This window comes from Chrysoperla carnea, chromosome 2 (genome assembly GCF_905475395.1).
Source record: "Chrysoperla carnea chromosome 2, inChrCarn1.1, whole genome shotgun sequence".
Classification (NCBI taxonomy): Eukaryota; Metazoa; Arthropoda; class Insecta; order Neuroptera; family Chrysopidae; genus Chrysoperla; species Chrysoperla carnea.
Window position 1 is genome coordinate 56,106,712 of NC_058338.1, and position 223,379 is coordinate 56,330,090.

The 223,379-nt window shown below is 29.2% G+C and overlaps 12 protein-coding genes across 16 annotated transcripts; 4 read left to right on the top strand and 8 right to left on the bottom strand.

The window, feature by feature from the left end:
• Positions 1 to 41,733: 41,733 nt before the first annotated feature.
• Positions 41,734 to 42,515, bottom strand: LOC123292039 (28S ribosomal protein S24, mitochondrial). Its single transcript, XM_044872542.1, has 3 exons — positions 42,381 to 42,515; positions 42,123 to 42,315; positions 41,734 to 42,048 (listed from the first exon to the last, which is right to left on the bottom strand). The coding sequence occupies exons 1-3, from the start codon at positions 42,408 to 42,410 to the stop codon at positions 41,759 to 41,761; spliced, it is 513 nt and encodes a 170-aa protein (XP_044728477.1). The 5' UTR covers positions 42,411 to 42,515; the 3' UTR covers positions 41,734 to 41,758.
• LOC123292038 (18S rRNA aminocarboxypropyltransferase) lies at positions 42,370 to 43,534 on the top strand. Its single transcript, XM_044872541.1, has 3 exons — positions 42,370 to 42,510; positions 42,632 to 43,326; positions 43,391 to 43,534. The coding sequence occupies exons 2-3, from the start codon at positions 42,666 to 42,668 to the stop codon at positions 43,492 to 43,494; spliced, it is 765 nt and encodes a 254-aa protein (XP_044728476.1). The 5' UTR covers positions 42,370 to 42,510; positions 42,632 to 42,665; the 3' UTR covers positions 43,495 to 43,534.
• Positions 43,535 to 44,216: 682 nt separating this feature from the next.
• On the bottom strand, positions 44,217 to 49,178 carry LOC123291445 (DNA replication licensing factor Mcm3). 2 transcript variants are annotated; one of them, XM_044871737.1, is made up of 9 exons: positions 48,992 to 49,178; positions 48,611 to 48,932; positions 48,405 to 48,535; positions 48,106 to 48,344; positions 47,586 to 47,984; positions 46,899 to 47,097; positions 46,691 to 46,839; positions 44,657 to 45,255; positions 44,217 to 44,443 (listed from the first exon to the last, which is right to left on the bottom strand). In XM_044871737.1, exons 1-9 carry the CDS (start codon positions 49,061 to 49,063, stop codon positions 44,238 to 44,240), a joined length of 2,316 nt encoding a protein of 771 aa, XP_044727672.1. In that variant the 5' UTR covers positions 49,064 to 49,178; the 3' UTR covers positions 44,217 to 44,237. The 2 variants fall into 2 exon arrangements, with proteins under 2 accessions (XP_044727672.1, XP_044727671.1); XM_044871736.1 differs by having other exon boundaries at positions 44,217 to 44,439; positions 44,500 to 45,255.
• Positions 49,179 to 50,606: 1,428 nt separating this feature from the next.
• Positions 50,607 to 58,993, bottom strand: LOC123291819 (propionyl-CoA carboxylase alpha chain, mitochondrial-like). 2 transcript variants are annotated; one of them, XM_044872240.1, is made up of 11 exons: positions 58,882 to 58,993; positions 57,397 to 57,600; positions 54,720 to 54,887; positions 54,406 to 54,653; positions 54,128 to 54,325; positions 53,917 to 54,067; positions 53,219 to 53,437; positions 53,010 to 53,154; positions 51,844 to 52,279; positions 51,077 to 51,264; positions 50,607 to 50,902 (listed from the first exon to the last, which is right to left on the bottom strand). In XM_044872240.1, the coding sequence occupies exons 1-11, from the start codon at positions 58,948 to 58,950 to the stop codon at positions 50,787 to 50,789; spliced, it is 2,142 nt and encodes a 713-aa protein (XP_044728175.1). In that variant the 5' UTR covers positions 58,951 to 58,993; the 3' UTR covers positions 50,607 to 50,786. The 2 variants fall into 2 exon arrangements, with proteins under 2 accessions (XP_044728175.1, XP_044728177.1); XM_044872242.1 differs by having other exon boundaries at positions 57,397 to 57,597; positions 58,882 to 58,975.
• A 397-nt stretch (positions 58,994 to 59,390) lies between these two features.
• On the top strand, positions 59,391 to 73,513 carry LOC123293376 (C-1-tetrahydrofolate synthase, cytoplasmic). 3 transcript variants are annotated; one of them, XM_044874173.1, is made up of 14 exons: positions 59,391 to 59,468; positions 67,364 to 67,430; positions 67,489 to 67,687; positions 68,831 to 68,967; positions 69,037 to 69,271; positions 70,496 to 70,607; positions 70,670 to 70,895; positions 70,959 to 71,132; positions 71,305 to 71,441; positions 71,504 to 71,827; positions 71,888 to 72,569; positions 72,633 to 72,921; positions 72,981 to 73,133; positions 73,219 to 73,513. In XM_044874173.1, exons 2-14 carry the CDS (start codon positions 67,378 to 67,380, stop codon positions 73,306 to 73,308), a joined length of 2,811 nt encoding a protein of 936 aa, XP_044730108.1. In that variant the 5' UTR covers positions 59,391 to 59,468; positions 67,364 to 67,377; the 3' UTR covers positions 73,309 to 73,513. The 3 variants fall into 3 exon arrangements, with proteins under 3 accessions (XP_044730108.1, XP_044730109.1, XP_044730110.1); XM_044874174.1 differs by lacking the exon at positions 59,391 to 59,468 and adding an exon at positions 63,010 to 63,157; XM_044874175.1 differs by lacking the exon at positions 59,391 to 59,468 and adding an exon at positions 67,250 to 67,279.
• Positions 73,514 to 74,054: 541 nt separating this feature from the next.
• Positions 74,055 to 76,687, bottom strand: LOC123291493 (probable methyltransferase-like protein 15 homolog). The gene has a single exon (XM_044871798.1). The coding sequence runs from the start codon at positions 76,685 to 76,687 to the stop codon at positions 75,623 to 75,625; it is 1,065 nt and encodes a 354-aa protein (XP_044727733.1). The 3' UTR covers positions 74,055 to 75,622.
• Positions 76,688 to 76,690: 3 nt separating this feature from the next.
• On the bottom strand, positions 76,691 to 77,256 carry LOC123291494 (ubiquinol-cytochrome-c reductase complex assembly factor 2). The gene is made up of 2 exons (XM_044871799.1): positions 77,082 to 77,256; positions 76,691 to 76,982 (listed from the first exon to the last, which is right to left on the bottom strand). Exons 1-2 carry the CDS (start codon positions 77,150 to 77,152, stop codon positions 76,691 to 76,693), a joined length of 363 nt encoding a protein of 120 aa, XP_044727734.1. The 5' UTR covers positions 77,153 to 77,256.
• Positions 77,257 to 79,210: 1,954 nt separating this feature from the next.
• Positions 79,211 to 111,123, top strand: LOC123291363 (autophagy-related protein 2 homolog A). The gene is given in 27 exon segments (XM_044871622.1): positions 79,211 to 79,436; positions 98,899 to 99,271; positions 99,332 to 99,434; positions 99,931 to 100,126; positions 100,196 to 100,399; positions 100,898 to 101,055; positions 101,120 to 101,274; positions 101,555 to 101,794; positions 101,797 to 102,067; positions 102,225 to 102,536; positions 102,974 to 103,183; positions 103,262 to 103,445; positions 103,596 to 103,866; positions 103,936 to 104,232; positions 104,300 to 104,469; positions 104,751 to 104,901; positions 105,127 to 105,314; positions 105,394 to 105,581; positions 106,030 to 106,249; positions 106,512 to 107,060; positions 107,121 to 107,552; positions 107,864 to 108,031; positions 108,095 to 108,260; positions 108,479 to 109,030; positions 109,317 to 109,471; positions 109,538 to 109,681; positions 110,854 to 111,123. Coding segments are annotated over 27 exon segments (6,456 nt in total). The 5' UTR covers positions 79,211 to 79,268; the 3' UTR covers positions 111,085 to 111,123.
• A 2,019-nt stretch (positions 111,124 to 113,142) lies between these two features.
• On the top strand, positions 113,143 to 212,623 carry LOC123292011 (dynein regulatory complex subunit 7). Its single transcript, XM_044872511.1, has 13 exons — positions 113,143 to 113,503; positions 114,695 to 114,820; positions 205,697 to 205,891; positions 206,055 to 206,210; positions 206,465 to 206,650; positions 206,708 to 206,930; positions 207,654 to 207,911; positions 208,453 to 208,676; positions 208,896 to 209,108; positions 209,165 to 209,386; positions 209,792 to 209,995; positions 211,632 to 211,795; positions 212,466 to 212,623. The coding sequence occupies exons 1-13, from the start codon at positions 113,156 to 113,158 to the stop codon at positions 212,572 to 212,574; spliced, it is 2,628 nt and encodes an 875-aa protein (XP_044728446.1). The 5' UTR covers positions 113,143 to 113,155; the 3' UTR covers positions 212,575 to 212,623.
• Positions 116,470 to 120,235, bottom strand: LOC123292012 (protein distal antenna-like). Its single transcript, XM_044872512.1, has one exon. The coding sequence runs from the start codon at positions 119,998 to 120,000 to the stop codon at positions 118,345 to 118,347; it is 1,656 nt and encodes a 551-aa protein (XP_044728447.1). The 5' UTR covers positions 120,001 to 120,235; the 3' UTR covers positions 116,470 to 118,344.
• On the bottom strand, positions 190,097 to 202,845 carry LOC123292013 (retinol dehydrogenase 11-like). Its single transcript, XM_044872513.1, has 4 exons — positions 202,613 to 202,845; positions 193,799 to 194,128; positions 191,328 to 191,626; positions 190,097 to 190,344 (listed from the first exon to the last, which is right to left on the bottom strand). The coding sequence occupies exons 1-4, from the start codon at positions 202,740 to 202,742 to the stop codon at positions 190,147 to 190,149; spliced, it is 957 nt and encodes a 318-aa protein (XP_044728448.1). The 5' UTR covers positions 202,743 to 202,845; the 3' UTR covers positions 190,097 to 190,146.
• A 714-nt stretch (positions 212,624 to 213,337) lies between the features above and the next one.
• Positions 213,338 to 219,564, bottom strand: LOC123292795 (short-chain dehydrogenase/reductase family 16C member 6-like). Its single transcript, XM_044873510.1, has 6 exons — positions 219,553 to 219,564; positions 215,477 to 215,815; positions 214,496 to 214,625; positions 214,315 to 214,432; positions 213,428 to 213,559; positions 213,338 to 213,362 (listed from the first exon to the last, which is right to left on the bottom strand). Exons 1-6 carry the CDS (start codon positions 219,562 to 219,564, stop codon positions 213,338 to 213,340), a joined length of 756 nt encoding a protein of 251 aa, XP_044729445.1.
• Between the last annotated feature and the right edge of the window lie 3,815 nt (positions 219,565 to 223,379).

Here is a 223,379-nt window from a genome sequence, read left to right on the forward strand (position 1 = left end):
TTAATGCAAATAATTTTATGACAAAAAAAAATTTTTTTACGGTTGTGAAAATATATTATCGATAAGTCTAATAAATACGTTCACTCAACGTTATTTTAAAGAGTAAAAATATATAAAATGCTTTTTAAAAAGAAAAAAAACACAAACGTATACAATAAACTTATTCCTTTTATCAGTAGGAAAAAATTTGTTTACTTGAATTCGACCCTTACAAAGTGGTTGTTCACCCCGTCCACTAATATCGTTCCAATCACAAATAAAACTGAATGAATAGATTGAAAACAGTTCTCAAACAAAATGTATCGAAATGTGTTTAAATTGCCGTTCTCATTTAGTAAAAAATAAAAATGTGCATTTCAAGAAAAAAATATGTTTCCACTATTTGCATAAAATATTCATTCATTTTATGAAGAGAAGATTCTTATGAAATATTTTATTAACATTTTCACAATCGCATTCCATGAATTTGGGAAGGTCGAGACCCGTAGAAACACCTCGAGTACACTGGTACGATTACTCCAAAGAATGTCTCTCGATGTAGTACAGCGGAAGTTTAACAGTAAGGCTGTTTTCTGACAATTAAAATGCCTATTTAGGAGCGATGTAAATGTAATTTTTGGAACTATGCTCCTTATCGTACGTTATCGTTCTGATCTGTTTGCTGGTTGGGAGGTAAAACCAAAAAAAGTGCAAGAAACCACACCAAAAACCGACTATTTTCACCTAGGTCGCCTAGGAAACTAAATCTTTTTTAAGCGGTTCATCTTGCTATGAATTTTGAGAGTAAGCAAAAATATTTTTATAATAAGTCAATTTGTATTTTTTATCAAAATTTTTTATTTTTTCATTTAAAAAAATGTGGATTATCAGTCAGTTATCAGTAAAAGTGAGTTATAAGAAGTTAAAGATAATAGAGATAATTTAAAGTAAGTACAAGGAAATTTTATGTTATGTCATAATAAATATCCTGATCAAACCAAATGTAGGTATGCACATATTAGGTTGACTACTAAATCAAACGTATGTCTTTTTTAAACTAATATTACAATTAATTGATACAGTAAAAAGTAAAAGTAGTTAAAATTAAATTCTTGAAAGAATAAAAGAAGTATTTGAATTCTAAAATTGATACATTAAATTTTCAGAAAAGTAAGCGCTACATTTATAAGGTACGATACATTTATAATGATTCTACCAGTGTTCCACGATATCTCCCGTTCTTTTTATTTAAAAGCTGGTTTAGGTTAATTACCTATTTGGTTTAATTAGATAAGTCTGGATGTATGCTAATGTGATCGTTTGCTAATGTCTTTAATACATCACTTCCCTGCGCTTCCATAATTAAAATATAATAGCCTTAAACGCACGCTGAAAAATATAATATGGAACAATATAACCAATATTCCACCTCTTTCTTGAATCTAAAGAGAGATGTTAGGTGATCTTTATTGTGGAATGTAAAAAATTTCAACCGAAAACAATCGAAATAAAAAAACCCAGAGAATATTAAAAAACATGTTCTTTTGTTTGAGAACGTCTGAGCATGTTTGTTTTTTTTATATAGCATACAAGTTTCAGAGAGTAGATATAAGTGTAGGGATGAAGAAAATCTTGTTTGACAAATTTAAAAAAGCTTCCTAACTAGTGTTTTAAAAAGTTAAAAAGAACAAGCTTGTTTGTGGTGCGAGAATATGAAAGAAATAAACCTTCTTCTTTCTTCTTCATCCATCCAGCCAATATAATGTTTATAATAATGTTTGGTATGAGAAATTGGTTGGATTCAAGGCATGAATGAAATCATCAAAACCTGTGCAATGGCTAGTTTAAATACTTTTTGTAAACTATAACGCTCAATATTTTCCTCGATTGTTATTGACCTTGATTGCAAAGCTTTTGCACAAAATTTCATAAAAATTTATTTAATAATCAAACATTTCATAGTGGCTTATTCCGTGTTGTACCTTGTTGCCAGTAGTGTGATAATTTTTCGATGATGCGTTCAAACAAAGCCAATAAGAATAATATACTTAGAGATCAATTTTTATCTATATTATAATTTGATCAACAGTTCTTTTTAAAATACTTCAGCTTAGGGCCGTTCAGCTTAGGGGAAGGGGGAAGGTAACTTATTACGAAATTTCACATGAGGGGAGGGTCATCAACTGCGTTACGTAACGTTGGTTTTATACCGACATACAATTCAAATTTTAGTGTGGCTTTCCCTAAGTTTCTGTTCACAATGAGTTGTGTTGGAATTGGCCTTTATAATCAACCTTTCGCAGCATGTCAAAAACTAGAAAACATCGCAAGAGACATTTTGATATTCTATTAGCGATAAAAATAATACACGCCATATGAAATTATATTTTACTACCGGACTCAACGGATGGTGTCCTGTGAAAACGTAACTCCAATTCATTAATACCTTTACTAAGCTCAGCATGCCAAATAAAACCAAATTTTACTCTTATCCATTGAACGGGCCACGTCTTGTTCTTCGACCTTTGGTCTTGCTTTCGGCCTCGCTAGAGCTCTTCGACAATGAAGCTCGCTGCGCTCGCATATAGCTTTAATACAGACCTATTCACAATACCTAATAATAATAAATAATATCTCAATACTATCAAAAAAACATAGTACCTAGTAAGTTGTCATACTGATGTAATTTTAATATTAAATAGTACCTCAATATTATTAAAAATACATAGTACAAAGTAAGTTGTAATACTAATGTAATATACTTTTTATATGCGCTCCCACCATTTAATGAATTTTTTATTTTTTGGTGCGGAATCCTCAAAATCAGTTGTAGTGGACCGAATGGTGAATCAAAAACATCATCGAATTCACTTGAATACATAAAAAAAGTATCATAAAAATCGGCCCATCCCTTTACAAGGAAAACTTGAACTGACATCTACACATAAAAAATATATCTATATAATATTATTTTTGCTATGAGTATGATGAGAACTAAAAAATAAAGACTCATCTGAACTTCATGATCAGAGGAAATAACAAGACAATAACAATAATTATCCTATCACCGTGCATCTGTCGTGGGCACTATACAATTTTACGAATTTCAATTCTTACCGTAAATGTACAAACAGAAATAGAATATATATCTAATACACTTAGTGTTTGTTGGAAAACAGTGGGTGGCTAGAATTAGCAATGGTGGCAAGTAACACCACCACCATCATCATCATCGTCAGTAAGATCCTGGCGCACACCACCCATACCATTAAACAAAAAAACAAGGAGGAAAATCAAGTAAGTGGCATTTTAACAAATTACACTTTCGTTTCTATTCATTTTTTTTAAAAGACCACTCAACGATTGCCTGTTTTCAACTAATGACTTTTTTTTTGCTTTAAATAAAAAATAAAAAAGAAAACTTTAAGAAACGTTTCAAACAATAATAATAACATTCATCTTAACATATAACATATTTAGATTTTCATGTTTTTTAAAATGTTTATAACTTGGGAAGAATAGCTCTAGGGTCAGAAATCTAATATTAAGGGTCTAGCATAGTTCTTATTGTTTCTAATCTCTGTAGTGCTAATTTGTCAATTATAACGGGATTGTTAATTGATTAAACTGTCGTTGCATTGACAAGAACTAAGTAACCAACTAGGCTCGAAGAAGTTTTCTGTAGTTTTTCGATTACGATTTCCAAAATCTGAAAATGCAGAATACTAGGGGTTTATATAATAAGAGTAAAATAGAAAAAGAAACTCAAAATTTAGCAGAGTTACTCATTTCGTGATGTAGACGCTCAATAAGAACGGATTTTTAGAAATTTAGCTTCTAAAAAGAAAAATTTTAAAAATTATTTCACCTATAGAATGGTACATTATAAGCAAGTACCATGGGCTTTATTCTATTTTCAAAAAAATTGGGTTATGTGCCAAAAAATTAAAGCCCAAAAAATATGAACAAAAGGAGAAAAATAGTCTTTGTTTTTAAAATTGAAACTTCCCTCCTAGCGACACGGACAGATGTGGAAACTGACAAAATATTTTTAATATTCAGAAGTCATTTCAGAAGGAATGAAAATTCGAGACACTGTTGTGAAGAAAACACATGAATTCATTGAGATCCGTATTCAAATAAGAAGATAATTGTATCAAAAATCATTTTGTCCGAGACTCAAAATATCGTAAATATCCGTTAAAAATTCAAGTCGGGCTTTGTTGGGTGCCGACCAATATAATTTTTATATGTTGTACCTACTCAATTCTTTTCGAATATAGGCTCACTGGAAAACAAGATCCCGGCTATTAAAGTTTTCGTAAAGTAAAAAGTTGTTACGCAAGAATTCCGCGGTTATGAAAATTTTTGTTTAGGAAGAAGTTGTTGACAACATCCTCTTAACTTTTTAGCCGCTCTTAAATACCTATATAAAATCTTACGCCTAGTTCTTAACCTATAAATAAAATAAATCTTTTGAAATAAAACACTTACGTGTGTTGTTTTTTTATATTTTACAGTTGGTAATTTGAATTATTTTTATGTTAATGGAGATGTTTTTTTCTGAAAATATTCTTATGAAATGGTATTTATTAATTCGTGATTTGAAGCTAGCTGTATATTGGCGCTTATATAGAAGTGATTCACTTGTACCACCTGCCATAAAAGAAAATATACAGAAAAATATTTCATCAATCCTTAAGCAGACTAAGGCAGCTTGTGTCTACCATTATTCCTCAATGCTTCAGATGTTATTCGTAAACGTAATCCTGCCGATGCTCGTACAGATCCTGCTCTCTACATAATAGCTCAGTTCTTAACTAGATTAGTTTTATGAAAAACTTGAAGCTATGTGTAACTTCGTACAGAAATTTGAAAATTGTCTCATCCTACTAATAATCCTTCAATTTATTTTGAAATAAATAATTGTGATTTGAACTAGAAAAGAAACAATGGTTTTTAAACGGCTGATAAATTTTCTTGAAACATATAGCTAAGAACAGTATCAATCACATTACGATGCCACATACGAATTGATCAAATCTGATTTTGTGGCATCGTGGCTACTAAACGGATAAATCGATCTTTTTTTTTATAAAAAAGTTAGATTTATCCAGATTGTTCTTAAATCAGACCATCACCTTTTTTCTAGTCGTTGCGGAACCCTAAACTAATAACTTTTAAATAATCAGTTCATCTGTTTAGGAGTCGATTATCTTCTTCCACTAGGAGTGATTTTTTTGGATAATTTTTTTTTGAAATTTGAATAAAAAAAAACAATTCAATTTAGCAAAGTAAATGATAACTTTTTACAGGCCTAAATTTGAATGCCGTTATTTTTCAATCTGAGGTTGACTATCATTCTAATTTGTTTAGAATGTTGACTTTAGGGTACCTACTGTTATGGAGTTGTGGTTGACATTTTCAAGATAAACTAGGTATAAGTTTCAAAACAAAGCACAATTTACTTTGATACGGGTGTGTTAACTTTTTTTATTATTAAAATTTTAAAAATTATAATTCTTACTGAAAGTTTGAATTTTAGTAAACTTTTAATAGCTTCCAGCATTTTTATCATTGAATTAAACTAAGGCCATTTAGAAATGTACTGCACATTTGCTACAATACATTTGACTAAAACTTTAGAATAATTGCTAGAATTTAAATTCCAATTTGAATAGAAACAAATTTATTCGTGGGAATTTTTTGATATTTTAAAAAATTTATTTAATTGGTTGTTTGTATGTCAACATTATTATAATATGTATGACAAATACTTATAACATTTATGTCATTTTATGTCGTAGTAAAATCTTTACAATTTTGAATTTAAATTATACTCACGTCATAATAAAAAAATTATTAATTGTTAATTCAATAGAAACTAAATTATTTGTTTAAATGCAGTTTTTGTATAAACAGTTTTTTAAGTAAAATGATTTTATTTCACAATAAAAAATATACGTTTAAGTTTTGTCCTACTGCTTCTAAGATCCTTAATTATCTTAGATTCTCAAATTCTATTGAAAACACTTGCGACTAAAATATCACGGAACGAACTTCTAACCATGTTTAATACAAATGAAAAATTAATCAAGTTTTCTTATAATACCTAATCATTTTATACAGTTTTAGTTAATTGTAGAATGGACATACCCGAAATATTGACTGCGAGGCCATACAGAAATAAAAATTGATGTCTTGTTTCTGCTTTTAAGAGTAAGTATTGGAGTGTAAATTTATTAAGGCGTTCTTCTCGGTGCAATATTATAAAAATGGTTTTGTAAAATGCTATGACTATACATGCTTGTCGTTAAATAATGTGTTATTTTTAACTCTAAGGTACCATTCGACTGTTTCTCATACAATATATAGTGAACAAAGTTTTGTGTAAAGTTCTGTTAATATAGTCATCTCTCTTCAACCACTAATATTCTAACTACAGTCGTTTTTAACTCAGAACAAATACATCGATGTTCAGTAAGTTTTTGGGGAATATCTAAAGGTTATTTTTTTTCTATAATTAAAAAACTTAACCACTTCTATGCTCTCCATGTTAACTATTCCAACTTTAATTAAGCCTATCTCCAGTTACAGACGGACAATCGACTTCAAATTTTTATAGTGCATAATTGTATTATAATATCCTTCATAAGTATACAAAAATTTTGAATTTTCAGACACAATGCCCATTACCCATAACGAGTCAAAAACCTTAGAATAATAGAATTAATCGTCCAGTCAAGTGAACTCTTGATATACAGTAAGGATCACATCACATTATTTATCGACCATTCGTTTTTTCGTCAAGATATACAGATAGCCGATATTAAGCAAGCAATTACAATCACCACCAAAAATTCGTAATAAATTCTCCACGTTAGTTCGAGAATACTTTCAGCTTTCTTTAAAACTGTATACATTCGTTAAGCTTCAAATCAATACAATAATTAAGGCGATTTCAGATCATAGCCGAAAGGCCTCTTTTGACAGTTATTTAATAAGAACACAAATTACGTAACAAAATTTTCAACAAATGAGAAGCATTGTATTTCACTATATTGAGAGTCTCTTTAGTCACGTATTGTTGGACACTTACCAAAGATCTCTTTTAATAAAAACAATTTGACCTAATACATAGATATTATGGAATTCTTTTGAACTTTTCTGTAAACATTTACAGAAAAAAAATTATTAAAATTGCTTTAGAAGAGTTAACAATTTATTATGGCCAATGTAATAGACCTTATAAAATCTAAAAACATATATATATATATATAGTTAATTGTAGCATATTAATATGTAATTATAATATATATATGCATAAATAACGGATATTTACGTCTACTTCGTAAAGTAAAGTACTTTGATCTGATATTGCGGTTAATTAGTCACCACAAATAAGACCTTATATATGATAATCTACATGTCTAATATACTTACTAATATCCATATACATATTATCAACTATATTATATTGTATATAGTATTTATTTAAGGGTAGAATGATTATTCAGAGACTGAGAATAACTACATTATATTCTGTATTCATGAAGATGTTTTCATTTGAGAATTTAATACAATAATCTAATATATATAAACAACATCCAACGTTTCAAAATATGTTACATTCAATTATATAGACCAGGCATCTTTGTTTTTAACTATAAGAATATGCATCTACGCCATTTGAAATTAGTTGGAAGTTGGATTAGTTTTTTATGGAACTATGTTCCCTAACGCACGATATTTGTTTGCTGGCTGGGAGTAAAAACCAAAAAAACTGCAACAGACACCAAAAATTGGGTTACCTAGGAAATTATAACTTTTTCAAGCCGTAAATTTTCAGAAAATATAAAAATCTTTTTATAACTGTCAAATTTGTATTTTTTGTCAAAATTGAATGTTTTATCATTTAAAAAAATTGAGTTTTGAATTTTTTGATAAGAAACAGAGAAATTTAAAGTAAGAGTCCAATGCAATTTTTATATTATGTCATAATAAATATATCGAATCAAATCAAACGTAATGTACTCACATATATTGGGTTGACTACTAAATCAGAAGTATGGTTTTTTTAAACTTATACTATAATTTCGTACAATAAAAACTAAAAGTAGCTATCAAATTAAATTCATTAAAGAATCAAACAAGTATTTGACTTCTAAAATTAATACCATAAATTTTCAAAAAAATATCTTGTAAATAAAAAAGTAAGCGCTACATTTATAATGTACCAAGTTATGAAAGTTCCTACCGGGTGTCCCACGACACATCTCGATCTTTTTGTTAATCTTAAAATGCGTATTATACTAGCCGTCTCGTCTTTTGCTTCTGCGTAGATTTGAGATACCTGTATGATAAAGTAGTACAGGAAAAATTGCAATTAAACTTTTCCTAAAAAATGCTATCAATTTTTTAATCAATGGCTATTATGTTGAAATCATAGACCGGCACAATATATTCAATAAAAATTAATTAAATAAAATAATGTTATGTTACAAAATATTGTAATAATTCCCAAATATTTTTCTGACTAACCTTCTAATTGTTCATTTTAAATCCGTTTCACAATCAATTTTGTAGGTTTTGTTGATGTCTATTAATTTTGGCAGAAAAATGTTTTGAAAAACATTTGATATACTAAAAAATATGGAAAAAATGCTCAGTTGATTAAAGCGTAACAAATTCTGTTCGCAGTATGCCTAGGGTAGCGGGTTCGATTACCTCCGTCACAAAAAAAAATAATTATTTAATTAATAGTTGCGATGGGCTGCTGTAGTGCTTGGTATTTGCATGAAGAAGGGACACCAAGCCTATGAAAGTAATTGAGGATAAATTAAATTATCAGCGGAAAAGGTGATAAAACACATATATGGTATCACAATGGGCTCTATAGCCTAAGTGTGCCCTTCGTGGACAGCCAATATAACCTAATCTAACCTAATACAACAACAAAATTAATACAAAAATCAGGGATTTTTTCCTTTTACTCAATCATTTTTCATGTTTAATTTACTGCACTATAAAATAATATTCCATAAATTTTAAACTGATAAATTACAAAGACGATATACGGATATATAAAGCAATTGTTAGTGCAAACAAAGATTGTTTATGGAGTAAGTAATAACGATATGAATAACATATTATTAAGTTACACATATTCATATATTACTTATATTTATGTACCTTCTGTGCATGCACGGTCTGTTTATGTATGTATGTATGTTTGTATGTATATGTATATAGTTTATGTACTTAATAATAATTAGGGATGTGCCGACTAGTCGGTAAAGCCGACTATCCGTCCACTTTCGTAGTCAGCGATTAGTCGGCAAAAAGCGGATCCTTACTTTTTATGTATTTGTCAATAAATAGGATTACATTTTAAAAAAAACCTTGATTGTTAATTAATATTTTGATAATGAATAAATAATAAATAATGGGGGTTTAACCTCCGTTTTTATGACATACGCCTTATCACAGAGGCCACCCACATCATTATTTGTTAATCTTTATTTATTCAATTACAAACATATATTTATTGTAGAACAGTCTTACATATTGGGTTAATTTGATATGGTTGTTCATATTTGTAATATTTGCTGTTCCCTGCCCACAATGAGACATTACCATTTGGCATTGATTATACTATACGGGAATTATTGTCCAATTGGTCATATTAAGCTGCTTTAACTATTTATACAAAAAAATAATGTTTACTGAAAATTACAATTAATATTTAGGCAAATTATTTTCTGAAGAACTTGCATAATTTACAGACAAACTTTAAAAAAAAAAAACCATAATGAATAATAACAGTATTGTACTAATGTCTTAATATTTTTATACAAAACCTTACTCTGACCCATACAAAATTAACAAACTAGAGACAATGTGAAGTTAACAAAACACAATTGTGACTAATTTACAACCGACTAATCCGCTAGTCCCCGAAAGTCACAGTCGGGGCATCACTAACAATAATATAATATAATGTAAGGTACAGTTAACTACAGGCAAAAATATTTATTCAAACTATAAAAATTTTTTTACAATAAATAGGATTCTACGGAAATGCACAAAAAAAATTTTTTAACTATATCGACTGCAATCCATCATTTCCGTATGAGCAATTACGCTTTGAATTCGAAGTCAATGAATCGATTTTAAGCTAAGATTAATGGATTAATGGTTAGCATCGATTTCAAAGCGTAAATACTCACAAAAAAATTATTGATTGGAGTCGGTACTTAATAATTTTTACTTGTTTGTACATTTTTCGCCCGTTCTGTTTGCAAAAAATTTTATTTATATTTTTATGTACTTCATAAATAAAGTCATTTACACGTATTTGTACATATCTCAAATTTCTAATTTTAATGAAGTAGCTATGGGACCACCTCAGCAACATACCCTTTCAAGCAAAAATTATTCAAAATCCTCCCTCAACAGCGGAATAATCCTATTGTTGAATTGCCTCATAAAAATGTAAAACTAGACTTGATACCATTATAATAATTGAAAGTCCAATTAAAATTGATAAAAAACGAAGAAATTATTAGCAATCAAAGATTGCTTTCAAAGGCTGCCCATCTCCTTTTAGCAAAACAAAGTTTTATATGTAATCTCTATGGCGATACCCTCGTATGACGTCATTAGCGATATCTTTCTCTTTGTTTAAATAGGAATTTTAAACGTTCATATCTTGCATACTAGTAAAGATTTTTAAAAACCAACTTCACTTTACTATTCGTGAAGTGATATTGGCTTAATAGAAATTGGTGAACATAAATAAGAATCAGTTCACAGACGAAAATTCACTGGGTGATAAATCAATCATTCCCTATTTTTCTAGCCTTAAGGGCGATGGGTTAACTTAGGGAGTTGCTCCATTTTTATCAGTTAAAAAAGAGATTTTACACAAATACGCAGCGTTACTCACGTAAATCAATTCGTAGATTCTTGATGAAAAGTGGTAAAACTAACGAAAACTGCCCCTAAAATTCTTTGATTGAAAACATTTACTATATTTATAGTAGAATATGTTTATTTATACGGTAAATAAGAATATGTTACATAGACGGAAATATTTGCTAGTATAAGGAAATACATAGTAAAGTTATATCTTATAATGTTAGACTAGGCGATGTTAAAAGATTTCACTTCATGATTTTTTCGCTTATGCCTCCAAGAATACTGAAAAATATATAAAATCTTTAGTACTACCGCCACTTTATAAAGATTCATATTCAAAAATTTAATTTCTAATTTTACAACAGAATATCGAAGGCTAAACTTTTTCTCGATTCTCCCTAATGTACTATAACTTTACAACACACGCAAAAAGGAAAAAAATTGAAAATAATACCCATAATTGAATAGATGAAAACACTTTTTTTTACATATTATAAGCAAAACAAGTGAAAACAAACAATTGACTCAGTTAACTGTTGAAATACCATGTATAGACAGTGTTGACTACTCTATTTCATTACACATACATACATGTCACACGCATATAACTTTTATATCCATATAAAACTACAATTTGTGCATAATATGCGCTCTCACGGATAAACAGTAATGTTTACTAAAAAAATGTTTCAAACAAAAGTTGTTAATTTTATAAGGAACATTTTTTACATTTAAACTTTTGTTTTATCTCTAACTGTTTACAAGATGGGTCCTACGAACCCAAGACCAAATTGACCTATGTTGCTCATTTACGAACTCTACCTCACTTTTTACGTCTTAAGCACTCTATAAATTTCAGTTTGATATCTCTTTTCGTTTTTGAGTTATCGTAATGACAGACGGACAGACGACAGACAGACAGACAACCGGAAATGGATTAATTAGGTGATTTTATGAACAGCTATATCAAAATTTTGTTCATAGCATCAATATTTTTAAGGGTTACAAACTTGGGACTAAACTTAGTATACCTTGATATATTTCATATACATGGTATAAAAATCTTTGAGTAAAATCTGTCATCATCTCCTAATCTTTTTTGAAGGGTATATAAACTCGTGTAATAATATAACGATAATAATGATACTTATTTTCAAACTTGTTAACTAATTATCTACTAAAATAAGTTAGAAAGTTTTGCATAAATATTATACAAAGTTATTCATCCATCTTCATATCTCTCATATTATATGTATAAGAAGTAAGTATACTATAATACTTAACTATATAATATTTACATTATAATTAGTATGCATAGGTGATACTATTTGATATATTATATGTATTTATTGTATATATTTTAAATGCAAAGTTTAATACTAACGATAACTTTGTAAAATCATTAAATTTTCTTTATTTAAAGATGATTTATTAGTCTTGATTTTTGAAATGCTGTTTTAAACAAGTGAAAACAAACAATTAACAAAGTCAATTGTTTCAATACCACATAGGCTGTGTAATGTTAGTAACGAAAGATGGTCACTCTTAGATAGCATACATACATAACTGATATTCCCATATAATACGTGCCATATCATATAAATATTATCGAAGATAGTAAATGAGAACTCTAGGATATATCGAAATAAATTTCGATTTTTGCCCCAATTTCCTAGATCAGTTTTTTGTATTTTTAAAATATGTATTTTCGACTACCAAGTAGTCATCATCAGTAAGAATTAGCTAGTGATTATTCTTATCATGAATGTTACTCTTTGCTAATTTGGTTGCGGACTGCACAATGATACTTTCGTGTGTCTACAATTTATACTGTTCACAATTTGACAGATACTGTAAACAGTGATGTTTACAAAAAAATGTTTCAAACAAAAGTTTATTTTTTTATCAGGAACATTTTTTAAATTTAAGACCAATTGACCTATTCTGCTCATTTACGAGCTTAACTATTTTACGTCCTGAGTAGGCTATAAAAATTTCAGCTTGATATCCGTTTGCGTATTTGAGTTATCGTGTTCACATACGGACAGGCAACCGAAAATGGACTAATTAGGTGATGTTATAACTCTTATACCGATATTTTGTTTGTAACATCAATATTTTTAAGCGTCTCAAACTTGGGACTAAACTTAATATACCTTGATATATTTTACATACGTTGTATAAAAAAGTAATATGATAAGATTCTGGATTATATCAACTAGTAGAGATTGTAATAGAATTTAAGGGTGATCAAAGATATACTTTTCAAAACCATAACGTTCAAAATATTATAGGTCTATAATCATAAAATAATCATTATTATATCGCAATCAAAAAGACTTTTCACTCAGTCAGCGTATCTGATTTGAAATGTTCCAATATTCTTAAGATGTTTATAATTCCAAAAGATGTGCAAAGAATTTCTAAAAAATACTATATATTTTTAATTTTTAAGATGATTTAATCGGCCTTTGCTTAAAAATTTGACAAGCTATTTAACTTTAAAGATCATTAAACTCTATTAGTAGTACTTTATAGGAAAAAAAAACCCAGTTAAAATTTGCAGTTTTATTCTTAATAAACCATGAGGCACTACGGTGCACGGTGCAGTATTTTTGTCGGAAAAAATATTTTATTGTTTAATAATTATTAATGCTATCAAGTGGGCATAGTGTCTGAAAAAATTCCTGCTGAGTATTGTCAGACCTATAGCTTAAATATGACGTTATCGCGCTCATTTGAGAACGCAGCACTTTCAAAGAAAGTCATAGATAGAAGTTTGGTAGACTCGTTAAAAGGAAGCCGCTACTCACGAAGTTTCAAGTATGTATTTATCATTTAAAAAAATTCGTAGTGTGTCCCCCAGGGTCTATAAAATTCACCTATATGCTAAAACATAGAAATTAGTAGCGATCGTTTGCGCACACACTCGGAAAAGTTGATAATTAGGCTAGAAATTTTGCAATGATTTTACTCTTTTAAATTATTTGTCGTGTTTTCCAAGGAATCTTTTGAGGGATTATACGTCCGAACATTTCACCGGCTTGTCTTAGAATAAAACAAGAAATTGCAAGTCGATATGTAATCTTTTCTGGTTCGATGCATGTACCAATTATGTTCTAGATCTACGCGAGTGTGTAGTTACTGCATGTGATGTTGGCAGTAAATACGTGAATTTGTAAGGTAAACAAGTTGAAAAATCAGAAACCAACTGGTTTTAGATTTCAAGACTAGCTAGCTGCGAACTAGCATCTATGCAAACTTAATACACATGTGCATTTTTTTAAATAAGAAAGACGTTAACCTGATAAGATGGTCTTTATCGGGTAAGTACTTTACTTCTGAGAGTAGGAGAAGAAAAATATAGTAGATTTCGAGCCCTTATTTAAATTTTGTTTTTTCAAGTTAAAGCAAAACTATCCAACAGCCATTTGACGTTAATAGTTAAAACTTAATTTCTTTTCTCTTTGAACAAAACATATTCGATAAAAGAACAAGTCATATGCATTTAAACTGTACAAGAAGAATGTACCTACATTAAAATTTATAATGATATTCATGATAATAAAACTTAAAAGTATACCTAGAGTAGAAAGTAAACGACCACATCATCTACACCTAGTTCTCTTCATCAGAGTTACGTGGAGTAAGTAATATACACATCGTTTTATATATAAATTGATTGGAAGAGACGCTCCTCCTTCGTTGAACGTTCATTGGACGTTCAAAGATTCTTTTTGCAGCCTCTTTACTATGTATACATCATCGTCAGCATCATCAGCATCTTATTCTCTTATTAAATGAACTAACTGTTCTGCTGTGTTCGGTTCTGGTCGTTGATGATGAGGATGAACAAACATACAATTATTATTTTTTATCTCGTATCTATCTGTAATGGTTTATGCATTAGCGTTTATTAATATCATTGGCTAATAAGTAATTATTTATTACGTCTATAAAGTATAGGCCTTGAGTCAGACGTAGAATTTGACAATCATTTCACAACAACTAGAAAATTGTGAGACTGTTGTAGAAGTCATGCTTAAAAACTATTTCCCTTGTAAAAACTTATTTTATAAGAGGCCCAAAAAAATTTTTAATTACGTGGCAGTACAAGAACACCTAAAATAATATAAGACAAAGCTGATAACACAGGTCTGCAAAAAAAAGGATCATGCATTTTTCAATGGCATGGGCTTTTTGATAAATATTATATGTTTACTAAGGTACTAAATCCAAAAATAGTATCCATTCCCTTCCTTATAGATTTTCTTGCAAAAATCATTAAAAAAGCCAAAAATCTCCAAATTTGATTAATTGAGGAGTTTAGTAGAGGTGATACTAGCCCCTAAAATTGAATTGTATGATACTAACCTCTAATTTTATCTTTTTGTCTTTGAAACAAGTTTAGCTTTTAGAAAAATTTTTGAAGTTAAAACTTCTATACGCGTGTTAGACAATATGTAGGTAGTGTATATATACTAAATAATATTTGGTAGGGTAAAATCTTCTGGTTTCGCATCATTAACATGCTATGAATATAGCTACAGATATTACACCGTTACCTCGGAAACTTAAACTTTTTTCAATCATAAAACGCTACACCTAAGTAATCATAATTAAAAAGCTGTATAATTTAACTATTAATTGGGTGGTTCTGATCTTTGGCAATTTCTGCTTACTGCTTATAGATGGCTTTTTTTAAAATTATTTATAATAGTTTTTTATAACTAATTGAAAAATAAAAAAAACACAGTTATTCCAACGTTGTCTGTTTTCATTTCCACAACACTCCATCCTTCGAGCACTTTTTTGCTTTCATATTCTATTTCCCACATGGATGATCACAAACTGATCAGGAAATCCAAAACGGCGATGTTCTCTTTGGAGTCCACAGAATTTTTTTTACCCACAGTTTATTATATGGGTAAAAATCTAAAAAAATCATTAAAAAAATTCTGTGCAGTTTTTTATTTTCAGTTCTTTTTCTCTGTTATATATTTAAATTGCTAAATAAATTTTCAACAAAAGATACGTGAACTTCTTCCATTTTAAATAAAAATGCAATTCAGAAATCATTTAAGGTGCAAAAAATAAATTCACACTTAAAGTCAAGTATTATTACAAATAGGAAGGATCAAAAACCAATTTAGGTGCATGTTAAAATTGGGAGAAATTTTTTCGCTTTCTAAAGTGAAATTGGGAAGTAGTATCATCACTATCATACTTTTAAGTATTATTTCGCTCTTACACCTCGTTTTAGATGCTACTGATATTGAAAATCTGTGAATGTTGAAATATACAATTTAATACCAGGTATCAAAAATTTCCTGAATTCTTTTTTTAATTGCTTTACATTTTTTACACCATCTACCCTAACACCCTGTCTAATTAAACACTCCTATCTAGTTTTATGAGTAATATAAGTATGTATTTTAATTTAAAAATAATAAACATAATAACAAAAATTTAAATATATTATAAATAAATAAAAATAAGTACTTATAAAAGCTTATAAAAGCGAATCCGAATATATGTAAAATGTATAAACATGTATCTTCCACATTAAACATTATAAGGTTGATTCAAAATATTGTAGGCACTTGGAAATATAGTTCGATTTCCACCGGAACACTTCAGAACGACTATGCGGTACCTGCTTTTTGGAAAAGAAAAATTTATGTTAGGACAAATCTTTTAGATGAACAGATAATTTTAACAATCCTGAATATCAGCTTTTTCTATTGAATTACAGCCAAATTTTTTCTTTTTACAAACCAATAAATTGTGCCGTTCTAGTAGGTACCTCCCTCTATTTCAAAAAACCGCTGTGCAAGTTTTATGATATTATACAGGGTGGCTACTTAAGTTGACTACATATGGAAAACTTCTTTCCATATGTAGCCAACTTTAATAGACACTCTGTGTATATCTTAAAAACTTGTTTCTGATAAAATATAAGTAAAAAAAATCGCATTTTTAGCGAAGTCAAGCAAGGCGAGACACCACATTCAAGTATCATCTCCACTTCGCGAGAGTGTACAAGAGTCTGTAATCACTATAAAAATATATATTGAAATCAAAATCACCTATAAATATCTATTTACTGTTACCATGGAAGTATAGCTACAGAAGAGTAAATTCACAAAGAAAATATAAATAGCACATTAAAAATGCTTAATAAAAGTTAAAGCAGAATAAATAAAGATGCTTAGTGTGTGTTTATATATATCAGATCAAAATTATAACACCATTTTCACATTATTAATTCAAAGTGTTTTTAAATTATATGCATATTATATGTTACATTTACAGTAAAACCTTGTAAAAAAAAATAATAATAATTTTTTTCAGCTTTTGGAAAACTCTATACAACTATCAAATTTTGAAACATTTTCAAAAGGAAAAGAGATAAACACATTCAGTTCTTCAAATTCAAAAAATTATATACCTATACCAATTAACAAACAACAAAAATAAAAACAGCAAGGCAAATCTATTTTAAAGTCATTTCACTATATATGGCATTGATCGTTATGCTCTAATAATCTTTGATTCGTTACATCTAACGATTAAAATTAAATACAAAGTTTTCGGCAAACGCAAACAACAATTATGTGACAAGCCTTGAAAAATAAGGTAGTGTCATGAATCGTTAAAAAACACAAGGCAAAATTGAGAACAGACTAAACAATCTTTGATAAATCATCAAAAAAAAAATTGGCTTATCTCGCATGAGTAAATAAACCTAAAAAATTCCTCGCTTTTTTACTTTGTTTAGCAATCAGAGGCTTGATTCTTTCTCGCTTCTTGGCCCTTGCTTATGAAATTATGAATCAAATACTTTGGAAATGAATAAAACTAAACAATCGGGAATAATACCAATCGAAATAACATCTCAAAATAGATTCAAGATCTTTAAAAAGGGCATTTTTATTGAAAACTTAACACCGAATTTTTGTAAATTATTTCAATTTTCAACGTGACTTAAATACGGATATCATGTCCAGATGGGTACTTTTGGTCAGGGCACATAGTTTTAAAGACAATATTCATTACGAACAACTATAATACAGAGCTGTATATAAAAACCAGCCTTATAATAACAAATGCTACAATTTTTATGATAGCCCATCATTGACCTCGAAGTCTTAGAGAGCGAGATAATTAGGAAAAACAGTTCTTCGTAACATTTGCTGTTTCCACAGAAATTAGCTAACTTGGAATTTTTCCTTTGCTTAGTTGTTTATCTATTTAAAATGATTAAGCAATGAAACAAAAATTTTTTGACACTGACTAAAAATCGTACTGTAAAATCCTACATAGAATATTTACTTCGTCTTTTATTCTGTCTGAATAGCGTGTGCTATTTATTAACACTCTCTGATATTCATATTTTACTACCCAACAAAAAACAACCCTCCTCTCCCCTTTTTATAAAATAATTTTATTCACTGTAGTAGTTGAGTTGTTAAAACAATTTAAAATTTAAATAAACACACTTTAGGTTCTAAATAATAAATTAACGAGTGCTCTTTTACAACACCAAATTTTCTAAATTAAGTGCTACTCATCATTCCAAAACCATCTTCCCTTCATAACTACCACACTAAGTGTGCATGCAACCTTTCGGTTTGATGAACATCCCTCTCATATATTTTGTCTAACGCATCATACTTTTAATATTAAAAACTTGATTATACCGTGAAGGTGATGATTATTATGTTTGCTTATACCAAAAGGTAGCCGACTTTAATTTTTTGCAAACAACTTAAATAATTTATTTGGTTATTCAATTAAACTTGAACGAGCTAGTAGCGATAGCGAACGGGCGATATCTGTATTGAAATAGTCTTTCATCTGTTGTTCCTCAAAAACATCCTTCAAAAATTAATCTAAGATAAATGTAATCCCATTACTAGCAAATATGCCTAAATGTGGCCACCTATTACAACTTATTCGCTTTCAATTTAAAATAAATCGTGATTTTTCAATCTTAAATCAAAGTCACGCCAAGATAATTATATTCGTAATATAAAGCAAGTTCGAAGATGGAGAAAGTGTGGTGACTGAAAGCAATGTATCCATTAACGTGTTCGCTAGAAAGTTTAAACAACGACAGTTAAAATTAGCGCTCCTTTGAGAAATTATTCGAAAACTTTTAATTCTTCGGGCTGGGAGTTTTCTAAAGTGTCTAACTATAATCTAGCTATAATTTTGTCTGCAACTAAAGACCAAGCTGTATGATAAACATAATCATTTTAATATTAAATTTTCAAAGATAATTAATGAAAACTCTAGGTATTTGAAACATGGGATAGTGTGAACAACCACTGTAGTCAAAATACGTATTTATAAAACAAAAAAATGTGTGTGTGAATTGAGGCGAAATAGAAATTTGGGTACTTTCAGTTTTATAAAGAAATTATTTAATTATTTGAAATGGATTCTCCGATCCAGTCTCCATCCATATACTACATTCCTATACAAATACATTACACGGTTTCTATAGCTCTCTCTTGTGTTGGTTTTCATAGTTCCAAGCAGGACATCCTTATTTGCTCTTTGTTCGTTGCACTTGTAAGTTCGTCACTTTATCCAAAAGACAAGTCTCCCCAACTTCATTAGAAGAAAGACGTTGCGGCAGTACGGAGCGGCATATGAATGGAAAAAAGTAGGATATTTGAATTTTTGAAGTTAAATGAGCTGTACGAAACCCAAAAGTTAAATAATCTAATAACTTTTAATAGGGAATATCAATTTTTTGCTTTAATACAAGCTCATGCATGCAAATAACAAAGAAAAATTATTTCTCGAACAACTACAAAAATAACCAAGATAGAAGCCATTAAAAAGTAGTTTATACCTCTTTCATGCAAAATCGAACATATATTAGCATGCAATTTTTACTCCACTTTTTGGCATCTCTTTTACGGTATTTTCAGAATTTGTTAAAATTTGTAAAAAAATTTATCGATATTCCCTTTTGCAAATACTACTTTCTTCATTTCATGCCATTTATACCGCTTATCAAACAAAATAATTTTTTTTATTATGTTCAATTTTCATGAGGTTCTTTATAGAAAGCATGTGAGCACCAATATTATAACGAAAAAATGGAAAATGCAAATTAGTTATTACTGTGGAAGATAGTAAATTTCTCCATCTGTATAGTAAATTTCTTCTCAATAGTTCTACCACATCAAGTCCAATATCAAAAAAATGACGCACCTGTATCTAAAAATTCTAAAGACTATTGGTAGATAGACAGTTTATTTACAAATAGGTATAGTGTTAGTGGTGGCTATACAGAATTTATATAAAAATTGTACATACGTATTATATATATGTATAAATAATCTTATGTAAATTGGTGTCATAATTATATAACTGTTGTATAAATATAACTATCTCTTTTTAATACATACAAACATAAAGTACAGTATTTGAAAAGCTGGAAAGCTAACCCCAATAACAAGCTCATCTGAAAAACACTGTTAAGCACATAGGAAAAACTGAAACACATACACATATACTAACTACGTATAATATAGGTATGAAACGATATAATAAAATATATATGTTTTATATGAAAAGCAATAAGTGGAAATAAGATACAAAATATAGTAGAATATATTTATTAAAAAGAGATAAAATTTTATTTATATAATTCACAAAAAGGAGGGTGTTAAAATTAGTTTTGGTCTGTCGCGTAAATATAAACGGGCTGAATCTATATCTATAATAATAATAATACTAATATAGACATATAATATACTGGAGAATATGATATTATTGTCAATATTTATTCACTTTCTTTGTGTAATATACTATTTGTACATAATATACCTACAAATATAATTGTCTTGTATATTCTACCTTTTCTGTTCTCCTATATTTTAAGAAACTAAATTCTAGGTATAAATCAGGATTATAAATGAGCTAAATAGGTAAATTATCCAAAAAATATCTACTCGCTAGAAAATTTCAAGATCAAGCAACATACAGTAATTTTTAATCTACAAATCCACAACAGCGAGCTAAATAAGCAAAATTGTTGATCCCAACGTAGATCAACTATTGTAACTTTTTTGTCTATAAGTTGGAAAATCGAGCTCGTGAATCACTCAGTAGAGTTTGGCATAATAATCTAAATTGTGCAAGCTAAAAATATAAATGCCTCATAGCTATATCATTTTCTTCTCAAATTGTATTTGATCCAAGCCAAGAAACATAATATCACATTATTATTATAATTAAATATGAAGGTAAAGACAGCAAATGTTTGTATTTTATATGATATAAATTGACAAATACAATTTTTTTGTAGTAATTTTGCGTTTAGGTCACTCCTTCACACTATGATAATATACATCCTTCGTTTAGGTGGTCTGTTATTGGATTTTTTTTTTAATGAATTTATGTATTCTTTATTTAATTATCTTGAAAATTAGTCCTCAGATCCAAATTTGGTGAAAAGCGAGAAAAGCGAAAAGTGAAGATGTCTGCAGTCAATTATTATAGAAATACAGAACATCGTTATAGATATATTTGATATATTTCTTATATAGAGTATAAAAACTAAACTCGCTGATGGTATGATATTCGACCAATTCTGTGGATGACAAATAATTAAACTACATAATCATTTTAAGACTATTATACCTCAGATAAATATCCTTCATAGAATGCAAAATATAATCTTACGAACCAGATATTTCTAGCTTCGTTTCGCATTGGCATTTCTTATTTAAAATCAGTAAATTTAAATTAGTTTTTTATTAACAATGTTATAGTTAATCTTTCACAAGGAAAGAAATGGAAAATAATAATTTAAAAAGAATACCGTTGGTTTTTCAACAAGTTTTTCCATCTCGTATATAAAATGGTAGTCCTTCATATAGCTACCCAAAGTGACGAATTCAAGTCAATTAATGTGATATATAAACTTATTATAGAGCCTTGTTATTTTATATTATAGATGGTGACGATAAAATTAGAATAGATATATTCATTTGCATTTTATGTTTTATTTGATGTCGTTTATTTATTATTGAAAGTATATAATATACATACCAACATTAATCTCTTATAGGAGTTGGTACTCGCAGCCTCACTAACATACCTACGGCCTCATTTAATTTTTTTGAATTGGTTCATAATCGTGGACTTATAGAAAATGTGTTTTGTTGAACCTCCAGTGGCAATTTCACCACGGAGTATCTCACTTCGGATACGATCTTGGATCACATCTCAGAAACTACTTTGAGAGAGAGAGGGAACATTGCTTTAGAAAATGATTTTATCTAAGTTAGAGACAAAATAGTTTCCCCAATTTTTTGCAAATTTTCTTAAAGGCTAAAAAGACATAATTATATTTTTATTTGCTATTTGATGAAACTTGGTAAAGAATTTTATTTCTCTAAGAATAATTTTTATCCCAGTTGGGCACACAAAAAAAATTCCCACTTTTTTACAATTTTCTTTCCCTTTGAAAAAATCGATAAAATCACAAAAATGTTTTTGTTTTTGAATTTTAAAACTTGGTATATTGGTTAATTTTGACCCAGGACCCATACACAAATGGTGTTTATTTAACGATAAATGAATAGTTTTTGAGACATCACCAATAATCCATATCTGGGATATTTCAAAAATACTCAAACAATCACTAATAAGCTAAATATTTATGTTTTTAGATCCTTATTACATAGACACGAAAATCTGGTTCATTTTACGGTTGAACGGTAAAAAATATATAATAAAATAAATTCAAACTAAAAATGAAGTTGCAATTTTACATATTTTAGGGCAAGACAGATTATCAAGCAAAAGTCCATGTGTATACAAATCTCGATCCTTTTTTGAATTGGTTTTAAATATAGGTTCAGTTAAAATATTAGCTCATAAATACATTCAGTTTTGAATAATAGATAAATGGCGTTTAGATTCAAGGAAAAAATTCTAACTCCTTCTATTTCGAAGTAATTGTGAATGAAAACTTATTGGGCTAAGACTAGGAGAGACTATTATAACTTTTTCGACCGATTTAACAATTGATTCGAGTGTCTTCCACATCAAAATTCCGATCCATTCGGACAAAATACAAGTGTAATCCACCCTCAAAATAAATTTTAACTTAAAAATGGAATTTATTAATATTAAATTGAATTTAAAAAAAAAAAGTTGTAATTGTCTTACAAAACTCGATGTTCATTAATAATTTTGCTACTAGGAACATGGCGGTCTGTAAGTTTCTCTAACAGTTATATAAATGAACGCTGTCACTGATATTAACTAAGCAGTGCAGAGCTGGGATACTGTATATGTCTGAACAGAGATTTGAACTCACTACCTGTAGTATGAAAGCACCTACGCGTTAACCGACTGAGCCACAGAGCGAGTGCTGATAAAACCTTGTTAATCATATTATAAAGTTAAGCAAAATAGATGTCTGTTAAACATATTCAAAATTATTAGCAAATCAAACAATGTGATGTATAGTCAAATTAAAAATATGAAAAAGAGAGAAATACTAATAAAAACTTTTTTGTTAAAATGCACAGACTTTAAAAAAATTAAAATAATTTTACAATAGAAATTCTTCTAGCAATAATTTCCTTTTGAGCAATTGCGTTTTTAACTAAACGTCAATGAATCGATTTTTGGTTAATAATATCTATGATTGAAAACTATTTTACGTAATTAGTAGTATAATACTATAAACGTAATTTTTACAAGAACATTATTCATAGAAGTTTTTTTAAGTGAAAACTTCATTTGGCACGTTGAGCACTTTTTAGGTGAACAAAAATCATGGTACTCGCTTCATCGCGTGTGTTTGTAATTGAACTCCTCCTAAACGGAACGACCGATTTTGTTGAATTTTTTTTTAGTTAAACTGGATGCGAGGGTGTTTAACATTTACAAATCGGTCCACTACAAATTGTTTTTGAGGGTTCCGCTCCAGAAAATGAACACCCATAAAATAAATGGTGGAAACGCATATAAATTACATATTACATTACATTTTACTATTCAAATGTATTTATTTACGCTCCCACCACATTTATCTAGAATTGTGATTGAGTATTTGAATAGTATTGGCGTATTATTTATTATTATTCAGGTATTATGAATCGGTATTTATTAGAGCTATATGCGAGCGCTGCGAGCTCCACTGCCGAAGGCTCCAGCCAGTCCAAAGGTCAGTTCCGGTCGGCAATTGATAAACTGTATAAAAATTTTGTACTTTTTCTTATAGATTTTTACTAACTGAAATCGGGTAAAGTATTTAAGTTGAGTTCTATCACGTCAGGACCAAAGGAAGCGTAAAATTTGTGTCATTAAAAGCGTCAAATAGTGTTAATAAATGGGGTTTGACCATGTCAGGAGCTCAGTTGATTATGTTTATGATGAAATAGCTGATTAGTTTGTGATAGTCCTTTCCAGAAAGACAAGGTGAAAAAAAAGTGAGTCATCAAGAGATCTGTGAGACAACAAAGTAACTTTGTGTTGAAAAAAATCATTCTTGGTTGCTCTTTTCAATTATAAGAAAAATTATTCATTGTCAGTTCAGTTAGTTGTAATAAAAGTGTAATTTTTGCCGATTTTTTTGTTCAGATCCCCAAAATTCTTAAAAATTACCAAAAATATCTCATGCAATTGAAATTTTGAAGGCCTTTTTTGTGAAATATTTGCCTGTTTAAAAATCAAAGTGGAAAATTTTAAATCTAATGTATACCCAACAACTTTAGGTAAAGTATAGTACGAAACATTCGTTTCGCAAATGCAACTTTATGCGTTTATCAGATTAATGTTGTTTGCTCAGCACATGTTTATCAAACGTTATAATTGTACAAATTAACACACTGTATAAAACGTATTCAGATAAAGACCTAAATTTTTTACTATATTTATAATATAACATATATTTTACATAGCTGCTGTGTATAAAGCTAATGTAAACTTTTATTTATTAACAAATATAACTTTATTTGATGAAGCTTTTAGAAAATAAATATGTTAAATATTCATAATGTTACATTTATTATTTTGAATATATAAAATATATCATTATATAAGTGTAAAGTACCTTTAATAATAATATATGTATATTATATATACAGAGTGTCTCAGTTAAGTATAGACAGAAGAAAACCAATAATTTCACGTCCAACCAATAGTTCCTTTTGATTCAGATGTACCATTAACGACATAAAATTTTGCTCATTACATTTCATTAACCAGAAGTCGTAGAATATAAATTTTATCTACATTTTGTCCATTGAGAATTTTGTCTTTTTAAGAAGAAGTTTTTATATGCACGAAGATATTTACGTTGAAAGTTCTAAAATACATAATGACTACAGTTCAATTGTACATTAATTTTCATCCAATTACTTTATAAAAAGCATGGGCCATTCCCTTCTCTTATCGATTAAATGCTATTCTGATTTTAATTCGAGAATTTGTAGTTTTGTTTTTAAAATGATTTATACCATTCGAAAGTTACATAAAATAATACACTAAATTTTCACTAAGACTGATTACCTAGTTTGTCAGACACCTTCTATTAAATGCTTAATAATATTGAGCGTTATATGATTACCAAAATGAAATTGTAATAACTTTATATTTTTGAATTTAGAACGTAAATATTCCTATAAATTTTTTAAATTCGAGATAAATTCTTGAAAGATTACACTAGTAAATACTATTTCCTACAACTTCGGTTGTCATAAAAATTTCCAAGGAATTTTTTGGATTAAAATTCTATATAGAATTGCTGGTTTTCTTCTAACTGTGCTTGTCTGAAACGTCGTGTACATAAATGTATATGTAAAAGACACATATTCAAATATAAATAAATTGTCTGTATTTACAAACTTATTTAAATGTATTTAAATATATCAACTTTTAAGTTTACACTTAAATATATCTCTTAATACTTTTACCAACTCACTATACAGTATTTTAATATATAAAATGTACACAGTTGGAAAAATCTCTTTCACATTACGTTATATTTCTGTGAAATTTAATGAAAAACGTTCTATTAAACGAAATAAATTCAAAAAAAAAAAACTTATTTTTTTGAAATCCGACAAAGGACAAAGTATGGTTGACTGCATTATTATACTGTCTAGCCCAATTTTAAAAAAGGCTGTTGCTTTTAAATGTCACTCTAAGGCAACACGTTTACAATATTTAAGATTTTGGAGCATAAAAGGTCAAAACTTGATTTCTACCCAGGCTTTGCCAGAAATTACGATTAGAAAAAAAGCATATTTAAATAAAATGATTTTTATCACCTCCATACAGAAAATGTCCACTTTCTGAACACTGTGCAAAACGAACTTGCCGCTTTCCGCCACCGTCGTGGAGAAAAATAGTATACATACCACGGGAGCAATGAACATGAGATCTGAAATATTCTTTACTTTGGCTCCCAAGATGTTTAATATACCATGTATATGAAATATATCAAGGCAAACTAAGATTAGTCCCAAGTTTGTAACACTTAAAAATATTGATGCTACGAACAAAATTTTGGTATAGATGTTCATAAAATGACCTAATTAGTCCATTTCCGGTTGTCTGTCTGTCTGTTGTCTGTCGTCTGTCCGTCTATCATCACAATAACTCAAAAACGAAAAAAAAAATCAAATTGTTTTTACAGAGTGCTCAGGACGTAAAAAGTGTGGTCGAGTTCGTAAATGAGTAACATAGGTCAATTGGGTCTTGGGTCCGTAGGACTGATCTTGTTAACCATTTGAGGTAGAAAAAAAGTTTAAATATAAAAAATGTTCCCAGTGAAAAACAAAAAACTTTTGTTTCAAACTTTTTTTGTTAACATCATTGTTTACCCGCGAGGGAACAAATTAGATGCAAATTTTATAGTAGGTATGTATTATATGGGAATATCAGTTATGAATATGTGGTTATGTAAAAGTGGATATCTTTCTTTATTTACGTGTCGTCAAAAAACAAACTATTGCGTCATCAACACTCTCTATACATGGTGTTTCAATAATTAACTCAGTCAATTGTTTGTTTTCACTTGTTAACAGTATAATTTCTTGTTCTAAAAATATATATAGTATAAATATATTTTAATATTGAAAGATTTGAAAAGCACATCGAAATATTTAATGTATTACCAAACTTACCTGCATCAATCCTCCAAACAGCAAACAAATACAATCTTAGAAAGTTCATTTTATTAAAGGCTCAAGGTCTATACAGCAGCCAAACCAAATTCAATCTACCTATGTATGTAATGTACACAGTGTATAAAAACATAACTTTATGAATATAAATAACAAATTGAAAGCTTTTATATACTACTTAAAACTGTCGTTACAAATTATACAACTTTATAATGTGTTATAAAAAGCTCTCTTCAAAAGCTTCAATTGTTGTTTATTATTCTTTTTTGGTGTTTTTTGAAATTCTCATACCAAACTATACAGAATAATATTAATATTCATTATCTGTAATAAATACAAAATGTAACCATGTTCAAAGAAAATCATGTAGGAAATGCCAAGCTTAGGGATGAATTAACACTTTCAATTTTAGTCCTGATCTAAGCTTTGGCCAAAAATTTGAAAATAAATGACTGCTTATTCCCATTCAACAAAAAATGATATTGCATCAGATTTTGATTCCACTTTGTCCAAAGATCGGAAGCTAATTTATCTAACTCTGTTTTTGTTTTTCACGTTCAACGAATAATTTTTCACTTAAAATCCGTAACCTGAAAATCGAGTATATTTTTAAGATCTCAGCGCCGCAATCGTAAAAAATGAAATTTTCATTAGATAGCAGGGCTGATCGTTTTCATTGAATAAAAAGATTAGAAGGATTATAGAATGAGTTGACATATTTATTTATTTTGTAGAAATCATTGTGTTTAAAGCGTGCTTTTGAGTTTTGACAGCTGATGCCTTTCGTTATTTAAAAATATTGCTCTCCTTGACTTTTACGTTTTTTGTATTTTTAAAAATACTTTTGATATTACTGTTTTGTGTATTCGGATACTGTTTATACATACTTTATACTTTATCGTGTTGTGTGTTTTTCTTATAAATATTCTACTTGATCATGTTGTGTGTTTCTTATAAATTTTCTACTTTTAGTTTCAATGTGTTATTATAATTAACAACCATAATTATGGCAAAGCCGTACATTTGTATAATATTCTGTGTGTATAAATTGACTTATAAAAAGGTTCGAATTAAAATTGGTAGACAGAGTCTTCCTTAGTAGGATTGTCCCATATGTGACAAAAAAAAGTGTTTGCAACATTGTCAACTTTTTAGCAATTTAGAATATTTTACATATGGTTTTACCCAAAGAAATGAATAAATAAAATAACAATCAAAAACATTTCACGAATACAAATGAAAATTTTACAAAATTTATTCTTATAAAATAAATAAGTATGTACCTTCATGACGCCCTCTGTTCTCTTCCACTTCTGTATATTATCATCATACATTGATATGCAGTATGGTATTATTACCCCTAAAGGTGATAATATATTGAAAGTATAAGTACATATATACGACTCGAATCAAAAATTTCAATCCATTAAAATTTCAATGCAGCACTTAGTAAATGAGACTACTTAGTAAATGAGACTACTACTACATGAACTATATGAAGATCTGGAGTTCTTCATATAGCTCGAAAGGATCTATACAGAATGTTCGACTTACATCTAGGCATATAAATATCACGAGCATAACAGAATACATGTATTAAGCAATGCATTTAAGTGAGAGGTATTATATACATGTGTTGAAGCTTTGATATGCGTTGAGATAGTTGTAAAACGCTTAGAGAGTGGGAGTTTCTTAGTTGAATAGATGAACTACAACAGATAAGCCACGATACAAGTCACTTTTGCAATTTCATATAACACTTATTATATATATGCCTAGATGTAAATCGAACAATCTGTATATCAAATATCTATTCGCCTTTCCGATGAAATCGTTACCCAAGCAATCTTAATTATGCCTAAATTTATAATGAACATATTGAAAGGATCATACTAGGCTTTCATTTTTTAAATCTATGAGAGACGATTTGTAAGGCTTCTGGGTATTTTAACATGAAATGAGAATATTTAAAATTTTAAATAACTTAAGTACTGAGTCTAACCTAGTTACTTATATTAATAAATTAATCCATTTGAAATAGTCATTGAATAAGTTAAAATGACTATGAAGTCGTTGTTCGGTATGTCAATGTCCATGTATACTCACACGACGAAAGCGGTCACAAGTATCTGCTCATTGCGCTTCGCCAGAAAGTTGTTACTATACGGAACGTTCTCTTCATGTGTATCCATCGAGTTACGGAACACCCTGTATACCCATCCGAATCATGCTCGCAGTACCAGTCAGAACAAAATTAAGTCAAGCTAAAAGCGGAAAATTTTTCATATTTTACTCTATTTTTGTGAAATTATTATACTTTTTCAACTCATATTTAACGTTTTCTATCTAACTGGAATATGGAAGAGATGCTGCACAGCTGATTTCGCCGACTTCAACATTCAATCTAGCACCATCATTGGTTCAATTTTATTTCAGACATTCGTACATACATACATGCACATATATACATAGGTACATACCTAAATATACGAAACATATTTATATTCTAATATTTGCATTTTCAGAAAATGGTATATGAATTGATATAGTGGTATATGAAATCATATGATAGTGACGCTGACGCGCCATGATACGCCGCGCCGCCCATTATCAATGTGTTTGTTGTTTGTTCACTAGGTATAAACTTCTTTACATATATCAGTCAGTCATTCTATCAGTGACAAACATACATAGGTACATGCCTACACAATATGAAGACCATTATCAAAAAGCATTCAATTTTAGTATAGAGAACTAAGCATAAGGTAAATATCAAGTCGAAAAAGCACAACAGACCGTAGTAAGATAGTGACATATTTGATGGCTCCATTTTCATTTTTTCTGCTTCGGAAGGAGCTGAAAAGCAACGAGTGAACCACATGCATAATATTTGATTTCAATTCACTTATTTCACATGCGGAAATCTCACTTGTAGATTATTCAGATCATTCTAATAAAAACTGACATATCTTCCAAAGTAAAAGCGAGAGAAAGAGGCACTCTGGTGGCATGACAAGCCGTGTCATTGCAATTAATATTTTTGTCAGAGAAAATTATTTTTTCGGGTGTCATTCAATTATTTTCTAATCAGAATCAATGAAAGAATGTCTACCTAAAAATTTTAAACCTATTGAATAGAACGTCGCTCTTACGTATTTGTTACAATTTTCAGAGGGAACCAATTTTTAGTGGCTATTGAATCATTAGAAAAACCTGGTCTGCGGGAAACTATACTTTCGAGGTCAACCCTAAAAAAAAGAAAGACCAGGAAGGACTAGAAGTACTACTGAAAATACGATGAAAAGAAAAATAGCAGAACATCTGCTGTGTCGATTACCGGTTATGCAGAGCAGGTATTGTAAATTTAGACATAAGGTTTTCTTAAAGATCTGGAAGACACTGTGAAAATGGATATCGAAAATACAATGAACTTTACTAAAAGATGGAAATACTTCAAAAACATGGTTTTTTGATAGGTTAACGAGTTTTTTTAAATTAACCACGACTTAAGCTAAATTAAGATTAATTGTTTGCAACATATTTGGGTAGAGGTATTTGGATTTGATTTCGTTTATTTCACGATGTCTATTATTCTCTTTTCATATCTCTGATAAATATAAATACACCTATATAATGTTAAAAGTATTTATATATAAGAGCTTTATAAAGAGATGCTTTCAACGAAGCTTTACGATGCACGTGTTGGTTTTATGTAATGGAAGATAATATATATAAATATGCATAACTGTATAGCTTTTAAAGTCAAATATTCATCATAATTTATATTCAAAACTTGTTTTCTTTATATATAAATATATATTGTAAATACAAACTGCGAACCGCATCTCTACTCACGTTAAACTACCATTATTTTGATTTTCCCTTTGATATACCTACTCAGATTTAAAATTTTGCTGAAATTAATCATATTCGTAAACTTCCCCCACGTAAAACAGTTAGCTCTTCAGATTGTGATGACAATAGTTCTTAAAGGAAATTGTTTGGTACAAAGAACGTTGGTACAAACTTTAAAACCATTTATACCATCATGAATACCACACTTTTTAGGAAAAGACCTGATGATCTTAAACTAATAAACACATTTTAATTAAACTTGACCAAGAACTACTCCGTTAAACATACTGATAAATAAAATCGTTGAGCTACAACCATTCCATTCCGATTAAACAAACCTTCAAATAATAGCCACAATTAGGCACAGAGGCTTCATGCAAATGTTTCATACTTATCTCGCCAATATTTTTTTTTCGAGATATAGAAATCAAATAGAAAAAGGCCTTAATCAGAACTTTTGAACGGTAATGTGAAACAGAGAATACAATTTTTTGAAGATTAGTAATACAATTACATGTTGCATTATTAGGTGTGACTTATTATGTAACCGCATCTCCATCACCACAGAAGATTTTTAGCAGCCAAAATTGACAATGAACAATAATAAGCAGGCTGGTTAATTAATGTAATTATTGATGTAATAAATTAAAATTAGCAAAGAATTGTCTCATCTTCGAAAGTTGCTATTTTGCTTAGAATTTTTCATCATTATTTCATTACTGGCTACTCGAAAAATCGATTCAATAACGAAAATAAGCTTCTTTGTCAAATGTAAATTTTTATAAAGTTTAAAATTTTCTTTTGTATAGAAGATACAGGGTAGAGCAAAATTCGCGCGCATATTTAAAATAATAATAACTTTATTGACTTGATAAATTTTTATACTTAATTTTTAAACGTGATTCTTAATTTTTTTCCAAAATTGGATTTTTTGATTTCTATTTTTACCCGACTAAAAACGAAGGGTTTCGTTTATTTTGGAGTCATATTCCTATTATGTTTATTTGTTTTTAACGTCTCATACACAAAAAAGGACTAAGTGCCAGAATATTCTTAAGTTTTGAAATAATCGACTCAAGGAATATTTATATGTTACTAGATGAACCGGTGAACTTCATTTCACTTACAATTTATTTAATTGTAACTATTGATCAGCGGTTATTTATCTTAACTAACCTGCAGCTCCAATTCTTTAATAAGCCCACCCGCAAAACGCTTAGCCCGCCCGCTAAACACAAATCGTACTATTATCTCTTGGACAGGCCTTCGGCCTAACTGAAGCCTTCGGCAGTGGCTCGCTGCGATCGCATATAGCTCTAATAATCTATTCACAATACTTGAATAATAATAATTAATACCTCAATATTATTCAAATACCTATCCATAATTCTAGATAAATAGTAGTACATAGGAAGGTAAATTGTATACATAGGAAGACGTAATATAATGCATTATTTATATGCGTTTCCACCATTTATTGCTTTAATATTTTTTCTTAAATTTTCTGATGTAACGCTTAACTTTCTTAATGTTTTCTTTCACACAAACCTTCTCCTGGCCATAATTAAAAACAAATGAAGAATTAACAAAATTGTTCCATCTGTTCTCTAGTTATTATGTTACTTGAAAAAATAGGGGTTCATTTATATATATAATAGATAAGAACATCAACAGCCAAGTAAACGCGTTTACTTCAATCCAATAATTTTTTACTGTGTAAGTATTCTAGTGTACTTGGTCTACCTACAGAAAACTTGCTCCTCAATACATAAAGCCTTTCCACACATTTGGATAGTACGAAATAACAGAAGATAAATAACTCTTTGTATGGTTTAGAGCTTTAAAGTTTAAAAAAATAACAATTCACTTGTTTTTTTTTTATTTGTGTCTCTTTCTTTCAAGTAAATCTGAATTAAAATCTAATTTTAAATGTGTACGTGACTCTTTCACCATCCTGTATAAGTTTATGAATAAAATATATATATATATACTATACCTAGATGAATATTTTAGCCCATTTTTTCGTCCCATTAATTTCAAATCATAAACAGGTGTACATTAAAAAATCATAAATACAATAATTACAAAAAAAATATATCCTATATATTTTATAAAAAATCAAATGAATTATCTAAAATCCAGAATTAATACAACATTATCCATTATATTATCCTTAATATAAAATAGCTACTTTGATATAATACACATGATCCATGATATGAGTGCTTAATAGCATACACTAAGCGGCTTATAAATCTCACACAATAGACGAATATCGTGTGTGTAGCTAAGCTGAGCTTGTGGGTCGATGTTCCAAACATTGTATTTCAACCAATACCATACATGAAGTGATAACTAAACTATAATAGAGAAATAAATAAAGATAGAAAATCATAAATTTTATATACCGAATGCTGTAAAAAATATACCATATATAAATGATAAGTCAAGAGTAGCGAGTTCGATTCCCGCAAAACCAACAAAAATTTATTTAATAGTTGTGATGGATTGGTATATGCATGAAGGAAGTGTACTAAGTATCTCAAAATAATTGAGGAGCTGAAACAATCAGCGAAAAAGGTGTTAAAATACGTGAAATCGAAAAAAAAAGACCGAAAATTTTATAGACCCGGATTATTGTCGTATTTACGAGTTGGTTGGCTCTGAAGTATTTAACCCTTGAGTTCAAAAATGCCACTATTAAAATTTTTTCGGATTATTTTTTCCGGGTCTATGTTTTCCGGTCTATTTTTTTCTAAACACATGCGGGGTACACAATGGGCCTCAGAATTCCGCATGAGAGTTAACACTTCCAAACCTGCTCCTCAACTTACCTAACTACCTACGGCTAAATATGTAATCGCCTATTAAAAATATAACTTCAGTCCCAACTCCAAATTGTTTTTCGAAAAACGTTCCCATAATCAAGTTAATAAAAATAAACTTGGTCGGTAGTTGATTAAAATGCATAAATTTTGTTTTAATTCCTCCTAAGCGAGTATTTTTTTACCTAATAAATAATTATGTCATGAAGATCACTCCAGCGAGTTGTTGAAAATTTAACAAAACATATTATGTATGTCTAAAAATATTATTTCATTCTTCCACGATAAATTTTTCCACGGCCAAAAAATTAAGTCGATCTTTAAGACAAAAAGTAGATATTGTATGCACAATACCTATACACTTACAAGGTTAGAAGTGGCTCAAATTCAAACCAATCGATTAAAAAAAAGTGGATTTTATGAAAATTTTAGTAGCTCAATAAGCCACTCTTCACTCCGTGAGTGAAAGAGGTAGGCATATCTTATCACACACTTATACACACCCTAATCTAGTGTATTTTTTGTTTTCTATGTTCACCTTCCTTAAAGTATTAAAAGCACGAAAATAAAAATGGATTTCCGTTTTCCGAAATAACATAATTTCTGGCTATAAAAAATAGTATTAATTTTTGTCTTCAAAATGACATTTCTTACGAATTTCTTTAGGAAAAATATCTATAAATACATTTATGTATAATGGTGGACACGCAATTAAATAAGGGCGCATATTAGTTCGTACTATAAACAATATACTTATAAGCGCTCCCACCATATTCATTGAAATAATTGAAATTTCTAAGCAAGGATTATTTAACACTCTAACTCTCTCTTATAATAGAATAAATCTTAAGTAAATGAAGGAACAAAATCCTTACACGAGTTTTCACAAAAATCGATTCTTATCGCAGCTAAAAACAAAGTGGCTGGCATCTGTTGTTCGATTCCAAAAGTAACCCAATTTTGGATCTATAAAACCGCTTTTATTTATGGCTACACTTTTTTGATTCTTTCTGTACATAAAATAATACAATATCTTTGTTGATATGTATATAATGTAGATATACTTTTATTTCATATATGGTACGGAAGTGTTAGTTTCGGTAACAGAATTATATTTATTGTATAGCCACTAAGTGCCCTTTTGACACTATTATTATATTGTGATTTTATGAGTTGATATAAAGATTATCACCCTATTTTACTCAGTACTTAGAAAATGATTATGTATTCTGAATTATTTATTTAAACTTTACTTTGTAATAATATACATGTATATACAGGATGAAATTAAAAATGACGAGCAAATTTCGCTATTTTTCTATGTCTAAACAACAAATTTTCGTTCAGTGGGACTAGTATTTTTCGAGTAACACTATTAAAACGGAAATATGTACTATTAGCAAAATCTAAGGTTTGCTGTCTCCAAATCCTTCTAAGCCGGAGTTTCTATTTTCAAACAATTTTTTATCTGGACATTTCAAAATTTTCGTTTTTTTATGTAAAACTTTAAACTATTCGTTTTTGTGGCAAATTTACTAATTTTACACAGCTATATCAGTTAAAAAACGTAAAATAATATTTAAACACAAAATTTTTAATTAATTCATCCTTAAACATAATAGCTTAAAGATGATTTTATCTGAATTAAATGTTTTAAGATAATTAATTAAAGTTATATACCTGTTATTTTCAATAATAAAAATTTCATTTTTCATCTAAATCTGGAAAACTTATACCATTGCCTAGAGACCAATCAATATCAAACCAGTTTCAATAGAATTTCTGGTGTAAAAATCATTACTATTCTATTAGCTCATTCTTCTGGGAATAATAAATATAAAAATGTGTTGAAAGTGTTTAGATATTCGAAGTGTTTAAAGTAAACCAGCACTCATTTAAATCCTTTTTATCAACCATGGTATACTCAATGTCACAAAAAATGCTCGTTTTAAAACACTCTAAGTGTTACTATTATAACATAACATATGATGAGTACGCTTAGAATGTTTCAACTGTGGCACTTTTTTTGACAGTGAGTATACATATTCCGAAAGATCGACTAGAAAAATAAGCAATCAAAACTCGATTGACCTCAATATCGATTCCATGTTCTTCAAAGACACCGTGCTAAGAAACAAATAAAAAAATGTTTATGAATTTGAATACGTAGAATTTCATAAACAAAATGTCATCCTGTATATAATATCTTTGGATCTTTTTTAGTAGCATCATTTATTTCGTACTTTTTATAAAACCATCAACAATTTAACAATGATTCAATAAAGGTTCGTGTAATGCTAAAATTCATCTTCGAATATTATTGTAGAGCATATATTAACGAAAAAAAGTCTTTTAATAAGTAACTAGATAATAAATAAATATTGTAATACTTTGCCTTAATCATAGTTTTGTACATAATTTATCAATCAAAATAATTCATAGAAGGTCCTACCTGTACCAGATAAAAAAATTCTGTCCGAAATATAAACGTTAAAAATTAAAACTTATTAAAAGTATTTTAAACTTTTGGTATTGATTTTTAAACAACTCTTATAGTAGAAACTCCTCTTCCAACAATCATTTCAATTGCGACTTTCCCAACACAGATAATTGTATTCTCACACATTCCCTATTTGCTTCTTCTTTAACTTTTGATCTTCTCAACAGAGAAAACTCAGATTTTCTGGATAGCTTTTTTACACTACCGAAAACTTTTGCGCCTATTTATTTTTATCTCAAAACGTTTTATAGTGAATATTTTACATCAGAAATTCATTTCAAATCAAATTATATAAAATATTTCCGATATGATTTTTATTATTCTCTTCGTTAAACACATTTCTTACTATCTCTTCCACCATATGTTATTGAAATATGGTTTTAAACCATTTTTAACCACATCCGTCTAACAGATTTCACACACATCATAATATTTATCAGTTAAATCTTAAAATACATCCATTTCATTAATGATCTTAAATATATGAAGAAAAGAAAAGCGTGAAGGAAAGAAAAGTACTGATTGGTAGTGCTCCTGAGACCCAAATCTCGTATAATTAAAAAGTTTTAACCCTCTTTGCTGTAAATTTTTTTTAGGTCAATTTGCTGTAAAATTATAGATTGGTACTTAGTCCCAAAACTAGAACTCGGCTTGAATAAAAAGAATTAAGTAAGTAAACTCAATGACGATTCCGTGGTCGACAGGAAACCTACCGCTTAATATGTCTCGATTTGTTTTGTCGAAAGATATATCATGAAAAGGGTAGCTACGTATACCAATTTAACATATTTAAAAATAAAATCTCTTATCATGAAATTTAAATTCTTCATCTTATGCTATAAAAAAATATGCATATATGTAATTTAATTCTAACTGAAACAGTTGTTCAGTGTATCAAGCTTCCAAAATAACTCATTGATTTGACAAAAATACAATTTTAAAACTATACATTTTAAATTATTCATATATTATTGATACAATAATATATTAGGTACCGACATATTCTTTATTTTTACAATTATTTACAATATAAATGTACATATGTTTCATGTATTCAGGGCAGGTCTTATTGTAATGTAGATTTGGTTAAGATTAGAATTATGTATATTGTACTGATTTTTATCAAATTTTTAACAATACACTTGGCAAACAAATTATGAGGGGACATTTATATTACATATAACACATCATACATATACTATAATTCTAATAAGCCGTGAATAACACCTTTAGAGATTGGATCAATATAAACATAGATTATTCTAGATATTGCTATTCATATCGAACGAGTAATTCCAAATTTTGTGTTCTAGATTTTAAAACTTTGAAAAATATTTGTCAAAATTTTTTTTTTTTTTTTTTTTTTTTATACTGTGTTAACATCATGGTCATTACACAGTGTAAAATATAAACTTAGAATCTATTTATTTACATGATTTGGTATGTATTTGAAATTGTCTATTATTGGCTATAATTATAGGTAAGTCCAGATATTACTTTTTACTTTTATATTTTGTTAATAAGATTTGATTTTTTTAAGAATTTGTGTAGCAGTTTGATGTTGTGTTGGCTGTCTCCAAGAAGCTGTTGAAGATGATTTGGAAGATTTACTTCATTTCTTATTTGTTGATATTTAGTGCAATCTAGAAGAATATGTTTCACCGTTAGCTGTGTATGACATTTTTCGCAGTTAGGTGGAGCTGTCCGAGTCAGTCGAATTGTCGTTAATTTTTAGTAGTCTGTTTTTTAATTTTGTCATCGCCATTTTTACAGATCGATTTTTCGGTGTAAATGTGTACAGTGTGTCGATTAAGTTTATTATATGCTCTGGGTTTGTATTGTACTTTTTTACAATTGAGGCTATTTTTTGTTTGGTGTGGGTGTCTGTGATAAAATTTTTAAAAGTTTCATAGTCCAAAATGTATTTGCTGGGTTCGTTCAGCATTGGTTGCTTAAACATTTCTATGTTTTCCAATAGTGTATGTTTTTTGTTTGTTTTTGTATAATTTGTAGCGATGTTGGATTCTGTTGATTGTGTTTCTGGGCATGTATCGGATTTTGAGGGTTGAACTGATTTCAGAGGTGATGGTGTTGTTAGTTGTAATTCTGTCTCTTGTGTTGGAGATTGTTGAGATTTTGTTAATAATTTATTGTGTTGTTCGATTGATTGTTTTTTTTGGGGAATAGATATTATTTCAGGGAAAGATTTAGTATCGGTTTCTGAATCATGACTACTAGAATGTAGTCTTTTTTTGTTCATTTCATTTGAAATACTTTTTGGTGAAGTAGTGTTAGTTTGTATTTGTAAATCAGTGTTGTTGGGTGTTGTAGGTTGTTGTGTATTAATTTCTATTTGTTGTATATTAGTTGTGTCATTTGTTTGTGGTGTATTAACGTTTGAATTTTGATTATTTAAGTTTACAGTGCTGTCTTCTACGTGGGGTTTAGGTTTTTTGCATGATTCGGTTGTATGTCCGAATTTGTTGCAGTTCGCGCATCTAATCTCATCAATTGATGTGTAAATATTGTATGTTTCATTTTCATAAGATATTTCTAATGTTTGAGGGATTTCAGGATGGTCTGCACTTATGAATAGAAAACGCCTGAATGTTTGAATATGGTTTAGGTTCGGATTGTTAAATCCAGCAGAGATATTGTATATGCTTGATAGCGGTTTTATGCCTAGTGATTCCAGTTTATTTAAGATAATGTTATTCGGCATCGTAGGTAGTACCCATAGAACTAAACGATGAGATGGTGTGACGTAGCTTTTTATTGTTATAATTGTATTGTTTATTTTAATTGATTTTATATTTTCCGTTAGATGGTTCGCGTCTTGTTTGGATTTCAGATATATACATATTCGGTTTCCTGATATTCTGGAAATGTATAATATTTTGTTGGGGTTTATATGTTGGCTTAGTACGTTTATATACTCTTCTAAAGGTGTATTCTCAATTGCATTAATTACAATAGCTTGATCTTTTTTTGGATAAGTGGGGATAAAATTTTTTGATACGGTCCTGGCGTATGATATTTTATTTTGTGATGTTGTTTGTTGATTATTCATGGTGGATGTTGTTGATGTAGATTGGGTGTTTGTTTGGATATGATTAGACATTATGGAGATGAATGCAATATATATATTTTTTACACGATATTAATATTAGATCTTTCACATATGTCTTTCTACTCACCATTGGTGAGCAGAATGTGTTAGTTGAACTCAAACTAGTATTTTAAGTATTTATTTTAGTTGTATAAAAATATGTTTTTAATAATTAATAATTTTGATTGTTATGTCACTTTGATTTATTTATTTCACAAATAGATGTTAACTCTAATAAGGTTGAAACTAGTCTCCCTTGTCAAAATTTGATTTACAGAAAACGTAATTAGGAGAGAAAGTTTAGTACCTAAAATTTATTTTTACAACTTATTATAAATATTTTACTTATATTAAGTTTTCGAGAAAGAATATATAGCTTAATTTTTGATAATTATTTTCTTATTTAACGATAAAGCTTTAAGCTTGAATTTAATAAAAATAAAAATTGTTCAAAAAACATAAAAATATGAGCATTTAAAAATGGCCTATTATTTTATGTTTTTATAAAGTATGTCAGTAGTAGTGTAGAAACGAGACACAGTATATCACAAAATATTATATTTCGATTTTCAGAGTGAAAACAAAAACTTTCTATCAGAAAGTGAATGAAATGTAATGTGTATGATTTGATGTACATTTTACAGGCTTTTCTATTTTATTTTGCCTATCTAAAATACTTAATTTAATAATCCTTATTAAATGTATATAGCGCTTTTATGATAAGGTATTAGTTTAAAATTATATTGAATAGTATTCATTACAACAATTTTACATATTTTAAACACAGTTGTTACATTTTAGGTTTTACGTTTTAATCACTAACATAAATCTATAATATTATATTATTTCAAGTGCATGTATTTTTTGCATATTGTTGCTACTACAATTGGGGCCTAGAAAGAATTAAATTTTTTTATGAAAATATAAACATCCGTTGTTTTTTGAAACCACGAATTGAGAACTTGCATGTTTTTTATTTTATTTTTTTTGGAATTTTAATAAAAATTACTAAAAAAAGATTGTTTTTTCATGTAATTTTACAATTGAAAATGGTTTTTCCAAACCACACGGAGAAATGATAAAATAATACGCAGAATGATAAATGGTTTGTTTCTATATATGCTTTCAATATATTATAACGTAATTTTCCATAGAAACAAGTTGAAAATTGTGAATTTAGTGTGATTCCGATTGACTCACTGTCTTAACGGATGTAAATACGTCACTACCTTTTTTTTTTTTTTTTTATTCAAAAATATTACTATTTTTTATTAATAAATAATAATTAATAAAAAAATGGAATTATTAATTTAACAAAAAAAAAATTACTTTTACATATTTTAAATAAATTATTCTTGCATTTATGTACGAATTTGTGACCAATAAAATTAATGCAAGTTCTCTATTATGCGATTTATATCCCTAAAAACTATTTTACTGAATTCGATTTAGCGATTCGTCAAATAAAAATTCTTTTTATATACACAATAAAAATAAAGTAAAATAGATTGAAAACAGTTGACCCAGTTCAAAAATATATGTATTTATAAAGAGACAATGGCTTTTTTTATTGTAGTTATTAAGGAGCTTAATTGTTATCAATAATTTCGGGAACAATTTTCAATATGGTCGAATTTCGACCAGTGGAGTAGCACTATAGTACCCAATTTTAAATGAAACACTTTTATTATTAACATCCTTAATGAATTATACCTACCTTTTGATGTCGACGAAAATATTAACTCGATTTCTACCTATTGCACATTAAATTTTGCGATTTATTCGTATCGAATCGGCTAAACATAATTTTAGTTTCTGATTCATTCTTTTTGGAAAATACTAAAAAGTTTGGATCCATCGAAATTAAAGTTTTTTTCCTAACTTTCTTTTTTTACCATTTTTTAATTTACTCTAAACCTACGATTAGAGTTAATTTCTAAAATGTACTGATAACGTTATATTTTGAAACCGACAGACGATACGTTCCAATAAATCTGACTTTCGTAATTGTTGGGTCAATATTAAAGTTTAGAAAACTTATTTTCATCAGAATTAAAAACAATTATTTTTCAAATGGTTCATCTAAATTCTTAAGGAAAATTTCCCCAATATAAAAAAAATTCAAAGTGCTTCCTTCCTAAAACAAAATTCCTATTACAAATGACACGCAATGCCCTCTGTAATAAGACTAACGTACCATTATTCACAGCGCCAGTTGCTAGTGATATTATGACATTTACTATTTCAACTAGAATCACAAAACAGCATCTAAGTGTTTTAGGTACAGATGGCGAGTTAATCAATCCAAAAATAAGATTTTTAATATAAATTAACTTTATTAATTATTACAAATAAAATCAAACATTCTAATTACAATAAAAATTACATAAGCTAACACTTAAATATATTTAAAAATTACATCTTTTTTATCTGCAACTGTTTGTAGTTCTAATTTAACTGGACATTGAAGCCAATTTGATAACAATTCTTCACAATAGCCGATCAAAAAATACATTTTTCTTGAACTAATTGCTTGTCGTACAATACCCGCTACTCTTATCATATTATGCTGCCGTTTTATTATAACTTCCGATGCAAATAAATTATGCCATGTACCAGTCATAAATTTTCGGATAAACAAATCTTCCACTACTGTTTCAGCAGGGCGTAACCCTCCAACTAAATTAGCTAAAAACCAATTAAATTTTTTAGTAATAATGTAAACATTTAACCATCCACCATAAACATGATTCGATATTTACATGTATTCCAAGAATTCCAAGATTTACGATGAGCTATATAATGTGGAGGATTTGCCATTTCATATGTTAAAGGCTTATCTCTTCTTGTAGTTATTTTGTATCTTCCAGCTTGGACCTTACAAAGAACAGTTGTGGTTTGAAGGGATCGGGAAAATTTCGATAATTCATTTATTGCAAGTATATTTTTGAAAATCTAAAAAATATGAAGTTTTTTACTTATTACGTTCAATAAAAATAATTTTGAATGAATTAACTTACATTTTGCGAAAACATAGTCAAAGTTCCCATTTTAAACAAATTACTTGCTTTTTAATAATAATTTTTCGTCGCAAATTTAAAGGTTATATAAAATGATATATATTATTGCAATAACAAACGCTACTCCCGAGTAAGTATATACTCTAACCTCGAAATGCACATCTATATGCAAAATTTAATTTATTGGATGTGTAATTAATAAAATTTTAATTATAGAATTTTCTAATAACGCCATTTTTGTGATTTAATAGGGTTTAAGTTTAAGAGCGCTAAAAAATTTAAAAAATGAAATCAATGAACAAGCAGAAACGGAATAAATATCACAACAAACCACGTAAACCTCCAAAAAATAATTTAAAAGAATCAAAATCAGACAGTGATGATGATGAACAACGAAATGAAATTACCACAGATTTTCCAGTGGCAATGTGGGATTTAAACCAATGTGATCCAAAAAAATGTTCAGGTCGTAAATTAGCGCGTTGGAATATGATAAAAACTCTGAAATTAGGCCAAAGATTTCAAGGATTAGTTCTAACACCCGTAGGTGAATGTAGTGTATCCCCAATGGATAGAAAAATTATCGAAGAACAAGGTATTGCAGTTGTAGATTGTTCATGGGCCCGTATTGATGAAATACCCGTTTCGCGAATGCGTACACCTTATCCAAGACTTTTACCATTTTTAATAGCAGCGAATCCTATAAATTATGGTAAACCTTGCCAATTAAGTTGTGTAGAAGCTATTTCCGCTGCATTTTATATTGTTGGGATGAAAACCTTAGCTGAAGAATATATGTCGAAATTTTCATGGGGTCATGCTTTTATTGAATTAAATGAAGAACTTTTAGAGCGGTATTCATTATGTAAAGACAGCCAAGAAATTTTAGATGCACAAAACAATTATATTCATCAGGCTCAGATTGAAAGATCTTTAGCTCGAGAAGGTACTGAATTCAAACAAAAACACATGTATGTCACTATAAACAATGCAATAATTATTTTTTCTAGAATTACCAGATTATCCGTCATCCGATGAATCAGATTCCGAAGATGAAAAAACCGAAGAAAATGGTAAAGAAGTGAACGAAATCTCTGATGAAAAATGTGAATAATTAAAATAGTTTCTATTTATAGTTAATTTTATAATATATATATATGATCATAAAAGTATTTTAACTGTTATTTTTTTCTCGAAATGTACTTGTAATATAGACATTGAATTCAATTTTCAAAGTTGTAAAAGATTCAAAATGAAAATTGATTGCGTCTAGCCGATCACTCGAAGTTAGAACAGAACCCGATACATCCATCCTACTAATATAAATGTAAAAGTTTGTATGTTTGTAACTCAAAAGCAACTGAAGGGACTTTGATAAAATTTGACGCACAAATAATGTACTACCTGGATTAGCACATACGGTACATTTTATTCTCAGAAATGTTAGGTTTCTATAGGGTAATCAAGAAATATCATCTTGAAATTTGATATAGATGCTGTAATTTCGTCTTGGATCCCAATTAGGATCCACCTTCACCCATCTGTTTACCGAATGAAAGCGAGTAAGACTAATAACAAAAACTCTGTTGGCCCATATACGCGATTAAACTTACGAACACACCGTTCATTTCGGTATTTTGTAAACAAGTAAACAAAACTTGGAGAATTTTGAATATAACAATGTATAACTGAAAAAAAATCTTTTCATGTTTTAAAAAATTGTATATTGTAAAATAACAATAGATTAATTATACGAATAATACCAATATTAAATATACTTAAAAATTACGAAAATAACAATTCTTAAATCTAATGTAAAAAAAAAAAATAGAACGTGAAATATTATTAATAACAAAATTAGATTAAAAATACAAAATCATCTGCAATCATTATTTGGTTAGCCTCTGTCATTTTGTGTAAAGCTAGTTGTATTTCATTTTCATTAAAAGGTTCCATAGCATGCTCTGTGTTGATAAATTCGGTTACACTTTTAACACTGATAGCATCTTTTCTTTCTTCACGGAACATCCGTTGCAAACTAATTTTAAATTTACTTAACCTGAAAAATATTAATAAATTAATTACGATTCAATTGAAAAAATGTATGATTTAAAATTACCTTTCATCAGTTATGGAACCAGCAAGCTCTTGTGATATTTCTTGTAATGACGTGTCACCTCCTCCAACTTTAGACATTTCACTTCGAGTAGATCTACGAGTCAAATCACCTGGGTCTTGAGGTGTAACTTGTGTCATATCAACATCCTCCTGAGTACCCTCATCTACTGATTTCCTCATTCGTCGACTACGTTTAGGTCTCGATTCAACTTCTTCTTCTTCCTGTGTATGTTCTGTATGTACTTCTTCATCAGATTCTTCGTCTTCTGATTGATCACGACGTCGTTTCTTTTTCTTTTCTTTTTCCAAAACTTTTTTGAAGTATGCATATTGCACTAATTCAATTGCAGCTTCCGCATCAGAAACACTAATTATTGGAGATAATCTTGCTTTTGCATGTGCAGTCGCTAAACGAATTAATGTTTCCAAAGTACGAGCCGTTACTGGTTGAGTTCTAGCGACATCCATATCCATTGCATCTTCAGATCTAAGTTTGGAATATTCATCAGCAATGAGTTCAGTAGCCTCTTCAGTTAATTTTGGTTTCATCATTTTGGCAACATAAATATATTTACGCATAAAGCCAGCTGATAATATTCTTTCATTTCTAGCACGCGATTTCCCATGCAACAAAGGTTCATATTTTTCATATACAGGTACTTTATTATTTTCATCATCGGCATCTGGATCATGTGTACTAAGCATTTCTACATTTAAACCCATGGGCAAGACTTCACCGTCTTGTTCACCTGGTTTTCTGAAATCCAATTAAATAATAAATCAAGAGATATAATAATTAACAAAGTTAATTGTTTCAACTTCTATAATTTAACAACAAAAATTTTGTCTAAAAAGATCAAATTGATCCAAATTTAGTCTGAAACTTAATTTAATTCATTTCCTTGTTTATATTGGAAAAAAATTATTCAAAATTCAATTCAATTCAATTCCATATTTATTAAATTACGAATTCAAATCGCAGCCAAGAAAGTAAGTACTTCAAAGATTTTTTATACCATGTATATATGAAATATACATAGTATTATAAGTTTAGTCCCAAGTTTGTAACGCCTAAAAATATTGATGCTACAAAAAAAAAATTGGTATAGGTGTTCATAAAATCACCTAATTAATCCATTTCCGGTTGTCCGTCCGTCCGTCCGTCCGGCTGTCCGGCTGTCCGGCCGTCCGTCCGGCTGTCCGGCCGTCCGTCCGTCCGTCCGTCTGTGGTCACGATTACTCAAAAACGAAAAGAGATATCAAGCTGAAATTTTTACAGCGTGCTTAGGACGTAAAAAGTGAGGTCAAGTTCGTAAATGAGCAACATGGGTCAATTGGGTCATGGGTCCGTAGTACCCATCTTGTAAACCGTTAGAGATAGAATAAAAGTTTAAATGTAAAAAATGTTCCTTACAAAAAAATAAACAACTTTTGTTTGAAACATTTTTTTGTAAAGATTATTGTTTACCCGTGACAGCGCAAATTAGTTCAGAACATAATTGTTATGTTATATATATATATATAACACATAGTATCAATTATTTGCATAGCAACAACATTGTTTATTTCAAACATATACGTCACTTATAAGATTGTATTATTTGTGTATCCGTCTGTGGACACGATAACTCAAAAACGAAAAAAGATATCGAGCTGAAATTTTTACAGCGTACTCAGGACGTAAAAAGTGAGGTCAAGTTCGTAAATGAGCATCATAGGTCAATTGGGACTTAGGTCCGTAGGACCCATCTTGTAAACCGTTAGAGATAGAACAAAAGTTTAATTGTAAAAAATGTTCCTTATCAAAAATTAAACAACTTTAGTTTAAATAATTCTTTTGTAAACATCACTGTTTACCCGTGAGGGCGACAATTAGGGCGGAAATTTTATAATATGTACTATACTTGATTATCAGTTATGTATGTGTCACATGTTGGTATATGTAATGTGATAAAGAAATCAACACTGACTATACATGGTATTTCAACAATTAACTCAGTCAATTGTTTGTTTTCACTTGTTTATCCTAGAGTTCTAAACTTTTTATACGTTATTTCAAACATGCGTCGATTCGGAACAGAACAGATATTTGTTTTAATATTCAATCTTATTTCCATATGCCAGTATCGCAAGATCTATGGATTAAGACACAAACTTAGACTAGTAAAAAATTAATACTAAATTTTTTGTACCTATATCTATGCATACGAACGACATGATCTGAGATCATAGAATCAATTTCTGCATCTACCACATCCAACATAACAAATAGCAAATCGAAACGAGAAAGAAGTGAATCTTGCAATCCAATATTTTCCATGGGAGTTTTATACTGATCATACTAAAAATGAAATTACAATTATTAGTTTAAAAAAATTTAATAAGAAATTAATTGCTTACCCGTCCATAAACTGGATTTGCAGCAGCCAACACAGAACATCGAGCATTTAAGCTAGCATGTATACCAGCTTTTGAAATTGTAACTCTTCCCTGTTCCATGACTTCATGTATAGCTGTTCTATCGATATCTGACATTTTGTCAAATTCATCAATGCATACTACTCCTCGATCTGCCAGAACCATAGCTCCTGCTTCCAATCTGAAAATTTGTATAAATTAATTCAAGAAAAATTGTTGTGTGGGAAGACCGTAATTTTCGTAAGTTGACAGTTGACATAAATCCAAAATTCAGATTTATTACCATTCTTTAGGATTCAAAATTTTGAATGGGTTTGAATCGCAGTGAATAGAAATATCAATTTTTACTCAGATTTTTTGCAAAATATGAATTCTTATCATTATTTGAACAAGGCTCTTGCATTTCGTGGTTTCTGGATCGATTCTTAGTTAAAATTATATTTTTCATTAAATGAATTAATTCTGAATGTTTAAGCTTAAAAGTACACAAGTTTTAAAAATGACCGGTGTTGATTTAAATGAATACCATTATAATTTTATTTTTGGCATATAGTTACCAAAATAACAAATTTTCAGATTTATCTTTGCTTTACTTTGATGCGCTTGAAAAAATGCATTCTATGCTCCATGAAAATTTAAAAACGATTCTTATGAGTAAATTTCAAATACCTTCGTTCACCAGTTTCCTGATCAGTAGTAACAGCAGCTGTTAAACCTACACCTGAAGAACCACGACCGGTAGTAGGTATAGCACGAGGCGCTGTATAAAGCACGTATCGTAGTAATTGAGATTTCGCAACACTAGGATCACCAATCAACAATATATTAATATCACCACGAAGTCGTGTACCATTCTTTAAAACTTTTTCAATTCCACCAACTAATAAGCATAAAATTGCTCGTTTAATAAAATCGTGACCATGAATTGACGGAGCTAATGATCGGCTTAAAATTTCAATGATGTCTTTGCTTTTTGCTAATTTTTTGCAAACAACAACATCTTCTCTTGAAATTGATCGAGTAGATTCCTTACTCAATTGCGAAATGTTGTTGGCAATCACAATAGTTCTGAAAATAAAATATTGAATTGTTAAATCAATTCTAAAAGGAGACAAGTAAAATAAAATTATTCCGTCTAAAAAAAGTTCAATTTTATTCATGCACTTTGGTAAGCAAAGATAATTCTTACCTAAAAGTACCGTTTGTAAATCCTCCTTGTTTGCTAGGTAAACATCTGAAATTTCCAACGACTTGAATTCGATCGCCAGGTTTGCAAAGATCAACTAAATCATCATCACAAATCACATCTACAGATCGTGGCAACTGACCCGCAGGTGCTTTTTCTGGCATTTCTTGTAATGATATTGTTTGATGATCTTTATAAGTCGATAAACCGAATTCAGTTTCCAATAAATTGCCATCTTCATCCTATAAAATCCGTTGAATTTAAAAAAAAAAAATTTAGCAAATAATCTAAATATTCCATACCTTAGTGGGGTACACTGAACTAGTTGGAAAAGCTTCTAAAGATGTTAAATCGGCATATTTTCTTTCCATAACTTTCTTTGTGGCTGGGCAATAATGAACACTTCTCACAACTTTTGGTCGAATTAATGAACCTAATTTCAAAACAAATTGAATTAGTAAATTATTTGGCAAGTGATATACGGGTCAAGAATAATAATATTACTAACATCGTGTAACAATTCCTTCCACACATATAAGATTTCCCAAATATTTGGATGTTAATGATCGTGGAGTAACATGTTTGTTTCCAAAACTCCCTTCGAACGCAACGAAAAATTCGGTGTTGTCTTTGCTATATGTTGAATCTATACTTGCAACATATTCTTTAAGTGCTTTTTGAAAGGCTACTTGTTCCTCGAACGATTTGCTCAATAAAGCGGCGGCTCGTTCGGGATTTTTGCGTCGCAAATCATTAACATTAACAACTAATCTACGTTTATCATCTGCTAGCATATTTTTTACTGCATTCATATATATTCCTTGATCCTCCTAGAAATAGAAAAAATTTATTATTTTACTATATTAAATGTTTGTCTGCAACTAGTTACCCCATCGTCTAAAAAGTTAAGATAATCTCTTTGAATATCTCGTAAATGTTGATCCAATTCTTGGTCATCCATATTTGTATGTTTATTTTAAAATTTTACTTCACTAAATTAACTCTGAGTTTATTGTTTTAATAAAATTTGAACAAAAATTTTAACACAAAACAATACTTATAACTTTACAAATGTATGCAAGTATTTTGCGCGGGAAACTGAAATAAGTGTAGCCAACTTTTAAAAAAAAGAACATCTGCTAAATTTGAAAAATGTTCCCAACAAAAAGAAGTAAAAATTTAAATATAATGCGGTATTATATCAATTCATAACTATAATATGATGTAGCCATCCTTAGCGAAATAAAAAATTGTAGCTATACTATTATTATTATTACTATTTCCTATTATGGTGAATAGTAGTAGTACCGTAAGATTTTTATAATATAGTCCCCTTGAGTAGTACTTTCAATTTTGTCTTTTTATTTGAAACTAACGAGAACAATAAAAGCGATGATATGATGATATGATGATGAGGACTGTAATGAGAATAAAATGATAATTACATGGAAACAGTAATGAAGAAATTTCGCTTTGTGTAAGTAGTAATGTATCCTAATAATAACTAATGTTAAAGACAATGCATGAAACCTTTTCAAATTTTGATTGAGTAAATTTCTTTCAAATATTAAAATGATAAGATCGCAACCTCGATTTTCAAAATTTCTATGCCTCCACTATAAATTTTCTACTCTATTAAAATTAAATTAGGATTGATTTTTTTACCGGACTGCGCGACGCAAAGAAATGGTAATGTGTTTATCAGTCTATGTATGTGTGTTCCTTTGTAACACACCAGAGACGAAATGCGCGGGACGGGCCGATCTTGGTGATTCTTATATCAATCGATTTCTCTTAATCTTTCGAGTCTCACTGAAGATATGCCAATAATGAAAATTCAATATGGCGACCACCAGTGGGGTATCATTGAATGGCTATTCAATAGACAAATCGATTGACGTAAAAATCATTAAAATCTAGAGCGCCACAAAGGACCAAACATACAAACATTAGCTGAAAATGAATGTCGAACTATATATATACATATATATATATATATGGTAAGTGAGGTATCATAGACCTTTTCATTTCAATTACGATTCATTATTGTTTCGGACAGACAAGTTGGACAAAGATACAAGGTATTTGTTATTCATTTTATAACATTAGTTTTTTTGACATACTATCCGAAAAAAAAGGTAATCACTTTTTAAAATGAAAAGGTCTATCGGATAGGTTTTAACAATTAGGGCCAATTAAAATCTAGACCGGCTCAAATCTTCCCAATAATGGGTCCCGATTATTGTAGTCGCTAGTTATTACTGGACTTGTTTTTTTCTTTTCAGTTTTTATTTAACTCAGTCGAATTTTTTGTTTTTTTTAAACTAATTTTTTTATTAGTTGCGATTTATTCACTTACTTTTGAGAGCTGTAAATAAAATTAGCAATTAGTTCTCGAAATCGAACTGTATTTTGTCAGACACAAAGGCAAATTTAAATTTATAAAATATAATATTTAATAAAATATAGCTTTTTATTTTTTGATAAGTAAAAATATGGTGTAATCTTTATTTACAATATAAACTTAATATAACAGTTATTAACATAATTACAGAGGGTTTGTTTACATTATAATAATAATAAAGGATACATGACATGGTACATAATCAGATACTAAAAATTATGAATAATTAAATTTTCCGTCAACATCAATTTGACCCCCTACTGTATCCCATACCTCACGTTTACGCAAATTCAATTAAAACATCACCTTCACTAACGGCTTCAGCTTTTTTGACATTCACTCGTTTGATAATACCAGAAATTGCAGCAATCATTGAATTTTGCATTTTCATTGCCTCTAAAAAATTAAGTAAAGTAATAAGTATTGACTTAAATAATTCAAAATAAATTAAAAAAAGAAATATTTCTTGTATTCTTTAATACAAAATAGTATCTTAGCCTGCAATACAAGAGTTATAGACATCAAAGAGAACTGACCAATGGTTTCTAACTATAGGAACGCAAACCTTACCTATTACACAAAGTTGTTGACCTTCTGTAACTTTGTCACCTTCAACAACATCTACAGCTGTGATTAATCCAGGCATAGGGGCGACTATAGATTTATCTATTGTTTTATTCACTTTTTCAGGCATTAATTTGCGTAATTTTGATGCCAATACATTTTCTACTTTTATTGGAACAACAGTACCTTTAAATCTAAAATTTTTTTAAAATTAAATTATTTTAGATCCCATTAAAGTATCGTCTAAATTTTATAATATATAAATAGAGTTTCACTTAAATATTGTTTAAACTTTGATTCTGAATTCTGATAGTTCTTAATGAGTGAGGAGATCAAAAATCTTTACTAGCAAAAAGGGTTATGAATATGGATTTATAAGCACAAAAAACCTATGCAAAAATATACACAAACATAAAAAAAAAATTTTTTTTATATAAGTTGTTATTTTGTATGTATTATCTATTTCCATAAATCTTAAAAAATTGAACTAACGTCCAGTGTTTTTTCTCTTAAGGCGAATATTACACCAGATATACAAGCCAGTAGGCATGTACTAATGGCATTTGGGCTTTAATCTCACGCCCATATGTCAAGAACCCCTGTTCGTATGGCTTTATGTCCGTGGAATCATGCGTATACTCATCGAGGTCTATCAGCATCCACAGTTTCAGAAATGAGTAAAACTCAATTTATATTTAAACATTATGGAGTCAATCAATTTCATAATGCAGATTTTGTAAAATAATTTTCGGGGAAGAAAATTTGTTACGTACATAATATTAAAATTTCCTATATTATCCTTGGACATTAATTGCATTGTAACGGGATGATCATTGATCTTTGTTGATAAAATATTTGAAGATAAAGTAAATTCTTTTAACACAGTAAATTTTTCATTTTCTAATTGTATTTCAAATACATTCTCTTTATTTTTAATAAGTGCATTATATTCGCCTCCATTCAAATTTACCATAACATTAAAGTCTTTGTTGCTTAAATTTTTATTAACTTCCTGACGATTTCTGTTTTCTAATAATGAATATAAACATGAAGCTACACAAATTAATTGTTTTTGTTCATTTTCATTTATTATGGTTCCTTTAAAACCATCGGGATATACTTCAGTTAAATAATTTGTACTAATGTCACCTTTTCTGAATTTTGATTCTGTTAAAATATCTCTTAATAATGGAATATTATGTGTTACACCTAAAACAAAATTAATTTAATTTTAAAATAAGCAAATTTTAAAATACTATATGTAGTGCCACAGGTGGATTTAGGCCTAGCACCGTAATTTCAAATTATTGTAAGAAAGATTCTATTTTGATTTACCAAGACTTAAAACGTGGGGGGGGGAGAATTGTTTTATGAGTAGTTTTTTTAAAATGCGATAGTTTTCGAGATATTAAACTCTCCAAAATAGAGTTCATGTAGGACTTTGGGTGATTGTGCAAAAAATGCAGTTCATTTTATTATTGTTGGACACATAGTTTCTAAAAAATGTCTCTGAGAAATTTCTAACTCGACAATAGACCCCCTTTATGTTTTTTGGTCCAAAACAAGTCTAGGTATATTCTGGGTTTTGTGTTTTTTCTCAAAGAATACGTATTTTTTTTAGTCTCCAATTTCGATACAACGCCGTAAAAAAGTAATTTTAACCTAAACAAATCTTCCATGCAAGAAAAGATTTCTCAGATCGTTTCCAAGAAAATTTATTAAAAATGTCTATCGAATAATTAAATTAACATGTTTTTCATTGTAACGACTATACAAAATCCAGAAACGAAAATTTTATTTGTGTTAAATTGACCTTTCAATTACGATTCATTACTCTTTTAACTGACCGAAAAAAAAGATAATTACTTTTGAAAATGAAAACGTAAAGTCTATTGAATAAAATATTAAAATCTCATTTTAGAAATGAAGGTATACGTACCTCGAATTATATAATTATCTAAAGCATTCACACTATTTTCTATAGCTTCATCACGAGTTTTTCCATATGCTATTAATTTACAGATCATTGGATCATAATAAATACTGATTTCGGTCCCTTCTTCTATGCCACTATCACAACGAATCTAGAAATTAAAAATGTACATGTTAAACTGAAAAATTACATTTTTTGGGAAAATAAGTACTTACACCCGGTATATTTAGTGGTTCTATATATTTATTTAATTTTCCTATTGATGGAAGTCCAAAATTTTTATATGGATCTTCGGCATAAACTCGACTTTCTATTGCCCAACCATTAATTGCTATATCACTTTGTTTTAATTTTAATTTATGCCCTTTTGCAATCCGTATCATTTGATGAACTAAATCTACACCAGTAATACATTCGGTAATTGGATGCTCTACCTCAAAAATTTACACAAATTTGTTTGTTAATTTTGATACAGTAAAATTATTAATTGAATTTATATTAGGTTTTTGGTAATACATACTATATTATAATAAATAATAAAATAATAAAAAATAATTTTATTATTAGTGTATAGTGTACAAGTTTTTTTATTTGATCTCAAAATTTTTGTATAATTCGGTGCGGTACTGCATTACCCGCTGCGATATTTTTGTAGCACATTTTATGGTTAATTAAGTACAATATCTTGGCTAATTTTTATGCTAGACAGTCGCACAAAAACCAAAATGAGCAGAATAATTTTGTTTAAAACTATTTTTAATTCGATGCATAGTTTTCAAGTAAATGATTTTCTTATTTCTAAACCTGACGAGGGCCGTTTTCACGACATTGAGTGGTGGACTTTTTTTACAAAATCATTACAATCTAATATGTAGTATTTAAGATTTATAGAAAATAAAACGAAAGACGATACCTGGAGTCTAGTATTCATTTCTAAGAAATAAAAATTTCTATTTGAATCGACTAAAAATTCAACAGTTCCTGCTGAATGATAGCCAATTTTTTTACATAGATTTACAGCTTGCATTCCCATTGCGTGTCGTGTATCTTCATCCAAAAATGTACTAAAATTGTTTTTATATTATTAATCAATTTTTAAGTTTCTAGTTAATATTTTTCGTTACCTTGGTGCTTCTTCAATCACCTTTTGATTTCGTCTTTGAATACTACATTCTCGTTCATTTAAATAAATGGCGTTACCATGTTTATCACCTAATACTTGTATTTCAATATGTCGTGGATTATCAATAAATTTTTCTACTAACATTCGGTCATCACCAAAACTCGATAAGGCTTCTTGTGTACATAGTTTGAAAGCTGATCTTTAATTAAAATGAAATAAAAGAACAATATTTTAATAGAATACTGCGTAATAAAAGGGTAATTAGTTAAAATAACGTACCTGGCTTCTTCGTTATTTCTAGCAATTCGCATACCTTTCCCACCGCCTCCGGCAGACGCTTTAATCATGACTGGGTATCCAATACTTTCTGCAATTTTAACACAATGTTCTTCATTTTCAATTATGCCATCATAACCGGGTATTGTATTTACACCAGCTTCTTTGGCTAATCTTTTTGATTCTAATTTATCGCCCATCCCTTTGATTGAGGAAACTGAAGGGCCGATAAATGCTACATTATTTTCTTCCTAAAACATTTTAAAAATTTCGTATTTCTTTGTCTTCATCCGTGTTTCTTATTTTTGAATACTAACCAACGTGTTTACAAATTCTGAATTTTCTGAGAGAAAACCATAACCAGGATGTACAGCTTGTGCTCCAGTTGTTTTGACTGCATTTAAAATTTTTTCCATGTTTAAATATGATTCTCGTACTGGTGGTGGGCCTACACAAACTTTTTCATCAGCCATTTTTACATGCAGCTGAAATATAATTCAGCTCTCATAATTTCATAATCAATAAATGGTCCGAAACATCGGGCAAGACTTTATTATATTATAAAATTGATTATTCTTGTAATATTTTTATTGAAAGCAGCCAATTGTAAGAATTATTTAAAAACAAGTAATGAGGAACAGGCTTAGGTATTTATTGGATTTAATATAATATTTAGAAGGATGTAGTTTGGTAAGGGTGAGGTTAAGCAAAGATTACGAAGTTACAAAAGTTACTTAAAAAAACATTATAATATTTGATCAATTTTGGATAGGGTTGATTTGACCACTTTTGACGATTTCATCCCCTCCGGCTCCACGGGTACAGGGGGAGGGGTCCCAGGAGGGAGTTATATCAAACCTAGGACCTTGTTGATATAAACACTGATACCTCCCTAGAAAATCCCATTTTCCTGTATTTTCCCTAGGGTGTGGGCCTTCTCAAATTTTCCCGGATATGTGGCTTATACCAATCCTAGGAACACCTTAAGGTCTATTTTAACAAAATGCATAATACAGCCCACAGAAATGCTCATCTTAATTTGAACCTTAAGGTCTAGCCTTGTGCCTAGTTTAATCGAAATCGTTAGAGCCGTTTTTGAGAAAACCCCAAAAATCCTGTTTTGGCCTAGAGGGAAGTACCCTTAAAAAAGGCCTAGGGAAAAAATGAAAAAATCGTCTGGAATTATGACCAAACTGAAGCTATGTACCGAATTTGAGAAAAATCGGTTGAAAATTGAAGGCTCCAACTTGGTAACAGACATACCGACCGCGACATACCGACGGACGCAACATTTTTTAAAAACCAATTTTTGGGATCAGGGATCCTCAAAACGTGTATTTCCGTTGAAACTCCGGTATCGATTTTTTTTCGATCACAATACTTTATTATATTTATAATATAATAAAGTAAAAATGTATATTCACGAGTTTTGTTCCCACCGTGTTCGGTTTGATCTAAATACTTAGCATCATGGGATGTAAATTGAATAGTAAATGTCAAACAATTTATGGCCACCTTTTCTGATAATATATACTGTGCATATATTTTAGCGGTAAAAAACAATCCCTACGAGTGTTATGGAAGAAGGATAAGGAGAGATCAAGAGAGTTGGAGGCTATTAAGCGGTGGTTTTTACTTTTAAGTAAAGCCGTTTTTGAAATTAGCAATGTAAAAAATGATTCATTTTAGATTCTTTATGGAATATCCATTCAAATGAATTGCCTTGGGCAAAAGCTATAGTTTCATTTATTTAAATTTATAAATGTACTAAATATAGTTATTATTATAGATAAATAAATATTTATCACTTTTAATATATTTAAAAAATTTATCAATGTTAAAGAATATTTTTATTATTATTTCTATAAATAAATGTTATAACTTCCTTAAAACCTTAATTTACCTCTATATTATTTTAAATTGAAGATAGTTAGTTTGATAATTTCGTTTTTTTTTTTTTTTTTTTTTTATAATTTCATAAAACAGAACAAAAAAGCTAGTTGATATTGACTTACAAAAAAAATTTGTTAATGAAAAGGTCTATCATATTTGATGCGATGTTATTGGAATTTTTTTTGAAACCCATTAAATTTGGGTCATTCTTTTCAGCTTTGATTTCAGTTTTTCGCTAGCTATTATTTATTTGCTTAATTCCGAGACCAGGACACCACATTCTTAAAATCTATTAGAGCTAGGTTAATTTTGATCACAAATTTGAAAAGTATGGACCAAATTTAGTAGGATTACATACTTGTTTTATCAAAATTGGATCAAATTTGGATGTGATAGAGCAAAATTATTTTCTTTGTATTCTGATGACGTCATAAAGTTAAAAAATTTGATTTTTGTGATAACACAGGCAAATTTGTTCCGATCTTATTAGAATTTTTTTTGATACCCACTAATTTAGGATTTTTCTTTTCAACTGTGATTTCAGTTTTTCGCTTGCTATCACTTATTAGCTTAATTCCGGGACCAGGACACCACATTCTTGAAACCTATTAGAGCTAGGCTTCCTTAAAAATATTTTTTGCTCGAAAACGTAGAGAGAAATCAATGATTTAATTTGATACTCTATCATTTGAAGAAATTAAAAAGTTTATCAATTAAATGTACAATTTTGCCTTTACTCTTATGTTAAATACTATCAGTATACGAATTTACATCAAAATTGTTAGAGCCGATCCCGATATATATAAAGCGTAACCAAAATACTTGCCACCGGCGCTATGTACCCTCGTTACGGCCCTGGTACTGTGTACTGAGTAATTTAAAAATACTAGCAATTAGGTACTTCAATATCATTACCTATTTGGTGTATGTTATCTAGAAAATTTCAAGAGTTATTATCCAAAGTTTTGGAAACAAATGAAACAGTTTTCTACTTAAAATTAGCAAATTGCATATATTTCTGGAAAAATCATAATCATTATCCATTCCCATTTCATTGACGCCCGACTTAATAAAAAGACATTTGGCAAAAAAAATTCTTACCGCATTATAATCAGCAACTGAGTACACTGAAACAGTTTTAATGCCCATTTTCCGAGCTGTCTTTATTACACGGCACGCAATTTCTCCACGATTTGCAATCAAAATTTTATCAAATCTGGCTTCATTTGGATCTATTGGATCTTTAAAGTAAGTTGGGTTTGTTGAATATTTTCTTAAAGATTTTTGTCCATTTGATTGAATTATCTAAAATTAAAAATATTTATTACCTAATGGTTATTACCTCAAAATTGTTCTATCTATATTCATTTACTCAAAAGCTCTAAATTAGTGATAACAAATTTCCCAATATTTGTAATTTTTTTTAATTTCCCCATTTTCCTAGATCAATTTGTATTACATAAACACGTATTTCGACTACCATATAGACATCATCATCACTTTGATGATGGCCTGCACCAAACGGTCGAATTCAATCGAAATTGAATTTATTTCTTGCAACAATACTAACAACTTTGTTCGAACATTTTTTCATAAAACGAATAAATTCAGCATAAAAATAGTCAATGTACTGTTTACTACAGGTGTAATACCCACGTATGTAGTAGCTCTAGTACATATCCATGGTAATATCATACAAAATGTAAGTAATTAATACCAAACAGTATGTAAACACCATAATTTTTTTCAAATTCTTAATTAATATTTAATACCTTACAAAAATTACTTAGTGTGACGTCTTTCCGAGTCCAACGAGCTATCACGTGTATTTTTACGATCCTTATCTCTATATTTCACCAATTTGAACTTGTTGGCTAGACTAAAGAAGTTACAATGTGATGCGCAAATTATGGAGGGTAGAGGGTAGAATATCCTCCATAGAGCAAATAAAGGCATTTGCAGCTCAAAAATGGAGAGGGATTGCTGTCATATTATATAAATAAAATATTTTATTGTCTTACTTTTTTCCATACCATAGAAAATAGTTTTTTGACAAAACGACAATTAGATGAGTAATAGGCAGGCCTCTAGGTAATATTACTCCAGGGCACCACAAATTCACTATTCAAACCTGACTGTAACATTTTCAGGTGACACGTAGTTTTTCAATTAAACTCGTGCATACCGTAAATATATTTGAAAGATTATTTGAAAGGTTGCACCTGTGCTGAATCTACATAGTGTTGGTTTTGTAAAATACGTCACGAATTACGATAAAGTATTTTTAAGGCTGAAACACTTATAAAAGTACAAAAATAAAAACATATAAAAAGGCTTTGGCCTCTGGTAAAATTTAACAAATTTACGTTACGTTATATGAAATTAATTAAACATTAACGCAAGCAAAAAGCTCTTCAGCCTGCGTATAAAACTTTGTACTAAACATTAACCATTTTAATAATTAAGCTTTTATTAAAATACTTCCCTGGTTAAAGCAAAAAAATTCATGAACTCCGGAGAAATTGTCACCACTTTTGTCTTTTTTTTTGTTTCTTTAATATTTTAATAAAATTTTGTTTTACAAACCTTTACATAATTCAAATGCCGTTTATAAGATACCAAGAAAATATTTTTTAAATTTGATAAATAATGCATTTTGTTCTTAATTTTAAAAATTTTCTCGAATGTTTGTAGTTCTAAAATTAAAATAATAAGAATATCACTTTATGATTGTTTAAAACATGAAAATATTAGAAAAAAAAAAGATAATAAAAAAAAAAATTCAGGCATAATAAAAACATGAGACAAAAAACAAGCTTCAAAAACAATCACACACACATATTTTGAAATATTGTTATTCGCATTTTATAATTATTATTTAATAATTTGAATCATGATAAACTATTGACTTTTAACAATTATATGAAATCGATAAACAATAAACAAAATGATGAAATTTTCGTCCTCCTCAAATAAACTATAAAAACTAGATTTATTCAATTTTTTTCTTCAATATTTTTTATTTCGTTTGAATTTGTTAGAATAATTATTTATAAGTTAATAAATAGTATTATTGTAAAAAAAATTTTAAATGATTATTAGTAAATTATTATGTGTTAATCGAAATAATTGTAAAAGTTTATTTACAGTTTCGTTTCAAATCTTTCGTAAAGGTAAATAAAAATTTATTTCTTGTAACGAACAATCCAATATATGTTTAATCGCCTATAGGTAAATTGAAAATATTCTTATACCTGTAATTTAAAAATATTAATCTGTCCGTCCGTCATCAAATGATTTATATGTGCGTTTTTTCTTATTTGTTTGGGAAGGTTTTGAAAGTTTATTTCAAACAAGATGAACTAACTATCTGGCTACTAATTATTGTGAATAAATATAAAAGTTTTCTGTTATTTTGCTAAAAATTATTTATTATCTTTTATAATTATTAAATAACTGTTTTATTGAATTTATCTTATAATACCGAAAGCCGTGGAAATTTTAATATTAGATAGGGATGTATCCAAAAAAAACTTTTCCGATTAAATTCTCAATAAATATTAAAAATTAGTGATTTTCCACTGGTAAATTAGTAATAAATTTCGATTTTTGCCCCAATTTCCTATATCAGTTTTTTGTAATTTATAAATACGTATTTCGACCACCAAGTAGTCATCATCAGTAAGAATTAGCTAATCGTAATTACTCTTATTATGTATGTTACTCGTTGCTAACAAGTTGCTAATTTGTTGGCGGACTGCACAACGTGTAAACAACGTAAACAACATTTTTACTATTAAGAAAAGTAATGATGACCTTTATACAGTTTCATAATTTTTTTTTAAACTTAGCTAAGACTCGATTAAACCAATCTTCAAATAAAAGACTCGTTAAAATACCAAATACCAGACAGATAAAAAGATGGACATTTCATACTTCAACTTCCTTTTATCTTAACGAAGGTTAAAAATGGGCCTTATGAATAATATTTGTACGCTGTTTTTTCAATTTGAATCATTTAAGGATACAACTTTTTAAGCACCTTGTACCTATGTTTATTAATTATTTTACTATGTCGATTGTAAATTTAATGATGTTCACCCGTGGCACATATTTGTTTATCTAAATTAGCATAATCTCTTTATATTAATAATTTCATAAGTCTATTTGCTAAGCGTTTAATTACAACCAAACAAATTAATCTTGTCCTGGATTATTTATGTAGATACTTAAAATATCAAGGTGTAAAAAAACCCAGTACAAACTAATTTTATAATAAAAATGTAAAATTGAAATTAAAATAAACTTTTGCTTGCAATAGGTATCTAAATCGGCTAAATCTATTTTGTTATCTAAATTATTGAAAAATTAACGTTTTTAATGATTTTTAAGTTTGCCTTTTTCTTCAGGCTCAAATCACATGAGCGTTGAATTTTCCAACGTGAATTCATTACAGCTAGCGTCATTTTAGCGTCAGCTAGCGCAGGTTTTATCTTTGTATTGCATATATTTATTATTTTAATGGATTTCACATGAGCTTCAAAAATGATGGACGTATAATTAAACGCGCGTTTATTAGCATAATTTGAAAAATTTATACGTTATATTCGTTCAAGTATTACAGTATAGTACCAAGATTATGAGCAACGCAGTCATCAGATTGCGTTGGCATGAAATTAAGCAATACTGGAACTTAGGGCATAGTGAAACAATCGTAATGTTCGTGTCATTATCGGAACGAATTACATAGATTTATTGAGGTGAGACCGCCATATTAATGTAAGTAGTTGTTTTTTTCTTTTGATGAATGAGTGTATTCATTGTTCAGTTATGATGAAAATATTGATTTTTGAAAATAGTTCGGGCAATTTTTCACTTTGTTTTATTCTTTTTTTTATTAAAAATAGTTGCTACTTGGGGTGAATGCTTGTATTTTTCTCATAATTGGTACATATTTCTCATAATATGTGACATAGGAAAATTGGGACATCCTAAGTTGAAACATTTTCGAACCTTATTTCATATCCAAAGTGTGGATCAAATTCCGCGAAAGAGGCATAGCTTTAATTGAAGCAGGAAAATTGTTGAGAAGACAGATAATTTTTAATACCAGCTGCGTACATAGACTTTTTAATCGAGCACAGTCAGCACAGTACAGTTTAATCAAGGCTAGATAGAAAATTTTTGTTCCATTTTCTAAATTTGCGTGTTTAAAATACGAAATCATAAATTTTAACCTGGCTCGATTTTAAAAATATCTGTTGAAGTAAATATTTTCATCATTTACGTCATTTGAATGTTGTTTTTCTTAAACAGATTTACTGAACCAATTTAATGACGAAAATATTTAAAAAGAATGTGATATTTTGTATTCCAAAACAGATTAAAAAGTCTTGACCCGACCAGCCTCTTCGCTCCACAGGAGGTACTGATAAGAATTGATAAATAAAAATACTAAAATTGTTTTTTATTTCTTATATATTGAAATGTCTACGAGTACAATTTAATAAAATTTTCCATTTAAAATATTAGCAATTACGATTATTAAGTATCATATTAAATTGTAAAAATTTGATATCATTTTATACAGGGCTGAACAAATATTGCATCTTGGATCATAATTAAAGATGGCCAATAAATTTAGACAGTACAATTTTAAGTAGTCTCAGAGAATTTGTATTTCGTTCAGACCTTTTAAAACCATAGGAAAAAATAATTTGAATCATTCCGATCAACAGTACCATTTAGGTACTCAAATTTTTAAAATGGACTTAATTTCCGAATTAAGAGCGCTTTGAAGTTTGAGAATCATGAACAAATACACGGTTGTATCAATGCTTTACTGAGTCTTTATACGTGAATCGAGACCGCGCACCTTGAATTTAGAAAATACAGAAAAAAGAAAATTGATCAAGACAAAAATTTCATGTTGGATTTGCATTTCATCATTAAGGTCACTTCCAGGCCAAGCCCATTTTTTTAAATGAGATTCTTTTGATATGGCGATATTCACTTTCAGTGAGGATGTTGAGGCTGAATGCCTTTCTGAACTGTTCTTGACGATTGAGTAAAGAGGCCAAAGTATAATTTTTCATGATTCTTGAAATTTCTTTGGCCCATTTTCAATATTTGAGTCTTTCAATCTCTGGACACGATCAGCATGATCGAAACTATTTTTTTTCTCAAAGTTACAAAAAATTAGAACACATTATTTTGTTCAACCCTGAATAATTCTGGTTTTTGTCCGACGCCCAAAAATTTTTTTCAAAAAGTGCATGAGCGCAAGAGAATAATTTTGAATTTAAGTCCAAAAATAATTTTTTAAAGTTTAACAGAGAAATTTTTGCTATTATCGAATTTTTTTAACTCAAGCACAGTTTGTTTTGAGAAAAATGTGTCCATTAGAGATTTATATGATAAGGTATAAGAAGAACTCGACAAAATCCACCTTAAAAATTGACTGATTTAAGAAAACAAAAAATTGTGCGTATTATCCATCCTTTATGGATTTCATTAACAATGTGCCTTAACGATTTGGAATAAACTTTAATTATAATATATGCAAAGCAAATATATCTGTGTATAATAAAACATATTAAATGGACATCTATCACAATGCGACTGAATCCCCACTTCCAAAAACAACTTGTTGCTGTTGTTTATCACGTGGTGTACAATTCACGGCAAGTAATAAAAAATTGTAACTTAAAATATTTTCTAATGTCAATAACAAGACCAATATTGCAATAAAAAATAAGCTATTCAATAAAAAAATACCTAATTAAGGTTATAGTTATTGATTCCGGATAAGTTTCTTTCGTTTTTTTATTGACTTATAGTGAATTATTTGACCGCAAATAGGGTATGTAAAGAAAATTATTTAATATTTATCAATTTAAATATCATGCGCTTAATTGAACGATTTAAAATATTCAACTTTTACTTATTAATTAAATTCCCTTTAAAAATTCTATTTACATTCATACTTGTTATATAGTTTATAACTATAATAAATATTTCGCCGGTCTAAATATATTTAAAATTAAATTCGAATTTCAACTTAGACCAAACTAAATTTAGTTTTTAGAAGAGAATTGTTTATCTTCTTCAATTCAAAACAATTTTTTTAGTACCGATAATTTATGTAATTATTAAAGAGTATTTAATTGAATTCCAAGGCAGCAACGTTAATCCATTTGAAAAATGTACAAAGGTCACGCTTACATGTTATGTCTATTAAACATACTGCTAGATTTGCACTAGAGGTAGCTGCGGATCTGTCAGACATTGTATCCTCTGACACAAAGTTATCGTATCAACATAAATTAATTCATGACCTATTCTGGCGAATAAGCTATAATACTATGCTTTACAATACTTTTTAGGTGAAAGCGTAACAAACATCCATACACCCTCACAAACTTGCACGATTATAATAGTAGTTACTTAAAACTATATGTAATAAATTATAGGCGCCTGAAATTTGTTCTTTAATGTAGTTAACGCCATCTCCTTTTTGCAATGACTCTTAATCCCTCAGCACTCCCGTTATGAGCATTTTACTTATATATGTATTACGCTCAATTTAAAACATAAATCAATTTTATTTTTCAAATGGTATATGTGGTTGAAAGTGTTTCTATCTTCATATAATTTTATCTATTTTCGAGTCCTGTATTTTTCAGATTTTTTCAACATGTCTATAGTTTTTTTTAAATATATTTTTTTCAAGCCCTCATCACGAGACTAAAATTGTAAGCAAAAAAATATTACCTTCGAAATTTTTCGGAATCTTCAACTTGAAGGAATTATCAACACCAAAATTTTATCCAGTTTTGAAAATCTCCCCAAAATTCCTTACACATTGATGCCCGTTGCACAAGTGTGTTTCTAAATTTGGCAATGAAAATTTTCATCTGGCACCTTGTCTCGTAGGAAATATTTAAAAAATTAAATTAAAATCTTCCAGTGAGTTTTGTGCTCAGAAATATTTTACCAGTTATTAGCTTAAAGCAAGATAGATTGACTGGATCTTCAAAAGATAAGGCTAAACTAGTCTGTGTAGTGACTAGTTATCTCGAATTCTCGAAAAAAAAAAACAATTCAAATTTGCCGAAATTGACGTTGAGTACTTATGTCTTATATTCTATAGAATGTCAAGGTTGAAGAAAAGACTGAAAATTTTTGAATAAATAATAACAGGAAAAGGATTTAAGATTGCAAAAATAATACCCCAGATTATTAATCTAATAAAATATTTTAATTGAGAATAGCCTATGAATTTTTTTAAATTTTCATATAAATTTTAAATTTCCAAGAAACATTTATCGAAATATTCATTAAAAATATTTTTTACAAACAGATAAGATACCATTTAAAAAAATTATAATTATAGCACGGGCTATAAAGACGAATGACTGCTCAAAGTATAAAGACAAAAGTGTGGAACAGCACTTTTCATGAGCATTTTTAGGCTAATAATTGTATACCATGTATAAAATCGGTGTACCGAGGGGGGGGGATAACGGTCGGATACAAATTTAGTTAGCTAAGTATGTGTTTATGTCAAAACACTACCAAATTTATACAATTTTTGGGTCAAAAATTTCCCATCGACTATTATTAATAACTAGCATCTACTCGCCCGTGTCGCTGGGTAATTTTAACTTTAAAAACATAGCGTTATAGCCTTCTTTTTCTTTACCTTCACTCCTTTTGTTCGTCATTTAATGGGTTTATAATTTTTTGGTGCGGAGCCTTAAATAAAATGCAGCTCATGTTACTTGCTGACAATGTAGCATTCCATAGGTGAAATAATTTTTAAAATCGGTTAAGTAGTGGACTCAAAAATTACGGATTTTCATTCATTTCCTATTTCACCCCCTTAATGGTAGAATTTCAGAAAATTCTTTCTTATCAGATACTTACGTCATACAAAGAACACACCCTCCAAGTTTCAGGTCTGCACTATCAACGGTTTAGGCTGTGCGTTGATCCGTCAGACAATCAATAGTTCAGGACAAAGCATTTTATATGTATATAATAGAAAAAAAATTATTTGTAAAGTCTAGGTAGCAGTAATCAAACAGAGCTACATTTGCTTTCCAATTCGCTTCTGATTGCTGAGCGCGTATGTTTTCCACGTCAATAGAATAAAGTCTTAATTTAAAATAAACTGTTGAATTTATTAGATGGGGAAACTAATCAGAAATCATTTAGGTAAAATGCCACCTTCGTCTACGTTTTCAATCATATACCGCGTCAATGGAGCCTAGTCCTAATTCCATCCAACGACACTATCAAAGATTCATCTTTATTAATAGTAAAATAAATAGTCTATTATGTCCTATGCTTACATCAAACGGAAATAGTATCAACATATTCTTATGTAATTAACTTATCAGAGGAAATTGAATTAATTTTACAAAATATTTTTATGTTTTTGAGTATAAAAAATCAAATTTTGATCAAAATTTCCAGTTAAAAGTAGTTTTAAAGCACTTGAAAAAATAATCTACATTCTAAATCTAAACCAAATAAAAGAATGTTTTTTTTACAAATTTGGATATTATTGTAAATAACCAAAAATAATACGGGCCTACATTTACTATAACGCTTGCTGGAAAATTAAGAGCTTTACGTTTTAGGATAAAACTATGATTTGAAGATTAACTTAAGCCTACCACCTCTATCGAAATGAGCCATTATTACAGATGGTGTGGAAACGCATATATTAACGTGGGTATACATAGCCATACAATCATTTGGTGACTCAAGTGTTGCCTGATTTCATCTTAAACCGATAGATCCACCGAGCTTTGATCGTTATACCATTTTTTATTATATAGGCCGGACAATTATAATAGGCCTTTTCAGCATGCCATAAGCGCAAGTGCAGAGTTCATTTTTTCAAGCTGACAGCAATAAGTTGGGCTAAGATAGAAGATATTTGTTATTCATTTTATCATATTAGTTATAAAAAATCATTTAGTGCGAAACAAAAGTGAATCGTGATTTTAAAATGAAAAGGTCTATGTCCATAGTGAAAAATCATACTAAGACACTACCTTTCGCACTTCGACGGATATTTTGAATTTAATTTTAAACAATTTTTGTATTTTTGTAGCATTAAATTTACGAATTATGAATTTTATTTTAACAAATTATGAAAAATACGTATATCGCATTTTTACCGATTCAACCGTTTTTTTGTTCGAAATGGTCTGGCAACAATGAGTGTACGTTTTTGATGATATAAGGAATGTTAAAATCATTTGTTCAGGTATATTGAGTGTCGCAGTAACAAGCTAGCCATCTTTATTCGTAAAAAAAAATTAGTCGTACCCATACTAATTTTGCGAATTACAAATTTTCAAAGCCATGCGAATGAATTGTAGAATCTTCCTAAATAAAAATATTTCAAGTTCACAATATGAAGTGTGAAAAATATCACTAATACAATACTATTGGCTTACTCAGCGTTTGGCTCAAAAGCGAGGCAAAACAGAAACTTTTGATATTGAAAGGCGTAAATCAGAAATTTTGGTCTACAATTTTTATAAATTCAACAGTATTTTGATAAATCCAGGTTGGTGGAGGGGGCCAACAGTTCTTTCCTGGGTCCACCCATGCCGATAGGAACTGCGGTGTTTAAAAGTGTCTATGTCATTATAATTACTTTAAAAATTTGATTCAATAGGCACTCTAATAAACTTTATATCAACGATAGAATACATTTAAAAAAATCTTTGGCAATATTTTTTATCTAATAAATCCTAATTTCTAATCATGTTTCAAGTAGCTTACACTCGATAGGTAATTATTGTAAATCAATTGAACAACTTGCGTTAAATATTTTTAATTAAATTTGTAGAAATATTCCCCCAAATGTTATTTTATTAAAAATGATAAACAAGATTTAAAAATTTTTATATTATTATTGTATGTTATCATTTTCGATTCGCGCGTATTCACCTCTGATCTGGTATTTATCTTGAGATAAATTTATGAAATCAACAGTATATTAGTTTTGAATTTGTTAATATCAAATTCACTTTTAAATTTGCAGACCGTGTTGCAACAATGGCAAGCGATTCCGCTCGTGGACAAATTTTATCTGGGACCGAAATAGCAGCGTAAGTTTTAAGTAAAGTAATTTTTTAAGAATTAAATTGTATAAGAATTTTTTTCCAGTGATATTCGTTCAAAATTAACAGCTGAAGTAAGTGAATTGAAACAAAAAGTACCAGGATGGGCACCTGGATTAGCAATCGTTCAAGTAGGCGGGCGAGAAGATTCGAACGTTTATATACGGATGAAAATGAAAGCTGCTCAAGATATTGGTATTAAGGCTGAACATATTAAATTACCAAAAAGTATTACGGAATTAGAGGTGTGTAACAAGATATATTTTGTATGTTAAAATTAAAGGCGTATCATTTTTATTGCAAAAAAATTGGCCTTGGGTATCAAAAAGAAGAAATAATTTAAAAATCAATTTATTTGCGTTTAAATTTTAAAATATGGATTTGAATTTCACTTTTCTACTGCAATTAATAAGTAACTTAATTCGAAATTAAGAATATGAGAGTGAGAACATGCGGGTCTTTAGATAAAAACACGGTCCATTAACTTTAATATAACTATTTCTAGCTGTTCATTTTGAGAAAGTTTTTAGTTAATATTTTTCTACGAAAAGTATCGTCTTATAATATATTTCCAAATCAAAGAAAAGATATCGAACTGAATTTTATTTTAAAGTCGGTCTGATATAAATATCGTCTGCAATAAATATTTAATGTTGCTATTGGCTTCTGCCACTATAAATGAAAAAAGATTTCTACATACGAAAAAAATTACATTGCGACAAATCATATTTCAAAAAACCATTGTTCTTTCTATAAACGTACTTTAATTGCAACAGACGTTAAATTAAACTCTTGTGTATCTCAGGCTTTAAGTTTGAAATTCGCTTTGAGAGTAAAATTGTTAGAAATTCTCAATAAGTCTTGATAATTTATGGATGTTTAATGGCGATGAATAATTAAAGTTATTATTCTTCTTTATTCGACGTTACAGCTCAGTGTGAGATTTAGTTTCTCGTATAAACCGCTTCAACTAAGAATGGTACCTTGTTTAGCTGATCTTTATTAGGTCTATTTATCATTCCAATGACTTTAGACCATTCAAATTTTATTTTATTTTTATTATTTGAAGTAAAATGTACTTAACTTACCCACATGTATCTACGCCATGACATTCAATCAGTTCCACATCCAAATTAAACAGATCTAACAGAAACACTGCCCACAAATCAATATAATTATCCTAACCAAAGATTCCTTTGCGATTTGCCAAAACGTACGGTATTTTCGTTGTTAAAAATATCTTCCACTTTTCTCTTCGTCCTTTATCTCTATACAACTCCATGGTTCCATGGCTTCATAAATTATAGTTATGTTCCAAATTTAATAGTCATTAATCCTCTCATCAGAATTTTATACTTCTATCAAAAATTAGTTGTTATATTTTTTAGCTTTTGCAAAAACTACAAAAATTAAATGATGATCCAAATGTTCATGGTATTATTGTTCAAATGCCCCTAGATTGTGAGAAAAAAATTGATTCACATTTAATAACAGACGCTGTATCACCAGATAAAGATGTGGATGGGTAAATATGAACTAGAAATTATTTTATTAAAAATTTTTGATAAACGAAAATTTATGTTTAATATTTTAGATTGTGTACAATTAACGAAGGTCGTTGTGCAACTGGTGATATGTCTGGTTTTGTACCATGTACACCATTTGGTTGTTTAGAAATGATTCGTCGAAGTGGTGTACCAATTGCTGGAGCCCGAGCAGTAGTTTTAGGACGTAGTAAAATTGTTGGTACACCAGCAGCTGAATTATTGAAATGGAATCATGCAACTGTTACTGTATGCCATTCAAAAACAAAGAATATTGATAAAATTGTAAGTTCTTTATTTTTAAATTTGATTAACAAAATTCATTTATTTATTTATTCATTAATATGATACGAATCGATTCGGGTAAAAAAACTGAATGAAAAATAATGCAAGAGAAAGCACGGACCTAAAAAATTTTTTGTATTAGGCGATGTTGACTTTCCATAAGCATTTTTTGAGTATTTATTAATTATTACTTTTCATGGTCTTATTTCGAAAAATCGCCCTTCGACATACCTCGAAACTAAATTTCGTGTAATCATAAATGGATTCGATTTTTGCATCTTTTAGGTAAAAATTGCTCTAAAAAATGATTATTATCCAAATCGTTAATTGTTATTTACTTAAAATAGTTGACTCCCTTGCTTATGACAATTGCCTCGATTGTCCATTCATGTATTTGTACTCTAAAGATGTATCAAAAATGGAAGAAAAATAAATATAAAATGAACTTTAAAATAATTCGTTGGAAATGATGTTTTTTTCGAAGCCGTAATATTTACAACTTATAAAGATACAGAGAAATTTGCAACTATTGAGATATTTGCAAGATTGGAATTGCATTTTATTTGTTTAAAAGGGATATTATTTAAAAATAAATTGAAGCGTAATCTATTATAATTTATTAACTTTCAAATAGAAAGTTATTGTTTTCATCTCGAAAATCGAAATCAAAAGTTGTGAACCTTAACGTTTTTATTCATCTGACAATTTTTCCTGTAAGTCTAATTTTTACAGAAATATATGCAATTTGTAAGGAATCACAAAGTTTGGAAAGTCATAAGCAAAGTTGTAAAAAATAAGATTTACAACAATTTAATTTATAATTTAATCGGATTTCTCCTATGAAACTGATATCTCGATAACCACAATTCCTAAATGTTTTTAGCCAGTTTAAAATTAGCCTAAAGGGAAATTTTCATGAAAATAAGTGAAACAATTTTTTTAATCAGAATTTATGTTGGCGTTCAAATATTATAACGAATACTTCACGTTGTTTGATATAATTGTAAAAATTAATTGAGTTTATAGAATATAATTTGGTTTTTGCTTTCGTTTCGAAACTAATATAATTGGTGTAGTTTACTTAACCAGAAAGTTAATAGTCTCGTCTTTAAGGGTCTTGCTCACCGCAATTTATCTGTAAAATTTAAGCAATTCGATTTAAAATTTATATCTTTGAAATTGAATAAATGTTGTTGAGTTTAACTATATATTATTTCATTAAAGTGTGCAGAAGCTGATATATTGGTAGTTGGTATTGGTCAACCTGAATTGGTGCGTGGTAGTTGGGTAAAACCAGGAGCAGTTGTAATCGATTGTGGTATTAATGCAATTCCAGGTAATTATTCAATATTTATAAATTTTTCATTTAAGTCTTATAACGAAAGCCTTTAAAATTAGATTCAACAAAGAAGAGTGGCCAACGTTTAGTTGGGGATGTTGCATACGAAGAAGCTCGTTTAGTTGCGTCATACATTACCCCAGTACCCGGTGGTGTTGGACCTATGACTGTTGCAATGCTAATGAAAAATACTGTACTGAGTGCTAGTCGCGCAGTTGATAGATTATTAAATTGTTCATGGGCTTTAAGACCGCTATCTTTACAAAAACAAAAACCAGTCCCCAGGTATGAATATTATATATATCTAAAATAGTTTCACGGAATGATGTAAATAATTTTTTGTTTCAGTGATGTAGTAATTGCTCGATCACAAACTCCAAAAGATATCAGTATTTTAGCAAAGGAAATTGGATTATACAATAATGAAATCTCACAATATGGAAATACTAAAGCAAAAATATCGTTAGCAGTAATTGATCGCTTAAAAAATCAGCCTAAAGGAAAATATGTAGTCGTTGTTGGGTTAGTATATAAATATTTTAGCTTACAAAAATTAGGATTGCACTAACCCATAGTCAGAAAATTATTCAGAGTATTAACTTGTATATTCATAAGAATCCCACAAACCAAATAATATGTTCTGATAGAATCGGTTTTTAGATTGTAATAAAATAAAAATTAAAAACCATTTTAGAATCACACCAACGCCTTTGGGAGAAGGAAAAAGTACCACAACAGTTGGTTTAGTACAGGCTCTTACAGCACATAAAAATAAAAACGCAATAGCCTGTCTCAGACAACCATCACAAGGGCCTACATTTGGAATAAAAGGTACATACAATTTTTTACTTCTATTAAAAAAATCAATTTTTTACGTAAAAATAATTGTCTAGGAGGAGCAGCTGGAGGTGGCTATGCTCAAGTAATACCAATGGAAGATTTTAATTTACATTTAACGGGTGACATTCATGCAGTAACAGCTGCAAATAATCTTCTAGCAGCACAATTAGATGCACGCATATTCCACGAAGCAACTCAACCAGATGGACCATTATTCAATCGATTAGTCTCAGCTAAAAAAGGATTTTCTAAGAATCAATTAAGACGATTAACTCGACTAGGAATAAATAAAACTGATCCAAAAACTTTTACTGATGAAGAAAAAGTTAAATTTGCACGGTTAAATATTGATCCACAAAATGTTGTTTGGACTCGAGGTATTTATTTTAAGCACATATTATTATGTCTCTTGATAGTTAATTCATGATTCCTTGCAGTTATGGACATTAATGATCGATACTTGCGGAAAATAACAGTTGGACAGGCACCAACAGAAAAAGGTCTTACACGTGAGACTAGTTTTTCAATTTCCGTTGCTAGTGAAATTATGGCTATTCTTGCATTAGCAACTGATTTAGAAGATATGAAAGAACGATTAAGAAAAATGATCGTTGCTTTTGATAAAACCGGAAATCCAGTAACTGCTGATGATTTGGGTGTAGCAGAAGCTTTATTAATTTTGTTAAAAGATGCAATTGAACCAACATTGATGCAAACATTAGAAGGTGGACCTGTATTAGTACACGCTGGTCCATTTGCCAATATTGCACATGGCTGTTCTTCAATTATTGCTGATTCCATTGGTCTTAAATTAGTCGGTGGTGATGGCTTTGTCATAACAGAGGCTGGTTTTGGCTCAGATATAGGAATGGAAAAATTCTTCGATATAAAATGTCGTATTTCAAAAGAAACTCCCAACTGTATTGTACTTGTTGCAACAATTAGAGCGTTAAAAATGCACGGTGGTGGTCCAGCGGTAACATCCGGTGCCCCATTAGCGGCTGAATATACAAACGAGAATTTAGATTTATTAGAAAAAGGAATTCCAAATCTTGTACGGCATATAGAAAATGGAAAGAAATTTGGAATTCCAGTGGTAGTTGCTGTCAACTCTTTTGTGTAAGCTAAATTTTAAAGTAGTGGTGTAAAATTTAATTATTAATGGTCTTATGATATTTTTAGTACCGATTCACAATCAGAAATTGAGCTTGTTAAAAAGGCAGCTAAAAACGCTGGTGCTTTCGATGCCGTATGTTGTAGTCATTGGGCAGAAGGTGGAGAAGGTGCTTTAGAACTTGCTGAAGCAGTCGAAAAAGCATCAAACTCCGCAAGCAATTTCAAATTATTGTATCCATTAAATTCATTAAGTATTACTCAAAAAATTGAACACATTGCTAGAGAAATGTACGGAGCCGGTGGTATTGAATTAAATGAAAAAGTTAAAACGCAAATAGAAGTGTACGAAAAACAGGTAAATATGAAAAAATTATAATTTTGAAAAATTTCTTATATATATTTATATTTTATTAGGGTCTTGGCAACTTACCTATATGTATGTCAAAAACATCAATGTCGTTAACTGGTGATCCAAACATTAAAGGAGCTCCAACCGGTTTCACATTGAAAATTTCAGACATTTTTGTATCAGCTGGTGCTGGATTTATTGTTCCTATGGTTGGAGAGGTAAATTTAGAGTAACTTAATTAATTCTTTTAAACTTAAGATTAAAAACTTAAATAAATTAAATTTTTGTAAATTTTATTTTTAGATATCTAAAATGCCAGGACTTCCTACACGTCCTAGCTTTTACGATATGGATTTGGATACTACAACGGGAGAAATTGAAGGATTATTTTAATTATTAATTATGTTTTGTGAATTCCTAGTTTGTAGTACATTTGCGTAAATCTTTCGATTCAGTACTATATTAGTATTAAGAATACTAAAAACTAATTTGTATCTTAAAGTTATTTTTATATTGAATTTTTTAAGATTTTATGTATTTAATACAGAACTGATAGTTTAAATGTGGAAATTATAAAAAAAAAACATATTTTATACAATATAAAGATCTTTTTATCATTAATAATTTGTACGTTAACTCCTTAGAGTACACAAAACTAAGTCTATTGTGTAATGTTTCTAATAAAACTTGCTTTTCCTTTTCTGTGATGCTCTCTTCTTCAAAGGACATTACAAAGATATTAACTAAAGTTTACATCAGTCCACTAATCATCTTGAAGAAAAAACACCACGGGTACATGGTATTAAATTTCCTACATATTGAAAAAAAAATAGTCTTAGTTTTGTGCTTCTTCGGGGTACTAATTTATTCAAACAAAAAATTTACCTTTTCTTAATTTAACAGTAGATATCTTTATTCGCATCGTGATTTAATCCAGTTTAATCCAGAAAGATTGAATATAAGCATCACTTAAATTTGAACAAATTTAAGATAATTTGTATTAATAGAATACCTACCATTATTGTGGAAACATGATTGTGAATTATTTTGATTATACCAGGATAGAAAATAGTTTAAATGTGGAAATTATTATTAAAAAAATATTGTATGCAATAAAAAGATTTTTTATGATTAACAATTTATACATTTATTTAAAACAAGTAATTTATCTTGTTCACATCGTAATTTGATCCAGAAAAATTAAACATAAGTGACTGTTTGAAAAAATTTACATATAGTAGTTGATTATTAGTGTTGAAAATATTCTGTGAAAGTTCCCACATCAATCGGAGCAGCAGTCGTTGAATTGTTTTATTTTCGTAAACATGTACATATTTCGAAAATGGTACTTTTCTACAATAAACTTTCACTATAAAAACATAGCTAGGGTACTATTTACCTGTGTATCGATGTAAACAAGCTAATAATGCTAACATATCTTAAACTATATCAATAATAACAAATTCATCAAAATTAAAGATTATTCCTAAGACTCTAATTTCTGATTGAGACAACTTTATTTCAGCTATTTTATAGTGAATGAACTAATAGTACGCCAATTTACAAAATAGCTTTTCTCTACTTTTATTAGACTGATTTGGATTCAGGGTAAGTAACTTTTCAAATCAACCAATAAAAAAATCATTTCAATTATCCAAGGAAAATTAATTGGTAAACCAAAAAAATTAATCAATTATGGTGAAACTGAGAAAATAACTATTAAGTAAACTATAAGCGTTAGAGAATGGAATCGGAGAATGGTGGTAGATTTCTCGATTTGTAAAAAATATCAGTAATACGATATTAAAGCAAAAAAAGTGATCAATTTGTTTTGTAAACTTTAAGATCAATCACCCTTTGTTAATAAAATTGCCTATAAGGTTATGTTTTATTAACAGAAGGTATGTTCGTAAATCTAATACTGGTTACAATTTAACTGTTTTGGGTTTATGCTCGTGTGATTCAGTCTTACTTTATCTATAATATTTTTTTTCGAGGAAAATTATTGGGCTAATTTTTTTTTCGTATAATAATTTTTTATTAATTTTTTTTTAATGAAGAATCTTGATCGAATTTATTATAACTTTAAACTGGATATATCTATTATACCATCTACCTTAAATAATCACCTCTGATTTAATATTTCAATTATTTAAATTACGATTCCAGTAAATATAATGAACGAAATAAAGGGTTTTAATTTGGCGTACAGCTAAAATTGGATGGAATAGCTGAAATATAGTGCACGCTCTTATTAGAAGGTCTCTAGACAAAACTACAAACATAACAAATAAACACTTTAACTATTCGACTGTGCCATTTACATTACGGCTACAGTTTCAGATTATTGAAGTATGAAATTAAGGGTGCGTTCTTAAATTAATCCAGCACTCACCAGTTGATTAATTAATAAACAGATTCTAAAATTCCGTGACTTTTCCAGAATCTTAAAATTCCCTGACATTTCCAGATCGAGCACTACCTTTGCATACTGAATTGATTTTACGAACAAACCTCATGTTTCAACAAGAATGAGATGAGCATGATCGCGGACAATCTAAATCTTAATCATAATATGAAATATATAGATTTTTCTTACTGTTAGATTGTTCCTTCCTGTAGATCGAACAATTTTTTTATTGTAGTTAAGCAGCCCATTCATTAAAGTCTGATGGCGAAGGTTGTGATAATTACATATGTTTTAAAACTATGAAACGCGAACTGCTGCTCTAAGCTTAGCAGATCTACTTCGAGGATTGGATTCAATTTCCTTGTATGATGGTGTAATTATCTGTTTATTTAAAGATCGCCAAGGTGATTCCATTATAGAATCAATAATTTCTTTATCGTGACACAAAGTATGATCGCTATATTTTAAAGGCAAAGGATTAATCGCATTATCAATAACATTTCCTAAAATATGACGTTTTACGATAACATCTTCCAGTGAATGGAACGAAATGGCTACTAGCCGTCCACCTATTTTTAAATATTTCTGAGCCACTACAATGCCGTAGTTGATTTCATTAATTTCATTATTAACAAAAATTCGTAATGCTTGAAAAGTTTTAGTAGCCGAATGCGAAAACCTTTGTAATTTATCAACACGATGTTCCTCAGTACATACGGAATCTACAAGCATTGCTAATTCTTCTGTGGTTTGAAGTTTTTTAAATGAATAGCGTGCTTCGACTATTGCACGTGCAATTTTTTTAGCATGTTTTTCCTCACCATATACTTTCAATATTTTTGCTATATCTTCTTCATCCATATAAGCAAGAACATCTGCTGCACTTGGACTATCTGATAACCCATCCATTCTCATGTCTAAAGGTCCATTTTTTGATACTGAAAATCCTCGATCGGCGCTATCAAATTGCATTGAAGAGCATCCAAAATCAAATAAAATTCCATCAATGGAATTTTGTCTGATTTTATGTTGTTTTAATAATTCTGGTAAATCAGAAAACCGACCTAACAGTGGTACTACTTGATTTGGATATTCTTTAGATAAATCTTGTGCTATATTATAAGCAAACGGGTCCCGATCTAAGGCAATTATTTTAACATTTTCAGCTGATTCAAGTAATTTTTTAGAATGGCCCCCAGCACCAAACGTCATATCGATGAATGTTTGATTTTTGGACGGTTTTAAACTGTCAATTACTTCGTTCAACATTACAGGCACATGTAATTGTGAATATTTACAAGCAAATAACAATTTAGTGTGATTAAATATATGAATATTTGTTTTAAAAAATAGATTTGCCATGGTTTATTTTGAGTCTTTAGATTTGAAAATTTTATTTAGAGTTCTTTTAAATATACCTTGCTCCTCTTCTTCAACAGTTTTTAAAAAATCGTTTGAAACAAGACTTGAACACTCTTCTAAAGAAAGACCTAATGCAGATGATTTTAATGTTCTGGGATATTGTTTAGCATGTTGACTTTCACTAATACGTTTTAAAGCTAAATATTCTAAATCACACTTCTGTTGATTTCCTGGGAAAACTTCGCCATTCACAAACGCAATTTTGACTTGATCTCGAATGTGCTGACCAAGATCTCTGTCAAAACAAACAAAATTTATAAGTTTTAAAATGCACAAAAATTTTAAAAAATACAAAAACATATTTAAAAAAAATTAAATGGTTTTTTTAACAAACCTTCCCTGTTTTGATGGATCAACAGGCCAATTTTTCAATAGTTGAAGAAATCTTCGATGACTACTAGACATTGCAGAAATGGATCTTTTAATATTCGTAACGTTTAGAACGGTTATATAACCATCTTAAAGGTATTAATCGTTTTTTCTTTCAATAAATTTATAAAATAATTCTAGTTCAAAATAAAGTTTTATTATGAATTTATTAAATTTTCTTAATTTATTTATTGATAAAGTAAGGTTATGTTGCACAATTGAAAGAATAACGTCGTAGTACGATTAAAGCTAAGTTTTCATGAACGAAATAAGATAAAGCATGATTTAGAATTTAGGTTTAAACAGCCTGATTATAATACTTCAACTCACGAAAAAATTGTTTTATCCAAACTTTATTTCGTTATTCTATTTACTAATTACTAATTTACAGGTGAAATATACGTGTAACAAAAGTAGCTTATATTTGACTTGGTTCATAATTATTGCGACTATTGTGACAATAATGATATAAATTTTCTTTATTCGGAACCAGAGTATGCATCTGATAGAAAAGTTTAAACTAATTTTTGAAAAGATAGATAGATTTTATAAGATCTTAATTTTTATATACCCCAAATTTACAGTCTCTGTTGAAATCAACTTTTTAAGAAAATTCTGATTCGAAGATCGCATGAGATATACGTGCTATAAGCAAGAATTTATTACTGTGGTAAACGTTGAAATATAATCTCATATTCCTGTAATCATCTGGGATTACGGATAAGGTATCCATATTCACAGTTTACAGTTTGTATCTCCCGCTTAAACTAATGCTAAACAATGGTTATAGTTGACGTCGTGCCCTGGCTTTGGTTACAATCAAAGTTACAATATATCGACTTCATAAAACTGGAATCATCACTGCTATCATAAAGTATATTTTTTGCTTATACATATTTAAAAAAAAAATTGTTATCAAGAATGTTTCCATGTTAAAGCATGTATGTTTCGGCATTTTATCATCAGTATATACCTTTTATTGTTACTTCTTACGATCTTTGACCAATTTAATTCTCAGTAGTTTTCACCTAAATTTTCAGAGAGGTGAATTTTTAACCTACTTTCAGTTATGATTTTTCTCTAAAAGTTATCAGTTGTCCCTGTGTGTATAGATGTTAGAACCTGCGATAGACGGTTGGAACTAAATGTTTTAATTTCAACTGTGCGCTTAAAATATAAAGATTCGACTCCACAAAAAAATAATAATCTGAGTTTACGGTAAATATCTATCCCTATTCTATTTAGACAGTTATTGAAACGGAAATTTGCCGTGATCAATATCCATCGCACATTTGGGACAAAACGAGAGCGTAGGACAAAAACGAAAATGAAATCAAATATTTTATAATTAATTAAGCATTCTTACAATGTGATTTAGGTGAGCTTTCTTTTGATACTTATGACTAAAAATAGTATACACGATATCTTTGCTTTTTTGTCCTGGTGTGCTACACTAGGTATAAGTAGCAAAAGGCAATCTTATTACAGTGTAATAAGACTATTTTTTTCTACTCATCTCACTGGTGTAGTACAACTAGACAAAAAAAGAACAAAAGTTTATATTTTCTAAAATTAGGCGAGGTGTATAATATGTTATACAATTGATGTCTGTTGAAAATAACTTTTAATTTTCACGTTATGATTATTACAACTTAAACATTTCGTATCGGATAATATGGAAAAAATTGATTTCAACGGGGGCTGCTTCAACCTGCTGAAAGTTTCCGATTGGTCGATGCAATAGAGTTTTTTTTTTATTAAAAATGAATTCCTAACCAATTGTATTGTTTCGCCTACGCCTATGGTGTCCATGTTTTTGCTTATAATATACAACTTTTTAAATATGAATAAATACACTCTTAAATCACAGGAAATATTTCTTAAATCAATAAAAAATGCATATTTAATAATTATAAAACATAAAAAGAATATATCTGAGATACAAACCATAACATTGATTGAAAAACATATTTAAAAATGTAAAATAAAATAGTTTCAATTTTAAACATACAGCAGCGTTTGTATACAATTGCTGATTTTAATCTATGCGTTGTATGTATGTGCAGAAAACCCATAATCAAAACAGAACAACAAAGAGAATTGATAGTTGTTGATAGTAATGTAAATACGTCGTGCAAAGTGTTTTAAAAAAATGACTTGGGACATACCATGGTTTGAAAATATTAAAAAAAAGGCATGTAAATATTTATTACAAAGATATTTGGGACAATTTTTAAAAGAAAAATTAACATTAGATCGACTGTCAGTCGATTTATACAATGGTACAGGAAATGTTGCAGATGTCAGACTCGATGTACAGGTAAAATAATATTTTGTTTTTTAATTAAATTATAAAAATGAATGAAATCATGTTACACATTGATTCATTTACTAGAAAATCTTTTATTTTTGAATTGAATAATACTGTTTTATCGTACGTTTAATACAAGTCATATGTTAATATGGTTTTTTTGTCGTAACAATGTTTATATAAACGCATGTACAAGTAAATTTTTAAGACACTTTTTTATGTGTATTTTCTGAAATTACCAATGAAGTTTAAACGTATTGATCATGTTAAATGTCATCGACATGTGTGTTTATAAATATTTTCTTATTACCATTTATAATAAAACAGGAAAAGACCTTGAATTGTAATTAATACGCAATATTATCATAATCATTTCATGCGAAAATTGTGAGTTAAGTAATCTGTTATTCTAGTCAAGAAAAATTGTTTATTTTAGAAAAATTATATCTACAAAAAATAAATTGCATTTCAATTGTTTTTATTTTTATTAAAAATTGTTTATAATTTGGAATTCTATAATAAATTAATATTAATAAAAAATTTTCCATGACAAAATGTAAATTGGATTTAGAATGAATTGTAAAAAAAATTGCATTGAATTTGTGTTCCAGTATTATTGAAGTTTGGTTAGGTTGTTTTTGTTAATGAATTATGTACGATTGTGTTTACAAAACACAGTGGTGTAGAACGTGCTACGTTATTGCAGGATGTTTACTTTTTGACTTGTAAAGGTATACAGATTTAATCATAAGAAATATATTTTATCATCAAATACGAAAGAAAAGTAGTCATAATCGGTATGAATTAGCTATTGCAATTATTATCCCGGGAACTATGGAGGGTAGAGGAACCTACTTATTGTATTGATTTTAGATCACTGTCACATTGGTGTTGTGAACACAGCTTAATTATTTAGAAACAATTTCGCTTAAAACACTTCGAAAAAAGAATTATTTTGCTACAGCTATAAGTTAGCTTACATTCACGAAAATAATCCTTTTTCTTCTGTATTTCTTGTACTGTTTAGAGACGCTATCGTAAATTGATCTTGTTTCTAAGACTTTCTTAACAGTTATTTCCATATAAAGTAGATCCAAATAAGTTAAAAATATGGAATTTTAAAGAGCACGATTTTAAGTTTCGATAAACTATTTTTAAAATTAAAATTTACTTAGCAAAGAAGAGAAAGAAGTTTTTAACATGTATATTTCAAAAATCATGTTTATGATCTTACTCTCTCTTTTAGTTTGTTTCAGTACCTACTGACAATGGACCTTTGGTTAACTTGAAAAATAAATGTGAAAATCGGTTTCATTTTGCAATTAAATGACAAATTTTTGAGATCGAGTATTGCTTGTATATACGATTTTGAGTAACATTTCAGAAACTATGTCGAATCGCTATTTTATAGAAAATCTTTTATTTTGGAGCGTTTTTCACATATGTGAAAACCTAATCGTCAAATAATCTTTGTATGTTTTTCAGGCCCTAAATCTCGGCCCTCCCGCACCAATTTTCTTTGCAAAAATTGAAAAATCTCGAACTATCTAAAATTCATACAGACGACGGCTAGGGATGAATAAATGAATTATATCTCAGAAATTTTGGTGAAGTGTTGTAAACAAAAATACAAAAATCGGTCCCTTTGATTAGATCGGGTACTTTAAAAACGACTAAATTGGGTTCTTTGAGCTAGTAGTTTCTGAGTTATCAACTCACATTATGGGGGGAGGGGCCAGTAGTGATATCTAGAAACTTTACAGTCACTCTAAAATCAACCAAGTTTTTGTATTTCTCTTCGTTCTCGAAAAAGCATTGGAATCCCGCCATGGATTAACCGGTAGGCAGAGTTCTTATTTTGATATATTGATATTGAAGTTATATTTTGTCATTCCTAACGGTGACTAAATTGTAATCGCAATTTTTTGTTTATTACTCAGTATTGAAAATTCTCGTTTATTATTGGTGGCTTTGCCTGTTATAGTTCCATGATTTGAGACAATAGGTCAAAATAAAACATACAAATATTAAGAGAATAATTTGTAGTTTACAGACTGAGATGACTATGATTGAGATGGTCAGAATGTAACTCTTTTTGTTACAAAACCATTGTAAATAATATACTGACTAAATCTGTTGTATACATTTAATATTATCATGAGTCACGATTATATTATGACGAATAACTTTTTTTACCTCTATATATAAATGGTTGTATGTATGAATCGCACTCAATAATCCATAAAACGTCCAAGCTTAAGATATTTTAATCATATGTTTTTACCGCATTAAACACGCACACGAAATGTATGCCATAAATAGATGTAGCCAGCTAAAATAGGTGATGTACCAAATGTTCAGAACCATTTCTTGGAGTATCGAAACGTACAATACAACCTAAAATAAAGGAATAGGTCTCACACAAGCCCATTGGACAAATATTCATTCCATTTGCGTATCGAAGAGAGGTAGGGTGGATCAGGACAGCTACCCTGTCCTGGATCAGAATTTATGAGAGATTTAGTTGGTTAAGTATGTTATGCTAAAATACCGTTGAATTTATGAATTTAAGCTAAAAGTTTAACAGTTTTTGCATAGATAGTGGTAGTTTAGAGGTCAGAAAATCACATAGGCTAATTTTTATCCCGGAAAAATGCACGGTTCCTATGGGGTATATGGGTTCCTATGGGGCATACCGGTACCGTGTTTTTTAAAAGGTTTTATAAAAGTTAGTGAAATAGATTTTTAGCGCATTTTTCTCAAAAAGGCTTGATTAATTTACACAGTTACGATAAAAACTCTCAAAATCAGTTTTAATTGCGGATAACATCGCGGGGCGCAGCTAATATATTGTAAATGTGAAAGTAAAGATGTTTGTTTGTTACGCTTTCACGCAAAAACAACTGATGGATTTTAATGAAACTTGACAATAATATAGCTCATACATCAGAATGATACATGAGCTATAATTTATCGATATATTTAAAAAAAAAATTTTGTTTTGACATTTCATAAAACAGGGTGAAGGAGATACAATTTAAGGACATCTATTCACCAAGGTTATCAGATATACTTTTTACATTTAAAAAAAAAAGTTAACTTTTGATTGTTAAAAATATTCATTAAAAAGTAGTTTAAAAGAAATAATCTTCTTATAAATATTACAAAAGAAATTGCTTGTTTAGTTTTAAGCCTATTTTCTCTTTATTTATTTCCATTTTTCTAAGCAATAGTTAATATGTTTCTGAACAAATTAATTATTTTGTAAGATTTATGTGTGATAATCTTGGTTGAATAGATGTCCATAAATTGTATCTTTCACCCCGTTTCATTTTATTTATTTTTTAATGATCTTTGAGTTATTTAAGGACAAGACCGCGGACAAAGCCGTGAGTAAAAGCTAGTATATAATAAAAGAGCGCCGCGCGGCGTGCAAATAATTCATTCAATTATCAAATTCTTTTGTGTTATTAAAACCAAATAAAATAATGTTTTTGTTTGATATATCTATACAATATTTAATCACCACGTATTCATTACACACATAAAGATTTATGAATCAACTCTTTGAATTGATTCATAAATGAACCCCGCACATTTAACATTGGATTTTTCTTTTGGTTAAAATTTATTGAAATTAGATACATAATGGCAGTGCCAAAAACCTCAAAAACCATTCGTTTCGGAATTATAGACTTAAATATTATCAAAAACTGAGTTTCGTGTTTCTAAATGAATTTATCATATAGATAGATTACTGTAGCTGATTTAAAGACTTTCTTTAAAAGGCCAAAAATAAGTTTTACATATTTTCACCAACATAATTTTTATTAGTTATTAATCTTCCCGAAGATTATCCACGAAGAGATGATATACGGAAGAAAAAAAAAAAAGATAAAATTGAAAGCCAGTTTGGCTTTATATGTTGCAGTAGTCGCTGGGAGGTCAATTTCAGAGCACTTGCCAACTTTGGTTTACATCTTCGTAATTTCTAAATAAGAAATATTATTTTTGGCTTTTTTAGGGTTACTTTTAAATGAATGGTTGGAATGAGACGATTCTGGCCCTTGTATGTATGTTACTTTTTAATATGAACCAAATTATTTTGCTTTTAAAATCGAAGTCATACAGCGATGCGGGGTGTAACTGCTGCCTTTATTATATGAACTGCCAATATCTACATAAATTTTAGCGTACGTTTTATGCTGACTTATACGAGGTATGTTATTGTAAAATTTCATTAAAATCCATTCAGTAGTTTTCGAAATCGTTCAGCGAAGCGGGCGCATGATGTTATATCCAACGCTTAAATAATTTTTCATTTCGAACCTGTAGTTCTTGCAATTAGCACGTTCAACTAAACAAACAAACAAACTATTAAAATAAAATAAACAAGCTTTATAATATTAGTTAAGATTACAATAATCTATTCATATGATTAATTCATATAAAAATACGAAACTCAGTTTTTGGCTGTTTTAAGAGCTACAATTTTGAAACGAATGGTTTTAGAGATTTCTGCTCTATTGGACTTTTGATCAGCATGACAATATGGTCTTGTGCAGGGTTCTTTATTAATTTTTGAATATCTTTCCAAACAATGCCAAGTATTTTTAATTCATTTAACTAATTAAATTTCTTACGGGCAACGGGCAATATTTAGTGCAGATTACGGTTTATTTAAAACCCAAAATGCTAATGAATTGTTTTTATTAAAAAAACCTTGTAAAAATAACAGAGAACCTGACAATTTGTGTGTCATAAATTTCAAGGATAACATTTATTATCACTTAAATTGCGTCTTACTAGGATGAATGTAATAAATATGTTAAAATTTCGTGATTAATAAATGCGTATAACTCAAAAAAGTTGGTATTAGAGACTCACATGACCTCTGTCAAAAGGTAATCACAGATTACGCGGACCTTCAATTTAAATAAAAAATTTATTGTACTTTTTGCATAATTCTAATCTTCATCCCTTAGTTTTGATCAAGTGATGAACTTTTTTTTCAAAATTTTGGCCACATTATTTTAAACAGTTCGACTATAAAGGTATCCAAGAAGTTTTCATTGGTGGGTTGGAATACTGAGAGGAGTAGGGGAGTTGTAATACTAAGGGTTTGTCTGTTATTGGCGATATTATTAATGCCTATTCTTAAGTTCGAATTTTCGGTAATGAGTCTATTTATTCTAGAAAAAAACTTAACGCTCCTTTTTCTTGGGCCTTATTTTATGCAAAATCAAAGTAAATTCAAATTTTAAGTAAAAATAAAAAAAAAAAAAATTATGTCGATATAAAAAGGAGAGAAGCGCTGGCTTATTGACAGCCCCAAGAGAAACTTCTAAGATACTATTTGAACTTACATACAGAAAAATTTCCAATGCTTTTTCTCAATTTGAGAGAACTTTAGAGATGAGATGATGTTTTTAATATGATATGATATGATACATTCAGCGTAACTAAATATTAACAAATATCTTGTCTAGTAATCTTAATTAAAGAGAATTGAAAAAAATACACTCGAACCACGACTCGAACCCGGAATTCTTTGATTCCTGTCAAGCGCCCTACCAATTAGGCTATTAGAGTTCTAGACACAGAGTGCAATTTTCTCAACTCATTGAATTTTTATTTTTACTTTGTTTATTCACTTATTTATTGTTATTGTTTATTTTAATCATGTATACGATATTTTTTTACATCATGGTCTCTCGATTATAATTGATGTTTTTAATATGATCATACAGTGTAAACTAAATATTGACAAATATCTTGTCTAGTAATCTTAATTAAAGAGAGTTGAAAAAAGCGTTTTTTTTTTCTGAAAATCGTGGCGGTTAAAAATACTTGTTTGTATATGTATATAGAAGTAAAAAATTAAATAGTATTGATTTATAAAATTTTTGAATTTTTGTTCAGGTGATCTTTATTTCAATTTTAAAGACTGATAATTCTAAAGCTTATATATTATTATAAAATTTTCATATGGTTTTCAAATAAAATTATTAAGGTTTTGAGGCCATTTTAATAATAAAGTTCCTTTTATCAATTTAGTAATAGTTACACAGAACAAATAGTATAATTAACTCGTTTTATACTTCTCTTTATAAAGGATTATTTAAGTAAATATATTAATTTAATAAATATCTATTTTGTTTATTTTGTATAATGCATTGCATTCCAATACAATGATCTCACAATAGTACATTTGCACCCATTATTCTAAATTCTTAAATAAAAAAATAGGTAAATGATTTTAAGTCTTAAGGTAGTACGAACACGAAGGCGATTTTAGATTTAGGGTTGAAATTATTTGTACCTTATTTTCAACTTTGATGATTAATTTTGTTATAACTTTATGAATGTATTCGAAAAATAAGAATAAAATTTTTTGATATCTGCCTTGGTTTTCGAAATATCGAAAGCTAAATAATTAATCAAAATTTTCAATTTTATATAGTTTTTTTTTTTACACTTACACTTATTTTCCCCTTACTAGTTTTAGAGAAATTTTTGAAAATATTTCATCCATCTACCGTTTTACCATAAAACCAATGTGAAATATGCCTTCTCTTGAAGTCATTTATTTATTTTAATAATCAGGCAACCGCGTTAAAATTTTCAGAATTGATTTAGACTTAGTTCAACTTCATATTTTAAAAATCAAGCTTTTTATTTAAAATTGCCTTGGTCCTCGTACATCCTTAAAATGGAGCAATTTTCAATTTAGGTGAACAATGTAAATTCTCGAGAGAGTGTGTAGATTTGTGTGCATTCTCCTACTCGAACACATTTCATTTTGAACGACCTATAGCAAACATCTAATGGGCCTTTTTATTTTAAAAAATGATCCTTTTTTCGGACAGCATTAAAAAAGCAGTAAAAAAGTAATGTAATAAAATGAATAACAAATATGTTATATCTTTGTCATACTTATTACTGTGTGCGCGGAAGGGAAAATTGTAAGTGAAATTAAAAGGTATATATTTAGCCGTAATTTTTTCACAGCCAAGCTTCGCTATATGCTTCAACGAATTGAGTAGCAAAACATATTAATATTCACTGCGTATATAACACTAAAAGTTCACCTCATTTGAATCTTAAATAAAACTTATTGCACAAGGTTTTTGGTGAGATTCTAAAAATTACTCACCTAATCATTAAATGACTAATTTTTGTTTGTTTTTTGGATCAAAATTACCGTATAAACCAAGCTTAATAAAATCCGAAACCCCTTCAAAAATTTCGAACAAATCAGGAAAATCCGCGCTTGCCATTATTTAAATAAAAATTTCCCTTCATCGTTGGTGCTATATTTAGCTGATAAAGTATCACCTGAACACTGCTTAGCAAAAGGCGAGTGCTCATTATCATTTCATGCTGTAGAAGCTATAATCAAATAACGATTTAAAATAAATAGGTATAACTTCCTAAAAATATGACGATTGACCTAGAGCCAACAAATCACCCTGTAACACAAACCTATAATATAGATAATTTTTAGAAAAATATTTAATTATTAAATTTATCATAGATGAATTATTTGCACTAAATTTTATCATAAACATTAAAATATTTTTTAATGAATCACATCAAATAAGAGACACACATTTTGCAAAATTCTTATCAATTATTTAGACGTTAGCCGCTCGCTTCGCTGTACAATTAGTTTCGTAAATAAATATTTCCTCTACCACAGAAATCCATTTGACCCAATTCCAAATTTTTAATACACCAAAGACACCTTTGGAATGACTTCAATCTTCGGAAACAATCCTCGCAAAACAGTATTTGCATTTGTAGAGAAGGGAGGAGGAAAGGAAGATCAAAGAGCATTTCAGTCTGTATTTGGCCTGAGCTCGCCACGCTCGCAATATGGTATTTAGACTTTTTAAAGTTATTGTAGTATTGTAACGAGTCTGGTATCGTAGGTGGCTGTGAAGGTCATTTCTAGAAAAATACTGTTAAGTCTGACATCTAAGGTGACTGTGCGAGTAACAAAAATAGTGCATGATTTCCACGGAAACAGTTTATATCTAAAAGGGTAGTTATGAGATATAGGTACTGTAATAAATCAGCCGGTATGAAAAGTTCATTATGAACAGTCCATATAAATAGTTCTCTACGGACAGTTATTGTGAACGAATGATATAGCTAAAAGTAGTTGTTGTATTATTGTACCTTTGTGTTAAATATTCAAGTATCGCAAAGTTTTCAAAAAATTGACTTAGAAGTGTTTAATTGTGTCGAACCTATACGTAAGATAAAACGTTACAGTATTGATACAATCCTGATATTTATACCCTTAATAAGGAAAAGAGGGGGTAGAATCAAGGAAATCTTTGGTCTGGCCGTCTGGCTTTGATCTTCCGCTTAGTTTCGACAATAGAGCCGCAAGAGGAGAGGTAAAGAGGACCCTAACCAGCAAAGAACAATTAAAATATGCATGAATTTGTCCTGCGCGAATACACGGTTACAAACAGGAGCACCAACGATTATTTGTATAAAGATTTAAGCGTGAGTTTGAAAATCAGTTGATATTATCTCTTGAGCACGTGTTTTTATTTAAATTATCAATTATTATATGCAAGTATGTATGTACTGACATTATCAGTGGAAAAGTTAGTAGAGCGCGCAGCCTCTCGTATAAGTGGTATAATTTATTTTTTTTTATTTATAAATATCCTTAATATAATTACTTAAACATACATTTTGATATTATTTCGCCATTATTTCTAATTTAACAAGTCATTATATATTTGTGAGACTTTGATGTTGAAAGAATTGACGTTCGTAGAAATACAAATACAATATCAATTTTCATTAAAATAACAGTCATTATCCTCGACTTTGTTTGAATTCAACTCTTATCTCAAAAATAGCAAAGTTTTGGGAATATGTTCCGATTAAGTGCAGAAATACATATGATTATGCAATTCTTTCAATTAAAACACTAACTTCCACTCGACGTATCTTTTCCATTTTATCATAAGCAAATGATACGTTGAGGCTTTACACTGTTATGCTCGCCTAGTTAAAATGGAACTCTTAATGATGGGAGAACAGAAATTCTTTAAGGGGTCGTTCATAAATCGCGTAACAGGACAGGGAGAATGACTATTAAATGGCTAATTTTGCCCACCTGGCATTTTCTTGTAAGATTCTAAAGTATAGAGTATAATGGTGATATTAATAATTAATATGAAAAGTTACGTAACAGAACATGATAAAACAACAGTTGCTTTTAAAATCAGCTTATTAGTTCATTTCTGCCGTAACAAATTCGTAAGCGAAAAGATATACTGAGCTGAAATTTTAGCAACATATTCTACACATAAGAGTAAATTAAAGTTTAAATTAAGAATTAGAAGAAAGATGTGGTATTTTTGCAATTTTTAGTTATTAAAATTAAATTCCTAAATTTTACTCACAGAAACGAATGAGGGAACTGCTTGCTTGCATAATCGCTTTTTTTGGAACGTGGGCACATGCCATCATTAGGAAACACCCTATATATATATATATATATATATATATATATATATATATATATATATATATATTTATATTTTTTTTTTTCACCAAAACAAAATTAAGTAAATTATTTTTTAATTTGTTATTATTATTGTTTAAAAGTAACTAAACGATTAAAATGATTCATAATATAAATAAATCAAGTTCATTGTTTTTTTTATTTGGTCGACTTCTGAACCCATGGAAATTGTATTGTAAAACCTGTTTTGTTATTAAAAAATTATTATTAATGAAATTATGACGGCAATACTCCATTTAGTACCGTTATATTATTTATGATACCGGCTGTTTCAATACTATTGGAAAGCAAATAAGACTAAACAACATAAATTTTGCCAAAGAAATATGAGTCTACTTTTCAGAAGGTTTTGAGCGGAAAGAATCCGAATCTAATCGCAAAATTACTCCAGCAATTCAAGTTTTTGAGAAATTCAATCCTAAATATAGAAAAGTCCGCTTTTACCCTATATTCAAAGTCAGGTACACCAGAATTAGTTTTTCCCACAAACCAATTAACGCCATCAAGAACCTTTCATCCTACTTCAAAAGCCTTTTTAATTTTTTCCAATCTCTTGGATTTACTTTAAAAAATGGAATATTTATTTTCTTTAAAGAATAAAATATGCAAGAATTATTTTAATAGTCGAAGAAATAAAGCAATGAATTGTCGATCATGTGAACAGTAAGACTAATCGGGGTGCGGTTTTTTGAATTATAGCTGAGGGCGTCTACAAACCTTGTGATTAGAAATGACGAGGGAAACTGCAAACCAAATATTGATGTAAATAATTCATTTTTAACATTCGGGGGTTTTTAGGGCCGCTAAACTTGAATATCACAATAAAAATGGTCCCTGGGGTATCTTATGCCCAGGGCGTGCAATATACACTTTTCTTTTAGTTTTACGAGATCTTGTAACATATTTCGTCCCTGGACTTAACACATTCTTTCTTATAGTACCTTTCTGAGCACCAGGTACCTTAGGGGCCATTTTCGTAGTACTATTCGTGTTCAGCTTCTCCGAATACACCCGAGCAACGAGTTTCGACGAAATATGTTATTTTTTCTCGCAAAACTCCAAGAGGCGAGGTGTATACTGCTCGCCCAGTTCACCAGGTACGTGGGGGGTCATTTTTGTTGTGATATTCGAGTTCAGCGATCCCCAAAACCCGAGTACCAAATTAGACTAATTTAGTTTCCAGTTTTTTTATTTCTTCCTCATCATTTTTGTTCACAAGGTTTGTAGACGACCTCAGGAATCTAATAAAAAAACCGCATCCCGATCCGTCTTACAGTTCGCAAAATCCACAGTTAACCGTTTTTAGTCTTTTATTTCTTTGTCTACAATTAAAACAATTATAATTTATTGCCACAAATTAAAGCACTTATAAATTAAAATAAATATAATGTATACTTTAATTATAATAAATATCACACGATGTATTGAAAAAGGAAAATAATATTGGAAAAATTTAAAGTGCATTAATTAGACAGAGAGGCTTTCAATTTCCTCATGGGATAAAGTTACTTTAGAGCTATGTTACAAATTAAGCTAAAAAATGGATTTTTCCCTTTTTTGGTAAAAATCTTTCAAAAACCTTATGTGTTAGAGAAAGTCTGAAACCAAAATTGAATTCAGCAGCCCAAGAACTATAAAAAAATGTAATTTCGCATCAATGCGACAAAAAAAATCAAATTTTGTCAACCAGTGCAATTAGAAAATAATTAAATTAACTCGTTCATCACAAAATTTCAAATTCCATGAAAATTATCATTATTTCAAGCCATTCTTCTTCGATTATTCCAAAAATTTCGCTTTGGTGATATGGCGCCGTTTTGGAACCGTCTGTAACAAATAAAATTAAGCCTGTTACAAGTTCTTTAGATAATTTTCCTTTCAGTAATGGGTAATTTGACATACATAAAAAGTGTGGTTGAGTTCGTAAATGAGCAACATAGGTTAAGTTCTTGGGCCCGTAGGACCCATCTTCCTTATAAAGAAATAAACAATTTATGTTTGAAAAAATTTTTTGTAAACTTCACTGTTTACCCGTGAGATAGCAAATTAGGTTAGAGCACTATATAGTATGTATTATAAGGAATATCAGTTATATGTGTGTGACATTATACACGGCTGTAGCTATCTAAGAGTGACTATCTTTACTTACATGAAGTAAAGAAACATACGATTGCGTAACCATCACTGTCTATACGTCTATACATGGTATTTCAACGACTAACTCAGTCAATTGTTTGTTTTCATTTTTCTTAAATTTAAGCTTACTTATGACTGCCACATTGATATTTCCAATACCAATTTGATATTTGCTTATTTTCTTTATTGTTTGGTATTAATCACCTTCGTGGCTAGCCGCAGTATTACAAACTTAAATTCAATAACAACCAATTTTTATTTTAAATTCATGAACTCGAGGTTTGCGAATTTTTTCCCCTTGAGATGTTTTAAATTTTTTTCTAAATTTAATCGTAGTATCTTTATCAAATTCTTGAACATGTGATTTTTATAGTATTTTTTACATACATACACACCTCTTTCTCTACCCACTAAATTTGCATACGTTAATCACCTTGAACAATACATTAAATATAATTTTCTATTAAATTAAAGAGATGCAAATTATATCCACATTGTAAATCAAATATTTACATCACGCAAAACCATCTTCACAATTAATTAATAATCATATTAACAATAAATAATAATAATGCTTATTAAAATTAATCAATAACTTTTTTGTTTGTTTGAATGTGAATGTTATGGGTAATTGTAATAATATTCAAAATTGATTAGTCGTACTTTCCCTGATAAATAAGGCTTATGTGCAGTAACAAGGATTAAAGATGAGGGGTGGATATGCGTTATAAATTCATTTTGTAATAGACTAGAAAGAATTTCAGAAAATATTACTTTTAGAAGGTCTTTTCCCCCTATTTCGACCCTGCTGAATCAAAATATCCCGGTTGTCCAACGAAATCTCGACCGGATGTGAGATATTCAAGATGGTGGTCAGATTATTGCCCTTTTTTTAGTTTTCTAAAGTCCAAAACTATGCGCATTTTCAGAAAATATTTTCCATAAGTTTTAATAAATGAAAATTGATACAATTTCAGATCAAAACCAGCTCTATAGATTTAATACTTACTGAGATACAGCTCTCCAAAAATTGGCAATTTTTTCGAAAAAAGTCAAATTTTCGTACTTGGTCTATTTTTGACTCAGATATCGAGGAAAATCTTTGTATGCGAAATCAGGTGGATAGATGTAAAAGCAAATGTTATTAGCTTTATTATATTATTAAAAATCCAAAAAAGAGAAAACTGAGGTGTAATTTTTATGGTTTTGAATAAGTGGTTTCTCAAAATTAGTATGTAGATTCAGTTATTGTCATGGAAGTTGTTTTTGGTAGTGTCAACTATCCAATTCTCATTTCAAGCTTTTTTATGTCGAAAGATCATTTTTTTGCGATTTTTCGGGCTTTGTACATCTCTACAGCTCTTCCAAATCGACTTAGTGGAGGAGGAGGTCATCTATAAGTAAGAAGAGTTAGTGGCAAGATAGTGGTTTTTTAAAGAGAATCTGCATTAGAGTTGTGTCACAATCAGTCCCGATTTTACGCGTTAAATATCTGTTTTTAAACATTCTTGTTTTTAGATATTTTTAGTTATGTAAAATTTGGCAAACTTGAAATTTTTGAATTAAATAATAAATAATGCATTTTATTAAATTATTGTGCACATGTTTTTAAGTTAGGATTCCGTATAGTGCAGACCTAAGTAAAAATAGCCCAAAGTCTCTCCCCACCCAGTTTTACTTACATGTTTACAACAAATACCATTTTTGTAACATTTCGTTATAAATGTAAAACTATAAAGGGTACCTGTTTGTAACGATGGTTAAAGGATATAGCTCTGCTTTTCGTCCAGAGAGGGAGGAATAATCAGAAATTTATGGTAAATTCAACAGTATGCTCTTTCCCGCTGTCCGAAGCTTTCTATGGTGAGTTGAAGAATAAGTTCCACTTTCTTTACAACGTACGGTGCGTAGAACTAACGGGTCTATTAGTCTCCTCATAATATTAGATCCAAAAATGCTTTTAGTTGATATTAGCCATTTTTCTGTTAACACCGTGCAACCTTGGTTAATTCCAAAGAAAACTAGAATGACAAAAATAAAAATCTAACTCTTTCGATTGTTCTTGGTACAGGCAATTAGACCTTTTAGCCTTATCAGAATTTTCATGGTCAATTTCAGCATTTTTCCAAACGTGATGTTTTAACTACCCTCATTCAAAATTTGAACATTCTACGGGAAATGTTATTTGGGTTATGTATCTCTATGTCAAAAAAAATGCTCGTTCTAAAACATTCTAAGTGTTACTATTAAACATAACATATGATGAGTACGCTTAGAATGTTTTAACTGTGGCAGTTTTTTTGGAATTAAGTATACGTGCTGACGTCACGCCGAAACTAGTCAAAATGGTTACAGGAATACTCAAAATGGATATTTCTTTTGAAAATTCATTATCCACAGTTTTCGTGATTACTATACTTCCTTTAATTTTATGCAAGGAAATGAAAAGTACTGTTTTTTGAAATCAAAGAATTTTCAGATTAATGTTCGCATAAACTTTTTATTCCCAAATGCGATGAAGTTTGAAACCTTGTAAATTTATGAAACATTGATTAATTAGGTAATATTCTCTATTTTAATACATTTGGTGTAAATGTAACATTAACTAGCTCATATTATTTCATTTGATATTTTCTTTTCGAAAATACTAAGCTTACGTAAAAGTTATAATTTATTATTCAATGAAATTTTATAAGCAGGAATATTTGCATGTTGTTTAATACTCGCACGGATATACAATTCGATAATAATTAATTTTAACCTTGCGATGAATAAATGCATGACTAAGATATGCATTTTTCATGAGCAATATCGAATAATTTATTTCATAAAGTTTTAGGTCTCATTTAAATACATTAAGGGCGTTACACGCTAAGTGATGAAATTATTTGACATTACCGCTAAGTGATGAAATTATTTGACACGAATATTTTTTGGGTTAATTCTGTTAGAACTTGTAAAAATTAAAAAAAACTTAATAAAATTTTTCGATATATATAGAAGAGGCCCGGGTCCAACTCCTGGTACGTGTGTATTTTTTAAACCTTGCATACATAAAATATGTCAAGGTATACTAAGTTTAGTCTCAAGTTTGTAACGCTTAAAATTTTCGGTCCATTTCCGGTTATCTGTCTGCCCGTCTGTAAATACGATAACTCCAAAAAGAAATAGTAATTCAAGTTGCAATTTTTATAGCGTGCTTAAGACGTAAAAAGTGAGTTCGTAAATGAGCAAGACAGGTTGTGGACATCATTGTTTACCCGTGAGGGCATGTGTGTGTGACATGTATGTGAGTGTGGCTATTTAAGAGTGGCTTTCTTTTTTTTACATATATGATGTATAAAATAAATGATTGTGTAATCGACACTATCTATAGTCAATTTTTTTTTTCCGCTTGTTTTCAATTCTCTTTAATTAAGATTAACTAAAAGTTTGGTGTCCTTTTTCTCTAAAACTATAACAGATAGACAGTTGACACAATTTGTAAGTAGGTTCAACTAGTAAGTCTATGATATATTTAAAAAAAAAAAAACAAAATAATAAGTTTTCTAGAAAATACTTAATAATAATAATAAAATTTTTGAAATGTATTAAACTAGAATTAATATGTTGGTTTTTTAAACTGTTCTAATTTATTAAAAATAATAACTGATTTTTAACACTGTCTATACTGGGTATTTCAACAATTAACTTCTCAATCAGGGGATCTGGTTTCATGGGAATTTTAATTGTGTGGCAAGCTTTGAATTGATGAAAATTCATTGAGAATGAATATTCATATAAGATGATGTTTATTAAACAAAAAAAAAAAAAAAAAAAAAAAAAAAAAAAAAAAAAAAATACAAAAATCATTTTGTCTTACACTCGAAAGAATGAAATATCCTTTGACAAAACTAACCAGATTTTTGTGTCTTTGGATTATTTAAGGAAATTAGGTCGCAAAAATAATAAACATTCAGCTCATTTGACTATAAGATGAGTATTTTTTTTATAAATATCTCCAGAACCGTTCCGAAATAAAAGCTTTTTTACCCAAGCGTAAAATGAATCTAATTTTATATTTTTTACATAGTTACTCAAGTTCATCAAATTTCGAAACGAAACTTTTAGGGATTTCGATCAAATTCGGCAATTCAGCAAAACATTCAATTTCTTCATAAGAAAATACTCGAATAATCGTCAAGTGAAGACAATTATTATATTTTTTAACCTCTCCAAAAAAATTATGAATCCGCGCCTGCAAAAATTATCCGGCTATGGAATCATCAACTGCAAATAAAGTATTCAGAATAAAATTATTTCCTAAACATTTATGTACATAACTAGAAAATTTTGTTCAGTTTCCAGTAGAATCGCGCATGTATTAAAATGGAATCACTGGAAATAGATTTTAATCCTTGAAATTATGGAACAACATAATATTTAGTTAAAGTTATTTATAGTAAATATACGCATCATGTTCTAGTAATTCTAGATTTGTTCTGATTTAATACATAGCAAAAAATTCTCTACTAATAATAAACTAAATGCATTTCAAAGCAGAAAAGAAACCATATTAATGGAGGATGAAATCATTCGCACAATCTAATTATTTATATAAAACAATAAAAAAAAATTGGTGGGTAATATTCACATGACCTCTATGTATTTCGTTTTGGAAAATCATTTACAACCTTCTGAAATTATAAGATATTTTTGTATTTTCCTAATTATTTGACAATCTCTGATAAGACACTGAATTGATTCCATAAGAGTTTCTTTTTGCTCTCTCGCCTTTATTTCGAGGGTTTTTGGGGTCGCTGAACACGAATATTGAGATTGAATTGGTTTTCAAGGTACCTGGTGCCTATGGTCAACGGTATCCCCGCCGTCTCCTGAAGTTTTCCGAAAATTTCTTATATAAAAGGTTGAAACTCGTTACTCGAGGGTTTTGGGGTCACTATTCGTGCTCAGCGACTCAAAAAACACACACATGACCTCTATGTATTTCGTTTTGGAAAATCATTTACCACAACCTTCTGAAATTATAAGATATTTTTGTATTTTCCTAATTATTTGACAATCTCTGATAAGACACTGAATAGATTCCATAAGAGTTTCTTTTTGCTCTCTCGCCTTTATTTCGAGGGTTTTTGGGGTCGCTGAACACGAATATTGCGATTGATTTGGTTTTCGAAGTACCTGGTGCCTAGAGTAAATGGTATCCCCGTCGTCTCCTGGAGTTTTTCGAAAATTTCTTATATAGAATGTCGAAACTCGTTACTTGAGGGTTTTGGAGTCGCTATTCGTGCTCCGCGACTCCAAAAACCCTTGAGTAACGAATTTGGACTTATTGTAAAACCAATTATTTCGCAATATTCGTATTCAGCGACCGCCAAAAAACCCCTATAACGAGTTTGGACTGATTAAATAACGAATTTCCCGAAAAGAGGTGGCGGAGATATCGTTCACCCTGGGCACCCGGTATCACGAAAACCAATTCTGTTTCGATATTCGTCCCCGAGTAAAACCCCGAGTAATAAGTTTGCAATCATTTTCATCACTATTAACCGAATTGTGAATTCAGTATTTACGGTCAATTTAAAATGCAATTATAAATTGAATTTACTTATGCAAATTGCACATTTTTAATTTCTCATAAATCAATTTAGGTAACAAAATTTTCAAGCGCTCAAACGAATCAAATGTAGAAAACCGCATTTAAGCCCGTCTTACCGTTCAAATTTTCTAACTTCAGTGCTTTGATTCCGCGACTATAAAGTAGAAAAAATGAAGTGCTACAAATAATTATCAAGAAAAATCTAAGAGAACATTTGTAAAAATGTAACATTGTTCAAGTCTATCGGGGTTACGTTAATATTGGACGAAAAATATAAGAAAAGAAACTTCTTTCAATTATCCAGTTCTCGTTAATCCAGATTCGACTGCAGATGCATTTTACAGAATAGTTAATATATAGAGGTGCAAGAAATAAACACATATATACGTTCATAATATATGAATCCATTTTATTCCCAACGGTTAGACCGAAGGTTGTTGTCTTTCTTAAAAGAAATATAAACAACAATATTTATATACACAAGGAAGTAGTTCAATGACCTTGTCGAATATCACAAAGTAATTTTTTTTAAATAAATTATGATTTTTCTGCTCTTATTATTTTACAAAACATTTTTTAAAAAAATAGTATCGTATTGATTTTAATTTGTAGTCTTGTAATTTTCTTCTAAATTACACTATTTATTTTTCTATTTATAATCTTGAGTTATTTTGAAGTATCCTTGGGATAGAGAATATTATTATAAATGTATGTACTGTATCTATATAGTGTAGGAAACAGTGGCGCGTGCGTAAGGAAAATTATTCAAGCAAAATGTTTCATTATAAGTTTTCTCTAAAATTTTCGGGCGAGAACAAATTACATGTTCAAACAAGATAATTTTGCCCCATTGGGTCCAGTTAATTTCCACTTTTATTTTAGATTTTATTGAAACTTCCACGCATCAAAAAACGGTATTTAATTTTGCCTGTCGAAATCGTTTCTTGTAGGAAAATGAAAACATGAACTTATTGCTTATCCAAACGGATAGGGCTCACTTTTTTCGATTTACCTTCCACACTCTGACTAATAAAATCCCACTCGGCGGTGTGTAGGTACATGATTGGAAAAAATGTTTCAAATTCACTAAACTGCAGACGGTAAAAATTCATACATCGAATGACGCGATATCCCCGAGAATATAGCTTGCTTCGTTACATGTTTTCGTGATCAATGAGTCATTTTGTTGACTTCGAGTAGAGAACACCATCTTCTTTTATTAATTCTCAAAATGAAATTTTATTTCGAGAGAAGATTTCTACAGAGTCTAAAATAATCAAAAGAAAACTTTCTTCTTTCATTCGATTAATTTTTCTTGAATATGTGGGCCATTATATCTTGTACTAATAGTGTATAATAGTCAAATGTTTTAGAAACACGCAATTCTAGTGATTCACGAATAGATATTAAAAATTGATTAGAGACACATTCAATGAGATAAGATTTTCAAATTAAATTTCATTGATTTTGTTTTATAAAAAATTTGTATTTGGATATAATTTTTTGTGTCACACTATGGGCGGTCTGTATCTATATATAAACGTGAAAGCCTCATTATGACTGACTTATTTGTCATTCACTTACATTTTATTTCGTCTACAACTTCCTGAATAAAAAGAGAGCCATGTTTTGGCACGATAAGTTTTCTTGAAGAACTCAAAGCAAACCAATAATTAAATATTCTAAAATAATATTAAATAGGTCTTCCCTTGAAAAAATATCGACGACAGTAGTATATGAGATCTTAAATTTAATAATTTTTTTAAAAGCTACTGACTTCAAATTGCGTTATTGTGTCCAAATCCCAATTCAAATACTACAGTACTCGAAATAAAATTGTCCATATTTAAAAATTGTACTGAGTGCAAATAAGGTACCGTTATTAATATTGCAATAAAATCATCGTCAGTAGCTTTTTAGAAGCGTTTGAATTTTTTTCATATTTTGATGAATTTTATCCATTTTAATTCTTGAGACATTGCATTTACTTACAAAAATGATTTTTTCCTACACTGCCCTCTTTTAAAATATTTACCAATCTCGTTGAGACAACTTCTTCGCTGCTGCCGCTCTTTTGTTTTATATTTAAAAGTTTGTTGCTTATTTCAAAGTGTAAAATTTAGGCAAACTCAAAATACATGAATTTATTTGTCTTAAATTCTTCTTATTTTTATTTTTAGGCACTTAATGAATTGGGAGAGCAACAGAATTGGCCGTTGGAATTTCTGGATGGCTACGTTGAAAATATTTCAGTATATGTACCCGTGAGATCCTTACTTACTGAATCAAGTTTCGTGAAAGTGAATGGGCTCAACATAACCGTCCAACCAAAACAACGAGATGAAGATGGTAAATTCTTAGGCTTACACGCTTAGTTAATATTTCTAAAAAAAACCATTTTTTCTTTAGCAACGTCGATGTTCGAATCGATGTGGAGTTGTATGACAAGCTCTATGCAATTAGCGCAAGAATGTCTTCAACAAGAAGAAGGATTAGATAATACACGAGCGCCACCGGAAGGATTAGAATTATTTGCAAATACAATTGATTCAAGTAATAAAATAGTATTATGATTTGTAAATTGTTTACTAATTCAAATAATTTTGTTTTTAGTATTGAGCCGAGTAAAAGTACATTTTACAGATTTAGTTATAAGATGTGAACATGTGCCAAAAGATAGTAGTTCAGGAGTTGCTCTTGAAATTAGAATAAAAAAGTAAGTTCAAGTTTTATAGTTCATTTAATAAAAACAGCCTGACTACAATATACATATGTTATTTCTTCGTCTGCGTAGTTAAAAAAGTATTTTAACACAGATGTGTATTTAGTTCAATTTCCAATTCTTTAAAAATTCAAATTTGGTTTTAAAAAATATAATGCTGATTCTGATTTATACTTAAATAGTTCTGAGATACTCTTAAACTTTAATCGATCTTTGTTTATTTTTTGAATTAAATTTTACATAAAAAATTAGACAAATACTTTTAGAGATACCACTTGTAATCCTACACGCAGAGCGATTTACATGAAAAGGTGATAACAACAAAACAAGTGTCAAATGAACTGACTTTTATATATTTTTTGCTCCACTTAGTTTAGATATTCCATAAATAGAGAGTATAATTTTTTGCATAGTCAATGGGCAAATTTTAGGGCATAGACAATGCCCTATGTTTAAACAAATTAGTGTTACTAATTTTATATAAAATCAGTTTAGAATATTTAGATGAAGCTGGTGGTGATCCAACAAATTTAGAAACAACAGATTTGACATCAAAAGATCATACTAAAGCGTATGTCGTGTCAAGTTTTACAACAAAAAAATTGTTTTTTGATGGAGTTACATTTCATACTGATGAATTTTCGTCAAAATCACGCACAATGTCGAGATCGATGTCACAATCCCCGGTATGTCAATATCATTTATTCAATTATAAATTTGAGATAGAGTCTGAATATCAACAAATTTTTGTCTAGGTTAACACTGATACAAAAAATTCCAGTCCAAATCTTAATACTTCGAGAGATTCAGACAACGAACAATATTACATGACTGCTAGTGAGTTGCCAAGTGAAAATTTACAAGAATCGCCAAATACAGAAACTACTAGTAATAAAAAATATGATGAAAGTCAAGACTGTATTCCAATTATTTTTGCTAAATTAAATGGTCAACAAGAGGTAGATTTTTTGCATACATTGTAATACGTATATTAAAAAGTATCGGGAATTATTTTAACTCGTAATTAACGTAGCTTAACATAATTATTATTATATAATTAATGTATATTTATTTGGTGGTCTTCAAAGTACCCTCGTTTGACATAACACACTGTTAAAGACGCTTTCTGGGAATAAATTTTAGTTGTTAACGAATTTTGTATTATGGCTTTTATCGTCTTAGAAAAGGGTAACACGGATTGCAATTTTAAATTCGTGAACAAAAGAAAAAGAAGGTGGATTTTGTAGTATTTGTAAAATAAATTAGTTGTTGTTTAGATATCTTCCACAAATATTATTTTCATTGTCAAATGTTTGACGAAATCGCGCGCATTTTAAATGTAAAAAAAATCATATCCACAACTTTTAAAATTTACAAATTGTCGGTACTTTTATTATTTAAAAAAAATGTACGTTTATTATAAAAAGTAAAACATTATTTATTTATTTTTATTTAAGATACGCATTCGATTAAAACAATCAGAAGCAATAAGTGGACCAAAAGTTGAAATTGATATGATATTAGGATCATTGATAACATTCCTTACGCCAAGGCAGCTACATGCATTAGTGGAATTAGGTAGTGGCTTAACTAGTCCTGATTCAGAAAATACAAGGTACAGTTTCAAAAAATTTGTATAAAATACTGCATCATTATGATAATTTTTAATAAATTTTTAGTAATGTTGGTAATAATCCACGATGTGTACAAAAAGAAATGACTAAGTCAGACTATAAAAGAGTTGAAGCTGATTTGCAAGCCCAATTACAACCATTAGCTCATTTACAAGGTACTGGGCTACAAAATTTACCTGGATGGTCTACAGCATCTATAGGTTAGTGTATATGCAATATAAGAGTCACCAAAAAAAATAATATCTAGCAAAAATTGGAATTTTGAGAAGTCAATACACGACTAACCATAATCGTATAGTCGAGATAAATGGGCGGGGAAGATGTTACGTCTTGCTATTTAGACGCGCTTGAAAATGGGTGTAATCGTACGCTCTCCACTGGCTGCTAAATAAGCAATTTCCAATGATCTATCAAGTATTCATTTATTTGTGTCATTACTGTTCTATCTAGTAGTGATTAAAAATACTTTTTTTATTACAGGTGAAGATAGTGATGATGATGATTTTGATACGAATACACCCTTTGGTGGTACGGGTGATATGTCGGAAAGTGTTTTATCCACCGCAAGTAGTATAGAATCTATAGTTTCTAATGCCAGTAGTCAAACAGCTAGTAGTAGATCTTCTAGGCATGCTTCTGCACAAGCTCGACGGAAAGGAGGTTTGTATTGATAATTATTTATTATAAATGAATTGTATAATGTATATTATAACCGAAATAAATAATTTCAGATTCGGATCCAATTGAGGATATTTGGCATTTGGAGTTACGAATAAGTTCTGTGGCGGTTGTATTGTTGCACGAAGATTTATTAACTCCATCCGCTGATGCCGATGATCATCCATTGGCCCCGTCAAGTGTACGTCACACCGCACACAAAGCACAGACATTTTTCGAAGATTTAAAAACTTTCGTGCTTACTAGTCATAGTAATAGAGATTTTGAGGCAGCAACACCTGTTTTTGATTCTGCTTGTTCCTCGAATCATTTAAGGTAAACAAATACATAGCAATCAAATCTGATTGTATTGTGATTATTTTTTGAATTTTAAAATATATTTTTATCTTATTCGCACTTGCAAACAAAGTATATTTACTCTATTATTAGAAATAATATATTCAAAATTATAATGAAAATTTTGATTTTTCAGGCTGTTTGCTGCCCCAATACAATTAGAATGTACACAACAAACGTCAAGTCATACTGTTGCAATGATCGGACATTGTACAACAGCTAGATTTGAATTAACGGAATGTTTAATGGCAGATTCAGAAAATATCACAAATCGTAGTAATACAAGTATAAATAACGATATCCAAAGAATCGAATTATTATGTTTTAATTCAAAAACACCACAATACGGTTTAAGCAATAAAGCAAATATTAGTTTAACATTTAAACAGTCACAAAAAACAGTACGATATTTCCAAGGAAAAAAACGAGCGACAAAAACCAAACTTAGGTAATTGTCTTAAAACTTTCAAATTGTTTTACTTTCAATTATAGACCTGAACAGAACGTTTAAAGCATACTTGTATATTTTATTATACTATTGAGAAATCTCTTACTTAGAGACGATAATTATCGATTGTAACTAATCTATAGATGATGAAATATTTTAGGCAAAAAAAAAAAATAGGCAACTATGTGTTTACATCTTTTAAGTCTTATATTGAAATTAGGTTTGATATTCAAATTCATTTAAAAACTGTGTTTTAAACCTAATGTGATTTCATTCACAATTATTAACATCTGATTTAAAAGTTATAGTAGTTATAGTACTATTTTGTTGTTTTGTAATTAGCACAGATTCCGTCAGTTTAAAATTGTTTATAAAACAAGTTTGTTATTTTTATCTATTGTATTGAAAATATGTTAAAATTTGTATTGTGTTTTTAGATTCCATTTTGATTGTTGTCGTTCAGAATTTGATATTACACTAATAGATAGAATAAATGCCCTATTAAATCCAAATCCCTTGTTTTGTCGAGCTGGTAATGAGCCTTTGTCTCAAAAAACTCCACCGTACGGTACTTCGACTGATAATAACTACTTAGAGTATAAATTTGATACTGAAGTCGTTAGTCCTGAATGTATATTTAAAGTAAGGTAAATATTCGAAAATATTTTGCTAGACAATTTTTAATTTTAAAATGGTGGAAATTTTTAAAATTTTTATGTTTTTAGATTTCCAATTCCCGATTTAAGACCTATACATGATATGCAAAGATGTCCCTGGTGGAAACGCAATGTTAGGTCAGATTACATGACGTTAAAAATGGAAAATACATATTTATGTTTTTCAAGTCATTCACGGCAGCCTGCTAACAGAGTTGAATTATTGATGAGTGCTTTAGGAATTTCGTATACGGTAAGTTCTCAAAAACACTCATAGAGTTGGTTTAAAATAAATCATGTTTCGTTGCGCTAAAATCGAAGTGTCATTATTAAAACAATCAAATACATAGAACCTTGAAATCGAACCAATAAATTACATCACTAAATTAAATTTTTATTTTAGTTTAAAGATTCAACGTCTCCAATAAATATTGGTCGAGCATCAACTAATCAAAATACATTATTTGGTGAACAAAATAAAAAAATAAGTCTAGTCATACATATATATCCACGAAAATTATTAAATGGTGAATTTGATGAATCATCTGGTGCTGATTCAGAACCACTTAGTATGTTTGAAGGATTTCAACCATCAAAAACACCCACACCGTTTAGCTCACGGCGTGTTGTTCATGAATCTGACACATCACATGCAAAACATCAAGATGCAGATAGTAAATAATTTTATTAATTCCATCAATTGTGTAAATATTCAAATAAATAGATAATTTATCTGTGCACAGGTGATCGCGAGGAATTAGTGATACCTGGGAATAAACAAGAGCTACAAGAGTTTACGGATTATGCAACACGTTCGTCACGGATACAAGTCGATTTATATTTCCCTGAAGTTAGTGTTCAATTATGTTCGAAACACATTTTTGAAACAATTTATAATCGAATTAGTACCGACTTATTGTTATGGGAGCCATCGGCTCCACGTGCATATTCAGGTGGCTATGATGGCTTGTATTCGTGTAATGTACTTAGTGAATCCATACATCCAGCATTTTCAATGTGTAAATCTGGAATACAGTATGGTAAGGATAAATTTCTAAGCGTTGCATTTATATATACATATTTTTCTGATTGAACTGTTGGTTTTAGATTCAGAAGAAAGTGGTGAGAGTGATGATGAATATTATCCATATTCAGTATATGAAAGTCGACGTTCAAAACTTCGACCACAAAATTATGGCAATTTACCTGGACAAAGTACAGTCTCAATTATGGTTACAATAGGACAAGGTTTATTGCAAATGTTTACTCCAGTGAGGGTATGTTTAAAATATGTTTTTACTTATTTGTTATCTTAAGTCTCTCTGGGTTTAATTCTTGGGTAGTTTATAAAACAAAGTTAATAGAAATTCCTATTTAAAAACAATTTGTAAATCTTTAACCAGTCTCATTTCATTAAATGAGAAGGAGGGGTGATAAGGTATTAAACTTCATGCGTAAGTGTCACATTTCGCCAATCAAAAATATTTTCGTTTTAAACAGTTGTTGAGGAAAGTTCAGTTATTTTAGTCAAATTTTCAAATTTTATGCTTCTTTATAGGATTCAGTTGGAAATGTGATACCTGGTCGACAAGGGGAATTTTTGATAAGTTTATGTGATACTTCTATATTTTCTGTCAGTGGATTTCGTGGTAATTTAGATTTAGGATATGTATGTGTTCAAGCAAAGTCTGGAATCCTTTATCATTGTGGTAAATAATTTTGCTTAAATCTAAGACACACGAGCATCAAAATTGACGAATGTTGGTTTCACAAAGCCAGTTTTAGCAATAAATTGTATTAATTAAAACTGTTCACATTACTAAATGCGTTAGATGTGCATCTAAACTATTGGCGTCAGTTTAATCGCACGTGTGTCCGCGGCCACAATGCTTTATGTTAACTATAAAATAATAATTTATGTAATCAATATTCAGGCTTAATAGAAACTCCAAGTGGATGTCCACCGTTGAAAGAAGTTGGATCTATACCGGGTAAAAATTTGCTACAAACTATATATCCGACTGATCCAGAATCAAAATTTCCTAATTCAAATACTAGTTCACATAGTATGTTAACAGTTGCAATACGTATTCAAGCAAATCACGAAACACATCATATGAAGGTATTCTTCATATTTTAAATGAAGTTTGATTTCAAAATTTACATATATTCAACATATTTTTAACGTATTCTTGACTTAGGTTATAAGAGTAGCGTGTGCAGTAAATGATGCTACATTAAGAGTTAATATTTCACGTTCTGAACATACCTGGTTGACTCAACTTCAAGATATGTTTGATGTGTTAGATTATCCAATTGCCGGTTATAATCCATCTCCAGTTTTAACTGAATTACATATGCATGTATGGTCGTCTTGTATTGATTACAGGTAAATTCATAAATTATACATTTTTACCCACAATTTTTTATATCCAGTTCAGCGCGGAATTTTTGAGAAGTTAGTTGCTTTATACTTTTCAGGCTGAAGAAAGTGTTCTAGAATATAAGAGTTCTAATCGATATCTCAGAAACTACTCGCCCAATAGACCCGATTTTTGTAATTTTTGTGTCAAAAATATCCCTAGGTGATTGGGGTAATTTTGACCAACAAACTACAAAACTCTAGTCCATTTAACGATTGAACGAGTAAATTTTGAGATATTTCGAAAAATACTCATCCAATATTCAAAAGTGAGCTGGATTTTAGACATGAAAATATGATCGATTTTGCGTTTGAACGACGTGTTTTTATGATCTCGATTGAAGAAATCTCTTTAGAATATGACTCCACGTGTTCACACATGTTTTTTGTTTAATTTTTGTGTCTATTATTATAGGCCCTTACATCTTCCTATTCGTGCCTTGATAACAATTGGAAGTTTTAGTATATCAAGCAATTTAGTCGCACAGACAAGGACAAATACTTTACGTATCATAACAGAAGATTGCGCTGTACTACTTTCAAATCAGTGTAAATCGATAAATGTGAAACTAAGTGATTATGTTTGTGTGATGGATTCAGGATTATTTGAACTTTCTTTAAGATATAGTGATAAGGTAAAATTTATTTATATTTTTCTTTGTTTTTGATACCATGTATTTTAAAAAAATATTCAAAAGATTCAAAAATGGAAATCAATTATTGAGAATATTATCTGTAATTCCGTATTGAATATTATCTTAATTTAGTACCTTTTCTGACACCGACAATTTTCCCAATATTGTCCTACATAATATATGCGTGGCGTAATTTATGCTTATTTTACTTGTAATTAGTGTTTTCTAAGAACATTTTTAATGTTTTATTTATATTTTATAGCCGCGTGGAAACAATCCTCAAATGGATCTACGAGCATATAATAATATGATACATATACGAACATGCGCGGATTCAGGGCGAGCATTAACGCAATTGATAGAATACTTAGCTTTAGATGGTGATTTACCGGTTTCTGGCGGAATTAGTGCCACGGATTTACGACCTCAAACCAATGTTGTATCATCAAATGAAAGTTCCACAAATACATTGTTGAATGTAGAACCAGTTCAACAGATTTGTGATCTATCAAAAAGCCAACATGAGCGTGTTATCGAGGGTATCAGTGAAGCGATGGAAGAACACATGTCACTTTCATCTAAAGAAGATGCTGATGAACAGATACCAACGGGTGTAAAATTATTCTTTTTCCCTGATGAAGACGCACCACAATCAAAGATTGAAAGTACTCCTTTGCCTCAAGTGGCATCTGATCTTGGTGATACAACAACAATATGTGTTCCGTTACCAGCACCAACATTTCCACCAAAAAGATCGGATACCGATGATGAATATGATATTATAGAGAAAGAAGTCGAAATTGAAGGCCTGGTAAATAATTTATGAATAAAACTTAATTCTTTTAAATATTTATATGACTTTTACTTTCAGCTAAAATCGGAAAAATCTGTTATATGGCATGTAATAGACCAAGCACCAAGATGGGTTAAAAATTTTGATGCTGTGCCTGTTGGTCGATCCGATTTATTAAATGCACCAAAAACTTTCCCAACGCCAATTACCCGTTATACGTTATGTGAAATGAATATTATTTGGCATATGTATGGTGGACACGATTTTAAAAAAACTAGTACTACTGATAAAAAAAGAGAGAATCACAAGACTGTTAATTTTGTATCAGATAAAAAATCAGATATATCTTCAAGTTTTGATTTACCAGGTAACACTGCTATGTACATAAAAAATGACCCAGAAAAGATTAAGTTTTCAACACAGAAAAAACAAATTTCGACTATTGATTGGAAAAAACAAGGTGGAACTGACAGAAATCATGATATTTTAATAGAATTTCAACTGAATAAGGTAATTATTTTTAACATTGGAAGATGTAGCAAAACAATCTCTGAAAAATAATAGCCAACTTTTTGTTTAAACATTTTTCGATAAAATTTTTTTTGATTCGCCAGAAGATAAGCTTTATTGTCTTGAATGGCCAAATATACTAATAAGTATAATCAAACATAGTTGACAAAATTGGGTATCTCATTTTGTTAACAATCCATTTTCGGAAACCTTTATTTTATCAGATTTTTTATGCTTCATATTTTATTTTTTTGAGATATGTATTCACATCGAAGGAATTTCAGTCTAACATTCGGAAAATAATTTTTTAGGTTCGATTTAGGCATGAAGTATATCCAGAAAAAACGAAAGAAGCATCAAGACAAATGTTATTAATATCAGAATTAGAAATACGTGATAGACTTGCAACAAGTCAAATAAATAAATTTTTATATCAATATACAACTGAAGCTCGTCCTAAACGTGCTCAAACTAATATGGTAATATTTTTGAAATAAAAACAAAATTGAAATATGTAAATTATCTTTTTTATTTGTAAATAGGTTATTGTAAAACAGTTATTTGTAAGACCTGATCCACAGTTACAAAGAGAAGAAAGTATTTTAAGGGTATCCGTGCTACCACTACGATTAAATATTGATCAAGATGCCCTGCTTTTCCTTATTTCTTTCTTCAGTGAAATGTCTGGTGGTAATGTTTCAGATACAGGTAATTATCCTAGACAACATTCTTAAAGCTATATTACACCCTACAAGAAATTGAAGAAATTCAAAAAATAAATGTATAATTATTTTTTCAATAAAATCAACTACTTCCTAGATTATATGATGTGAGTTGTGGCAGAGTTGAAATTTTTTGCGTAGTGTAATTTGCGATTTTATAAAAACAATTCTAATACCAAGATATTATTATTACTTGTTTTTCAGAAAAAGATGTATTTACCACGAACACATTGGCACAAAATACATCTAAACACAATACACCAACTCATCAACCACCAATAATGACAGTTGCTACACAACAAAATGAAGAAACATCATCACTTGAAGATAGTTTAACAGTTGCAGAAGATGCCCAAAAATTAATATCGGATAATTTATTAATACTGTTAGAAGATGACTTACTTGCCAAAACTGAGGATACAACACTAAAACCATCCTCAGAAGTAACGGAAGTACGACCACCTGTTTATTTTAGGGATATTAGATTTGATTCAGAAGTGCCTATCAGAATTGATTATCATGGTAAACGTGTTGATATGTCAGGTCCAGGTGGCGCATTAGCTGGCTTATTAATGGGAATTGGACAATTAAATTGTTCCGAAATAAAATTACGACGATTTAGATATAGGCATGGTATTTTAGGTTTTGAAAAATTAGTTAGTTATGCGCTTCATGAATGGCTTACAGATATTAAGAAAAATCAATTACCTAGTTTACTGGGCGGTGTTGGACCTATGTATGCTTTAGTGCAATTATGTAAGTCTCTATTTTAAATTTAATACTAATCCACGTGACAGAAAAAGCTACGAATGAGTTGATTTCTGCCCCAAATTCTGCCATTCTGTAATCCAAAATATATAACAAAGAATAATATGTTTTAACATTAACAAAAAAATTTATTGTAAAGAGTACTTAAATTCTAACGATCATTTTTGGGGATGATTGTTCTAGCGTAGATCATATCTTTTATCTCTCGTAGTTTTTTCGTCTCCGGGAGCATTGATAATAAAACTTAAACAAAAATTAATTGTTAATTGTTTAGTCCAAGGAATACGTGATTTATTCTGGTTACCAATAGAACAATATCAAAAAGATGGGCGAATAGTCCATGGTTTACAACGAGGTGCAAATAGTTTTACTACATCTACGGCAATGGCAGCTATTGAATTAACTACAAGAATAATTCATCTTATACAAGTAATTAAATTTTTAATTTAAAAAAAAAATGACTTTATAATTTAATACTTTTATTTTTATTCTTAGACAACAGCTGAAACTGCCTATGATATGGTATCACCTGGACCTAGTGTAAAGCGACGAGGACATGGTAAAAAAGGTAAAAAACGATATAACCAGCCTCAAGATTTTCGTGAAGGAGTTTCGAATGCATATACTATAGTGAGAGACGTAAGTTATATATTTTTTTATATTATTCTTACAAAAAGAAAAAATTATACGGATTGTGTTGGATAGTATTGCTAATAGAGAATCAATGTTAAATATTATTTACTATAATAACTTTATATAATGCTTGTGTGTGTGTATTGTGTATACTGACTGGCCTGTGTGATTACTGTTTAGTAGACAGAACTGCATTAATATATGAATGAAAGTGGGTTAAATATGTTAATTATTGTCTTCTTAAGTTTAGGATTACTTCTAACAGTTGTAAAGTATTTGCTACACAATATCCGAGTTTATTGTAGAAATCTACCCGGGTATTTTCTTGCATTTGAAGAGAAATGTTCGTACAGTTGTCAACAATTCTTTGCTTCATTTTTATCTTTGTGGCGACATTTTTTGCAACTAGATATACAACCACATTTTCAAAACAACTATTCATAAGAGTAACTGTTCGAATGCTTGGCGATTGACTATCTTCAAATACCACAATAAATAAATTGGCTCATTCCTGTGCCGAATATCCCCCGAAATACCATTTAATAATTAGTACTTTTTCTATTATTGTGTACTAACCAAATATTTACAATGCATTCATATACGTAATTATTAATATTATCAATTATATTGTGTATCACAATATCCCCACTCTTAAATGACATCAAACAACATCATACATCACAAGCTTACAGCCCGATCTATACTTGATTCCAAAAAAACTGCCACAGTTAAAACATTCTAAGCGTACTCATCATATGTTATGTTATAATAGTAATACTTAGAATGTTTTAAAACGAGCATTTTTTTGACATAGAGTATATGTACACTGTGTGTCACAAAAAATGCTCGTGTTTTACCATTCTACCTGTTATAGCTATAACATTATATGTGAATTACATGTACTGTTGGTTCAACTTTTGCATTTATTTTGACTTAGATTGTATGTATCTGTTTAGTTTTATAGCAAATATTTTATTTATTTTTATTTAATATTGATTCTCTCTCTATTAGAAATTCTTTTGAAAACGATCTGTATGTATATACCTTTACATTATAGTTTGAAAAGTTAGCCATTCCTTTTCGTGAGGGTAGTAAATAGTACATGTACTTTTACTTTCAATTTAAAAGAGGTGGTTTTAGTGTAAATAGGTGACATTATTTTGTGCTTTTCTTTAAAGGGTTTAGAAGAAACGGCGTATACATTAGTTAGAGTTGCATCACATGAACATGAACAAAAAGGTTATAGTGGAGCAGTAGGCGGAATATTACGACAAATACCACCAACAGTTGTCAAACCAATAATTTTAGCCACGGAAGCAACGAATAATGTACTTGGCGGTATGGTATGTGAATTAGTTCCAGAAGTACGAAGAGAAATTTCACAAAAATGGCGAAACGATGATTCGTGAAATAATATTGATGATAATCGTTTAACTTTTTTTATGTTTTTATTTATTTAAAAATTTAGTTAGAAATATAAAAAAAAACTCCTTTATAATTAAATAAAATAACAACATGTCAGATAAAAGTATTTTATACATTGTTTTTAGATTCTAAGAATAAATTTTAAACCTTTTTGGAGATGAATTAAATAAATTTTTTTAATTATATTTATGCCATTTACTATTGACAAACATAAATAAAAAAAAGCAAGAAAAATAAAATTGTACAAAAGATTTCTTTATTATATAATTATCTATGAAATATATATATTTTATGATGTAAATAATATTTTTGATTTTGGAATTACACAATTATTATAACAAAGATACAAATATATTTATAAAAATATAATTTTCTTTATACTTTCAATACATTTACTAAATATTTTTATCTGATATTTTTATTAATTAAAATATTAATTGTCATTTAAACCTTGGAACTGTTCAAAATAAATATCAAATAATCTGCTAAACATTACCCTTTGAAAATTTGATAAAAATTGCTAATATACCACTCAACTAAAGTATAAAGCTAAAATAAACAGTTCCAACATATTAAATATAAGCGTAAAATATGCCCTTGATATTGGGAGAAATAAGAACCTCACTTCAATAAAGTTGAAGAGGGACATTTTTTTTTCATATCTGATTTTCCATTGAGATACTTCCAATATATATGGGCTTTCAGCTTGTAGTAAGTTGTACGCAGCTTGATTATGTTTTAATATCAATCATCCGAACCGAATTTAAGTTTAAAAACTGTTGACTCCATTAAATCAAACCAAGTTAAGGCTACTCAGAGCAGGACGTTTGAAATACTCCACAAATTTGTTTACAAAAATTTACCTTAATGAAAGCACCTTAATGTTGTGTAATGAAAGCATGGGTGTACAGTTTATTTTCTGTAACTCGATTTGGCTTCTGCTTTTCTCTAGCAAACAAATTTAATTTATGAAAATATTAAACGAAGTCTCGCAAGCTATATTGCTATATGTAGACTCTTATGATTTGCAATCACGCGGTAAATAATTTAAAAAGTTACAAATAAATTATTATTTTCGGTATTTTTTTCGAAGACAATTTAAAATGACAATTAATACATTAATTTTTGAAAAAATGCGAAAATAAATTTTAATATTTTTTATGGTATACAAAATAAAAACTTGTGTTAATAAATATTTCTTTTATATCATTAACAAAAATGTATTGTTTATGTACAATTTTTTATAAAAAACAAAAAAAGAAATATCCTGGGGCTGTGTTGTCTTCCAATTTATAATACAAAAAATGCAACATTTTATTAACAAATTTATACGTGTACTTTTTTTTTTTTGACATTTTAGTTTTGATCACAAAATTTTTTATGATAAATGTTTAGTGTTGTTTAGTATCCACATTAAAAAAGGGTAGTAATTCTCTGTAAAGTATCACACATATCAAAACACGACGGTGGTGTCAAGATCCTTTCTATATAATTTTTGTCCCTTACTATATAATTTTATAAATTAATTTGCGCCCTTACGGCTACACAGTGATGTTTACGAAAAAATTTTTCAAACAAAAGTAGTTACCTAAATCACTTTTTAGTTCGTTCGTTACCTAAATCACTTAAACTTATATTTATTCGAAAGATTATGCTTAAATACATCCATTAAAAAAACCGAATTTTATACCGCATGATTAACGAGTAGGTCAAATTTAACTTGAAAGATTTGATTAAAGACCTCGGAACGGGTGAAACTAAATAAAAGCTTGTGAAAATGATCATTAACAATAGTTCTATTTGGTTAATGGTAAAATAGAATCTTATGTTTAACATTATTGAATTTGGTCATCTAGAGACACTCCGTATATTTATGTACTTAAGTATTGATTAAATTTCGTTATTATTCATTTCCATAGTAACATTACTACAATTTGCTTTTACAATTTATATTTATTATTATTTTTTTTAATTATTTACAATAACATAATAACATTATCACAATATTTTTAATATTAAAATTTTGACCCAGAAATAAATGGTCATAAGTAAAATATGGCATCAGGTAAATATGGACAACTTATGTCAATACTTGATGAATATGCTGCATCTGACGAAGAAGAATTGGAAGAAGAGGTAGAAGAAGAACAAGAGAATGTTGGGGTTACAATAGATGATATTAAAAAAATATCGGCGGAATTGGGTATAGTGTCATTATGTTGGCCTGAAATTAAAGATCCATATTTTGAAGGACGAACACAGTTCCCAGAAACATATTATACGAACAATGATAAAGAACGTGTAGTGCTGTTGTTTGCTGAAAATTTTCGTAGACAATTTAAACATAATTATCCAAAACGTAGTCCAATTTTATTGGCATGCGATAATGAGTGTGGAATTCAGGTACGTATACATTAAATATTTTCGATAGAAATGTGACTAATAAAATCAATCCAAAATTGATGAACACTTTGAGCGTCAAAATATTTAGACCTGTTATTTTGAGTATAAATTATCAACGCCAATTAACCACAAGTTTAACAGGTTTAATTATAGAAAAATGCTTTTCTTATTAACTTCTGCATTTTTTGATAATTAACGAACAACTGTTTATTTTATTAAGTTGAAAAATTTCTAAAAATCGTTTTTTAATTATTTTGAAAGTAATTACCGATGTATTCAATCGATATGGAATTTGAACTTAATATTTTAATAAGTACATATTTGGGAAAGATTGGTAGTAAAAAATAAAATCCTCAATAAAATTCATTTTCTGCTATCTGTTGTATCCTTATATAGTTTTAGGATTTAGGTAAATACGTACGATTATATAGTATGCATTATATATTAACAGATGGCAATAGCAGTAAATAATAGCGTTTTGAAGTACCATATCATCGCGTTAAAGTTCACAAACTTCTAAATGCTTGAAACTAAGAGTATTTATTGATTCATAAGTATAATTACAATTAATAAATAGATGGCCAGATTATTTCAGCCATTCAAAAGAACGAACGATACAAATAGCTTGCGTTTAAATCAAATTAAATTTAGAAAGCTAAACCTAGAATTTATATAGTCGTTAAAATATCAATCATTTAATTGATATCGCTTGTTTATCAATAAGACAGGATCGACGTTTGAATCATCGCAATGTTTTTATCAAATTTTGTTTGTCTCTTTCCAACAAAATGAAAAATTTTGATGTAGACTAATGTGTTCAACTTTCTGAACAATAATCTTCAATTTTGCACGATGATTTCCGTGGCATCTGAGTCGACAAAATTAAACTTTAGCAAAAACACATTTCCGTCATAAATTCGACGTCAAAAATTCACTCGAAGAACTCGAAATTTTCAATAACGATGAATGAACGCTCCTTTTAGGTCGGTACGCACAGTTTTGGAAAAGTTTTTTTTCTGTATCTCGCAAAATTAACTTATTTAAAAATAGTGACTGATTATCATATATTGACATAATAAAAATATTCTCTTACTCGAAAAAAGAGTTTTTAATTTTTATTGACTTGATGAGCTAACATGATGAACAAAAGTTTGCCCAAAAGAATACTATTAAATTTATACAATTTTTTAGAAAATGGTTTGTACAACAATTCGTCCAACTATGCATCCTTATGCGGAGCTTTACGAATGGAAAGGTTGTGCAAGTTTTGTTGCTGATCATGTAAAGTATGAACCATTGGAGAGTCCAACCGTGTTGGTGAGTTTTATAATTTCAAAATTATACATGTAGATGTCATTATATTTACTGTTGAAAAAGTACTTCCTAATACAGTCGAAATCGGTTATAATGACATGAATAGGACGAACAAAAGAGTAAGTGTACATGTTGGTTGTTATTGCTAATTAATTTCAATAAAAATTGATCGCAATAATGATATATGAGTTAATAAGATCCAAAATAAATTAATAAGGCTCAAAATATAGTACGAATTTGTAGAGAATGGTATAAAAAAATTGAGGTGAAATAGTTATTTGGACTCGTGCGTCGCGCCGATTCGTATTATACTAATAGTATTACGAAGTTGTTTTGCTTACTTCTGTGGAAATAACACTCCCAAATGCGAATTTTTATAAATTTCTGATTGTATTCGATTGTCCATTATTTGTCCACCCTCTAATCGAAAGTTATGATCCAATTAAAAATTTGTACATCAGCACCCCCAGTTGTAAATTTTTATAAAACGCAGATGTCGTTCGGTTGAAAATTATTTGCTCATACCGCACCCTTTAATTTTAAGTTATGAGGAAATTAAAATTTTCTTTAGCACAAATGCGAATTTTCACAATTTGAAAATGCCATTCGTTAGGCAACGGTTTGCCCACCCAAAATATTTGTTTGTAATTTTAATTAACTGATTATTAGATATTATTATTTTAATTAATTTTGGTTGTAAAAGTGAGTGTAATTTTAATTAGCCAGACAAAAATCAGGTTGTTTTACGTATTTATTTATGTTTTACGGTTGTTGTCGAATCCATCGTTAATTAATGCAACCGCTTTCATATGTAAGGCGTACTTCACTCTTTCCTAATTTCAATTAGCAAATTAATAATTCGAAATTCAGCAATCTTAAAATAAACGCTCGAAAACGATGCCAGCTCTTGTACCAAAATACCCGTTGACCATCTTAAGTTATATTGTTTTAACTATTAGTTCGCCCAAATATTCCGCATAGGTCTTCCCAACAGTTCTTTGTGAGCGCTCTTTGAATCCACTGACCACTGTTGTGTCAAAATTAGAGTTCGATTCCAAATAACTAAATTTTTGTTCAAATCGGGGAAAATTGAAGTTTATCAAAATTTGGAATGAAAAAAAATACAATAATTTTAATAATTTTTGTTTTTATTTAAAAAAATATTTTACATTATGAATTTTTGTCAATAAAATCTTATTACTTAATAATTAATTAATTACTAAAACTGTATAATGAGGAACAAAAGAGATCAATAAATTCGTATCAGTCTCAAAAAAAAATCTACATAATTCTACACAATCATATTTTTTTTGTTCTAAATTAATAAAAGAAAAAAATAATTTATATTTCCTTTTTTTTTTATTCAAAACATAGCCAATCAATCATTTAATTACTTCAAACAAAAAAACATAAAAACTCATACACAACAAAAAAAAATTTTTAAACTTTGGTGTAAATTCTTTGAAATAAGGTGGTACAAAATTTTTGTCATAATTTTTTACATACGTTTCTTTTTTTTATTTATTAAACCATCTTTATTTTTCTTAAAATTATTTTAAATACGTAACATACATACAAAGTTTTTTTTAAGAATTGATACCATACGCTAAAAGAAAAGTCGTCTCTTAGTGCATGTAATCTTTTAGAATATCTTAATTAACAAATACATTATTTATTAAGAATTGCATTATAAATAAGTCAAGTTCATAATTTGATGTGAATGGCCTTTTTAAAATGCAAATAAAAATAGACTGGGAGATGTGGCACAAAATATCCGATAATTTGTTACAAGTATGACGATCCTTAATTGTTCGATTCATTACGTGATTATTGTAAGTTATGGTCACTATGTTCGTTGCCGGGCGTAAATCTCAGGATGACTAAAAGAACTCCTTACACTGTTATTCTTATTTGTAACAGGCAAATTTTTTTTTGAATATTCATTTTCCATAATTATTAATAATTGATAAAATTACCTGTTGCAAGTTTTTTTAATCATCCTAGTATTACGCCCCAACGATCAGTGTTGTGACCACCATTTTCTTTTCAATCAGTCGAAATTTTGTGTCATCTCGAAGCCTAAAAATTTTGCTGTCATAATATTAATTATATTATAAATCTATGACTAGTTCTTAAATTAAATTTACGTTAAAAAAATGAGCATTGTTTTTTTTAAATTTGGCACACTTTTTATTACTGAATTAGGTCACATTTATAACATACTGACTACAGTGTCAAAACTAAATAAAAATTATAAAGTTTGACATTAAAGTATGTGTGTAGTACTGTACTATGATGTTTCTTATTTTCTTAGTTAAAAAACAGAATTGCCTTAGTCGGAAGAAAATAACTTGGCATGCATTAGAACTTCACTTCATGCATACATAGCAAGTTTTTTATCATTTTTAGATATTGTATTTAAATATTCAAAATTGCCCCTTTTTATTGTTTAACCAAATCAACTCGAAATTGAATGACTTTTCAATTTTTTATACATAAACCCTATTTTCTAGAATATATTTTACCAAATTATTTATCTCTTCGTGTTGATTAGGTAACAAAAACCACAATGCGGTATGTTTTCGATACAAATATTTGACTTGATTTTTTAAATGCCTTCGACATCGATTGAATTCATTAGTTTTCAAAAAAATGTACAGCTTTAGAGTTTTTCTTAATATTTAGCTGGTATTTTCGAGAAAAATAAGTAATATAATAATATAAATTTGGAAAATTTTGTATTGAAAGCTTAGTATAAGTAACTTTCTTCCGGGTGGAAGTGAGATCGTAAATTAACTAAGAAAGTAATAGCACTAGATTGCATGTGACTCAGTAGTTTATTTTATGTTATTAATCACAGTGCGTTTGTCTCTCTTATCACATACAAATACTAAACGTCTGCGCATTGAGTATAAGATTTTACGTCCTTCTCTAAACTATTTGTAAAAATTTTAAGTACAAGAATTTTAAACAAATAAGATTTATCACAAAAAGGAACCCTGTTAATAATTTTTTTTATACAAATAATGACTGAATATAAAAAACAAAAAAACGTTTGTGCAATATCAACACGTTGATGGCAAGGAGTATAATACAAATAAACTTTTTATATAAAAAAAAATACATTATAAAAAAAATCTCCGTACAGTTAGCACCTCTTCTCTTTGGTGGATTTTTCTTTTCTATGTTCTTTTTCCCATTGTTAGACCATGATTGTTTACTAAATTTTATTTTTTTTGAATACGAGTTTTTATAAAATCTAGTAACGAAGCTTTTAAAATCGTAAACTAAAAAAAATTCAAATGTTCAATGGTACAATATTCTGATCAATCATGGTCCACAAAAGAAGATGGGGGTGCTGCCTAGATAGAGCTCGAAAAAAGAGATAATTATTTCACAAATTAAGTTTATACAAAGGGCGTCGCATCAATTATGAACTTTTTTTTTTAATCTTTTTTAAAAAAGGTACATTGAACTTTTGAGCCGAAGAGAGACAGAGATAATAAATACGAAAGTTTTTTTATTATTTATTTTCGTCGATTAACTTTCTCACTTGTTTGCACATTATTTTTTCGATCTGCACTTATTTTAATATTATTTAACATTAACCTAAATTGTATAACTTGCATTGCCGTAACCGCAGGATCACTACAGCTTTCTAACCATTTTAAAAATTTTTGTCCGCATTCAATTGCTTCTAACGGCGTTAATGTTGATTCTTCATTATTTTCTTTAACTTCTTGTTGATCGTCACTTTTATTATTATTCATAACATTGTTGTTATTTGTTAATAAATTATCTAAAACAGCTCGAACTTTTGTTGGATTTTTTGTATCACCATTGTTGAGTGAAATATTTTCTTCGCACAATGTTGGGGGTGTTGGTGGGGTTTTATTTGGTGATAAACTTTCATCTTGTGGTTTTATTATCATATTTTCATTGTTTGTACTACTGGTTTCATGACTAGGCGGTGTTGATTGTTGTTGAATATTATTTAATAGCATTTCATTGTTGGATTTCGTTAATTGTTGTAATAATATGTTATTTTCATTTGTTGCTAAATCTAATGCACCATTATTTTGTTGTAATTGTTGTAAATTTGGTATAAATCCATAATATTGTTTATACCATTTCCAAAACCATGAACTATTATTTTTTAAATCAGGATTATTAAATTGTTGTAATTGTTGTACTAAATTGTTTGTTTGTGCTTGTTGATTTGTTGGTAATTTTTGTGTATTTTGAGCTAAATTTAACATTTCTTGTTGAGCTCGTAACCAAAACCACATTGGATCATCGGTCAATGATTTTGGAGTTGATGTGGTCATTGGTGACTGTTGATTTTGTTTTTTGGGTGTTGAATCTTTTTGTATTAAATTTAAACCCATATTATTTGGATCAATTTTTGGCTTTGTTGAAACTGGTGATTTATTACCTAAAACTGAGTTTTGTGCAATTTTTGCAGCCGCTGCGGCAACCGCTGCATTTTGATTAACTTGATTCCATACTTTGGCTGCAATTTCTTGAAAACTTGAACCTAAACTTGCGGAATGTGAACTACCTCCACTTAAGTGATTTAAACTTGATAGGGGACTTGTTGCTAACATTGACATATTAATACCTTGGTCCTGTTTTCCAGCTACATTTAATAATCCAAATTCGGGACGATTTAAACCTAATTCAGCACTAAGACGATCTAATTCTGCGCGGGTACGTTGTCTTTCAGCAAGCGTACGTTTAGATAATTCACGCTTTTCATTTGTTTGACTTTTCATTGCCGCAGCTGTTGTTAATAAATTATATTTTGGGTCATAGCCTGGTGGGAATTTTGTCTCTTGATTTAAATTATCTGTTAAAACTGATGTAGATAATTGCCCTTGTGCATTAGAGAGCGAGTAATTTAAACCCATTGTTGTGGGTAATGATGTTGATACCGGATATGAATCATATTTCATTTTTTTCGCATCTGATTCACCTTCCGACGTTTCTGGTGTTGATTGACGTGATAAAAATAAGATTTTATCTTCATTTTTACACCAACCACGTAATGTTGATTCCGGTACGCCGATATCACGAGCAACAGACGCTTTACTTTCACCATCATGAACGCGTCGTATTGCTTCAACTTTTTCATGAGCTGATAATAAAGGACGTTTGCCTTTTGTTGCTGACATAGTTTGCATTTTGTAAAAACTGTTTTTTTTTAAAAACTATAAATTAAATATATGAAATGCTCTTCTCTTGTATCACACAAAAACACGTGGTAATAATGATACCCCGTTACGTCTCTTCACCACTGCGCCCACAACAGAACAGCAGTTTTAAGTGCGCAGAGTTGTTATGTATTTTTATAAACACACTGCAATTCACAAAACTTTCATTTTCTATCACATGTCCATTCAAACTATGATAAACACCGAATGCAACACATTAAAAAAGTTTTTTTTTTTTTTGTTTAATTTATTTTAATTTAAAAAAATCAACACTGATTTATTTGCGTTTATTATTTACAAAAACAATAAAAATATTAAAAAAACAAATAAAAAAAGAAACTCTTGTTTTTTTTTTTTAAAAACAATGTTGTTTTTTTAAACTTTCGTTTGTTTATGTTAATAATTAAAAAAACACGTTTAATTAATATCCTTAATTTCACTCACGTTTAATTAGTTGAAATAATTTCGATTTTATATGAATAAAAATACCTAAGTTTAATAAATAATATTGTTTAGAGTGTTTGTGTTAAATTTGGTTGAACATAGTATTATATTATTCCTTTGTCCGAGCGATCAATACACTATGGTGTGTGGCCGTCAAGTGTGTACTGAGAGGTAAACGACGGGCGCTTTGGGTCGGACCCGCGGGTCTCTGATGCCGGCTGTGTATGTATATGTGTGTGTGTGATGGCTTGACGTGACACAGTCAGTAGTTAGTATAGCGCGAGAGAGGAGAGGATAACGCGCGGTTGTTGTATGTGTATGTATGTATGTGTAGAATGAGAATGAGTGGGGGAGAGTGAAACACACACACAAACTCATGATGATGACGACTAGTCGACCGACCGACCAGTCAGCCTGTTTGTTTGTTACTTTGACAGAATTCTCTCATTTAATAAGACGCTTTCACTCAGGGACAAATTCAAATATACCACCGTATTCCTCCACCATCGTATTCGTATGTGCGACCAATGTATATTGATAACAACCACTGTGTTCAATGCTTGCTTACTTTGCACACTCTTAAAAATATACAGTTTTATTATATTTTTCTATTGAATTAGTTTATTAACTTTCTGATAGATAATTGTATTTCAACCCGAAAAACGAAATTTTAAAGTTGAGTTCTACGAGAGGTCGTTTGCATTTAATTTGAGAGATGGTACTAAATTATAAATTTCTCGGATGTTTAAAGTAGTCACATACCCAAAAAATTGGGAATTATCAGGGAATATTGGCTGTTAATTGCTATGGAATTTAAGTAAATCTAAGCGGTACCAAAAACTCCAATAATAAAATGAATTTTTATGATTAGGGTTTTAACTGTATTTTTACCCAAACCACAAACTTTTAATTTTTTTTCGAGGCCTAATTATAGGAATTTTATCGGTAGGCTTAAAATTACATCAGCAAATTGAAATTATTTCCCCGTTTTTGGAATATCTACGGTAAATAGTACCTAAAAATTCTGTTAATTCGATGGCTAGATATAAAGTAGTTTTAAAGATATCGCTGAAAATATCTCCAAACGTATCATATATGATTTCGGCCAATCGATAAATGAGCGTGATTTTTTGCTTTTTCTTGGTCTAAATTGCTCAATATACCAAGTCAAATCAAATTCCGAAATAAAAAGTTGTTTGAAATTTTTTCAAATGGGTACAGGCAATTTCTCGTATAGTTTTAAGGAAATTTTTTAGAAATGATTTGCTTACTAATCAAATGAATTCGATTTTCATTATTTTTGGGTCCTAAATACTCTTGTAACACTAAAAGTAGAGACAAAATTGTTTGATTTATTGCAGTGGCATGAGGTAGATGGACAAGAACCCCGGTGCATAGAGAAAAAAGCGAGCCCCTCAAACTTGACTAGCGAGGTTTGCTAGTATACTTTTATAGTTTACATTGCCCTATGAGCTTCGGGGCCCTGGTGCATACCTCCTAGCCCTTCAATAGCTACGCTACCGGTTTATTGCAATAGGATATTCTACTGTGTTTGAAAAAGTTCTCTAAAATGTACTCTTAATAAGAAGCCACAAAAAATATATTTCGGCAAAATAAACACGCTTTTTTGCCATACAATTCAATTCAATATTAAACCTTTTTTATTCCCTAAAAACGCCGTCAGCCATTTTTGGTGATGTAATATTGGTAAAAACAACAGTCGTGTATGTAATTATTATATGTATAAATAAAGTTGATGGTAACATTAACCTACAATTACTATGAAAGCCATCAGCAAATTAGTAATTAATGCATATTATATTTGCCCATAGGATGTCACATAATGGTGGCTCGTGTTTTAGGTCACGGGACATACATATTAAAAATTTCGACTTTTAATTTTAATATAATAAAACAATAATGTGTTTTTATGACTCAAAATCAGAATATTAAAGTATATTTCGTATAAATTTTAATTTTTATCAAACTTTAAATAAAAATTGACCATTTAACGTACAGTTTTCGAGATGTCGCAAGAAATTTTATAAGAAAAAAAAATTTAATTAAATATGATTCATAATAATGAAATGGAAATTTATACTATAAATTGTAGAAAATGAATCTTTTTATTATTATAAAACAAGTTTGGGATATCTTTGTTAGAATATGAAAGTAAAATGGAAATATTTATCAAGAGTAAAATTTTAGAAAATATTTTTTACTACATATAAATGAATATAATAATTTATTTAATCAGAAAGTTATGGATCTGACCCCAAAAGGCTAAAACCATCACGACATGTTTATTATCGGTACTGTACAATAGTGGAACGGTGTTACCCAGCCTTGTTGTTACTGACATGACTGTTGCAGGTCACTCTTTTTACACTGAACAATATACACAGATCCATCCTGATCCCGTCTTTTGCATTTGTTTATTTTATTGCATACGCATAAAAACGTATTCACGAAGCGTCATCGTGGAGTCAACAGCATCTGCCTTCAATAATTATTTGTCCCTCGAATTTTTATTCAATATAGTTTAGGTATTGATTTTTTTTTTTGGATATACCCAATAACGATCTTTTATTTGTTAAAAATAATACAATAAATTTTTTTTTTTGCGATCGTAAACACCGTGCATTCTTTTTAAATAGAAGGGTTGGGTAAGTGTTTTCTGATAGTTTTTTGCTACTTGAAAAATATCCCGCCGATTCATAATAATTATTGAATCGTATTTTCAATCAATATTGAAGATTCATGAGCTTATGGCACAATGTTCCTCGCTTATTTAATTTTTGCCAAGAAAATTGGTATCATCAATGATTTCAAAAAAAATATGTCAGGATAATATAATTAATTAAGCTGTCAAGGATAATATAATTAACTTTCTCAAGTCCAGCTTTTCAAAATGTCTTAATTTAATAGTTTGGACATTCAGGAATTATTCTGTTTAATCGATTCTTGAAAAATTAAGTAATTTTCATCACTAATTTTTTTATTCAATGATAATTTTAAGTTATTTCGATACCGAAAAAATGAAAAGGATTCAAAATTTTATTTATCAATTAATTATATTTTTAAACTTCTTTCGTTAAAAATGCATATCGATTCTCTGAACGGTTTATAATAAATTTACTATCAAAGTAAGTGCTTTTACCAAAAAAGGGTACATTTCTCATAAACCGTTCAGCGAATTGATATGAATTTTCCACAAAAGACTTATACAAGGACGTTTAATTGATAAATATAATTTTAAATTTGTGTTATCATTTTCATTTCAATTCTTTAAGGTATTTCAATACCGTAAAATGAAAATGATATCAAAGATTTGTGAAAAATTCATATCGATTCTCTGTACGGTTTAGGTGAAATTATCAAAATTATAACTATCAAAGTCAGTGTTTTTCTATCAAAATCACCAAAAAAAGTATGTCATTTTTATGCACAGTTCTTAAGACTGTTCTATACACATTTTGATTGGTGTGAAATTAATGTTTGATTAGCGTGAAACTTGATGATTTTTTTAAGAAACCTCTTAAATATTCATAGGTGGAAAAAAAATCTATAAAGAAAAGCGGTTTTCCAAATAAGAATAGTTAAAGCTACAATTGAATTTCAAGCACTGCGGCTATATCCTTTACTCTATCGATTTGAAATCTGGATATGTTATAGATTCGAAAATCCTGTTAATTTTTCCAATTTTCATTGTTCACACCTAGGTACTTTTTCTTATTCCACTGTACCTGAATGTGAACAATGAAAAGTTGGCAAAATTAACAGGATTTTCGAAAAATAAAAGTGTGCAGGACAGGTGAGTGGATTCTTAAAAAAATTATATTATTTAGTTAAAAAATTAGTTCCACGCCAATTAAAAATTTGTACATAACAGCCAGTTAAATTTTGAATCACTCTCTTATCCAATACTCTTAACAGATAACATACACGGTATGGAGAGTACTGGTTTGTACCTCGCCTACAATTTTGAAAAGTTTTTGGTGCCTTAATCTAGATGTATTTTTTTTGACTTCTTCTATAGTTCTCCGCTTTTCACTTCTTACATTTTCATGATGATTTTCAGTTAAATATTTCCTAATAAACTCAAGTGCTAACATCATTCCTACATTAAGTAGTTTTACCTACACTAAGTAGTTTTTATACCATGCTTATATATAATATGCAAAGTATACTAAGTTTAGTCCCAAGTTTGTAACGCTTTCGATTGTCCGTCCGTCCGTCCGTCTGTAGACACGATAACTCAAAAACGAAAAAAGATATCAAGCTGAAATTTACAGCGAGCTCAGGACGTAAAAAGTGAGGTCGAGTTCGTAAATGGGCAACATAGGTCAATTGGGTCTTGGGTCCGTAGGACTCATCTTGTAAACCGTTTGAGATAGAACAAAAGTTTAAATGTAAAAAATGTTACTTATAAAAAAATTAACAACTTTTGTTTGAAACATTTTTTTGTAAACATGACTGTTTACTCACGAGGGCACTCATTAGATGCAAATTTTATGTGTGACATGTATGTATGTGTAATGTGATAGAGTAATCAACACTGTCTATGCATGGTATTTCAACAATTAACTCAGTCAATTGTTTGTTTTCACTTGTTAATTATAACATTTCGATATTGGAATTTTTTAGAATTGGAGTATTTTTATCAAATTTAGAAATTACAAACAAATTAAAATAACTAATTGACTGTTAAAGAAAATCAGTGATCAAATCACAAAACATTCCTTAAAAATGTTTTTTTTTTTTTTTTTTTGACAAACCAAATTCCAAAAATAGGTAGTCAATTTTTACATTGAACAATCATTATTTTATCTTCATATTATATTTTGAGTAAGTAAGTTTGCTTATTTCCGTTGCAATAAATATTTTTAATGAATACTGCTGACTGACTGTACTTTTTAATTCCAAGAAGAGGTTTATTTTTATCCTTGAATTTGTCATTTAAAAGCAAATAATTTTTACCTGATCATAATTTTTTGGTATATACCGTGTTTGTGTTGCATGCACATACACTGCATAAACATAATACAGTAATGGCTATTAGATCGTGAGCCTATAATGAAATAAACTTCTATGATTCTTTTTGTCTGCCATTTGGAAGATAAGTTTAACAATAAAGAAAAATGACGTTTAAATCGTGGTTAGAGCGTAGAAATTGTGGAAATCGAGTTTTCAATTCTTGCATTCCGATGATGTTTCTTTTGCCCGCCGTTTATATTAAAAAGGAAGTAATTGACATCACAAGCAGAAACAAATGCCAGGATTTTTTCTAACTGTCGAAAAGATTGAAAAATGAAGCCTAATTTTTAAAATTGCATACTCAATTTTTTCGATTATTACAAACTTTATGTCATTTGTTTCTAAGAAATGAGTTGTCAGCGACTTTCTTTTAAGGTAGTTGCTCCGCGATTGCAATATGTCAAGAAATTTACAAACTTGGTAAATAAGTTATTAAATGCATAATACACAGCATGTTATAATTTGAAAGGGATTTACCGCATCGTTTATGAGATAATTGCGATTAAAATTGATCTACATATTTATGAAAAACTGATATCAACTAGAATTGTAAGTCTAAAAAAATTTGAAAATTAATCTCCACATAGTATCAATACAAAATTGAAAATAACTCGTTAGCACTCGCGCTATGAGCATTTTGTTCACGTTCAATTTAAAACAACTTTAATTTTTCATATGTGGTTGAAACTTTTTCTATGTTCATATAATCTATTTTGAATTATAAATTTTTCAGATTTTTTCTACCTATTTACAGTTAAAAAAAATATTTTTTTCAGTTTCTTCAAAATTGTGAGAATTTCTCTCACCATGGGAGTAGAGGTGTAACCAAAAATTATTTACTTGAGAAATTTTCGGGTCTGTTCGTGTACTTTCGTTACTTTAACGATGTTCCAGCATGGTATTTGCAGTTTCTATGTTAAAGCAATGGTACAATTTTTTTTTCGACAGAATTTAACGAAAAATTAAATTTAAGAATTTAATAATGCTTACTATTAATTCCCAAAGTTTCAGAAATTTTGACCGTTTAAAATGGGAAATAATTATGCCAACGTCCCAATTTCGATCAATTTACGTCAAAATTAATATCTCGAAAGTGAAAATTAATTTCTAAATTTTTTTTTTAGAATTTTATTGTATAAACATTTTTTTCTACTTTTTCTTCAATATATAATAATATCATAAAAAATAGTTGGAGAGACCGGACATTTTACATGCTTTAAATGGGACATGACCCTCAAAATCGCGAACTTTGTCTTTAAATATCATCTAAACGGTCAAAAATTATGAAATTTTAGGAATTCATAAATAAAGCTATTATAAACCCGAGAAAAAAAATTCGGCCAAATCTGTCGAAAAGTGATTTCATGCTGGTACTACCTTAATTAAGTTGTACTCAGTAAATTAAAAAAACTTATGATTTAGTAAATTTAATTATTTAGATTATTTCCCTGCTCTAATATTTCCACTCTCAAACATCATTCAATAATCACGTAATCAAACTATTTTAATTAGCTAGTACATTAAAAATAAATTTATATAAAATTATGTAGAGGTTACGATGTCAGAACGATATTTAACGCATGTCAGAACGCGTGAGCAAATCTCTCATCACGCGATTACAGATCACCGAACGTTTGACGCGAGTGCTGAGGGAATAATCGCACATTTAGACGATAATTTTTAGTGGAAGGGATACGGAAATAATTGTATAGAGTAGACAACTATAATATAACTGTTGCAACCACAATACTAAAGAGTATTGTGGTTGTAACAGAAACAACTATAGCAGAATATTGTAAATAACTGATTACACATCGTATTGTGTGTTTGAAACCTCCACTGGTACAGTATTATACAAAATTATACCTTATTTCACTACAAGTTCATATACTCCTACCATGCAAAACTTTTGGACAATATTGTAGCGGAGCAACGTTATAAATATTAAAGGCGTTTAAGGTTTTAATCTTATTTTTCCTAGAAATTTCGTTTCATTATAGGCTCACGGTAATATAGCACAAGCACTATGTATGTGTTTTGTTATTACTTTTAACTATTTTATATATTTATTGTACTTCGGTATTGTGTTCAGTTTTAGTTGTGTACTTCATATTTTTCACTCACTGATGGTGGTTCAATAAATAATATATAATAAACACCGTGTCTATTTCAACGGTAACGTAAAGAAAATAATTATTACACATATTATTTACACGTTGAGATTATTCCTAACCGTTACTCATAACTCAAAAAATTTGAAGTAGAAGAAACCCTCAGCTTTGATTCATTTTATCACGAGAGGCTACATTAATAGGTAGTTCACAAAATACACCTGCAAATCTCTCAACTGTATAGAGGATTGTAAAGAATATCATGCCATCGGATTGTTAAGGTGATTGTAAACCTACAGTATTGTAAGAAAGTTTTGGTTTATTGCACGGTACATACATATAAACCAAATACAGTAGAATCTCGATAAGTTAAAGTCCAAGGGAAACACAAAATATTTTAAGTTATAGAGGTTTTAAGTTATCAAGGGTCTATGTTAGGTAAAGGTTAATATAGAGGTATGTACATGTTTCTATGTACCCTAGTTAATATAGAGGTATGTACATGTTTCTATGTAGTTTTGAGGGCCTATACAGAGATTATTTATTTAAGTTATAGAGGTTGCGTATTGTAAGTTATAAAGGTTTTGGGCTCTGATGGGAAGGGAACATAGTATTTTTTGAAGTAACAGAGGTTTTTATGTTACCGAGGTTTAAGTTATCGAGATTCTACTGTACATGCTTTGTAGTCAAGTAATGAGCTATTTTTAGCTTTACAATACCTCGCAACTACAAAAATATACATTGTGTATATATATTGTGTGCAAGTGATGCTTTATGGTATTATTATAAACTACAAAATTGTCTAAATATTTTAGATAGTTTTTTATCACACTGTCTAGATTTTTTGATATAGAAATATACAATTGAAAAGGATAACTTATATGATTCATCATAGGTGACCTAGGAATTTTTTGTGATTTTTGGAAACTTTGTTAATCAAAAAATGTATTTATCAAGTTTTATTGAAATCCCTGGTATTATCCAATACTTGCAAATCTCCTTATATGAATAAGATTTTAAATTGTTTCGGATTAAAATCACTCTATATACCGAGGTTTATGTAATTCTGAAGCAAAAGGTACTTTGTGATTTTTTTTCAGTTTTTTAAAGGGTTAATAAAATTGCGAAAAAATCAAGAAAAATACACAGTGTAATTCTCTGATAGGATTATTTCTTCAGTCGACGTCGTAGAAACTCAACGTTCAATCGCGTTATTAACCAGATTTTCGTGTCTACAGATTATTTGAGGTAATTAAAAATAAAGGCGGTAATTAACTAAAAAACATAAACATTCTAAAATACTTTCTTGATCCTAGTTTGCAAAAATTCGGGAAAATTATGGCTTCAATCTTCTTGAATTACTAGAAAAATTAGAGAACAATTTTGATAAATTATAATGGAATAATCATGATGAACTTTTAAAAGTTGATTCCTATCATCCTGATTAATTATCATGAATAAAAATTATATGTGCTTGTTGTTGTTATCGTGCAAACAGGCACACTGTGTAACAGTGAAATGGTGAAATGAAATGAACACATACTATGTGTAAACAAAAAAATATCCTTTCGTTCTTCAAATATCTACTAAAATATTACTTTCATGGTTCAAATAATTTGTCGCAGGCTCGATTTTTTGTTAATATTTTACGCTTTCATATTGGTAATTTGAATTTAGGCATATAGTTTGAGGGTTATACCATGCGTTTAATGTGCATCTTGGTATAGACATCTCCCACGAATATGACAGAGTACATACGTTAAGCAATGCGTGTAAGAAAGATGAGTTATAGGTGTTACATATTTCTTGAAACCGTGTAGATTCGGTTCCCTTTAAGCTGTACCATTCTACTGCTGCTGTGTGTGCTGTATACAACCCATATCAAAAAACATGCCTATAACACCTCTTTCTTGCACACATTGCTTAATGTATACATACGTTCTCTCTCATACTCGTGGGAGGTGTACTATGCCAAGATGTTAATTATACAACCAGTATAGGCAAATAGTAGTTGTTGCATTTATCATTATTAAATAGTTATTTCTCTATCGGACGCTAAATTATGAAGGATAGAGTTTCTCTTATACCTTTATTGATAAATCAAAAACGCTGTTTATATTGAGAAGGAGTACATTATTAAGTATTTGTGACTACTAAATACGCGCTGGGGAATCAGACAGAAAATATTTCTAGAAACTCGAACATCTTGTAAAAGAATAATCTCGAATATAATTTTTTACCGGATAAAACTCCACAGGTAAAAAATTATTATCTCTTAATTCTTATATGGGTAACGGAACGTCTTAAAAAGCATTCCTTGTTTATACATCAGTACCTAATTATTTTGTTCGAACTAACAAGTTACGGTTTGCCAAGGCCGAAAATTCATACTACAAAGACATTGGTTGACACTGCCTGAGATTATTACTACAGTGCAGATCAAAGCGAAGCCGAACTCACAGATGCTTTATCAGATTGTATTTTATTCTCAGAGGCTTCTTAATAACTTTTTTTCACCGGGAGTGCTTTATATTTGAATATTAAATAAAAATTGCGATCTTAAAACATAATTGATTTCAATTTTTTGCTCACGCGTTTTGCACATGCGTCAAGTATTTCACGCGTTATATATTCTTTAACTTTGTAAATCGTATCTTTTATATACATTTATTTTTATACACCCGAACCAAAAAAAAGGGTGTTATAAGTTTAACCGCTATGTTTGTCTGTGTGTCTGTCTGTGGCATCGTAGCGCCTAACGGATGAACCGATTTTGACTTTTTTTGTTTATATTAAAAGATAATTTAACGAGGAGTGTTCTTAGCTATGTTTAAAGAGGAAGAAAGCCGGGAAAATGAAAAAATAGGCGATGATCGTCAAAATCGGTTCAGTTTGGAGAAAGCTTTAAGGAAAAAAAGATAATTTAATGGAGAATATTCTTAGATAGGTTTCAAGTGTGAGTTTAGGGTTCCGTATCCGAAAAATTTCTCGGATTTTTTTTTTTAATGCACTAGCTATTTATAAATAGTATGATTACGTGATTATTGAATGAAGTTTGAGAGTGAAAATATTAAAGCTGAGAAATAGTCGAAATAATTAAATTCATTTTAACTAGTTTCGCCATATTTCTATCACAAATTTTTTTAATTTATTGAGTACAACTTTTATTAAGCTAACGAAAAAACACAAGAGGCCTTGCTTACATCATTACATATATTTTTGTTTACATCATTATCCTCGTGATGAGAGAAATTTTCACAATTTCTGAGAATAGATAAAATTTTATGAAGATAGAAAAAGTTTCAACTACATATAGGTACTATTTGAAAAATAAAAGATATTTTGTTTTAAAACGAGCGTGATCAAAATGCTCATCACGAAGTGTTGACGAGAGATCGATTCAGATTTAAAAAAAACCGTAAAAATGCTAAATAACAGTCAAAAATTTATTGAAAACTACAGTGATACTAGGAATGTTTTTAATTTCCCATTTTTGTGTTTTCTTTGCTTCTAAAAGCTATCCTCATGGTTTTTTTCAGCTATCAGCAACTTTGAGATGAAGAAATCCTAACCGAGTGATTTCAATTTTTATGGTTTTTGTAAAAGATATTAATATAATAAGATGAAATCACACACGTATTTTGTGGCTATTAACGGTCTTTGCAATGTCTATTATAAAATTATTTTTTGATAAGTTTCTTTTCAAAGTTATATATTTTGATTGAACAAAGAGATTTTGCAGCAATATGATCTTATTTTTATAACTTGTGCGGTTTTATAGTCATTGTAAATTTGAACGTGCATTTTATATATAAACTAAGGATTTTATAAAAACTTTTATTGGTGATTACAATAGAATTAAAAAATATTCTTCTTTTTTAGAAGGGTTATGAATTTATTATGATGAAGTTAAAAATCGTTTTTTTTTTTCACACATACATTTTGCAAAAGTTTTTGTTACCTGTTCAAAATCTACCTATATCTATCACAAAATTATTAATAAATTTATAATATCAATTTTCAATATGAAATGTATTCAGAAATATTTAATTCCATTTATAAATGTGGCTTCAAATGAATTCCCTTCAAGGTTGATTCGATGTATGTTCAAATTAAATTCAACAAGTGAAAACAAACAATTGACTGAGTTAATTGTTGAAATACCATGTATAGACAGTGTTGATGACGCAATCTTTTGTTTTTTGACGTCACGTAAATAAAGAAAGATATCCACACACACATAACTGATATTCCCATATTAATACATACTATAAAATTTGCACCTAATTAGCGCCTTCGTGGATAATCAGTGATATTTACAATAAAATGTTTCAAACAAAAGTTGTTTATTTTTTTATAAGGAACATTTTTCACATTTAAACTGTTTTTATATCTCTAACGCTTTACAAGATGGGTCTTACGGACCCAAGACCCAATTGATCTATGCTACTCATTTACGAATTCGGTCTCATTTTTTACGCCCTAAGCACGCTATAAAAATTTCAGCTTGATATCTCTTTTCGTTTTTGAGTTATCATGCTTACGGACAAACAGACGGACAGACAACCGGAAATGGACTAATTAGGTGATTTTATGAACATCTATACATATTTTTTTCGTAGCATCAATATTTTTAAGCGATACAAACTTGGGATTAAACTTAATATACTATGTATATTTCATATATACATGATATAATTATTTGTGTGTCGTTGATGGTATAAAATTTATATTTTGTGCAGATACGGCAGGATTCTGATAACGTTAGTAAACGAGTATCTAGGTACTGAAAAGTTTTGATTAAGGTAATGGTTTAAGATACAGACATTATTGCAAAATTTATAATAAGTAGCCAGATGTGATGGGTGTATAAATTTTTATCTTTGCCATTTTAATTGTTCTTGCAAAATAATGCCCATTCACCTGTTCATATTGTTAGAAAAGCTGCCTTAAAGGTTTTTTTATAGTTATGCGATTACTTATACTAAGCCCATTCTGTAATAACAAGCGGGCTAAAATCGGGGCTCAAGATTACATCTTATTTTTTTTAAATCTCATCGTAATGGGAAAATAATACTCTCTGTACTTTCGGTAATTATTTAGCTTTCGATATTTCGAAAGCCAAGGCAGACATCGAACAAAATTCATCATCAAAATTGAAAATAAGGTACAAACAATTTCAACCACAAGTTTAATCTTCCGATTTTCGTACTACAGCTCCGATTTTGATTATTTTTTTTACAAAGTGATTCTTTTGGTATATTATTTAAAATCAGAAACATTTCAGATGGGAGAAATAACCTGGAGGGGGAATGGGAAATGTCGCGACTGATATATCGACGCCCAGCCTGAATCGTTAATGATAGAAGTTAGGAATTTCGAGAATACATTGATTTTATTTAACTTGTTCACTATTTAATGGATTGTAACTTTTAGTGCCAATCCCTAATAATTTTGAAAAGAAAGTACGTTCATGTTACTTGCTGATAATGTAGCATTATATAGATGAAAGAATTTTTAAAATCGGTTTCGTAGTGAACTCAAAAATATCGGTTTCAATATTTAATAGATTTTTACTTTTGTTGCGGAACCTTAATTTTTTTGAAAATAAAATAAAGAACATTTTTTTGTTGATAATGTAGCACTCTAAAGGTGAAAGAACTTTTAAAATCGGTTTAGTAGTGAATTCAAATTTGTATTTTCATACAAACTTTCATCCCCTATTTAACCATTTTAGGGGATGAATTTCGAAAAATCCTTTCTTATGTGACACCGATAGTATAAAATCGATATCTTCTCGAAATTCCAAACTTCTATCATTAGCGATTCAGGCTGGGCGTCGATATATCAGTTGCGACATTGAGTATTCCCTCCCAAATTATTTCCCCAATCTGGAATGTTACTGATTTTAAATAATATACAAAAAGGATCATTTTGAAAAAAAAATCATCAAAATCGGAGCTGTATTGTTATCAATGACTTGTCTTTCTTTCTTAAAATTAAATTTTGAGTTAAAATTTTTTGCTCGGACAAGACAAGGACACTAAAATAATATTCAAAACATTTGATATGATTTCACGTTCAAAATAATAATTTTACTTTGAGAACTAAATAATATTATGGACACTAAGCTTTGTAAGAAGAAGCTTGCCTGTGTACACTCTACATAACATACATATACGTAGAGGAGAATAATATTGAATTCTCTAACGTTAACGTTAGTAGTTTATATATATGTAGTGTATAATATATATATATATATATATACATATATACAACACACAGAGTTTTGTTATCGTGTGAAACGTGCTGGTCGTTCTGAGGGGGCGGTCGACATGACGAGCGTTTGGGGTGGACACAACGTGTAGTAGTCCGGCGGCTGACGTCGTTGCCGCGTAGGTCGCGGTCCGCGAAACCCCCTCTCGTTCAAACACACATCTATACCATACATACATACATACATACATATTATTCTACTGCCATCGCATGATACAGCAAGTTGAGTTGAATTGAGAGAGAGAAGAACCCCACAGTGATCTCATCTACAACAACTGCTTTACCAAACGGTGGTGGTGATATGTCCTGGCCTCCTACTCTTCTCTCTTTATCCACTTTATCCTCTCGTCCTCCAACCACCCCCTCTCCTCTTTATATATATATATATATATATATATATATGTATATGTGTGTGTGTGTATGTGTATTTTCTCTGTTGCTTGTTGCCTACGAAACCCATCTCACCCATCCTAAGAGCCCTAAAGTGTGTTTCGTGTGCATGTATTTGTGATAATATGTAAGGGATGTTGATTTTCCTATGTAGTTGTATATGACTGTACCATTCAACTGTACGAACCACTGACTATGTTGGGCGCATGTTAGCAGAGGGTGAGTTATCTCTGAGGTGGTATATGTTGACGGTTCTCTTCTATACATGTATACACTTACACATTTAAAGTGTATTATATTACTAATACTACCCTTATCGTATGTATGTATGTGTGTGTGTGTGTGTATGTGTATGTTACCTCGAATAGAAACACGGTCTAATAAATTGGCAACAACATTGATTATAAATTCTGCGCCTAAAATATACTCGTTAACCGTATATATATGTTCACAACACTATTCAAATGGACACACAATATAATCACAGAATATATTCATTTTACACTAAGAAAAGAGGCCTTATTTTAGTATATTATCCGAATATGTATATACAAATTTAATAAAATTTCAAGCTATTCAAGAAACCTTGTGTATGAACCTTTTTAGGTAATGAGATGTTTTTAGGTCTTTGAAAAATTGAATAAATTATACTAAATATAAAAAAAACTTGTTTTAGCCCTATATTCGAAACACTCTGATGTATTTTTTCCCCTTGAAACTCATTTTATACTGAGAAACGAGGATTTATTTTAATTTACTATCTGAATATATTTATACAAATTTAATAAAATTTCAGGCTATTCAAGAAACCTAATATATGAACCTTTTTAGATAATGAGATGTTTTTAGGTCATTGAAAAATTGATTAAATTATACTAAATATAAAAAAAAACTCGTTTTAGCCTTTTATTCGAATACACTGGGATGTATTTTTTCCCTCGAAACTCGTTTTATAATAAGAAAAGAAGTCTTATTTTAGTATGTTATTCGAATATATGCATACAAATAAATTTAATAAAATTTAAGGCCATTCAAGAAACCTTGTCCAATTTGGATATAATATGTTTTAGATTTTTGAAAAATTTATTAAGGTAAACTATCGAAGGGCGATGGGCCGATGGGCCGATAAACGATATACATAAAAATGGTTTTTACGTCATAATGGTAAAATTTAAAACTTTATTGGGTATATGTTATAATTTAGATACTGTTTATTACAGATATATTAATAATTCATCATCACATTTACAGAAAGAAATATGTGTATACTTTTTGGAAAGTTTTTGACGAGGTGAATTTGAAGATATTTTGAGACCCAATACAGCTTTAAAATCATCCTTTAAACATCTTTTGTAATAAATTCTTATCAATTCTCTGTACGATTTACGAAATTAACTATCAATGCCAGCGTTTTTTAGTAACTCGCTTTTCTGGTAAAAACGATGATATTGGATTGTGAATTGTCTCAAAATATGTTCATTAGGCTTGTCAAATTTGCTCAAAATATAAAAAAAAAGTTTTTGATATATATTCAAATACACTAGGGTGTATTATTTCTTACAGCTTACGCGATCGGAAAGTACAAATTATTCCCCTTTAAAATCCGTTTGGACTTTTTCCAATATCTAGGGCCCTTTAATCAATTTTTCCTATTCATGACTTTCGTTATTTGAGTTTGTTTGAAAACTAAACTTCTTTAATTAAAAAAAGTTCCAAACTTTTTGCGTTACGTTATTACGTTAATAGATAGTTAAAGATGGATAGAAGAAAGAAGTTAAAAATTTAAACAATAAATAGTATATTTTTGGCATATGTGATATAAAGGCCGAAACGAAGTAAAGCTATTATATCACATGCGTCAGGAAATCTAACTTTCTGACCGTGAGGTGAAGATATAAAAGTCGCCTTTCCCGATGTTAAATAAAGTCGGAACAAGATCGTACTTTCGGCTAGTATTTAGCCAATATTTTATCTACGCTCGTGAGATAAGAACTACTTAGTCCACTCTTATTGCGTGGGTAAATAGTTTATTACCGCACGCATTTTCTTTACCACACGCATTTCAACCAATCAAATTAGCCAAATTACGAAATTCTTAATATTAGTATGTAGATAAGTGTTTCGATTTAATCAGTGTATTGATTAAAAAATTATGTAATTAATTAGTGTAATAATTATTTAGTTAATTATTTAATGCCATTACAGCATTTCGTCTCATTTTATCCGTATTTTGATAGTTGGTAAATATAATTTCTTTCAATGTGCAATTGAAACTAATTTAATATAAAATCAATAAAAGTAACATAATACTAATACTTCATAAGTTTGGGGCTAAAAAGTTCGAAAATTGCATTGAAAATCAATTATTTTGTCATTGAATCGTATAACTAATGGGTATAATAGAAAGACAGCTGTGTAAGGAATGATTTTTTGAAGATAGGTCGGGGTATCCGTAGATCTCGGGACCCTGGAAATTTGCATAATTTGTTCAGGAAAAAGAGAGAATGGTTTTTTTCAGTATACCGTTGAATTATTTACTTTCGAATTAATAATTTATATTTTTACAAAAATTTCATATTTTTTGTCATCAATTCCTTAATGCAGGTTCTTTATTTTTTTCCAACAATTTCTCTTTTTGTGACAGAGAATTTGTTTTCTTCGATGATAAATTTGCAGTCAAATAAATTGCACCTAATATTATGTGAATAAGTTAAATTTCGTTAATTTCCACAACACAATTGCCAACGATATTAGTTATTTTGATTATCCATTTTTTAATTTCTTTGTAATAATAGGTACTTTTTCTTTTCTATAAACTATAAAGAACAATAAGTAACTGATTCTTTTAAGTAAAATGTACCTAATAATAAAGTATACTTAATTGTAATCTTTAAAAGTATGAATTCAAAAGAATAAATTAAATATACAACATATAATATTTAACTACATATTTATGTTAATAATTGGGTATATATACTCATATTATATAATGTCTAATCCTTTTTCTCTAAAACCTTAATTATTCGTATATATATTTATTTTTATTTATATTCGAGGGGACAACGACAATATAAATAAAAACATTCTAACATGTGACTCATATTTCACAAATAAATCATTATCAGTTTTGAGGCGGACGAAATGCACTGTTATATTAAAATAAAAGCAATTTATAAAATTCTATTTATTTTGTCGCGAAAAATAATGTGGAATTATTTTTTAACGGTAGTGTTCGTTATTTAACAAATAATAATATTATCAATCGTCATCGATACAATGTTAAATAAATTGTGTCGATGACGTCATTTCGGTATTATGATGTTATTCTAATATATTTTTTCTCGCCATTTTCGCAAAGTTTCTATTTCGTGGTTTTTCAATTCCACTATGAAATGAGATATAATATATGCTATAATATTAGTGACGGCTATAATATTAGTGAAGAATAAAAAAAAGGAGATACGACGTTTGTTTCGAGTTTAAATGCCAACAAATAACTTATAAATGAAAAAAAAAACGAATTTTTTTGATAACACAACCAAATTTTATTCTATCTGAATGGAATTTTTTTTGAAACTCACTAATTTTGGATCCAAATTTTATCTATAGTGTTAGTTATTCGCTACCATTCACTTTCGGGCTAACTATCGGAAATGCATTTAAGATTAAATGTTAATGGTTTAATTTTATTACAAATTTGAAACATATGACCCAAATTTGGGACGGTTTCATTCTTGATTTATCGATAGAGAAGATTTTATGGATGTGATAGAGCAAAATTCTGGCTCTATTCTAAAAATATATACAAGTGTCTTTGTTACAAAATAAAAATTCAAATTTTGATACACAATTTCTCCAAAAGGGCGTATCCTAAAATTTAATACTACTTTAAGATTTAATATTGATAATCAACCTGTAAAATATAATTTTGGGACAATGGGCTTACTCTATGTTAAAAATATTAAAAAGTGTCTGTCCACGTTAAAGAAATAAAATTTCTTGGATCTCGATCCTGATGTAAATTGGAATGCATAATTTTCCCAAAACGGTGATTTAAGATTTTAGGAGTCTAGATCTCTGTGTGCTTTAAAAATGTACTTTGTTTTTTAAATGTTGGCATCGATAAAACAACTTCACTATAGTCGCAGAAACGAAGCAATGTAGTTCGATAAAGAACAGTAAATGGATTTGAATGCGGTTTTCGGCGTTCGATTCATTAGACCGCCAGGAAATTTTGTGAACTAAATTGACTTATAAAAAATTAAAAATATGTAATTTGCATAAATAATATGCATTTTATACTTGCATTTTAAATTAACCGTAAATATACTAAATTCACAATACGGTTAATACGGATGAAAATGATTCAAATTTGTTATTCGGGATTTTTTGGGGTCGATGAACACGATTATCACGACAGAATTGATTTTCGAGGAACCTGGTTCCCGGTTCTCGTGATATTCGTGTTTAGCGACTCAATCATTTTCATCCCTATTAAAGGAATTGTGAATTTAGTAAATTTCTTGTTAATTTAAAATGCAATTATAAAATGCATATTATTTATGCAAATTGCATATTTTTGATTTCTTATAAATCAATTTAGGTAAGAAAATTTCCTGGCGCTCTAATGAATCCAATTCCGAAAACCGCCTTTAATTTCGACTTACTGTTCAAATTTTTCGAACTTTGACCGTTTTTAGTGTTTCGTTTCTGCGACTAATGAGAGAAAATTTGCAATAATTTTTAGTGTAGGTATAAATCACAAGTGTTTCAATTCCTTATATTATCCTTTGACATTTTCTTTATATTTTACTTGACGTCAAGGCGAATGCCTTTTGGTAAAATTACCATACATTTATATTTTCAGTGTTCAATCAAGAAACAGCAACAGTTGATATACATAAATCATTTGTGAATTAAAAAAAAAAAAAAAACAATTGCCACATTAAAAACAAATGTTTATAAATAAATAAAAAATATACTATAGAAAATTGTGAATGAGACAAAAAAATTCCAACACAGAAATTTTTCACATAAATTATACAATTTTTACTTGTTGGTAAAAATAATAAAAAAAAAAAAACATATACATATATATTATACAGGAAGAGCTATGTGTATTTACTTTTAAAATGTAGTTCCTATGTATACACTAAATGTAGGTATTACTACCTAAGCAGGAAATTGGTATATGAAGTTCATATTACGCAACAAAAACCCATTATCATTCAAAATCAGTTATATGAATTAATAACATTCAAAATAAAGTTATTAAAACTGAAAATAAAGTTTATTAAGCAATAGTTAATATGTTTCTAAACAAATTAATTTGTTTTTTAAAGAAGTATGACAGATAACTTTGGCTGAACAGATATCCATAAATTGTATCTCCTTCACCCTGTTTGTTTCATATTATTTTATTTACTTTTTAATGATCTTTGCCAGTTTATTAAAGGACAAAACGCGAAGGAAAGCTAAGTTAAAATAAAAAAACGAGAGGTGTCGTGGGACACCTGGTAGCAACTATATTCGTTTCGTACCTTGGTTAATTATAAATGTAGCGCTTAATTTTTTTATTTACAAGATATTTTTCTGAAAATTTAAGGTATTATTAGGTCAAATACTTGTTTGATTCTTTAAAGAATTTAATTTTATAGCTAATTTTAGTATTTACTATATGAATTAATTGTAGTATTAGTTTAAAAAAGACATTCTTCTGATTTAGTAGTCAACCCAACATGTGCGTACATTACGTTTGGTTTGATCAGGATATTAGGTTTATTATGACATAACACTAACTTTCAATTATCCCTATTAGCTTTAGCTTCTGATAACTTTCACAACTCCATTTTTTTAATGATAAATCGTAAAATTTTGACAAATTGACAGTTATAAAAATATTTTTCTTTTTTCTTAAAATTCATGGCAATATGAATCCATTGAAAAAGTCTTAGTTTCTTAGGTAACCTACATGTCAGTTTTTGGTGTCATTTTTTGTTGTTGCACTGTTTTTTGTTTTATCTTCCATCCAGCAAAAAAAAAATCAGAACGATAACAGGGGATAAGGAACATAGTTCCAATAAAATAATACATGATCTTGGAACGAACCTTTTCCGAAACTCTCAAATATAACTATGGACGAAGAAATAGAGACGTGTTCTACTCGTGATCTGTAGTCCTTCCAATGTTGTAGTCATTATGTAAAGGGGGTGTGGGGAGAACCTTTTCGGTAATGGCGGGTAAAATAAAAGATGAAATTCTGCTTAGCCGCCATTATCGAAAAAGGTTCCCCCCAATCCCCTTTACATAATGAGAACAACATTGGAAGGACTATAGATCACGAGCAGAACACGTCTCTATCTCCTTAGTCCACTATATCTTATACTCGAATAATTTCGGGTATTGATGTTAGGCTACTATACAATATCCTATATCTATACTCTACTAGAATGAAATTGTATGAATGAAATGTGTACTGTGTTATATATATATTTATATATACTACTATTATATACTATATACTATATAAATATATATGTGTATATATAGTCGGTAGTATAATACACATAGAACATAGCACAAGCACAACCTATAAAAAAAATACTATATGTAGAATAATAATTAGAAAGAATGTTCAACAGGTTTTTATTGACATTATTTTTCATTTTAAATTTAATCTTTTTATACTTTACTCTACACTAACTACTGTGTAATGGTGTAATGGTGTATGTATGTATATTTGTGTTGTAACACGAGGTTCATTTTTAATAGTAGTATTTAAACTTTTAATTATTTCTATCTACATGTAAGTATATGTGTTCATAATAAACTGAATTGTTTATTTAGTGTTAGAATGTAGGATAAATTGTCATTTGAGCTTCTTTGATTTTGCAAAATTTATAAATTTTCGAGGGTTTTTAGTTATATATATATATATATACATATAAAGTTTGAACGCTTAAAAATTTTGATGCTACGAACAAAATTTTGGTATGGGTGTTCATAGAATCACCTAATTAGTCCATTTTCGGTTGTCCGTCTGTCCGTCCGTCAGTGAACACGATAACTCAATAACGAAAAAAGATATCAAGCTGAAATTTTCACAGCGTACTCAGGATGTAAAATGTCAGGTTTGTAAATAAGCAACATAGGTCAATTGGGTCTTGGGTACGGACCTATCTTGTAAACTGTTAGAGATAGAACCAAAGTTTAAATGTAAAAAATGTTCCTTCTAAAAAATAAACAACTTTTGTTTGAAACATTATTGCTTAAACATCACTGTTTACTCGTGAGGGAACAAATTATGCACAAATTGTATCATATGAATTAAATAGGAATATCAGTTATGTATGTGTGACAAGTATGGATGTGTAATGTGATAAAGTAATCAACACTGTCTGTACATGGTATTTCAACAATTAATTCAGTCAGTTGTTTGTTTTCACTTGTTTTACAAAAAATTGAACCGGCAAAAAATGCTTACAAAAGTAAAAAATAATTTTACCTACGCTGGCAAGAAAATAACTGCTTAACCCATTTTACGTGGGATTAATAGTTCATTACCGCATGCAATTTCATTTTAAACTAATCAAATTAGCCAAATTAATGTCATTATCTACAGACTCCAATCAATAATTTTCTTGTGAGCAAGTCGACGCCAGTCCTATCTTTTTCTAAAAATCAATTCATTAGCGTCAAATTCAAAGTGAAATTGCCCACAAGAAAATTTTCGATTGGAGTGGGTAGGTACTTTAAAATTATTTTTACTTTCTCTTGCATTTTTCTTTTCATACTTTGAAGTGAGTTTAGGTTTACCTTCGTACGTAATGAACAAAGTCATTTAAACGTATTATTCCATATCTAAAAAACTACTGAACCGATTTTGATGAAATAATTATGGGATTACCTCGAAAGTAAATATCCCTTAAAAAAATTGGCTTTTTATTTAAAAAAGATTCTTTTTTTCGGATAGATATCAATCAAGTAAAGGCATATCACATATCTTCTATCTTTTAGCTGTCTTTTTTAAAGACTACTAAGATTAGTCTGCTACTATACTTAAAAGATTGCTCGTTCTCTTCTTTTTAAAGCCAAAATTATAAAATTTTAACAGTGCTACATTTTATTTTGTTCCTTTTCGAAATTTTCTTGGATAAAATATGTAAATATTGCAGATGTTTTTCAATGCGCTGTGCTTAAGTCTTTCCAATTACCTTTTCTATTAAGCTCTTGACAGCGCGTCTACATTATCATCGGATATTTACACAGTTATGCATAAGTTTTTTGAAATTGTTTTCTTCGATTTAGATAAACTACTGTCTACATTGATAATGTCTTCCAAGATGGAATGTAATTGTCCATTAATTGGGACTTAATTTGCTAAAAGTTATAGCTCATTAAACATATTTTGGTACTTTGTATAAAAAACTTTCTGAAATCTATCGTCACATTGTAATTTCAAAAGCTCGTTCGTTAAAATTTCAAGATCACATTTAATTGTTTATATTTATATTTTTCCGTTCTCCGTGAGTTTCCGCAATGTAATATCAAATATATTGAACGACTAGTTAATCTATGATATTTTTTGGTCGTTGCAGGTACGAAAAAAGCCTTAAGTGGAACAAAAAACAAAAACTTTGACATACGATCTTTTGGAAATACAGTGACGGTATGAAATTGGAGTTCTACTGACTTTTTTTTATCTACTATGATACTAGTTGCAAATGAAAAAGGCAAAATTATATATTTTGAATTATTTTCGAAAAGTTATTTTGACCGAAAAGCGAAACGTCTAACATCAATTTAATTTGATAATTCTCGATTATCTTTTTATAAAATAAATACATTTATTTTTTCTTTTGTTGTGGAGTTTTCAAATAATATTTCACATTTTTCATGTTCATGCTAAAGAAAATATTAATACACGAGAAAAACTTGTGAAAACTTTGACTTCCATATAAAAGTTCTATAAAGAGTACAATTGTCTGGTTGTTGTATTGTCGGTTTGCATCAGGATTTTGCTGATTTTTTATGTTTAAAATAATGGGATAATATGATCGCGTTACATCGATATTCGATAGAAAGATGAGAGAAAGGTATGTTAGATAGTGCAAGTCGCTCTAACTTCATTCTACAAAAATTAATTATTTCGAAAATTTAATTAAGAGATAATTTGGCAGGTTTATCACTCGTTGTGTAAGTTTGAAAATGCTGTTTTTTCTTTATACTTATTTTTGAATTTGCAGGTCTCTCACGTATTGACCGATTTAAATGGTCAGTTTTTATCCGAATTCATAGAATCCAAAATAATTTCATCCATGCCTGATGAAAATGTGTTCAGCTAATTTAATCATTCTATAAACTTTAATATTTTGAAACTTTTAAATTGGCATATTAAAAAGAATTATTTCCATGCGCTTCCTCCAAAAATATAATAATTTTTATTTCAAAGTTGGCTATTTTCCGTCGATGGTTTTTAAAATTTTAAAAATTTAACTTAGAAAGATATTCTAAAATACGTTCACAAACAAAGAGGAGGGATACTGTTTAGCGTGGTGGTATGTGGGTGAAGGAAAATCTAACAAAAATTGACATTTCCAAATCATAACCTTTATTTGCTTCTTCCCTATCAAATATTTGTATGTTATTAAATCACAACATTTTTTTGTGGGTGGCTAGTTTTTCCGACGTAATATTTGTTGTGTGGGTGGCATAAAACGCGGCTCAGCGTGATGAATGGCGCTGTTCAAAAATAACAAAATTTTGTTTGACATATTTATGAATAATTTATCGTAACAAGTGATTAATATGGTAAGGAAAATCATTGCTAAATTATTAAGGCATTTCGAGACCATTTATCTATATAGGGGATCAGATGGAATTTGTATGTTTTTTTTTAACTTTTAAATATTAATATGCCAAATAAAAAATAACTTTAATAGTTTTATCTTAAAATAAAATTGAGAATTAAACAATAATTTTAAATTTTACCTATAACATGAATATTTTCAATATTTAATTGTAGGTTACTTGCATACTGGGATCGGTTACTAAATAATTAGACAGTGAAAGTTCCTAATATACCATAGTGAAAGTCAAGACTTAAAACAGTTTCCCAAATAAGCCGCAACGTTTTTAAATGTACTTATTGACTTAAAACTAGCATTTATTACCATTACTCCATACAAGAGCATGCAAAAAAGACGATATTGTTATAAGTTTGACCGTTTTGTGTGTCTGTCTATATGTTTGTCTGTTTGTCTGTGGCATCGTAACGCCTAAACGCCTTTTTTTTTTTTAGTTTGAAAGGTAATTTAATAGGGGTGTTCTTAGCTATGTTTCAAGTGCGAGTTTAGGGTTCCGTACCCGGAACAACTAAAAAATAGACGATGATCTTCCAAATCGGTTCAGTTTGGAGAAAGCTCTAAGGAAAAAAGTTTAATGGAGAGTGTTCTTAAATCAAGATTGAGTTTAGGGTTCCGTACACGAAAAAATCTCGGGGATTTTTTAAATTTTGTAAATTTCACTTGTTAATAATTTATTTCTCGTAACCCTACAGAGAATCACATTGAAATTTTAACAGAAGACATGTTAAGTACTCATTAATTTCAAAATTGTGGTAATGCTTTCAGTTTGATTTCGAAACTCGTTAAATAAAATTTGTATATGGATGTTAGAAAACGTGTGTTTTCGTCGCGTGACTTGGTTTCATTTGTGTATGCAACCATAAGCTACTTACTTTACAATTTACCTGCTGTAAGTATATCTATATTGTATGTATTATTATTTATCATGATATTTTTAACGATGTAAGTTTTAAATGAAAACGTAATTACAATTTAAAAAAATTAATATTCGCAATTGAATTGAATTTTTTATTTATTTAAAACAAACCTATTATACAACTAAAAATGTATCCGTAAATAAAAATATTCTTATGGAAATTTGAACTTAAAAGTACAAAATAAATTTTAAATGTAATTCAAATATATAAAAACACTTTGGAAGCTATAAAAACTCTTTTATTTTAATTTTAATACTATTTATTAGGCTACTCTTAATAATACTCATGGAATTAGCGCTTTTTTCAACATCAAATTTGCATTATACATAAAAATTATTTTCTACTTTTCGGTTATGTTACAAGTGTTCTATGTTTTTCTAATTTTTGTTTCACTATTTTTAAATTTCTTTACTAGGATTATAATGAGAAAACAAAATTATGCATCAATATAAGGGTTTTTTATTGATCACATTAACAGGGATAGGGAAGGGTATTGCTTAGCTTGACAAGATGTGACATGGTAAGGTCGTTGCCAGTTTTATTTAGAGGAGATCAACAAATTGTGGCGTTATATTTGCAAGAAAATGTGATGAAAAAGGCGAATATGATGCATTTTTTGCATGGCCTCTTAAACTTCGTATCGTGCGTGAGTTTTCTTGGTGGCATTTTCCATGGTTACAATACACTATTTTATTAATATTATTGTTTGAATATTTCCTATCAAATTTAAAGTGCAACAAGTTTAATAAAGTATTATTTTTCAATAATTTTATTTTGACATTTTCTATACAATTTACATATAAAAAGTTGAAAATTAGTCATAACAGCCACCTTTATGCCAAAATCATCCACTGTAAGCGCTGGAGTCGATTTGATTGTCCCTACCATGACTAATTACCCAACGGATAAATAGCTTAGAAATAGGTAGAGGTTGGAAGCGTTGTTAGTAGTAAATATCAAACTCGTGGTTATCATTGATATTTTTAAATTTTGCGAATTATAATGAAATACAGAAATTACAAAGCCCGTTTTTTAACATAAAACTTTCATGTTGTTCGACAATGAAACATGTTGTTCGAAAATTAGTTATCGAAAAGAGAATGATTTAATGAACTAAATACGAGTGTTTAATTCGCGATTAAAATGATAGGTTATTTAAAAACTGTAAAAATATATTCATAAAATCACTTTCTATTCCTATATGTTGTGGACAATAGTTCTTTGTAAACATAAGTTTGCATGGTATTATCGATTCAAACTTAGGTATGTATCCTGTTACAAAACCGTACGAAGAACTACCTATCCCTGAATTTGTGTTTGTAAATACAAATATCAAGGTGGCATCTTTGAGTTTCACCTTTTCTAAATCTGTCATATATTGATTCACGTGGAGATATTTTTATTTGATTTGAATATGATATGTATATGTTAAAATTTTCCGGGTGATCGTTTCTTCGTTGTAAATTCTCAGAAATATTGAGCTCTTATTTGAATGTTACTTGAAGTATATTTGTGTTCATATGTTATCTTATGACAATCAAAGGACAAAATTAAATTTTACAAACGAATCATCGATTATTTTGAAGTATGGAAAAATTTAAAGAAATTTGGATATACAGTGTGTCGGATTTAAGATGAGGACGCTTTCATATTTTCGTTATTTATAAGAATATTGACTTGAAATTTTGCACAGTCATACAGGGTGATAGGATACATTTAGTTTAACTTTAAACTCAGTCTACTACAAATTGACAAATAGGGCCGATTCTTAATATTTTGCCTAGCGACAGAGATGGTTATGGAAAAAAATTTGCTTCAAATATTTTTTTATATCTATACACCGATTTTAATGACAAAATTCGAATTTTCAATTTTTTTATTATTTTGGTCCACACTCATAATTATTAATAGTTCAGACACCATTAAATTATCAATTTGTCCAGTTTTCCATTCCATAGCACACTAGTTGTAAAAGTTTATTTTTAATTTTATAACTAGTGTGCAATGGAATGAACAAACTGGACAAATTGATAATTTAATAGTTTTATATATTCAAACATTTCAATAAATTTGTAATTACTTTGAGTAAAGGCCAAAATATTCCAATAAACTTCTAATAACTATTAATGTGGACCAAAATAATGAAAAAATTAAAAATGCTAATTTTGTCATGAAAATCAATATATGGGTATAAAAAAATATCAGTTGAAATTATCAATTTCTCGGCACATTCAACCTTCTTTTTTTTATATAGGTTTTTCTTATCGGAGATTTTTCTTAAATTTGAATTTAATAATTTTATAAAGAGAATAGTTTGTGAGTTATAATTATTTTACTGCAAAATTGGAGGCACACGACTACAAATTGTTACTAATAAAGTTTTTTGCTAGAATTTATTTTTCCTGAGAGTGCGAAAACATTTTAAATATCCTTAAAAATTAGTATATTGGATTTTGAAACTTCGGTTTCAGGGGTGGAAAAACATTTAACCACCTTCTCGGGCGAGTAATATCTCCACAATTTCGTGATTACTTGTGTAGTTCAGTGTCCATTGTGACTTGAAAACATCATTGTTGTTCAAAAGTTTTGTTATAAAGCACAGAGAGCTACCGTAGCAGCTGTTGCCACTTCGATATCAGCCATCTCAAAGAGATATTTTCGTAAGTTTCTAACTTTATCACGGAAATTACCTTTTTCATGTGAAATATTTGTAAATATTGAATAAATTTCATATTTATTAATTTTTGATTACAGTATTCTATACTGTGTAATTAAAGAAAAAAATTCGTCTGAAAAATAAATTTTACTAGAAATTATCAGAAATAATAATTATACATGAATATTTTATATATTACGTAATATTTTTTTGCATAGTTATGTAATGGTCAGTTATCTTTTGAAAATTTGTATTTGAAAAGCTAGTAGGAAAATATAAAATAATACTGGCCAAATCCCTACGTGTACAAAGTAGTTGATTTAGCCTTGGTTACAGAGAGTAGAGACTAGAGAGCCTATAGTTACACAGAATATAAATTTGCTAGGCTAGTTGAACAACTAACGCTAGTAATATCTATTCTCTTATGTATTGAACAAATATAAGATATTTAGAGGTGTTTTATAAGTATTTATATTGTAAAAAATGTAAAATGTGTTCAGCAAGTCAATAATATTCGCACATTTAAGGCAGAAGTTTAGTCTAGAAGCACAAATTTAGGGATTTAAAAAATAAAATTTAATTTATAAAAAAATTTTTTGAATATTTATTTTTATCAGATATTTATTGGTATTTAAAAAAATACAAAAATAAATTCAAAATTAAAAAAGTTACAGATTGGTAGGGTGGGGTAAAAAGTGCATCCTAGTGGACACGATTCCAATCCTTTTTAATCTAAAAAAAATTTTAAAATATTCTCAATTATCAACGATGTTGTCATAGCGGTTACCTCATAAAAAATATTTTCCAAAAATGGCGGTTTTAAAAAAAAGTTATGTTTTCCTTTCTTTTCAAATTTTTTAATTTTTTCTTAAATGATAAAAAACACAAATTTGAGACGTAGAAGGGGTGGATGGTGCCATAAAGAAGACCTGTACCAAATTTCTACTTCTAAGTTGATTAGAAGACGTAGTTTTGAGAAAAAGCGTTTAAAGTTTTGAGTGAAGTTTTGTCAACAGAATAGTTATTACGCTTTGTTTACATGTTTAGCTAAAAATCAGTTATTATTTATACAAATCATTGTTTTTAATAAATTTGAAGAGGCCTGGGAAATAATTGGGATTATTAACGATTTCTTTGGCTTCTGAGGGTAGTCCATTTTTATTTCTTTCATGTTGGTATCCTTGGTATTCTGAAAGTACGTGATTCACCGACATTCTTGAGTTGCAGTGCGGTAATTAGATGGATATGGCTCATGTTTGAATGTCCAATTCGTAGTCTCATGATGGTACAGTATTCTTATCGGTCAAGGGTTGGTAACTTGTCTAAATCAGTGTCCATGGACCTTAGTAGGTGAAAGTTGTAGCCATTTTTGGTTCCATTGTAGGATTATTACATGATGGATGCATTTCTTAGCTCCACAATGTGTCATTGTTGGGTTTATTATCTCTTCAATAAGTGTGGCTTCTTTAGCTGTTTGGTCAACCAATTCGTTGCCTTGTATTCCTTGGTGTACAACATTGGATCCATGCTAGTACAACACTGGAACCTTGTTTTTGTTTTTTTGTTATTTTTTTAAATTATTATTTATAACTTGATGCTGTATTTTACTAATTTTGGAATCATTTTATATATAAATTTTATACGATCAGCATGATAGAACAACATAAGCGTACTATAGCATGTATTACACAGCAGTACAACAACATAGTATATGTGTACTATACATGTAATATGTTTAGAGTAGGTACTTTTGAAACTTATATATATCTATATATACATATATAAGTTTCATGTGATGGACAACAGTAAAACACACATTCAAATTATATACGTATATATATATATATATATAATATATACATACATATATATATATATATATATATACAATATGGTTGGACGAACCAAACGCGATGGAATATCAGGTTCACTAAGTAACCAAAGCTCTGTACTAAGCAACCAATACACATGTAACAAATCTATTTCATCTATATATACATTCACACATGTATATTGCATACATATACATATAATTTCTACCTAGAATTTCAGTTGTGCTTAGGTTTGGTGGCACACAAAGTGGGGTTCGTTTTGTTGGTTACTGCTTTTAGTTTAGTTGGCAGTTGACTGAAGTTCTCTCTCTGAGAGTATATAGAAAACAAACCCAATGGATGGTATTACTGTATACAGGATGCCATTTGACAAGATTCAGACACATGAAATCAAAATTATAGATTCAGATGGTGAAATATCATGTTAGATTCAAATTGCTTGCCTATTCAAAAATAGAAAACTTTTAAAAACTAATTAAAAAAGTATATGTTTAAGGTAGTACAATTACCAAGGCAATTTTTGATTTACGGTTGGAATTATTTGTACTTTCTTTTCAACTTTGATGATTGAATTTTGTTATAACTTCATGAATGTAGACGATTATGCTTTGAATCTCAGTGAAATACAGTTGAAATTTTAAGATTTTTTAAAATAATAGTATCTAAAAAAAGCATACCGTTATGTACCTACTCAAACTTCTTTGTATGAGAATATTGTATCTTAAATCAATATATTATTAATTATATATACGAAAAATACGAATAACAATTTTCGACACCTGCCTTGGTTGTCGAAATATCGAAAACCAAGGGGTTAACACCTCCCCCCCCCTGCATAAGTATTTTCATTTACCATTGAATATTTCCACATCTTTACTGAACACTAATACCAAGCATTTTCCCCTTAGAGCTGGATAATAGAAATTATTTTGTCTGTTAAGTCACTAACAAAACAGTCCTTCTATTAACCGAATATTCTGTTTTACAAAAGTTGCAGAAGATTTTTTAAGAATTACTATAAACATAGGTATTTCCTCCTTTTACAATTTGTCTTCTACTGAAATTGCTTATGAGACTAAGCAAACATATTCTTATATAATAAACAAATATTTTCAGTTAAATTTTGTATGATGCGAATGCTTTGCTTTAAGATCCATGAGTTTTACCTTAGTCTCCAACAGTTGTCCAGCCCTTTTGCAATTTCTTTACTTGGCAAATTATTAAATTATTTTCCAACATAATACACAAAACAACAATCACATATTTATTGAAAATACGAGAATATTTTACTTGAAACGATCGACTTAACTTGAAGTTTAATTAATATTTAAGGAAATAATAACTATTGCTTAAAAAAGTTTTAAATGTTCATTTGAATTAATTGATGGTGGAAGCGCAAAGCAGTAGTGTTATGAAGTATTAGATATGTAATTTATATAAATATATTTTATTCAACTGCCCTATTAATACCATTTCCTTGAATATATAAAAATTAATAGATCAAATTTCATAAAATGATTATCTGAAGAAAATTTTAAGAAAAAAGCGTTATAGTTTTTCAGCTGGTACTGAACACCAAAAAAATCGAAAAAACCATTTTATCATTTATAAAAAAACAAAGGAATCTACAAAAAAAAATTAGAGGAGAATTAAGTTAAGAAGAATAAAAGAACCTATCGAATGTCATAGTGTGAATACGATTTCGTTGCTTATTTTTTGAGAAATTTCATAGAAAATCGGCGTTTTTTGTTAACACTGTGAACGGCTCAATTATTTGTAATTAACACAAAATGTTACCTATGCCAAATATAAAACGAGCATTTTGGAAAAAAATTGCGTGTTTGCCCCGGACTGGAATGGCTTAATGAAACAATACAGTGTTTATATTCATTGTACAAGATTTTATTAATTATTTATCACTTTATAACCTCAAATAAAACGAATGGAAACCAGGATGATTTGATTTTCAAATTTTCAAATCAAGCTTTTTACGCTCTACAACTTTCTCATTTAACTTTTTTTTTTTGTAAATTACTTTCTTTTTATAAATGCGAAAAAAACATTTTTGCGATTATTTCGATTATTTTTAGGTAACATTCTTTACTAGTTAAAAAAATGCAATAAACGCTGTCCTTTTTAGAACTTTTTCTTCTACACAACCAAATTTTTTGCTTCTCGATAACATAACCTACGTTTTGTTTCGTTCATTCCCCGAAGTATGTCAAGTTTGTCCAATGAAGACATCATTCGTAATATTTTCACCCAGAACATCCTGTATGCGTATGAATTGTACCATACATATATACATGTTATAGGAAAGACCAACGTATCGCGCGCGTATGTTGTGTGCTGCGCGCGAGGATAACACGTAAGGACGAGGTTGGCGGGGTAATTATATGAGCGAACGACCCACTGAATATATGCATGTATATGTGTATTGTATAGTCACCGACATGTACACAAATACATACATACGTATATGCCAAACCTAAACTAAACTTGAGGATGACGATGTGGATATGATGATGGTTCTGTGGGTGGGTGGCTAGCTAGCGTTTGAGGGTGGTTTATTACATACACACATATAACCAGAGTACTGTACACTATGGTGGTTGCATGTGAGAGAAGACTGACTGACATAACCCCTAACGACGACGAACCATCGAATACTACTCACTAACCAGGAATACGAAACTATATTATTGTGTGTTCTGTGTGTGTGTGTGTGTGTGTGTGTGTGTGTGTTGTTATGTATATTGCACCAAAGAAAGACAATATGCGATTTTCAAAAATGCTTACTTACTATTTTTTTTGTTTTTGTTTTTTCAAGAGATCATTTAACTACACAAAAATTCCATATTCATCTTTAATGGTATAAACAAGTTATATTAGTACAAATGAATATGGTAGTCGTGAAGAATGAATACAACATATTTTATAATCGAAACAATAGTATACTATTTGAAAGCTTTTTAACGTGCTGAATACGAATCTGAGCGTAAAATTGTTTTTCGCTTAAATTCGAAGTTATGTTTCACCATCGAATAATTTTTTTTCACAAAAAAATTTACGCCATCCGAAAATTCAATTCATTTCCCTTCAAAAGCCATTTTGAAAATGTCCAAAATTTTTTAGAATAGAATAAATAGATAATATCTAAGTGGAATTAATTAATTATACCTATATATTTATAGCAGTAGTAATACAGTATGTATTTTAACATTAAGAAATATTATATGATTTCTAGACGAGCAAAAGGGATATCAGAAAGATTCAAAAAGTATTTTAAAGAAAGAGGGAAGAAAAAGGATGACTTCCAATTTCCATATGAGAAAAGAATTAAATAGTGGAGTTACGGAATTTCGACTCTAACCGAAAAATGGACTTTTCCTTTTTTAGATAAACATGTTTCGATTACCTTATGTGGTAGAAAAAGTCGAATTCAGTACTCCATAAACTATACAAATTAATCTATCGCATCAAGGGTTTGAAAAAAATCATAAACTATCAAATTTTTTCGATAGTTCTAAAACTTTCTGAATATAAAAGTTTTCGCATTTTTTTTACATGAGCCCTAGTCTCAATCAAACAAATCAACTACTTAATTTTTATACGAAAAGAAATATCTAAAATTTATCTTAAAATCAAAGCGGACAACCGGGAATGGATTACTTAGGTGATTTTATGACCTATACCAAAATATATATACCAATTTTGTTCGTAGCATCAATGTTTTTAAGCGTTACAAATTTGGGACTTAACTGAGGGACTAAACAACCTTGATATATATTACATATATACGGGGTATAATAATAATTAATTTAAGTTGTAACGAAGTTGCATAAATAATATTTTTTAAATGAAATTTATATAATTAGTTATTAAAATTTGTTACAAAATTGTATTAATTTTTTTCAATGTAAATCAAATGTAAACCATAGACTTTTTATCCATAAAATTTCATTCTTAAGTAGTATATCGTTACCATGGAAACGTCTTAAATAAAACATATGCACTGCAATTGGGAAATTGCTTTGCGATTTTTTTCTTCAATTAAGGAATCTGCATTATTGAATCGAATAACTGCCTAAAATAGTATTCAAGTTATTGTTGTCTATGAAAATGATCATGGATACGAATTTTGAAACAATTGTGCTAGGTTAGGTTAGGTTAAGTTATATTGGCTGTTCACGACAGACACACTTAGGCTATAGAACCCATTGTGATACCATATGTGTTTTACCACTTTTCCCGCTGATAATTACATTTATCAGCTCCTCAATTATTTTCAGAGGCTGAGTGCACCTCCTTCATGCATATACCTGCATAATATACATGCATAATAATATCACGATTATTAATTAAATTAATTTTTGTTGTGACGGCGGTAATTGAACCCGCTACCCTAGTTTACCGCGGACGGAATAGGTTACGCCTTAACCAAATGAGCTAATATTTTACTTGAAACGATCGACTTGAAGTTTAATTAATATTTAATGAAATAATATTTAGAAAAAAACTATTACTTAAAAAAGTTTTAAATGTTCATTTGAATTAATTAATGGTGGAAGCGCATAGCAGTTGTGCTATGAAGTATTAGATATGTAATTTATATTAATATATTTTATTCAACTGTCCTATTAATACCATTTCCTTGAATATATAAAAATTAATAGATCAAATTTCATAAAATGATAATCTAAAGAAAATCTTAAGAAAAAAGCGTTATAGTTGGCAACAATTGTGCTAAATATGTAACAAAATATTGATTGTATTAACTGATGACCAACTGAAAACTTGATATTCTACGCAAAATTGTAATTGGTTATAACAAATGATTTTCGTTAAAGTAAAAAGTATATATACAAAATATAAAAGGTTTTTGAATATATTTTTATTAGGTTTTAAATTAAATGAGATATTTTCTTAATAATACCTTAAAGTATAATAAATACACAGCAATACTAAATATACATTGCTAAAGTATAAAGTAGAAGGTATAAGGTATAAGGTATAAGGTTTATATTATACATATATTGTTGAATGGAATAAAACCATCCCTGTATAATATATACACATATAGAGAGGAGTATAATATAATACCTAACGATGACCGAACAGAAAGACAGATAGACGAACAGACCATACATATATATATGTAAGAGACGGACAGATGGGTGGCATGTGAATGTTATGTTATAGTAGTAGAGAAACTAGAGGAAGTGGAACATCACACGATGTGCTACTACTGCCGTTTGCATCGACGGACGCGAAACATGATGGCCCCGCGGGTCATCCGCGACCGTCGACTACACTCAACTAACGTTGTTGCCAAGTCTCTCACTTTGCTGCTGCTAACCCTCCTTTATATATATATATATATATGTACTTACCAATACTAAATCCAATATTCATGTACGCGTATACATACACAAAAGCCTATAACATGACAAGCGATGGACTGATCTTCCTATTCTATACTGGTGATATCACCATCACCGTCTTCTTCACAAACATTTGCTACCACTACATTCTAAATAGTCAACCATACATGCAGGGTGGCTCTCCTAATAGGTTGGGATAACGCTATGCCACGTATAGCAATACAGTATTAAATAACATGATTTAGCCAAATTAAGTTTAATGCAAAATTATTTCGTAAAGTTTTGCAAAGTATGGGGGAGATACAACTGAATCGATCACATCGCTTTTCTTCTATGGGTTTTGAAATAAATCATACGGCTTATTTAAAATACAACTCTTTTTCAATTGTTTACATGTAATTGGTATAGTAAATGTAAAATAAAAATTATTTAATAATGACGTTTAGTTAAACTTGTTGCATTAGAAATTGTGAAAATAATATTTTACAAGTGAAAACAAACAATTGACTGAGTTTATTGTTGAAATACCATGCATAGACAGTGTTGATTACTCTGTATGTACTTTACACATACATACATGTCACACATATTTAACTGATATACCCATATAATACACACTATATAATTTGCGCTCTCACGGGTAAACAGTGATGTTTACGAAAAAATGTTTTAAACAAGAGTTGTTCATTTTTTTTATAAGGAACTTTTTTTATATTTAAACTTTTGTTCTATCTCTAACGGACCCAAGATCCAATTAACCTATATTGCTCATTTACGATCTCACTTTTTACGCCCTCAGCACGCTATAAAAATTTCAGTTTGATATCTCTTTTTGTTTTTGAGTTATCATGTTGACAGACGGACGGACGGACAGCCGAAAATAGACCAATTAGATGATTCTATGAACACCTTTACTAAAATTTTGTTCGTAGCATCAATATTTTTAAACGTTACAAACTTGGGACTAAACTTAATATACTATGTATATTTCATATTTACATGGTATAAAAAAAGGTTTAATTTGTAAACAATTTCATAGTCTAATATCCCCCAAACGCAGCGACTTTGTACCACACTTTGGCTGTTTCAACTTATTTTGTTGTAATTTAAATGGTTACAGCACTGTTCAAACGAGTGAGAGACATTCTGTATATACGTAGTGTTGTTATCTCACTCGCTTTTCAATTCTCTTTTCATCATCATCATCATCATCCCTTTTCTAAAACATTTCATCCCCATGTGTTTTCGCCTCATGCCATACTAAGTATCCTTCTTTCAAAATCACCTTTTCTCTAACACCACCCCAAACATAAGCTTTTATTTGTGTGTATGTGTATGTGTGTAAGTAAAATGTATATGTGTATATATATATATGGATGATATTCACCCAGTTTCACCCCCGCCAATAACTACCCTTAGTATTAACAGTTAGGTTGTTGATGATGATGGCTTGGCTGTTCCTATATCCTTTTCTTCATTCGCGCTATGATATTTTCCTAATATAATTTTATAATACAAAAGTTTGTAAATAATAACAACAAAGTACGTATATCGTATCTATAATATTATTATACCTATCAGGTACCTGTTCTGGCAGCCTTCTATCCTTTTAGATTCCATATTGTATTGGTTAAAGATTGATTAGTGAGTGATAATACAAGCGCTGATAAAATAACCCGCCCATCTTGTCATCTTGATGAAGTTATTATCACTTATTATAACATTTCGGACCCTTTGGATGGCTACGGCCTTGATACGTAGCAATTATCAATTAAAGGCACGTTTTTTACTAGCATTAACTGCCAGAGGCAAACCTGCAAAAAGTGATTTTTGAATAATAGAGTTTCTAGTTTCTCGACCTCTTTTTTCTCGAAGAACTGAATTCTTGACCAGGAATTCTCGAGTTTTTCGAGAAGTTTAGAACAAAACACTATGTTATTTTCAAATTTTTGTTTTATTACAAATTATAATTCACTTTCAATACAATTTTTTTTTAATTTTGAGCCTATTTAAGTTAGTTGGCATAAAAAGAAATCAAATTTTAATTTAAAAAATAGGCTCTGAGAAATACAATAATATTAACAGCATCACTTGATAGGCGGTTTCTTATTTTAGTGATTATGTTTCCAGATAACGAAAAAATACGCTCATTCTCCGTCGATATTGGCCTAATGGTCACTACAATTTTGTACTTTTTTTCAAGAGTACTCGTTTGTTGCCCAATAGACTTAAATTAAATTTCTAGTTTTGTGAATATGAATGATTTTGTCTATAGTTCTGATTAGAGTTAGAATATTATTGTTTACGTGTTATATTTTAGCTACCTTGCGCATGAAATTGATTTCGAGAAATGAAAATCTCGAGGCGTTGAGTTTTGTTTTCCTGTTAGGACTAAAGATAAATTTCACGAGAATTTTCGAACAGAAACCCTATTTAAAACACAAAGTTCAAAATTTTGCTTTAAAGTAATTTATATTAGGCTTGGAAAAGCATGTGGAAATTTAGCTTCTATCAGTTAATTTTGGTATACTATGAAGTAAAAATATATATTTATAGTTAGTTTAGGAAATTCGACGAGTTGTAAATTTTAAATAACATATTTTAAACTTCGCTGTTCCAGTAATAAATGTAATATGTTAAATTTTCTGAAGAGATGTATTACGAAAATCCACTAATTTTACTTATTCTATTTTACATGCATTGAGTCTCGTAGATATGTTTTTTAAATGTCAAATACATTGCATTAGAATTAATAATTTCGACGCTCAACAAGTTTTAATTAGAAATCAATTCATTTTGCGTCGATTTTTAAGAAAATTTTTTTATTATTTTATTTTTGAATTATTTTTACGTATATCGTATTCCAAACTTTATCTATTCTTCTAAAATGTGAAAATATACGCTTATTTTAATTTAAAATTTGTTAGTGGAAAATCAGAACCCTAAAAAATTTACTATAGTAAATTGTTTTTAGTTTAAATTTTAAGAGTTATTTGGCTAATTTTATTGATTGAAAATTTGTGTGATAATTAAAATGCATGCGGTAATAAATTCTTTATGGCACTCAAAATAAGTGGTCTAAGTAGTTCTTCTCTCACGGACCTAGATAAATTATATTGTTTTACTAACAGAAATTATTTGGTTTTTCTAATAAGTAAATCGAAAGTTTTTTTTCTTATACGAACAATTTTTTTAAAAGTTTTAATAAATTATGAAAAAATGGAAAATAAAATATTTCGATATTTTGCATACATTTAATGCTAAAAAGTTTCAATTAAAGAGTCTCAGTAAAATGAGGGAGATTATATGTATAATTTGGTTAAAAATCACAAAAAATAACGCCATTGGTGTTAAGTTAAAGTAGTCGTCTTTAACGTTGTTTGATATTTCTTATTTAAGAAAATAGATTTAAAAATTGGTATTGCTTATCTGATAATTTCATCTATAATATCCAAAAACTATGTTAATGTGTTTTCGTTGTAATCGCACAATTTCCACGTGAATTTAGTTGTATCATAAACGTAACATTTATGACATATTATTTACCATTGAATCTACAAACTTAATTTTGAATTTCGTACCACGCCATGTAAAATAGGATCAAAGGAATTCTGGGAATAAATATCTAAAAAATGCTTTTAGAAACTAAGAAATATTTTCAAACATTAATATATTCATTGATAAAAAAGATCAAATTTTACGTTTGATTAGAATTAATTTTCATTTTTATTTATTTCTTATGATCAAAGAGTGCATACTTCTACTTGATTCCAATTTAAAGAACGATTCAGCTAAAAAATTGTTTGATGTTTTTATGGCTAATGGCTCCAATAGTTTCACGGTTTTTGCTAACTTGTAAAGATTTTAAGTACGTTCATTCACAAACCTGTTTTGCTTTGTGCGTTCATAGAGAAACAATATGTAAATTTAAATAATTTTTAATTATTAGATATTAGTCTAAATAATTATTCACTAGTAAGAGTTTCATAGTTATCGATATTATTTTTGAAAAATATCGATTTATATTTTCCATTTAGTCCCATGTTAAACCTTCCTTTTGTCACTTTTTAAACTTAAAATTCTACGTAATTAATTCGATATCAGTATTTTTGTTTAATTTTTTAAATCATTATATATCATAATTTTTTTAATTTGTCTATCTCATAAATGTAAGTTTTTAAGATCATACGTACAAAACTTATCTTTATAAACCACACAAATAGTAGGTCTTAATCGGTAAAATTAAGGAAAGTTTCTATTAAATCTATACGACATAAATATAAGTTTTTAAGATCATACGTACAAAACTTATCTTTATAAACCACACAAATAGTAAGTCTTAATCGGTAAAATTAAGGAAACTTTCTATTAAATCTATTCGATTTGCAAGTTCTAGTATTTCTGAATCTAATTTAAAATGTCTTTTATCAGTTGCAGAGATCTTGAATATTATTATGAAGCTTAAAGTTTTTGTTTAAATTATTACTTCTTTAAGCGAAATTATCATGTAAGAAATTTTATCCTGAAAGATAAGACTTTTTGAGACTATTTAGCTATCTAGGTGATCAGATGAAATTTGTGTGTTATTAACGCGGGTATAACTAAATCCCTATATATTATAAATGTGAAAGTAAGCATGTTTCTTTGTTTGTTTGTTTGTTACGCTTTCACGCTAAAACTAGCGAATGGTTTTTAATGAGACTGTACAGCAATATAGCTGATATATCAGAATGACCTATAATTTATAAAGATAAATTAAAAAAACAATTTAAAATATTAAAAAATTAAATTTAATTTGGAATTTACTATTTTTTTAAATTTTTACAGAAATCTTTAATTTATGGTTCAAAATGATGATTATAGATGGAGCAAATCTATGATCATCATTTTGAACCATAAATTTTTGAATTTTGTCAAAATTTAAAATAGTAAATGTCAAACAAATCATGGCCAACTATTCTGATATACTCAATGAATTATGACTATTTTACATTTAACAAAATTTAAAGCTGTGTATATCAAGAGCGGATGCAGGCTATAAAGCGGTGATTTTTACTTTTAAGCCTAGTGAAGCGGGCCGGTATCAATCTTGTATTATAATATTTTACTTTCTATGAATATTTTTAATTATAGGTTGCTTCCATACTGGTATCGGTCACTAAATAATTAGACAGAGAAAGTTCGTACTTTCGGAATCATGTTGAAACGGAAGACAGCATTTATTACCATTCCTCCATTAACTAGCATGTAGAAAAGATGTGTTTAATATCTTTAAGATGTTTAATATTTAATTTTTTACAAAGCGTTCAGAGAATCGACTTGAAATTTTATGATACGCAAAATTTAAAATTTTTGGTAAAGCTTTCAGTTTATTCTCAAAACTTCTTAAAGCGATCCACCCATATTATTCATGGTGGAATTTTTGTGAATTTTCAGTTAGTGTTGGATGGAGATAGACAGCATTTTTGGATTCCGAAAGGAGGAATCGAAATTGAAATGTTATGAGTTAATAATAGCTTATCTACCATTAAAATTTACTCGGATTTAAAATCTTGAAACTGGCAGCGTTTCAAGAATTAACAGTGACATAACACTAGAATAATAATCATAAAAACAAACTATGAAATTAATATTTTAGAATCACCGCAAAATGAATAAAAAATACAAAAAAATTACCCTCTTTATGTAGACGTGTAAAAAAAGTATAAATGTATATTATATAGGATAGAATGAAGTGTATACATAAAAGTTTGTTTTTTTGTTTTTATTTGTTTTCCCTTTTTGTAGTTTAATCGTTTTTTACGGTAGTAATACATATTCTTACTAACCTATAATAATAGGCTTTGTGCATGTATTTATATGTGTATTAGGTCTGTAAATGTTTAGTACTATATAATATATTGTGCATATTACTTTTTATTTGTGTACAGTGTCTTCATTACATTATAGTTTAAGAATCGAAACAGGTGAAAATATTCAGCCTAAGAACCAGAATAGCTTATTTGACGATGTAATATCCTTTTTTTTTGCTTTAATAAAAGCTCATTCATGTAACAAACAGTAGAGAAAAATAATTTTTGAATAACTATAAAAACAACCAAGATAAAGGCCATCAAAGATTTGTTTGTATATCTTTCTAGCGAAACAGAATTTTGCAAGGAGTTCTTCTGGAAAACATAAACGCCATATGCATGTATGACTCCATTACCATGTTCCATCTCTCTGCGTAAGATCTTTTATGCCAATTTATTCAAGTCCTTCTAGTTTGCTTTTTTCATCATTTTTTTCGAACCTCTTATTCCATAAAGAATTGAATAAATAAGCGCTATTTAAAATAGTACAATTTATTTATAAAAATGCAAGAAGGTCGGCGTACGATTAAAATTTGGTATAAGCCGCTTAGATTTTAGTGCTTTTTTGTATAGGACCCCGCAATATTAGATAAGAAAATGGCTTTCTGTGAAACTTCTTCAAAACCAACCTAAAATGTTCTTTAGATCATTTTGATCAAAAGCTCTCACGACCACAAAAATTTTTAACGAGTCGTTTTAGAGCTCCGGGCGATCAAAGTTACGAAAATATTATAGCTTAGTACATGACTGGGAAAATGGCTCTCTGTGAAACTTTTTAAAAACGCCCTCAAAATGTTCTTCGGATGGTCCTGATCAAAATCCCGCCACAAAATTTTTTATCGGGTAGTTTTCTGTCGCCCGTAGCTCGAAAACTACTCATTAAAAATTTTTGTGGCCGTGAGATTTTTTAATCAGAATCATCCAAAGAACATTTTAGTGTAGTTTAGAAAAAGTTTCACAGAAAGCCATTTTCTTATCTAATATTGCGGTGTCTTTTGGAATACGGCAATACCACTATAATTTATTAGATGAAAATTTGATCAGCCGTTTAACGATCACCAACTCTTTTCGTAGATTTGTAGGTTGTTCTATTTTTGATAACAATGTCAAATTGGTAGTTATACGTTTTCGTAGAAAATAAATTTATTTCACACAGTTCGATCGGATGACACTGTACTTGTTATTGATAATTATAACAATGTTTATAAATGGTGTTTGCCAAACAAATGAAAAATCTCTTTTGTATTAACTTGTACGTATATGCAAAATACAAATGAATCGTAACGATATTGGTTAAAAAAGTATTTATAATTGTGAAATGTAGCAGCATTAATTGTTAGAGAATTCATTTACGTATGTACGCAATAAAGATTTAGATTTATTAATTTTATCTTACCATAAATCTTATTGTCCAACCGATATTTATATTAAAGATTCTTGGCTTAAATAAATAAGTTGCGTTTTTAACTTTCTGTTTGTTACACTCTTTACTAAAATTAGGTAGTTTGGTGATGGAGGTGACGGGAACTTGAAGACACATGGGCTTGTCAGTATAGGAATGGGCCTAACAAAAAATAGTCTAAAGGCGTTAAATCGAACGATTTAGGCGATCAACTTACCGGACCCAAAAGTGAAATAAACTGTTCACCGAACTTGCCTCTCAATTGGTTCATTATTTCTCGTGCTGTGTGGCATGTGACACCGTCTTGGTGAAACCACATGTCATGCAACTCAAGCTCTTCCATTCTATGCATAAAAGTTGGATATCATCTCATGGTAGCACTCACCATTTACAGTTCGGTTGCGATTCACATCATCTTTGAAGAAGTACGGTCCCATGATGTCACCAGCCCATGATCCGCACCAAACATTAACTTTTTCTGGATGCAACAGTAACTTTTTCTGGCAGCTCTTACAATGCTTCTGGCTGATCTTCACTCCAAAATCGACAATTCTGCTTATTTACGTATCCATTGAGCCAAAAATGAGCTTCGTTACTGAACACAATTTTTTGATAAAAAATTGGATTTTCCGCCAACTTTTCAAGAGCCCATTCATTCACATTCTTGCATCAGCTGTTTTTTGTAAAGCTTCACACCTAAATGCTTCCGCAATTTTTCCACGTTGTTGAGTAACAGAGGCCCAATTGCAGCGAACGGCACCGAATCGATAATTGATGGTCATCACTAACACTGGCCGATAAAGCTCTGATATTGTCTTCAATTCGCACTGTACGTAAACGTGTTGGTGGTTTAATGTCCAACAATGTAAATTTTGTGCAAATTTTCAGTGGGTCGATTAAACCGACCATAAAATGGAAGAATCGCGCGATGAACTTTCTTAACATTTTGATAATAAAATTCAATGATTTGCAAGCGTTGTAAAACGATTCATGATTAAATTAAAGACCAAACTGAACAGTGACATAAAATACTAAACGTGCGTGAGCTGTCAAAATCAGTGTCTAACCAGTTCTAAAGTTGGCACAACTCTTCAACGCAGAAAATCTATGAATCGCGTAATCTTGTATTACTATGTCTATGACCACAAACTAATTTCTTCTATATATTTTTAATTTAATATTACAAAACGCAACTTTTGGCTTACTTTTAAGATGCAAAAAACAAAAAATTCTTGAACATTTGTCGATAACATAATATAATAAACAAATAGACAAATAAACACACTTTCTAATTTATAATATATGAATTTATAATGCTGTTAATAGTATTTTATAGAAAATTGTTGAATGATATAATAAATAATACATATTTTGTGGGTGTAGGTCATTCTCATTCATTCGTATGTATAAATATCATATTATATATATATATATATATATATATATATATATATATATATATATATATATATATATATATATATATATATATATATATATATATATATATATATATATATACAACTATAATATATAGATGTATAAAAAGGTATAAAAATATTTTCATTCATTTTTGGAAACTATATAATTTTTATATTAAATTGTTGATATATCATCTTTATATTTTTTTATATACTATACCTATATTATATGGATAACAATGATGATATAATGATCAACTGGTAGTTCCTCATGGTTTTTGATAATAAAAAAACAATCTCATAAATAATCTAAATCACATATATAAAACCATGTATAAGAAAAATATATGTTTTTTTTATCTGTATATTAGGACTGTAGGGAGGGTTCATTATTTTATATATATACCCTCTTTTACAATAAAGGTGTGAAATAAATATTTGAAATTCTTTAAATATTTTTAAATTATAATAATTATTAAAATTTAAATAAAAGAGAAACTATAATAAAAGAGAGGTTTTAATCATTGTGTTGATTTCTGTTCGCAATGGGTGACTTTATAAATCACGCTTTGACGCTACTTTTCCGTTGTATATATATAGTTCAAACTTTTCAATAACATCGTCGAGTTCGTAAATGAGCAGCGTAAATGAGTCCGTAGGACCCATCTTGTAAACTGTTAGAAATGGAAAAAAAGTTTAAATGTAAAAAATGTTCCTTATCAACTTTTGTTTAAAATATTTTTTTGTATTCACTGTTTACTCACGAGGGCACACATTAGATGCAAATTTTATAGTATGTATTAATATGGGGTTATCAGTTATGTATGTGTGACATGTGTAATGTGATGAGAGTTATCAATACTGTCTATACATGGTATTTTAACAATTAACTCAATCAATTGATTGTTTTCACTTGTGGTCACGTTTTCAATAGTGGTGATGATACCGAATAAGTTTGCATTTCGTTACCTGCTAATCGCTGTTTAAAATAATACGACAAACTAGCCGTTGTCATTGATTTCTATGCTAATTCCAAAAGAGCATTGTTCCTATCTATGCCCTCTCTCTATCTTCTAACCTCTTCCCTAGCGTCTTTTACAGAAGTTAGAGTATTTCACTTCTGTCCTGTTTAACTTAGTACGAGCGCCAAGGCAATTGTATACATAGGGTTGAAATTATTTGTATCTTATTTTCAACTTTGATTATGAATTTTGTTATAATATAATTTATATAATTTATATTATAGTTTTGTTATAATATATGTTATATTACTGAGGTATCAAATAAAAAGATAAAAAGACGAAACAAAAAATGTTGAATGCTACAACTAAGCAAAGCTCCACGTGTAATAATAAAAAAACTTTGACATCCATGAAATGACAATGACATCCATGGGAAAACCATATATAAATCTGGGCCAATAACTGAATATCATGCCAACCGATTTCGATGATTCTTTTTTAGTGGCAAAATAGTAAGTGTATTTCCGATTCACTAAAAATCACAAAACAAAACACTCTTTAACAAAAAAAAAAAAAAACTATTCTAAAACACATAAATATGCACTAAAACGTAAAAAAAAAATAATGATAATATGATGTAGTTACTATTATTGTTATTTTTGGATTCTGTGACAGAACACTTTGCTACATTAACTTGGCTGGCACCGACTCCAAAAATAACAATAATTGTAACTACATTATATTATCGTTATTTTTTTACTTTTTAGTTCATATGTATTTGATTTTGGAAAAGTTTTTTTTTTTGAAATCGATTTTCTTTTTGTTAAAAGTTTTTGTTTTTATTTTGTGATTTTTAGTGAATCGGAAGTACTCTTACTAATTTGTCACTAATAAAGAACCATCGAAATCGGTTGGCATGTTATTGAGTTATTCGCCCAATTGTCGCGAACATACTTAATGCATACTTAAGATTTATATGATTTTCTCATGTCATTGTCATAGCTCGATCAAATTGAAATGGGACCACACGGAAAGCACCACCTTTCAAATGAAAAAAAGAATCATCAAAATAGGTTCACCCAGTCGAAACGTAACAAACAAACAAAAAATTCAGTCGAATTGAGAACCACCTACTTTTTTTAAGTCGGTTAAAAAAGAATCTCTATACACAGAAAAATTATTTTCTTGTCACTCCTGTCACTATCTTATTATTATTACTATTATTCCCCATGGGTAGATCTAAATATTCTGGACAAACTGAACGAGACGGAGAAAATAGACTATAGAAAAAAATTAAGTTCGCTAAAAACTAAAAATATTTCAAAGTGAATAATAATATATCATAAATGGTTAATCACTTTTCAAATTTTTAACATGAAGTAGCATATGTAACACAGGTCAATACTGGTGCTTTGACTTAAATTTGTATATATCCAAAAAAGACCTTTATAAATATTTATTATAAATATTTTTTAATATACCATTCGCTAGATAATGAAAAATTAAGCAAGATATACAAACAAATATAATAAAAAAGATGTTTGCTTACATTAGTAGCACAACTATACGTATTGTTTCACACAATAACCAGGTAAAATTTGATCATCGTGAACTTAAAATGTTAACAACAGCAGGTCTGCGAGTGATGAATGCGAATAGCGATCGACAAACACAATGTGCATTGATGAACGGTTTAATTGTTTGGCCATGCATGATGAATGGCGTTGAATGCATCACGCAAAATGTACCTATTCACCAACGTTCAATGTTAAAATAAAAGTAGTCTTATTTACTTACGTTTATAAGCAAACATAAAATTATTCAATTGACTATTTGTCTAAACATAAAAAAACATAAAAATGGGTAAAACTGCCATAAATATTTAGCACGGATCAGTGTTTAATTTGGATTTAGACATGTAGGTATCCCATTTTAAATTAATTTAGCTTCCCTTTGTATCAGGTTTGTTGCAGTAAATCAAAGAAGTTAGTAGTTTTAGTCTATATATCACTTTGCTTTGGCTGTTTCTACCATCCGAGTAGCTAGGAGGACACGGACCTCGCTGTATAGAGAAAAAGGGGGCCCCTCCTTCATCTTTGTACGTTCTAAACAACGATGCACATGCCAATGATGACATCTAAAGACGAAAAAAATATTTTTTTAACAAAATTCCCAGTCAAATTCACAATCTCTTTGTTTCAATTTGATGCTGCCTTGTTTTCTATCGCACTTAAAATCAATATCAGTTCATAATAAGATATTATAGTTTCTATAATAGATCATTTGTTAAATCAAACAAACTTGAGTTTAGAAAAACATTATTTACTATTTAGTATTTAGGTACTAAGTCTAGTCAAAAGAAGAACATCCTAAATATCAAACTTATTGCTAACGATTCATTGTCGCGTTTGCTACGTAAATTTTTTTGTCACCGTGTGTTTATTAGACAGTGTGTGTGCATAGTCATTTCTTCGTAATAATTATGTGGAATCTGATACCACATATGGCAATTTTTCGTTTTTATATAAACTGAATACTTTAATGCCACCAACAATGATGTTATTTATAATGTCTTATGTGCAAAAATTAATTTCATACTTGTGATTTTTATATTTATTTTATAACAAAAAATTTATCACATAAATTTTAACTGACGTAAAAAAAGGAAAAGCAATCACGCTTTGAAGTAAGGATATAATAAGCTTTGACTTCAAACCGTAATTGCTCGCATGGAAATTATTGGTTGGAGTAGGTACTTTAAAATTTTTTAATTTTAAGGTAGTACGCAACAAGGCAATTTTAGATTTAGGGTTGAAATTATTTGTACCTTATTTTCTTCCGTAGATGAAAAAAAGAATTATTTTTCGATATCTACTTTGGTTTTCGAAATATCGAAAAGTAAATAATTAAACAAAATTTTCAATATTTTGAAATTTAATCCAGATATGGAAAAATTTTATTCTTACTTTTCATCTTATATTGTCCAGTTATGACATAATTCACCATCAAAATTGAAAAAAAATATAGTTTTTTAAATTTGTGCCTTTTGTGTCCTTAATTAATTAGTCTGACACATCTGTTTTTTTTTTTTTTTCAATAATTCATTAAGGTTTTATCACAAAACCAATATTAAATATGCCTAATTCTGTGAAATCATTAATTTATTTAAATGATTTTTCCAATATTAATTACGTACCCCAATACGCACCTAAGCTGCAGTTGCCTGATATTACATATATTACAAAATCGGACACCTTTAATGGTAAACTCTTTAATAATGTGTATAGGTAGTTAGTTTGTAGTACACAAATTTATATAACGAAACAAACCAAGTAAGCATATAGGCAACCATCATCATCATCAAATAATGAATATGAAGAGAAAATGGAATGGACGTTTATTAGTGCTCCCAAATGACGGACCACTCCATCCACTATATTCACCAAAGAGCAGTCAAAAGGAAACGAAGATATATATTTGGATATATGTTAGCTGTTGTATAATAATAATAATAATAATAGTGCTTGTATATCGTATATGAGTTCTAAGGACGTAAATCAATATAGAACCTTGTTTGAATAGGCATGCATAAAGTACGGTTAATATTAAGCGTTAAATTTTCGACGAAATATAACGACATCGTACAAAAAAAGTTTTTCAATTTACATATTAATTCCTTCTAATATATTATAATCCAGTTTCTTGAAAATTTTTCGCTAAAGGACCTTTGACTGACGCAGGCAAGACTATCAAAAGGAGTAGCCAAGAAATGGAAGAACCTACCGCAACGTGGCTCTCCTGAGTTTTTATACAATCCATCTTACCAGAGTTGTGCAAATATTTTTCCGTTGGTCGATTCTGCGGACGTAAACACCGTGGTGCACGCCTTTAGACTGCTGACCCACAAAGACCATTGTCAAGGAAATGGTGTGATCCTGCTTGGAACGTGTACTGAGGCGTCGTATCAGAACGCTGTGGTATATATTTTTCGGGTTATAGAATACTTCCACCGATCTCTTACAGTTCAATCTTGCCTTTCGGCAAATTTCTTAAATGAGTGATAACTCACAATGCCGCTATAAAGATAAATTAAATCTGTTCAAACATGCATTGATGAACATTTTTTGTAATAAATGTGTATTGTATGTACTTGTTATAGGCATGTCGGAATACAAGGGGCGCCGAATTAAAAAGTTCACTGGCTTATAGGCAAATAGGGACCTACCGAATTACCAAGGCTCCACTGTAATATTTTATTTAACACTTGATTTTGTGTTTAGACAAAACAATTTATTTAACGTCTTCAAACAAATTGTTTGCTTTTGTTTTGTTAGCCAATTTTTTTTATCAATGTAATAGCTCGTATTATCTGCCAGTGGTTTTTGAACGCATTCTTGAATATAGTTTTTACTGTACCAGTTTCTGCTGCGACAAACTCAGGAATTGAGTCTTTGAAATAGAATATAGGAACTTACTTTTATTTTCACTGAAAAGTAGAAGATTTATATTAGAAATGTTTGTGTTTTCTGCAATTTAATATGAAATAATTTATTAATATAATATACATACATATATTATGTAAGACACCTTGTATCTTACTATCCAAATGACCAAACTGTTTCTGACTTCGATATGATTGTGGGTATAGAAGTCGATTACGAGAATTTTAAAGTGTGTACTCAGTATGTTTCCTAATACTGATTATAATACATATAATTTTGATCAATATCGAACTTTCTAGTAAAAGCCTTGCGATTCAACAAACCTTATTTATAGTACGGAAGCTTACGATGCTAAATGTGTAGTAACTTGAGCCTCGTTGAGCCTATTGGATTTTGTATAGCTTAAGATGATTTTAAGGAAAAAAGGCCCTATAAGGTTTCTTAATTTAGCAGTGGGAGAGAGGACTTACAAGGTCTTAGAAAATGTAAACTCTCACGTAAAACTCCGATAACGATAATATTTTAACCTGATGATTTGAGCGGTGGAGGTGGTCGTGCGGCAGGATTAAAATTGGGGACGTTAAGTGGACCCCAACGAAGCTCCCATACAAAAGACTGACGATTTGAAGGAGATGCAAGGTTGTGGCAAATTTTTAAAAATACAAAAAAAGAGGTTGAGGTTTAACCTGATGCCCTAGTCGTACGGTACCTTAATCTTTACGTTTTTGTTAATTTGACGGCTTTATTTTGTTAATCTGACAAATAACACACTTTTACTCATTGTTTGCTACATATTACATATAGTTTACACAACTGAATGTACAGATTTTATATAAAATATAATATATACACTCTATTAACATTGCCCAACGGAATTTTTTTTTTCGATTTATGATGCTCTGGCTTGCGTAAATCGTCAGATTATATCTTTTTCGTATTCCTTGATTTGAGTTCCTTTACAATAAAAAAAAATTTGACCAAGATCGAGTTACTACTGGTAACATTTGTTTTTGCAACTTTGCAAACCTCTTATTCTCTTGCGTCACGCTTAAATCGTCAGATTATTGAAATGTAAACTTTTTTAGCTTGCAATTACTAATTAACGCACCATATCTTAATCTGACAAGCTTGAGTTAATTTACCTATTAATTTTATCTCACTTTTTTGAGGAATTTCAGTGGTCATAGTAAAAAAGGATCTATATAAACTTATAAGTTCATTTAAAAGCAATATGTTAAAGTGTTTTGGTGCTCTGAATTCCTACAGGCATAAAAAATGGAGATGATTCAAAGCAAGGTCAAAAGAAAAAGTGAAAAAAATTATTATAAAGTGTGGGGAATAAGTGAATATACAGTTATAAAAAATATTAATTCTTAATTGCTGTAAAATACATAATATTGATGGATAGTTTAATTTTTATAAACGATTTTCTTACAAGATTTGTAGAAATGATACATATTTTTGAGTTTGTGCAGGAAATATGTAAAAAATTTTTATTAATGACAAATTCGGTTTATTTTATTCAATTGTTATTAATAAGGTTTCAATACTTTCGACAATGTAGAAAATAGTTGTTCAAACTTCAAGTTTGATATGCTTTCAAGGTAGGGTGGATTTATATTATAGGCGCCAGAACAAAAACATTATTTCTGAAAAACTGCAAGAAAATTATTGAATCAATTATATCATTCCGATCATCTTGAGTGTCAGTTTCGTTTCATTCACATTGCTTACAAATCGATAAACCACGTATAGCAAGCAAATCGGCTCTAGATCAAAAGTATTATTTTCACAAGAAGATTTTCGATTATATGTACGGTTTACGAGTTATATGTGCAAAACTGTTAAAATTTGAAGTACCGCCTCATATCAGCTTAAATAATAACATGAAAAGAAGTACTTATCGTAAAATAGTTTATTACATCAAATATTGAAGCTAAAAAATGGAATAAACTTCAGGTAGGGGAACTGATTTTATCCTCCTTTTTTTTTTTTTTTTTTTATTTCTCATTTTTCTAAAAACTCTAGGTGACAGCAACTTTGACATATTATTTTTCATCCTTTCAATTATCTACAAATCAGCGAGTTGCTAAGAGAGTTATCTTTATATCGTTTGCCATAAAATTTTTCAAAATAATTGATTTTAACGAGAACCAAAGCCTATATTATACGGTTTGTGTAAGGTTCTTTTATTTTTCTTTTAGAACAAAAGCGGTACATCGCCCATATTTAAGTACCAAATCGTTTGTGTAAAGTAATTTAATTTAATTTTTATTTTGCTTTGTTATACAATTAAAATACAAAAAAAAGAGAATCTTTACACTATAATACGTGTAGTGGCGTTTGAATGGACATCATTTGTATAAATAATATTTTTTGTATAATAAAAATGATTTATCTACTATTAACTGACTGATTTAACGGTTTTGATTTTAATAATATATACAATGTGTAAACACATAATAAATGGGACGTTATTACCACACGTCCGTCTACCAGTCATAATAAATTTTTTTTTATGTTTTTTTTATTCTCCACAAAACTATAAACACACATACAAAATACGCAAATGCACAGGCGTTATATAATACTGTTTCGCTGTAGTGTAAATTCTATTACATCATTATTTTGCTAACAATTCAAAATGTGGGTCATGAAACCGAAATTCGACATACTTGAAAACGTTTTCATATGCCAAACGAGAACTGATTTAGAAAAATGCAAAATTTACCTGAAAAATGGAAGCGATTCTACGAATTTTTTGGATTTCCCTAGATTGATACGACGACAAATTGTATGACTTAGTTCTTTTGGTAGGATTATAATTTGTCTAGCGCGGGTAAAATGTTTCAGCAATGGAGTCGATGATTTATGAATACAAATTTATAAACGATAGTAAGCTCAAACACCTAGATATAAATACGTAGAGTTATGTGATATTTTGAATTTAAAGAAGTCTTGAAAAGTTTTAACATAGTTGATCTTCGACAATATTGAAAAGCTTTGACATAGGATGATGGTTCCTTTCTTCACTGGACATGCGAAGGCCTCAATTTAGTGTTTTTCTAAAACGAAATTTGAAGATTTTTTTTAAAAGCTAAACCTCCTATCAATAAATAAAAAAAAAATTAACACGAAGAAAGTGGAGCCATTATTTTTCAAACGTTGAACAGTAATAAACATTAACGAGATAATAATTCTAAACTCTATATCTAAGTCTAAATAAGTAAACATTATTATTAAAATTCATTTAATAATTTTTTAATATAGACGAAAAGTCACAAAAAATTTAAAAAAAAATTTAATAAAAAATACTTTTTAAGGGACAAGCTTTTATTGTACTAAAAAGAAGAAAATAATTTTATCTATAAGTCACTCAAACTCGACTATTTGTAAAAGCTTGAGGCGCTTAATATCAAGGATGAATCGAAAAGTAATTAGGCATGTGGAGTAGATGAGGCGTTCCGATTCATTTTTGATATTTTAAATTAACCGCCTCAAGCTTTTACAAATAGTCGGGTATGAGTGACTTAGTACAATAAAAGCTTGTCCCTTAAAAAGTATTTTTTATTAAAATTTTTAATTTAAGACTAAAGAATGTATTTATATAAAATATGCATGCAAAATTTCAGCTCAATCGGTTGAAGATATCTACTTCAAAATTGAGTTCAAAGAATCCACCGTAACATACATACATACATTGCAAGAATTTATTTTACGAATTATTTATGCAAAACACTAATTAAAGATTTTTATTCTCCAACTATTCTGATATACTCAATAAAACATGACTATTTTACATTTAACAAAATTGAAAACTGTGTATATCAAGAGAGGAAGGGCGCTATAAAGCGGTGGTTTTAACTTTTAGCCCAGTGAAGTGCGTGGGTATCAATCTAGTACATAACAAACCCTTCGGTTATTTCCTTAAAATCCAATCTTTATTGATAACAAAATGTCTTGACCACCTTCGACGATCATGACTCATTCTAATGTTTTCTGCCCAATGGATTAATTTTTAATATAAAACCATTTTATATTTCATATCAATCTTTTAATCGCTTATCAAAATATTATCATATGCTAAATTACATTTGAAAAGATGACTAATAAAACTAATGCCAAATAAATAGCATTGTAATGTACATACAGTATTATTTATTTTATGATAAACTAAACAAAAATAATAAATCTTTATGGAAAAAAAAGAAGTAATTTCAAAAGATTAGAGAATATTGATAAATATCAGTGATTAACCAAAAATATTTTTAAAAACCGTTTCTTTTTTTTTCTGGTAACATCATTAAACTAAGCCTGTGTGCAATACTGAGAAAACATTTATTCCACCACAAAAACACTGTATTGAATTTTGTATTATTGATCCCTAAATTATAAAAGGTTTTTTTTTTTTTTTACCTACGACTTAACAATATTTTTAGAGTATTTGTTAAAGAAATTGTTGTTGTCCGTGATGAATGTTTCTAGTGTATTACCATTATTGTTAGTACTTACACCATTAACGGGACGGATTAATATTGATGGCTCATATAACTTTCAATCGTATGCAACAGAAATTTCTTTACAATGGTCGTTTTTTCACCTCCATATACTTATACACGGTGGATCATTTTAATCTATTATGGCTAAAGGATCATCCATGTGACATGAAATGTGACATTGTGTGACAAGGGATAGGGAGGTCAAAAGTTTTGAGACGTCATATGTTAAAATTTAAAATATAAACGCAAAATTTATAAATATAAAAAAATGTTAACTGCTGTTTTATTTTAATTATTTCTATTAAATTATAAAAGATGTGACGTCACACCAAGAATGAAGTTTCAAAAATGTGACTATCTATGGCAAGGGTATGGGGTGTTTAAAATTCCTGTGACGTAATTTATGGATGACGCCTAATAGCTTAGTTATAATTAACCAATCAAAAAATAACTCTGCTGAGTTTGATGGGGGCATCATGTTTTGACATTACATTACATTATATTAAAGTAACAATTTAAAGGTTTCAATTTACTATTAAAGTAACCCCGAGAACTAGTTCCAATTTGACTCGAAAACTCCAAGAACTAGTCAGAACATGATCAAACCTCAAAGAACATGAGAACCCCATCAAACTCTGCAACTATTTTTGAAGTTATTTTTTGATTGGTTTTTTGAAGATTTTGAGATACCCGCGTCTTTTTAAGAACTTTTGTTGAACTTTTTAATACGCTTTTTAAATTTTTTATGTATCTATAGTATGAATGTAATAGAATTTTCAGGTTTTCACCCACTAGCTTTTACTTGAATCATCTAAAATTATGCATACGTTTGAAAGTGGATGACAATACAATAAGACAGTACCATTAACATGATTTTTGATGTGTTGTATATATAGAGGTTGTGTGGGGGTCACTTCTTTTTTTTTTGGAATAACTTTAATGGCAGTGCATAAATACAATAAACCAAGATCAGTACACTAACTTTTAGAGTGGTGCATTTCAAGCGATTTACGTATTTAAAAATAAATATGATAAAAATAAGGGTGATTTTTGCTGTATTTGATATTCAGGTTAAAAGTAATCATACGGAGGTAAAATAAAACGGTTATTGTATGGTTGGTTTTGTATATTTATATGTAAAAAAAACACCTTAATAATTTCGTCGCCAAAATTAATCAAAATTTTTTTTGTAATTTTCTAAAAAAAACTTTTGTTTAAATTTATCAATTGATCTCACTATTGAGTTGTAATACATGGTCTTCTAGAGGCAGTTTTGAAATTGTAATAGAAAGGATTGTAAAACTTTTATTTCTTAGGAATTTTTAAATCATATATACATTTAAGGTATAGAACTACTATCTTAAGATATTTTTGCCTACTAAAATAACTTTAGCCAATATATTACAATCAAAGCCCAGACCAAACATAAGTTTTTGCTAAATTTCACTTCAAAATATGAATGAAAAAAATATATAGGTATCTTATCTAAAAACAAGTGAAAACAAACAATTGACTGAGTTAATTTTTGAAGTACCATGCATAGACAGTGTTGATTACTTTCGTAGTTACGTTATAAATTTTATTTTTATTAAAAAATTATAACACTAAAAATCTAAACGGTTTTATTGGGCTAGAATCTCTAAGGTGGATGAAAATTCAGATAATACCGCTTTAGGTATAGAAACTTTTGCGTGTTTTGACATGTTTCGATATTTATTGATGTTTTTTATTCATTTCTAATAATAAAGTAGTTAGTGTAAGTCTCTTATTATGTTTTCTCCTACACACACGATCTAAGATATATTGTTAATCTAGCAAATTTTTTTTCTGCCCTACTCTTATCTTCCTCATTGCTTTGTCAAATTCCATGATTCACCCCTCATTCTTAAGCTTATTATGCCTAGATTTGACAAAAAATATACTCACGGTCTAAAAATGTACCGCTAGGCAAATAATTTGAACGTAAAAAATATCATAAATTTAAATAATAAGTTTATTTTAGACAAACATGTTAGTTTTTACAGATGCCCTCCTAATACTCTAGACATATAATTACTATTTTTAATACATGTTCTCCTTATATTAATTTAAGAACTTTTGAATTTTTACATAGCCACGGGTACCGGGTAGCCACGGGTTACGGTAACTGCGGGAAGGGAATTTCGTATGGGTCGAGCTCGTATATTTAATTCATATAAATTGTAGCCTCTACAATAAAAACTCTATGAGTTTCAATAGCTTGAAATTCTATTGTAAATATAGAGTAATGTGTATATGTTTTGGATAAAGGAGGAAGTTTGGTACATGCAAAAGCGAGTAGCAGATGATTCAGCTGCATTTAAAACGCACCATATAATACATGAAAATTTCCATTTGACTGATGTATATGTATGTGTATGTATATGTGTGTTAAATATACATTTGTATTGTACATGTATTGATGAGAAATGGTTAACATCAGAGAGTCAAAGAGAGGGATGGTAGGGTGGTTCATGTAGAAGGGTGAGAGAGGGTGGAAAGTACGTTTGACGACGGTGTTATTCAGTACACAGCAGCAGCAACGTTGCAAAACCCATGTTTATCACACAAATATACATACACACACACACACAAATAGTAAAAGACACGATATGACCATATTACTAATCCCTGCAATTTACTACTTACATAGACAAGGAATGGACAACAGAGACAGTCAGCCTTAACCGCGGGGCGCTAAATAAAATTTCTGTTCGTCTGCTTGTAATAGAAATATGTGCATGTATATTTAGCTCGTCTTGTTGATGGTATATAATACGTTTGCAAGGCCTTAGCTATTTTTTCAGATAATTAATATTTTTGTGACTTCTTAGAAATGTAACAAAAGATAAAGAATTACTTTATTACTAATATTTTGTACAATACTTTCTAATTTTTTTTTGGTGTTTAATTTTTTTGTAGGTACAGTTTTTATTCTTTTAGCTGCTAGTATTTGGACACGTAATCATTTTAAATAAAAAATTATAGTTATAAAAAAGTTTATGCTTCATTAAGGACTAAAATATACAAACATTTTTTTAATTATTTTGTATATTATAATAATAAATTGAATGCTAAAGTAAAACTTAATAAAAAAAAAAGCGTGAGGTGCTCCATATCTCTTAGGTTGACTTATTAACAGAATGAATGTGGGAAGCACTGTTACTATAATTTTTAAGATTAAAACTAAGAAAAATAGTATCCTCACGATAAATAACATAAATATCTGCCTAAGCAAATACATATATGGCACCTCCACCATTTAAATTTCTAATTCGAAATAAGTTATGCTGACATCTTGAAGTATCCAATGTTGCTGGTTATGCATACAAGTAAATTTAATATTAAAAGCGTGTTAGATATAAAAAACTGAATCCGATATCATGAATTCGCGTTTTGATAATAGATCTTCATGATATATCGCACGCTTTTTTGAGCAGTTCATTTTAATTTTTCTACCAGGCCTCCAGTCAATTAGCCTCCCATGATTGAATATCAACTAATTATGACACATATAAAGAGGCTCATTATGATTTTATAAATCAACGCGTCGGATTTCATCGAGAAATTATTATATATTTACGATACCAGTGGGATAACAATATTATTAACGTACGCATGCAAATTTGCTTTCGCAGAAGTACAAATTAATAATGCGTATCTATGTTATAAAAATTGAATATTATGCATAGATAACGTGAGGGTTATGCTAGCCTGTAAGTGAATGTGATATGATGAATGAGAGAGAAGACTGCCTGTTAGTTTCTATGTGTCCTTGTCATGGTCATATGTCATAATCATATGATGCATAGAGATTTTGTGTAATGTAAACAATATCTAGCCAATGTCATATAGATTAGGCAAGGACACATAAGAACTAACTGGCAGTCTTCTCTCTCATTCATCATATCGCAAATTTTGGGCCATGGCGTTCTCTATGTATAATATTCCATGGTTATAACTAACTAGTTAACTATCTATGCCTTTAAAATGTGAAAATAAACGATAATTATTATTTAAAATTTGTTATGGCTAATTAAATAGTGTGTCATGAATTTATTACGATACTAGTGCGGTAATGAATTCATTACCACCCTGGTGCGGTAATAAACTATTTTTCCCACGCACACGTGTGAGAAAAGTAGTTCTTATCTCACGGGCGTAGATAAAAAAATCTATTTGATTAAGCAAACTAAAATAATTTCTACTTAGATTCGAACTATACTAATACAAAATAAATGTTGTTAACGAGGACGTTTTACGCACTGAAAAATATTTTTATAAACGTTTTAAACAAACCATTTTTTTCATCAAGTTTCCTAAAATATAGAACAAAAGTTATAATAAAGCTGTTGGTTACTAATACATGTAGATTAGACAGGTTTTGTACAAAACATCCATGGGCGTAGGGAAAGCATTTTTATTCCAAATTACTGTTGAGTTTATGATATTTTTAGAAAGTTTCTGATTTTTGGTTTTGTTTGATACCATCAAACTATCGATCGAACATTTTGTTTTGAACACAAAATTTATTTGACAACGTACTATTTTGTTATAAAAAATTTTTTTATTACATTTGATGGTTTCTATAAACTGCATTTAAACAAGACTTTTATGCACCTTTAAGCAAAAGCATTTTGTTTAACCGCATCAGTGTTTATCGGAAGTTTATTTACTAGAGTAGCCTTTTGAAGCCAGCTCTTTATTTGGCTTTGAGCATTTGAACAGAATACTTTTATTTTAATTGCAAACTTCTTTTACTAATTTTAGTAAGACAATGATTTTCGAATTCACGCAGTACGTTTTTAGGACGATTAATTTCAATAATAATATGTTATTTATACAGGATAATAAAATAGTTAGTGTATTTATTAGTAGTTAGTTTTAAATTCTACCTTTGAAATTAGATATTATAAGCTTTAGTTAATAATATTCTGAATGGCTATCTCAGGTAACAGTAACAGGTAGATAATGACTAATTATATATGAATGTAGGCATTTTAATATAATTGATCTTTATTTTAAGTAAAATTTTAATGAATTTATTATTTAATTTGATGTTCTGTAATCGAATATATTTTACCCAATTAATATAGAAATCAATTATAGAAAATTTTTAGAGTTTATAAGTAAGCATTTACTACAAATAACGCAAAAAGGTAATTCTCTAGTGTTATGTTATTGCGGATTCTAGAAAAGTTGTTGAAACATATTTTGATAGCAGTTCTTTCTTTATTAATACTGAATTTTCACTTTCGAACAATGCTTTCGAAAATGTATGTAAAAAAATTATCCTTAACAAGTTCGATGAATTGATCCGACTAGCAATAATGTGATTATTCCTTTTATAAAGAACGTTATGAAATCGACTAAGGTGGTTTTTCAACTTTGACGATGAAATTTGTTATAACTTCATGAATGTAGACAAAAAATAAAAAATTTCGATATCTGCTTTGGTTTTCGAAATATCGAAAGCTAATTAATTAAACAAAATGTTCAATTTTCGATCATTTGAAAATTCCTCCTAATATCGAAAAATTACATTCTTACTTTTCGTCTTATATTGATTGTCAAGTTATAATAGAATTCACCACCAGAATGGAAAGTATATATTTATTTAAATTTGTGTCCACACTACCGTGCTCATACTTCCTTAATTAGCCGGGCACAACGGCTAAATCAACGGCTTTTTTTAAAATTATTTATTAAGTTTTTATCTTTAAATAGTTTTTTTTTATTTTCACTGACTAGTTTTGAAGAAATCTATATATAATCCATCTACCGTTTTACCATAAAACCAATGTTAAATATGCCTATGTTTGAAGTTATTTATTTATTTAAATAATCGGACAACCCTTCTAAAGTTTTCAAAATTGATTTAGACTTAATCCAACTTCATAAAAAAAATCAAGCTTTTATTTAAAATTGCCTTGGTACTCGTACATCCTTAAGAGTCGTCGTATTATACTAAATGAATGACTTATACCAGTTAGCTATGAAATAAAATGTTACGCGGGTTACGCCCATCTCTTTGTTGACTTTATAAGCAGAAAAATGTCAATATTTTCACATTGTAGTCTGCCAACATAAACACTCCGAATTTTGTTCCATATGTATTGAATGATCTTCGAATGGTTGACGTAGACGGTGGACTTTAACGAAAAAGTAGCTCGTGTCCAAATACCTTGGTCAGATGATATAATCTCCTTCTTGAGAAGCATGTCTTTAATTTCACTCATTTGCGTCCAGAAAAGGTCATCTCCCGAAGTAGTATATCTTACCTTTCGCTTTCATGCAATGTTACTCTGTGGAATATTCTCTCTGGAGGTTTTCTGATATAACAATGCTTTTTATTTCATAATTAATTTTTAATAAGAAAAACTTGAAAATTTTGAATATAAATAGTGACCCAATTTCTTTGTCAGTGAGTTTTTGAAAATGTTATAGAAAGTTCTAAACTACATATAATATTACTGATTAATATAACCTTCTAATAAATAATTACTGGAACAAGCAGGATTGGCCCTCCTTAAATATAAATGTACATAGTGGCGATTATATCTAGGCGAATATTCTAATAGTTACGTTTTACACGAAGAGAGAGCTAGGCTAGTTGTATGGTAGTAGTAATAAGTTCTGCTAGCTATATTCGCTTCCTTTTCTTGTTTGCCAAATCATAGGGGACAAAGAAAATAGTGGTTTTGTATTAGTGTGTATGTGTATATGTATGTGATGGGTTTGTTTCTTTGTATATGTTCTTGTCGATCGTCATCATCAACTGAACTTGGGTGAGTAGTGAGTGTAGCGAGAATATGGTGGACTGATAATGATGATGGTCAGTCCACTGTAGATCCTTTTCCCAACATTATGATGGTAGTACATTTATATAATATGTATATGTACTGTAGCTATACAGGACCGGTGCTAGTCATATTATGGTTGTTAACCCCAATTCTACAGGATAGGCATAAGCCTATTCAGAAAAAAAAAACATTTAAATGCCGCTTTGGCTGTAAGAGTTATTATATGATATACATATTGAAATAGGTAGGTACGTTTAAAAAAACATGAAATTCGTAATTTTGAGTTAAAAATTACCTTTAGTGAATTCGAGCCAACTTTTTATCCTTTTATTCTCTATCCCTTAAAAATCCGAAAAAATTCAATATAGATTTTTGGACTTTCAGCCTCATAGATATCAAGTTAAAACCCCAGAGAGTTATAGGCTGAATATCTGGAAATAGGATGTTGGAAATGTTTCTTTTCTTATTATTAATAATGATAGGCAAATAAATATATTATTGAATGAAAAATGCAAAAATCATTTTGTTTTAACATTTTGTCTGACACCTTGATAACAGAAATTTTCCAGTTGTTATAGACCTTCTTCCAGGCTCTCTGAAATGGAAGGTCCTTGGCTATAAACATTATAGTTTGGAAAAAATTTACTAGGCATGAATCGGACAACCGCATCTCAAATTTTCAACCAGCTTGACATGGCTTAAATATTATTATTCGCCTAGGATTGATAGCACAAAGCTTCAGCAAGTCGGAGGAGACGTATATTTACTAAAGCAAATCTCAAACCTTAAGAGATATTGAGCAGTGCTACCAGTTATTGTGTCTATTGAAACACTGAACAATTAAAGCTGCGTTGCATGACTTTGTAAAGTGCATGATAGAAAAAATAAAACAAATAATTAAAAAATAAAAAAACCCGACTGCGCTAAATAAAATCTGAAAAGAAAGAAACAAATCCAGAAGTTTACATAGTGACTTTAAATTCATTATTGGGAAGATTTGAGTCGGTTTACATTTTAATGGGCCCCGACTGTTTAAGTTAGTTGATAGTCGATATAACTACTGGGCTTGTTTCTTTCTTTTCAGATTTTATTTAGCGCAGTCGGGTTTTTATTTTTTTAAACTATTTATTTTATTTTAGACTTTTTAGTGTCCCAGCACTAAAACACCGTCTCATTGTACTATATTAAAATTTTTAAATCAATTTCTTATTCCTAATTAAATATAAACATATAATAATAGGGGAGCCCAAGAGGGGATTTGTGTAGTAACTGAGGGGTTCCTTGGATCTTCTTTAGTACCTCCTTCAGATATTAGCCACAAATATGCTAAAAAATGGATATTTCAATAATCTGATGATTTAAGCGAGACTCAAAGAAATAGAAGGCTTGCAAATTATTGTAATGTACATTTTTTAGCATGTAATTAACCGACCATTTCTTCTTAATCTGACGCGCTCGGGTTAATTCACCTATCACTATTTCGTTTTTACTAATCTGATCATCTGCCCTGCTCTCCCCCCCCATATTTAATACTTATATTTGGAGGAGGTACTGATGAAGGTCCAAGGTACCCCTCATATCTTAATCTGACGCGCTCGAGTTACTACACAAATCCCCACTGGGCTCCCCTATTATAACTTATAATTTTATATATTTTTGTAATTTCCTTTTAATTTACTTTTATTTTATACCCTACTAGATAGGTTTTGTTAATTTTTTTATTAGCTTATAACTATTTTGCTATTTTGTTTTATTTTTGAAACCCATTGAGTCGTTTAGAAAATACGAGGTAGTAAAGAAATTTACAAAAAAATATTCATGCATACCAGATAAGCGCGAAAAACATACCATTCCTTGACAGTCGGGTAATAAAGTTAATTATTTTTCATAATTTTTGTTTGTTTTAAAGTCGAGCTTAAATTTGAGGGACGATAAGATTTTAAGTGTCTCTCGCTGAAATCGGGAGAGGTGGCAGCTCTATAGCTTGGTATTTGAAATTTTCCCCCGGTCCTGAAATAACATTATATACATATTGTATATATAGGTTATATAGGATAGAGAACTCACACAATCAATGTTCATTGTCGACGGTGGTGGTTGATGGCTTGAGTCAATTCAAGTATGCATCTGTTGTCCGTCTGTCTTGTGTATATGTCCATCCAACAAAACACCATCATCAGAAGATCACCCGTGTTCCGCGAATTCAGCTCTCAAAGCTTCTGTTGTTCTGACCCCACACACACACACACACACACATACATAAGTTGAAATATACTCACATTTATAACATGTAGTGTTGTCAAGCGAACCGTTGGCGTTGTTAATGATGCCCAACGTTACCAGATGGTGTAAGGTTTTTTGCTCATATTACATACAAACATCGCATAATGTTAGTCTATAATAGCAAAAATATATTATTTAGGGGGTTAGTTTTTTTTTTGATGTGTGCGAACACTGTTTTTCATAGATTTTGTTCAAATTTTAGCAAGCAGAAAATTTTGTTATATAATTTCCTATTTAGCACATAATGATAAAGCAAAACTTTTTTTTCCATTCGCTTTTACTTTAGAAAAAAATTGTATCAAATTGACATTTTGTAAAAACTGTTATTTATATACCCAAAACATATCATGAGAAGTACTTTTGAAGCACGTTTCTCGGGCAATTTTTTGATAAATTGTGTCTTATGATATTTTTCAAAGAAAAGTCTATTAGCTGTTTTTGTAGTATTCATCGCATTTATGAAAAATATCAGAAAATGTTAGACTTTTGTAAACATCATGCCAATTATTTCCCTTTATTGTGTTCAATTATTGTCTTTGAATAACTGAAAATTAACAGGAGACAAAAACGTTGTTAAAATGGAAATTTCGACACTCCAGCCACGTTAAAATATTAATTTTTAATTATTAACAAACTCACCTTTATCAATAGGTACTCCAAATTGAAGCAGGAGACAAGAAAAAAAAATCATTGATATTTCGCTTCATGTTTAATTTTGGTTAAGTGAAATTTAAGAAATGGAGAAAAGTTATAAATGGGAACGATAACCGTCTACAATTATGTTAGCAATTCGAAAATTGGGCCATAATTAGGCATTTAGATGATGACATTCTATTTGTACATGTGCAATCAAACAAAAAATAAATATATGTCAGTGAAAGTTTTATTTGGTACAATTTAAATATCTGTGGAACGATTTTAACAGTCTATGTTAACACACCTTTGGGAAAATAAATTTTTAATCTTGAGAAACTGATTTTTTTTCAAGTACCCAAGATACTACTTCTAAATAGCCAATTCTTTAACTGGTACGTTTAGTGTTGCGAATCAAATAGGTAGTTGTGTATAAGTTATTAAATCTTCCAGTCGTACTCGTGTTTTCCAGTCATTCGAGCTTAATTATTTACTATTGCTAACTATTTACACACCCTGCAACTCGCGTAAGATTTGCTTAATAATTTTTCAGGGCCTTTCTCAAACGTAGGAATAGAGAGAAGAAAGTTATACTAATATTGCTGCTAGTTCAATTTCTACTAGTTGGAATAATGAGAAGAAACGGCTCAATATTACCACTGGTTAAGAAATACCTTCATTCAAATACCCATTTTTAACATTATTTATTTGTACAACCGAATCTACTCGATCGCACCGGGTTGGCTCAGTAACTTGAGTGAAAACGAACTCGAGCCTATTTCGTTTTGACTCAAGTAAAAGTTTGACAAATTCACTTGTCTCTTTCGTGTAAAATACAAAAAAAAACAACTTTAAAACGAATTAGAAGTTATAATTTATGTAAAAATATCATACAGAAAAGTAAGTAGTCACTCGATTATTGTTATTTACTCATTTAGTATTAAAAGTTTTGTTTATTATCTTTGTCATATTATATATCACTATCTTTGTTCATTGAATGTCGTGGCGTCCTGATTCCGCATAAATTTATTTTGTTTGGATATATTGCTGCCAGGGGCGAAATACTTGAGGGCCTTTTTGGGCTGTAGCTCAAGACCCCATAGACACAAAAGGTCCCCAGTCTCCATTGAAAAAACAATAGACAATTATGAAAAAAAAACTAAAATTTAAAAACAAAACCAATCATAAAGGTTACAAATATGTTGTTATACATTGTGGACCATTTTAATCTATTATGATTAATAGCTCGTTTTGTAGTAAACCAATTAAAAATTGAGGTAAAGTTGCAGAGTTTGATGGGGGCATCATGTTCTGACATCAGATTTTACCTAGTTCGTGAACCTTAATATATGGATCTAGTGGACATTAATATATTAAGGGTAATAGCTTGTTCTGTACTTATTCAATAAAAAAATAACTTAAACAAATGTTGCAGATTTTGATAGGAGGCTTCATATTCTGTCATCAGATTGGGCTTAGTTCTCGGGGTTGTTGTATTAATCAATTTAGATCCTAAAAGGTAAGAGATACAATTATATTTTGAACCACAAAGTTGATTCTTCTACCCCTTTAGGATCTAAATTGACTATTAAAGCAACCCCGATAACTAGGCTCAATCTGATGACAGAACATGCAGCCTCCCATCAAACTCTACAACATTTTTCTAAAATATTTTTTTATTGAAAAACTACAAAACGAGCTATTACCTATAATATATTAATGTCATATAATAATATATTGAAATAGTCCATCCTGTATATTATAACTACTATACTCCTTTTTTATTGCGAATTTGAGGTTTTTTTTAGAGAAAGAGTTGAACTTTTCTCGAAGTTAATAAACCACAACAACGCGTGGCCGGGTCAACTGGTTTTATATTAATAAAATATTTAATTTTCCTATTTTTTCCTTTACCGTATAACTGATGTAGTTACTACTATAGAAAACTGTTTTTTTTTAAACAAAATGACAAATAGTTAAGTAATAAGGCAGGCCCCGAAGTAGTAGTAGCCCAGGGCTCCAAAAATTCATGATCCGCCACTGATTGCTGCGTATTAGTTTGTTTCATCACTATACAATTTGTTTTGTGTACCTATACTGTTTTAAAAGATGTATGTTATTCATATATCATATTTGTAATGAATGAATTTATGTATTAAAGGTAAGTACATATAATATACATTAATATTTACCTTTAATGATAAATGCAGTAAAACCTGGGTGTCGGAGACTTGGATAATCGACAAAACTAATTTCCAGGCCATGTCATTTTAACCCTATAAAACCCATATTGGCTACTGACCATTTTGATTATGACTTCTGGTGGTTAACATTCTAACTATAATAAAGTTGCATTAGATGCTGTCGATACAGAAGATTCATTATATAAATATAAATAAAAACAATTAAATATTATCAAATTAAAATGAGAACTTCTTGAACTCATTCTACAGTTAGATATATCTGTGCTGTAGGGTTCTATAGTAGTAAATCTCCGAAAAATTAGGGTATTATTTTTCATAGTTTCCCCAAGTATAGTGATAGAGGTGTGCAAGTTGAAAATATATTTGGCAATTTCGAAAAATTAGGTAGATTAAAAGAGTGAGAATGACACTTTGCTTATTGCGCTTAATGTCAGTGCCGAACACAGCCGGCATAGTCATTTTAATTTATAGATGTTAAACAACGAAAAAACATCGTGAAACTTACAAAATAATAAAGCTGACACGAAATCAAAAGTAAATGAGGCACGATGTCAAGGAAAAATTAATCGAAGTATCAAAAAAGTTATAAATAGCAATCATATCTCATTTGTATTTAAAAAAAAATGGCGACCTACAGTCATTCATATTAAGCCTTGCCTCTATGTCAGTTGTCAATAAGTGAAAAACAGAAGCCTCCATAAAAGAAAGTTGTTTTCCCTTCTTTTCGCTCGTGGACTTCTCTAATTGAGATTGCAACTTTCCCGCAACTCTGTCAGCGACGGTCGTATATATTTAACATAAGCTATTTATAATGATTCATTGTTCAATTCCATGGAATTTACTAACTGATTATTTTTGTCTAAAACCTCTATAAGTGAGAACAACCACTTCCGTACACCATACCTGTATAAAAGAAAAGCTTGGTTTAATAAAAAATCACCATAAGCGACAAATACATTGCGGAACTTTGAGATTTCGTTTATCCAGGCTCGATTGTAGTTCAAATCCAATAATGAATTGTCAATTCAATGGAGCGGTTAATGCTAAAGCTGACTTATAAATTAATAAATAGGCAACTTAAATTACGTATACGTTATACATATATAATAGTTTTTTAACATTTACGTCATACAAGTTGTCTAATTACTAATTTTTTTAAGGGAACTTTAACATTGATCATTCCATTGAATTAATTTTTTATTGTTTATTAACAAATAGAAAATATGCGGCACTAACTCATGCGTTACTAATGGTATTTGACACTTAAGAAACATATTAGATGAGGTTTTAGCAAAATGCGAACGGTTTCTTTCATTTTACTTTATTAGTCTATTTTTGTAATATAATTTGCTGCACTATACTAATTAAAACAAATTGAATCAACCCGTGCTCACTAAAACAGCCTCTAAGTTATTTTAATAAACAATAATATTAAGTTTCCTGTATACGTGGTTTACACAAAATTGTATTGTTACAAATTATGGTGGAAGCGAATTGAAAAAGTTGATGTAAATATACTAGAGGCTTTGTGAAGTTTAAATAATGTGATCCTGTGACCTTAAGGGTCTCGTGGACCGTGGTCATAATTGTTTTGTGCACTGATTTTATCATCGAAAAATATTGGAAGTTTAAATTTTTTTTCGCATGGAGAAAAGCATTGCTAAAAAGTTAAAGAAGGGATAAAAGCGTATTTTGGAAATTAATTTACTTTTAGTTTGGATGATTGGAATTTAAAAAAATTCGCTCTTTTTAATCCTTGAATCGATTTTCGGTTATTTCGTCAAACATATGGATTAAATTAGATTACATCTGAGTCAATAGTAGGTTTTAAAAAATCATTTTTATTGCTTCGAGTTTGACTTATTAACCTCTTTCGCTTCAAAGGTGCTGCAGGAGTTCTATAGATTTCATAAATTTAAGGATATTTGTTGGCAACACATATTTCTCTGAGTGACACTTCGTCAGTTTATCCCATGTAATGTATCGTTTGCATTCAAACCTAATTGTATTCTGGCTTCCTCTTTTTAATGACAAAATCTGCAAAGTTTAATCTCTATGAGATTGGAAAAACTTGTTATTTTTCATATTTTTTATTATTAAAATTTTAAAATTAACTTTGTCTGCCACCTATCGAAATCTAATTTAACTGCTATTGAAGAAATAATGTATTTCGTGCCCTTCAACTGTATTTTATATAGAATGTATGTATAGCTAGTTTCGGAAGTAAATGTAAGATGGTAGTAACAATAACAGCGACGCTTTGCATATAATACTTTATTTGAATTATTATTTCATTTTTAAAATTTGAATATTTCTCACAATTCAATATTTATTTAAATGACGCATTTTTACTTCAAGGTTGAGTACTTATAAACATATTTCTAGCCAGAAAAATAGATCGGGACTCTAATCTGCACGCCATCAATTGTTAGAATCCCTCCAAAAAACATTTATAGCCTAACCCGATAATTCTCATTCTTGTTTTTATAGAAAAATTACGATTCAAGAATTGTTTTTTATTGTGACGAAAATTGGATATTAAGTAGTAAAGTAGGAAGTAGGTTTTTAATTAACAGAATTCTCTAAAAAAAAAATTAACTTGGAAATATTGTCATTATAATGGATTTTTTGTTAAATTATTTTACTTAAATGTTTAAGGCGTAAATCGCATTTTCTTACTTAAATGTTTTAGAGATAACAGTGAATTTTTCATTTGAACCAATGGGTAATCACGGATATAAATATTGATATTATAATAATTTTTAAACAATCTTTATTATTACTTTGATGTTTTTAGATAGCTTATTCCATTAGCCCACCATATTCGTAATTATCCCACGCTTGCCAATTTTTCTTATGCAAGTTTAAGACACTATAATAACGTGTTATTTCAAAAGTTATCTTGTTCTTATCTGGTAACCAATGTGATAATGTAATTAATCAGAATTTGATTTTTTGCAATAGCATAAGTACAATTCCCATTTTCCATAAGTGTTCGTAGTTTTCCGCCCTGTTTCCTACTTTAATACACCACAAAAATATCATACAAATTAATATACTTCTATGTTGTTATTAACACGGAACATGTTTGGGAAAATATTGAATATTAATTACAATGTTCAAATTTCTTTAATTAATCTTTACTTTTTTGACCCCCGAACCAAAAAAAAGGGTGTTATAAGGTTGACTGCTATGTGTGTGTGTTCAGTGTTACTCAATCTCCTTAGTTACACCACCAGAATTTTAAAATTGTATACCTTATTTAAAGAACAATGGAATGGTTTAATGATCTACCAGAAGTGATTCAAATATTTAATACTTATTTATATTCCTTATATATTAAAAATCATTTACATATTTGGAACATAATAATAATGGCACATCTAATTTATCTATTTTTATTATTCTGGGCGTTCGAAGCATATGATGCTATTAATAAATTCTCAAAATTCTTGGACTTTAATACGCTAAACTTAATATCTTTTTACTCCATGAAAGAAGGTTAAGGAAGATTCTCGCTAAGTGATGATATTTTTGAGAACTCCGTTTCAAATTTTCAGCGTGGATTGTATAAGAACTTTTTATTATAGCGTGGATTCAATTAGAAAATTACACGAAAATTATGAGTAAAATTTTCGATATATGACATAGTTTTCGAAATATTTATGCCAAAAGATTTATAGGAAATCACTTTTAGCTGAAAACACACAAATGCCATTCATTTCATCACTTTATTTTATTTTCATGTTTTTACCTTAGAATAGTAGTAGTAGTAGCCAAATTAACCCCCTCCCGGATTAGTCAAAGCCGAGCCACATGGTTTATTGACGCTCCCTAAGAATAATTTGACCCATTCGATTATTTTTGGGGGTATATTTTAAAGTGTTCAGCTACGAATGAGTTACATGTCGGAATATTAATAAAAAAAAAACTTTTACAAAAAGAAAACCGACTTCAAAGAAATTTTTTTACAAAACATATGAATATACACTAGAAAGTAAAAAAATAACGAAAATAATGTACCTAGTTAAAATTATTGTTATTTTTGGAGTTGGTGTCAGCCAAGCTAATGTAGAAAACTGTTCTGTCAGAGTTGTTTCCTTGGCTGACATCGACTACAAAAGTAACAATAGTTTTAACTTCATTATATTATCGTTATTTTTTTCCTTTTTAGTGTATGTTAATATGTTTTGAAAATTTTTTTCTTTTGAAGTCGGTTTTCTTTTTGTTAAAAGTTGTTTTTATTTTGTTGATTTTTAGTGAATCTAAAGTACACTAACTAATTTGTCACTAAAAAAAATCATCGAAATCGGTTGGCGTGATATTAAGTTATTCGTCCTCTTGTCGTGCATATTCAATGCAAATTTTAGACATTTATGGTTTTCTCATGAATACCGTTGTCAAAACTGGAGCAAAATGAAATGGAACCACACGGGAAGCACCAGCTTTCAAATAGATAAAGAATCATCAAAATCGGTTTACCCAGTCGAATTAAGTTCTGAGGTAACACACATAAAATTAAAAAAAAAATACAGTCGAATTGATAACCTCCTTCTTTTTTGTTTGAAGTCGGTTAAAAAATAAATACAATTATTTTATTTAAAAAAATTGTTTATTACTAAAATTATGTACAATATCTTATAAATGACTAGTTTTGAGATATCAATCTCTAATAAAATTATTATTAATAATGAATTTCGTTTGGTTGTAATTTAACAATTTTCAATGTTTCATCCCATAATCGCTGTCTTAATTTAACATTTTTTGCTGTTGGCGATAGTAACCATGTTTTCTTACAATCCTGGAAGTATTCACCAGACACACCATTTAATTCTTCACTTACTGCTACATGGATTGTGGTTTGTGCACCTTCTTTGGGTGTCTAAAAACATAAAAACCCATTATTAATAAACGGATTACTTCTTCACTTAATTTAACAAATTTCATTTTATTGTTAACCGACGTGAAGCTTAAGGTGGATATTATCAATTCGATTGTATTTTTTGTTGTGTGTTATACGATACTTTAGTAAAGATGAGGGGTGAACCTTTTTAGAAATTATAAATTTTTAGAGTTACAAGGTAGTCCAATTTAAATTAAAAAAAATCTAGAAAAGAAATTGGGTTTTTTCAAAAAATGGATTTGGTCTAAAATAAATACAAAAGAAATTCTACTACCATTAATTTTTGCAAGCAATTGCTTCTTGGAGTCGACGCCAATCACCTTCCTAGATCGATTCATTGGCATCGATTTCAAAACTTATTTGCTCAAAAGGAAATTACTTTTAGAATTTTTTTGAAAAAAATATATAAATTTTACTCTTTAGTCAGTTCCGCTTTGCAAGAGATATTTCTCTGAATATTAAACTTAGTAAAAAAAATGGTCTTTTAACAAATTATAGTAAACTTTATTTCCAAAAACTTTGCTTATTATGTAAATTTAAGTTTTTGAATATTAGAAATTCTTAAAGTTAAAAACAGTAATGAACAAGGTCATAAGCGTTAACGGTGCGTTTTAACGAAAAATGTCAAAGAACTTTTCGCCTTATTTTTAGTAAAGAAGTCATGGTTTCCATTTGATCCGGTGATTTAGGGACACCCCGTATAATTACTTTAGTTTTACAACACTTCCACAATATTTATATTATTATTTTTAAGTATTATCCATTCACCTGTTTTACACATCTCGTAAGATTATCAACCTTCTATCTCATCAAGAAGTATCTACCTACTTTTAGTTGAGTTGGAAAAACATAGATCGACAGACATACGAAGAAAGTTAAACAAAAGCTTATAAAAATAACCAATGAACATCAATTGCAAATGATACACAAATTGGAATTATTTGATTGTAGATAAAAATTACCTTGTAAAAGAATTTCGTAAGAAGTACAACCATTTTTGAATATATCGGTAAATTTCTCCAAATTTCTGTTGATATTACTCCAGGATGCAATGTGTTCGTGGTGACATTAGTTCCTTCTAATTTGCGTGCTAATTCTTTACTCATTAATATCGTACACAATTTTGAATTACCATAGACAACGCCATGTGTCAATTTATGCATGGCAATTTCATCCAAATTTCGCAAATTTAATTTTGCCATTAAATGTAATACTGAGGAAATGGTAATAATTCTACTTGGTGCTGATTTTTTAAGTAAATCTAAAAAAAAAAATGTTTTTTTTTAATATTACAAATATTTTACATTAAAATTTTACAGAAATGAATATATTGTAACGTAGTCTCTCGTAGAACATGGTAGTAAAGTGTAAATAATAAAGTGTTGTTAATGTCAGTCGATATGGAGAGTTACCTACTGACAGTTGATGTGGACAATTGATACAACGTCCCGTTTAAGCAATTTTTCTAATTTTAATATCTTTGGAGACATTTACGTAGAAAGTTCGGAATTAGAGAGCTCGTATAATTCAAATTGTACATCAAATTTCCAACCAAAAATTTCCTATAAAGGCATGAATACCCTTGGTTCAATTTCTCCCTCGTTTCGACTAACAGTGGTTTTTGTGATAGCGCTTAAAAGAAAAGAGATAAAATTTCTATTTTTACCATCCGAAAGTTTCCTAACAGTGTCACCCATGGGTGATGCAGACCCTACCTTTAGAAGAACGTAAATATCTCCGTATTGTTAGCAGTGCCGGATTAAGCCCATCGGGGGCCCTAGGCCAATAAAATTTTGGGGCCCCCCTTTTTTGAATAATTGTAAAATTAATCGTTATTTGTGTATTCATAACATAGACAATTAAAAGAATAAGTGAATAAACATTTTTGAATATTTTGAGTTTCAAAATACATATTATATACACATATATATCACTACATAGTATAAAATAAAGTCGCTTTTTCTGTCCCTATATCCCTATGTCCCTATGTACGCTTAAATCTTTGAAACTACGCAACGGATTTTGATGCGGTTCTTTTTAGTATAGATAGAGTGATTCAAGAGGAAGGTTTTTATGTATAATACATACATATTATAGTAGAGTAAGGGGTTGAAATAGGGGTTGAAAGGGATATGCTTCAAAAACTAAAAAAGTTGTGCATCGATTAAGCTCAAATATTGACACGATATACAACCAGCTTCAAAGATCTATTGTTTTTATCTACTTTTAACCTTCGGAGGGTAGAAAGGTGTAGCGAGAAAGTGGGAAGGAATTATCGAATATTTACAAATATATCTAAGTGGGGTATCAAATAAAAGAGCATGACGTGTACATTACAAAACTGTTATCCAACGCAAGGAAATGTGGAGGGAGGGGTGCAAGTGGGGATGTTGCCCAGCAAAGCGGGTAGTTCACAGCTAGTACATATATATTGAGTTTCAAATTACATATTATAATTTTTTTCGAAATTTGAAAAAAAAACTTGAAATTGCAAATTTTTGTTCAAAAATAATCATATCAGATTTTCGTGGGGGTCCCTACCCGTCGGGGGCCCTAGGCCATGGCCTAGTCCGGCCTAATGGGTAATCCAGCACTGATTGTTAGGATGCAGAAAAATGCATAGAAAATAAACTGTAGTAAATGTTATTTCTTACAGCGATGTAGTACTGATTTAAAAAAATTTAATTCAATTAATATTATCAGAGATATTGTAAAAATTACAAATGAAAATTAACGACGCCACATCTTCTTAGTGGTAAGTACATCAGATCTAAATCTGCAACTAAACTTTTTGGAGTTTCTATGAAAATGATTCTGGCTTTCTTCTGTCTGTAATTTCTTGTCTGTAGTATTATTATATGATATCAAGCCAAATGAAAGGAACAATTGTAACAGTCTAAAAATTATATCGATTCAGACTAGTACGTGCGACTGTGTTAACGACTGTACGTGCGTACACCATACGTAACTTCAAAACAATTTATCGTATGACGTTGAAATTTTGAATTTGGGAAAGTTGCTGAACTCAAAAACTCAAAAATTATTAGCCGTAGAAGTTTGAAATTTTGTAACTGTGGGTTTCATATTTGGAAGCATGATGCGATAAAAAAAATTTCAATTGAAATATTCATTTTGACTGTCCTTGAATTCATTTTGAATAGTTTATAGTTTCAAAACGCCACTTTTATGATTTTTGATATTTTTGGACAAATATCTATTTAGAAAAGAAAAAGAAAAAAGAAAAAAGAAAAACAATACAATTTTTTTAAAAACAATAAATAACAAACATTGAAATTTTTTTTCATCGAATCATAATGGAGTGTTTATCATAATTGTCAAAAAACTACTTATGTGGGTTTTTATTCATAAATGCTAGGCCGAGTATCTCTTTTGAAAAATTCTAAATATTAATTTTTGTAAAAATTATGCTTACCTAATAATAAATTTGTTAATAAAAATTGAGAAAAATAGTTGACTTGCATAACCATATTGTGCCCATCTTTTGTAATTTGATCACCAACACCAGCTACACCAGCATTATTTACTAATATATGAAGATGTGACTCATTTTCATGAATTTCTTTTGAAAATTGTCGTACTGAATCAAAAGAGGCCATGTCTAACATATATACAACAACATTTCTATTACCGGTCTTTTTAATAATGTCATCTTTTGCTTTCTCTGCTAAAGTTCTATTACGACATGCCAATATTACACGCGCACCACGTTCTGCAAAGTCTAGAGCAGTTTCCTTACCAATACCTACAAAAAAATTAAATATAAGTATTTGTTGTATTAAAGCAATTTGAAATTCAATTTTTTCGGGTAATTACATATGTTTTCTTTTATGGGCTCATAAAAAAAACCTATGGTAGTTTTGCAACATTTGAAAAATAGTAGCTAATGGAACTTGTGACGGACATTGGCTTAGTAAAACCAATGAATACCCGCGAATTTATCATTCTTAACCAAATTTATTCTTAACCGCGAATTTATTATTTTTTGTAAAATCCCAACAAAAGTATTGTAAATTTCATTTTAATCATTCTTGATTTGAAAAGGAATGAATATTTTGAAGAAGTACAGGCGATATTTTAATAGGTCTAAAGCCAGGCGTAATATTTGACAATCTTTTCAGAACGACTGGAAAGACTGTTGTCAAGGTTGTGCCTGACAATTTTTCCTTTACGAATTTTTTATATCCGGGGAATCAGCGCCGGCCCAGGGATAGAGCAAGAGGAGCGGTCGCTCTAGGCGCCTAGTAGCAAGGGACGCCAAAAAACCAAATGTAAAAAATAATTTCGAGCGAAAAAGTATAATTTATTTAAAAAAAATTAATTATTAAAATAAAAGTTATTTTTTGAAAAAATGTTTTTGAATAAATTATTTATTTAACATATAATTCATGGTGTGAAAGCGTCCACCAAATGGCGCCGAAAGATCATTTCGCTCTACCTTGATTAAGGGCTAGGACCGGCACTGTGGGAAGAATATATTCATTGAAGAAAATATTTAAACCAATAGATAATTGAGTAAAAAATGTATCATTCTGCCTGATACTCAACCAAGCAGAGTGTTTATAATTAATTTTTATGGTGGAGGGAAATTAATATTTAATTATTGCAAGTGTTGGAAAAAAAAGGGATTTTTTCATTTTACATTCAATTATTTTCATATTTGTATATCGTTCTCAATCTTCTAGCCGAGAGGCCGCCATAATCTTTTAAACTCTTCTAATTTATAAAAACAATTATGCAGGTATAACTGACATTTAACACTTTCTATACATACAGAGTATTTTAACAATTAACTCAGTCAATTGTTTGTTTTCATTTAATAAATTGTTTAGAACTTTTGAAATTATTTTTTGCCGAACTTCAAATTCATTTTTCAAAAAATTTCTTTATGTGTTTACGCATTGAAATGTCATGTAGTCATAATTTTCTTTGATGGCAAACTGGAATTTTTAGAAAATGCACTTGTGAACTAGACTTAATCAATATTTATCAATTTTAATTGCTTGCCATGCAATTACAAATTTTCAGGTCCCTTGTTAGAACAGCCCCCGGTTATGAAACTCTTCGCAGAGTAATATGTTGTTAGACATGACTCTGACAAAAGCCACTCAAATCTCAAGCCGTTCTGAAATGCCTGAGAAACACTTAGTCTTGCCCTAGGCTTATATGTTTTTTATAAACATGTAATAAACATATTTCTATAAACGTGCTTAAATTATTAATAAAATAAAGAAAAACGATGTTCAAGGTTATCTGACTTATCTGACTTATTGCTACCGTTTATAATTATTGATTGAAAATTTTTCCATTGTCATTATCTTTTAATTACAATATATAATTGTAGTGAAATTGCATCAAGAAGTGAGAAACAGTATTATTAGGTACATTAAACTCGTGCAGGAATCCATAACTAAGGTCATCATATTTTCCCTTCATGACATGCTTCTTATTATTTAACTTGAAATGATATTTTTGTCTATTTAAATTTTTGTATAAATGAAATATTTACATAAAAGAGTTGAAAAGGAGGCCGGAGTATTAATTCCACTAAAAGGCATCCCCCTATGAAAAAAGGAGCTTGAGAGATATGCAAACCCTTAAAAATCACAAAAATCGATTCTTTTCCGACATAAAAATGAGGAGAGTTTGACTCCCACAAAAATCACTTTCTCGATACTAACTCAATCAATATGTCCATTTTTAAACTTCTAGCTCAATTTGGAGGGCTGTAGAGACAATCAAATTTTCAAAATCGTCGAACAAGGCGATTTTTCCATGGGAATATTCTATAAAAATTGTAGGAATCCGCTATAAAATGTCAGTAAACAACCCTGCCTAACGAATTTTATTTCATTTGACTTCATCCCCAAAACCTCATTAATTTGGACGAAAAAAAAGGCACGTTAATGATCGGAGGAAATTCCTGAAGTAGTAGTTGCGCCTGAAGCCTGGCGCCTGGAGTAGTAATTGAAACTTAATTTTTTTAACTTATACTTTTTGTATTAATCATGATTGTTAATATGTCACTGATTGATTACATGCTTAATTAAATTAAAATAATTAAAAATGTAAATGTTAAGTATTGTAATATTCAAAATTTAAATATTGAAATTGGATAATTAGTAGTTGCTTGTTTTAGTAAACGATTCATTCATTGAACTCCTTTTTTGAATGAATTTAATTAATTTATCAACCCATATGATTCCACAATATTTCATTCTGATTTTATACATATTTCTCACCTTATTTTGTAATCTTTTTTGAAGTTTCGCTAAAAACTTTTTATGCTATTTCGTGCTTTTTTAAGTGTTCATAAAATCACCTAATTAGTCCATTTCCGGTTGTCCGCCCATCCGTCTGTGGACACGATAACTCAAAAACGAAAAAAGATATCGAGTAGAAATTTTTACAGCGTACTCAGGACGTAAAAAGTGAGGTCAAGTTCGTAAATGAGCATCATAGGTCAATTGGGTCTTGGATCCGTAGGACCCATCATGTAAACTGTTAGTAAAACAAAAGTTTAAATGTAAAAAATATTCCTTAAAAATAACCAACTTTTGTTTGCAACATTTTTTCCTAAACATCACTGTTTGCCCGTGAGGGCGCAAATTAGGCGTAAATTGTATAGTATGTATCATATGGGAATATCAGTTATGTATGTGTGACATATATGTATGTGTAATGTGATAGAGTAAACAACACTGTCTATGCATGGTATTTCAACAATTAACTCAGTCAATTGTTTGTTTTAACTTGTTTATTTGCCCTTTTAATAAAGGAATATATTTCAATAATACATGAAAATAAAACTTGGAAGTATTATTTTTAAATATATCTTATTTTAATAAGAAAAGTAATCACGATTGTTTTGATTCATAAAATTATCAAGCGGCGGAACGTGTTCGTTTTTATTAGTATCAAGTGATAACACAAGAAAACAAAAGGTGCCGTTCAATATTTACGATATATGGCAATGAACATTTTAATTACATTTCATGCATTTTGTTTTATTATCGGCCATAAAAATTAATCTTTTTACTAAAACAAATCTTAAACATTTGATTCATTAACAAAAATATGGTTTTATTTTTAAATTGTGCATAATTTTTTTTAATGATTTTTATTTGACGTAAATCAAATATACAAACAATCATGCGAAAACAAAATCAAATATTAATTCTGGATATAAAAGAAAAATAATTTAATAACAATACGTAAATAATTCATATACATAGTCCATTGAAATGTTACATTGACTGAACATTTTTGGGAGGACGCGATTTTATTTGTGGAACATGTAGGGGGGGGGTCAATACAACCTTAACCCCAAGTTTGTGGGGTTGGCGCCCTTGTCCCCCGCCCGCCATCTTGAAAAAAGGGGTGGAAACATATTTTTAGCTGTATCTTGTAAACTATTGATTTCTCCAAAAATTTGTAAAGGCATAATTTGTAGCAAATTTTATCAATGCATATGATAACTCAGCTAAAACAACAAATGCAAATCAATGCAAACATAGACCTATTAAAGAGTACTCTGACAGAAGTGGGTTTTAATATTGACCAGGCTGAAGCAGATGCAGATAGTGTCATTGTCTCTACTGCACTTGCTGCATCTCAATCTTGCGATTTGGTAACTATCGTAGCAGAGGACATCGACATCCTTGTGTTGCTCACGGCATTAGGGAGGAAAAGGTCAAATATCTTCTATTTAAAACCTTCAAAAGGCCGTTCATCTGACCAGTTATACAGTCCTTCAGCCTTTATGTATGGAGATATCATAGCAGTGACACAACATCAGCCGCCTATAATATGGGCAAACTAAAATTCATAAAAATCCTTGAAAAACATCCTGAACTAGCAGGTGGTACAGCGCTATTCCTCAATGATAAAGTAGATCCGGCTTTGCTCAGTGTAGTTGGCGAACGTTTTCTCGTTTCTTTATACGGTGGCAACAAGGACGATTCTCTAGACACCATGAGATACAAACGATTCTCCAAAACAGTAGCAAAAAATTCATTTAGTTTATCATCGCTTCCGCCAACACAGGATGCAGCCCGTTTCCACAGTCTCCGAGTGTATCACCAGGTCCAATCATGGCTTGGAAAATACAATAATCCTGAAGATTGGGGCTGGAAAAAGCATGGAAACATTTGGATGCCAGTAAAAAGTTCGAAGCATTCAGCGCACCCGTGAAATGAATTTTCTGCAGATGCAAAGGAAACTGTGGAAGCATGTGCGGCTGCAGAAAAGCAGGGCTCAAATGCTCCGCAGTGTGCCTTCATTGCTCTAGAGAAACGTGTACCAATATTATGAAATTAACAAAATTAATGGAAGAAAATGAATTTGAAGAAGAATTACCAACGATGACTCCAACTTTAACTCCTGTCATTCCTCAAACATTCACATTCGATGTTGAATTACAATCTGAGCCACAGCCTGGAGAATCTAAGCCACAACTTCGAGAATCTGAACGACAACCTGGACCATCGAAGAGGAGTAGAATGGGATAGCTAGCTATTCTATTTTAAAATCTTATTAATAATATGTTTAAGTAGAAGATATTGGAGCGCTGTAACTATGTTAAAAATTAACAAAAATTAATAATATTTGCGGGGAAATGTTCATATGCGTATTCTCTATAATATTGTTCTGATCTAATTTTATGATAAAATGACAGGAAAAAAAGTTAATAAGCATAAAAAGAAATTTTTGACAAAATTTTGTCACTTCTTTGCTCATAACTTTTTAAATTTTAAGTTTATCGCAAAAAGTCACATAAACAAAATTGTAGCCACGAAGATTTGCTACATATTATGCCTTTATAAATTTTTTAAGAAATCAATAGTTTACAAGATACAGCTAAAATATGTTTCCACCCCTTTTTCAAGATGGCAGGCGGGGGACAAGGGCGCCAACCCCACAAACTTGGGGGTTAAGGTTGTATTGACTCCCCCCTACATGTTCCACAAATAAAATCGCGTCCTCCCCAAAAATGTTCAGTTTGGCCCTAAAATTGTAACATTTCAATGGACTAACAGACAAATACAATAGATTGAGTAATTGAAGAATCGAGAGTTGACTTAAGCAAAACTTAAGAATTTCAGATATTCAATGATTGCTTACCGCAATCCGAACCGAAATCTCTAAATTTTTACCTATAGATGACCTGATATTTGATAATTTGGGATTAAGCTTTGTTCACACTTTAGATCAAAAGTTATTTGGTGCCTAATGGTGTCTTTGCCCAGGGGGTGGTAACCACCCATTCTAGACTGTGAAAAAAATATGTTGAAAATGGCAACGGGAATCGATTGAAATTCGGAATATTTAACCAATACTCCGAATTTCAATCGCCAATAACTCGGAAGGGATTGACTTTTCGAAATATACTTTAATGCCACTTTTTGCTTAGACTTCATCACTCTGTCGATTTCCGTAGCCATTTTCAACATATATTTTGCCAATTCCTAAAAGGGGTGGTTAGCATCCCCTGGGTAAAAGCATCACTATACCTGCCACATAACTTTTGATCTAGGGGGTGTATAAAGCTTAAACTTAAATATCCAGGTCAATCGTAGATATAGGAAATAATTTAGAGATTTAAGCTTCGTTTACTGGAGTATTATATATAGTCCCTGCCCTATCACAAGACCCACAAATTCTGATTTGTGGGCCTTGTGAATTTGATTTCCCTTCACTTTTACTTGCCTATTTAAACTTATACATTCGAAAATTGGCCCTCCAATATCTTTCACTCTGATCACATGTACTCAAATATTTGATGTCATCCCTAAAATGCACAAGACTCCCAAAGAAACTTAAATTTGACCTGGTATGAATTAAATTTGATCTTGTACCATGAATCTCAAGAGAAAATAGATTTCTTTCGTTGTAAAAAACAGATCAAATTAGATTTCCCGTCCCGAAAAAGGTTGTACCGAACGTTCCGGAACCGGAAAACTGCTTATATCTGTTTTCATAACGAAAAAAACCCATCTAAAAAAAATTCTACCAAAATTTTCCGAATTTGTTATAAAAATTCGATAGATTTACCCCACTGTAAGGAGATATTTTATTTTCACTGTTATTTTTTAACAAGTATAAACTACTGACAAATTTTACGGGTACGAACCCTAAACTTGAAACATATCTAAGAACACATTAAATTACCTTTCAACCGAAATAATAAAAAATTAAAATCGGTTCATCCGTTCGGGCACTACGATGTCACAGACAAACAGACAGACAGACACCCACACTCACACACATAGCGGTCAAACTTATAACGCCCTTTTCTTAGTTCGGGGGTTAAAAATAGCTATAAAATCACAAAAATGTGAATTTTGATCCCTGATATTACACTCTGCTTCATTTTTATGTTGTTGTTTTGACTAGTAAACGAGTTTAAAGATTAATGTCTGTATTTGTAATAATATAATAATAATTCTTTAGTATTGTAATAATGTTTTAAATGCAAATTTTGATAACCTTTGGAAAAGCATGCGTATTTTAATAATAATGCATACAATAAGTGATAACTATAATTTTGTTGTTCGTACAATGTTTAATGATTGATACCTCTAAAATCTAACGTGAAAACTAAAAAAGATATTTTATCTAAATTTTATATAAAATCTAATCTTAAGAAGAGCTTATATTGAATGAAAGAGGAAGAAGGGCCTTACTGAAAATTAGTATTCGAAGGGGCTTCGTAAACATTATTAATAATTATTCTGTGAGTTTATATAATAAAGATAAACAAATATTATCAATACTTATTTAACATACAAATTGTTATAGTTCCGGCGCCCATCAGCATACAAAGTTATTGAGTAATACCTGTATCTCAGAAATCGGTCTGTCGAATAATTATGCTAAACCTAACAAATTTTCTGTCTTAAACATAACAGAATATAGGAAGCAATATTTTTTACAATTATATAACACTTATTATTTATAATAGTTTTATAAAATTAATTATTCATGCTAAAATCCAAATATGTGGCGAGAGAGGTTTTGTTGCATTTTTTCTAGATAAAATTATTTCTCTTGTTCTTGGACTTTATCAATTAAAACATGACTGTAATATAAATTTTTATTGCAATTAATTATAATTTTTCAATGCCATGAATAAATAATATTATCTGGTTTAGGCACGTAATACTTAACAAGCTGTTCACGCAGGGCTTGATTTATTTTAAGTTACTCCCTGGGGCACCGTGAAAAATGCTGCCCCATTGTCAATATCTTACATAAATTGAGTAATGACCGAAACAGAATTTATGAATGATAAATATTTCTAAACAAGAACAATATGTTAAAGAAATGAAATTTTTACTTTAACTTATATTGAAAATTAATTTTAAGATCTTTTATTAAGAAGATTAAGTAATGATTTAAGCAATTTTTGTTTAAAACATTTTTCGAAAATCGTCCGCTTTCTGAGGAAAAGCGACTTAAAAATATGTCATTATTACATTTAATCGAAAGCAAACATGCTTACTACGGACAAAATGCTTTAGCCAAAAGTTATCTAGGAAAATAGAGGTCCTTTGCTTGTGTTTATGACTTTCCCCTACAATTATCGATAAACAGTGTATTTTCGCATTTTCTCCGAAATATAAACTTTTTCGAAAAATTGTTTTAAACAAAAAGTGTTAGTTTATTTATGAGGTTGAACTTTCTAATTTAAAGTGTTATTCTATCTGAATGTATATTTAATTTTTTGTATATATATTTCGATTGACATGCCGAAGCTAATCAAATTTACATAAATAATACAAATCATAGATTCTAGTAGAAGTAAAAAGTGGTAAAACATAATTTTATCTTTTTTTAAAACTAAACAAATATAAATTTCGCTCCATAAAAATAATTAAATCAATCAATCAATTTCCTTTAATATCATTAATTAAAGTTATTAGGGAGTTTTGATATGTGTAACTGGCACATTAAAATTCTTAAGTGCTTTTTACAGGTAGGCTTCTCTGTTATTCTATCTTTTACCGTTTAGAATCTAAATTGGCTATTAAATAAACCCGAAGAACTACGTCCAACCTGATGCCAGAACATGATGCCACCCATCAAACTCTGCAACTTTTGTTTCAGTTATTTTTTGGTTGGTTAACTACAAAACGAGATATTTTGGTGTATAGATTAAAATGGCCTAACTGTATATTTACACGAAAAATTGTAAATACTTAGTAAAGAAACAAAAATGAAAATTTACCCGTATTTGCTCCAGTTATAATTACAGTTTTTCCATCTAACCGCGTTTTACACGTACATATTCCTTTTGTTATTGTTGCAATAAGTTTTATTAATACAACCGTTACAATAATAAAATATAAAACAAACATTTTAAAAAGTTTAAACACTTATGAATTATCACTTTTTATCTCTTTAATTTAATATTGAAACAATGTTAATTAACAATAATTAAGAGCTAATATGCAATTATTGATAGAAAATAAAGATGTTTCATAGTGTGTAATATATATTTTAAAAAGGTGATAGTACGGAAAATGTAATAGAGACGGCATTGTTAAACAACATTTCATTGCCATCTATATTTATTTTTTAGTAAATAATATACAGGAATGATATTTTATATTATCGATTATTTTCCTAGTTTAATCCATTGGAAACTCCGGTAGGATGGATGTATGTCTTCTATTTTAAAAATATGTACAAATTAATAAGTCGGTATTTACCCTCAAAAAGAGGTTCAGATTCGATACAGACTTCACTCATATCAATAGTGGCATATTGATGATATTTGCGCAATTTTTAAGAAAATATGAACATACCGTATATATTTATATCTAACGATTTTTGGCCTCGTAAGTAAAAATTATATAAAATATGCCACAGATAAATCGTCTTCGTCTTTGAGTTCATTACTATCGCATTTATTAAAACCAGTAAAATCTTATAAAAAAATAACAACTAAATCGCAAAACGCAATGTAAAAGTAGCTTTTATAGTCTGTTTGTTGAACTATAATGGAAAATATTTTCACGAATTTCAAGAAAACTTTTTTATCGTTTATTTCAAAAATTTTTCATAGACTTGCTAGATGAAGCTACATTCAAATTTTTATTTCTCTATATTATATATTTTTGGAGAAAATAGAAACCAAAATTTTGCCCTATTTTAATTATTTCAAATAAAAGTTGTTTATTTTTTAAGACGAACATTTTTATATTCAAACTTTTGTTCTATCTATAACGGTTTAACATAATAAAACTCAAAAGTTTAACGTTTCGACAAACCATGTTAATTTTTCAAGCATCATATCTCAAAAACTATTAGACATACGGACGGAGCTTTGGGTTGGCTTCAATTGTTCAAATTTAATATATTTTCAAAATGATAGTAGCAACTAATGTCAAAAGCTCATAGTTTTTGAAATGAAAAAATAACGTTTACAAGTTTTCAAAATTTTGAAACTTTTATTAAAAGTAATCTTGACCATATTATTTTAGGCAATCCATTGCAGGATATTTCATATTTACATTTAAAAAAAAATAAATTTCATTCGATAAACAAATTTGTGAAGATAAGAACCTATAATCTTATAGTTATAACACTTAAAATGATAAACTATACGTCTTACGTTTCCTTTTTGTGAAAAATTCATATCCATTTTCTGTACGGTTTATAGTGTACTCTTTTTTTGGTAAAAACACTGATTTAAAAAGTTAGTTTCTTAGTTTCTCGTAAAGGGTGAATAATTGTTAAATAAAATTTTTGGTATCCTTTTTCATTTTTACGATATCAAATACCTTAAAAATTCAGCAACGTTGTAATCACTGAAAAGGTTTTTTTAGCTTTTCACTTCCCTTACACACACACACACACACACATATATATATATATATATATATATATATATATATATATATATATATATATATATATATATATATAGCTTCGCAGATTTGAAACTTTTCATAATTTTTTGGAAAACATAATATTACAAACTATATTTTACATGGTTATCAAACAAAAATTAAACTTACCCGCATTCCCTCCAGTTATAAGTATGGTTTTTCCATCTAACCGTGTTTTGCAGGTACATTTTCCTTTTGTAATCGTTGCATAAAGTTTAATTACAACAACCAATGTTACAATAATTGATACAACAGTTACAAAAATATAATATAGCAAACAAGCAAACATATTTAAAAATTTCAACACTTATCACTTTATGTCGCTTTTCTATAGTAATTAATTAATGAAATAAAATTAATTACGGACAATAAATTGACATCTAATATGCAATTATTGAGAGTCAATACAAAAAGTTCATTGAGTATAAATATATTTAAAAGGAAATTCGATTATCAAAGACAGTACAATGTTTATCAAAAAGACGTCATGAACATAATGTTTTAATATCATCTATATATTAACTAGCTGTTACTCTCTTGATTCGTTTGGCGATTCTAACTTTTACTGAAATAATCATTGAGTATATAGTACAGAATGTCTTTATATTATACAAAGGCTCACTAGTTTAAAGCCGCCTACAAATTTTCATCTCTAAATCTTTTCCTCCTCAAGAGAAAACAATGGTGTTTTCTTCAAACAATTTCTGAAAACAACGTAAATTTTACAAACATAATTTCCTTTTCACATATTTACATATTTACATATTTTATTTTTTCCTTTTTACAAAGTTACGCATTGTAATCAAATTTAAAAACTTAGCCAGATAATGTAAGAATATTGTGATAAAAAGAAGAATCAGGTTAATCGAACTATCAATAAGTATTGAAATTCTAAGCCCACAAACAAACAAACAGACAGATAGACTTTGGATTTTATAAAAAATGAGAAATTGGTAAATAATGTACAGGTGAATTCGCGCTTATATCGAAGTTATATTGTTTTACAGCACCTTATAAAATTAATAAAATTAATTACAGGTCTAGATCATAAAATTTTCTTTAATGAAAAATATCTTGTAGTGTAGGTATCATATGGGAAAATTATTCCAACAAACATGAGCTCATAGTTGATAAGAGATAGAAGATTACTATGAAGTAGAAAGTTGTTCCTTATTGTAAAGAGAAAGCTAACAAATTTTCGAAATTTTTTTTTCGAATTGCAATTAGACTCGGCAGATATTGAATCAAAAATTTGGTTTTTAGTTGTGTTTTTATTCAAATCTGCTAGATTTTTTACTAAGAATACTTCCAAGAAATTTGTTAACTTTTTTTTTTTTTTTTAATTCAATTTGGTTGTTTAAAGTGACAACAGTGCCGGATCACCATTGTTTTTGTTAATATAAGTTTAAATTTTTCAGCCACCACGTTTAATGTCACCAGCCACATTAATGACAGTAGAACATGGAAATTCTTTTGAAATCGCTACACTTTTGGTTTCAATGTTAATTGGACAAGGTTACGATGCTTACATTTGCTCTGGTTATTCTACACAAGATATAGCATCTAATATTATGGTTCGAACTGCATGTCCCGATCAATTAGAAACTGTTGTGGTAAAATTACTTTTATTTTTTTTATTCATTTCAATCTCATAGGGGCCTAGATACAATATATTTTCAAAAATTCGAGTTCTAGGGCTCATTTTCCATAGGAAAGCTGCATAGCCACACCTCTTGTGTTTGCTTTAATGGTTACTTTTTTTTGTTGATATTTTAGCCACCAAAACAAGAAATTGTAGAAGAGGTGAAGTATAAATTAAGACCCCCGGTTAATTTGAATAGTAAATATGCAGAAAGGTTATCACAACAAGAAGCTGAATTCGAAAAACGAGAATGGGAACGAAACAGAAAACAAAGATTAGCTACAATAAAGGTAATGTAATGAATGAGCAAAAATTCTACTCTAGGCAAAAATTGGTGAGATCATTTTGCTTAAACCATATTTCTCTTTCGCAGGCTCTAATAATATTCATGACATGTGTAAATAGTGACATTATTCAGCGATAGGGAATGATACCTTCCCTATAAAATTTTTAAGCTTTTTACACTGATTATATTACTATTATTATTAAGTTATCTCTATAATGTCCCATAATTTCAAATTAATATTTCTTTATTTTTAAATAGGAACTTGAGAAACCACCATTTGATCCATTGCATGGATGGCGTGTGCATGCATGGGTTCTTGTTTTGCCGGGTAAAAGAGATGTGACAGAACCATTTTTTATTGAACCTTCAACTGGTTTTCAACATCTATTAAATTTTGAAGGATACTTAGGCTTGGAATCGGTTTGGAATAATGATAACTATTGGGTAAATATTGTTTTAATAATTTGAAATTAAAATTGATACTCAAATATTTAACTTTAGGTCAATTTACAAGACTGTAAAAATGGAATAGGTGAAATTAAATTTGATTTAAGCGACTTAACATGTTGGCAACATTTGTTGGTTGGCGAGCCAATATTAGGTCGAAAGAAATGTAAAGAATTACCACCAGAAGTGGGTAATGTTTCATTAAATCCAATTTTTTTTGAGAAACATTTGGATATGCCAACATCTTGGTCGGATATTATAAATCTACCATTTCAAGGTAAAATACTTCGTTATTACATCCAATTGTTTTACACATTGGGGCATGAATAACTTCTATTTTCATAAAATTTGCTTTTATTAAAAACATTGTGAAATTTCTGTAAACAAATTCTTGGCTTCGAAGGAATTTTCAGTTCAGCCGGTAACAAGTTTGGAGCTTATTTCCTTTTTACTTCTTCTGTCTCTATTTTGAGTGGAATATTTTGGATAGTAACGAGGACTAAGACTAAAACAAGAATTATTTGACTGTTTTCATCTTACACACTTAGGCTTTAACTTTGTTCTTTCTCTTATACATAGGTCTTGGTCCTTTTATAATTAACTCTATCTTGAATACTTGGTGTTATATTATTATCTTGCTATTACATTTATGCTGGCAAGACCAAGATAAAGATGCTAAGCTCATTACACTAAGTTCGCTAAACAAAGATAATAAACTACAGTCTTGTTCTTGATCTGCTCATCACTTATATTGGACTGGTCGTGAACTTTCCAGAATTTGTATTCACTTTGCAGATAAAAAATACATTCACAATATTTCAGGGAGTTCAAAACAAAAAAATTTTTAGATTAGATTAAAATTAGAAATAGGGGAGATATTGTTTAGTCTTTTGTTAACAATAAAAAACAGCTTATCAAACTAATAGATACCAGTTTGTTTCACCAGAAGTTATTTATTGCTTGATCAAATAAGAAAACAAAAATTATTTCAATGTTTAAGAGTTTGAAAAACGTTATCACAATGGTAAAAAAACAATATATTACAAAAAATGTTGTGTTGAATTATTTTCACCTTATTTATTACCTGACGGATTGGTAAAACGAGCAACAGTTTACGATGACTACGAATACAATGAACCAGCACGTAGATTTGAATTTTATCAATACCGTGAGGATTGTTTAATCAAATTGGAGATTGATTTAGATAATGACTTTATGATTGCATACTTTGAAAGAGGTCGTGAAGATGCTGTTCGAGGTAAATTAAAATCTAGACATAGATTACAGTAATCACCCTTGTTGTAAAAATTAAATAAAAACAAGTGAAAACAAACAATTGACTGAGCTACTTGTTGAAATACCATGCAAAGACAGTGTTGATTACTCTATCACATTACCCATACATACATATGTCACATATACGTAACTGATATCCCCATATAATACAAATTATAGAATTTACGCCTAATTTGTGCTCTCACGGGTAAACAGTGATGTTTACGAAAAAATGTTTCAAACAAAAGTTGTTTATTTTTTTATAAGGAAGATTTTTTACATTTAAACTGTTGTTCTATCTCTAACGGTTTACAAGATGGGTCCTACGGACCCATAGAGCAAGGTACACTAGAAGATTTTTTTATCAACTTTTATAAGTAACGTACTAAAGTATTATCTTCGAATAAATTTTAAAAAAAAGTATTTAACTATGGCCCCCGATACTGGAAGTATATAGTACAAGAAATATTCTATATACTTCCTCAATTTTTTGATTATTTCTGAACACTGTGATTATTTTCCAGAACATCGTTCTTTTCTTAATGATAACTCTTTTGAAGATACCCGCATATTGAAATTTAATGCATCATGTCGCCATGATGGTTTGAAATATTTAGAAATGACACCAACTACATTACAAGAAGATTTCGTAGATCGTGAAGATTTTTTAACTCATCGTTTTGTAACATATTATGAACGTGGTGAGGCCCCAGAAGGAATGAAAGAGGGGCGATATCGATTTGTTATGGTAAATTTCGATACATCGATAATTTTAAGCTGAAATTTTTAATTCCAGAATCCCGTAGTGAATAATTTACTTTATGTGAAAATAAAAAAACTGATCTTTCCTGGACCATTTATTCTAATTGCAGTGGAATTTATACCTTTGTATCAAGTATTTTTTCGGGAAAATTTTACGGGCAAATATGTTTATTTTTTAATTCGCTAGAATAATATTTATTTGCAGCATGTTTTGGAAAAGTTTGCAAGGAATGAACAAAAACCAGCAGACAAAGACGTGCGTATACGAGAGTTTGCCGTTGCAGATGGCCAAATTAGACTCAAATATCATTACGTGAAAGGTAAAATTACATTTACAACGCGAAGCTTTGCAAAACCACCAATATCAGAAATGGGTGAAAAGTTGAAATTGGATCTTGAGAAAACTGGTGGCTATATTGTAATAGCTAATTATATTTTGTATTTTTCAAAATTTTAAATCTCAAAATTTTCTAGTCCGAAGAAAATACTAAACCACCACGTCAATTACAACTGTTTCTATTACTACAAGAATTATTAGAAGAGGAAGAAAAAACAATGCTTCATATTCGACAAGTTGATGAAATGCTTGAAGCATTCTTAAAACAACGACATCAAGAACTTTCTAAACCAAACTTACGAGTTAGCGTGTTTCATCCAAATAGAAATACTCATTATCTGGAACAAATGTTAAAAATGGTGATTTCTTACATTTAAAATTTTTTTAAAGCTTTTTGAGCTTGCTATAAATGGCATAAAGCTGCTGGATGCAAGCATCAATAGGCATGCGGGAGTTTTGTTTGCGAACTGAAAGTCGCCCCTAAATGAGGATATTTTAAAAAAGAGGAACGCACTTATGGTACGCTCAAGACTGAAAACAATCGTAGACGTTCCGAAGATTCTTACAATAATTCGGTGTCCTTTATAAAGGGTACATTTAGTCCTGTTATTGTCTGAACAGCATCTAATTAGTGAGATATAATGCAATGTGAGATGCAAAATTAGAATCAACTTTGGAAAATTTACCAAGCTATCGTAAATGCTTTATATAATTAGACGACTTTTAAAGTTTTTAAAAGCTTTTATCATGATTTATCTTTACAGGAAGAAGAGCAACGCCAAAAGAGTGAACGTGAAGTAGACGTAAAGGTTGATTATTTAGCACCATATTTCGCTCGAATAGGTAGATCAGTTACCGATACGGAATTAACAGAAAATGAAGCTAAGTCCGTATACACAGATTGTATGAGTGATTTCAAGACTACCATATTAGCAAGAGTTAATGATATGCAACGCCAATTTAACGAAGTATATTTTTGCTTTTTGAATAATTCTGTGTTTCATTTGTATGCTTAAAGTACTTCAAAAAAATATGGTACAGAGCTGACAACGTTTTTGATTGTCTATTTTAGACGGCTAACTTTCAGTTATATCTTTCCTTATTGGACTTTGCTACTGATGAAGAATGTTTCATATCTGAGGGCAGTCGCATTAACTCTCGATTTACTATGGTAAAGCAACCGAATTTTTGTCTGGCAAACTAAAATTACATTTCTTGATCACAAAACTAAATTATTTTAAAATTACAGGCACTAAAAGGATTTGAAAATGTTTAGTTTTTCTCTTTATTATTATAATAATATTTGGCGCGGTGTTAACAACGCCAAAATTGAAAATTGTAATTTATATTTTATTCAGTCAAATTAAACACGAAAAAGACGTGGACGCTATATCAAACTAGGTTTTAAATTGTTTTTTATATATTTTGTTTGTAATGTGAAGGTACCGTTAAATCCAAGTGTTCGACCTAGGTAAACGAGACCTGGTCCTTCCCAAAAATTGATTTGATTTCAGTTTTTATGTATTTTGACCCAAAAGGATTGCTTTCTAATCAAAGATTGTAAATTCATTTTTAAAACTCGCTAAATTTGCAAATATACAGCTTTTGAAAATTTTGCCAATTTTCAAGTTACATGTTTACTCATCCACAGATGACATGTCAGACGAAGATGAAGTAAACGAAGAATTGTCGGTGCCCGTCTGGTTATTCTTGTAAATTCAAATATTCTTTAATAGTCTTCGGATTGGGTTGGATATTCTTGGAATTTGATTACTGACGTCTCCAAAGACGACGTTTTGGGCCACGGGGTTCATTAAAGAGGGAAAAGTTTGATTAAAATAAATACATCTTCCAAACCGATGTCAGATTTTCAAATTTTTTTCATCACTGTATTTACATACTGATTTAAAAAAAATATAATTTAGCAATTAGTGTCATAGTGGCAAAATTTTTTTGAAGAGCTGTAGGACAACTGTGGTAACAGCAACAACCTTCGACTATGAATACACTTTGTATTCATATCTTTCTTAATTACTTTGTTGCTATGGTTAGTCAACCATACTCTAGAACTTTCTTTAAATGTCTCGATATTATGGTTGTTTCTGTCACACACATAAACGGCCTGCTTTACTTTATTCGAGAACATATATTCATCCTTTTTATATATATGTTCGATTGTTTTCAAATCAGCGATTCCAGATATTTCTAGCATCTCTTTTCTTTCGATGCAACATACTATATAAAGCAGAGCAGGCAACGCTTTTAGTCAGTACAATATATAAGTTCATTTTAATCAAGTTAACAATCAAAAATAGTGCAAGCTCTTGTGAATCAATTATTGTAGTGAAATTTTTTAAACGTCAATAAAACAAATAGTTTTTTTGTGATATAAATTGTTCACTACAGAGCTAGTATTTTCTTAAAATACTTCTCCCTTCCTCTCAGTTGGGTCATTTGGGGTTTAAGGGGACTCCGGATTGGTCCTCTTAACCAAGAAAGTCAAGAAATCCATCTGAGAGGAAAGTAGTGAATTTCCAAGGAAATACTAACTCTTCTGAAACATGAATGTAAAGTATTGAAATTATTCTAAGCAAATATTTTTAGGTATCAGCAGATTTGGAAAAGAAGCAAAAATGGTATGCATCTATACAAGATACTTTGACACGCAATGAAGCTGAAGAATATTTTGCCAGTTTAAGCGGTCAAATATTTTTATTGCACTGCTTAGAATTGAGATTAGATCGTCATAAGGAATTGGCCCCAGCAAGGTACAATTTTTGTGAATAATATTAAAATTTTCTCGGAGTCTAAACTCTCGGTTAAAGATATAAGAAGTAACTGTTGACCGTTTTTGTAACTGTAAATAATTTCAAAATTACAATGATATAATTGGCTTAGGTAATGAAAATCACAACAAATTTTTTAAATTTTGGTGCTGTGAAATGGTACTTAATGTTAAAATTTATATTTATGTTTTAATCACTCTTAAATCTTTAAAGTAATTTTTCATATTCAATGTCTATTATTCAGCAACTACTATTTTTGACCCTCAAGATCCTTCCCGTGCGTACGGGCCTGTATTTCCAATTAATGTTACATATTTCCTGTCTAAAACAATAAAAGTATTCACTAATGCAGCTATATTTTTTAAATCCTCAATTACCTCTGTCTAAATCCGCCTCTAAAATACACTGTGATATCTCTTTTAAATGTCACTCTAACTTTCCTCTATTGTTTAACAATCCATGATCCTGCTCCTTCTAGCTTCTCCCAACGTCAATGTATCGTCATGTTTGCTATCCTTTCAGAATATTTTTTTTTTCAATTATATCGAATATTTAATATAAAGTTCTTATATTTATGTGAATGTCTTTAATGACTTAATGGCCAAATTATTTTAATTAAAAAAAAAATATATGTATATTTTTAATTTTTCAGATATTCGGCGTTAAATCAAGCATTACAAATAGATGATCGTTTAGTAAATTTGCGCGGATCAAAAAAGCCAGGGAAAAAATCTTTTTTTGGGATGGAATATCTGGAATAGAGTTTTGGACCCTTAAAGTTGAAAATCAGATATGGATATTACACTTACTCTTTTTTACAGATAAAATTTGAAAGATTACTTATTTTTATATTTCTTTCTATAATTACTGTGTCTCTATTATTTACTTATTTATTATATGCATTAAATTATTTTCTGTCATGACTTGAAAAAAAAAAAATTATTTTTAATATGTATATTTTTTAAGAAATATTTAAACTAAAATGTTTTATTTTTTAATGCCATTTAAAATAAAAATTAACTTCACAGGAAGACGGATATTTCGTATGAACAAGCGGAAACTTTGAAAATATCTTCGATATAAAAAACAAAGGGCCTTCATAAACAATAAAACTGAAATATTGCATAACTCTCATGGATATAGGAATTTACTAGATCCGTGATAACTCTTATATTGCAAAATTTATCAAAAAAAATAATGAGGGCTAGGCCTGTGTCAGGATTCATCCAAGAGCGGGGAGGGTTCAAACTGTTGTTAATAATATAAGGTCATAAATACAATAAAAATAAGTTGATTCCCCAGCCCCCGTATAGACGGACTTTTCCAAGCATTTTAATATTAAGATTTTGCATGCCAAATATTTCATTACATATTTTAGAGTAATAGACTGGCAAAAATAGTAAAATCCTCTATTAAAACTCCCTACATTTCTAATAAAACGGCTAATAATGTTAAGGTTTATTAATATAAAGGTATAAAAAATTGTGAATGCTATTTAAGGGTTCAATAAAGTTCTAATCTATTTTATTTCCATACACACTTCTTTCCCCTAAGACATTATCCAGTAAATAATTATAAATAAATGGAAATAGTCGATCTAATTTTTCTAAATACCAGATGTAGAATGGCATAATTAGTCGTGTTTCACCGTTTTCAATACTTTCAACTATTTTTTGGGCTACAGCGGGTGGATCTAGAACTCGTTCGATTCTGAAGAAACACGATAATGATAAACGCTGGGTTTTCCTTTTAACATATTACAAAATGTTAATACTGAAGCATAAAAACTAAGTGTTTTACTCGGCCATTGCAAGATAAGTCTGCAGTTTGTTGTAATACATTTTCTACCTCGTGGACGCCAAAGTAACAGTTATTTGTGTTTTTCGGAGTGACTGCGGTACAAGGTGAATTTCAGAGTACATTGAATGTCAATTTGACTCTGTTCCTGTCCGGGATACAACTTTCTTTGGCTCTGTAATAACAATTTTATTTCATTATTGAGCCTTCTATTCGATTCTTTGATCCAATCTACTTGAAATTTTGCATAAACATTCACTGATGGAAGATAATCGCCTAACGGGATTAAAAAGTGGTAGAAAGTTTTGAAAATTTTGGGGGTGGCTGCATCGAAGCCGATATTCGTCATTTTTGAATTAAATACTTAACCGATTTGAAAAATTATTTCTAGTGTAGAAAGTTAAATTATCAGCGAGTATCACGGACTAAATTTAATTTTCAAAAAAATCAGGGTTCTGCACCAAAAAATTAAAATATATAAAGTTGTGAACAAAAGGGAGAGTAAATGAGGTTAAGGACAGTGAGGGCTATAAAACGGTAGTCTTTGTTTTGAAAGTAGCTAGTACCTATTTAAATATAAAAGGAATGCTTTCAGGTAAGAAAATATATTACAAGAACTTGGAAACTCTTTTCTAATAGCCGGGTACTTCTCGATAAAAAATCACTGAGTTCTTATGCCTCAGCCTGTATTTAATATTACTTACCTATGATTGAGCATTTTTGGATTGACCATTTGCGTGACCATGAAGTATGGACGTACGGATAATGCTCGAATATTTGATTTATTGGCTCGTAGCTGATTTTCCAAGGATTGCATAAAACCTTTCAAAAAATATTGAATAATTTACTATGCGTGTTTTAAGTAAAATAATAAAGAAAATTTACCAGTGACCGCAAATTTCGATGCACAATAAGGATTTATATGTTTAATGGCAGCTATTCCAGCTATTGAAGATATTCCTACAATATATCCAATATCTCTTTTTTCCATTGAGAGTAAAATTTCTTTTGTGGTCTATCAAAAAAATAAAATTTAAAAAATTCTCTTAAATTTAATAAATTTTATTAAATCGAAGGGAGAATTTATTACATGGAAATTGTAAATGTTAAATAGATTCACAAGGTCTCAAATCCGCTCTGTAACCTACTTCTGATCATCTGCCTATCATGTGGAAAGTTTTCATTTCCTGTTCTGTCTTTGGCAATAGAATCTAACCTACTTGAAAAACATGAAATTTTATTTTAAATTAGCCTACCTGTTTTCTTAATATATAATGTCTAATCCGTGCATGGACAAACATAGCTTAGGGAAGACACTCATACTTCTGTATCTAAAATACGAGTAAGGCAGTGACAACCTAACCAGTGAGAACCAAAAATACGAATAAGACAGATAGGCAACATTTTTTTTCTATCCATCTCAATACTATAAGAGAAACTGAGGTCTCGCTTCATCCTCTATGAGCAATGCGGTCTTGGATAAAGGGACATACAATAAAGTTTATGGCACCCAATAAAGTTATAACAATGGTGGCTTTGACTTATATAATAACTTGCCCATGCCTAGACTTGGACTCTAATAGTCTAATGTCTAAGGCAGCTAGCGATGTATAATAAAAGTAAGTACTTCTTAATTTCCTTAACTTCAACTAATTAATTTCTTTGCCACTTTCTTGTCATTTAGTGAAATTCAACAAATCAAAAAGTGTTTACAATAAATAACAAAATTTTGAAGTCAGATTGTTGTCGGGGAAAGGTTGTGAATTGAAAGAGTTTTATGATCTTTTTGTCGGTAAAACTATTTTTTTCATTCTTGAATTATCTTAATAGTATTTCCCAGGTGTAATAAAATTGTGTTGTTCTTACCCAAAAATGAGATAAAACGTTAGTATTTAATATATCTTTTATTTGTGTTTCTGTGTAATCTTCTATAAATTCTTTGCAAATATTAATAGCAACGTTGTTGATTAAAATATCCACATGTTTGAATTCAGCTAAAATTTCTTGAAACACTTTTTGCACTTGTTCATATTGTGAGACGTCACAAATAAATGACTTGATATTGCACTCTGGGTGGAATTGTTTGATCACTCGAACGGTGTTGTTATTTTTTGGTTCGTCTTTATCGATACATATTATTTGACACTTCTTTTTAGCAAATTGGTAGCATAAATTGCGTCCTAAATCATTGGCAGATCCTGTTATCTGGAAACAAAAGTAGAAAGAGATTCATTCATAAGGTGTTCTCAGGTAACTTCGCCCAAATATAAAGATATAAATATATTTAGAACCTCAAAACAAGTAATAATTTTCTTTGGAAGTTTGATCGAAAACGCTTCGTTCAAGAGATGTGGACCTGTTAAGTTATATAACCGTAAGACAAAATACAGGCCTGATACTCTAGGTTTACTTTTTTATTGCTTGACAGTAAACTAATTAATAAAATTATTATTATTTATACAAATATTTAATAATTCGATAATAATACAACTGTCAATTATATTATTTATTTTTATATTTAATATTTTTTTAATATAATTTTAATTAATTTTATTTTTATTTTAGTATTTTTTTTTAAATTAAATAAATTTTTTAACTTAATTAATCATTAATTTTGACTAGAAAAGCGACTTTTCGCTTTTTGTTAAAAATTAATTATTTCTGTTTGGTCCGATAAATTTGGATCATCTTGTCTATTTCTGAAGCTGCAGCTAGCATATATTTCATATGAGATTCCTTTCATAGAAATAAGAAAAAAATCAGGTTTATAAACATTTGGACAGGAATTTTCCACTTTCGGGAAATGTAATTGTCACAAAACATTATTTATGAATAAACTTTATCGGCCACATTTTACATCTCCTTTTTTAAAATTCGCAAATAGGTACCTTTGTGAATAATAAATACAAAAATATTTCTCTTAAAAATTAAAAAAAATCATATTTACCACAACAATTGAATTTTCAACTTTGAATGATTTTAAATAAAAATATTTTAAAAGTCTGTGTAGTAAAACAAAAAAAACCAGCAGCGTAGTAGCTATTATAAAATTCATTGTTTTATTTGATATAATGACTGAACTTAATTAAAACCGTCAAGTAATTTATGTATAGGTTTATATCAGTAACTAAATAGGTACTAATTAAATTTTGGAAAAAAATCTTTTAATATTCAAAATCAAAGTTCATTACGTAACTAAATTAATTCGTGATTAGTACTTATATTTATAAGTTAATAAAAATATATAAATCATTTATAGACCGGAAGTTAGCCCGAATAATTTATCGAAATTCCTTCAAACAAGAATTCTAATCTATTAATATTAGAATAACGTTAATTTGAACTCGGGTAAAAAGGTATGTTTGGCTGTAGGTAATAAGAAAAGCGTGATAATTAAATTGTATTTTTAAGTAAATAAAGTTAATTAAGGACGTTCATGCGTCAACAATATTAGTAGAGAAATAAAAAACAATATGATAATGCGATAATTTAAATGATTTTCTATGATTTAAGACAGGAAAAATAACCTGTTATCGAATTAATTTAAATTTTTTTAAAGTTTAAAAAATGACTAAAAGTAAGTTTTAACATGGGACTAAATGAAAAATATAAATCGATATTTTTCAAAAATTATATCGATAACCATACTTGAAACTTTTACCAGTTAATAATTATTTAAACTTTTAATAGAATTTCAAAAAAATTTTCTATTTTCTATTAATTTAAAATTCTTTAAAATTTACATACTGTTTCCCTATGAACGCACATAGCAAAACAGGTACACGCATGAACGTCCTTTAGTAATAAATTATTTAACTAACAACTTAGTTTAGTGAGTTTACCTTAAAAATAAGAGTATCTGCAAAGACAAAAACGCGCGGACGTTATCTTCCAGGAGTTCCTTCAAATCAGTTACAAGTTGTATATGTATTTAAGTGAAATGCTTTTTTTTTTTGTAATTTAAGATGGTGGACATTATTATGGGTAAAAACTTTAACTTAATTATGGGTTTTTGTTTTACAACGTTATCAAAATTTAACACTCGTCTGCCCAAAGCGAAATATTTATTTATTATAATTATTTGGAACGACGCGACGGTCAATGCAAATTTTATTGTGGTTTTCCGCTAAAAAATATGTTCAGTAACAATTCTTGAAAATTTTGATTTAAAACTAACGATTTAGCGGTACTTTTTTTTATTGCCATTTTGTAATTTGAAAATTAACTGTCCCTGAAATTTGTTAGAGAAGTTTTATTAAAATTATTTTGGGGCTCTATTTTTTTTGGCTTTTTTCTTTGCACCCATTCTTGAATTATTTACTTTTTCCAAAAAGTTATCTGTGTAGGTACTATTTCATTCAATATTATCGTAGGATGTGTGAATGTTTGGGTATTTGTATCAACCTCAATATGTTATTATTGAAAATAAACCCATGAATTGGCTTGTAATCATTAAATACCTAATTTGTTAGTTTAAAAATTTGTCAAAGACTAGTTAATATATACCATGGGCCCATAATGAAAATATTTTCTATGATTCTTTTGATCTATTCGAAGACTTCTAAATGCTTGTAATATTAAAGAGGTAATAAATCATTTGCAGAGAGGATTGCAAATGTAAGGAGTTGGAACACGAAAGACTCGGTACTATCGTACAAATATCAACCTATGTGCGGAACTCTTCATGTGCGAGTTCGACACGTACTTGACCGGTTTTTTGCTATTGCTGAAATATTAATAAACACTCATCTGTCTAAATAATGCAGTTTATGAGGTACAGATTGCTGACAGACAGACGAACGGGCAGAAGAATGGATAGCGGAAACTTTATAGTAATAGGTAGTCCGTTGGTTACTATTCGGAGAAAGAATTTTAAAAATGAGGAAGGCCGCTTTATCATGGCAGGAGTATTGAATTAAAGGAAGTTGATTTTCGAAAAATATAATCGAATAATCGTTCACAATTTTTTTGCTTGTCCTGTACAAAGCTGTTGGCAAAACAATTATCAGAATAATATACGAAAATAGCAGAAACTTTGCAACTGCGAAAAGGGTATCCCATTTTACAACACCAATACTTTTTTGTCGTAAACTAATTCATCAAGTGACAGAAAAAAGAATCGCAGAAATCGTAGCTTCATCATGAGCTGACGGTCCAAATATAATAAATACAGTTTAAGTTACAAACAATTTAACTAATGAGAGCGCAGTATTATTTTTTTAATCTGATAAACAATTATTATTTATCAAAATATGGTTAATATCTTGGTTGTGTTTTCGAAAATTAAATTATAACAATAATGAACATACAAGGAATAATATTTCTGAAACTATTAATTCATATAAGTTTTGTAAATAGTTCTGTAACGTTCTTACAAAGTGAAATTTTAAAACAATTAGGACCGAAATATGAACCCATACAAAAAATACGTATATTTCAAGAAACTAAACCGCAAGATTTGATATTCATTGATATATCAAACATTACCAATGAACAAGTATTTAAGAGAATTATTTCACGTCGAACAATTCTGAATATAAATATAGATCAGAAAGGAACTAAGTTTTTGAGATGGTATATACGACGTCCATATATGTATATAATTGATTTCTATGAAGAAAATGATTTATTTACGAAAATTGAATTGTATAAACAATTTCCATCATGGAATCCGCGAGCAAAATTTGTATTTATTACACATAAATTCAATGTAACGAATACTTTAAATTTATCGTTATTTTTACAAAACAATTTTATGAATTATTTTGTATTTATCGATGTTCTAGAAAAGAATTTAGAAATGTTTCGATGGAATGATACAAATTTATCAAAAATTTATTATAAAAAACTTGTACCAATTGTATTACTAAATACAACTAATTGTTTTCCAAATAAATACTACACAGATTATAATTTTTATGTTTATAAAATTGGTGCATTACCAATTTTACCATACTACGTGAATTCGCCAAAATTTCCAGATTATAGAGGTATTGAAGGTTCGTTAATGGAATATTTAAAATTTGAATTAAATTTTACTATTAAATATATTGATCACAATTTAACCAATTGGGGTTTCAAATTTAGTCAAAAGTATACAAATTTATATGGACTATTACAAAATGGAACTATTGATATTATAATGGGAATGGCACAACCTAATATTACTGTCTGCACCGATTTTGATTGTACATTATCATCTTATTTAACAGATACTGCTAATTGGTTTGTTCCATCAGCCCAAATAATTCCACAGGATGATACTTTGCAGTATTTATTAACACCCATTGTTTGGTACTGCTGTATTATAACAATTGTTTTTACTATGTTTATATGGATCTGGTTTTTTAACATACATTTTCATTCGGATATTTCGAAAGGTGCACTAACATTTTGGGGTTTACTGTTGAGTAATTTTATAAATCCTTTAAAGAAATATCCAACTACCTCGTTTCGTCTCTTATTAATGATAACACTATTTTTTAATATTATGATATCGACAACATTTCAATCACAGTTAATCGATGCGTTAACGAATCGACATTACGGACATCAAATCGATTCATTTGAAGATATAATACGGTTGAACCTAAAATATGGAATGCAAGAAAATACAAAAAGCATATTGTTTTCTGGCGATGAATTCAATAATTTACTGTTTGAGAATGCAGAAACCTGTGATGTGACTCTAACATGTTTAAATCGTGTGGCATTTAATCGTTCGTTTGCCGCAATTAACACGCGTCGTCAAGGTCGTATATTAATACCATATAATTATTTAGACAATAATGGGCGTGGTTTGATACATATGATTGAAGATAATGTGTATTCTTTTTCAATTGCAATGATTTTTCGTAAAGGTTTGCCAATTTTTGATGGTATTGATACGTTGTTATTTCGATTATTGGAAAGTGGCTTTGTAACTAAGGAAGAAAATTTGGTGAATGATTATCGTGTTTTTTTGTACGACAATTCATGGAAAATATTACCAAACAGTATTGTATTAAAACTTGAACATTTGGTGGATGTTTTCAAATTGTATGCCATTGGTTTAAGTGCTTCATTTTTTATATTTATTATTGAATTATGGTGGGAAAATGTGTAGTTTCAATTCGTCTTTAAAATATTAACTTGTTTCGCAATCTGAGAATCATCGAAAACTACTAAAGTATTCAATATGAGAAATCGATGAAATTTAAATTTTAAAAGATTCTACCCATAACACACAATCATAAGATATAGTTTGTCGCAGATGATTGCATACAAGCTGTGGATTTGTAGCGGGAAATTCTATGAAAAACGTTTTATAAAAGACTTTTTTATATAATTTATTAGGAAATCCTCCCTCTTCACGATAAGAATTTTTTTTTTTATTTCACTATGTCACTATCGGTTGAGCGCCATGCCATGCTGTCTAACTGTATCGAGGGAATAGTAACAAAAGTTATGGCGGACAATTTAAAACAGTAGCTACCCGCCCGTTTCGGTTGGAAATTTTAACTTTCAAAAAAAAGTCTACCGCGTTTGACAATTTATCTTGCTTTTACCAAAATGGATTCAAAATGACGGTTTTTCATAAAAGGTACATCCCATTTTTTACCACCTTAGATCCTAGATACCAGGAGTTTGGGCTGTGCTTTGATATGTGTGTCAGTCAGTGAGTCAATTATTCTATTTCTATTTGTTTATGTTTATTATTCTATGTGTCTATGTGTCGCATTTGAGATTTAAACATTCTCATATTTTTGTTATTTATACGAATATCGATATGAAATTGTACACACTCATACAATATGATGAATTATATTTTTTAAGATGCTTAACCGAAATCAGAACTTTAAACTTAGACTACTACAAATTGACAAACAGGGCCGATTCTTGGTATTTTTCCTAGCGTCAGAGATAATACCAATTATCGAAAAAAATTATTAGAAAAAATTGCTGAGAATATTTTTTTATAGCTATATATACCGATTTTCATGACCAAATTCGCATTTTTATTTTTATTTTTTTTGATTTCTTTTAAGTTTATTGAAGTATTTGAATACATAACACTATTAAATTATCAATTTGTCCAGTTTTTACATTCCATAGCACACAAGTTAGTTTATTAAATTTTATAAATGGTATGCTATACATTTTATAGAAACCGGACAAACTGATAATTTAATAGTGTTATGTATGCAAATATTTCAATAAACTTGTAATATTTTTGAGTAAAGACTAAAATAATGAACAAATTAAACATACGAATTTTGTCACGAAAATCGGGATATGGGAATAAAAAAATATTCTAAGCAACTTTTTCTAATATTTTTTTTTCGTTATCTCTAATCTCTGAAGCTATTTATAGAAGGCTGATTTTAAAGTTCTGATTTCGGTTAAATAACTTCATGTCGATATTCTTGTAAATAACGAAAGCATGAAGGTGTCTTCATCTTAAATACGACATACTGTATATAGATAGATAGCTTTCTTTAAAATTGCCTTCTGTCTCTTATCAGTTATGAGAATGTGTTCATTTTAATCGACTTTGCAAGTTACATCCTCTATTATACGCTCCTCTCTCTAGTATAACAATATTTTCTTAGGTGGGTCATCTTTTTCGAAAAGCTCCTCGTGGAAAAAACTGTTAGTAGGATTGTCTAAACTGAGGTACCTGGTATAGAATAATCCACCTCTGTTTGGGTGTAGGTACTTATTTTGAAACATCAATACAATTTTTGAAGACTTATTTTGTGTTTATTTATTTTTATAATATCTTATTTTAAACTAATCGATTAATTTACATAAACTTAAAAAAATAAAACGTTAATCAAATATTTTAATGGTTATTTTCATTACATATATTTATGAATTATAAACATTTTACCCTTCAATTAACCTAGTTATTACCTATTTAGTAGACAGTTTTATGTTATAAATGATTTTCATATGTACATACTATTAATTGAAAAAGTCATCATTTGTCAAGTGTATAGTGTGCAGCTAAGGACATCATAAAAGATTCATAATACAACTTTTACTTTGCAGAAAAAAAAAAATCAAAGAAAAAACAAGACAAAGGTTTTTCGTGTACATTCGTTACACCATTAATTAAAAGAAGATTTATCAAATGTAGTCTTTCGCGTTTTACCAAGATTCATTTTACTGCTCTTGAACCGAAATTTGAAAAAAGATAAGAAGCTAGATATTTTTAATAATCTGCATAATTGCGAATATATGCAACCTAATTTTCTCTGTATTTACTTATTTGGAATTCAATAGCCGTTTTTTCGTTCACAAGATACCGTTTTGTGTTTTTGGTGATTAATATGCAATATACGGATAGAAAATTTTCTACAAAGGAATTGAAGAGTTATTGTAGCTCAATATATATCAAGGTATGCTAATTTTAGTCCAAAGTTTCTAACGCTTAAAAATATAGAAGATAAACAAAATTAAATGATGGTATAGGTGTTCATACAATCTCTTAATTAGTAATATTTCGATAACTCAAATACGAAAAAGGATAATGAAACGTTTATAGCGTGCTCAACAACATAGGTCAATTGGGTCCTGGGCTCGTTGGACCCATCTCGTGAGCTATTAGATATAGAACAAAAGTTTAATTAAGCATAAAAAATGTTCCTTATAAAAAAGTAAACAACTTTTGCATGGAAAATTTTCTCGTAAACATAATTGTTTACTCGTGACGGCGCATATTAGGACGAAACTTTTTCGTTCGTTTTCTCTCAGATTAGAAAAGTAGAAAAGATATAAAGAGTTG

Coding starts and splice junctions, on each gene's coding strand:
- LOC123292039 (XM_044872542.1), bottom strand. CDS start 42,410: ATGGGAACTTTGACTATGTTTTCGCAAAAT. Junction 42,316..42,380: donor TGACTATGTTTTCGCAAAAT/GTAAGTTAATTC, acceptor CATATTTTTTAG/ATTTTCAAAAATATACTTGC. Junction 42,049..42,122: donor TTGGAATTCTTGGAATACAT/GTAAATATCGAA, acceptor ATTGGTTTTTAG/CTAATTTAGTTGGAGGGTTA.
- LOC123292038 (XM_044872541.1), top strand. CDS start 42,666: ATGAAATCAATGAACAAGCAGAAACGGAATAAATATCACAACAAACCA. Junction 43,327..43,390: donor AAGATCTTTAGCTCGAGAAG/GTACTGAATTCA, acceptor TATTTTTTCTAG/AATTACCAGATTATCCGTCA.
- LOC123291445 (XM_044871736.1), bottom strand. CDS start 49,063: ATGGATGACCAAGAATTGGATCAACATTTACGAGATATTCAAAGAGAT. Junction 48,933..48,991: donor TTAACTTTTTAGACGATGGG/GTAACTAGTTGC, acceptor TTCTATTTCTAG/GAGGATCAAGGAATATATAT. Junction 47,098..47,585: donor CAGGAAACTGGTGAACGAAG/GTATTTGAAATT, acceptor ACAAATTTTCAG/ATTGGAAGCAGGAGCTATGG.
- LOC123291819 (XM_044872240.1), bottom strand. CDS start 58,950: ATGCATTATTTATCAAATTTAAAAAATATTTTCTTGGTATCTTATAAA. Junction 54,068..54,127: donor GTGATTGAAGAAGCACCAAG/GTAACGAAAAAT, acceptor AAACAATTTTAG/TACATTTTTGGATGAAGATA. Junction 50,903..51,076: donor TCAACAACTTTGTGTAATAG/GTAAGGTTTGCG, acceptor TTAATTTTTTAG/AGGCAATGAAAATGCAAAAT.
- LOC123293376 (XM_044874173.1), top strand. CDS start 67,378: ATGGCAAGCGATTCCGCTCGTGGACAAATTTTATCTGGGACCGAAATA. Junction 70,608..70,669: donor TGGTATTAATGCAATTCCAG/GTAATTATTCAA, acceptor CTTTAAAATTAG/ATTCAACAAAGAAGAGTGGC. Junction 71,133..71,304: donor AAATATGTAGTCGTTGTTGG/GTTAGTATATAA, acceptor AAACCATTTTAG/AATCACACCAACGCCTTTGG.
- LOC123291493 (XM_044871798.1), bottom strand. CDS start 76,687: ATGGCAAATCTATTTTTTAAAACAAATATTCATATATTTAATCACACT.
- LOC123291494 (XM_044871799.1), bottom strand. CDS start 77,152: ATGTCTAGTAGTCATCGAAGATTTCTTCAACTATTGAAAAATTGGCCT. Junction 76,983..77,081: donor GATCCATCAAAACAGGGAAG/GTTTGTTAAAAA, acceptor TTGTTTTGACAG/AGATCTTGGTCAGCACATTC.
- LOC123292011 (XM_044872511.1), top strand. CDS start 113,156: ATGGCATCAGGTAAATATGGACAACTTATGTCAATACTTGATGAATAT. Junction 114,821..205,696: donor TGGAGAGTCCAACCGTGTTG/GTGAGTTTTATA, acceptor TAAATTTTTCAG/CCACCACGTTTAATGTCACC. Junction 209,109..209,164: donor AGAAAACTGGTGGCTATATT/GTAATAGCTAAT, acceptor AAAATTTTCTAG/TCCGAAGAAAATACTAAACC.
- LOC123292012 (XM_044872512.1), bottom strand. CDS start 120,000: ATGCAAACTATGTCAGCAACAAAAGGCAAACGTCCTTTATTATCAGCT.
- LOC123292013 (XM_044872513.1), bottom strand. CDS start 202,742: ATGTTTGTTTTATATTTTATTATTGTAACGGTTGTATTAATAAAACTT. Junction 191,627..193,798: donor ATTAACAAATTTATTATTAG/GTAAGCATAATT, acceptor TTTTTTTTTTAG/ATTTACTTAAAAAATCAGCA. Junction 190,345..191,327: donor TTACGAAATTCTTTTACAAG/GTAATTTTTATC, acceptor TTATGTTTTTAG/ACACCCAAAGAAGGTGCACA.
- LOC123292795 (XM_044873510.1), bottom strand. Junction 214,433..214,495: donor ATCGAAATTTGCGGTCACTG/GTAAATTTTCTT, acceptor ATTTTTTGAAAG/GTTTTATGCAATCCTTGGAA. Junction 213,363..213,427: donor ATTATGCCATTCTACATCTG/GTATTTAGAAAA, acceptor ATAATGTCTTAG/GGGAAAGAAGTGTGTATGGA.